At 44.4% G+C, this 282,339-nt stretch overlaps 10 protein-coding genes, 3 long non-coding RNA genes and 2 pseudogenes across 45 annotated transcripts in view; 8 read left to right on the top strand and 7 right to left on the bottom strand.

Moving 5' to 3' along the window:
- Positions 1-13,851, bottom strand: part of LOC141501281 (uncharacterized) — a 19,648-nt gene extending 5,797 nt beyond the window's left edge. For 4 of the 6 annotated variants that reach the window (XR_012472195.1, XR_012472197.1, XR_012472196.1 and 1 more), the window contains exons 1-6: positions 13,481-13,851; positions 10,439-10,931; positions 9,415-9,503; positions 8,151-8,277; positions 7,630-7,719; positions 1-5,318 (exon numbers count right to left, since the gene is read on the bottom strand). The exon at positions 1-5,318 is cut by the window's left edge. Coding sequence is in view for 1 of the 6 variants with exons in the window: in XM_074205130.1 (XP_074061231.1) it covers positions 3,766-5,318; positions 7,630-7,719; positions 8,151-8,277; positions 9,415-9,503; positions 10,439-10,880 (2,301 nt within the window). In the remaining 5 variants the exon portion in view is untranslated. The remainder of the gene's footprint in view (positions 5,319-7,629; positions 7,720-8,150; positions 8,278-9,414; positions 9,504-10,438; positions 10,932-13,480) is intronic. The other 2 variants (XR_012472198.1, XR_012472199.1) reach the window with 1 other exon arrangement.
- A 38,516-nt stretch (positions 13,852-52,367) lies between these two features.
- On the top strand, positions 52,368-53,017 carry LOC141501280 (nucleoside diphosphate kinase B pseudogene; annotated as a pseudogene).
- Positions 53,018-59,829: 6,812 nt separating this feature from the next.
- Positions 59,830-69,369, bottom strand: LOC141501279 (uncharacterized). Its single transcript, XR_012472194.1, has 3 exons — positions 68,996-69,369; positions 63,833-64,053; positions 59,830-63,371 (listed from the first exon to the last, which is right to left on the bottom strand). It is a non-coding gene; the product is annotated as an uncharacterized LOC141501279 (long non-coding RNA).
- Positions 69,370-70,500: 1,131 nt separating this feature from the next.
- On the bottom strand, positions 70,501-91,199 carry PEX11G (peroxisomal biogenesis factor 11 gamma). Of its 2 annotated transcripts, XM_074205129.1 has the most exons (6): positions 91,111-91,199; positions 88,383-88,571; positions 81,282-81,460; positions 79,907-79,969; positions 76,261-76,408; positions 70,501-70,628 (listed from the first exon to the last, which is right to left on the bottom strand). In XM_074205129.1, the coding sequence occupies exons 1-6, from the start codon at positions 91,168-91,170 to the stop codon at positions 70,599-70,601; spliced, it is 669 nt and encodes a 222-aa protein (XP_074061230.1). In that variant the 5' UTR covers positions 91,171-91,199; the 3' UTR covers positions 70,501-70,598. The 2 variants fall into 2 exon arrangements, with proteins under 2 accessions (XP_074061230.1, XP_074061229.1); XM_074205128.1 differs by lacking the exon at positions 70,501-70,628 and having other exon boundaries at positions 74,924-76,408.
- Positions 91,087-112,669, top strand: SAXO5 (stabilizer of axonemal microtubules 5). 9 transcript variants are annotated; one of them, XM_074205121.1, is made up of 11 exons: positions 91,087-91,171; positions 95,033-95,167; positions 97,342-97,485; positions 102,200-102,820; positions 103,919-104,022; positions 104,122-104,222; positions 108,284-108,399; positions 108,595-108,710; positions 111,340-111,538; positions 111,822-111,904; positions 112,274-112,667. In XM_074205121.1, the coding sequence occupies exons 4-11, from the start codon at positions 102,241-102,243 to the stop codon at positions 112,457-112,459; spliced, it is 1,485 nt and encodes a 494-aa protein (XP_074061222.1). In that variant the 5' UTR covers positions 91,087-91,171; positions 95,033-95,167; positions 97,342-97,485; positions 102,200-102,240; the 3' UTR covers positions 112,460-112,667. The 9 variants fall into 9 exon arrangements, with proteins under 9 accessions (XP_074061222.1, XP_074061226.1, XP_074061227.1 ...); XM_074205120.1 differs by lacking the exon at positions 91,087-91,171 and adding an exon at positions 91,367-91,866; XM_074205125.1 differs by lacking the exon at positions 95,033-95,167 and having other exon boundaries at positions 91,091-91,171; positions 111,343-111,538; positions 112,274-112,669.
- Positions 109,591-123,970, bottom strand: LOC141501278 (uncharacterized). The gene is made up of 5 exons (XR_012472193.1): positions 123,638-123,970; positions 116,037-120,417; positions 111,711-111,884; positions 111,268-111,346; positions 109,591-110,061 (listed from the first exon to the last, which is right to left on the bottom strand). It is a non-coding gene; the product is annotated as an uncharacterized LOC141501278 (long non-coding RNA).
- Positions 122,015-139,495, top strand: MCOLN1 (mucolipin TRP cation channel 1). 3 transcript variants are annotated; one of them, XM_074205116.1, is made up of 16 exons: positions 122,015-122,169; positions 123,060-123,173; positions 123,400-124,218; positions 133,454-133,653; positions 134,023-134,190; positions 134,314-134,479; positions 135,107-135,218; positions 135,556-135,652; positions 137,028-137,127; positions 137,211-137,317; positions 137,470-137,619; positions 138,332-138,433; positions 138,557-138,679; positions 138,795-139,001; positions 139,136-139,272; positions 139,373-139,495. In XM_074205116.1, exons 2-16 carry the CDS (start codon positions 123,080-123,082, stop codon positions 139,407-139,409), a joined length of 2,619 nt encoding a protein of 872 aa, XP_074061217.1. In that variant the 5' UTR covers positions 122,015-122,169; positions 123,060-123,079; the 3' UTR covers positions 139,410-139,495. The 3 variants fall into 3 exon arrangements, with proteins under 3 accessions (XP_074061217.1, XP_074061219.1, XP_074061218.1); XM_074205118.1 differs by lacking the exon at positions 122,015-122,169 and adding an exon at positions 122,534-122,752; XM_074205117.1 differs by lacking the exon at positions 122,015-122,169 and adding an exon at positions 122,643-122,752 and having other exon boundaries at positions 139,139-139,272.
- Positions 139,496-139,694: 199 nt separating this feature from the next.
- PNPLA6 (patatin like domain 6, lysophospholipase) lies at positions 139,695-180,550 on the top strand. Of its 13 annotated transcripts, none has more exons than XM_074205112.1 (38): positions 139,695-139,786; positions 140,664-140,953; positions 144,871-144,935; positions 146,723-146,819; positions 146,906-146,977; positions 147,681-147,768; positions 147,950-148,032; positions 148,216-148,313; positions 148,412-148,552; positions 148,634-148,793; positions 148,973-149,053; positions 149,135-149,263; positions 149,373-149,453; positions 149,558-149,720; positions 150,038-150,124; positions 150,206-150,315; positions 150,490-150,645; positions 150,738-150,815; positions 157,169-157,374; positions 157,485-157,616; positions 157,911-158,034; positions 158,284-158,397; positions 158,616-158,691; positions 169,488-169,628; positions 169,730-169,793; positions 169,867-170,035; positions 170,144-170,326; positions 170,441-170,559; positions 170,655-170,811; positions 171,134-171,250; positions 173,904-173,973; positions 174,879-174,995; positions 175,862-176,010; positions 176,092-176,244; positions 176,347-176,466; positions 176,720-176,816; positions 176,914-177,023; positions 177,189-180,550. In XM_074205112.1, the coding sequence occupies exons 4-38, from the start codon at positions 146,778-146,780 to the stop codon at positions 177,258-177,260; spliced, it is 4,059 nt and encodes a 1,352-aa protein (XP_074061213.1). In that variant the 5' UTR covers positions 139,695-139,786; positions 140,664-140,953; positions 144,871-144,935; positions 146,723-146,777; the 3' UTR covers positions 177,261-180,550. The 13 variants fall into 13 exon arrangements, with proteins under 13 accessions (XP_074061213.1, XP_074061211.1, XP_074061212.1 ...); XM_074205110.1 differs by having other exon boundaries at positions 150,478-150,645; XM_074205111.1 differs by lacking the exon at positions 174,879-174,995 and adding an exon at positions 175,088-175,204 and having other exon boundaries at positions 177,189-180,549.
- Positions 180,551-192,044: 11,494 nt separating this feature from the next.
- CAMSAP3 (calmodulin regulated spectrin associated protein family member 3) lies at positions 192,045-211,620 on the top strand. Of its 4 annotated transcripts, XR_012472192.1 has the most exons (19): positions 192,045-192,242; positions 199,760-200,013; positions 200,749-200,871; positions 201,218-201,304; positions 201,507-201,539; positions 202,519-202,657; positions 203,312-203,451; positions 204,019-204,112; positions 204,470-204,524; positions 204,711-204,784; positions 204,900-204,969; positions 205,494-207,060; positions 207,143-207,282; positions 208,318-208,574; positions 208,664-208,763; positions 209,949-210,061; positions 210,385-210,503; positions 210,691-211,107; positions 211,474-211,620. XR_012472192.1 is itself a non-coding variant. In XM_074205095.1 (18 exons), exons 1-18 carry the CDS (start codon positions 192,095-192,097, stop codon positions 210,991-210,993), a joined length of 3,807 nt encoding a protein of 1,268 aa, XP_074061196.1. In that variant the 5' UTR covers positions 192,045-192,094; the 3' UTR covers positions 210,994-211,620. The 4 variants fall into 4 exon arrangements, 3 of the variants coding, with proteins under 3 accessions (XP_074061196.1, XP_074061195.1, XP_074061197.1); XM_074205095.1 differs by having other exon boundaries at positions 208,318-208,565; positions 210,691-211,620; XM_074205094.1 differs by having other exon boundaries at positions 210,691-211,620.
- Positions 211,621-213,099: 1,479 nt separating this feature from the next.
- Positions 213,100-223,320, bottom strand: XAB2 (XPA binding protein 2). The gene is made up of 19 exons (XM_074205098.1): positions 223,175-223,320; positions 220,835-220,983; positions 220,595-220,718; positions 220,276-220,473; positions 219,947-220,081; positions 219,271-219,435; positions 217,804-217,948; positions 217,495-217,646; positions 217,108-217,227; positions 216,900-217,031; positions 216,666-216,797; positions 215,847-215,960; positions 215,064-215,226; positions 214,747-214,937; positions 214,032-214,154; positions 213,773-213,944; positions 213,518-213,647; positions 213,279-213,394; positions 213,100-213,195 (listed from the first exon to the last, which is right to left on the bottom strand). Exons 1-19 carry the CDS (start codon positions 223,247-223,249, stop codon positions 213,134-213,136), a joined length of 2,598 nt encoding a protein of 865 aa, XP_074061199.1. The 5' UTR covers positions 223,250-223,320; the 3' UTR covers positions 213,100-213,133.
- Positions 223,321-223,517: 197 nt separating this feature from the next.
- PET100 (PET100 cytochrome c oxidase chaperone) lies at positions 223,518-231,510 on the top strand. Its single transcript, XM_074205102.1, is given in 5 exon segments — positions 223,518-223,550; positions 223,552-223,590; positions 229,989-230,075; positions 230,552-230,584; positions 231,022-231,510. Coding segments are annotated over 5 exon segments (270 nt in total). The 3' UTR covers positions 231,100-231,510.
- Positions 231,508-238,388, bottom strand: PCP2 (Purkinje cell protein 2). Of its 2 annotated transcripts, none has more exons than XM_074205100.1 (5): positions 238,087-238,388; positions 234,820-234,981; positions 232,958-233,072; positions 232,487-232,647; positions 231,508-231,698 (listed from the first exon to the last, which is right to left on the bottom strand). In XM_074205100.1, exons 1-5 carry the CDS (start codon positions 238,105-238,107, stop codon positions 231,582-231,584), a joined length of 576 nt encoding a protein of 191 aa, XP_074061201.1. In that variant the 5' UTR covers positions 238,108-238,388; the 3' UTR covers positions 231,508-231,581. The 2 variants fall into 2 exon arrangements, with proteins under 2 accessions (XP_074061201.1, XP_074061202.1); XM_074205101.1 differs by lacking the exon at positions 238,087-238,388 and adding an exon at positions 235,134-235,256.
- A 2-nt stretch (positions 238,389-238,390) lies between these two features.
- STXBP2 (syntaxin binding protein 2) lies at positions 238,391-244,852 on the top strand. Its single transcript, XM_074205099.1, has 19 exons — positions 238,391-238,486; positions 238,672-238,721; positions 238,885-238,966; positions 239,185-239,261; positions 239,352-239,430; positions 239,538-239,641; positions 239,798-239,946; positions 240,767-240,851; positions 240,953-241,083; positions 241,195-241,302; positions 241,608-241,665; positions 242,064-242,129; positions 242,749-242,829; positions 242,956-243,094; positions 243,235-243,344; positions 243,710-243,808; positions 244,125-244,210; positions 244,336-244,496; positions 244,694-244,852. The coding sequence occupies exons 1-19, from the start codon at positions 238,450-238,452 to the stop codon at positions 244,777-244,779; spliced, it is 1,788 nt and encodes a 595-aa protein (XP_074061200.1). The 5' UTR covers positions 238,391-238,449; the 3' UTR covers positions 244,780-244,852.
- A 12,509-nt stretch (positions 244,853-257,361) lies between these two features.
- LOC141497675 (uncharacterized) lies at positions 257,362-258,115 on the top strand. Its single transcript, XR_012471407.1, has 3 exons — positions 257,362-257,431; positions 257,810-257,887; positions 258,047-258,115. It is a non-coding gene; the product is annotated as an uncharacterized LOC141497675 (long non-coding RNA).
- A 3,179-nt stretch (positions 258,116-261,294) lies between these two features.
- On the bottom strand, positions 261,295-261,389 carry LOC141503732 (U6 spliceosomal RNA; annotated as a pseudogene).
- Between the last annotated feature and the right edge of the window lie 20,950 nt (positions 261,390-282,339).

The raw sequence follows: 282,339 nt of genomic DNA, 5'->3' as shown, positions 1-282,339 counted from the left end.
ATTGGTCAGGGAAACAAGAGAATGGGGCCAAAAGGCATCTATGCATCCTAGCTGGCACTGGCTGAACAAAGGTCGGTCCAGGGCTGGCCCTAGCAATCTCATCTTGGCCAATGTGAAAGTTTTAAAGGGACAAGTCCACCAAGGTTGCTTGGGCTCTCCAGTTTTTAGTGAACATGCCTCTTAAGGTGATTTACATCCTCCAGAAGAGACATCCAGAAGTGAAATGTGGAAGCAGGAGGAGCAAAGAAAACAAGAAATGAGATCTCTCAGCAAAGGATGAATTGAAGGATGACAGAGAGAAAATTGAGGTATCTTAAGAGGAAATTACAGTTTAAAACCCTCACTTTATAAGTGAGAAACTGAGGGGTTAAATGACTTACCTAAGGTCACATGGATAGTGACCAAGCCCGGACTTAAGCCCTTGGTCCTCACACTCTATACAGCGCTCTTTCCACTGCTCCACCTTATTTGCCAAGGATTTCTGCTTCAGAAAGGAGTTCCTGCTTTGGGTAAAAGTAGAGCTAGGCAAAACCTAAGGTCTCCTTAGGATTCTAGGAGAGCACACCCCCTGAAGCTCACTTAAGATTCCAGAATAAATGCCATCAAAGAGATCCTGGAACCTCTTACTGGTTCTGTTGATTCAGTCCTGATATGTTTCCTTGGATTGGGCAAAAGATTAAAAAAAAATCCTTTCCAGTCCATTCTGGAGATGTTCTTCTGTTCTCTGACACCCGAACTCAAGTCCCCTCAGATTGGGGCCAAAAGGCCAGGATTACAGTTACTCTAACCAATTAATGCTGTCTTCTTCTTCTTTTTTTTTTTTTTTTAGGTTTTTGCAAGGCAAACGGGGTTAAGTGGCTTGCCCAAGGCCACACAGCTAGGTAATTATTAAGTGTCTGAGACCGGATTTGAACCCAGGTGCTCCTGACTCCAGGGCCGGTGCTTTATCCACTATGCCACCTAGCCGCCCCTAATGCTGTCTTCTTAAAGATTTAAAGAAAAAATCTGAGTTGGGTAGTTGCATTTCTACTGATTACATTCCTAGAGACTCCTTACAAAACTATTTTGAAGGAATTTAAAAGACTAGAATCTTTTGATTATAATCAATGAATCAAGAGAAGCCAAAACAGATGGCCCTAGACTTAGGGCTATGAGCAAAATAAGGCACCAAAAGTCTGACCTCCGTCAGCTTACCTTCTCTGAGGCAGGGTCTTCTCTACCTCTATTTGGTAGAGAAAAATCTCCTTTGGTCATTACTGGAAGTTTTCCAGACTGGAATCTCAAAGTTATTTTTCTTCTACATCTGGCTTTTTTTTGCTTACACAATTTTTACAAAACCACCTTTAAGAAGGCTGAGAGAGAATCCCAAATAAGAGAATCACAGTGTTGGGACTTCTACCTACTGCTCCTAATTCTGCTCTCTAGGACCAAGCCAACAAGCTGAATCACCTTTTCTGACTCAACTCGACAACAGCTATCATGTCCCCTTATCTAAGCTAGATCCAGTTCATTTCCTTCAATACTGGCACAACTTGCTTTCCTTAATATCCCTATCACCTTGCTCTACAATAAGTTCCAATTTGTCAAAGTTATTCCTAAAACTGACATTCACAAATTGAGCATAGAACTTTAGATGGGTTCTGCCCATAGCAGTAGTTAGTAAGACTATAACCTCATTCATTTTGGACACTGTACCTCTCAACATAGTGTAAGGACATGGATTAATTTAAGAAATGAGGGAAAGAACATAAGAAGCAAAAAAGTGTAAGAAGTAAGGGTGAATTTGGAATCAGCTCTGAATTATTCTATCAGCTAATTCAGTAATATCAAAGATGACAAAAAGGGAAACCAGGACAGCTTAAAACCTAGAGGAAAAAACAAAAGACTCCCTTGGATTCTGAAATCAGCCTGACCTAGGGAATTGAGTTTCAAAGAAACCAAGGAGAGGTTTTTGGTTTTTTTTTTACAGAGTAAGACAATTTGTTGTTACCAAAGCCATCCCCAGGGTATGATAAATACGTGGGAATAAAACCAAGGGAAATAATTGTTAACTATAATCCCACTGATTGTTTCCAGTTCTAAGTGAGGAAATCACCATTTAACTACTTATCAACTCACATTTGAGTTATAAGCCAATAATTGAGCAGGGTTGAGTTTGACAGGGATAAAGAACTGGCCCCTAAAGTAGGGAGGTCTACATAGGTGGTCTTTGGAAAAAGTGCTTTGTTAACTGTAAAGTACTGATATTATGATGGTGCCAGGATGGGGGAATAGGCCCTAATTACAAACTTGAAAACTGGCTAAAACATAAGAACTAAAGCAAAGGAAACAATGTTGAAAAGAAACCATGACTAAGGGAGAAAAACAAGGACTGTATCCCTCCTGGCCTCGTGGCACTTTTTCAACAAGCCTGGTGATGCTGTGAATTCCTTACTCAGAAGAGACAGGATATGGGGAAAAGAACATTGGATCTTAAGTCACAGGGCCTTATTTGAATTCCAACTGCTACTTATCACCTACATGACTCCAAAAGGGTTCTTTTCCTCTTCTAGACTGTTTTGTCACCACTAGCATGAGCTACTTGGACTAGATGTTCTCTAGATCTATAATTCTTTGATGCTGCCAAAAATGCTCCTTTAGTTACTAATACTTGATTCAAGATTTAAGTAAAAGAGGCCCCTGAGGAGAGAAGACAAGAGTGGACAGGAACAGGAAAAGGAAGGGAGGGCCTCTTCACCTATTTCCCCATGTAGCCCAAAGTCCACATTGCTTTCAGTTCACCTCCTCTGATCCTGTGCCAATTCCAAAGAAGTAAAAGCCTTTGCTTTGGAGTCCAAGAGGGCTAAAATCTGTGGGCCCCTTGGTCCACAGCCTGGAGGTAATTTCACCCACTACGTCACAGCTCATCCTCCCAAGAAAAACAGACTGCAAAGTAAATCTTGGGAATGGAGTGTAATTTGACTTTCCATACTAAAATGCCCTGAGGAAAGGGAATTCTGGATGAGAGGAGGAAGGAAAGCTGTAATTCTGGAATGTAATACATTGTGGATGAGTGGAGGTTACAGTGAAGGTCTCTGAGTAGACAGAAGGCAGCACAGAGCACAAGAACCCCTGGAATACAGAAAACAGAATGCCAAGAAACCAAAGAAGGCATCTCTCACTACTCCTACCACTGTATGGAGAGAAAAAGGAAACAAGTTTCTTTAGATCCACAACAACTTTCTATCTTCCTTATTCCTAAACTAGGGGTCCTGCCTCAACCCCTCCATCTCCTGGATCCAGTGCCAGACCCTAATTGAAAAAAAATCTAACTCATTCTCCACTGGCCCACCTACCCCTAGGAACTGGTTTCAAGGTGAAATATACAGGAATCTGAAGTGATTTCACAGGGATATGCCCACCACTAGTTTGGGAACACCAAAAGTAACAAGGTACTTTTAAAATATGCATTTATCTTAGCAGGCCTATCTTTTATCCCTTTACTTAGTTATTGCCCCAGTTGTTCTAATACTAGAGTTGGAAACTTAATAAAGTTTCCTTCTTTTGTTAGTTGGAACTTCTACTTCTACAGATCTCCTAACAACGCTCCTTCCTGCTTCAATTTATGCAAATCTGGAGCTTGAAAGCAGGTGGTATACTACAGAGAAGAGAGAAATCTACTTTCTCTCAAACTCCCAAGCGGCAGATTATTATTATTTGACCCTGGGGTATTTAATAAGCGACAAGAGTGACTAAAGTTTTCCCCGTGTAAGATCCTACTCCCAGTTATTCATGAATTCTCTGATGCCTGAGAACAGCTGAACTACTCCTGAAGGCTTTCTTACACAGATCACATTTGTGGGGTTTCTCTCCAGTATGTATTCTCTGATGTTCAATAAGGCGTGTATGCTGATTGAAGGATATCCCACATTCATTACACTTATAAGGTTTCTTTCCAGTATGGATTTTCTGATGGTCAGTAAGGGATGAGTTCCGACCAAAGGCTTTCCCACATTCATCACACTTGAAAGGTTTCTCCCCACTATGAGTTTTCTGATGCCTTGTAAGGGACGAGTTACGGCTGAAGGCCTTTCCACAGTCCTTACATTTAAAAGGTGTCTCCCCACTATGAAACCTCAGGTGTATGATGAGGGAGGAGTTCTGACTGAAAGCCTTGTCACACTGATTACATTTATATGGTTTTTCTCCAGTATGAATTCGCAAATGTTGAGTAAGGGATGAGCTGTTGCCGAAAGCTTTCTCACAATGACTACATTTATAGGGTCTCTCTCCAGTATGAACTCTCTGATGTTCGTTGAGATGTGTTCTTTGAGTGAAGGCTTTCTCACATTTATTACATTTATAGGGTTTCTCTCCAGTATGAATTCTTTTATGTTCAGTTAGGCGAGTGCTCTGGTTGAAGGTCTTTTCACATATATCACATTTGAAGGTTCTTTCTCCTGTATGAATTCTCTGATGTTGAATAAGGGATGATTTGTGGCTGAAGTTTTTCTTACACACATCACATTTAAAGGGTTTCTCTCCAGTATGAGTCCTTTGATGTTCAGTAAGTAGTCCCCTCAGGGTAAAGGCTTTCTTACATTCACTACACTTGAAGGGTTTTCTTCCAGTATGAATTATTTGATGCTTAAAAAGGGATGAGTCCCGGATGAAAGCTTTATTACACTGATTACACTTAAAAGGTTTCTCACCAGTATGAACTCTCTTATGTAGATTGAAAAACGAGCGCCGCCTAAAGCTCTTCTTACATTCATAACATTTGTAGGGCTTCTCCCCAGTGTGGATTCTCAGATGTCGAGTAAGGGACGAATTGTAGATGAAAGTTTTCCCACATGCTTTACACTTGTAGCCCTTTTTCCCAGGAGGTATCCTACGAGACTTAAAAAGGTTTGAGTAGTAACTGCGAGTCTTCGGCCTAACCTTGAAATTAGGTTTCTTCTCTGGGGTCATCAATTTACTTCTAACTAGGTCTAAATACTGTTTGAGGCTCATTTTATGCTTACTATGTTTGTGGAGATTTGTTCCTGTAGCAACTTTCTTTTTTGTAACAAAGCCTGACCCTGGCCTGAAGTATTTCCTAAATATATTACATCTTGGTCTTGTCACCTTAGAAGTTTTTGCCTGTTCTATTGTTACTTGACTAGATTGTCTCTCTTGGTTGTCTTGCTGCTTTTCCAACCTGCCCTCTTCACATTTCCAGGATCCTCCTAATGTAGAGGCTAAGGGATCACCTCTTGGGATGCTTTCCTGAGATGAGTCTTTGAAATAAAGGCTCTGTTTTAGAGCTGATTCTTTTGTGACAAATTTGGTCTCAGAACCTAAAATAAATAAAAGATGTAAATGTCCCTCATGCATACAAAGAATTCATACATACAGTAATTCTTCATCATTTAGTACTGTTTTTTTCTGAGGGTCATGAGAACAAGAAAACAACGAATAAAGGCTAACTAATTTTATGTCTTTCTTCTCTAGGTACTCTGACTCTTCTCAGGCTCCAGGTTATTCTTCATAATGCTTTTATGAGAGTTACAGTGTATTTTTCCTAGCATGTCCTAATGTCCTAGGACAAAGATATAGACTCTGGCTAAGAAGAAGGAGCAGCACTCTCTTGCTATTTTGGTAGGAAAGGTTGAAGGACAAAGCAGTACTCCTGCGCAGATCTCTTTCCTTTGGTCTTTCTCTCCTTCCCCAGCTCCTCCAGTGATTCTGTCTGCCCTCAAGTTCAGAGTCATTCTTTGTCAGCCTCTAGAACAAGGGTGTCCAACCTTTTAGCTGTACTGGGCCACAACACTCAACAAAATTTTGTCAAGAACTGCTTATAGAATTTACTATTTATTTATGACTATAATATACCTCATCTTACCAGTGGGTATAACAATAAAATGGAATAATATAAAAGTAATAAATAGAATAAAGTATAAAAATAAAATATAATTAGTATAATAATAAAACATTTAATTTCTAAACAAAAAATAAGAACATGCCATTTTTTTAATGTGAACATTGAGTTCGTTTTTTCAATCTTAGTGCATCTATATCAGGTTTGATAGAGGTGAAGCAATATAAAGAATATTTCAAGTTGTTCATCTGAAACTTTTGTTCTATTTTGACTTTTTGTATGCCTCATATGGAAAAAAATTGCTTATATATCTATCACAAACAGGGCATGTTCATGAAATGCTGGATATTTTTCTTTAGTAGGAATAACTTATGAAAGTTCAATAAAGACACTTGAATAAACTTTTAAGTTGCCTACCTGATTGCAAAACTATACATAATATTTGCAAGTTGGCAAGCAATGTTGATGTCAACTGAGAAGGGAGTAGCAAATATACTGAAATGCAGTTGGTGTTTTCTAAAATCTTGAAATCTATTCTCAAAGACCTGTGACAAAATAGCAATTAACGCTGCATATAATAAAGTTGTCTGTTGTAATTATATTAAGTCATATAATATCTTAAAATAAACAGCCTAATTCTTATTTGCATATCCATGTTAGTTAATGGTTAAGCTGGTCTGTGATGTTGCAATGATGGTGCATGTGCTCATAAGTTCCTTCATTTTTTAGTTTACGCTATTGGAATGCACCAGTAGGAGTGTTGGACACACCTACTCTAGAAGGTCCCAATATGGAAATTTGTTTTGCTTGACTATTATTTGTCAAAGGACTTTTTCTTTTTTTTTTCAGTGAAGGGAGGCAAAGTAGGAGGAAGAAAGGCCAGATTTGGGTTCAATGAAAAAAATTAATTTCAAGTTATTAAAAACTAAAAATACAAACAAAAATGAATATAGGGGTAAATCAAAGTTTTAGAACACAGGGTGTCCCAAAAGTCTTAGGATAATTCTAAGTTTTAAAATTTCAGAAGTATAAATATGCTATGAACTTAAAATTTTTTTTGAAATTGCTAATTGCTTACATTTTAAAATATTGGTTCTTATAAAAATCCCATATAACCACTGTCAATGTGAAATACACTTGAGCTAATTGACAAATTTTGTAAAAACTTCTCCGTTACTGCTGATCAGGCCGAAAGGAATATATTTGTAATCCTAGTCTTAAAATAACCCCTCAAAATGACATTTTAGTTCATACATACAGGATAGCTTTGATGTGACCCCACAAGAAAAAGTCTAATGTAGTCAGATAAGGTGACTGAAGCGGTCAAGCAAGTAGGCTCTCTGTACTGAAAGTGTCACAGATGCAGTGGATAATGACAGTGTGCCCCATCTTGTTAAAGTTAAAATTCAAAATTCACAAAACTAAGTATAAAAGAAACTTAATTAAATCGCAAATTTTTTGTGAGTCTGTTGCAGGCTAGGAGCAGGATTTTCCATGGGGATAGTATCTTTAAGGAAGCAGAACCCAGAGTTCCCATGGAAGGGTTAGCTTCAAAGAGGTGAAGTAAAAGTACTACCTCTGAACCTAGAGTGACTTATGAGAAATGGTAGAAAAATAATGGGTTGAGGTAAAAATAAGGGCACAGGCAGGAACTAATGTTTGACGGCCCAAGGCCTCCTTACTGTCTAAGGGGCTTCAAGGAAAGGTGAATGACCAACATTTCTCAGCTGAGAATGAGCCAGATCTTCTTTGCAATGATTCATTGGAGAACATTCATTGAGAATACTCACCTGCACCTCTAGAGACAGTCCTGCTCCGCATCCATGGTGCTTCCCCTCTCTCCAACTGGGCTATCAGTTCTGGCTTAGAAGTAAGAAGCCCTGCTCATGAAGAAAGAAATGGAAGGGCACAGAAATCCATCACAGATTGCAATCTTTGCCCCTTCCTCATCAAATATGCAAGGGATAGGAAAGGCAGAGAAGAATATAAGGGAGTCCTAGATGTACAAAGGGGAGCAGAGGCAGGAAACAGATCAGTGTTCATTTGAAAGCAAATGAGCTTGCTGGTCCTTCCTGTAAACCACAGCCTGGGAGAACAAAAGACAGGAGGAAAGGCAGGGCCTCTGAGGCAGTACAATGAATCTGCCAGGCTGTAGTACTTATGAGAACTTCAAGTTCCTTCACCCAGGAATGGGAGTAGAAGGAGATCCCTCACATCAGGTCACAGTGTCAGCTAAAGGTTTCAGAGGCCCTACAGTCTTTAATAAGGTAGGAGGCTGGGGCAGAGTCACAGCAAGGAAGGCTGTCCTTACCCACAGAGAGCATGTTCTCATAATTCTCCAGCATCACGTCTCTGTACAGCTCCATCTGGGCTGGCTGCAAATGCCACCATTCCTTTCGACTGAACATTATAGCCACATCCTTAAATGTCACGGAGTCCTAAAACACCCAAAACAAGCCTACTTACTAAGATCTAGCCTCTTCATAAGGACCTGGGACCCTCCACAAAGTAATGCCATTAATGATTGGCCCTGGCAACATAAGGAAAGAGTTCTAAGCATTTCAAGTCAGATAAGATCAACCCTCTGCTGTATCTCCTATTTTATAGAAGGCATGGCTCCAAGGGAACATCCAGGATTCTATAGGACTGAGATGGGGTGATCCTGCAGGGCTGAAGTCATGAGGTCAGCCTTACTCTGGAGATAGGGGAGAAAGACTGGGGAGACCCTAGTTTTGACTGCTACATTCTTTCCACCCAAAAAGAACCATTTGCCCCTGTCAGGATAGATATGAGAATTCCCACCCCAGTCTCTGCTCATGATTTTCTCCCCACCTAGAATCTCCTTCACCTTCATTTCTAGCTAACCTGGCTCCTACTATCCTTCAAATCAAGCTCCATTTGATTCTCTGACAACCAGAGAGTACTCTGGGTTGTACTAACTCATTTCTGCATATAAAAAAAAAAATACAAATAAGTCCTTAACTGTGAAAAACATATTCATCTGGTCTCTTCAATGAGAATGCAAGCTCCTCGATGGAATAACTATTTTTCTATTTTATTTTCTGTATCCCTCACAGGACCTAGAAGAGTTCTAGGTTCAAAAGAAGCCTGAACTATTTGTTGAATTCAATTTAACAAACTTATTAAATATCTAATATAATGTACTCAACAAAGTCAAAAGTAAAACAGTCTCCACCCTCCTGGAGTTTACATTCTACTAAATGAAGGGGGGAGAACACTAAACAAAGAGAAGAATACTTAGGGAAGACAAAAAACAAGTGAGGATCATGCTACATAATAAAATGCATTTACTACAATGGTGACAAACAAATGGTCCCTGGTACTCCTGAATGTACCCAAACCAGACATAACTGTAAGTTATTTAACAAAATAAATAAGTTATTTAACTTTATTATTTAAAAGTTATTTAACAAAATAAATAAAAATACAATATATACTAATCTACTAATATGGCCAACGTCTTAATTCTAGGACAAGGAAATGAAATAAATTTTCACCTGAAGAATGCAGGTTTTGCATGGCATTTCAAGAAAGAGCAAAGTTTCCTCACTCACCTGGGATTCATCTGGCAGGGACCTGGAAGCAGTTCCATCTTCTGCAGAGTGCTGATCCTGGGAAACAGCAGAGTCCTGAGAAGGTAAAACTGGAAAGAATGTGAACAAATGAGGAAACCAATCTGGCCTTACAGATCCAAAACTCTTAAGGTTAGAAGTTCCCCTAAACATATCTACAGAATAAGGACCAATGTCATTTAGCAACAGTCCCCACTCACCCCTAGAGGAAAGGAGTGAAGGGAAGAAGAAGAAAGATTGTGGAGTCATAAGGTCCAAGGGACACAGTTCTGCTCTAGGAAACAGGGTGCCCACATTAAACTCACAGTTCTGTCTCTAAATTTCTAAGTAATATGAAAGTCATAACTCAGTCTCTCTATAACAAAATTATCTTTTTTTGCAGAGAAAATATTTTTCAAATATTTCCTATCTTACCTAACATGTTGACTCGATGCACTGACCCAGCTATGGAAAAGAACTTCACAAATAGTAAAATAAACATTTTCCATCAGAAAAGCAGGATGGTTCACAGAAAGAGTAAATGGTGGGAAGAATGGGGCTCTTGACTTTGGCTTACCCAATTTGAAGAAATCATGACCATTTAAATGTTCTTTGACCCCTTCACTGGAGAATGACAGTTAAGATACATGATTTATCCATGAAGTACCTAAATAGGCAGTATTATGGAGACAAGTTCTAAGAATTTATGGACATAATTGCATAAATCTTCCGGGTAATCCCAAGCATTGTGCTGTCTCTCTATCTCTAAACAGAAAGGATGAACAAGAGAGAACCTTTCTACCTCCATGGTTTCCTTTCCTTCATGGGCTGCTATGGAAAGTCCAGAATCAACTTGGGGAAGATTGGGCTCAACCAAGTGATATGTGAGTCCTCTATCTTCTCATTCACTGACTTCAAGAGTAACCCCCTCCCCAAATGATCCTTTGCCCTATTCTGGCTTCAAATATAATTTCCTCTTAGGTCCTGGAAAGAATTTCTTCTCCTTCCATCCAACTGACAGTCTTACCATTGTCCTCAAACATCTGGCTCAAATCTTCCAAGAGGATCTCTACCTCCTCGCTGTTCTCCGAAGGCTGTGACTTCACCCAAGTCATGATCTCTCTGGGCAGGACAATCACATATTGGTCCAGCACCAGCATATCCAGATCATCCTCTTTGGCACAAGTCTCAGGATCCATCCACTGCAAACAGAGCTCTCGGATTTGGCTCAGCTCCTCCTCTTGGGGTGAAGCTACTCCAGGGCGCTGAAACCATCTCAAGTTCTGCTGAGAGACCACAGGGTCAACTGTGTCTCTTCCTCGGCTGGTTTCCTGCTCCCTAGGGTCCTCTGCTCTAGGGATTTTTTCTTGTTCACTCAGAGTTGTGATCTGAGGACTTGGGGAAGTGGTCATGGCCTCTTTCAAGGGGGCTGTCTCTCCAGCTTCTTTCCCCTCCATTGTAGTATTCATATCTCTATCTCCTTCAGACACAAGCTGAGCAGAACATTCTACTAAGGTGTCCTGTGGGGAGAAACAGAATCAACAGCAATCTGTCAATAATCATTTACTAAGTGTCTACTAGATGCCACACACTGGGCTAAGTGCTGGGACTACACCTTAGGCTGGGAAAAGCTCACAGTCTAAGGGGAAGAGGAGATGCAAACAACAAACAAGCTACATATAGGATCAATTGAAAATAATCAACAGAAGGGAGGCACTAGCATTAAGGGATCAGAAAAAGGCTTCCTGTAGAAGATAGAATTTTAGCAAGAATTTGAAGGAAGTCAGAGATGGGGGTCGACAGAGTTCCAGGAATGGGGAGCCAGCCAGGGGAAAAGCATGGAGTTGGAAGATGGAACATCAAGGACACCAGTGTCCTTGGATCACAGCTAAAGGGACATAGTTAAACAAATTATAATGTATGGCCATGAAAGATACCACATCAAGAGAACAGAGTAGAATGGAAAGAGGACTAGATCTTAAGTTATTAGACTCAAGTACACATCCTAGCTATGCTCCCTCTCCCTGGCTATGTGACCAGAATACCCGTAAGTCCTACAAGTTTTAAAAAATCCCAACGTTGGAAAGGTTTATCATCTTGGACATATTTACATAATATCTCTGGGCCTGCTTCCTCAGTAATAAATAAAAAAGTTAGATTAGATGAGGTCAGCAATCTCTCCCATATCTAAATCCCATGATCCCATGATCTTTTCAAATTGTGGAGGTGACTCTAGGTCCTGGATTTGTTGCCAACAAAATTCAAGGAACACAAATTCCTGAAGTTTGAGCATTGCTAAGTACATGAAGGATTAGGAGCTGTGATTTCCATCAGTGGTGAGAGTATCCACATTAGTGAAATAATATACAAAAGCACTTTGCAATCCTTAAAGCACCATGGAAATGTGGGCTATGATGAACAGACAAGTCCCTTTCTACAACAATATCTGAAGATTTTTCACCTTGGTAGCAGTCTTCAGAGCTTACAGTTAGTTACAACTTAGCATAACCTCAGAGATACCAGAGTCCTCTCCCACCACAATGAGGGACCAGAGGGGAACTTCAGTTGAGGTAATTTATGATTTTTAAAAAAATTTCAGGTTTTATTCCAGGTCTCTTAAGTCCTATAGGGAAAACTGTCCCCATACCACAGCATCTTGCCACAGTGGCAAATAAATCAATAAGGAAGAGAGATCAGTCAGCCAGTGGAGCTGCACAGGCAGCTATTAGGTGTACTGTAAAGAGCACAGGACTTGAAGTGAGAAGGTGCCACTTATTTGTGGGGACTTGAACCTTAGTGTTCTCATCAGTAAAATGAGGAAGTTGGATTAAAAAAATTTCTGTCCCTTTCTAGCTTAAATATATGATCCATAAAATAAAGCAGTTCTCTATGGCTCTGACCCAATAGCTGTTCACTCTCAATTCCTCCCTTTTGCTAAGGAGACTTTTTCTCTTCAAAGATTCATTGTTTTAGGGTCCAATAGGACCTTAAGATGTCATCTTGTCCAGCTCAAGCAGAGCTTTTCATGGTTCCAGAATCCTGTTCCTACAGTGCTCCCCCCCCCTTCACAAAGGACCCCCCCCCCCCCCCCCCCCCCCCCCCCCGCTCCAGGGTCCTCCCAGCCGGAGAAGTGAAGCCTTGAGATCCTCCCTTCCTCCCTCCAAGCACCGCAGTGCTGTTGCCCTCCAGTGACCGGGTCCTGAGGATCCTCCTTCCCAAGGCCCCAGCTCTAGATGCTTCCTCAGAGGTCTTGGGGTGTCAGAGTCACCTTGACCAAACACATCACCTCTGCTGCCCCCCACCCACGTGACTCCCTCTCTGGTCCCCCTACAGCCTTTGGCCAGACCCCTCAAGCTTCTTCCTTCTCCTTCCCCCAAAGGTTCCCCAGAGCCCCATCCCCCCATGCCTGTCCCTCCACAGGCCCCGCCCATCGACCACTCCCCCACAGGCCCCGCCCTCAGCCACTCCCCACATGCCCCGCCCCTCAGCCACTCCCCCACAGGCCCCGCCCCCAGCCATTCCCCCACACAGGCCCCGCCCCTCAGCCACTCCCACAGGCCCCGCCCTCAGCCATTCCCCCACAGGGCCCGCCCCAGCCACTCCCCCACAGGCCCCGCCCTCAGCCACTCCCCCACAGGCCCCGCCCCCAGTCCATTCCCCCACACAGGCCCCGCCCCTCAGCCACTCCCACAGGCCCCGCCCTCCAGTCACTCCCCCACAGGCCCCGCCCCTCAGCCATTCCCCCACAGGCCCCGCCCCAGCCATTCCCCCACAGGCCCCGCCCCCTCAGGCTCCTCAACCCTTCTCCCCAGCGGCCCCGCCCCCTCGGGGCTCTCCCCCAGCGGCCCCGCCCCCTCGGGGCTCCCCCCCAGGCGGCCCCCCACCCTCGGGTTCCTCAACCCTTCCCTCCCACGGCCCCGGCCCCCCAGGCCATTCCCCGGGGGTTCCGCCCCTCACGCCCCAGCGGCCCCGCCCCTCGACGCTTCCCCGGTCTCCGGCTCCCGCGGCCGCACTAACCCAGAAGCCCCGGGGCCGTCAGCCCCGCTCCCTCCTCTAGACCCCCAAGTACCTGGTGAAAGGCCCCTGCCAAGCTTGGTCACGCGCGGAACTCTCTCTCCGGACCCGGGAGCGGATCCCTAAATCTGTGCTATTCTAATGGCGGCTAAAATACGCGCGCATCCTTGGCCTGGAGACTGCGCCTGCGCCTGCGCGGAGTGGCCTGCTTTTCACAAGGAAACTACGACTCCCAGAATCCCTCGAGCTTCCCCGAGGAGCTGGAGGACCTGATTGGCTGCCAGGAGCCACACCCCAGATTTAAGCGCGAGGCCCGCGGTGGCCTAGGCGACGAAATGGGCCAAACTAGATTCCGTCACATTCCACCCTGCCCATCCAAGCTTTCCAGCTTTCCTTGGTGTCTGAATCTGGAAATCGCGATTTCATAGTCTTATACGACTTCAGGGTTTCCGGTACAAGAAGGTCCGGTTGGCCCCGCCCAGTCCAAGAAAAAGGAGGAGGAGGAGATCAATCAAAACCGCAGAGATGGGGGAGAGGTAATCGAGAACCAATCAGTACCTTGGGAGTCAGGGATTGATAGGGGAGGAGAAGCCGCGGGGCCAATCAGAGACTCCCAGGAAAGGGTGGGAAGAGAGAAGGAGCGGGAGGAGGAACCAATCAGCATCTCCTTAGTAGGACGTAAGCGATAAGTCTGCGCCGAAAACCGGGCTTCTCATTAATGATCCTCATCCTCTCCCCCGCCCCCCCAAATTTCTCCCTTCCGGCGCCCCTGGGCGTCCACCCCAAGTCCCTGCAGCCGGCGGCGCGGTCATCCTCGACTCCTCCCTCTCACCCGCTGCCCCGCCCCGCTCATCACGTGCCACATCCGGCCCCTTCTGTTCTCAGCATCTTTCCCATAAGCCTCCTCTTCCGGGGGCTCACCCTGGGACCACCCCGGCTGGGCCTCCCGCGCTTTTCCTTCTGAGTGTTGAACAGCCTCTGCCCCCCAGACTGCTGCCAGAGTGAGGAGGGTGCAAAGGGAGGGATGAAGGCTGACTTTTAAAAAGCTAATGAACAAGGGGCGCAGAGGAAGCATCTAACTCACTGAGAGGAAAAGAGTGGGTAATCAGTAACCAATCCCCAATGAAGAAAACTCCCATTTTATTTTTCTTGAGGTTTCTTTATCAATAATTAATAATCAGTGAAGAAAATTGATTTTATTTTTCTTGGGGTTTCTTTATCAATAATCAATAATCAGTGAAGAAAATTGATTTTATTTTTCTTGGGGTTTCTTTATCAATAATCAATGAAGAAAACTTCATTTTATTTTTCTTGATGTTTCTTTTGGGGGAGTCTTTTCTTTCACAACATGACTATTATGGAATTGTTTTGCATGATTACCTATATAAATATATATTTATATTTATATTTTTATAAAATTGCTTTCAGTGGGAGGGAGGAGAGGAGAGAATTTAAAACTCAAAAGTTTTAAAAACTAACTTTAAAAGTTGTTTTTATGAAATATTAAATAGTCTTTAAAATATTTTTTAAAACTATATAATCAAAAACAGGAGAGAGAAATTAATAAAATCTTCAAAGTTTTTTAAAAAAGGTACCAAAGGAGAAAAGGGGATCAGGGGTAAGAGGAAGAGAGCCAGTGGGAACAAGGCTATCTTTGAAAAAAAAAAAGATCAAAGTAACTATGTAACTAAAGGAATTATGTTAGCAGCAGAAGAGGGGTATAATCATTTAAAAAAATAATTTTAGAGATTGATGGATAAAAATATAAATAATTCATTACTTTAAATGTGAATGGATTTTTTAAACTCTAACAAAATGAAGAAGAGTGATGACTTGGGTAAGAAAGCAAAATCCTACAATCTATTGCCTGAAAAGCTTCGGCACAGACAACACTCATATATCTAGGATAAGAAGGAAACAGTCTCTGTTAAATTTCTCTTCATTTTTGTTTTGGATTTTTCCATCTGTCCTGGAGATGAACCCTTCTATATATGTTGTTTACTCATACTAGAAGGTGAGCTCCTAGAGACCCGGAACTATCTTGATTTATCTCTAGTACTTGTCACAGTAGGCAATTTATATGCTTTTTTTTCCACTCATTAGCTTGTGATTTTTAATATGATTACATTATTTTCCTAACATTGAATCAATTAATCCAAAATAGAAATAGAAAATTATTTTTGTAAGTATAAATCTATGGTCTTTTTAGAGTCTGGTATAGGAAGGTTCCAGGTAAGGCAGCTTCCTCCATCAGTGCAACTTTAGAGGCTTAGAGTTGCCTAGAGGTTAAATGACTTGCCCACAGTTACACAGTTACAATATGTCATCCTTGGGAATTGAATTCTAGTCTCCAGGGCTTTGAAGTCAGCTATCTACTGTCAAAGCATAATAATGTCTCAAAACTATAATCTTGGTTTTAGAGAGTACTCAGCCTTCATATTAGTCACCTTGCCAAACTAGTAAGAAATTAAGACTCTGTGGTATTTTAACCTATTGTTAATTATAAATTTGGGAAGATAATGTGCAAGATGCTGGGAGTCTGTCCTGCCAAGAAGAGACAAGAACAAACTTGATCATATTGTATAAGGATGATAATATTTGAAGAACAATTTTAGGCAGAAATATTTTGCAACTTTGGTTAGGTCACAAAGTAGGTTTTCTCTGTTTTGCTTAAAAGATCAACTCTTTTCAGTTCAGGGTGGTCTTTTCTTTTTTTGAAGTAGCCTTCATTTTAAGGTTTAGAAACTTCATGTCTAATTTATGCTTTCTGTCAATGTTTTTTTTTCAGGTTTTTGCAAGGCAAATGGGGTTACGTGGCTTGCCCAAGGCCACACAGCTAGGTGTCTGAGGCCAGATTTGAACTCAAGTACTCCTGACTCCAGGACCAGTGCTCTATCCACTGTGCCACCACCTAGCCATCCCCTTGTCTAAAATGTTGTTTTAACTTTATTGTTAAGGGTTTTTTTTACAGTTTTAGCATTCACTTTACCCACTCACTACATTATAGGTAGGTGAATAGAATGTTCATGAAGGACTAGCATCTTTGGTGTGAGGGCTTGTGAAACCCTTTTCAGGGCTGCTCATCCATCTTTGTTGTCCACCTAGAAATCAGGTTGTCTACCCCAAGCATAGGAAGACTTTCTTCTTTCCCCATCATGAAGGTAGCTGAAGCCCTTAGAACTTGACCAGACAACAAAGATGCCAAGGTCATCCACTGCATTCTGGTCATTCCGAGCCATTGCCAATTGTTTGAATTCATTGTCTTGAATTTTGTCTTCCCTTTCACTTAGTACAACTCTGCCTTTCTTAAATCTAATTCAGAAATGAGTCAAGACATCATTATGTGATGTCACTGGTCCTCTAAAAAAAAAGGACAAAAAACAACACTATGGGTGTCAAAATTAATAGGTGACCCACAACCAGATTAAATTAGCCAGAACCAGATTAAAATGTAATGGAGGAGGTGGGGAAGGTAATTGGGAAATGTTTAACAAAACAAATAAGGAGATATAACATAGATTTGTGGTTTTTCTAAGTCAACATGCAGCCTTCAGGGATTCATTTCTGTTTGAGTTTTACACCCTTGCACTATACCATGTTGATGGCTAAAATTTTATTTAAATTTTTTTCCATAAAAATACATTAACGTAATGGATAGAGCTCAGACCCTAGAGTCAGGAGGACCTGAGTTCAAATCTGATCCTCACCCTTAATGATTACCTAGTTGTGTGACCTTGGGCAAGTCACTTAACCCCATTACCTTGCCAAAAAAAAGCCAACAAAAAACAAAAAATCTCATTAACAGTATTTATCAATAGATTTCCCCCCTCTTTTCTACTTTCCTGGTTTAAGTACCCCCCATATTTGCCTCATAAAGGAGTTTGATTTATCTATAGTCATATGAAAAAATACTCTAAATCACAATTAGAGAAATGCAAATTAAAACAATTCAGGTAACACCTCACACCTATCTATTGGCTAATATGACAGAAAAGAAAAATGATAAATGTTGGAAGTGTGGGAAAATTAGGACACTAATGCATTGTGATGGAGTTGTGAACTGATCCAATCATTTTGGAGAGCTATTTGGAGCTATGCTGAAAGGACTATAAAATTATGCATACCCTTTGATTTAGCAATAGGTCTATATCCCAAAGACATCTAAAAAAAGGGACAAGGACCTACCTATTCAAAAATATTTATTGCAGCTCTTGTGCTGGCAGAGAATTAGAAATTGAGGGGATGCTCATCAATTGGAATGGTTAAATAAGTTGTGCTATTTGAATGTAATGAATACATTGTGCTATAAGAAATTATGAATAAGGTGATTTCAGAAAGACATGAACTGATGCCAAGTAAAGTGAGCAAAACCAAGAGAATATTGTATACAGTACTAGCCACAATAACAATTAACTATGATTGACCTTGCTCTTCTCAGCAATGCAATAATTCAAGTTGATTCCAAAAGATTCATAATAGACAATAATATCCACATCCAGAGAAAGAAGCCATGGAGTCTGAATGTGGATCAAAGCATACTATTTTTACTTTCCTTATTTTTTATAGTTTTTTCATTTTGTTCTTTCTTCTTCCACAAGATGATTAATATAGAATATGTTTTACATGATTGCACATATATAACCTATATAAAATTGTTTACGGTCTTAGGAGAAAGAGGAGCAGGGGAAGGAGAAAAATTTGGAAATCAAAATCTTATGTAAAAAATTTACAAATTGTCTTTACATGAAATTGGAAAAAACAAAATACCATTTACAATGTTAAAAAAAGGAGTTTGTTTGTTTTAGATTTTTTTGCAAGGCAATGGGGTTAAGTGGCTTGCCCAAGGTCACACAGTTAGGTAATTATTGTCTGAGGCCATATTTGAACTCAGGTACTCCTGACTCCAGGGCCAGTGCTCTATCCACTGCGCCACCTAGCTGCCCCAAAAAGGAGTTTGGTAAAGTGTTTTCTTTCTCATTTTTTGTGAGAATAATTTGTATAGCATGGATATTAATTATTCCTTAAGTCTTTGATAGTACCCATCTGGATCAGATTTATTTTCACTTGTTAGTTCCTTTGGACCTAGTTCAATTTAATTTTCTGGATTGTTCAGTATCTACTTTTATTTTCTGTTTTATCTGTTTCCTCTCTAATTTTGTTATTATTTTGTTGTTAATTTCTTATTTTTATGGTGTTTTCTAAATGAATACTGGGTTCATTAAGTCTCTTTTTCTATTTTTTTATTTCAGAAATAAATTTTTTCCCAGAGTATTGTTATATCCCAGAAATTTTGTACTGTTTCATTTTTATCTTTCTTCTCTTTCACAGTTGTTGTTTCTTTAACCCCTTCATTATTCAGACTATTCTTATTACACCTCCACTTAGACTTAAGCACTTGTTTATTGTATTCTTTACATTACTATTTTTATTGTGTAATCGTGTATAAAGAATGTTTAGTAAGAAGTTTTTAAGATTATTTTATCTTATTTTTTCCAATTACATGCTAAGATAGATTCAGCATTCATTTTTTGGTAATCTTTGAAGTTCCACATTTTTCTGCCACTCTCCCTTCCCTCTCCCCATGGCAATGGATGATCTGATAGAGGTGTCCATGTACATTCATGTTTAACTTATTTCCATATTGGTCATAGTGTAAAAAACAAACTTGAACTCAAGGGGAAAACATAAGAAAGAAAGGAAAAACATAAAAGAAGTTTTAAAAGGTGAACATAGTATGCTTTGCTTTGCATTCAGACTCCATAGTTTTTTCCCTTTGGAAGTGGATGGCACTTTCCATCACAGACTTTTAGTGTTATTTGATCATTGAACTGTTGGGAGGATCTGAGTCCATCATAGTTGATAATCTCACAATGTTGTGGTGAGATGATGTTCTCCTGGTTCTGCTCACTTCATTCAGCATTAGTTCTATGCAAGTCTTTCCAGGCTTTAGTAAGTTTTAATTGAGATTTTTAATCATATCTAATTCCTCCTGAGATCCCATTTGAGGTTTTCTTGGCAAAGAGACTGGAAAAGTTTGGCATTTCCTTCTCCAGCTCATTTACAGATAAGGAACTGAGACAATGACTTGCCAAGGGTCATGTCAGGAGTAAGTGTCAGAGGCTGTATTCAAATCCAGGTTCAGTAGTATATCCACTGCACTATACTACCTGCAGATTGTTTAATAGCTTAGAGAATAAGTCTAAGTACAATGAATAAAATAGATGTAACAGGTAATTGCAACTGGTGGAGCATATTGGGAATAGGCCTCTAGGGGGACCTGTATATAGGGACCATGCACTGAAGTGCTACTGGAAACTCCAGAAGATTCCATGCTGAAGAGCATTAAATAATGAAATGTTGAAACAAATCCCTCAATGGTCACTGAGCAATAGATCCACTACTCATGTATCTTTAAAAGGGAAAGACCAGGGGCATCTGGGTGGCCTAATGGATAGAGCACCAGCCCTGGAGTCAGGAGGACTTGAGTTCAAATTTGACCGAAGACACTTAATAAATACCTAGCTGTGCTGACCTTTGGCAAGTCACTTAACCCCATTGCCTTAAATAAAAAAATAAATAAAATAAAAAATTAAAGGGAATAACCTACTCTTGTCTTCTCTTCACCCCAGCTGGATGGCAGCTGTGAGCACATGGCAGCTAAACCACCTGTACTGGGCAGGATAAACCTACACCTGGATCTCAAAGTTCTAGCTGCCTTTTCTTTTTTTGTTTCTTTGCCTGAGCAATGATTTTGAAGGGGGCCATTTTTGCCTAGAAATTTCAGAAGTCTGGATATCTTGGGTCCTCAGTAGGCAAAATAAGTCCCTTTCTACATCTATTTCAAAATTTCTTAGAAAGATAGACCATTACTACTAGGAGGGGAGCTCAAGGCCTGGCTTGGTGTGCCAGAAGGCACGGACCTGAAGGGAATTAAGTGGCCAATGAAAAACCAAGGTAGAATATTCAGTAGCCCTGCAAATTGCACCATGTGCTGATTTATTTTTTAATTTTTTTTGCAAGGCAATGGGGTTAAGTGGCTTGCCCAAGACCAAACAGCTAGGTAATTATTAAGTGTCTGAGGCCGGATTTGAACACGGGTACTCCTGACTCCAGGGCCAGTGCCCTATCCATTGTACCACCTAGCCACCCCCATGTGCTGATTTTAAATAAGAATCAACCTTCCAATTGCTCTAAATCATTACTTATTAGAGAAATGCAAATTAAAGCTTCTCTGAGGTACCACCTCACACCTCTCAGACTGGTCAATATGACCAGAAAGGATAATGATCCTTGTTGGAAGGGTTGTGGGAAATCTGGGACACTATTACACTGTTGGTGGAGCTGTGAACTCATCCAACCTTTCTGGAGAGAAATTTGGAACTATGCCCAAAGGGCAACAAAAATGAGCATACCCTTTGACCCAGCAATACCACCACTGGGTCTATACCCTGAAGAGATGATGAAACAGGGTACAAGTAATGTACCAAAATATTCATAGCAGCCCTGTTTGTGGTGGCAAAGAATTGGAAATCAAGTAAATGTCCTTCAGTTTGGGAATGGCTTAGCAAACTGTGGTATATGTATGTCATGGAACGCTATTGTTCTATTAGAAACCAGGAGGGACAGGAATTCAGGGAAGCCTAGAGGAATTTGCATGAACTGGTACTGAGTGAGATGAGCAAAACCAGAAAAACACTGTACACCCTAACAGCAACATGGGGGTGATGATCAACCTTAATGGACTTGCTCATTCCATCAGTGCAACAATCAGGGACAATTTTGGGCTGTCTGCAATGGAGGGTATCATCTGTATCCAGATAAAGAACCATGGAATTTGAAGAAAGTTCAAGGACTATTCCCTTTAATCTAAGGGGAAAAAACTGATCTTATTATCTGATCTTGTTATCTCTTATACTTTGTTTCTTCCTTAAGGATATGATTTCTCTCTCATCACACTCAATTTGGATCAATGTACAACATGGAAACAATGTAAAGACTGGCAGATTGCCTTCTGTGGAGGTGGGGGGAGGGAAGCAAGACTGGGGGGAAAATTGTAAAACTCAAAATAAATAAAATCTTTAATTAGAAAAAAAAAGAATCAACCTTCCTAGAGAGTATAATGATACTTATAAATTGTGGGTATTGTGTGGTGAGCATTTGAGAATAAATAGCTAACATACCTGGACTATTATACACCGAATACCTTTCTACTCTCCCTTTTTTGGGGAAAAAAAAAAAGCTAAACATAAGCTGAAACCTAAGCTTTAAGGCATTATCCTAGAATCTCCAGGATTGGAGTATAAAAAGCCAAAGAATTTTAAAGAACTTGCCCCACTGATCTCAGGATACACATACTTGAGGTTAGAGCTGAGAAGGGTCCCCTTAGGCAAAGAAAGAAAAGATGAACCACTCCATACTTCTTCACCAAGCAGCAATTTCATATTGTTAAACATAAAATTCCAGAACTGATTCAATAGAAAACTGACAACTTGAATTGACCAATATAGGAGAAACAGATAAAACAATTTAAAATGTTTTTCTTCCTACCACCAGCAAAACATTCCCAAGTCATATGGGCTCTCAGGAGAATTTCTTCAAAAGTTGAAATAAATCATTCCTCTATTACACAAATTCTATAACCAGAGAAAAAAGATGTATTGCTTAATTCCTTTAGTAAGACATATTTTCTTATTTTTAAAGCAAAAACAAACCTGAAAAATATCCCCTTTATAATACATTCAAATATAGTCTTTATGATATATTATTATTCATAAAATTTCTGTTATTATTATTATCATCATCATTACAATTGATCTTCCAATCTAAACATATTCATAGGATCGCAGATTTCAAGTTGGGATCAACCTTCAAAGTCATTGAGTTCAAAGCCCTTATTTTACCGATAAAGAATTGAGTACCAGAAAAGTTAACTGTTTTACCCAGTCACACAGCTAGTAAGTGTCTCAAGTGGGATTCATATTCAAATGGAACAATAGATAAAAATGCTAAACCTAAAGTCAGAAAGACCTGAATTCAAATCCACCATGAGATTCCACAAGGGTAACCCAGGGAGAGTCACCTTCTATTGGTCTCAATTTCAATATGTAATAATGATGATATTTGTCCTTTGTTCTCAAAGAAGAACTTGACATCAGGGAGGTGATACCATGACAAGCATATGTACTGGATTTGAGTGAGGGGGGACTGTGCTATGTCACCAGCCTCACTTTCTCCTCCAGAGCCATTTGGGTCCAGTGGCCAGATATGAATTAGGACCACTGAAGATAGTCCTGGATGCAGGGCAATCAGGGTTAAATGACTTGCCCAAGGTCACACAGTAAGTATCAAGTACCTAGGCAGGATTCAAATTCCCATCCTTCTGACTCCAAGGCCAGTGCTCTATCTCCTGCACCAGTGAGCTGTTAATATGGGGTTAATAATAGCATCTCCTTCCCAGAGTAGTTGTGAGAATGAGATTTATTTGTAAAGCAATATGCAAACCTGTGCCGAATGAGTTCCATTATTAGAATTCAATAGTAATAAAAATGAGTATATTGTTAAAAGAGAATTATTATTTTCATATTGATCAATACTATATGCGCAATGCATTTCATAATAATTTAATTTCTAGAGATCTTTTACAAAGGCAGATTTTGGTCTGGGAATCAGAAAAAATAAAGCAGCCTGGAGCAATTTCTTAATTCTGACAAGTCTGCTTTCTTTTCCTGACCTATACTTACCTATGATAAGTGAAGTGAATCAGTATAACTTGATTCAAAATAATAAATATATCTCCAAGATTAAATAATCATCTTGGTCATTCCCACGGGACTCCAGGAAACCTGTGTTGTCCTACTTAGATGGTCGTAGGTGCTATAAATGTAGTATTGTCTTGTATTGGTGGGTTTGTCTTGGGAAGATCACTCAAGCCCCCAAACTGATTGTTCTAGGATCCACCTTTTCCTTCCTTCTCTTCTCCCTTATGAGCATATATATAAGGACAGCTAGGTGGCGCAGTGGATAGAGGACTGGCCTTGGAGTCAGGAGGATGGGAATTCGAATCTATCTCCAGACACTTGATTCTTGTTAACTGTGTGACCTTGAGCAAGTCACTTAACCCTGATTGCCCTGCACCCAGGACCATCTTCAGTTCAGATGGCTCTGGAGGAGAAAGTGAGGCTAATGACTTAGCATAGCACCCCATCACTCAAATCCAGTTCATGTGCTTGTCATGGCATCACCTCATTGATATCATGATGTTCTTCAAGAACAAAAGAAAAACATCATCATCTTATATATAATCTCTGTTTCCATTGCAGAATGGTGGAGAAATTCCAATTTGCAAATCTAGTTCTTGCAATGAAAATAACTAAAGTGCTATTTGATTACTGGTACTTTGTCTCTGTCCTGCTCTAATATGCACAGGATAGAAACTGGCACCGTAAAATTCTGTCAACAATATGCGTGTATGTGTATATGTATATGTTTTGTTTTGTTTTGTAAGGCAATGGAGTTAAGTGACTTGCCCAAGGTCACACAGCTAGGTAATTATTAAGTGACTAAAACTGGATTTGAAATGAGGTTCTCCTGACTCCAGGGCCAGTGCTCTATCCACTGTGCCACCTAGCTGCCCCTATACATGCATATATATATATGTGTGTGTGTGTGTGTGTGTGTGTGTGTGTGTGTGTGTGTGTGTGTATAACTGAGAAATCAAGTCTTTATAAAGAACAAATTTTAGTGAACTAAATAGAGGAATGCTATAATACCTGGAGGAATATATTCACTGGCTAACAAGATTGACCTCAAATAAGATGATAATATTCTATAGTTCACACATAGGATCTACACATTACCAATGAAATATTTTCTATATATGGATAAAAATAATGATGAAGCATATGTGTGTGTGTGGGAAATGGGCAAGAATCCCAAAGTATCTATTTTTAAAAGCTGACAAAGGGGGATTTGCTCTTGCAGGCATCTTTAAAACACATTATAAAATGACAGTTATTGAAGCTTTCTGCTACTAGGCAACAGAAAGAGAAAAACAAACTAGGGGAAGAGAACAAAGACCACTAAAATAGATAAAAATACGTACAAAAATAATTATCTCATGAAATCTGTTGATATTAAATAACAAGGGAAAGAATTCAAGAAATACCATTAGGAAAAATGTAATATAGTCTAGAGAAAAATAGATTTAGAAAGAATTTAGACAATAAATTCAGAAAGACATGCTATTAATGAGTTAAATATTTTTCTAAATAATGTTAGAGGAAAATGGAATAATTTGTGTATTTACCCCCAAACATAGAAAAGAAGATAAATTCTTAACTAATGGAAGCAATGAAAGTATTTTTTGATAGAAAAACTAGCTGGATTTAATTATCTTGAAATTTTAAAAAGTCAGAAAAAAAAAGCAACAAACCAGGAAGATTTAATTGACATACCCAAATATTTGTAGCAATATAGAAAGGAGGGTGGTACCTATATATGTAGGAAAGGGCCTACATATGGTGAGGACATTGTCTTTGTGTGATGCAAAGAGAAAGGCAGACTAGACTGTTGAGTGGGAGTCAGGAGTAGGGCCTGTGCAGTTGATAAGGCTTCACTTGTGGCATGAAGGACGTTGTCTTTGTGCTCACAAGGGCAGGGATAAGGAGAGGGGCTATCAAAGGATGTGGCTTAAAGGAAGGCAGAATAAATGCTCTTAGTCTCTTCTTCCCCACCTACCCCTTTTCCCAAGAAGACTTTCATTCCTACCAGGAAAGGAAATAGGAAGTTGGGCCAGAGGCCTCCCTGTCCTCCCCAGAGAGAGAGGGGCTACCAGACTAGAATGTTATCTATCAGTTCCCTTAAATATTGCTAATCTAGAGTATATGATCAAGTTTGAACTAACTTTAGGTTATTTTATCATTTGGTAAAAAGGAGGACCCCACATTCTCTAGTTCCAAGGTTTGACCCTTTTCCTTATGTAATACCAGTTGCACAATGAAAACATATATAGCATAAAAACTCTTTTTTTCCCCAAATCAGTTACAGAAATGAAAGGTTTACATAGAAAAATATATATCAAACAATACAGAGTAAAGGAGCTCTCCCATTAGGAGGAAGTACCTCAGCTAAACCAAGAGACAGACAGCGTCCTGGATATTACCCAAGGGGAAACTCCACAAAGTCTCTAGAGAAGCAAGCTTGGGATAGGAATATGATGATGAAGACTTCTAGCTCCTTCCCTATCTTTCTGGAGTCTTTTCTTTCAGCAACCCATAAAGGACTTGGCTTGAAATTGAAAGCCTAGAGAGCCTGAATAATGAGTCCCCAAAGGGGTGAAAGCTGGAGCTCTCTTGCCTTTCCCTAACTCAGTCTTCTTTAAATTGTGTCAATCGTGAAGTTGCTTCAGGCTCTTCTAAAGTCTTCCATCTCTGAGAGAAAAGATGGATAAGGCCAACCCCACTTCAGGTTGCTAGAGGAAAAGACTGTGAGAAGACACGAGAGGAGCTGACAGTCTTCATCATATCCCCATCTCCTGATTGCTACACCAGGGACTTTGAGGTACTTCCCTTTGTGGGAAGATAAGGGACACTTTCTTTCTTGGTTAAGCTGAATTACTTAGTACCCAATGGGAAAGCTCCTTCACTCTGTATTGTTCACCACATATTCCACTATAAATTTTCTCTGATTTCTGCTTCGCTATTGATTTGGATAAATAGGTTTTCTTTGATAATTGCTATGTATGTTCATTGTAGAATTGATATTAATTGGGAAAAGGATCAAGTCTTAGGTTTAGAGCTTGAAGTCTTGCTTCTCCCAATAAGCAAATGATGGTCAAAAGTTAGCTTGGGGGCAGCTAGGTGGCACAGTGGGTAAAGCACCGGCCCTGGAGTCAGTAGTACCTGAGTTCAAATCCAGCCTCAGACACTTAATAATTACCTAGCTGTGTGGCCTTGGGCAAGCCACTTAACCCCATTTGCCTTGCAAAAACTAAAAAAAAAAAGTTAGCTTGAACCTGAGCACATCCCCTAGATCAATAACATTTAAGGAAATCGATGGCTTTATTGCTAACCTAGTATTTCATTTCTCTGAAGAGACTAGAGAGGCACTCTCTGGCCCCAACTTTCTACTTCCTCTCCTGGAAGAAATTAAAGTCTTTCTTGGAGAAGGGTGAGGGGAGAAGAGACTAGAGATGTCTATTCAGCCTCCCTTCAAACCACACATAGCAACCCCCACCCCCATGTTACATGCAGGGAACAGTTTGTCCTACATGCATGAGGTCTTCCTACACAGAAATTTAGTCATTCCCTCTTTGAAATGATAATCCTACTACTGGGACTATATCCTAAGAAAGAAACGAGAAAGAAAAGAATGATTTTCAAAAGATTCAGAATCACAGAATTTGAGAATTGGCCACCTACTCCAACCTATACATGAGGGAATTTCTACTATAACATATTAGATAAGAGAAGGCCTGGAAATCTCTGCTTTATGGAGATAGATGGGAAGTGTTTTCTAGATTATCCAGCCTAAACTAGCCTCTTTAAAAATTCCACCACTGTTTCTGATCCTGTCTTCTGAGGTCTAACAGAACAAATCTAGTCGCTCTTCCATATGACTACCCTCCAAATACTAAAAGACAGCTATTATTGTCCCTCCTTGAGTCTCTGATCCTCAGTTGACATGGACTCAAAATCCCTCATTATCTGGATTGTTGTCCTCTGGTCATTTTCAAGTTTATTCATATCCTTCAAAAATTGTGACATCCAGAACTAGGCATCATACTCCAGATGAAGTCTGACAAGGGCAAATACAGCTGGAGCATCCCAGAAGTCACAACTGTCTTTATGCAGCCTAAGAGAGCATTGCCTTTTTTTTTTTTTAACTGCCCCATCTCCCTGATGGCCTTGCAATCCACTAAAACCACAAAATCATTTTCAGGACAATTACTGTCTAACCATTCATGTCTAATGCATTTGTGAAGTGCATTTTTAATATCCTGACTTAAAACCTTACATTTATCCTTCCAAATTTCTTCTTAGTAAATATTACTCATGTAAGATCCTTTTAGATCCTAATTCCCAATGTTTTAATCCTACCCCCAGCACAGTGTAATCAGCAGATTTGAAGAGCATACAATCTATGCTTTTATTCAAATCACTAGTAACAGTATTAGCAAACACAAATCCCTGAGGCCCTATGATAGAGACCTCTTGTCACACTGAATCATTAAAGACCCTTTGGAGTCCAACGATCCAAACAGTCCTAAGACCATTTAATTGAGTTATTTTATAATAATTGTCCTTTCCATAAGAGTAGTATGGTGCTTTCTCAATAGCTTTATTAAAATCTAGATTTTCATAACTGCATTCTTTGAATAAAAATACCAGAAAGTCCCGTGATTCTCTTATAGCAGGGGAACTCAAAGGATTTGAACCCTTCCACTAAACCATATGCCTTAGTATATAAATCCTAGGGAATTCTAGGTTCCCTAAATTATTTTTCTGGGGGCAGCTAGGTGGTGTAGTGGATAAAGCACCAGCCCTGGAGTCAGGAGTACCTGAGTTCAAATCCAGTCTCAGACACTTAATAATTACCTACCTGTGTGGCCTTGGGCAAGCCACTTAACTCCTTTTGCCTTGTAAACCCCCCCCCCCCAATTTTTTTTCTGAGGGTCATTTATGACCCTAGTGTGAAATGTGAAAATTTGATGTCAGCTTCTTGACTATAAATCTATCACTATCCTTTATATTACATTGCAAACTACTGCTATTATTTTAATTTATTTTATTTTTTATTTTACATTTTACACTTTTTCTCCCATTCTTACTTCCCTTCCCCCACCCCCCACAGAAGGCAGTCTGTTAGTCTTTATGCTGTTTCCATGGTCTACATTGATTTAAGCTGAATGTAATGAGAAAGAAATCATATCCTTAAGAAAAAAAAATAAAGTATAAGACATAGCAGAATTACATTATAAGACAATGGTTTTTTTAAAAATCAAATGTAATAGTCTTTGGTCTTTGTTCAAAATCCACAATTCTTTCTCTGGATACAGATGGTATTCTCCATCACAGATACCCCCAAATTGTGCCTGACTGTTGCACTGATGGAATGAGCGAGTCCATCAACATTGATCATCACCCCATGTTGCTGTTCGGGTGTAGGATGTTCTTCTGGTTCTGCTCATCTCGCTCAACATCAAAAACTACTGCTATTGTTACTCAGTTTTCAGTTGGGTCTGAAATGACCCCAATTGGGTTTTTTTTTTTTACAAGGATACTGGAATAGTTTGTTATTTCCTTTTCAAATTCATTTTACAGATAAAGAACCTGAGCCCAAGTAGGATTAAGTGACTTGGCCAGGGTCATACAGCTAGTAAGTGTCTGAGGCCATATTTCAATTTAAGAAGAGGAATCTTCAAAAAAAAAAGAAGAGTAACCTTCCTGACCCTAGGCCCAGCACTCTATCCACACAGGTGTCACCTAACTGCCTTATACAAATCACACACACACACACACACACACACACACACACACACACACATGCACACACACAGACACTCCCACATACATTATGTAGATATGTATGTATACACAACACATATATTTTTGTCTTTTTAATTTTAATTTTTTATTCATTTTTAAATTTAAATATAAACATAAAAAAATGTCCATGTACACAGCAACATAAAAAAGATTCAATATAAATCTATAAATTTCCATTTCAGACTAATGACCTTTTTTTAAAAAACTATGTAATAAATATTATACATTGTTTTCTTTCTTTCATTCTTAATTATGGTAATAGAGTTAAGTGACTTGCCTAAGGTCACACAGCTAGGCAATTATTAAGTGTCTGAGGTCACATTTGAACTCAGGTCGTCCTGACTCCAGGGCTACTACCCCATCTAGTTGCCCCATTCGTTATTTTCAAAGCCATTCAGTTTTTCTGTGCTTTCTCCTAAGTTTTCTTTTGTACTTTTGCTGTGCTATTTATATTTATAATAATGTTTGTCCTACATTCTCAAAGAAGATTATGACATCAGGGAGGTGATGCTATGACTAGCGGGGATTTGAGTGATGGGGTGCTGTGCTTAGTCACCAGCCTCACTTTCTCCTCCAGAGCCATCTAGATCCAGTGGCCAGAAATGAATCAGGACCACTGGAGATGGTCTTGGATGTGATTAAGTAATGACTAGCTCAAGGTCACACAAAGTGTCAGGCTGGATTTGAACTCCTGTCCTCCTGACTCCAACGTCAGTGCTCTATCGCCACCTAGCTGTCCTAGCTATTTATAGTTACAGAACTTGGAAACAACCTAAGGCCCCCCAAACTGGGAAATGGTTGAATGACTTATGATAGATCAATTTTGTATCATATTTTTGCCATAAAAAGGGGTCAAGAATGGAGACTATGTAGAAATATGGACAGCACTACATTGAAATAATACCATGTGATGATTAGATTAGATAGCTCTCTCTCAAGGGGAAGAGGAGGGAAGGGAGGGAGAGAGAAAATAGTGGAATTCAAAACCTTTCCAAAAAAATTTTTTGAAAGTTATCTTTACATGTAATTGGGAAAATAAATAAATAAATTTATTAAAATAAAAAATATTTCCATGTGAACACAGAATAGTAGTGGCAAGAGTATTGGTTTTTAGACTAGGCAAGTGTGGCCTCAGATCTTGACTCTGATCTCAGAAGCTCCTCACTTCATTTGATAGCAGCAGTTCCTCATCTCTAAAATGACTTGATGGTTTTTTAAGAACCCTCAAGTAAAGACTAATGAATGTTATAGAAAATAATATTGCTGATATTTTATATAGCACCTTAAATTTACAGAGCACTGTGTGGTGACCTCACTTTGCCCTCACATCTCTGAGAAGTAAGTGTTGTTATCCCCATTTTGCAACTGAGGAAAGTGAGATAGAGGTTTCAGTAACTTGCTCAGGGTCACACAGTATCTGCAGTTGTCTTTGAACTGAAGTCTATCCTGACTCAAGGTCTGAGGCTCTATCCATTTTATCTTTATAATAATGTTTATACTTCATTCTCAAAGAAGACCATGACATCAGGGAGGTGATGCCTTTTTTTGATGCCTGTTTAATAAAATTGGCCAGTTCTGAATCTAAGAATGGTGAGGAGGAGAAGGGAAGGGTGGGGAGGAAATGCAGGGAGGCAACATACACATTGGTTCAAGCCATGGGAAATACACATCACTTATATTTATAAATGGGCACACCTATATCTCTTTTATAAATATTTAAAAATAAATCATTTCTTTATTATATAAACTATAAATCTAAAGAATGAGAAGGTGTTCTAGGAAACTAAATTATATTGAATCTTATGTCTCTGTGTATGGTAATTATAAAATTAGTTGGGTAGAAAATAAGAGAAAAATATAATAAAAATAGGCAATGGCAATAATGTAGTTTCATTATTTAATAGGTTATTTTAAAAAGCGTGTCGGCCATTATCTTAGCTGGAACAACACCTACTTTAACTTCGGTAAGTCAGCAACCATCAGGTGGCAGTAAACCAGTACTTTAGACATATGGTAACAAAAGAGAGAAAGGCTTTTTGGTAACAGTGCTGTAGCTGATGTTAAATATGAGACAACCTTGACTCTCTAGTCTTCAGCAAAGGATAGGCCAGAGTGAGGCTTTTTTTAACATGGCTACACTCTCCCATATATTTTTCCAGCAGGAAGTCACTTAGGTCTTATAAGATACATCCATAGTTCTACCCCCAGAAGTTATTCATTGATATTATTAAAATAAATTCTCCTGCTTCAGGAGAATTATCATTATAAATGATAATTATAGTGAGCATTTATATAGCTCTTTAGTGTTTGCAAAGCAGCTTACAAATAGCCTTGTTTTATACTCATAACCACCTTGGGAGGTAGGTGCTATTTATTATCTCCATTTTAGAGAAGAGGAACCTGAGTAAGATTTATGTAACTTGACCAGGGTCATAGGGCTAAGAAGTGTCTGAGGCTGGAGTCTTTCTGACTCTGGGTCCAGTGATCCACCTACTGAACCTGTTTGATTTCTCTGAACATCAATACTTTTATAGTTCTTTTGTGCCATGTGTTCTCTGATAAAAATGGTACATGCTTTATCTCAAAACTTCTCCACTTTCTCTTCATTCATAGATTTGGTTCTCATGAAGAATGAGATATCAAATCTACCTGCAGATTATTCCATAGTCTTATCATTTGTGTCATCTGTCCAGTATCAGCTATTTGATGATCAGCAAGGAATGAAATTCAGGTTGAAACTGCCAGATTTCTTACTTTCATGCTTTTCTCTCTAGTATGTAGTATTAGTGAGATATAATCTTGCATCCAGGACCATCTCCAGTCATCCTGATTCATATCTGGCCACTGGACCCAGATGGCTCCAGAGATGAAAGTAAAACTGGTGACTCGGCACAGCAGCCCCTCACTCAAATCCAATTCACATACATGTTATAGCATAACCTCCTGGATGTCATGACCTTATTAGAGAATGAAAGACAAACATTATCATCATCATTTATGGGGGTTTTCTTTTGTATAAATGCTCCAATGATAAATAAGTGATGAATGACTAAAGGCTTTATTCATTCATTCTATTTGCAGGGTGATTCCTCTTTAGGTTTTCCATGATATTGAGTAAGGCCCATCTGTAAGTGAAAGGTTCTCCCACATTCAGATTTTTTTCTCTGAAAATATTATATTATTTTTATTTGGGTCTGATTATGATCTGAAGTTTTTTACATTTGAATCATATTTATGAAAACAGCCCTTTGAGAGTTCTCTTTAAATAAAACAAGGACCAATGGAAGCTTCTGAAAAGTGTATTCTTGTGTGTATATGGCCAGAATCTCTTTTGTCCTGGTTACTTTGCTGTTCCTTTAATTTGACATCACACCTCCAGCTTTTCATCAGTCAGACAGCAAGGAAGCACTTATTAAACACCTACTTTGTATACCAGAAACTGTGGTAAGCCTATCAGATACAAAGAAAGATAAAAAATAATTACTGCCCTCAAGGAACTTTCAATCTAATGGTAGAGATGAACCAAACAACCATGTACAAATAAGATAGATACTAGATAAACTGGAGATAATCAACAAAGGAAGGCATTAGCATTGAGGGAAAGCTTTAATAGCTTCCTGTAGATGATGAAATTTTAGGTGAGACTTGAAGTTTTCTCATAATTTAGAATTCTGGGTACCATCTTTTGTGAGTTTTTATTTTTTTAAGATTTTAAAGATTTTATTTGAGTTTTGAGTTTTACAATTTTTCTCCCAATCTTACTTCCCTCCCCCCACCCTGTGGAAAGCAATCTGTCAGTCTTTATTTTGTTTCCATGTTGTATATTGATCCAAATTGAGTGTGATGAGAGAGAAATCACATGGAATGATTATTTTCAAAATGGAAAAGTAATCAACTCTAAGAGGTTCTGAAGTTCACGGGAGGTGGGAAGATCATAAGATGGTATCCTGTCACTTCATTTGTATGATTTCAAAGCCCCAAGTTCAAATATTGTATTCCAAAGAATTTGTAACTTGTAGAAATGATTGTAGGAGACATAATAGTTAAAAATCGAGAACAGATAGTTCCTGTAAGATCTGAACTGAACAAATGTATTGATTTCTAAGAAGACAAAATATGAAAGAGGGTAAGACATAGTAGACAGAATGCTGGATTTGGAAACACAAGTCCCACATTCAAATTCCAGTTCAGTTATTTACTATTAGTGTGCCCTTGACATCCCTTCTATGGGCCTCAGTTTCCTCATCTAGAAAATGAGATTGACTTCCCTCTTCCAATCCCAGAATTTGTTCAGCTCTCTGGGACCTTGTTGCTCTCCCTGTTCCCCTGGAGATTCAAAAGACAAGGGCCTGGCACCCTGCTGCTCTCTTTTCAGTCTTCTGGAAGACAAAGGATAATAATTAATAATAATAATAATAATAATATATTTGGAAATTGCTTAGTGCATAGTAGGCACTATATAAATTTTTGCAAATGGAGTTAAGTGGCTTGCCCAAGACCACACAGCTAGGTAATTATTAAGTGTCTGAGGTCGGATTTGAACTCAAGTACTCCTGACTCCAGAGCTGGTGCTTTATCTACTGTACCACCTAGCCGCCCCAGCACTATATAAATTTTTAACAAACAAAGCATTTAAATAACACCTTAAGCACTTAAATAACACCTGGTCAAGTTACATAAATAATACTTTATCTATATTATCTCAATTGATTCTTACAGCAACCTTTGGAGATAGGTGCTACTATTATCTCCATTTTGCATTTATATTTTACATTTATTTTATGCATTTACAGATGAATAAACTAAAGAAGAGACTGAGTGATTTGCCAAGGGTTACACTTATAAGTAGATATGGTAAGATTTGAACTTAGATTTTCTGATTATTCACTTGGTGCTCAACTCTCACATGTGGCTACAAGAAATCTTTTCAATGGTCATATCCTGGTAAAACTATCTCAGCAAATGGGATAATCCAGATTGAGGATAACCAACAGACCTTAAACCTATCAGTGAATTAGTGGGGGTATCTACCCCAAGCATGTGAAGACTTCCTCCTGTGGAAAGGCTGGATTGAGAGCAATTTGTTCCAAAGGGGCCATGCAGGTGGCTGAAGCAGGAGCTGAGGAGCACTTAGAGTTTGGTCAGACTTTCAGGACATCAAAGTCATCCACTGCATTACAGGCCATGGATAATCATCCTTACTTTTGTCTTGCCCCTGGATTTTGATGAATCTGTCAGAGAATGTGAAGCTGCTATTTTGTGCAACTTTGCCTCACTGACATCCAATTCATGCAATAAGTCACGATATCACCCATGATGTCATCAATCCTCTTCAGAAATGAAGGGTGCACAACAGTTTTGGAGAACTACTAGCACCATTTACTATTCCATCCAACCCAGAAAGTCAATATTGTTCATCTTATATTCTCATCATTTAGAAATCATTATTGCACATATAGATCCTTTTCTTTTCTCTTTGATCTCTTTGTGATACAGCCCTGGTGGTGCTATTAATGGGTCAAAGAGTATGCAGTTTTCTAGCCAATTAGGCTTAGTCCCAAATTGTTTTCCACAATGGTTGGATCCGTTCATTACACTATCAGCAATGCATTAGCGTACCTATTTTTCTCTTCACCTTCAGCATTTGTCATTTTTTTCTGTCATGCTAGCCAATCTGATGGATGCAAAGTGATATTATTTTAATTTACACTTCTCTAATCAAGTGATTTATTGTATTTTTATATGACTATTGATAGGTTTGATTTCTTCTTCTGAACTGTTTTTATACTTTAACCGTTCATCATTTGAAGAATGACTCTTAATTTTACATATTTGACTCAGTTCCCCATTTGAGAAATGAGGCCTTTGTCAGAGAAATCTGCTGCAAATTTCCATGTGCCATCTCCCCTCCCCTCCCCTCCCAGCTTCCTGCTTCCCTTCAAATCTTGACTGCATTGGCTTTGTTCAACAAGCATTTCTTAAGTGCCTTCCGTATGCTAGGCACTTAAGCATTGTGAAAACAACAAGAACCAGTCCTGTACACAAGATGCTTACAGTTTACAAACAAGATGTATAAAAGAAAAATTGGAGATAATTCTAGAGGGAAGGCAATAAGATTAACAAGGATGGGGAAAAGAAATCAGATGGGAAAGTTTTCCTTGATTGTCTATGGACTTGAGTTTGAATTCTTTGTATCTTTAGTTGTGTAGGATAAACTTCAATTTTTCACCCTTTTACAGCTTTTCCTTGAAAAAAGTTTTATTGATGTGCTTTATTTTTAAATTTTATTTATTTTTCCAATTACAAGCAAAAGTAGTTTTCATCATTCATCCTTTTGCAAACTTTTGAGTTCCACATTTTTCTACTACTCTCCCTTCCCTCGCAAATCCTCATGACAACAAGTAACCTGAGACATTATACATGTACAACATATTTTCCTATTAGTCATATTATGAAAGAAGAACCAGAATTAATGGGGAAAAAAACCTTCATAAGAAAGAAAAAAATTTTAAAAAGTTTTAAAGAATGAACATAGTATGCTTTGGTCAGTATTCAGATGCCATAGTTTTTTCCTCTGGAATTAGATGACATTTTCCATCACAAGTCTTAGAACTGTCCTTGATCACTGAACTGCTTAGAGGAGCTGAGTCCATCATATTTCATCACCACACAATATTGCTATTAATGTGTACAATATTCTCCTGGTTCTGATCATTTCACCCAGCATCAGTTCATGCAAGTCTTTCCAGGCTTTTCTGAAGTCCAGTTGCTAATAATTTCTTACAAAATAATAGTATTCTATTACATTCATATACCATAACTTGTTTAGCCATTTCCTAATTGATGGGCATCCCCTCAATTTACAATTCTTTTTAATTTTATTTTAATATTTCTTATCCAAGGAGTCATTGATTTCTATTTGGTCTCTTCTAATTTCCTCTAATCACCTTTTGAAATAGATCCAGTAGTGGCATTGCTGGATCAAAGGGCATAGGTAATTTACCATATCTCTCTCTCTCTCTTTTGTTTTTAGGATTTTTTTGCAAGGCAATGGGGTTAAGTGGCTTACCCAAGGCCACACAGCTAGGTAATTAAGTGTCTGAGGGCAGATTTGAACTCAGGTCCTCCTGACTCCAGGGCCAGTGCTCTGTCCACTGCACCACCTAGCTGCCCCCTACCATCTCTCTTTTAAAAGATGTATAGTATCCTTCATCATTGGTCCCCTGGAATCATGGATGGGCAGTTCTTTACATTGACCATAGTTCTTAGAGTTTTCAGAGTTATTTGGCTTTACAGTGTAGTTCTTTTATAAATTGCTTTCCTGATTTTATATGTTTTATTCTTTGTTACAAAAAAAGAGGGAATACTACTAAATTTCTTCTATGATATTGATATGGTCTTAAAATTTTTTTTCAATCATCAAAAATTTGCCTTCCAGAAAGAAAAATTCCTGTTACAAACATAAGGTGATATATTTATCATTTTGCAGTGAGTCCTTCACCTCTCTATCTAGTGGTGAATGGCCTATGTCACCAGGAAACCTCTGGAGCTATGATTGGTCATTACAATAACTAGTTTCCTAAGTCTTTCAAAGTTGTTTGTATATGTAATATTATTGTCATTGTAAATTTTCTGGTTTTGCTTATTTTATTATGCATGAGTTCATAAAAATCTTCCTAGATTTCTCTGGAGTCATCCCTTTCATCATTTCAAATAACATAATAGGATTTCATCACTTTTATACACAATAACTTGTTCAATCATTCTTTATTTCATGGGCATCCCTTCAGTTTCCAAATTTTTTCCACCACAAAGAGAGCCACAAATATTTTTGTATATCCATTGTTTAAATTTGTTTTGCCTAGGAATAACCTCTCCATAATTTTTTCCTTCTAATTCTCTCCATCCTTTTTCTCTCCCATTTCCTACTGAATGAAATGTATTTCTTTGTGTGTGTGTGATGGTGGTGGGATTATATTTTCCCCATCTTTGATCAGTTCAAGAGAGTAAGATCACGTGTCAGTTGCTATCCTTACCAGTCCTTGTTTGTATAGACTAATTTTCCCTAAACTTCCTCTACATTCCCACCCTTCAGGGTATTCCTCTTCCCTTCCTATTCCATTTTTCATAATCATTAAGACATAACACAACCACTCCTTCCAGTCTAATTAGATTCCCTCTTTGACCCCTGATGATGATATGGTTCATAGGGGACTCACAAATCATTTCCTCATATTAGAATGTAAACGGTTCATCCTTGTTTAGTCCCTTATAATTCTTCATTCCTGCTTTTTTAATCTTTCTTGAATCCTGTGTTTGAACTTCAAAGCTTCTATGAAGCTCTGATGTCTGAGGAATTCTACGGATCCAGATTTTTATCAGGAAATCCTCTATTTCATTAAAGGTTAAAAAATTTAGCAATTAGGATTATACTCAGTTTTTTTTTTTAGGTTTTTGCAAGGCAAATGGGGTTAAGTGGCTTGCCCAAGACCACACAGCTAGGTAATTATTAAGTGTCTGAGACCGGATTTGAACCCAGGTACTCCTGACTCCAAGGCTGGTGCTTTATCCACTATGCCACCTAGCCACCCCTTACTCAGTTTTACTGAATACATTAATCTTGCTTGTAAGCTTACATCCTTTGCCTTCTGAAATATCATAGTTCAAACTGCCTCTTTATAATGGTGCTACTAATTTGTTTAACATTTGTTTAACTAATTCACTTTGGGAGTTTCTTTCAAAAGATGATCAGTAGATTATTTTTATTTCTGCATTGTCCTCTGGTTCTAACAGATGTAGACAGTTTTATTTTATGATTTCTTGAAAATCTTATATCTGTGTTCTTTTTTGAGTGCCATGATATTTCTAGTAATCCACTGAAAATTACCTCTGCTTGATGTATTTTTTTAGGTTAGTTGTTTTTTTATTTTATTTAAGGCAATGGGATTAAGTGACTTGCCCAAGGTCCCACAATTAGGCAATTAAGTGTCTGAGTTCACATTCAAACTCAGGACCTCCTGACTCCAGGGCCAGTGCTCTAACTAGTGTGCCACCTAGCTGCCCCCAGGTTAGTTGTTTTGCTATGGATATTTCTTATATTTTCTTCTTTTTTTTTTTAGTCTTTTTATTTTATTTCAATATTTCTTATCCCAAGGAATCATTAGCTTCTATTTGGTCTCTTCTAATTTTCTCTGAGTTAGCTGCCTGGGCAAATGTTTTTTAATTATCTTTCTAATTCCTTTTTCCATAACTGTCTTTTCTTTTCCACTTTTTCCTCTAGTACTCTCAATTAATTTGTAAAAAAATTAAGCTTTTATAAAAGCCCTCTTGTTTCATCTCTTCCAGAAATTCTGATTGAGTTTGTACTCAAGCTATGTCTTTCTTTAAGGCTTTTAGCTTTTGAGGCTTTGAGGCTTTTTTTTCCCTCAAATGTCTTGAATATCATTGTAGTAGCCTTTTTTTGTTTACTCCTTCTTTCAACCTCTTTCTAACTTTGGACTTTATATTAAGGCCAGGTTCTGCACACTTCTGGAAGAAATATCTGGGCTGATCCTTTTGCTACTTTCTAGGAGGAATTTAATTTAATGTGCTACTCCAAGATCTCAGAGATAGTTCAGGTTGGAAACCTGCAAACCTTCCATGCTTCCAAAATAGTCTTATCCAGGACAAGATCTGACAACTGTTTCCCTGGTCTTAGTGTTTTAAGTTCCTGACCTGGGTTTGGGTCTAAGTAACATGTCTGTGGCTTTGCTCTTTGAAGTTTCAGTAGACTAATGCTCAATGTGACTATTAACCATTGCCATCTAGAAAGTTCTGATGGTTTAGAGTGATAGAACTTTAGCCTTCCTTTTGGCCTCAGATTCCTGCTCTTATTAGTCCTCTGCAGAATTCAGACTAGGATGACAGCTGGAAATGAAAGACCCTACTCTGCTTCTGGGGTCAGAACTATTCAGCAGTTACTTACTTCTGAAATTACTCCTTGCTTGGGAAACAGTCTGGACATAGCCTGAAACACAGGTCTCTTCCTCAGTTTACCCTGTTTCTTTGATCTGGAATTGGAAACCAATTTTCCTACATCCTTCACACAAGTTTAGGTCCCTTTGTGTGAATTTTGAACTTCTTCTTGCCTTGGTGTACAATCTTTTCCTGCATTGTAGTGCTTCTTGTGGAATGTACTCCTGGCCAGACATTATCCCTCATATTTGCAAATTTCTCTATCTTTTTATTATGATCTCATATGGTGAAAAAAAGTGACAAATCAGCAAGTGATTTTGTGGATTTCCTGGCCAAGATTCAGTTTGTCTATCTCTGTACACTGACCTGGTCTGGAAAAAAAAAATCACAGCAAGTGATTTCCTGCATTTCCTGACCAGGATTTCACTTAGATCTTTTTGGAGGAGTGGTCTCATGCTATGTTATCTTGATACTTGCAAAGAAATGAAATTTCCATAAGGAAGAACAAGAAATGAGCTAAATTCGGGACCACAAAATATTAAGAACTCCTGATTTAAAAGCAGGGGAGAGCTCACGTTAAAAGAGATGAATACTAAGGATCTATTCATGTCTAAAAGACAAAGTAAGAAGATGTTCAAAGAAAATTCTGGGTCAATAAACAATTAAGACTTACAATGGGAGGAAATGGAATACAAAGAGTATATGGTTTTGAGATCTCTGGCATGTAGTTTTACAATCTGAAGTACATGTGGGAGGGGGAAAAAAAGGAAAAAGAGAAAGTGAGAAAAGGTCCTCTAGAGAACAGTGAAGAAGGGGTCACCAGGGCCATAGTCTAAGCTGAGGTAATGGGGATAAGAGGAACTATCAGAGTTAAGCAGAGATTAGTGGAACTGGCTAGGATCAGAATTCAGGCTCTCATTAACTCATGGCTGGTTATTGCAAAAGGTTCGTAATTGTTTTCCCTTCCTGTAGGCTTCCCACAACCCTTTCCAATTTATCTTGCACAAGGCTACCCGATTAATCTTCCAGGAACCACAATTTCATCATGTCCCTGTTCTCCTCAGAAATCTCCAGTTCCCAGCTCCCATCTTGCCCATAAATCCAACACTTACACTTCATATATCAAAAAACCCTATTTTTTTAATAAGTAAATTAGACTATGGTAACTCAAATCCTAAATAAGTGTTTTTCTGACATTGCCTCCCTAAAGCCTTTCCTGATGACACCAATCCCGCAGCAGTGAAGGAATAGCCAAAGCCCTCTGAAAGGATTGGTGTTTTTGAGTGAGTATGGAAAGAAAAGGGCAGAGAGAGATGAATGCCCTGAGGAACAATTGATGCATTGGTCACAGTTGAATGGACAGGAGAGAAAAGAAGAGATAGGAAAAGAAAGAGAAGAATCAAAGGAGTAAAAATAAAAAGAATCTGTGCCACAGATTCCAGAGGGAATGGTCAATGCCATCATATATAAGACAGAATTGTAGGGAAAAATAAGAATGAGAAAAATCCTTTGAATGAAGCTAAAAACCATTCAGTGGGAAATTTTTAAGAGCAATTTTTCTTGTTTTTGTTTTGTCTTGTTTTGTTTTGTTTTTTTAGGGGTTTTTTGCAAGGCAAATGGGGTTAAGTGGCTTGCCCAAGGCCATACAGCTAAGAAGCAATTTTTCTTAAGATAATATGTGTAACTATACCTAGATTAATGTACTTATTCAGTGCCATACTACAAAAATTACTTTATTAAACTAGAAAACTAGTAGCTAGATTCATATGGAAGAATAAAAGGTCAAGAATATTAAGGAAACTTATGAAAAAATGCAAAGGAAGGTGACCTAATCATACCAGATCTAAAATTATATTATAAAACATCAGTCATCAAAACTCTTTGGTACTGTTATGGAACACTATTGTTCTATTAGAAACCAGGAGGGATAGGAATTCAGGGAAGCCTGGGAGGATTTGCATGAACTGATACTGATTGAGATGAGTAGAACCAGAAAAAATTGTATACCCTAACAGTAACATGGGGGTGGTGATCAACCTTGATGGACTTGCTCATTCCATCAGTGTAACAACCAGGGACAATTTTGGGCTGTCTGCAATGGAGAACACCATCTGTACCCAGAGAAAGAATTTTGAAGTTTGAATAAAGACCAAAGACTATTATCTTTAATTTTTTAAAAACTGTTATCTTATTGTCTGATCTTGTTATCTCTTATACTTTATTTTTTTTCTTTAATGGATATGATTCCTCTCTCATCACATTCAACCTAGATCAATGTATACCATGTAAACAATGTAAAGACTAACAGATTGCCTTCTGTGGGAGGTTGGGGGAAGGAAGAGAGATTAGGGGGAAAATTGCAAAATTCAAAATAAATAAATAAAACTCTTTGGTACTAAGAAAAGTGGTAGATCAATGGAATACATGAGGTGCAAAAGAAACAATAATAAATGATTATGGTAATCTGCTGTTTGACAAACCCAAAGACAATACTTCTGGGATAAGAGTGAGCTCAACGGCAACTGGAAAATAGTATGACAAAAACTAAGCATAGACCCACATCTCATCTTCTATACCAAAAAAAGATCAAAATGGTTACAGGATTTAATACCATAGTCCAATTAAGAGATCAAGAAATGGTCTGTCAGATCAATGGAAAGTGGAGAAATTTATGACCAAACAAGAAATAGAGAACATTATAAATTGCAAAATGGGACAATTTTGATTATAATTAAATTAAAAATATTTTGCACTAATGAAACCAATGCAGCCAAGATTAGAAGGAAAACAGAAATCTGGGAAATAATTTTCACAGCTAGGGGTTCTGATAAAGATCTCAATACTAAAATATATAAAGAACTGAATCAAATTTATAAGAATAAAATTCATTCCCCATATGATAAATAGTCAAGGGATGTGAACAGCCAGTTTTCAGATGAAGAAATTAAAGTCTCATATATATATATATACATATATATATATATATATATATCTAGCCATATGAAAAAAAATGTTCCAAATCATTATTAATCAGAGAAATGCAAATTAAAAACAACCATAAGGTATTACCTTACACCTATCAGATTAACTAAAATGACTAAAAAGGAAAATGATCAGTGTTGGAGAGGATGTGGGAAAATTGGGTTATTAATGCACTGTTGGTGGAGTTGTAAACTGGAGAGCAATCTGGAATTATGCTCAAAGAGCAATAAAACTGATCTACCCTTTGATCCAGCAATACCAATATTAGCCTATATCTAAAAAAAATACAAAAAAATAAGAAAAATTCTACATGTTCAAAAATATTTATATCAGCTCTTTTTATAGTGGCAAAGAATTGGAAATTGAGGGGATGCTCATCAATTGGCTGAACAAGTTATGGCATATGTATGTTATGCTATAAGAATCATGACTGGTCTGACTTTAGAGAAGTATGAAAAGAATTACAAGAACTGATGATGAGGAACAAGAGCAGAACCAAGAGAACATTATACAAATTAACAATAACATTGTGAATTGACCAACTAAGATGGATGTAGTTCCTCTCAGCAGTTCAGAGATCAAGGACAACTCTGGGAGACCTGTTATGGACAATCCACACTCAGAGGGGGAAAAAAAAGCCAAACAAACAAAAACAAAACCATAGAATCTGAATGTAAACTATATTTACTTTTTTAAAACTTCTCTTATGTTTTTCCTTCCTATCTCATGATTTTCTTTCTTTTCTCTTAGTCTTAATTCCTCTTTCACAAAATGACTAATATGTAAATATGTAAAAGAGAAATATACATTTACAACATTTACCAGACTGTTTGCTTCCAGTGGGAGAGGGGAGGGAAGGGAGGGTGATAGGAAAATTTGCGACATAAATTTGCAAATGGAAGATTGTTGAAAAAACTACCAGAGTATGTAAATGGGAAACTAAAATAAAATATCAATTTAGAAAATACCTCAAAACCTTGTAAAAAGTGATTTTTGAAAATTATTGTTGCATGTAACTGAAAAAATAAATTAAATATTTAAATTAAAAAATAAACTGAATTATAGAAAATAAAGTAAAAAAAAAAATCATGAGGTAAGGTACTTTAGTATAGCCTAAATGGAAAGGTTGGACATTTATTCTCTCAGATCTTACCTCTAACCTTTGGGTGGAGACCATCTCTAAGTTGAGCACAAGGAACTGGGAAAGAAATTAGACTTTTAATACAGAATCAGAGAATAGAGAAAATCATTAACCAGTCTTAGTGGCCTAATCATAGAAGTTACAGAACTCTGTCTGAAACTGCTTTTCAAAAGTTAACATAAACTCCCATTATCTCTTCCTGGGAGGAAGGTCTCCTAGCATCCAGTCTATTGTCTTCCTAAGATTGTGTAGATACCTCCGAGTTTTAATTTTTAACTAGGGAGCAATGACCCATATGAAGTCACATATTCTCTAAAGAAAATTAATTTTTTAATACAAAATAGTTTTGAGAAATTATTCTTTCACAATCCCCCTTGACATTTTTATGTCAGCTATAGATCAAGAGGTGTAAAGAAAAAAAAAGAGGATTATATTGAAGGAAGAGATAGCATTTCTTGGCTAGAGTTGCTAGAAGAATGGACAGATAATAAACATGAGCTCTTTTCTATAAGAGGAGGTATGAAGATGGATGACACATTTACAAAATCAAGGAGAAAAATTACAGAGATAAAAAGAAAACAAGGTGGCCTTGGGCAAACAAGCCACTTAACTCCATTGCCTTGCAAAAAAAAAAAGAAAGAAAGAAAACGGGGGGGGGGGGGGGGGGGGCAAAACGTTTTGCTTAAATAATGTTTATCCTTCATTTTTGAAGAAGTCCACAATATCAGGGAGGTGATGCCATGATAAGCACAGGAATTGGATTTGAGTGAGGAGTACTAAGCTAAGTCACCAGCCTCACTTTTTTCCTCCAGAGCCAGTGGCTAGATATGAATCAGGACGATAGGAGATGGCCCTGTATGTGAGGCAATCAAGGTTAAGTGACTTGCCCAAGGTCATATGGTTAGTAAGAGTCAAGTGTCTGAAGCTGGATTCAAACTTCTATCCTGATTCCAAGGCCAGTGCTCTATCCTCTGTGCCACCTTGCTATCCTTAGGTTTGATTAAATAACCCATACAAATAAATGCAAAAGGGAGAAAATAAACAATAACAAACTTCTCCTCTCTTCTGGAGATATCTGATGTCCTTTTTGTATCTCCGGAATCTGTCAAAGACCAGACAAAATTTTCCAAGTACATTCAGCTTATTTGTAGATAACTTTATGGGGCACAGGATGTGTTCAAGGAAGACTAGTACCTTTGGTGTGAGGGCTGCTGAGTCCTTTTCATTGCTGCTTTCCACCTTTAATGTCCACCTGAGCAACAGACACAGCAGTCACATCCCAATAAACCATTTTGGCAGGCCAGCTAAACCAGATTGAAGGTAACCAAGGGAGTCTCACACTCATTGGTGAGTTGTGTGGGGTGTCTATCCCAAGCATGTGAAACCTTCCACTGGGGGAATGGGCTGATGAGAATACCTCATACCAAAGGTCATGAAGCCTTTGAAGCAGGTGCTATGGAGCACTTAGAGCTTGGTCAGACATTGAAAAAGTCATGGACATCTACCGCATCTGGAGCCAACTGTCTTGTTATGCTGGATCAGGGTGACTTTGGAGGAGACAGTGAATTACATGACTTTGTGCAGCTTTACCTCACTTAAATCCAATTTTACACATATATTAAAAAAGTAAGAAAAAGACTTGTAAATATCTTCCTTTCTAGTAAAAAAAGTCTCAATATAATTTTTTTCTTTTATTGATATTTTCTTTTATTTTTCCTATTACATGTTATGAAATTTTTTTCAAGTTATCCATTTATATTTATGAATATTTACATTACAGAGTTTTCAACTGTCTCTTCCCACCCACTCCCCTCAGCAGCAGTCAAATGAACATTATACATGTAAATTTGTTTAACATGTTTACATATTAGTCATTTTCTATCTGAGGAATTAGTACTAAGGTAAAAGAAAACCATGGGATAGGAAGGAAAAACATAAGAGAAATTTCTAAAAAGTGAACATGGTGTTCATTCAGATTGAGTACTTTTATTTTGTTTTGTTTTATTTTGTTTCTTTGTCTAGATATGGATAGTATAACAGATCTCTTAGGGTTGTCCTAACAATCTGAACTGCTGGAGGAACCGCATCCATCAAAGGTGGTCAACTCACAATATTGTTGTTAATATATACAATATTCTCTTGGTTCTGCTCCCTTTGCTCAGCATCAGTTCCTGTAATTCTTCCCATGCTTCCCTAGAGTCCAACCATTCAAGCTTTCTTATAGAAAAATAGTACTCCATATCTTGTTCAACCCAATTGGTGGATATCTCCTCAACCTCCAGTTCTTTGCCATTACAAAAAAAGAGCTGCTCTGAATATTTTGGAACATGTGGAACTTTTCCCATTTTTATGATTTCTTCTACATATAGACCTAGTATTGGTATTTCTGGATCAAAGATTATGATAAATTTTTTTGCTCTTTGGGCATTGTTCCATATTGGCTCTCCAGAATGTCAACCCAAATTTTAAACACACATTTTAAAACTTTTTTGATTTGCCAATTGTCACACATAGACTTACTTAGAAATAAAAATCAGTCTGGTTTTGTTTTTGACATTATCTTATACCTTTTAATCATTTATTCCTCCCATTTGGAGGATTCTATTCCACTTAACAAAATAAATCCATAAAAATGGGAATTCCACTGCAAAAAGGAATTCTTTAAAGATCTACTGAATTAATTTTGAGCTTGTAACATATCCATTTGATGATCACTTTAGAACAGAGGGAATTCAAGTGATTTTATAAATAAAAACAGTTTTAATCTCTTGCTAATATTTAAAATGAATCAAAAATCCTTAACTGAATAATGTATTTTCTCTTTAAAATATTTTAAAAATAGATCACAGCAACATGTGGCTGGCACCAAATGTTAAAACCACACACTAGCCTAGCTAGATATTAGAACATGGCATACATTTTTATACTTAATTTTAATATTAATCACCTGACATGATTGTAGAAATTTATCATAAGAATAGGTACATAAGAAAAGGAAATTCCTTTATTTATTTGGATGTTCAATTCCAGGCAGAGGTCATGTGGAAAGCCAAATGCTCTGAGTCGATTTTTTTCAATTAAATTTAATTTTTTTAAGATTTTATTTATTTTGAGTTTTACAATTTTCCCCCTATATCTTACTCGCTCCCCCCACCCCCCCCACAGAAGGCAATCTGCCAGTTTTTACATTCTTTCCATGGTATACATTCGTCCAAATTGAATGTAATGAGAGAGAAATCATATCCTTAAGAAATATAAAGTACAAGAGATAGGAAGATCAGAAATAAAATATAAGAGATAGCAAGATCAGATAATAAGATATCAGTTTTTTTTTCTAAATTAAAGGGAATAGTCCTTGGTCTTTGTTCAAACTCCACAGTTCTTTCTCTGGATACAGATGGTATTCTACATTGCAGAGAGCCCCAAATTGTCCCTGATTGTTGCACTGATGGAATGAGCATTGAGGAATGGAATGGAATAGAATGGAATGATCATTGCTCCCATGTTGCTGTTAGGATGTACAGTGTCTTTCTGGTTCTGCTCATCTCACTCAGAATCAGTTCATGCAAATCCCTCCAGGCTTCCCTGAATTCCTGTCCCTCCTGGTTTCTAATAGAACAATAGTGTTCTATAACATACACATACCACAGTTTGTTAAGCCATTCCCCAATTGAAGGACATTTACTTGATTTCCAATTCTTCGCCACCACAAACAGTGCTACTATGAATATTTTTGTACAAGTGATGTTTTTACCCTTTTTCATCATCTCTCCATGGTATAGACCCAGTAGTGGTATTGCTGGATCAAAAGGTATGCACATTTTTGTTGCCCTTTGGGCATAATCCCAAATTTCTCTCCAGAAAGGTTGGATGAATTCACAGCTCCACCAACAATGTTCCAGATTTCCCACAAACTTTCCAACAATGATCATTAGCCTTTCTGGTCATATTGGCCAGTCTGAGAGGTGTGAGGTGGTATCTCAGAGAAGCTTTAATTTGCATTTCTCTAATAAGTAATGATTTAGAGCAATTTTTCATATGACTATGGATTGCTTTGATCTCCTCTTCTGTAAATTGCCTTTGCATATCCTTTGACCATTTGTCAGTTGGGGAATGTAAGCCAGATTTTAAATCTGCCAGGTGAGATATTTTCCAGATGTCACATTTCAGAAACTGAGTCAAAAAAGAGTCCAACCTCAGATCATGGTGAACAGCTGCTCTTTTAATCTTGTCCCAATGAAGCTATCACCTGAAGTGTCCAACCCACATGAGTACCAGCAATAATAGATTATTGGCCCACCAGCATTTCTTTTGCTGATCATATCTGGAGTCAGATACAGAATAATATCAATTAAACTGTCCCATAAGATCTTAAATAACAAATTCCAGCAATCAGACTTTGGGTGAGCTCAGCTCACAAAGATCAAATATTAATTAAAGTCTCACACTGGCATAACAAGAGAATATCAAATTATTTTATCCACACTCAAATAAACATAAGCAATAAACCATTGCTTCCAAAATCCTTTTAAAAACAATAAGAACATCTTTAGGTGACTTTAAAATAATGGCATAAAATTCTACAAGTGTTCTAAATTCCAGATGCAACAAACAATATAAAATATATTAGATTCCAAATAAGAAGTCTAATAGGGGCGGCTAGGTGGCATAGTGGATAAAGCACCGGCCTTGGAGTCAGGAGTACCTGGGTTCAAATCCGGTCTCAGACACTTAATAATTACCTAGCTGTGTGGCCTTGGGCAAGCCACTTAACCCCATTTGCCTTGCAAAAAAAAAAAACTAAAAAAAAAAGTCTAATGAATTGTTACCCTTCATAATGTTTCCATACTGAAATTTTATTTTCTTAACTTAATGGATTTTATATTTTGTTTCATAAATTTATTCACTTCTACCCAAATATACTCATTATCAATTTTAAAAAGAAAATGAAATTCTTCATAAATTTAATCTTATACATATGCCAATTTAGAAACATATATAACATTGACTTATGCCATGGAATGGCAACAAATTTAGATCAAAACTGCAAAAATTTTTCTACTGCAATTATTACAGTAACTTCAAATGCTTTTTAATATTAACCTAATTGCTTATTGTTTCACAAATAGTAATCTTGAAAATAGGAAACTTCTCTATGACAGCTATAAGCAATGTCATCACATTATTGCAATAAATTAGTAGACCTTATACAAATTATGTAAAAAACTTCTAAGGGGCGGCTAGGTGGTGCAGTGGATAAAGCACCGGCCCTGGAGTCAGGAGTACCTGGGTTCAAATCCCGTCCCAGACACTTAATAATTACCTAGCTGTGTGGTCTTGGGCAAGCCACTTAACCCCATTTACCTTGCAAAAATCTAAAAAAAAAAAAACCTTCTAAAAGCAATGTAGCATTAAATATACCTGATGTTAAAAGGACATTAACTGTAAACTTGTAATTTATCAAACCTAAGTTGGTATAAAATTTATCTTTAAGTTTCATTAACAAATACCAAAAAGTTTTTCTAAGTACCACTTTTCTTGAAACAAAGGTCTGGGGGTGGCTAGGTGGTACAGTGGACAGAGCACTGGCCCTGGAGTCAGGAGTACCTGAGTTCAAATCTAGTCTCAGACACTTAATAATGACTTAGCTTTGCAGCCTTGGGCAAATCACTTAACCCCATTGCCTTGCAAAAACCTAAAAAAAAAAAAATTAAAAAAATAGAAACAAAGGTCTGTTTGCTTAAGATAGACACTCAGTGACAAAGTTTATTCAATACATTACTCAATATATTCCTCTGTCTTAACTTTCCCCATATTAAATATTTAAATCAAACATATATACAATAAGCAATAATAATACATAGGAGATTAAATTTTTCCCAATTCATTCATTCTGTTTGTTTTTAACTGCACAATTTCAAACTACCAAATGTTCAGTTCATAAACTTTTATTCTTATTAGTAAATAAACATAGCTGATAAAATACTATGATCACAATTATGTTTAAAACTTAAAAACCTCTCAAACTAGCATACTACATTTTTAGTAATGCATAGAAAATCAGTCCTTTTATAGTTAACTAATTAAAAAGTGATTGTATAATTTTAATACATTTCTTAATTTATGCTCTCTTATTCTTTTTCCCTTCAGAATTAAATTTTGGATTAAATCAAATCAAATCTGAACTTATAATGGGACAGCTAGGTAGTGCAATGGATAGAGCAATGGCCCTGGAGTAAAGAGGACCTGTCAAATACAGCCTCAGATACTTGATAATTACCTAACTGTGTGACCTTGGAGAAGTCACTTAACCCCATTGCTTTGCAAAAAAAAAGAGTTACAATAAAATCTTAACTTCTTAGCTCCTTAACTCCTGATACATATATTCTTCTCTTTTTTTCTCTACAAAACAAAACAATTTTTTTTTCTTTCTGTACTTTCTAACTGAAAAACAGTTAATATCAGAATAGGATTTTCAGTTTCCATTCTTTATTTCATGAGAACTCACCAAAACAGTATTGTTTCACGATACTAGGTTTCAATCTATCTCAAACATGAACACATCCTAAATTATTTCAAATCTGGGTTCCACACTTCTAGAAAGATTCAATAACTTATCTTTTGATTTATAGGATCTAATACACGATTCTGCCCTTCATTCTTGAAGAAGACCATATCAGAGAGGTGATGCCATGACAAGCACATGAATTGGATTTGATTGAGGGTAGTCTGTGCTAAGTCAACAAACTCACTTTCTCCTCCAGAGCCATCTGGCTCCAGTGGTCAGATATGAATCAGGGCAACTGGAGATAGCCCTGGATGTGAGGCAATCAGGGTTAAGTGACTTGCCCAAGGTCATACAGGTAGTAAGTGGCAAGTGGCAGAATTCAAACTCCTGTCCTCCTGACTCCAAGGACAGTACTCTTATCCACTGCACTACCTAGTTGCCCCTAACACATACACTCACATACATACTTTTTTTAAGATTTTTTCAGGGCAATAGGGTTAAAGTGACCCACCCAATGTCAGAGGCAGAATTTTAATTCAGGTCCTCCTGACTCCAGTGCTGGTGTTTTATTCACTGTGCCATCTAGCTGCCCCACATATCATTTTTAAAACTTAACTCATACCTTCTTCACATGCTTAATCCTTTTTCTTTCTCTTCAAGTTTTTCAAGATCCCTTTTACAAGTTTCCTTTTTATTGTTTTTAACATACTGTCTATGTAACCTTATTTCAGTCTATCTTTCTAATGAATATTCATTTTTAGCAATATGGTTATTAACAATTCTTACTCTTACAGCCAACAGTATTTAAATATTTAAGCTTATCATGCTAAATTTTTGTTATAACAGACATCCCTTAACAGATAACACCAATCAAATTATTTTAAATGTTTTAACCCTTTAAAATATTCACAATCAAACAACAAAACATTTTCAAGTTAATTCATGAATTTATGGAAAGGAATAAGAATTTCCTTTAAAATTTAAAATGTAGATTTTTAAAAATGTATCTGTCTCATATATAATTTGCATCCACAATATACCTTTTGCATAACTGAACATTATACATAAAATAAGCCTTAATTTTTAAACTTTAAAATATCCAATTAAACCAAAATATCTCTCTATTTTTTTAAAAAATAAATTTTCAGTTCAGAATAGCAGCTAGTCCATGCTGTCTTTTTTTTTTTAAATTTAGAAAGAGGCAGAAATGAGAGATACAGGAGAAAAAACCTCCAGTGTGAATGAGATAAGAGAGAGATATAAGAGATCAAACTAGAGAGGGAGATCTGCACAACCAGGTTATCAGAATAGAAAAACAAGACTCTCGTTCTTCTAAGAGAGAACTCTAAATTTTCCCCTACTTTATAGCTAGAGGAAAAAACATCCAAGAAACAAGGAAAAAACAAACAAGTAGACATACACACTCCACTCTCACTTCAGAGAGAGAGACAGGAGGCTAGAGGCAGCCAATCCAAACAATAGACATGATACCAACCACTCAGCTGGGTAACTAACTTCTCCCAGCTAGAAAGGGGAAAGGGACTTCAGACACACATACAGGAAAGGCCACAATTGGCCAATTCAACCAACAGTGGCTCACCAGAGACTTGATAATGGGATAAGGGGGAGATAGAGAAAGAGAGACAAAAACCCTGTCAGTCAATCAGACCAGAACTTTAAAAAAGGAAGGGAAAAAAATAGAATTCTTTTCTCCTTCAAAAACAACATGATTTTCAGGAAAATCTGTCCCGAAAAAATCAAATTATGAATTTTTGGAAAAGAAAAAGATCTAATTCCCCCTATGTCCCTGCTGTGAAAAATAGAGAAGGAATCCAGTGAGATGTTTGTCTCATCAAGGGAGGGGAAGATTGGTCAATTAGGACACAGAGACATGTCAGCAAGCTGACCAGGCAGAGACAGCTGAGAGTTTGAGTCTGTCTGTGTCACATAGAAAACACATAAACTGAGTCAGAGAACCTTGAACCAGAGAAGCCCCAGAACTCCAGGGAAAACCCACATTACTCTTCCCACTAGAGGCTCCCCAAAACACAAGACCGACAAAGATACTGGAGTGCTGAGATCTTTGCATTTATCAGAAATGCCACAACAAATTTAACCCCTGGGACTGTTCAAAAAAGAAATGCCACACTTAGATTTGGGACAAGTCCTGATGAGTCCTCAGCATCCATTCCATACCAAAGGTGATAATCCCTAAAACCAGAGGTAAAATCCAGAGAATATTTAATTTCCAAATAAAACAACTGAGTTGAAAAGGCAGCTATTTCACTTATTCCAAGGTTAGATTTGTCAAGGCTCAAAAACTGTCCTAGTTTTTTTTTTTAGGGATCTCATATCCAGCATTGTTAAAAGGGAGTTAGTATATCCCATTTCTAAGTCAAAAATGTCTAAACCCGTATCTATCACTTAAAACACTAGTTCAGAATAGAGCTGGGATTTGTAAAGTTACAAATCTATTTCCTCCCAAGGAGCATATCTGAATACAGAATGAAGACCTATTTTATGGACTTCTTTCCTTCCAAGATGCACATCTAAATCCAGATAGAGAACCTATTTCTCCTCACAATTCCTGTTCATCTGAGTCTCATGGTATCAAAACTGTGAACCCTACATCTGTAAGAACCTTATTAGAGATGAACTTTTATTTTCTGGGATTTACCACCAAAAACCTATAGGTGGAGACTATTCAAGATGATCCCAAGGAACTAGAAAAGAAATTAGACTTTTAGTCCCCTGCTCAGCTGCGAGGAGCAGACTCCGGACTCGGCCGCCGCCTTCTCTCCTGCTCTAGGCCCAGCTTCCCTGGGCCATGGCCAACGCGGAGCTCACCTTCATGGACATCAAGCCGGACGGTGTCCAGCGCGGCCTGGTTGGGGACATCCTCAAACGTTTTGAGCAGAAGGGTTTCCGCCTCGTGGGCATGAAGCTGCTGAGGGCTTCAGAGGAACATCTGAAACAGCACTATGTTGACCTGAAAGACAGACCATTTTTCCCTGGGCTTGTGAAATACATGAACTCAGGGCCTGTTGTAGCCATGGTCTGGGAGGGCTTGAATGTGGTGAAGAGAGGCAGAGTGATGCTGGGGGAGACCAACCCAGATGATTCCAAGCCAGGTACTATTCATGGGGACTTCTGCATTCAAGTTGGCAGGAACATCATTCATGGCAGTGATTCTGTAAAAAGTGCTGAGAAGGAGATCAGCTTGTGGTTTAAGCCTGAGGAGCTGGTTGATTATAAGTCTTGTGCTCATGACTGGATCTATGAATAAGGATTTTAAAAGTAGATGTAGACTGGACCTACTCCTTTTAGTAGATGTGGTATGCATGTGAATATTGTTGTCACTTGAGTGTGAGTGTGTATATGTATGTCTCCATCCCTGAATACAACATTTCATGCCAGGGAATTGAAAGGAATTGGAACCGTCATTTTCTACCTGTAACCTTGTTCAATAAAGCCTTGGAAATAAGGGGCAAAAAAAAAAAAAAAAAAATTAGACTTTTAATACAGAACCAAAGAATAGAGAAAATTATTAACCATCTTTAGTGGCCTAACCATAGAAGTTGCACAATACATCTCTGCCTGAAGCTACAGTTCAAAGATTAACATAAAACTCTGGTTATCTCTTCCTGGGGGGGAAGGTCTAGGATCCTGTCTATTGTCCTCCTAAGTCTGTAAATTAATGAAAGGGTAGATACCTTGGAGTCTTAATTTTTAACTTGGGAGCATGGTGACTCATAAGAAATTGAATTTTTTTGGTTTTTTGCAAGGCAATGGAGTTAAGTGACTTGTCCAAGGTCACACAGCTAGGTAATTATTAAGTGTCTGAGGCCCAGGTGCTCTTGACTCCAGGGTGCTCTATTCACTGTGCCCCCTAGCTGCCCCAAAAACTAGTATTTTCTAAAGAAAATTAATCTAAAAAAATGAATCCTTTCCACAATATGGTTTTTTAGAAATTATCCTTTCACAACACTAACAGCAACACTGGGTAATGATCAACTATGATGGAATTGTTCATTTCAGCAGTACAATAATCAAGGACAGTTCTGAAGGACTTGTGATGTTTCCGTATCCAGAGAAGGAACTATGGAGTTTAAATGCAGACCAAAGTTTACTTTCTTCAATTTTTAAAAGTTGTCTTCTTATTATTTTTCTCTCCCTAATGTTTTTGTTCCCCATTTCAATTTGGTTTTTCTTTTAAAACATGAATAATATAGATTTATGTTAATCATGATCATTAGATTGTTTTCTATCAGGGGGAGGATGAAGGGAAGGGAGGAAAGTAAAAAAAAATGGGAAATTCAAATTCCTGCAAAAAACGATTATTGAAAGCTACCCTTGTACATAATTGGAAAAATAATGAGTGCTGGATGGTTCTTGTCCTTTGTTATTGAGGAAGACCAAAATGACATCACTATGCTAGAGATAAATTACAGTGTGTCCAGCTGTGTCTCATCAGACCAACACAACCTCAGAATGTCTAACACAGTTAAGACACAAATAGTCCTCATGAACAACTAGGTGTTTACTCTAAACATTTTCTTTGAACTACTTCAATTAGGCTTTGCTCATAGAGCACAACACCCTCTCTGATGAGGTCACTCCATAATGGATAGTCCTGTGCCAGTGTCTCCTATGCTGCAAAATCAATTCTAAAGTTCTTCAGAGAGACCTTCAGAGGGTTGCAGTATCCCTTCTTTTGACCCCCATTGTGAACACTTGCTCTGTATGAGTTCTCCATAAAAACTGATTTTTTTTGGCAAGCAAACTTCTGACATTCTACTTTTTTTTTTGCAGGGCAATGGGGTTAAGTGACTTGCCCAAGGGCACACAGCTAGGTCTCTAAGGTCACATTTGAACTCAGGTCCTCTTGCCTCCAGGGCCAGTGCTCTATTCTCTGCGCCACCTAGCTGCCCCTACTTCTGGCATTCTAACAACATGTCCAGCCCATCATAGTTGCATTCTTTGTAGTAACATTTGAATGCTAGGCAGTTTAGCTTGAGAAAGGACCTTATCTGTTACCTTCTCCTGCAAGGTAATCTTCAGAACCTTGAAGATTGAAAGACAATTGAAATGGAAATAATTCAGTTTGGTTTCTATGGTTCTTCAGTTTGGTAGTCAGTTTAATACCTCTTCTCTCCCAAACTTTTTTCCATAGTCTCCCAAATACTGAGCTAACTCTGGCAATGCAATGTGTCAATCTCATTAACAATGTGTATCTCCATGGAAAGCATACTGCCAAGGGTGGCTAGGTGGCGCAGTGGATGGAGCACTGGCCCTGGAGTCAGGAGTACCTGAGTTCAAATCCAGCCTCAGACGTTTAATAATTACCTAGCTGTGTAGCCTTGGGCAAGCCACTTAACCCCATTGTCTTGCCAAAAAAAAAAAAAAAGAAAGTATACTGCCAAGGTAAATGAATTTGTCCACAGTCCTCAAAACTTCTCCATTTGCTGTAATTGATAGGTTCCACATATGGATGGTGTGGTGCTGGCTGATGGAGCACCTGGATTTTTTTTTGGTGTTAATTATTAGACCAAAATTAGCACAAACAGCAAAGAATAGATACATACTTTATTGCATCTCAGCTTCAGAGGTTGCATTGAAGGTACAGTCATCTGCAAACAGAAGATCATGTACCAATACTTGCTCCACTTTGGTCTTGACTTGTTGCCTTTTCAAGTTCAAGAATTTATCCTTGGTGCAGTAGTTGACCTTGAGGCCATGTTCATCCTGAGTGAATGCTTTTGATAACATGACTGAGAACATCATGCTAAAAAGCAGGGAACAGGGGCAGCTTGGTGGCACAGTGGATGGAGCACCGGCCCTGGAGGCAGGAGGGCTTGAGTTCAAATCTGGCCTCATACACTGATAATTAACTAGTGTGTGATTCTGGGGCAAGTCACTTAACACTATTGCTTGCCAAAAAAAAAAAATTACCATGGAAGTGTTCAGTCTATCTTTCTAGGATCATGTCCCTAACAATGTGGATCCATCAGCACTGAGTAACTGAGATGTACCATTATGTCTCTGGCCCATAAAGAGCCTTTAGGTCATCATAAAAGCATTTTGGTTTGTTCCTGTCTGCATAAAACTAAATTTCATCTGCCTTCTTATTGATCCAAGAATCTTGCATCTCTCTAAGCTTCACTTGTACTTTACTTTTGATGAAATTAAATGGTGCCTTCTCAGCTAGTTATGGCAGAAGTTAGCATGGCAGAAATTTGGATTAGACCAACATCTCACACCCTATACCAAGATAAGATCAAAATAGGTACAGGATTTAGAAATAAAAGACAATATTATAAGCAAACTAGAAGATCAAGGAGTAGTTTAAGTGTCAGAACAATGGAAAAGGAAGCAGTTTATGACCAAGGAAGAGATAAAGAACATCATTAAAAACAAACTAGATAATTTTGTTTACATTAAATTAAAAAGCTTTTGCACAGACAAAACTACTGTAACCAAGATCAAAATAAATGTAGTAAAATGGAAAACAATTTTTACAGCTAGTATTTCTGACAAAGGACTCATTTCTAAAACATATAGAGAGCTGAGTCAAATTTTAAAAAAAAAGCAAGCCATTCCCCAATTGACAAATAGTCAAAGGATATGCAGTGGCAATTTACAAATGAGGAAATCAAAGCGATCTATAGTCATATGAAAAATTGCTCTAAATCATTACTTATTAGAGAAATGCAAATTAAAGAATCTCTGAGGTATCACCTCATACCTTTCAGACTGGCCAATATGACCAGAAAGGACAATGACCAGTGTTGGAAGAGGTGTGGGAAATGTGGGACACTAATACATTGTTGGTGGAGCTGTGAACTCATCCAGCCTTTCTGGAGAGCAATTTGGGATTATGCCCAAAGGGCAACAAAAATGTGCATACCCTTTGATCCAGCAATACCACTACTGGGTCTATATCCTGAAGAGATCATGAAGAAAGGTAAAAACATCACTTGTACAAAAATATTAATAGTGGCTCTGTTTGTGGTAGCAAAGAAGTGGAAATTGAATACCCATCAATTGGGGAATGGCTGAAGAAATTGTGGTATATGTAAGTTATGGAACACTATTGTTCTATTAGAAACCAGAAGGGATGGGAATTCAGAGAAGCCTGGAGAGATTTACATGAACTGATGCTGAGCAAGATGAGCAGAACCAGAAGAACATTGTACACCATGACAGCAACATGGGGGGTGATGATCAACCTTGATGGACTTGTTCATTTCATAAGTGCAACAATCAGGGACAATTGTAGGGTATTTGTGATGGAGAATATCATCTATATCTAAAGAAAAAACGTGTGGAGTTTAAACAAAGACCAAAGACTGTTACCTTAAATTTTTTTTAATAAACTTATATAATTTTGCTATCTCTTATATTTTATTTTTTCCTTTAGGATATGATTTTTTCTCTCAACACATTCAATTTTGATCAATGTATAGCATGTAAACAATGTAAAGACTACCAGACTGCCTTCAGTGGGGGGAGGAGGGAAATGAGATTAGGGGGAAAATTGTCAAATTCAATAAAAATTAAAATTAAAAAAAAAGAAATGAATGAACTATCTGGCTGATAAACCTGTGGAATTCTCATTTTTCTTTTATCAGCTTCTATATTTTCCCCACCAATTTCAACAAATCAGTTTTAATGTTTTCCAAGTGTTCTGACACAGATGAAATGCAGTGCTGTACACCAAGTCTCTGAAAGCTGCCAATTCTTTTGCTCCTCCACTGTTGCCAGCGGTATGTTGGCTCAATTTCCTTCCAAGTTAGCAACAAATTGTTCCCTCTCAGAGAGGTATTCTAATATCTTGACATTAATTCTTCTGCTAGTCATTTTGCCTGGAGCGGGGTGGGGGGGGGGGGGTGTACCACTTTGTTTGAGTTTGGAAAGGATGAGTCTGTGATCAGTCCAGCACTCTGTACCACATATTGCCTTCATTACTCTCACAACCTGTCTCTTCTCCTTACAATCATATCAACTATTAGATGCCAATGTTTATTGTGAGGGTGCTTCCAGGAAGTTTTGTTGCATTTAGGTAAACAGAAGTTAGTGTTTGTAATGAAAAGGTCATGAAATGCACAAGTTTTCAGTAATAAGTGACCTTTGCACTTGCTGTTTCCAGTTCTATTCCTTCCAAGGGCTTCCTGCATGTCTGGTAGTCTGAGCCTATTCTAGAATTAAAGTCACCCAGAATTATAATTTTGCCCTCTTTTGGTACATTTAGTCTCTAAGTCTTCAAAAATTTTTCTTTGACTTCATCAGGGTTCATCATGGTAGAAGCATAGGCACTGATGATGGTGGCTTAGCATTTTCCTGGAAGTGGCAAACTCATTGTCATGAATCTGTCATTCACTCCTTTTCATAGGCATACAAGCTTGTTGACTAGATTAGTTTTGATCGCAAAATCTAACCCAGCTTTAGAATGCTCTCCTTCATTGTGGCCACTTCAGAAAAATGTGTATCCAGCTCCAGCTGCAGTAAGCTGGCCTTCATTTGCTAGCCTGGTTTCATTCAGGGCTGCTATTTGGATATGATACCTGTTGAATTCTCTTGAATGCAGAATTGTTCGTCTTTCAGATCTAGACAACTGTGTTGTCTATGAGTGTTATCTATGAGTGTGTGCACATTTCAAGCACCAATGGGTAGAATATTCTTTGAAGACGGTTTTACACATTTTTTTGTGTTTTGACTGAAGGTTGGGATTCTCACCTGTCAAGGTTATCAGGCCAGGACTGGGTAAGCAGCCAAATTTTAGGGAATGTTTTCTAGTCCCTTCTTCATACCAGGTGGTGAGCAGTGTGATCCATAAAAGGTTGATCAGACACCTGGGGGGCTGCTGAATCCCACTGCTACTTCCAGTGAGGAGATAACACTATGACCTGGGTTGTCTGTGCGCAGTGTTGTGTTTCTGCACCTGCTGTTTCATCACTTGCCTGTCACAGGGCTTTGAGATAAAAATGGTAAAGTGGTATGAATGATATCTTTTGATTCATGCATGTATTGATATAATTGAGGCAGAGTTGCACAAAGTCATCAGCCTCTCTTACAAAGTCATCATGGTTCAGTGGCAAGACAGAGTCAGGACAACTGGGGATGGTTCTAGACGCACCAAGTTTGATGTTGGTGTCTTCAATGTCTAACCAAGCTTTAAGGGTTCCACAGTACTTGCTTCAGCTGCCTTCACAATCATTGGAATGAAGTGTTCTCATCTGCTCATTCCACCAGTGGAATATTTGGGATAGGCACCACCACCCCCAACTCACCAATGACTTTGAGACTCCCCTGGTTACAGTCAACCTAGTGTGGCTGCTGTGCCACAGCTTCTTGGAGCCACAGGAAAGAGTTAGATGGCTCAGGTGGACATCAAAAGTTGAAAGCAGCACTGAAAAGGACTTGGCAGCCCTCACACCAAATGTTCTAGTCTTCCCCATAATGATTTAACATGTAAAATATGTATCAGATTGTTTGCTGTCAGGGGAAGGGGGAGTTGAAAGAAAGGGTAGTAGAAAAATGTGGAACTCAAAATCATGCAAAAGGATAAATATTGACAACTATTTTTTCATATAACTGGGAAAAAATAGAGATAATATTTTTTAATTTAAAAATGAAAAAGTAAAACATTAAGAAAAAGATATTATGTATAAAAGCAGGATTAGAGAAACTGCTGAGGCCTGGGCATATTTGAAGACAGAACAGAAAGTAGCTATGACAAGATAGGAATGGAACATATTCCAGAATATTTTCTGATTTTCAAGGAATTGTTGAATTTTGCAGCTTTCACATTGATAGCAGCAAGATACCCTGAAAAAAAAATTATAGGACCTAGGTTTCAATCCCAGTTCTGCTACTGACTTCTGGGAAACCTTGACAAGTCACCTCCTTCTCTAAATTTCAATTTCTCTTGTAAAATAACAAAGTTGGATTGGATGACCTCCATGGTTCTTTTCAGTACATATAAATATATGATCACAAACTCCTAAGAACTTTATTAATTAGAAAAATTCAATAATGGGTTATTAAATGGGTGGTCTGTGAATATGGAAGCAATAATAATGTGAACATGGAAGAACATTGAAAACAAATCATGTCAGACTAAGCCCACATCCTTTTTTGACAGGGTCTTACTAATATTTCTGGAAAATACTGGAGACATATATCCAAATTCTAGCAAAGCATTTAACACTGTTTGTCCTTCCTGATAGACAACATAGAAACATGTGAACTAAATGAAAGTACAATAAGGTGGGTTTGCCACTGGTTGAATGAATTGACTCAAAGAATTAATGATGGATGCCCAGCTGGAGGAAGGTCTTTAATAGCATGACACAGAAGTCTGTCTTTGGACCCCTTTCATTCAACATTTTTATCATAGGGTTAAATAAAGGTAGAGATCCCAAGCTTATTAGTCATGCAGATGAAATAAAATTGAAGAGAAAGCTGCTCTGTTGTTTAGAAATCCTAAAAGATCTTACCAATATTTAAAAAGTCTTTTCTGTGAGACAGAACAATGGTCCTCATCTAATATAATGAAATGTAATAGTATAAAATCCTACACTTTGGTTAAAAGAGCTACAACTACAGAATTCAGGCCCTATGGCTAAAAAGTATTCTATACAAAAGAAAAACTGTAAGCTCAATGAGTTAACAGATAACATGGCAGCCAAAAAATAAAAAATAGTAAGTTAGGTCTTAGTATGAATGACTAGTATCCAAAACAAAGGAGATTGTGGTTCCATTATCCTTTGATCTAAAAATCTAGTTCTGAACACATTTTAGGAAGCCGACTAACAAGGTAGAATGTCACCAGCCCTGGAGTCAGGAGGGCCTGAGTTCAAATGTGGCCTCAGACACTTAATAATTACCTAGCTATATGACCTTGGGCAAGTCATTTAACCCGAATGCCTTGCAAAAAACAAAACAAAACAAAACAACAATGAGAATGTGTCTAGGAAGGCAATAGGATGGTGAGGGTACTTTATACAGGATTGAAGAAACTAAGGAAGCTTATCCAAAAGAAGATTTTGTTGGGGAGGAAAGAGAAAAGATAGTCACCATCATCAAAGATCTAAGAGATCGTTTTAAGAACAAGTACACATATCATGCCTGGACACAGACCACTGGGTTGAAGTTACAGGGAAGAGTTCAGTTCAATATAAGGAAAAACTTCCTTACTTGTAGAATTGTCCAAAATGGAAAAATGGAAAACTTTGAGAGATTCTCCAACAGTGATCCAATGACAATTTCTCAGGTCAAGTTGTAAAGAAGATGGATCCTTCAGGTAAAGGTTGAGAAAGATGACCATCTCAAATCCTTCCCAACTCTTGAGATTCTGTGATGATGCATGGTAATGTCTTTGAGGTAACAGAAAGGGATGGATTCTATAATATAGCTTTCAGGATTACCCTTAGAGGGGAGAATGGAAATTCCTCATCTAAATTCACTAGAATCCCTTGTTTTCTTCAAAGCTCTGCTCAAGTGACACCTTCTTCATAATATTTTTCTTGATCCTCTTAGCTGTTCTTGTCCTCCCCCCAAAAAATGACCTTGTGCTTAATGTGTACATAGATGTTATCAACTTAGTTTTGTACACATTGTCCACCTCATCTGAATGTAAGCTCCATAAGAGAAGGAACTGTTTAGATTTCATTTTTGTCTTTTTTATCTCCAGTGCCTGCCACAGTGTCTGACCTTAAATTTTTGTGGTTTGATTGATAGTAAGTATAAGAGGCTGTTGTTAGTCCTGTTTTTTAAAGAGATCCAGTGACATCATTGGGGTGATGTCTTGACTTGAAGTGAGGCACAGTAGTACAAAGTAAACAGCCTAACTCTCTCTTCCATAGTCATTAAAGTTCAAAGGCAAGATAAAAGTCAAGATAAAACAATGCAGTGGATGACCTTGGCATCTTAGGTGCTTGATCAAGATCTAAGCACTCCATAGAACCTGCTTTAGCTGAATTCATGGCTTTGGAAAACATTTTTCTCTTGGATCTTTTTAATAGGGGGATGTCATCACATACTTGGAGTAGATATCCCCTTTACTATTGGGTTTGCAGCCTGATAGTTACCCTCAACCTGGTATAGCCTGTCCGCCGAGATGGTTTTATTAGGGTGTGGCCTCTGAGCATGCTACAGCTCCTTGGAGGAACAAACAATAAGAGACTAGATATTGAGAGAGTGATATAGCAAAGTGAAGATAAAGGTAAGTGAAGCATTTATTCTGAACAACTTGATCATTTCTTTACCGAATGAGAGATTTTCTTGACCAAGATTTTCTCTAATCAATAAGCATTTATTTATTAGGCAATCCTAATTCTTGAGGAGCTTCTTGTTTTTGTTTGATCATTTCAGTTGTTTTCAGACTCTGTGGCCCCATTTTGGCTTTGGATTTTTTTTTGGCGGAGATACTGGAGTAGCTTACCATTTCCTTCTCCAGCTCATTTTATAGATAAGGAAACTAAGGCAAAGAGTGTGAAGTGACTTGTCCAAGATCTCACAACTAGTAAGTGATTGAGGCCAGATTGAAACTCCAGGAAGATTGGTCTTCCTAAATCCAGGACTGACTGCTCTATCCACTAAGTCACCCATCTGATCTAGGAGCTTACATAATGAGAACTAATCAGCTGATCTTTTGTTTCCAATAAGTGCTTAAAAAGAAAAAAAAGGGACTGAAACTTGGTGGCATGGAGAGGCAATAAACTCCAAAATTTCAAAAGGCATACATCCAAAATGCATAAAATGTCCCTTTTACTTTTTCCCTTCTCAGCTTCCTCCAGGGAGAGATTCATACTCCTAGCTGAACCCTTTTCTCCTTTATTCCTTAATCAATCAATGAACATTTAGTGAGCATCTACTATGTTCCAGGTCTGTGCTAACCACTGAGGATAAAAAAAAAGAGACAAAAGACAGTGCCTGCCCTCAAGGAGCTAACAATCTGATGGAGAAGATAGCAATAAAGAACTAAGCTATATACCAAATTAATTGAAAATAATAGAGGGAAGGTACTAGCATTAGAAAGGGTCAGGGAAAGTTTCTAGTCAAAGAGGAAAGTCAGTAGTTGGAATAGAGAAGGGAGAGCATTACAGGCATAAGTGATATCTCCTTCATCCTCCCCCTCCCCGCCCTTGGGTGTCATTTGCATTTTGAACAGTTATTCCATTTCTTCTCATCAATTTTCATGTAGTTTTTAAAAATAAATTTTATTGAAATTCTTAACATCTCCAGAATTTTCCCCACCTTCCCTCTTCTTATTCCCTCCCAGAGAGTCATCCCATACAAATAACATTTTTAATGCTACTCAATGCAGTGGATAGTGTGCTGGACCTGGAGAGAAGACCTGAATTCAAATCTTCCCTCATACAATTCTAGTTGTGTGTTTCCAAGCAAACCACTTAACTTCTGTCTCTCTCAGTTTCCTCATCTATAAAATGGAGATAATAACTCCCAGAATTGTTGAGAGAATAAAATGAGATAATACATGTAAAGTGCATTGCAAATCTTAAAATGCTATATAAATCATGCTATTATTAATAGTAAAAGGAAAAAGAAAAAAGTGGCAAAACTGAGCAAAATATCAAAAAACCCTGAAAATATCTACGAATTCCATTCACCTTTGCAGAGGAATGAGATAGAGGGGTCATCTTAGGGGGGACCAGGATTTGGCAACATTCCCTTGATTTTTCAGAGTGGCTATGGTTGTTCTTCCCCTTTCTGTTGTTATAGTCACTGTGTAGATTGTATTCTTGGCTCTGCTTACTCCACTCTGCATCAGATCATGTGTCTTCCCATGAGTCTGAAAAAAGTGGAATTTCATTACATATTGACTAGATGGTAATCACATATTGAAAAGTTTTCTTAGAAAATAAGAAACAAAAACTTAAAACAGAAAACCAAATCACCATACTGAACTGGATATTAAATATAATTTAAATAACATATAAATTAATACAATTTGATAGTTAATGGATACCTTTTTACCTAGCAAACATGCTGATTTATTCAAGATTTCATATGACAATTATTCAACAAATCAATGAACATTTATTCATTCATTCATTCATTCATTCATTTATTTTTTAGATTTTTCAAGACAATGGGGTTAAGTGGCTTGCCCAAGGCCACACAGCTGGGTAATTATCAAGTGTCTGAGGTCGTATTTGAACCCAGGTACTCCTGAGTCCAAGGCCAGTGCTCTATCCACTGCGCCACCTAGCCGCGCCTTCAATGAACATTTATTAAGCACTTACTGCATACCTGACAATCTCTCTGTTCAAGGAGTTCACATCATGGGGGATACAGCATGCAAACAAATAGGTGAAGCATTGTAAGATTTAAACAGGTTAATTTCAGAGTCAAGGAACTGGTAGGAGATGGCTGGATCAGACCAGGAAAGACTTTTTTGTACAAGGTGAGAATCTTGCTGAGCTTTGAAGGAAAGCCAAGAGTTGAAGGTGAGGAGGGAGAATCTCTATTCTCTAGGGAGAAAAGATTAATAATATTAGGTAAGCTAGTACTAAATATGCCCCTTTGCAGTGTTTGATAAGTAACCGCAGAGGATGACCCTAAAGGGAATATGTATAACAAACAAACAAAAATGGACCCTACCTAGAATTCCCAAGTTCCTGGAGCTCTCCAGCAGATGTGCCTATTCAGATTTCTCTGATCTGTGCCCAGCTGTGCCCACTCTGTCTGTACATTATCCAAAGACCATAGCCTTGAATGTCACTGATGGTTGAAACCCCAACTACACTGTGACTTAAGCTCAGTGATCCTAAGAGGAGGAGGAGTAGGGATAGGCAGTCATTTAGACAAATTTATGAGTGGTCCAAGTTAAGTCTGGTTGAGCATGGTCTCCCAATTTCCAGTCTTTGTGGAAAAATCTTTTCAAAAACAAAAACACAGAAGCAACATGGGAAACAGTCCTAGCCCTCAAGGACTAATCTGGGGATGGGAGAGAATGTTGGACCCCAGTAGAGGGAAATCTACCTCTTCTAATCAGGCAGGGAGAGCATCCTAGGTATGGGGGACAGTCAGTGAAAAAAAGGCCCTGGGCCTTTCCCAGGGTCTATGGTTCTGTTTGCCTGACCCAGTTGTTGTGATAAGAGGTATGCCCTTGACTACAATCCCTTCCTAAGACACCAATATGACCATTAAATCTGATACTCAAAAACCTTCAGTAGTTATATTGCTTTTTAAACTTTTTTTTATTTATTTAAGGCAATGGAGTTAAGGGACTTGCCCAGGGTCATACAGCTAGGTCACATTTGAACTCAGGTCCTACTGACTTCAGAGTCAGTGCTCTATCCACTGTGCTACCTAGCTGCCCCACTATCTTGCTTTAAAGGAAAAAGATAAACATGATACTGATGGCCCTCCATAACCTAGCTATATGGTGAGGAGTATTTCACATTATCCATACTCTGTCAACCCGAAGGGGAACTTTTTTTTTTAAGGTTTTTGCAAGGCAAATGGAGTTAAGTGGCTTGCCCAAGGCCACACAGCTAAGTAATTATTAAGTGTCTGAGACCGGATTTGAACCCAGGTACTCCTGACTCCAGGGCCGGTGCTTTATCCACTATGCCACCTAGCTGCCCCAATGAAGGGGAACTTCTTAAGGGCAGACACAGCTTTATTTTTCTTATTGTATCCCCAGAGACAGCTGAGTTCAAGTCTAACTTGGCTGTGTGACCCTGGGCAAGTTATTGAACCCCTCACTACCTAAGAAGACAAATTGCAAAGTGGTTAAGAGATCTGCCTTGACAGAGATTTACTCACTAAAGGAGCTCCCAGGACATCTCAGGTCTCATCCTCAGCACAGTATTAGATATACCAGAGGTATTTAATATTTACATTGTGGAGATCATGAATTCATGTAGGAACTCTACATTCAATCCAATTGTACTAGTTATTCCCCCAAATCATCAGTCTCCTCCCTCTGTGCATTCAGACAAGCCACACTTCAGACTTCCCCCTCAACTCTGCCTCTGTCTTCCTATGAGGATGAACTCGAGTTATCTCCTTCATGAAGCCTCTTTGATCCCCCACATCTTTACTGCCTCCTATGACCTTGTGTTACCTTGCTTGTGGTCCCTTGCTAAGTTCCAATCTTCTTGAACTTTATTCCTTTCCAAGCCCTCTGTAGTCCAGCTACACTGGCCTTACACCAACACTCTACAAGTTCACTCCTGAGCTTTCTCACCTCTGTGTCTCAGAATCCCTGACTTCCTCCAAATTTCAGTTTAAGGGCCACCTTCTCACAGGGGATTTAGTTCTCCCAAGGGACTTGATTTTGCCTTTCTCTGTACTCCCCCAGAATTTAGCAAGGTGCATAATAAAGGCTTCTTGTATAGAATAACTTTGTTGACTGATGGATACTGTATATCTCCAATGAGATGCTGGGGATGCTCAAGGACAGGCACACATTTTTTTGTGGACTCAAAACAATAGTGTCTTTTTGAGCTTAGGTAGTCATTAGTAACTGTGTCCTGTTGACTGAAATGAAATTATATCCTGTCAGACCAGACTAGAAATGTCACCTGAGCATGCCCCTCTCCCTCCAAAGCTCTCTCTGAAGATGGTCAAAGGAAGCCAATGAGCACATCCCCACCCTCCCAATAGTACCACTGTCTCAAGTTTTGACTCTTCCTTTGTCTCAATTGTGGGGCTCCAAGGGACAGTGTTCAGATATAAGAACTGAATTCAAAATTCAACTTGTCTGGTTTTCGGTCTCTTTAGAATTATTCAGTTCTTTCAGTCCTTTAGGTCACCCCCCTATTCTTCACAGTCAGCAGTTCCCTCTTCTTCCTCAAATCCTCTAGGATCTCTACCCATGTGTTGTGTTCCTTACCAAGATCAAAACCTCCTATGTTCAGGAATTTACTAGTACCAGCTATCCCATGAGGAACTGACCTAACTAGGCAGTAGATAGAATGCTGAGTCTAGATGCTGAGAACATAGACAAGATTTGAGGATTGGATACAAGGGGTGGAGTGAAAGTGAGGAAGACACAGAGGTGGTGAGCCTGAGTGCCTTCAAAGATGGTAGTGCCCTGGTCATTTTGAAGGAGAGGGGAAGTGGCTACATAGGAGGGATAGTGAATTCTGGTTTGGACATGTTGAATTTCAGATGTCTACTGGTTATCCAGTTCAAAATCTCCAAAAGGTAAGTACTGGGCTATATCTATATAACTATATATCTCTCTATATAAACATATTATACCTATATCTATATATGTATGCACATATACATATATATCAAGAGAGAGAGGAGAGAGATCTGTGAAGAGGGCCCAGGACAGACTTTGAGGGACACCCACAGTTGAGATGCATGACCTGGATGAAGACACATGGTGGGAGACTGAAAAGGAAAGACAGGTAGAATAACCAGACTGCAGTGTTAGGAAAACCTAGAAAGAAAAGAGGCAGAGGAAGCAGAGAAGTCAAGAAGAATGAGGACTGAGGAAAGACCATTCACTGTGCCCAACAATTAAGAAATCCCTGATGACTCTGGGGAGGGCGATTTCAGTGGGATGGGAAAGTGAGAGCAGATTATGGGTTTGTAGTAAATCAAAGGGAAGGAGGCTGCAGATAGGGAGAGATTCCAGACCAGACAGAAATTAAAAGGGGACAATCTGGTGGGAGGTGAGATGACCCCGACAATCACAGGCTGAGAACAAGGGAAAAGACCAGAGAGGGGGAAGGAATGGATTTGCCCCTCCTGTCTCCAGAATCTTGGCGCTGGTGGATTCCCCCCTTCCCAATTCCCCCGGGGAGCTGCCCCCTCCCAGCCACAACCCTTCTCTGGAGCTCCCCATGCTAACAGCCCGGGGGGGCCCGCCCCCCCATTTAGAGTGTGCCATTCTGTTATGGTCTTCCTTCAGAATATAAGCTGAGGACGGGGGTCCCCGAGAGCGAACACTGAGGTTTCACATGACTCCTTGACTGGCTTTCTGGTGCTCGACCCTCATTCTCCAAGAGGACCACAACATGGGGGGGGGGGGGTGCCATGGCGAGCACGTGACAATTCATGGCCTGCGTGCCGGGGCCTGGGCTAGGGCCCCAGCTTCACTTTCTCCTCCAGTCACCTGGCTCCACTGGTCGGATAGGAATCAGGGGGCCTGGAGGCCCGGAGGCCCGGAGGCCCGGGAGGCCCGGGGGGCCCAGGATGCGGGCAATGGGGGTAGGGGACTTGTTCAAGGTCACACAGCTGGGACGAGTGAGGTATCCGAGGGCGGACTTGAACTCGGGGCCTCCACTCTACCCAGCCCGCGGTGGCCCGGCCCTCGGACGGCCAGCGTCCCTCCCCAAGGCCCAAAGCCGGGCCCCGCACAGGGTGGCAGGGTCTGGAAAGGTCGCTGCCACCAAGGCGAGGGGGAGGGGCCCGGAGTGCGCCTGCGCAGAAAGGGCGCGGGGGTCTCCCGCTCCCAGGGGCCTCCCGCTCCCAGGATCCTCCGCGCTGTCCTGCCCACTCTTTTACATCCGGGCCCAGTTTATGGGATGTCGCCATGGCAACCTTCCTCCACCCCCACCCCCATCAGGCCGAGGCCTCTCAGGGAAGGCGCGGGAAGCTCTGGCGGTGGATACAATAACACCCTCGGGCAAGATGCCGGACACTAGGGCTAGCGCCTACCAGTTCCTCCAGCTCCTGGGGCGGGGGGCGGCCGGCCTCTGGGCCTAAGATACCCGCCCCCAGCCCTAGGAGCCCCGGCACTTAGACCTGCGGATCAGCTCGTCCAACCCCGCCTTATTTTACAGATAAGGACACTAGCTGGGGGGCGGGGCGGAGGCGGCCCGGGCCAGGGTCCCCCGTGGTTAACAGCGTCCCCCTCCCCTCGGGAAGAAGCTGGAAAATGGAGTCCGCCGGCCGCGGAGAGCCGCAGTGCGCTCTGGGAAATGTAGTTCCGGCCCGAGGCCCCAGCGCGGGCCGAGACGTGGCGTGCCGAGGCTTCTGGGGCGGAACACGCGCCCCTCCCCCACCCCTTCCGGTGAGAGCCGGTTCTGGCGGTTTTGGCGTGTTTTCTCGAGAAGAGGCCTCAGCGCACGTCTCCGCTGGAATTTAGATCCTTGGCAGGTTCTCCTGCCCTTGGGGCCAAACAAAATAAAGGAATCCGCCTCCCAGTGCCGGGCCCCCGACCCCCGGGGCTTCTGCCTCCCGGGCCAGGCCCCTCCTCCACCTTCCTTGCTAAAACTGGGTGCCCCCGGGGTGGGCCTCTGCACCAGCTCCCACGAATATAAAAAAAAGTCACGTAAAAGGAAAAAAAAACCCTCATTTTCTGCCGTCTGACCTGTGACCTGACCCCACCCCCACCCTCTGCTGCCCCCTCCATGACCCTGCCCCATCCATCATCCAGTCCACTGCAAAACAGCCCTTTATTAAGCGTACCCCCCTGCCAAGCCTTGCCCCGAGGTAGGATACAACCTGAGATAAGCCAGAACATCCATTCTGTGGAGCCGCCCGTCTGCCGAGGGGACGAGCCAAATGCCACCCTGCTACTGCTCAGGGCAACAAAGACAAGGGGGAGGAAATGCCCTGCCCAGGAGGGCCACGGTGACCATCCCCAAAAGAGGAATTGAGCAGGCCCAGACGGGGGGAGGGCATGCCAGGCCTAGGAAATAGCCAGAAGAAGGGGAGTGTGGGGGCTTGGCAGATATTTTGGCTAAAGCATGGAATGAATGGAAAGGATTAACATAAACATGGAAAGATAGAATGGTGTCAGATTGTGGGGAGTCTTAAAAACCAGGCAGAGGAGTTTGAATTTTACTTGGGAGGCAAGAGTGTTTGTGGGAGAAAAATTCACTTAAAAAAACAGTTTATTTTGGCTTTTCTCCAGAAAAGGGCACACTCCAAGGCTCACAAAGGTAGTAAGGATCAAGGTGCTGCCCCTGACAGTCAAGCAAGCTCATATAGCTTGTCCCTCTCTGTCGATTGATTGGTTAGTCTTCAGAATTCCTCTACTTGTGAAAATCTACCCCAGCAACAAAGAATGAAAGGTTTTCATAAAATATTACCTCACCATCCAGATGGTGAGAATGACTTTCAGGATTATAACTGTCTTATTCAAGTAATGTAACTTGTCTTGGAATGCAAGGTCTAGGAACAGTCTACTTATCATCAAACAAGAGGAATCTTATGAGCTTTGTTGCTATGCAAGGTTTTTCCTCAAGGGAACAGTCTACTGTTCTCCCAGTTAAGATAGTTTTATCATCAAATTGGTGACTAACTAAAAAAATGCAAGGTCTCTCAGGAAATAGTCCACTGTTTCCCGCCCCCCCCCCCACAGAATCAGGAGGGTGCCAGGCTTGAAATGCAAGGTCTCTCTCTCTCTTCTAAAAATAGTCTAAGAGTAATAGTCTGTCTTTGTTTTAATGATTTTCAACCCTGAGAGGACTTCACTAGGAATATTAACTCTTGAGAGGGAATATTCCACTCAAGTGGCTAGATTGATGCATAAGAAACATTATTTTGCAGCAATGTGAAGGATGGGTTCAAGGGGTTCAGTGAATGATGGTGGGAAGGCTTGTTGGGATGCTATTGCAAGAGCAAGTGGGCATTAATGAGAATCTGTACTAGAATGATGACGGTATAAAGGCAGGGGAAACAAGGAGTTGGTAAAGTGACTGGATATGGCCTATGAGGGAAAGGAAACATTCAAAAGTAACCTCTAAGAGCACCACAGCCAAAGATAGTGTGGTCATAAGGAAGAGATGGGTTTAGGAAGGAAGATTGTGAGGCTGGTTTTTAACATGCTGAGTTTGGAGATAGGAGTTTGGAGGAGGAGATACTGGTGGAGACATTTTATAAGGATATGAGAAAAGCATACACACACATACTGAAGAGAGATCAGGATTGAAGAACTATCATTGTATTTAATATCCATAAGAGTGAATATTATTATTATTATTATTATTAACATCACAATTTTCTGGATTTCTTGTCAAGTGATTGGGGTTAAATCCCAGCTCTTTCACTTACCATGTCACCTTGGGCAAGTCACATCAAACATCTTTTGGACTTGGTCTCCTCATCTACAGAACAAGACGAGTGGACCATCCTGCACAGGAAATGACAGCTCATGTTTCCATGGCACTTCGCAATTTTTTAAAACCTTTTCCTCAAAATAATCCCTCTCTTTTATTATAGTCTTAGGGATGTCATTAGCTCCCATGGGTTCAGCTATCATCTTTGATGAAGCTTATGTCCACAGCTACACATCCAGCCTTTCTCTTTCTTGAGCTACAGTTCTATATCACCCAGATGTCCATCTGCATCTTAAACAAAACATGTCCAAAACAGAATCTGCCTCTCTGACTAACTTTCCTATCTCTCTGTCCAAAGCACCATTAACTTTCTGGTTACCCAGGTTCACAAACTTGGAGGTATCTTTGGGTCTTCCCTCTACCTCAATCCCCATATCCAAGCAGTTAAGTCTTACTGATTCTGACCCCCTCCAAATATCTCACATGTCTATTCCCTTCACTCCCTGAGCACAGCACACTGCCTGGCTGTAGTGGGTGAAAAAGATGCCCTTTAATTCAAACTTTTGGAATTATTGCAGTAATCTTTTTTTTAAAAAAGAGTCTCTTAAATAGTTTTACTCTCTAAGAGATCCTCCAGCTACTAAATAACTTCCTAAGGTGGCTTCTTGCCTCTAGAATAAAAGATAAATTCTTCTGATTGACATCTAAAGCCCTTTACAATCTGAATCCAATCTATCTTTCTAGACTAGTTTCATGGTATCCCCCAATCATCCACACACATTCTACCTTCAGCCAAACTGGTTTCCTTGTTTTTCCCCATGGGACATACTATCTCCAAACTTCTCCCTTCTCCCCTCTCACCTCACCCTTTTTGAATCCCTGGGTCCTTTTAAGGCCAAGCTCAAGTGCCATCTCCGACATAAGACCTTTTTTTGTCATCCAGCCATAGATAATTCTTCTATCCAATATTACTTTATACAGACACCCATGTCTGTGTGCACACTTATATACATATATAGTATTAACTATATGAAGAAAATCACAAAACCATGCTGACTAGGCTGCTCAGAAATTTCTCTATCTGCTGCCCCCACCCCCAAACAGGATAATCCGCAAGCCAACTACCAGCAGCTGGTCCAAATCTCGGCTTCCACATTTCCCCCCTAAAACTTTCTCTACTGAGGACTTCACCTCACATTTCACAATAAAAAATTGAGATCATCACTCAGATTGAGACCGTTTACTATCCCTCGTCATCTCACTTTACACTTTCCTCCCCTACTTTTCCCCCTTCATTCCCGTTTCAGATTAAAGAAATGGTTCTTCTTGCCAAGGCAAACCCTTCTATATATACACACCCACATTCCCATCCCCTTCTGACTTCTCCAGAAAGTTGCCCCCCTCCCCATTGTCCCCAACCTCTCACACTTATCTTTAATCTCTCCCTATCTACTGGCTCCTTCCTCATGTGATCCTGCCATGCAAGCCAGCTCTCTCCCTAAGTAGTTAAAGTCTTTGAGAAAGCTGTTTACAATTGTGCCTCCACTTCCTCTCCTCCTTCCTCTCCTCGGTCTTCTAATCTCTGCAATCTGGCTTCTGACTTCATTCAACTGAAACTGCCCTCTCCAAAGTTAACAATGGTCTCTTAATTCTTTCCCCAGTCCTCATACTCCTTCACTTCTCTGTAATATTTGACATTACTGATCACATCCTTCTGCATATTCTCTTATGAGACTACTGGTCCTTCTCTCTGTTCCTTCATAATCTCCTTTGCAGGACTTTTATCCACTAACCATGAATATGGCTAGATATATAGAGTCCAAGGTTCTGTACTGCCTCCCCCTTTCTTTTCACTCTATATTATCTCGTTTGGTGAGCTCATCAATTCTTATGAGTTCAATTATCATCTCTATGCATATGATTCTATGATATATATGTATGTGTATGTATATGTATATTACCCGCCCTAGTCTCTCTATTCAGTCATGATATCTCAAAAAAGGTATAATATAGGTATTTAAAAGGCACGTCCAAATTCCAGCTTCCACAGAACTCATTTTTATCCCCAACCTTTATCTTTCCAAAATCCACCATTAAGGGTACCACAATCCTACCAGTCACCCAGGCCTGCAACCTTGGTATCACCCTTGGCTACTCCTACTCACCACATCTATCCAGACTTTTGCCAAATCTGAAGGTGCTCCACCTTCACAATATCTTTTGTTTCTGTCCTTTCTCTGCATTTAAACAGGAGCACAGCCCTGAGTCAGATCCTCATTACCTCTCACCTGAACAACCATAATTCTCTGCCTTTAAGTTTCTCTCACCTTAACCCATTCTCTGCTCAACTATTGCTTTAAAATGAAGGTCTGATCATGACACCCTTTGCTCAATGAGCTCCAGTAGTTTCCTATTTTCTTCAGGTTCAAATATGTATGGGATAAAAATCCACTTAAAAAAAATAGGGGGTGGCTAGGTGGTGCAATAGATATAGCGCACTGACCCTGGAGTGAGGATGACCTGAGTTCAAATTTGACCTCAGACACTTAATAATTACCTAGCTGTGTGGCCTTGGGCAAGTCACTTAACCCTACTGCCTTGCAAAAAGCTAAAAAAAAAATATGGACACTCCTCTGAGAAAAAAAAAAAGTTTATTTTGGCTTTTCTCCAGAAAAGGGCACAATCCAAGTCTCACAAAGGTAGTGAAGATCAAGGAGCTGCCCTGAACTGACAGTCAAGCAAGATTCTATGGCATAATTCAATCCCCCCCTCCTCTCCAGCTCCCTTTCTTCCAACCTGATTGGTTAAGGTTTTCAGAGTTACAATCTTTATGTGAAGAAATCTATCTGGTAATAAAGAGGATATATTTTCATAGAATATTACTTCACCATTCAGATGGTGAGGATATCAGAAGATTTCGAATGACCCTTTGTTGTCTAAATGAAGTCTGTGTGTGCAAGGTCTTCTAAGAAAATCTACTATCTTCTTATTTTAGCACTTAATAAGCAAGAGGAGTTTGGGGAACTCATTTGGAATGCAAAGTTTCCCCCTGAGAACAGTCTACTGTTCTCCCAGTAAAGATAGTTTTATCATCAAATAGGTGACTAACTAAAAAAATGCAAGGTCTCTCTAGAAATAGTCCACTGTTTCCCACCTAAAGGGAGGGTGCCTGACTTGGAATGCAAGGTCTCTCTCCTTCATTCTTCTACAAATAGTTTAAGAGTAATTGTCTTTGTTTTAATGACTCTTAACCCTGAGAGGACTTCACTAGAATATTAATCCTGAAATGGTTTTATTGCAAATATTCCACTCAAATACAAATTCCTCTGTTTGGTACATAAAACTCTTTGTAGATCTTTTTTTTTTTTTCTGAGAGGCAGGGGCAAGGAGGCAATCAGAGTTAAGTGCCTTGCCCAGGGTCACACAGTGTTTGGGGCTTGAACTCAGGTCCTCCTGACTCCAGTGCCAGTGTTCTATCCATTGCACCACCCATCTGCCCTTTATAACTTTTCAGTCTTTCTTCTTACCTCTGACTCTCATTCACATCCTCTACAATTCAATGACCTGGGCTATTCTGTTGCACATGACCCTCCATCTCCCTGACCAGTATACAGGCAGAGTATCTTCTCTGTCCATTACTGGTTGCAGATCATCTCCTCTAACAGACCGCTGCCTTTCTTTGTATCCCGAATCTGGCATATGGTTGCTGTCTGTTTGCATTTGGGCTGGCTCTGCCCAAGTTGGGAATATTCTGACCTCTCCCCTCCTTGGTTTCCCTGCATTGCTTCCAGGAAACCTTCTGCCTTTCCCTACTAGATGACCTTCTAGTTATCCTCCATGTGCAGTTACATTCACACAGTCTCCTCTATTAGTTTAGGAACTCTCTGGGGGCAGGAGCTGTTTTTGCCCTTCTTTGTATCTTCAGTCCTTGGCACAAGGCCTCCACTATCAAGTACTTTAAGGCTAATTCAATGGAGCTGAACAAGGAAAAATGTAACATAAGTAGGATATTTCCACTCAGCAGAGAGGATGGATGTTTAGTGAGTAACTTACCCAGGCATCTTCTACTCCCAAACACAATACCTGTCACCAATCACACTCTGCTCTTTCGCCACCTTGTCCTTCCTTCAAGGTCTATCACAAACACAACCTTCTTGCTGATGCTTGTTTTAACCCTCACCTGACCTCAAATGGTACTCTTCTTGTGCATGTATCATACCCAAGCAGAATTAGATTTATTGTTTTATCTCCCTGCAAGATTGTAAATGCCTTATGAAATTTCTACTTTGTCTTATCTTAAGACCTTTACTCCAACTGGAGTCATGAGCTTTGCATAGAAGAGATGATGTTTTCTTTTTTGCCTTTGAATCCCCAGACACCTAAAAGGCTTAAGAAATAATTACTGAATTGAACCAAATTAATGAGTACTTGTTGATTAGACAGTGGCAACATCTTTGTGTGTGTAACAGCAGACCATAGTGAGAGGCGAGGCAAACTTTGTTCTTCTGTTTCCATTTTATTATGAGATACATATTAAATGATTCTTGTATATCAGAGCAAACTTTCATTTGTCATTAGCACATAATATTTTAAAATTTTATTTTCAAAAACAAAATCTAATTGATTTGCTTTTAGACTCCAAGGATAATATTGCCTCACAATTATATGTATGGTGTTTTAGACATCTCATTTGATCTTTGTTATATTTGTGGAAGAGGGCAGAGCAAATATTATTATAGGCTAGAAAACAGACCCAGTCTCCCAATTCCCAGGCCCAGGGTTCTGTCTGCTACATCTCAGTTTTTCAAATGTCAGCAAAAGAGACATTTCCTGTTATCTAACAAAAATGTGAGAAGAAACTGAGTTTCAGTCAGCCACGCTAACTTGCTATTCCTAAAATGCTACTATTTAAAAACAAATCTAAAGTAAGGCAAAAACAGCCCAACAGATAATAATGTCAGCTGGTCCCCAAAAAGCCTGTAGCCTGTAGAATAGCACAACCACTTACAAAAGCTAAATCTCCATTAGGGCTTGCCAGGGTTTACAACTTAAGCTACCCTGGAGAAGATGGTGTTTGGTCCTCTCTCTGCAGAGCAAGTCCTGGACAGTGAGGAAGTCCTAGCCTTTACTTACAAATAATAGCAATTCCACAATCCTCCACCAACAAAAAAACCATTGTTCTGTGGTTTGGGGGAAAGGGGCAACCAGAGAGCTGAGGGTGCCAGAACCTGTTTAGTCAGGTGCCCAACTTTCCCTCTCCATGGACTATGAACAACAGTTTTCCATGGGTAGCAATGCCTGAACTATCCCTCTGAATCTACTAGGACACCAATGAAGTTTTCCAAAACAAAAGGTCAAAGGATGGTTCACTTCTGTCCTATTTGAAGAAGCCCTCAGCCTCACATACTTCCATTAGCTTATTTCTTTAAATTAAACCTTTAAATTAACCCTTGCCCTATTTTACCCTGCAGTAGGCAGCAGCAATTTTTGGATCTCTTTCTTAAGTTTCCCAGTCATCTTATTATTTTGAGCAATTAAAAGTCCAGCTTTTATCCCAATAACCTCAGCTTTGATCAAGCATTTTCAGTCACATTCAGGAGTTCCTCAAATGATTCATCAATGTCAAGAGTCATCAGACTTTTCTGATTGAGACCCAGATGCTTGGTACACACTAATGAGAGAGGATACAGTGCCCAAGAGACCCACCAGCCATGGAGGAAATCGTCCTGCCCAGAGAAATCCTGGAGGCAACCAGTGGATAGCATTGGCGAGATCTGCCAAGTTGCTGAGAAGAATTAATATTTCTGACTTCACCTGAGTTTCAATAAGCTTCTTTTCTCTTCTAAAAGATTTACTGTAGGAGACAGAAAAAGAAAAGGCACTAAATGCTTGTTTTTTTACCCCAGAAGAGTCATGTCTAAGATTGCACACTATGTCATTGTTGACTAAGGGGACAGAGTCCCAGAAACACAGAATTTCTGAGCTGAAGAAGCCTCCTCAGCAGCCTTCTAATCCAACCCAGACCAAAAATGGCACAGGAATTAATTAGTCCCTCTATTTTTGGACCACTCTTTTAAATTTTTTTTTATTTACTTAAGGCAATAGGGGCTAAGTGACTTGCCCAAGGTCACACAGCTAAGCAATTATTAAGTGTCTGAGGCCTCATTTGAACTCAGGTCCTCCTGACTCTGGGGCCAGTGTTCTATCCACTGTGCCACCTACCTGCCCTTGGACCACTCTTAATGGGTAGTAAGCTCTTCCTGACACCTAGCTTCAACTGACCAATTTGTAGCTTCTTCCCATCACAAGGCTCTTCCTGATCCTGACTGTCCTCCTTTGGACACTGTAGCTTATTAAAATCCTTTCTAAAATGTGGCTCCCAGAACTGACCACAGTGCTCTACATATAGTACACAATTGTACTCATCTGACCCATCACCCAGGTCCAGGGTAGCTCTGCAGACCACTTGTGTTAAGGGCTGGAGAAAGATAGTCTTGAGGCAGCCAAAACAGAAAATGCTTCTGTCCTGAAGGCAGCCCTAGGGAGGCAGAATGGTGAAGTAGCCAGAGCACTAGCCCAGGAGCCAGGAGACCAAAGGTCATACCTCAGGCAGAGTGGGGGGGGGGGGGTAGAGGAACTTTGTTGGCATAGCTAGATACTTATTGTGGGGTTCCACATAACTCTACCTCTTAGAAGCTCAGTCTATACTTCATCTCATGGAGCTATTGTGAAGGAAGCATTTGCAGACCTCAGAGTCCTAAAGATGTGCCTGTCTTTTCAGACATGATCATATGTTATATTTATATAAGGCTTTTAACTCTTCACAATCCTTTCCCAAGAATTATCTTCTTTGGGTGCCATAATGCTATTGTTAAGAGCTTGAGGCAGATATTACTTTCTTTGTTTTATACATAAGAAAACTGAGGCACAGAGAAGTTAACAGATTTCCCCAAAATCACATAGCAAGTTAGTGAGAGAGTCAGAATTAGAACCCGAGTCTTCTGTTATTCAACTCTTTCACCTTCTAAGGTGATTCTGTACATTTTCTTAAAAAGAAAATACAATCTACCTGGAGAGATGGCATGATAATTGTGAAAAGAGCCTGAGACTTGGAGTCAGGAGAATTTGCCAAGGTCTGACACTAGCATATCAGTGACAGCAAGAATAATATTTATCCTACCAACCTCTGAGGGTTATTATGAGGCAATTACATTGTAAATCCTTAAAACACTATACAAATAGATTTCAAATATAATTGTAGCATAATCAGTGCTTGGAGTTAGCAAGTTAGGTTCAGATCCACACTGGACACAAGACAAGCTGGGTGACCATGGGGAAGCCACATGACTTCTCAGGGCTTAAGGCAATTCTCTGAGGCTTAGTCAACATGCACCAAGCATTTACTCAGCACTTCCTATGTACTAGCATTGTCCTAGCCCTGACCTCAAGAAGCAAACGAACTTCCACTCCAAGGGGCAGAGAACAAAGAAGAGCATGTTTATAGACAGAGATACAAAGTCATTTCAGGAGGGGTCAGGAGAGGATTTCTGAAGGGGACAAGGCTTGAGCTGAGCAGGGGTGAAAAGGGTGAGCATTCCAGGGAGGGAGGATTGCCTAGGCAAAGATGTGGAGATGGAAGATGGAATCTCATGTGCAAGAAAGACAAAAAGGCCAATGTAGCCAGGACCTAAGCATGTAAATGAGAAGACTGGTAAAAAAATGTGTCAAAGTAGACGAGTCAGATGATGACAGGTCTCAAAAGATAAAGCATGGTTTGTCATTTATTCTAGAGGCCACAGAGAGCCACTGGGGAGGGACCTGGTCAGAGGTGGACATCTGTGTGGAGGCTTCTGCAATAGTAAGAGGTAATGAGGACCCGGGCAGTGGGCTCAAGAGCACAAAGGAGGGGCTGTCTACCAGGTTTACTGGGGGGATTGCAATCTGCTTCAATGGAGGCACAGATGAAATCACAGATCACAAAGACATGAGTTCACATTATTTCCTCATTTAGTCATGGTCTCTTCTGCTATTCAATTTAAGAAATATTTATAGCACTGACATCTCTGTGGTACCGAAGGCTTACATAGCCCTTTCCTTACAACAGCCCTGCAAGTACCTCAATAACATTTCAGAGATGAAGAAATTGAGGCTTAGAAGAGTCAGGTGCCCTGCTTTTTAACCCCCCTATAGACAGGAAAAATTTGAGGCTCCAAGTTCAGAGCTCTGTACAAGACAACCCCCCCTCACTGGGCTGCTATGTGCCAGGCCCTGCCAGAGAGGCACCTGGAGGCATAAGTGTGGCCAATCTGTTTTTTCACTTGGAGTGTTGACACAGTGACATGGCCTTCCACAGGGCTCTTCATTAGGTATCCTGGGTTCTGTGACTTTAGAGGGGAACAAAAAAGAGAGAAACAGAGCAGCTCAGTAACCTGGAGGACGACCCTTCCCCTTTCTGGGCCTCAATTTTCCCCTTTGAGAACCTCAATTTTCTCTTCAATCTGGTGTTCTTAGCCTGGGGTCCATGAATTTTTTTAAAGGAATATTTTGATAACTCTATTTCAGTGTAATTGATTTCCTTTGTAATTCTTAAAATTATTTTGTGCATTTAAAAACCTGATACTGAGAAGGGCACCATGTGCTTTATCAGACTGACTGCCTGAGGGGTCCAGAATACAAGAAAAGTTAAGAGCTCCAGGTCTAGATGGTTTGTAAAACCTCTTACAGATGTGACATTCTATGCTCTCTAGAATGAAAATAATCATACTTTTTTTTTGTTAGGTTTTTGCAAGGCAAACAGGGTTAAGTGGCTTGCCCAAGGCCACACAGCTAGGTAATTATTAAGTGTCTGAGACGGGATTTGAACCCAGGTACTCCTGATTCCAGGGCCGGTGCTTTATCCACTACGCCACCTAGCCACCCCAATAATCATACTTCTGAGGGTCATATCCTTAGGAAATATCAGGCAGGGGTATGCTTGAGCCAGTTTAAAAAACCAGCACTTCAGCTGATTGTTAAATGTTCAGAGTAAAAAAATGATACCACGGAAACTGGCAAATAAAGTGATGGAGAAAGTATTGAACTTAAATGTATGTCAGGTGTACTCCCCCTTCCCCGCCAAAAAATCTGGTTTAACATAATATGACTGAATTCAGGACTTACTATTCTTTCTTATTATGAAGTAATCACAATAGGAAAAGTAATTTTATCAACTTCTCCTTCAGATAACTAGATTGATCTGCTAACTATGGTGTTGTTCTTGTGTTGCCTCCTCCTTAAAATGAAAATTAGTTGATGTAATTAAAGAGTACCTTTTCCTACAAGAGAAAGAATATGAAAGAGGATAAAATCATACCAAACAGATTTTCCTTCAGGAATTTTCATTTTCTTTCTCAGATTCATGATAATCTTCAGTGACCTGAAAAGATCAGAAAAAAATCTTAGGAAAAACATACATGGTGTGTAGGTGGCTGTCATTTCTATCCCTCAAAGAAGCAGGGAAGACCAGAGGATTTAGATATAAGGATTCTGAAGGCAAGGTCATCTAATCCAACTCCTCATTTTAGAGGGATGCAGAAAACAGAAATGACTTGAATAAGGTCCTATTGATTTTAAAGAGTGGTGCTGGGATTTAAACCAAGATCCTCTGCCTTCAAGATTGAAGATAAATCTCTAAAGATTACAGGAGGGGGAGGCTAGGTGGCACAGTGGATAAGGCACCGGCCCTGGAGTCAGGAGTACCTGGGTTCAAATCCCGTCTCAGACACTTAATAATTACCTAGCTGTGTGGCCTTGGGCAAGCCACTTAACCCCATTTGCCTGGCAAAAAAAGTAAAATAAAATAAAGATTACAGGCAGATCCTGAAACTAAAAGCATCCATATGCACATCTTACAAAGCAGACTTGTTATTTCATATTTACTTTACTGCTGAAGAGCTATTCTTGAGACACTCTTTTGATATTCTTTATGAAATATTTTTTTTGTCTTTTTATTGTAATACCCTTTGAGGAGGACCAGGGAGACTACAAGTTAATTCATAAAAATTACTCCAGGATTAAAACAAAGACTTTTATTTTTAATTAATGCTTCAGAGAGTCTTTTCTAAATGGTTAATATACCAGAAGTCTGGAAAGGAGAAATGTCTTTTCTCCCACTAATTTTCTGCAGCAAGCAATTTTAAAATGCATTCAGCATCTCTGCTAGCATAAAGAGATTTACAAGGAAAATGCTGCTTTGAAGGCTTTTGGATGAATTCAATTCACAAGTAAACACCTGATAGTCTTATTTAGGCATTTTTGTAGGACATAAGAGATTTTTCTGCAGGAGCTTATCTCCCTTAGAAACAACCAGAGCAGCCAGCTTCTCTGGAATTATTTCTCCTTCCTGAGGTCAGAGAGGGAAAGGTCTGATTTCGTCATGAATAGAGAAAAGAAGGCCAAGGACGCACCAACTCCCTAAGGAGCAGGCTGAGAAGAGAGGCTGCAGCTAAAGCCCTGCTCAAATGACGGTGCCTGGCTCCAGGCACCTGGACATCCTTGACCAATAGGAAGAGGGCTTCTTAATTCACATGGCTCATATGTCACCAGCACCCTCATCCACTTGGGCTGTCAGCTCAAGTGTTTCTTTGTTTGGAGGAGCCATTAGAGCAATCTCTGAACTAAAGTCACATGTTTCCTCCTGAAGATTAACTCAAATTGGAGCAGGCAAATAATCCAATCCTTTCACTCACCGTCCAATTCCTAGGAGAAGTGAAAGGCCCCAGAGGGCTGTACTTATTATCCACCACCTGGTAGAGTTGATGTGAATAATCTTGGCATCAGCAGCCCAGGCAACGTGCTCACAAGGGTAATAGAGCTGATCAGCAAGGTTACTGATGACAGACAGCCAGCGGATGATAGCATCTTCCTCCTGCAGAGAGATGCAGATGGAAGGAGTGGGAAGAGGGGGGTGGGAAGAGGAAGAGAGGAGAGGAGGAGGGGAAGAAGGGAAGAAAGGAGAGGGAGAGAGGAGGGGGAGAAAGGAGAGGGAAAGAGGAGGGGGAGAAAGGAAAAGGAAAGAAGTCAAGGAGAGAAGGGGGAAAAAAGATGAGAGGGGAGGGGAGAAGGGGAGAAAGGAGGAGAGGGAAAAGGAGAAAAGAGGAAGGAGGGGGAGGGGAGGTCAGAGGTCAAGATTGTGTTTTCTAACCTCCCTGGCACACTCCAGAGTTAACTCAGTGACTTCACTAGGCAATGCTCTTTCCCTTCACTGCCAACTCTCCAGGTCAAACAGCTCAGGCAAAAGAGCAAAAGCGTCCAGTCTCTCTGACAATAGAAACAATGGGTGGCGTGATGAAGACAACAGCTGGCTTTTGCTATGTCCTGCAGCTGCAGCTAATTCTCTCTCCGGAATTGTTTCTGCACAACTCCGTGTTTCAGAGCAACACTGCTGCTGCTGAGTGGATCCACTTGGCCTTCCTGCTTCTATGTCTCATTGTTGAAAAAGCCCGGCTAAGCACGGTCCTCAGACTGAACCAGAAGCCATGTCCACACAAACTGGGCAGCCTGGCCTCCCAAGCCCCACCCTGGGTTGTGGCCTCTCTCCCCATCCCCCTTTATGAGCCCCCTACTCCAGCCAGGCTACTTACATTCCTGGTCTTAACAGACCATCTTAGAAGGGCCCAAATGAGGGTGGCAGCCTTGGAAAAAAAAAGGAGGGGATGGACACAAGAAATTTTATGGAAGTAAAATGGACAGGGCTCAGCAACTTGGTTGCATGTGAGGAAAGATAGGAAGCATTTTGCTGCACCCAATGCTGCCTCTTTGCCCTTCTAAACCCTGGAGTATGTGCTGAAGCCCGCTTGAGCCCCACCTTCCAGAGCCTTTCCACCACCAATGCCACAAGCAAAGGGATCATTTCCTCATCTGAAATCCAAGATCATGGGTGGGCTTTCCCACTCCCTTGGAATTCAGCCTATACTGTCTTCTATGGTCAGAAAATATGGATAGATAGGGAAAGGTGGAGAAACATCCTTTTAAAGAGGTTTTATTATACCAGTGGTCCCCACTCCCAACCCACTGTGCTAAGAAATAATGTAGAGTTGGGATGTTGATGAGACTGTAAAGTGTAACTAGGTTGTGGTCTCCTTTATGTACTGTAATATGGGGCAATATTTTTGGGGGGATTAACAAATTAAAATTTATTTAGATCAGTCTCCAAAAACTAAGAAAACCGGGTATCTCTTTAGATCTAAGGAAAGAATGCTGGAGGAAACGTCCCTTAGCAGGGGTGGGGGGGTGGGGGTGAGATCTGCATGCAGTCTAGAAAAGGGAGGCCAAACAGGAAGAGGGCATGTCCCTGCCTCTCTGATGCTATCCTGAGAAGAATTCATTCAGAATCTAGGTGGCCAGGATCAGTTATTTAGGGAGAAATTCTCCTAGAAAAATAGAAGACTCAAAGAAGTTTCTCTGAGAATATGCAGGGCCCTCTGCTCTGATTCCACATACATCAAGCACCCTCTGATTTTATAACTGGATTTCCAAATGGCCTTCCCTATTAACAGTAGAATAGGTACACAACAAGGAGTTGTGAGGTATGGCTCTTATGAATTCACTCCTATTGCCCAAAGGATCAAAGACTTGGAGTTAGAAGGGACCATAGGCATCGTCTAGTTTATAAAGACTGGGAAATTCTCAACATGCCTTAATGAAAACATTTTTCAAGAGATAAGAGTATAGGATGGGTACAACTGCAATGTGGGCCTGCTTCTAACCAACACAGAAGACCTGACCATATCACTTCTGTGCTGAAAAATTCTCTGTTATTTCCTTCTTTTTCCTAACTATAGTTCAATCCTTTGACTGCCATTCAAGATTCTCCTTACTCTGGCATCAACTACATTTCCTGACCTCTCCTACTGTTACCCTCCAAACAAAACTGCACTATTCTTTGGCCCTTCCTTGTGGCCCATACATTTCAGCCCATATTTGCTTTGCCTAAAGTAAGGGGTCTTAACTGTTTTTGCTTTACAGGCTCTTCTGACAGCCTAGTCAAGTCTGTGGATCCCCTTTTCTTTTCTTTTCTTTTTTCTTTTTCTTTTTTTTTTAGATTTTTTCAAGGCAATGAATGGGGTTAAGTGGCTTGCCCAAGGCCACACAGCTAGGTAATTATTAAGTGTCTGAGGTCAGATTTGAACCCAGGTACTCCTGACTCCAGGGCTAGTGCTCTATTCACTACACCACCTAGCCGCCCCTGGATCCCCTTTTCAAAATAATGTTTTTTAAATGCATTAAAAATACACAGAATCACAAAAGAAACCAAATATATTGAAGAAATATAATTAACAACTTTTTTAAAAAACAAGTTCATATACCAAAAGGTTAAAAACCCTTGTTCTAAAGGGAGTTCTCTCTCCATTTTTACCTGTTGGACTCCTATCCATCAAATCAACTCAAAAGTCACCTACTCCAAGAACCTTAGCACTTCACTTGTATTTTTCTAATACAAATATCATGTTATTTAAAAGTTATCCTTTTATTTGCATTCTTATTTCTTCACTAGACTAAAATCAAAGTAGCTAACATAGTGCCCTGTAAATAAATAGTTGTTGTTAAATAAGTGCTTGTTGAATTGAATAGCTTTAATAAATCTTTGGTGATTGATTAGTCTCTTTCTAGTTTCATCAATGTGACTCAGTTCCTCAGAGAGAAATAAGAGCAGATATCCCCATCCTTAAAACAACAATGTTCCTTTCACCTTTTCCCCCACCCCCACAAATTATCTTTCTCTCCCTTCCCTTTCATGGCTAAGAAAAAGGAATCAACACCCTTGCCGCCTCCACTTCCTCATCATTCATTAATAGCTAAACCACTTCCAACCTGCCTTGATGAAACTGCTCTCTCCAAAGTCACCATCATCTTTCGTCCTTTTTTAAAACCTTTTTCTTACTGATTTCTTTTGTTTTTACATCCAATTCAATGATGCCTTCTGCCTAGTGAGCCAAAGTTGCCCCACCAGCCTTGCTAGACCATGGGAGCAATATCTAACACCTGCAGCCTATTTTTTCAACTCTTCTCCAGGAACAAGCTTTGTCATTGTAATTACAGGTCTCCTTCCCTTTAGATTACTATGGTCATTGTGCAACATGTTTCTTAGTTATCACTTTCCTCAGTATCACTACCCATGTTTTCCCCGCTCTTTTTTTGACTTCTCCATATGTATCATTTCTTATGACCCAGTAATAGTCCATTACATGATCAAGGTAAACAATTCTACTGAAATTCAGTTATCAAAATATCAGCAAATTCAGGGACTACAGATTAAGAACTGATCTCAGGAAACTGCCTGGAAGTTAAGATGATTTTTTCACAGTCATAAAATCTGTATGTGCTAGAGATGAACCAGGAAACCAAGGCTTAATGACTTTTGAGGCCACCTACAGCCTAATGGTTACATCCACTACACCATACTCTCAGCTTGCCACTTCTCAGCTACCTCAAAAGTGTTACTGTGAATATTTTGGTTTATATGAGATCTTCTTGTCTGTTTTTGACACCCTTGAAATAACTGATGTCTAGAAATCTGCAGGTCAGATGAAATGGACATTTTAGTCCCCTTTTTTGCCTAATTCTCCATGTTTTCCATGCACCTGTGACCTTCCCAGTAGGTTTCAGAGCCTTTTTTTTCTTTTATTTGTTTGCAAGGCAATAGGGTTAAGTGACTTGCCCAAGGTCACACAGCTAGGTAATTATTAAGTATCTGAAGCTGGATTTGAGCTCAGATTCTTCTGACCTAGCTGCCCCCACAGAGAACTTTTTTCAATTCCTCCTCTGCCAAGATGGAGCACCACACACTCTCATATCCCATCAGACTGAATTCACTATTCTATTTAGTCACTTCAAAGGATCATAGGTATAGAGAAGGCAGCTCTGAGCTATCTAGTCCAACATCTCAGTTTCCTGATGAAGGAGCTGAGGCCTGTTTTTGATCACAGACAATAAGTGACGGGCTAGCACTGATCTCAGGCCACTTTCCCCTGGTTCTCTTCATCCTATCTGCATACCCCTTCATAGGTCATCCTTTTTCTTCCAACAGTGCTTTATCTAGGGTTCTCTTTTCTTCTTTCTCCTTCCTCACCTATATTTATTTGGTATCTACTCTGGTCAGACACTGGTCCCTTTTCTCCATCTATATTCTATACTGTACTTCTATCATCCTGGCCCAGACCCCAGCACAAGTAAAGTGCTAAGGTTCATGGAGTAGATGACTTTTGAGTTGATTTGATGGATAGGAGTCCAACAGGTAAAAATGGAGAGAGAACCCCTTCATTTCTTGCTTATTTTACCAGTTTGTAACTGACTTACCAATTCATTTGTTTTTCTTTTTAGGTTTTTTTTTTTGCAAGGCAAATGGGGTTAAGTGGCTTGCCCAAGGCCACACAGCTAGGTAATTATTAAGTGTCTGAGACTGGATTTGAACTCCTGACTCCAGGGCCGGTGCTTTATCCACTGCGCCACCTAGCCACCCCCTTTCCAATTCATTTTTCACAGGTCAAAATAACCCTCCTAAAGTTCTGACCCTCTCACTCCTCTGCCAGAAAAATTCAGGTGGCTCCTTGTTGCAAGTGACTAAAATAAAGCCCCACTAGCCCTAGTATTTCTTATGCCTCCTGCCTCTTTCACTATCTTCTATACTTAACCACACACACACACACACACACACACACACCCCTGACAGACTAGCCCAAGCTGATCTACCAGCTCTTCCTGAACTTGACATGCTGGTGGAGTCATGCAAGTCATCCCCAGGGCCTGTGCTGGCCTCATTTTTCACCACTTCCTTTTAGTATCTGTCTTTTCTTCAAGGCTTAGCAAAGTTGCCAACTCCTTAGTGAAGTCCCCTGTTGAACATTTTCTCCTGCTCTCCCCAGTTTTTCTATCTTCTCTTGTCCTCTGCAGACACTCCCTGCATTCACTCATACATAACCATGTACATACAGCACCTGCCCTGCTCCTCAGATGCAAAGACTGTGTCACCTGCTATCTTTGTGTTTTTTGACAACTTGCATATAGGATTAGGACTCAGGGATGGACCTTTGATGTGATCACAGGGAACTCTCTAATGAAAAAAAAAAATCTCTCTACCAACACAGTTTACAGCCTTAGAAAATTATCTAGAGCACTGAGAAGTCAAGTGACTTGCCCAAAGTCACACAGCCAATAAGAGTCAGTGGGAGGATCTAAACAAAGGTCTTTCTAACTTGGAGGTCAATTCTACATCCACTTGGCCACTCTGCTTTACAAAAGTTTAAATGTTTGCTAAACTGAATTTTTGAGCCTGAAGAGGGTATTAAATATCATTTGACTCTACTGGGCTCTGAGAAAGGCCCAAGCTCACCTATCAAGTACTGCTATTGGCCATCTTCTATAGTTAAAATCTTATCTTTTTTTTAAAAAAAATAAGGCAAATTATTGTCTCCTAAGATCCCTGATGATGTAATATGTAGCCTAGTAACTAGAATCAATTCTTTATGGAGTACTCTAAAGAGCCTTTCTGCTGCTAGAGCTAACTTAACTATGGAAGACAAGAAGAACCTGGAACTGAGGAAAGAAGTCATATTTTAGGAAGTGCAGTGCAGAAGAATGCCAAACACAGAATAATTGTAATGACAAATCTTGGTTCTAGAGAAAGGTAGAAGTGAACATGGGTGTGGAATGTGTGGTCACTTGGTTGGTTAGTTCTGGCCAACTATTTTTTTTATTGTTAACATGAGAGGGCTAAAAGGGATAGGTAGAGGGAATATCCAAAAGCACCTATAAGATAAAAACAAATATGCCAATAAACTTTTTTCAAAATAAGTTTCATTTATGAAAGAATTTTAGATGAGACACTTCCAGTTAGAACAATCAGCTCCTTCATCAGGAAAATGAGATGTTGGACTAGATAGCTCAGAGCTGCCTTCTCTATACCTATGATCCTTTGAAGTGACTGAATAAAATAGTGTATTCAGTCTGATGGAATATGAGAGTGTGTGGTGCTCCATCTTGGCAGAGGAGGAATTGAAAAAAGTTCTCTGTGGGGGCAAGAAGGTCAGAAGGTCTGAAGAATCTGAGATCAGATCCCCCCATGGGGGGACAAACAAAATGGTAAGGAAGAATGGCCAAAATGGCTATGGAAGAATTTGAGAAAGTTTAAGATTACAGAACTCAAGTTGGCATCTTCTTGGTTATATTTTTCTGTGTCTAACTGGTGTGAGATATCTAATGGAATGTGAGTTTGTATGTCTAACTGTAATAGCCAATGAAACGTGAGTTCTTTGAGGGAAGGAACCCTATCTTAAAACTTTTCTGTATCTCCTGCAGCAAACAACACAGGGCTCACCATTACTACCAGGTGATGAATGATTTAGAATTGGAAGGACCCTCATAGATCATCTAATCTAACCTCTTCATTTTACATATGAGAAAACTGAGGCTCAGTGAGCTGTAGTCACTTGCCCAAGGTCACGCAGTAAGTGTCAGAGTCAGGTTTCCATGCTGGATCCTTCTAACTCATCCAGTCTTCATTTTTCTCCACCACCACCACCATGACATAGGTTCGTAGGATTTAAAGCTGGAAGTGACCTCAAACACCAGAGTCCTTCATAGTAAATAATTTATCTCTAATAAGGTACCTCTAATAAGGGAATTTCTTTGTCATAGTCCATCCATTCTGTGGTCTTATGTTTACCCTTCTCCCAAAGAAGCATGCAACATTACAAGCTCTTGTAAGCACCAAGATTGGTTTTATGTAGCCTCTCTTGATACTTAGGTCAAATCTAAAACATGTTTCTACAGAATAGTTCTGATGTGGTTACCTTAGCACCCAGGCCATACTGCTTGCTGTATGCAAGCATGGCCAGGTCATCAAACAACCGCAGGACAGTCCGGCAGTGGCTGAGCTGGGTAGATATCACCAGAAGCCTCTTCCCTACTTCAGACTTCACAGAAGATTGCTCAGCCAAGAGCCCGCCAATCAACTGACAGCCATAGCCCAAAGTCCTAATCTGTAGCAAAGCAGAGGCAGGAAGCATGAGAAAGCAGGGCATTGATTTATGTCTGCATCAATTTGTCGTAGTCAACCATCACTTTTAGTAACTATCTTAATTTTCAGCTACATAATATATGTTGGTCTTCTGTCCTCAACCAGACGACAAAGACCATTTTTATACAGTATTTAATTTCTGTCCACCAGAGTGGCTAACATAGTGCTGGGCACATCATATTTGCTAAATTATATAATATATATTGAATAATTGTTATAATGTTGATTATAATTATAATGAAATTGAAAATTCACTTTTCAGATATGATCATTCATGCCTATCATGAGATTAAAAACCTCTAGCTGCCACTGGTAATGGGTGACAATCCTGAACTAATAATGGACTTAAAGTTTAAAAAGTAGAAATTCAAAATGATGGAATTGTATCTGAGGTTAAAGCAACATACATCAGTTCATATGTTGCTGGAAACTGAAAAGTGTGACTCAGGTGGCTCAGAAAACATTGGAGATATGAATTTGAAACCAACTCCCAAGAGAAAGAACTACTTCAGTGTTACTTGATAAGTATCAACCAGAAGATATCTGTACACTCACTTATCTAGAAGATGGGGAGGATACAAAGGAAGTAGAGAAACAAAAAAAAGCACCTTGTAGTAATTTGTATAACATATCACCCTTATAAATGGTCAAGAAATAGATGGTAAACATTTTGGATTTTCTCAGGCTACATACAGTAATAGTCTAGCATTTTTTTTCTAGCATTCTTTTGACAAATAAATATAACTGTCACTCAAGTGCATCACAGTTCTCCAAAATGATTACAGCAAGATGGAGTCTTGTTACCTTTGCCTATAGTATCTCCTTCACTGCTACAAAATTATAGAAAATCAAAAAAAACCCAACTAGGCCTTTGCTAAAGCTTTAAGTTAGCAAATATTGGGAGCACTTTATGTAGGACTGAGCCCTGACCAGGAACCCAGGAGACATGAATTCTAATCAAGCTTCAAGCTTCTGAAGAGAAGGCTACTGATTTTTAAATCAAAAACCACTATTTTATAACATTAAATTTAAGACAAGGATCATTGATGTTTTAGCAAAAAAATAAATTTAGTTTAGATCATAGCCTGGTCACCTACTGAGATGGCACAGTCCATGAAAGTAGCAGCCTGTGCTTTATCTTGTGTCTTACATACTGCCTTGGAGTATGGGCTCTGCATATAGGATCAGGGACAGATTGGACTTGTGATTTCATGGAAACTCTCATGTGAGTACCCTCTACCAATGCAGGTCTCTTACCTCCACAGCTTAAAAAAACAGAGAATTGTCTAAGGAACTGAAAAATTAAGTGGTTTGTCTAGTCATATAGAATGACAAGAGCTTCAGAACCCTGAAGGCTTGGATTCAAGTCTGGCAATCAGTAGATACATATCATGGCCCTCATCAGCCTTCTTTTGAATAGAGATTTGTAGAGCCACAAGAAAACTTAGGATTGTCTAATCATAGGATCATAGATTTAGAATTCAGAAGGATGTTGGAAATAATTTCTTCTTATCCGTTCATTTTACAGATGAGGAAATTGAGGCCCAGAGAAGTGATTAAGTCAAGGTCACTGAAATACTGAGTTTCAGAGTCTAGAGCTGAATGACAATGATGGAAAGCAGGTTGGAACTGGATCCAGAAGTCCTAGACACAAACCCTTAATTCCCCACTTAAAATATAGTTGCAAGTTTGAGGTCACTTTCTTCTCTGAGTCTCCTCTGCCTCATCTAATAAAATGAGTTAGTTGGACCAAATAGCCTCCAAGATTCCTTGCAATTCTAAGCTTGTGATCATTGAACCCTGGAAGCGGAAGAGACCAGAGACCATCTAGTGTAGGAGCTCTTAGCTTTTTCTGTGTCAGGATCCCTCTTGACTTGTTTTTATTTATTATTATTATTATTATTATTATTATTATTATTGTTATTTTTGCAAGGCATTGGGGTCTAGGTCATTATTAAGTGTCTGAGGCCTCATTTGAACCCAGGTCCTCCTGACTCCAGGGCTGGGGCTCTATCCACTGCACCACCTAGTTGCCCCAAAAGGTTTTTAAATAAAATTTTAAAACCATACTATTATTAAAAAAAAAAAAAACTAGGTGGAAGTAGTTATCCTCAAAGTAATTAAAATCCATTAGTTAAATTAGTTTAAAAAACCCATTAGTGAGTCCAACACCATTTGACAGGTGAGGAAACTGAGGCTGGAGAGGCGGCAATGCTCGGCCGCCCCGGGTCCAGTCTGGGGGCCCGGGCAGGTGCTGTCTGGCTCTTCTCCCCAGGGCTGGGGGGAGGGCAGGGGGACCCCACTCTTTTCTGCTCCCAGAGGCCTCGGGGGCAGGACCGCGGGGACGCCAGCCTTCACTGGCGGCTCGGACCCGGCTCGCGGACCCGGGGCTCCGGGGCCCACGGTCCGGCCGGGCTGGCCCTCAGGCCCGAGGAGGAGGAGGGCGCGGCGAGCGGCCCGCGGCCCAGGCCCTCTCCCCCGCCTCCGAGCCCGGGCCTCACCAAGCGGTCGCGGCCTCTATAGGACTCCAGCGAAGACACCAGGCCGCTCAGCGCCGCCATGGTAACACTTCCGGGCTGGGCAGGGGTGACGTCAGCGCGCCGCGCGCTCGCGCTCGCGGCGGGGGGCGGGGCTCATCCGGGTCTTTCCCCAAAGCCCCGCCCCGTGTCCTTTTCGGGCCGCAGTTCCGGGGCCGCGCCGCTTTAGCCTCCTACGTTAGGGTTAAAGGTCGCGGTGGGCGGGGCGGGGCCGGCGCGGGCCGGGGAGGGAGGGCTGTGGCTCGGGCCAGGCCGGCCTCCAGATGGGGAGAAGGAGGCCCACGAAATGCCCTGCTCCGTAACGATACCCACTTCCCACGACTATAAACAAGATACCAACCCCCCGCCCGTGGTGGCAGTCGTCGTCATCGCCCCGTGTGATTCAGTCAAGGCAAAGCAGGCGTTACTAATATTTACTTTTGCCAGACTTGCGTGGCAGAGGGCCGGGACAGCTTCTGCCCCGGCTACGGGAACCCCCAGACGAAGCCAACACAACTGAAGGTGCAGACGGGGCCGGCACCGACGGGCACCGACGACCGAGAACTTGAGGAAATGGCTTGGGGAGGAGGTGTCAGGGCCAGGAGAGACGCTTAGGGACGTTAATTAAGAGGCAGAGAGACGAGGAGGGAAAACATCGCGGACTTGGGTGCAAGTGTCGGCCCTGGCTAGGATGCGCAGACGGGGAACAGATGGCAGCCTTGTGTGGCCGAAACTGAGAGGGTAATTAGAGAAGTAAGGTGAAATGAGGCTGCAAACCCGGGGAGGGGCCTGCGGCTCCTTAGCCCTCGGGCCTCCTAAAGAGTTTCCTCTCTGCCAAGGGAGGAATGGCAGGCCTAGTCGGGGCAGGCCAAGCCTCATTAAGAGAGATGAAATCATTTACAGAGTGCTTCACATACATCATTATCTCACTATGGATTCCCAGCCCCGTTCCCAAGCCCGCCCGAAAAACAGTCATTATCAGCATTTCATAGATCAAAGGATCAGAGAGTGGAAAACTGGAAGAGACTTCAGAAGACATAGCTTGTCTTTGGTTTGACAGCCTCTGAGGCAACTGAGGCTCAAAAAAAGGGGGAGCGGTTTGGTCCCCATCACCCAGGTTGGGGTAGCTAGGTGGCCCGGTGTATAGAGTGCCAGTCCTGAAGTCAGGAGGACCTGGGTTCAAATGCGAGCTCGTCCTGTGTGGCCTTGGGCAAGCCACTTAACCCCATTGCCTTGCAAAAACCTAAAAAAAATAAATAAATAAACCAAACCATCATTTGTGTTATCCAGCTGGGTGGTGCTGTGGGTAGAAAACTGAGCCTGAAATCAGGAAATCCTGGGTTCAAATCTAGTCTTCAGATACTGTGTGATCCTGGGCAAATCACAGTCTTATTTGTCCCCCTTCCCTCATTGGCATAATGAGAAAAATAAAGATGACAATTGAACCTAGGGAAGCTAATGAGATCAAGGGAGAAGAATTTCCAGAACAGAATCTTGGGGATACACCTTGAGTTAAAGAGTCTGAACATGGCAATGGTCCAGCAAAGATGACTGGGCAGCAATGGGCAATCTGGAGGAGGAGAACCAGAAGGGTTGCAAAAACTCATAGTAGAATATCCAGGAAGCTAATGAATTCAACAGACCCAAATGTAGCAGAGAGGTCAAGAAGACTGAAGATTGGAAAAAGGTCCTTAGGATGGGCTGCTTTGGAAGGGACTGATTCAGCTGAAAGATGGTAGAGAGGGAGAGGTAGAAAACATGTCCTAAGTGTGGCTAAGGTATCAGGGTGTTTGTCTGGGAAAGGGAGGAGAGATGTAATACCATAACTAGAAATGATAATAGAATCTAGTGAAATGATTGGGATTTTTTTTTTTTAAGGATAGGAGAGATTGGGGCATGTTTGTGAGTTGCAGAGAAAGAACCAGGAGAAAGAGAAATTAAACATTAGAAGTGGGTAGTAACAGTGGGGTGTGTAGGATAAAAATCCACTTAAAAAATATAGATACTCCTCTGAACAAAAAAAAAGTTTATTTTGGCTTTTCTCCAGAAAAGGGCACACTCCAAGTCTCACAAAGGCAGTGAAGACCAAGGAGCTGCCTTCAATTAACAGTCAAGCAAGATTATATGGCCTAACTCGATCCCTTCCTCCTTCCTATCATCCCTCTCTGTCAACTCATTGGTTAGTCTTCAGAATTACATTCTACTTGTGAAAATCTACCCCAGCAACAAAGAAAAGAATGAAAGGTTTTCATAAAATATTACCTCACTATCCAGATGGTGAGAATAACCTTCAGGATTATAACTATCTTGTTGAAGTGATAATGTAACTTGTCTTGGAATGCAAGGTTTAGGAACAGTCTATTTATCATCAAACAAGAGGATTCTCATGGGCTTTGTTGGAATGCAAGGTCTCTTTCTTCTAAGAATAGTCTAAGAGTAATAGTCTGTCTTTGTTTTAATGATTTTCACCCTGAGAGGACTTCACTAGGAATATTAACTCTTAAGAGTTAATTGCCCATTCAGGGGCAATCTGCTAGAGAAGGTGAGAAGGAAAGTGAAATCAAGGTCCAGCCTTATTGAGAAGAGTCCTCTTTTCATCAAAGTCTGAGTAAAGAAAGAAATTGTTCTGAAATGAGGAAGAAGGAAAAAAAAGTATTGCAGAGCTTATTGAAGGCCTCCACAGAGAGGAGGTATGCTGCAAATATCTCTTACTGACCCAGAAGAGATGGTTAAATTTTCAGTGTGAGAGCTACACATCAGGATTTGAATTTATTTTGTGGCGACTAGACTTAAGAAAGTAGTGGATTAGATGTTAATAATGAAAATTCAAATTAAAAGTGCAGTATTTTTTCCCCCCTCAAGAACCAGCTGTTGACTAGCATGTCCCAGAAGCATGGAACATTGGAGGAAAGGAAAGTTTTATAAAGGGATTTTAGTGAGTGGGATAGAGGACCAATCCTGGAAAGTGTAAAAGGATTGCCTTGCTGCAGTGAGGACCTAGTTGAGAAGAGAAAACCATCAGTTTATAATTGACATTGATATGACTTGATCCATTTCAATTCAGTGGCACTGGGTGAGCAGAAGTGGGGGAGAACTTTGGGAAAGTTAGAGGGGGTTTTTTTTTGCCTTTTTTTGGCAAGACAATGAGGTTAAGTGACTTGCCCAAGGTCACACAGCTAAGTAATTATTAAGTGTCTGAGGCTGGATTTGAACTCAGGTCCTCCTGGCTTTAGGACTTGTGCTCTATTCACTTAGCTGCCCTGAAGGTGAGAGATTTGAGACAATCTAGTCCACTTTAGCCTAGCTCAGAGTGCTCTGGAGCTTTTCCTGACACTGATTCTAATTTTGTCTCTTTGCAGCATCAATTTGCTCCTGTTTCCTTTGGGACTAAGTAGAACAAATCTAATCACCCTTCCCTATGATGGACCTTCAGACATTTCAAGAGCGTTAGTTATTGTGTCTCCCTGGAGTCTTTCCCTTTTCCAGGTTGAACCGGGCTCAGCTCTTTCAGTGTATTCATAGGCTCAGACAAGGCCCTTTGACATTTTGGCTACTCTTCTCTCTGACATTCTCCAGCTTATCAGTACTCCAGTGTTTCCCAGAATTGAATTCAGATGTGGTCTAAGCAGGACAGAATTCAGAATGCAGATGGGCAGTCAGTCAAAAACCTTTTATTAAGCACCTACTATTGGTCATTGGGCACTAGGGATACAAAGAAAGGCAAAAAGATAGTCCTTACTCTTAAGAAGCTCATGGTCTAATGAGGAAGGGGGGGGAAATGAACAAAGAAATATATATATACAAACAAGATATAGGCTGGATCCATTGAAAATAATTAACAGAGAGAGAAGGCACTAAGATTCAGAGTAATAGGAAAAAGCTCCTGTAAATGTTGGGTTTTATCTAGAACTTAAAAGAAAACCAGGAAGTGGAGATGAGGTGGGAGAACATTTAGACCTGAGCAATAGCCAATCCTGGGATTGAGAGATGAAACATCTTGTATGAAGAAGCACTGGGAGGCCAAAGCCAGTGGGGTAGAAGGGTAAGTGAGGGAGGAGTATAAGTCGTAAAAGCTTGGAAAGGTGGGGGAGGAGGATCCAGATGATGAAAGGCTTATCATCTCCTTATTTCTTGAAGCTTTGCCCAGCTTAATGTATCCCAAGATGGAATAAGCTTTTCTGGTTGACTGATTGACCACTGACTCATCTAAAGTTTGCAGTCTATTCAAAAGCCTTTTCCAGACAAACTGCTCCAGCCTATGCTTGCCTCAATTTTCAAAATAAAAAGGGAAGAGAACAGAGTTTACAAATAGACAAGGGAGATTGACTTGAATTCCTGGCAAAATACCAGAACAGATTATCACAGAGATAGCTGGTTTGTAAATTCTGCTCTCTTTTCCCTCATTTTTTTTTAAAAAGATATTTGCTCTGCTCCAGTCTTGGATCATAGACTTAAATCTGGAAAGGATATTAGCCATCATCTAATCTGAGCTGAATATTTTTCAGATAGAGAAAGCAAAACACCCCAAAAGGTTTAGTGGTTTGTCCAAGTTCTTACAGGTAAGGCTGAGACAGAGACAGGATTCCACCCTGGTATTCTGACCCCTGATCTTCCAGGAATTCTTTCCACTGTGCCTTAGGGCTCCTTTCCTGTTCTCCCTCTCTCTATCACACTCTGGAATGATGCTGATACTGCTTTTGCTGCTTTCACTAGAAAGGTACCTGCTGCCTTCTGGTTTCCCCTTTCCAGGGGGCCCCAGGTTTCTCTGATGGCTCCCTTCCCAGCAGGGGCTGCTTGGATACTCTGGCTCTCTGGCAGACCCAACTGCGGTTCAATCAGTCATATTCAGTGGGGGTGTTAAAGAGTCAGTGGGTCTCCAGTACCAGGCAAGGTGTGAAACCTTAGAGGGAAAACGATCTCTTCTACGCCAACTAAGCTTGCTAATGTAAATCCTTCCTGGGATCCTATCTGGACTTACCACTCCCCACATTAGGAAAAAATCTCCAGAATCAAGCTTAGGTATCCTGGTTTCTAAGTTCTAGATTTTCTGTTAAGGGGAAATCTTTAAAGTAAAGCTTAGATATAATTCTAGGTTTCCCCTAATATAGGTAGTAAAGCCCCCAACTCCCTCCTGGGCACCACAGTATATGGTATGGGGATCATGGGATCTGGACAGCCTTCAGTTCACCCTTTTTTATTGTTCAATTGTGTCCGACTCTCCATGACCCCATTTGGGCTTTTCTTGGCAGAGATACTGGAGTGGTTTGCCATTTCCTTCTCCAGCTCATTTTACAGATGAGTTAGTTCACCCTTCAGGAAATGAATAAGACCCCAAGGAGGCACAGGAGTCCATGAACAAACATAGAAACTTTATAAAGCACTCAAAGAGTCCATTATGTACCCCACCCCGTCAGAGGAAAACACCCTTGGGGTGCTGTTAACAACCACTCTCTTTCACCTTGGATTCACTTGTCCTGGCTAAATAATTCATTGGAGCATATACATAGACTTCTAGTGGGAAGAGACTTTCATTTTCAGCTGGTCCAAACCCTTCCTTTTACAAACAAGGAAACTGAAACCCAGGTTACACAGTGGAAAAGGTAGGATTTGAATCCAGGGCCTCTGACTACAAACCCAGCATTTTTTCAGATGCTATATAAGACCTATGTGGATTATCCTCTTCTTTTTCTCCAAGCAGCAAGCTCATTGCATCCAGACATCCTTCTCTTTCTTTAGTGGGGCAATACCTGAACATTTGCACTTGGGGAAGAAACCCTTTGACCTTGAGATTAGGAACTCAATTTGATCCTTGAGAGTTTATCTATAAGGTTTCCCCTTATCCTGGAGGAGTCTACACTTGGGATCTCTTGTCTCAGGCTCTATACAAACTTATATTTGTGATTCTCATATGTTTCAGCAGGAATTCTATCAATGTCCCAGCTACTATATCTTGAACAGCATCCATTTTCAATAGTTCTAGTCTCTTCCTCAGGGCAGCTGACAGAGCGCCTAGCCTGGAGTTCAAATACAGCCTCAGATGCTAGCTGTATAATCTTGGGCAAGTCACTTAACCTTGTTTGTCTCAGTTTTATGAGCTGAAATGAGCTGGAAAAGAAAAATGGCAAACCACTCCAGTATCCTTGCCAAGAAAAATCCTAAGTGGTGTCAGAAAGAGTTGGACACAACTGAACAAAAAGTCTCTTCTTTATTACACAGAAAAGGAAACTGAAAGGCAGAAGGTGACCAGAAACTCAAGGTCCTTGTGGCAGTTCTTCTTCAGGTTTTGTGGGCAATCTCAAGACAGCCTGCTAGGTGGTCCTCCTGTCCACTGCCATTAACTGTTCCTCTACCTTGTACCAGGCAGGTTTGGAAACACAAGGGAAAGAGAATATGGGGTGGGGGGAGAACCAAACCAAAAACTCACAGTGATGTCTCAGCTTATTTTAATAAACTATGTGGGAGGGGAAGCTTTTAAGTCAAGCCCTTCCCCTCCCTGACTCTCAGTTGCCAATCATCTCAGAGGCAGTCCTTAATTACTGGAAACCAATCAGTGGAATTCCTTGTGTCTTCTCAGGAAAGTGCCAGAGCACCATGTCCTAATCAACCTGAATGAACCTAATCTAACTGATTGGAGAACTTATCTAATTGATCAAAAGCTTAAATAATCAATCATAAACCTTTTATTATAACACGAAGATAATCTTGTCAAGGGGGCATCTGGGTAGCCTAGAGTCAGGAAGAGTCCTCTTCCTTATTAGTTGTGTGACTCTGGACAAGTCACTTCACCCTGGCTACCTCATTTCCTCATCTGAAAAATGAGCTGGAGAAGGAAATGGCAAACTTCCAGTATCTTTGCCAAGAAAACCCTAAATGGGGTCATGGAGAGTCAGACGTGAATGAACAACAATAATCTTATCAGGGAGATCTCATAGCAGGGCTATGATCTCATCATAGTTACCTCTTTCAAGTTCTCATTTGATTCCCACATCATCTCTGGGTTGTAGGTACTGTTATTATCCTTATTTTACAGAGGAGGAAACTAAGGTAAACAGAGGCTAAGCAATTTACCCAGGATCATACAGTAAGTGCCTAAGGCCATATTTGAATTTAGGTCTCTCTGACTCTCCAACCAGAGTCCTATCCAACTTATACATAGTAGGTACCCAATAAATATTTATTGAATTGAATTGAAAGGGATTTTACAGACTATATAAAGCAGCTTCCTCAATGTTCAAATGAAGTATCTGTCACCACAGGGGACAGAGTCCTGCGTCAGGAGTCAGGAAGATGTGAATTTAGATCTAACCTCAGATGCTTACTAACTAGCTGTGTGATCCTAGGCAAGTCACTTAACCTCAGTAAGTAGGTCAAGTTAGATGGATTATAGAGTTTTGGAGAGAAGCAAATTAAAAGACTAAAAGGGTAGAAGGAGACTTGTGAAGATTTATTTATATGTTCACTCATTTATTTTTTTTTATTATGCAAAGAGATTTAAATAGCAAAGAACTTTATATTTGATCCTAGAGGAAATAGTGAACCACCAGGGTTTATTGAATTAGAAAGGTGACATCATGGGCAGACCCATAGGAAAAATCATTCTGGCAGCTCCATAGAGGTTGGACCGGAATGGGGAAGAGATGAGCAGGAAGACAAATTTTACAGTTAGAATCCAAGAGAGTGTCAGAATTAGAGCAGTAGCTGTAGAAGCCAGGGAATGTTATAGTTGTGACTCAAGTAAAAAAAAAAAATTGACCTGGTGAGGCATTGCTTTTGACCCTCAGTCCAGGGCTCTCTCCAGCCTGCGCACTCGGGAATAATATTAAGAGTTCTGATTCCAAAGGTACTTAACAGTTTTGCAAGTCACATTTCACAGAATCAGAGATGAGGTTGGGGTAGGGGGCAGAAGGAGGAAGATAAAAACCCAGAACTGAAAAGGGGACGTTTTGAGCTTGAAGACTTGAATTCCTTACTGGTCCTGAGCTCTTTCATGCTACAGCTAAAGGTTGCCAAGGATCCATTGTGATATGGTGGAGGCATAGAAAAGGGAGGTGATAGGTGTGGATAACAGGTGAGGGGGGTTCTTGGATCAATATGTTTGTGGGATTCCAGAGCCTCTATCCTCCATGCTCTGAAACCAACCGTGTTGGAAGGAGAAGTGAGTGCTTGATCTTGAAAAGGGAGGAGGTTTTCAGGGACGGGGTTCAGGACAGGGTCTCAGGTCCAGCATGACAAGACCTATAATCCTGACCTTTATCATCCTCTAGGATTTTTCTCTATAAAATGGAACTAGAATAATCTATGACAGGATTACTAAATAAGCTATAAGAACCCCAAATGGTTAAAAAAAATTGGGAAATCTTTAAACAATAAGGACAACAAAAGTCAATAAAAATAGAATACAATATAGATAATGTTAACTTGTGGTTTTCCAAGTATGTGATTTAGAGGAATCCGCATCTATTTGAGTTTGATGTGATTGATTGGTGGTATCAAAACCTAAGTCAGGAATGCAACTTTAGCTGCCCAAAATTCTAAGTCACAATATTCCTGACCCTAACAAGGTCAAAGAATCTCAGAAATAGATGGTAAACTAGTCCTTCCTACACCCAAATAAAAATTTCCTCAGCCAGGTGCCAAATAAGAGCGAAGACTTCAGGGAAAAAGAATCCACAACCTACTGTGGCAGCCTAAAAGATAGTTCCAATTGTTTGGACTTTTTTCTTTAGCTCAGGCCAAAATTTCATTTAGTTCTCTTCCAGTTCATTCTTCAGAAGTCCAACAGAATTATTCTAATTTCTCTTCCTTGAAATATTTGGAAACAACTCTTCTCTAACTTAAATATTCCTAGTTCCTTCAGTCCTATATAGTGTGGACTCAGGGCCCTCTACCATTCACATTCACCCCAAGTGGTCATTGTGTATTTTCTAATATGTGATTTCCAGACCTAAATGTATCATCTCCTAACTCTTAGTTCTTTCCTTTTCTTAATGCAGCCTTAGTAAGACTGCATTGAAGAAAGCCAGAGGCCACACTGTTTAAGATACAGAATGCTACTTGTGTACTTGCCTTCCCTTTGAAGGAGAGAGAACTTTAAATGGACTACTAGGCCACAGGTGAAACAGAGCCATTATAGAGTCAAATGCCTCAAAGAAAGGGGAACCAGTAAAGCTGTAATTAGAATATGTGGTACAATTCTTGAAATTGTAATTCATGATATAAAAAATAATACAGATGGGGATTCTACCTGTGATTTCATTCCTACTGGGAACTTCCAAAGAAGGAATTTCCTTCTACTAATGTAGATCAGCAGGTCTCTTTTCTGAAATTTCTAGTCTCAGAGAAACTTCTTAGGGCCTTGAGAGGTCCAATGACTAGTGCTGGGTCTGGTATGTGGGCAGAGACAGGATTTGAATCCATGTCTTCCTTTTTCCATGCCTCTAATAAAAAGTACCCAAAAAGGTTAAGACCAATTCATTGATTAGATGGGGAAAGGGAGTTACTATATAGTGACACACACAGGAGTGTGTCAAGACAAGTTTAGATCTCATACATGGACTGAATTTCCTTCCATAGCCATTCTATAAAATGAAATGGATTTCCTCTGGAGGAAGTTAAAAGTCCCATCATAGGAAGTCTTCAATCAATCAACAAGCATTTATTGAGATTCTATGCTGGGAACGGTCCAGGGACAAGCTGTAAGGGAGGGTAGTACAAAGAATGAAACAATTCCTTTCTTACAACATATATCAACACATGCAACATAAACAGAAAGCCAACAAATGAAAATATATATATATATATATACATATATATGTGTATATATATATATATACAAAGTCATGTCAGAAGAATACCAGCAGTAGGGGAAGGGGAAAGGAGAATTTGGGAGAGGCTTCCTGCCAAAAATTGGTTCCTGAGTCTTGTCTTTAAAGAAAGACATAAGAGACTGGATGCCCAATTGTCAGGGATATGGTAGAGGGGATTTCTGATCAGGATGGCACTAGTTGACCTTTGAGGTTCTATCCAGACTGATTCTGTTACTGTGAATTTGAAGTCAAAGTCTCAGGGTATGATTAACTTCCTCACCAATTGGCTGATAACTGACCCCTGGGTTGTTGTTTTGGGGTTTTCTTGGCAAAAGTACCAGAGTGACTTGCCATTTCCTTTTCCATCTCTCTTTACAGATGAGGAAATTGAAGCAAAAAGGGTTAAATGACTTGTCACACAGATAATAAATGCTTGCAGTAAGATTTGGACCCAGGAAGATGAATTTTCTTGATTAGGCTCAGTGTTCTATCCACTGCCACCTAGCTGCCCCACTGACCCCTGGAAAGGGGGCTGCATTTTACCTCAGTTCAACTAAATCCAACAAACAATTATTCAAACAAAATAAAGTCCTTTAACCTCAAAACTCCAAAGAAGGATTTCCCCTGTTTCTCTAGAGTCCTAAGTCCCTTCAGACTGCTCCCACTAGCCAAGACCTGTTTGTTAATCTGCTTGAATCAAGCCTTTTTTTTTCCCCCCCAGAAGATAGGACAGCAGGGAAACTGGGCTGGGTTGCCCTGGTGTACAGGTCATTCAGGACCTTCCCTCTCAGCCCTTAGATAGGATTTTATGCTTCTGTATTACATGTATGTAATATTGTATATTATAGTTACCAGTTACTACACTGTAAGAGTTTTGAGGGCAGGGACCAGGGCCTTAACTAGATTTTATCTCCCCCCAGAATTCTTTGCACTAGTAGACTTCAAACATTTATTAGTGGTATGCCAGATACTGGCCTAAGAGCTGAGTTAACAAATTAGAGTAGAAAGACAGTCTCTGACCTGAAAGAACTTATCTTCTAATGAAAAAAACAGCACACCAAAGAAAGCTAAAAAGGGTAAAATAATCTTTGGAAAGAGATTCAACCCAGCAATAAAAATGTTGCACCTCTTCTTCTTCTTCCTCCTCCTCCTCCTCTATCCTCCTCAAGAAGTAACCCTTTAATAAATGTGTGTTAAATGAGTGAGTGATTAAATGAATTAGTGAAATCCAACATTGCTAATCTTTTGCTCCCTCCTTCCATTGGCAGGACAGTGGCATATAGCTCTTGAAATTTGACTTGGGCCCAAAATGTCAGCTGGCTTATTCTGTGAGACTAGGATGGCTGAAAGGCCTTCAAATCTTCTCCCTTCTCCCCTCCCCAGACTTGAATTCCTCAAGTCTTCCCACTTCAAAATTGGGCCTGACCCCCGCCTCCTGAAAGGGTCTATGAAGACTACTTTTGGTATTGGGTTTCCTGCCCACTCGAATACCTCCACTGCTAGCCCCTTCATGCCAGGCCCCAGCAAGGGGCTCTTCCATGAGGACCTGGAGAAGATCCGAGAGATCAACAGCGAGACACATGCAGCGTTTCCTGTCCATAACGTGCACAGCTCCCCATCAAGCATCAATTTGATGATGCAGATCAGCAATCTGAAGATGCATGGAGATTCCCGAATCAATGTCTTCCAGACCACTAGCCAAGAGATGCACCCCTACCCAGGACGGGAAGCTCTCAATCCTTTCACCAAGGAGGCCCAGAGGAAGTTTGATAAAGACAGCTTCCCCAGCGGAGATAAGGACAAGTTGGGGATCCCTCTGTCTCACAATCGTGAGGTTTTTGTGCCCCACCAACAGTTCTCCCTGCACCGGGCTCCTTCCCTGCACCTGGGTAAGGAGGAACCACCCTAATTCTGCTCCAGCTCTAAGCCCTATCCATAATCTGTCCTTATGTGAGCTCTGGTTTCCACTTGGCTCTGGCCTTAGCTATCAAGGACCAATAGTCTCAGCTTCTTTCCCTTCCTGCTTCCCCGCCCCATTGTGTCTTCCATCCCAACTCCCCAGGAAATCAGAAGAGGGTGAAGAGTGGTAAAGCTAAAGTACTTCCTTTTCCCTAGAAATCCAACCATTGCCCTCCCTAAAACCATTGACTTAACTAAAACCCTTTTCTCAGGTTTCAGTCAGGAGGGGAGAAAGTTCAGGACTGGGGAAAAGGATCTGGGGCAGACCACCACAATCTAAGCTGGTCTTTCATCATAGGGAAGATTCCCCTTTGTTCTACCCCCACCTACCTTGACCTCACACCCTACCTGCAATGGAAAGACCAGGTCTGGGAGACCTGGATTCTTGACCCAGTCTTGCTTAGTGAATTTGAGTGAATTCTCATTCTTCTCACTGCTCACTTCTCTCTTCACACTTCATTTTCTGTAAAAATGAAACTAATGATTCCCATTCTCCTTTACTCTGTTTTTGCTGTAATTCATGGAAGAAGATAGATGATGTCTCTTGAGTATCTTTCTCACTATCCCACCTCTTTTCCCTTTGGCCTGGTCTCTCCTGTTTCTATTTCTAGCTCTCAATCTCTCTTTTTCTCTCTCTCTTCTCTTCTTTGTGCTCCTCTTTCTTTGCCTCTTGTTTTTCTCTAACCACCTTTCTCCCATCTGTGTCTGTGTCTTTTATCTTCTTCCTTCAGTCTCTGTCTCCCTTTCTGTCCATTTATTTCCATCTCTTATGCTCTGTGTCTGTTTCTGTCTTTATGTCTCCCTCAATTGCTGGTCTCTTTTTTTTTTTCTGTTCTGTTTTTCTGGACCACTCTCCAACTATTCTTGTTCTGATTTCTCTCTCTGATTCTCTCTCCATGTCTTACTCTGGTCCCCACTTTTCTCCTGTTTCTCTGACCCTTCCTCTGTCTTTGGGTTTCTCCCCTCAAAACCTCTTTCTGTTCTGATGTCTGTTCTTGCCCATCCCCTTTCACCCATCCTGTTGCTAGGAGGACCCTCTCCCTTGAAGTGGGGAATGGAGCCTTTTCCAGATACCTCCTATCAAGAGAAATTCCAAGGAAAATCTACTTTCCCTTCCCAGATCTGTGAAAAGGTAAGCCTTGGCTTTACTTGAGTGCAGTGTTGAGGGGGTAGACAGGAGGCCTTCTTCGGCTTCATCACTGCCACTGACTATGTGCATGTCTATCTGCAGGTGGTTTCCTACCTGCAGCTAGGAGACTCCAAAACTGGCTTAGAAGGACTCCGTTCAGAGCAGAAAACCTTCTATACCCCTCAGGACCTGCCACAGCAAAGGTACAGTTAAGATCCTGTTAGAAGGTGACCCCAGATTGATGAACAAAATCTTCCTGGGTTTTGGCAATCTTGTCCCAGGCTTTTGTCATTGTCATTGGCCCCAGGTACCAGGCCTAGTACGATGATGGCTGGGAATCTGGGACTGTGCTGGTTCTGGGAAAGGCCAGCTCCTGGCTCAGGCTGGGAAGGGGCCTCTGGCATCCCTTGCTGATACTGCTAGCATGCCCCATCTGGAGCTCTCCCTCACTTCTCTGGAAGCCTTGCTGGTCCTTTTCACCCAAACCAGTGCTTGAAATTCCACCATTATAAACTGATGCTGTTAGAACTAGCAGAGACTCTAGAACTGCAGAGAGATGATTCTCTCTTCCTCAAACATTCAAATATTGGGCAGGAGCCTAAAATTTGCTCTTATTTACTAGTCTTTTTTTCTCCCAGGCATCATTTTCCTTTCTCTTTTTTTCCTCTCTGAATCTTTCTTCTTTTTTCTTCCTTTTCCTTTCCTCCTCTTTTCCCTCTTCCCCACTACTTTCTTGTCTCTCCCTCTTCTCTTCCTTTTCCCTTCCTTCTCTCCCTCCCCTTTCCCTTTTTTCTCTTTTCTTCTTTCCCCTCTTCCTCCTCCCTTCTCCTCTTCCCTCCCCTGCTCTTAGCTCATTTATTCTTTATTTTCCTCTCCTTTTTTTTTAGGTTTTTGCAAGGCAAATGGGGTTAAGTGGCTTGCCCAAGGCCACACAGCTAGGTAATTATAAAGTGTCTGAGAAGGGATTTGAACCCAGGTACTCCTGACTCCAGGGCCAGTGCTTTATCCACTACACCACCTAGCCGCCCCTCCTCTCCTTTTCTTTCCTCCATCCATGTATCTCCTTTTCTTCTCCCATTTCCTTTTCTCCTCCTTCCCCTTCCTTTTTCCCCTTATTTTTCTTTTCCTATCTCTTCTCTCCTTTTTCCTTTAGTTTCATTTTTCTCTTATTTATTTTCTCCCCTTGCTCTTAATTCCTCACACCACACAGAGTTATTCTTCCCAGGCCCTTTGGGAAAATGTTTACCACTCAGTTAAACAACAAATGTATAATGTGCCCATTATGTGGCAGGCATTATAGTAGGAGCTGGGATGTAAACATAATAAATGAAATACTTAGGAGCTTACATTTTAATGGGGGGGAGGACAAGAAGTAGATATACATAGGGAAAAAAAAGAGAGTCACAGTTTGGGAAGGAGACACTAGCAATTGGAATCAGGAAAGATTTCATGCAGAAGACGATGCCTCAGTCACATCTTAAAAGGAACATAGGAATCCTGTGAGCCAAAGGTGAGGAGGGGGCACATTCCAGATAGGAAGGATAACCATGAAAGGCTGAGATTTCATGATTTGTGTGAAGAACATGATGAGAGAGGGAGTTATGTTCAATGAAGCTGGGAAGATAGATTGGGATGGAGTTGTGAGAGACTTTAAAAGTCAAATAGAGTTTATTTGAACAGAGGGTGCAAAAGGAAGTCACCACAATTGATCGAGTAGGGGAGAGACATGGTCAGATCTCTCTTTAGGGAAAATAATTTGGCTTTAATGAATAGATGCACCAGCAAAGTGAAAGACCTAAGGTAAGAGGCCAGGAAGTAGAATCTTGCAAGAAATCTACTGTGAGAGATAAGGAGCAAGGTATTAGCTGTGTGAGGAGGAACAAAGGGTCAGAGTGGAGACATCAGAAGTGGTGTGGGTAAAAATAGCAAGGTTTGGCAATTGCTTGAATATGTTGGGTGAGGAAGAGGAAGAAATATAAGATAATGTCAAAATTACTAACTTAAGAGACTGGAAGGATGGTGGTGACTTCAGCAAAAGTAGAGAAGCCTAGGAAAGGGGAGTGTTTATAAGGAAAGATAATGAGTCCAGTTCTTCTGGATGTATTAAGTTTGAGTTGTCTAACTGGTAATTTCATATATTTTATATATATATATATATATATATATATATATATATATATATATATATGGAGACATTTGCATAAGTGGTTAAACATATGGAAGTTGATAAGGTTACCTAGAGAAAAAGTGTAGAAAAAGCAGAGAAGGGGACTTAAGAAAGAACCATGGGGGGGCATCCAGACATGATATGGATGATGAGTTAGGGAAGGAGAGAAGTTACCTAGAGGAAAACCAGGAAAGATGAACACTACAAGAATTAATAGAGGAGAGGAAAGAGTCTTTAAGGGAGAGACTGGTCAAACAGGACCAAAGGCAATAGAGAAATAGAAAAGCATGAGTTATGAGAAAAGACCATCAGAGTTAACAATTAAGAGATCATTGGTAATTGTGGAAAGAGCAAAATTGCAAAGGGAAAGGATTGGGAAAGAACAAGGTAGCATTTACCTACTGCTAGAGAGATGATGATTTAAAATGCAGAATTATATCTATCTATAATATATATATATATATATATATATATATATATATATATATATATATACACATATATATTTGAACATGACCAGTGTGGGAATTTGTTTTGTTGGACTATGCATCCTTAGTTTTTTTGTTTTTTGTTTTAGTTTTTGCAAGGTGTTGGGGGTAAGTGGCTTGCCCAAGGCCACACAACTAGGTAATTATTAAGTGTCTGAGGTCAGATTTAAATTCAGGTGCTCCTGACTCCAGGACCAGTTTTCTATCCACTGTACCACCTAGCTGCCCCTCATCCTTGTTATATAGATTTTCTCTTTGTTGTTCAATGGGTGTGGGGTGTAGTAGGAGGAAGAGGTAATAATTGCTTGCAAAACATCTAAATATATTTTATTTATTTATCTATTCATCTATTTATTTATTCATTCATTCATTTGTTTGTTTATTTATTTATCTATTTATTTATTTGTTTGTTTGTTTGTTTTGCAAGGCAATGGGGTTAAGTGGCTTGCCCAAGGCCACACAGCTAGGTCATTATTAAGTGTCTGAGGTCAGATTTGAACTCAGGGACTCCTGACTACAGGGCCAATACTCTATCCACTGTACCACCTAGCTGCCCCCTTAAATATATTTTAAAAGGAAAAATTAAAAATTAAAATTATATTGATAAAAAGATTAATTTGTAAAAGGAGTAAGAGGAAAGGAAGTGGAATCTGTGTGTAGACAACTTTTTCAAGGAATATGACTAAGAAATATAAGACAGATATAGGATAATAGCATGAGGGGAAAGTAGGGTCTCTTTAGGACCCTACTTAGGAATGTAGGGTCTAATGAGGGTCTTTTTAATTGGAAAAATCTGAGAAGAGAGAGAAGAGAGGGAAGGATGAAGGGGAAAGGATATGACAAGTTACAATTTGCTGGAGAAGACAGAAGGGGGTAGAGCAAATTAAATGAAAAAAGGTTGATCTTGGCAAAGAAAAGGATCACTTCTTTGTTAGAGGTTGGAGAGGGACAGAGAGTGAGAGATAATGTCAAGGAGTTCTGAGGTGGAGAGAAGAGGGAGCTCATGATAAATGTTCACAGCAAGGTCCTCAACTAAAAGATGGTGAAAGGAATAGGGTGGAGGGTTTGAGGAGTGAAGAGGTTTGCAATAGCTTCTGTGGGGAGTGAGACAGGGAATAAGTTGGGAGAAATAAGACTTTTGCTTCAGCAAGGACCAGTTGAGGTTGGAAAACATGAATTGTTCATATGTCATCCAGTCACCATGACTTCCTGCAGCTCCATTCAATCGCAATGGAGGGGTTGGATGGAGGAGGTGATTAGTGAGAGTAATCCAGGCTAGGATTGCAAAGAGATGAACAGTAACAGGACAATTCAGGGAACTGGAGATGATGCACAGGAACATTGGTATAGATAAGAACTTGCTTGGAATTACATAACTAGTAAATTTCTGAAATGTGATTTGAACTCCTGGTCTTCCTGATTTCAGTTCTATCCACCACAGCCTAGGATGACTGGAGAAAGAAGGTGTGGATCTAACTTGGGGAGTGAATTGGGTCAGTAGGTACCTACCTGGTGGGACCTGGAACTCCAGAGGACCCTCAGGTTCTTCTCCTGCCTAGTCCAGGGGACTTTGCCCTTCTCTCTCTCTCTCTCCCTCTCTCTGTGGCAGGTATAACAAGAAAGAGGCTGTAGCCAACATTTTCCAGGTGAACATCAAGCCTGGGGATGACCATTTCCATGCTTATCTCCCGGGTTACAAGGATGAGGCTCCTATGGATACACCTGGTAGGCAAGGGCATGGTCTGGGATAGGACTAGGGCAAGACAGGGCAGAGAGGAGTAGGGACAAGGACAGAGATAGCATCTAAGGTAGAAGTGACCGGCAAGGATGGGGAAGAATGAAAAATACAGTCAGGAGGCTGGAGGGGAGATGACACACCGGAAGCTGAGGGATGGACCTGCATATGTTTCCTCTAAACAGAGGTGGTCTTCAAGCAGCAAGCTATAACAGATTCATTACTGCTGAAGGGAGACCAAGATCCTGAAAGATGCAGGGAAAGAAGCAACTTCACCACAAACCATCACTATTTTAACTGGGTCAGTCCTGCTTCCCCACTGGGGATCCCATTCTCTTGGTGGTGGAAGCTTTTGAGGGCGACAGTCTTTGTCTTTCTATTTTTAAACATTATTTTTTACATTTGTTTTCCATTTGCAAATTTATGAGTTATACATTTTTCTACCACCTCTCTTCCCTCTCCCCTCCCCAAGGCAGCAAAAAGTCTGGTAAAAACTGTACATATACATTTGTGTTTAATATATGTACATATTAGTCATTTTGTGTATGAGGTATTAGAACTAAATCTTTACCTTTTAAAGCATCACCCTAACCATCTTCTCAGTGTATCTCTGGTTACATGGGAATGGGAGGAGAGAGATGCAGGGCAGGCCTCCTCTTAACAGAGGATTTTAAGAAATTAAAAAATAACAAGAGAAAATAAATTCAGTATATCTGACATTATATGCAATCTTCTAAAGATAGGACTAGACCTCCCCTCCTCCCCTCTCTCATCTCTGCAAAGAAATGGGTGGATGTGTGTCTTTTCATTTCCCATCTGGCTCTGCTTCTTTGGACTTTTCCATCATTCCCATGGGCTAAGTACCTTCTTTCCCCCACTGATTCTCCTTAGGGTTTCCTTTTGTATGCTGTCTACACCCATTAGATTTTAACCTACTTAAGAGGAGAAATTGTCTTTTTTTTTAATTTCCCCCCACATAGTACAAAGCCTGTCACATAGTAGGTTCTTAATGTAAAAATTGACTGAAAACTTGTAACAAGCCTTTCCCTCTTTTATTTTCAGTTCGAGGACTTTTTTTTGCTTAAATTAACAAAATTCTAGGCAAACATTTTTAAAAATTGAATATTTTATTGTTTTTCCAAGTACATGGAAAATGTTACCAACTACATGAAATGGTAGTTTTTAGCGATCCTTTTTTTTGCAAGGTTTTGAGTTTTACATTTTTCTCCCTCCCTTTCTTCCCTCCCCCCTCCCCCGACAGAAAGCAATCTGATAAGGCTCAACATGTATAACCATGCTAAACATAAAGCCATATTAAGCATATTGTGAAAGAAAAATCAAATCCAAGAAAAAAATAGAGAGGGAAAAAATTCATAATACATAAGACAATTTTTAAAAATTGAAAATAGTAAGCTTTGGTCTTCATTTAAACTCCACAGTTCCTTTTTTGGATATGGTTGGTATTTTCTATCACAAGTCTTTTAGAATTGTCTTTGATTATTGTACTGCAGAAATGAACAAGTCCATCATGGTTGATCATCACCCAATGTTGTTGTTAGTGTGTATAATATTCTTCTGGTTCTGCTCATTTCACTCTGCATCAGTTCATGTAAGTCTTTCCAATTTTTCTGAAGTCCCATCCCTCATGATTTCTAAAAGAACAATAGTATTCCATCACATTCATATTCTATGATTTATTCAGCCATTCCACAGTTAATGGGCTTCCCCTCAATTTCCAATTCTTTGCCACTATGAAAAATTGTCACTATTCACTACTATGAATATTTTTGTACATGTGGGATTTTCACCTTTTTTTGTGGTCTCTTTGTGATACATACTTAGTGGTGGTATTGTTAGATCAAAGGGTATGCACAGTTTTATTGTCCTTTGAGCATAATTTCAATTTGCTTTCCAGAAAGGTTGGATTTGTTCACAACTCCACAGGCAAATATTTTTAATAGGTCTTTATGGGTCCATTTCATCCCTGATCTGTAACAGTTCCATCGTTCTTTTATTTTAAATTGTGGTTATAGAAATAAAAACCTAAAACTGAAAGGGAACCTCAGAGACCATATAATCTAACTTCTTTATTTTACGGAAGAAGGAACTGAAAGTCCAAGGCAGGGTGTGCTGGAGCCAGCTCTAACCTAACCAATTGTTTCATTTTCTAAGTGAGCATTTATACTTAACAAATTAGGGCTTGATTCGTTATTTTGTTCACTTTTCAGACAGGACTCAAAATTCAATAATTTGCTTCACTTTTTAGGGATGAATTAATTAAATGTTTGACCAAAAATGGCTGATGAGTGATATATAAATATTCAAATGGTCCTTGGCAGGAAAAAAAAAGCTTCCTCATCCTTGGTCTAGACTTAAGTGGAGAGAAACATAATAATGCTGATTAAATTTACAAGTGTATTGGAAGTCCTTATCCCACCTGCCATGGAACTCGTTATTTAATATTCAGCAGCATACCTTTGGTCATAGGTTACCCAATTTATAAGCCAGCAAAGAAGAGATTTGAAGCCAGGTCCTCTGATTCTAAAAGCTGCACCCTTTCTACCACAATGCTTAAAAAAAAAAATCTAGATCTTTTTAAATAAAATTTTCTTCCTTTCTTTTGAGACAATTGGGGTTAAATGACTTGCCCAGGGTCACACAGTAAATGTTTGAGACTGAATTTGAATTCAGGTTCTACTGACTCCAAGGCTGGTGCCATACCTACTGAGCTACCGAGGTGCCCCTCAGATACTATTTTCTTAGCTATTTACTTCCTAAAATGATTAACTTGGCATTCAAGTTTTTTCTTCAACTGACTTGACCCTTTTTTTCTTGCAGCTACCCCTAATGTTTCCTACCTTCCAAATAGGCCAGTCTCCTTATAATCTCCTCCACACCTGAGGCTCATTTTCTATTCTTCTCCCTCTTAGAAGAAGCCTGAAAAAGACTTTGTGAAACCTGAGTTTGCAATGAAAAGTCATGTGATTTTGGGGGAGAAAAATCCGAAGACCAGTAACATGGTCACCACGCACCAGCAGAATTTCTCCTACCCCACACCCACACCAGCTTCAACAGGGATAGTCAAGAGTCGTTACTTCTTGCAAAGTAATTTCAAGTTGGGTACCAATGGTGAGGCTTTAGAACTTATGGGAGCTTGTTTGGAGTCATTGAGCACCCTTCCTTGCCCTAACCCTCCAGCCTGACCCTCCTTTGACAAAGGACCCAGTCTGACCAAGGGGTTCAATGTTTCTGCTTTTGGATTCCTGGGAGGCTGGGGTTTAATAGGAAAAAAATATCTAACCTTGAGGCTTGATGGACCTAGTTTCAGCCCCTTTGGGCCTCAGGGTCTTCTTGCTCTGGCCCCATCTCCAGGATCTCAAGCCCCCTTTTTGCCCTTCCTTCTTGCCCCCAGAGATGGATTTCCTGACAAGCTCAAGGCAGTTGGGACCTCATTCAGTGAAGAAGAATCCAGTGCCTGAAGAGATAAAGCAGAGGGTAACAGGGCCTTGGGGAGAGGGCAGGAAAGACAGAGGGTCCCTCTCCCCATTGTCTCCAAATACTTCTGTTCCTTAGTCCCTACCATAGGGAGATCTCTTTTAGCAATGTACTCAAATCTATTACCAAGTCTGATGGGTGGGCTGGGTGAGGGTCCTCAGTTACCTCCTCATGCTCTTTTCCTCTTCTACACTCACAAGTTTGTTCCCTAGGACCTCTTCAGCCCCAGCACTGCCCTGTACAGAGTTCACAGTGGCTAGAGATGAGGCTTGGGGACTGCCTAAATGGTGTCTGCTTATGGAGTCTTAGTGAAGGGGTACTGGGGAATCCCTGACATCCTGGGGGGGGGGTCTTTCTGTGTCTCCTTAGGTTAAATATACCCACATTCTGCCTCCTCATGATGACATGGAATTTTCCACTGAATACAAGGACCAGTACCCATACAAGTATGTTGGCCCGGTGGTCCTGAAGGAGGACAATTTTCAAGAGAGCAGTGTACCCTTGAACTTGCCTGAGAAGCAGTGGTCTGGCAAAAAGGTGGTGATCCCCTGTTGAGGAGGGCCAGCTTTGCTGCTGTGGGCATCCTATTTCCTCACTCATCATAACATCTACCCACCTTTAGCCCATTACAGATATCTGCCCCTTTCCTGTCACAAATCCTGCCCTGCCCAGTCACAGACTGTGGCCTCCATCTTAGAGCAAAAGTAAAACAATGTTTTCTCTGATTTTAAGAGGTGTGACTTGAGTATATAGTGCCAGAGGAAGGGGCAACCTTGGGATTTCCCTCATGCAGATTGGCAGGTTCCCTTCCTGGGAATGCTGTTTGAAATGAGACCATCTGCTCCTTTCTGCCTTCTCCTTACACCAGTAATTGATAAAACAATGCCTGAAATCTCTCAATGAGCAGGAGGCCCTGGGGTCAGGTGTTGGGGAGGGGGGATGGCCACCTTTGGGGAAAGACACTGATAAACAGGAGTGTGCCTAGGAAAGGGGGGGAAGATGAGGGGGCATGTTATGTTGAAAGAAATTGGGATGAGAAGACTTGGGGAGGGCATGAGAACTGCCTGCCTTCTCCAGAGATTTGAAATAGGAATACTAGGGGAAGACCCAGAGAAGCACGTTTTGGCACCAAATAAGGAATTACCAATAGCTGTCTGTCACTGGAGGTGCCCAAGAAATGGCTGAGCCAGCTCTTGTCAGGGAGTCTGTGGAAGAGGGCCTCCCTGACCTGGAAGAAGATTGAACTGGAGACTTCAGCTCACTGACAGAGCGATTCTAATTTCAGTCTGAGTGAGGATGACTGTAAGAGGAGCTGAGTCTACAGGTGGCCTTGTGAGGACACCTCCCCACCCCCCACCCCCGGCCCCCAGTGTCCTAGGTTGTGATAACAGGAGAGATAAAGAGGGGAGGTAGCATATTACTGAGGGACTCATGGACTGATGGAGGAGACCACAAGACACAGCAAGACAGCATTAGGAACATGAAAAGTCAAAGCCAGGAGGGTCCTTAGAATATCAAATTGGGAGAGCCCTTAAAATACAGGCTGTCAAAATTGAGAGGGCCCTTAGGACAAAGGATATCAGAACTGGGAAGGCTCCTAGCATGTGGAATGTCAGAGCTGGGAGAACCCTTAGGACATAGGATGTCACAGTTGGGAGGGCCCTTAGAATATGTAATATCAGAGCTGGGAGGGCCCTTAGGACACAGTACGTCAGGACTGAAAGGGCCCTTAGAACACAGGATATCAGGACTGGGAGGGCCCCTAGAATGTGGAATGTCAGGGCTAGGAGGGCCAATAGAACACATTTCAATAAATGTGCAATCTCACATTCTCTCTACTGGTGCAGTTTGCAATCTATATAGGCAATCTCATCTTTTGGCAATGTGCTATAAATCCTTCATAGAACACTACCCAATGTGCTGGAGGCCTTCCTCTGTATCTCTTAGAATTCTGTAGACACTGATGCAATAGTAGAGAATGTTAGTCTTACTATCATACCTTGACCTCATTCATTCCAAGACTATCTGCCTCTTTAGGGTTGCCTTTTATACACCTCTCTCCTCTATCTTCTGGTGCAACCAGCTCACAGGCACCATTGAGATGGGGTTACTGGAGGCAGTATGATGGAGTGTAAATAACAATGACTCTTGAAGTCAAAAGACCTGTGTTCAGATTCTGCCTTGCATATTTCCTATCTGGATGAACTTCAAGTCACTTAACTCACAGGTGCTTCATTTTCTTCCTGTGTAAGGTGGATTTGGATGAGAGGGGCTCTGATGTCCCTTTTATGACAATTTTAGCTGTTTTTGAGCTGAAAGTATCCCACAATTTGGACTCATATGAGATCAGGGAGAGTATATTAATGTTAATAATTGTTAGTGATGAGCGGGATCCTTAAAATAACTGAGTTCCATTTTCCCAACTTGATCTGACAGGTGACTTTGGACAAATTATTCACCATCTCTGGGCTTCGGTTCCTCATCTTTAAAATAAAGGTGTTTTACCCCATGGCCTTTAAGGTTTCTTTCTGGTTCTAGCTTTGTGATTCTAGGATGTTCTTCTTATTCATTCCTGGGTCTACCTAATTATTTGTTTTGCTCATCCAGGATGAACAGACCATTTAACTCAATGGAATAATCTGGATGATATGCTTGTCCTTTGTAGATTGCTTGGTTAATCTCTTTAGAGTGACCAAGGATTCCATTGAGATGCTGTTGGTGGTATTCATATTGAAACAGCTAGAGAATCTCCCTATTTCCAGAGTAGAAGTGTCCAATGTAGCCTTCAAAATCCATTCATGTGGCATTATTACATTTTATTATTATACTTCTTGGTAATATGGGTTACATTGTAGTCATAAAAGAATATTAAATTCTATATGTAACCCTTGGCAAGCTTTTGTGGGTGAGCCAGCCAAGAAGAGCTAAAAGATTGTCTGTCCATGCTCTAGAGGATCCTTCTATTTGGAATTGGTGAAAAATATTATAAAAGTGGCAAACATCCTGAGTGGGCCTGTTTCCCTATAATTGTGCCTTACTTAATAATGGTAGCTAGCTAGTGTAATGGGTAGAGTATCAGACTTTGAGTCAGGAAGTCTTGAGTTCAAATTCTACCTCAGACAAGTTGTAGGACTTGGGCAAGTCCCTTTAATCACTTTTCCCATTTCCTTATCTGTAAAATAGGGTTAATAAAAGCAACAATTGGGGCGGCTAGGTGGCACAGTGGAGAGAGCACTGGCCCTGGAGTCAGGAGGACCTGAGTTCAAATCCAACCTCAGACGCTTAATAATTACCTAGCTGTGTGGCCTTGGGCAAGCCATTTAACCCCATTGCCTTGCAAAAAAAAAAAAAAAACAACTAAAAAAAGCAACAATGTTCCAGGATGATGGTGAGGATCAAATGAGAATAATAAAGTGCTTAGCCACCGTATCTGGCATCTTGCAGTTATCCCTTTCATATTGTAAGAGTCAGGGATGTGGCACCCTTTTCATCTGGAAAATCCCTGTAAGAGTTTTGGCCCTCCCTTTATACCATAGAAGAAATCTGAATTACTAGAGCATTGAAAGATAAAATGTGTTGATATGCAGCATTATAAATTTAGAGTTTCTAAACCTTTTCTATGTCATCTGCTGGCTTTTGTGTGTATTCTGTGACTTCTGCAAAACTCTCCCCCCAAATTATTCCCATTTAATTTTTTATGCTGGCCTGTGATGTATCAAAACCATGAGGGGGGAAAGCCTAATATATTTTTGCAAGGCAATGGTGTTAAGAGGCTTGCCCAAGGCCACACAGCTAGGTGATTTATTAAGTGTCTGAGGCTGGATTTGAACTCAGGTCCTCCTGACTCCAGGGCCAGTGCTCTATCCATTGCACCACCTAGCCTAATATGGAAAGTCCTAATATGGAGGAGATGACTATTTTATCAATCAGAGGACCATAGAACAAAGTTCTCTTGTGGTTATACCTTGGTGAAGGCCTTAGGACACTCATTTTCCTCAGCCCAGTCAGATGGTCTTTTGGCTTCAACAAACAATCACAATGAGAGCCTGTATTTTTTTTTAAAACACTTTCTAATTAAGGGTTTGACTATAAAGATGTGATCTGCTGAAGAAAATTATCTGTAAGAACCCACCTATTTCCTTTTCATCTTTTTATCAAGGAGACTGTTGATATGTGTTGAAGAGCAGTCTTATTAAGATTCCATAGAGATGAGAAAGTGGATCCATGGATTAGTAAATCCTGATGGCTTTTTTGTATTTTAATGCCATCTGGATTTTTTTTTCCATTCCTTTGGAGTCTTTTGCTCTTTGGGATATCTTGAAAATTGATCCCTTTTCTATGAAGAAATCAAAACTCTAAATTAGAGATATGAAAATGAAAACAACTTTGAAATATCTTCCACCTATCAGATTGATTAAAATGATAGAAAGGGAAAGTGACATGTTGGAGAGGATGTGAGAAAATTGGTACACTAATTCACTGTTGGTGGGACTGTGAACTGATCCAACCATTGTGGAGACAATCCTTAATTATGTCCAAAGAGTTAGAAAACTGTATATACCAGTCATATCAGCAATATTAGGTCTGTTTCCCAAGGTGATTAAGGAAAAAGGAAAAGAACCTCTATGTTTAAAAATATTTATAGCTACTTTCTTTGTGGTGGCAAAGAATTGGAAACAGGGGATATCTATGAATTGGGAAATGGCTAAAGTTGTAGCATATGATTGTGATCCAATACTATTGTATTCAAAATGAACTGATTTTAGGAAAAAAAGTAAAACAATGTGAAATAGAAATGAATGGGTTGAAATTAATGTTGAGCTGTGTATATGGAAATGTTCTTTTTATCTATGTATTTAAGTTTAAAGTGAATTAAAAAAATTTAAAAAGAAAAAATTGATCCCTTGAGTACTTTAAAAATGATATTCTCTATATGTATTTAGACAAAATCAATTAAATTTTCCAGCACAGTGTCTGGTTCATAGTAAGGCACTTAATACTTGATTCCACTTCCTGACTTAATTTTCCTTAGTGCCATTTCCATTTCCTCCTAGAGCACTTTAGAGAATCAGATATAAGTTTTTTTTTTATTGTTACTGTTTTTCTAGACCTTTAATGCCACTGTTTTGGGGACAATCTCCATACAGTTTACTAATTGAATTGTCAAGGACATTGAGGGCTTAAAACAGTTAAAGACTTACTCAGAGTCAGTTGGCTAGTATGTGTTCAAGGCAGGACTCAAATCAGTTCTCTCTATTATGAAGGCCAGTTCTCTATTTACCACTCTAAATTATCTCTTTTTTTAAAAAAAAAAAATTATTTTTATTTTAGGTTTTTGCAGGCAAATGGGGTTAAGTGGCTTGCCCAAGGTCACACAGCTAGGTAATTATTTAAGTGTCTGAGACCAGATTTAAACTCAGGTCTTCCTGACTGCAAGGTCAGTGCTCTATCCATGGCACCACCTAGCTTCTCTAAGTTTTTAGATTTTGTTAAAATGTGGTGGTTCCATTGTCACCAGTGACTAGACTGTCATGAAATTCCTAGAAGATTTATTCAATTTCCCATCTGCTATCTTTCTAGGTTAATCTAGAAATCTATCTGTCTGAGGAAACAAAACTGTCACTCTTTGCATATGATAAGATATTATATTTAGAAAATTCTAGAGAATCAACTAAAAAACTATTTGAAATTAGTAACAACTTTACTAAAGTTGCAGGATCCAAAATAAACCCACATATATCATCAGCATTTCTATATATTACCAACAAAGTATAGCAGCGAGAGATAAAAAAGAGAAATTCTATTTAAAATAAGAATATAAGTCATTCCTCAATTGATAAATAGTCGAAGTACATAAACAGGCAGTTTTCAGACAAAGAAATCAAAGCTTTAAATAGCTATAAACAGTCATGTGAAAAAATGCTCTAAATCACTACTGATTAGGGAATTGCAAATTAAAGCAACTCTGAGGTCCCATCTCACACCTATCAGACTGACTAATATGACAAAAAAAGGAAAATGACAAAATGTTGGAGGGGATGAGGGAAAATTAATACACAAATGCACTGCTGATGGTGCTATGAAGTGATCTAACAATTCTGACAAGCATTTAGAACTATGCTCAAAGACCTATAAAACTGTGCAATATACCCTTCGATCCAGGAATATCATTGTGAAGTTTATATCGCCCCAAAATCAAAGAAAAGGTAAAGGAAGCTACATGTACAAAAATATTTATAATAACAACTTTTTGTAGTAGCTAAGAATTGAATATTAAAGAGATGCCCCTCAATTGGGGAATGGCTAAATAAGCTGTGATATATGATTGCAATAGCGTATTATTGTGCTATAAGAAATGACAAGCAGGATGACTTCAGAAAAATCTGGACTTAATGAACTGATACAAAGTGAAGTGAAGAGAGCCAGGAGAAAGTTATACACAATAACAAAAATATCATTCCATGCATTGTGAATGACAACTATTCTCATCAATACAATGATCCAAGACAATCCCAAAGGACTAATAATAAAGCATTCTCTGCCTGAAGCTTGCTATTTTTCACTTTAATTTTTTTTTAATTCTAGTCTTGTACAAAATGGCTAAGATGGAAATGTTTTACATAATTGTACATGTATAACTGTGTGGGGAAAAATCCACTTAAAAAATATAGAGACTCCTCTTAGCAAGAAAAGAAAGTTTATTTTGGCTTTTCTCTAGAAAAGGGCATACTCCAAGTCTCAGAAAGGCAGTGAAGATCAAGGAGCTGCCCTGAATTGACAGTCAAGTAAGATTATATGGCCTAACTCGATCCCTTCCTCCTTCCTATCATCTCTCTCTCTGTCGACTCATTGGTTAGTCTTCAGAGTTACATTCTACTTGTGAAAATCTACCCCAGCTACAAAGAATGAAAGGTTTTCATAAAATATTACCTCACCATCCAGATGGTGAGAATAACCTTCAGGATTATAACTATTTTATTGAAGTAATAATGTAACTTGTCTTGGAATGCAAGGTCTAGGAAGTCTACTTATCATCAAACAAGAGGAGTCTTAGGAGCTTTGTTGGAATGCAAGGTTTTTCTCAAGGGAACAGTCTACTGTTCTCCCAGTTAAGATAGTTTTATCATCAAATTGGTGACTAACTAAAAATGCAAGGTCTCTCAGGAAGTAATCCACTGCTCCCCCACCCCCCCAACAGAGTTGGGAGGGTGCCTGGCTTGGAATGCAAGGTCTCTCTCCCTCTTTCTTCTAAGAATAGTCTGAGTAATTGTCTTTGTTTTAATGATTTTTAACTCTGAGAGGACTTCACTAGGAATAAGAGGTAATATTCCACTCATAACCTATATCTGACTGCTTACTATCTCAGGGAGAGGGAAGAGGATAGAATTTGGAATTTTAAAACTTTAAATAAAAATGTTAATAAGAAAATATACTTGTCTTTCTATACTAACTTATAAAAAAATTGCCAAACTTTCACTTGTTTTCCCTGCTTCTTTTCCCTGTTTTCTGAGACAACAGTACTCATAATCTCCAGTCTGTCAACCTCTGTTCCTGCCCCCCACTCAATATTTTCCTAATGAATTTGTAACCTGGTTTCTGGGTTCTTTGGCTTCCTTGTTGTGGTGATTGATTTACATTGGTTAAACTTTAAAAAGAAATGTTCATAATGAAAATCAATATCTTTGATTTCATCCATTTTCCATTTTTTAGTTGAGAGCTTATTTTTATAGTTTTAAGTTGTCATAATGTACATGGTATCTTTTCAACTTTATCCTTTCTTCTAATTTTGACCTTTACTCTATCTCACTATAGATCTTTATCTGGAAGAGGTCATCTAGTTCAACTCTCTCACTTTACAGGTGAGGAAATGGAGGCCTAAGTAGGTTAAAGGACTTAATCATTCAGGTAAACAGTGTCAGTGGATACACTATTTGATTTGGAAATAACTCCCTCAGTGTTAGGTTCTGTCTTCTGTTAGATTCTTTTCTTCCCTATTTCCTTCCTTTCCTTTCCTTCTCTTCCCTTCCTTCTTTCCTTCCTTGTTCTGTACAGTATTCTCTATAACTATGCTCTTTCTTGGTGAGGTGGAGTCAGGAAGACTCCTCTTACTGGTTCAAATCTGGACTCAGACATTCACTAGCTAAGTAACCCTGGACACTTTTTGTTAGCTTCAGTTTCCTCATCTGTCAAATGAGCTGGAGAAGGAAATGGCAAACTATTCCAGTATGTCTGCCAAGATAATCCCAAATGGGATCACAAAGAGTAGGACACAACTGAACAATAGAATACTCCTTTCTCCTCTTCTGGATGATGTACTAGGTTTTCTTCTCTTTCATTTCTTAGTCCTCAATCATAATATCCAATATCCTTCCCCTAGGTCCATCTTCATGCTGGTTTGGTTTTGAAAGATCTCAAGTTCTCCACAGAATTCCTCTCCTCCTTTGTCCTCTATGGCAAAGATTAGTTCGCAAGCTCCAACTATTCCTGGTGGTCCTTTTGCCATTCAGATGGTTCTAGAGGAGAAAGTGAAGTGGGTGACTTGGCATAGCACCCCCTCCACTCAAATCCCAATTCACACGCTTGTTATGGTGTCAACTCCCTGATGGCACATTTGCTTTCGAGGAATGAAAGAAAGCTACAGCTACAACTCAATAGGAACCTCCCCCTCCCTCCAAGGCAGATGATTCAATTTCCCATGAAATTGTGTTTATTATTATCCTCCAGTGGATTGAAGGCTGGCCTTGGAGTCAGGAAGGCCCAAATACAAATCCAGCCTCTGATACTAGCTTCGGGACCCTGACAGGTTCCTCATGTCAGCCTCTGTTTCCTCAGTTGTAAAATGGGGATGATAACATCGTACAAAATTGTGAGGATCAAATGAAGTTAATATTTGTAAAAAAATTCTAGCATTTAGAAATGCATGTTTCCTATGCTGTTGAGTCTCTGATTACATCAAATGAGCTAATCTAGATGAAATACTTTTGAAATCTTAAAACCCTTTAAATTCTATGTAGGTGTGTGTGCGTTTCTGGTTAGTTTGCTCAGTGGTAGCCTATCAGTTTCCTGATCCTTGCTCATGTACAGAACATCAATCCTCAAAGTCATGTTCATGGGATGTGTAGAGAGCTGTTGGGTCTGGAGCACGGTGAATACAAGTTTGGGATGGGGTCGAGTCCTGAGTTTGAGTCTGGTCTCAGACAGTAAGTCTGTGAGCCTGAGCAAGTAGTTTCACCTCCTGCCTCAGTTTCCTCATTTGTAAAACGAGCTGGGGAAGGAGATGCCAAAGACCAGCGCATCTCTGCCAGGTGGCCCGGCATGTGGCAGCGGGGCCGCACCGGCGGACGCCTCTGAAGGTAGGACAGCCGCCCTGACTCAGCGCCCCGGTCCCGGATTTTGCTCCAGTCTCTGGGGGAGCAGCAGGGGACACAGGATTGGGGGCCCCCTTCTGTTTTAAGGTCTGAAGAATGAGGAGCCCCTCAGGCACGTACTCTGTGTGCCTCACCGTGCGGCTGGGGACCAGGCCCGGAGGAGCTCTGGGGGGTCGTCAGGGACAGAGGGCAGGCAGGGCCTGGGGCCTCGGGTCGGCCGGGGGTGGGCTGGGGCCCCTCTCGCGGGTCTTCTAATGGAGTTCCGGGCAGTAAGTAAGGGTCACAAAGTGTAAAGCGCAGAATCTGAACCCAGGGCCTCTCGATTGGGGTTCATGCCCCCCCCCCGGCTGTGGCCCCCAGCTGGCACGGGGGGCACGAGGCGCTGGGCGCCGGGGCCGGGGCGCTGCGGGGCCTGGGGGCGCCGGGAGGAGGAGGAGGAGGAGGAGCGGGCCCGCGGGGCCTGGGCCCAGGACTCGTGGCCCGCCCCGAGGTGGCCTCCAGGGCCCCGGCTGGCCCGGGGCGGGGGGGGGGGGGGGGGGGCGGGGGCGGCGGGGGCGGGGCGGGGGGGGGCCGCGCGGGCCGGGCGGGGGCGGGGCGGGGGGGCCGCGCGGGCGGGGGCAGGGCCTCGGGGGCGGGGCGGGGGCCGCGCGGGCGGGGCGGGGGCAGGGCCTCGGGGGCGGGGGCCGCGCGGGCGGGGGCAGGGCCGCGGGGGCGGGGCGGGGGCCGCGCGGGCGGGGCGGGGGCCGCGCGGGCGGGGGCAGGGCCGGAGGCAGCGGGGCCGGGGGGCGGCTCCCGGCGCGGCGAGGTCGGCCAGGACAAAGGAGTCGCCGCGCTCCAGGAAGCGGCTCCTCTCCCCCGGCCCGGCGCCGGCCCCTCCCCCCGGGGGCCCCTGCACCGGTGGGCGGCGTCGGCGGCGGGAGGGGGGGGCGGGGGCCGGAGCTCGGGGCCCGGAGGGCGCCGGCGGGGGGGGGGCAGCACGTGGGGAGGGGCCGGCGCCGGCGGGGGGGCAGCAGCACGTGGGGGGGGCCGGCGCCGGCGGGGGGGGCAGCACGTGGGGGGGGGCCGGCGCCGGCGGGGGGGGCAGCACGTGGGGGGGCCGGCGCCGGGGCCAGCGCGGGGGGCGGGGCGGGGCCTGCGCGGGGCGGGGCGGGGGCCAGGGGCCGGCGGCGGGGGAGGGGCAGGGGCCGCGGAGTCTGGAGCGCCGGCGCCGCCCGCGCTGCTCGGACGGGCTGCGGGTCGCGCTGACCCTGTCGGAGCCGGCCCCGCCCCCACCGCGGACGGAGGCCAGCGCGGCGGCCCGCGGCCGGACTACAAGTCCCAGCGGCTCCCGCCCGGCCCGGCCCGGCCCGACTCGGCTCGGCTCGGCTCGGCTCGGCTCGGCCCGGCCCGGCCCGGCCCGGCCCGGCTCGGCTCGGCTCGGCTCGGCTCGGGCGGCGGCGGCGGCCGAGGCCGGAGCCCCGGAGCCCCGGAGCGGGTCGCGGTGAGTGTGGGCTCCGGGCGGGGTGGGGGAGGGGCGGGCCGCGCCTGCCGTTTCCCCCGCGCCCCCCGCGCCCCCCGGCTCCGCCCGGCCCGGGGCTTCCCGCGCAGGCTGGGGGGGGGGAGGCCCCGCGGGCGGGCCCGGCTCGGCCTCCGGGCCCCGAAGGCGGGGGGGGGGGGGCGGGCGCCCCAGGCTCGGGCCTGCCGCCCCCCGCGGGGCCCCGCTCGGGGAGGGGGGCTGCCGCCCGCACCGGGGCCCCGCGCCTCCCTTTCCCCGCCCCCCCTGAGCCCGACTCTCCTTTCTTGGCCAGAGCCTCGTCCTCCAGGCCCGATGGAGAGAGGGGCGGTGAAGCCGCGGGGCCGGGCCCCCAGGGAGACCCCGGACAGCGACAAAGAAGACACTTGCGTCTCCAACCCCTTTGCAGGTGAGGGGTGGGAGGGCCTCGGGGCGGGAGGGGGCGGCCGCCCCCCGTGGGGCCGGGGAGCCCGTCCTGATAGAGTGACCTTGGGCAAGTCCCTCTCCTCCCCGGGCCCCGGGAGGGCTTTGGCCCGGATCGCCACCCTGCGAGCCCGCAGTTCAGGCCACCCGGGGAGGGAGGGAGAGCCCCGTCCTGGTCGGGCTCCTGACGATCCTTTCTCTTCTTCCCACAGATGTGGTGGACAGCCCAGTCCCAGATAGAGCCCCGAGTCCAGAGGGCTCTCTGGATAATACTCCCAGTCCCGAAGGTCCCTTCCCTGGCCCAGACAGGACCCCCACCCCCGAGGGCCGCTTCCCCACACCGGAGGGTGCCCCTTCCCCGGCCAGCCCCAGTACCAGTCCTGGTCCCGAGGGCCACAAGGGCTTTACCTATTCTCCCAAAGGTCTCCCTGACCCAGATGGTGCCCCTACCTCTACTCAGTCTGGTCTCCCAGGCCAGGACAGCAACTTCAGCACCGGGGCCCTCCTCCCTGGGCTCGAAGGCCTCGTCCCTGGGCAGGATGGTACCCCGGGTCTGGCAAACCTAGCTCCAGGGGCAGCGGGCTCAGGCAGCGCCCCTCGGCCACCCAGCCCGCCTCGGCCCTTCCACTGCCCGGACTGTGGGCGTTCCTTCCGTCGAAGCTCGGGGCTGAGCCAGCACCGTCGTACGCACAGTGGGGAGAAGCCATATCGATGCCCTGACTGCGGCAAGTCTTTCAGCCACGGGGCCACGCTGGCCCAGCACCGCGGCACGCACACCGGTGCTCGCCCCTACCAATGTAGCGCCTGCGGCAAGGCCTTTGGCTGGCGCTCCACGCTGTTGAAGCACCGCAGCAGCCACAGTGGCGAGAAGCCACACTTGTGCCCACGATGCGGCAAGGCTTTCAGCCACGGTTCGCTGCTAGCCCAGCACCTGCGCACCCACGGCGGTGCCCGCCCGCACAAGTGTCCGGTCTGCGGCAAGGGTTTCGGGCAGGGCTCTGGCCTGCTTAAACACCTACGTACGCACACAGGTGAGAGGCCCTATTCCTGTCCCCAGTGTGGCAAGGCTTTTGGGCAGAGCTCGGCTCTCTTACAGCACCAACGCACACATACAGCTGAGCGCCCCTATCGCTGCCCACACTGCTCCAAGGCCTTTGGCCAGAGCTCCAACTTGCAGCACCATCTGCGTACACACACTGGCGAGCGGCCTTATGCCTGCCCGCACTGCTCCAAGGCTTTTGGCCAGAGTTCCGCCCTCCTGCAGCACCTCCACGTGCATTCTGGCGAACGCCCCTATCGTTGCCGGATCTGTGGCAAGGGCTTCGGCCAGGCTTCCAGTCTCACCAAGCATCGACGGGTGCACGAGGGCGCCCAGAGTGGCATCTATGATGGCGTCCCGGCAGGGCTCTTTGAGGGGATGCAGAATCATGTCTTTGAGGGCAGACAGGCATCTGTCTTTGAAACTCTTCAGGAGAATATCTACAAGGACATCCAGGAGAGTACTCAGGGAAACATCTATCAGAATGTCCAAAATGAAGTCTATGAGGTGGTCCATGATGATACTTACGAGGAAATGCAGGAAGGTGTGCACGAAAATGCCCAGGATAACGTTTTCCAAGGGATCCGTGAAGATGTCTACAAGGGTGCCCGGAACGATGCTTACGATGGCGTACCAGAAGATATGAATAAAGATGTCCAGGACGGTGTCTATGGGGGTGATGGAGACGAAGTCTACGAGCGAGTCCAGGATGATATCTACAAGGGCATCCAAGAGGTTGACAAAGAGGGAATCCGGGAGACCTCTGCAGGGGTGCCCTCCACCCTGCCTCCTACTGGTGATGAGGATAATGAAGATGACTTTGGTGGTGGTGGCTATAGTGAAGAATTTGATGATGATGCCACCTTTAGAGGTGGTGACTATGGTGATGAGGACAATGAAGATGACTATGGTGGTGGTAACTATGGTGAATTCAATGATGGTGCCACCTTTAGAGGTGCTGACTATGGTGATGAATTTGATGAGGATGCCACCTTTAGAGGAGGTGACTATGGTGATGAAATTGATGATGATGCCACCTTTGGAGGTGGCGAAATGGATGATGATGCCACCTTTGGAGGCGGTGACATGGATGATGATGCCACTTTTCGAGGTGGTAACTGTAGCGATGAATATGATGATGATGCCACCTATGAAGGTGGTGCTGGTGATGTCGATGGTGTCGACAACAGTGATAGTAATGATGGAGATTATTGAAGTTCTCTGGTGTAGGGCCCAACTGGGGAACAAGGGGAAGAGGCAGTTCTAGGGCCTGAGGGATGAGGGCAGGATTAGGGGGGAGGGTGGGTGGGGTTGGGTGGGTGGGTCAGGGAGCCTGATGGCTGTAGTTTTGGGAAGTGGGCCTGGGGTGGGAGGGGAAATCTGGCAATGGGGTCGAGGCATGTACTGTCTGAGGCTCATGGTGTTAGTAAAATCCTCCCACTAATGTCTTGTGGGTCCTTGTTGTGGCTGTGTCCAGATGCGCTGTCTCTGCTTTTGTCTTTCTCTGCCTGTTTTTTAGCCTCTTTTATTTTTTTCTGCCTTTTTTTCTTACTCATGTTTTTCCTGGGTCCGTCTCTGTCTCTCCCCTCCCTTAGTATCTTGTGTTCTTACAGTCTGGGGGTGGGAAAGTCCTTCCCATTGAAGATTTGGGGTCTCAGCCCTTGAGGCTCTCAGCCACTTTAGCTTGGCTCAGAACTAGTCACAGCAGAGATCCCTGAGATGCACTAACAATGAAGACCCCCACCCCCCCTTTGCTTTAGTAGGTTATTTTCTGGCTCGATTGGAGCCGGTTGACCCGACCCGTGGTACTTGTGTGCATGGGCACACAGGGCTGGGTGTTGCCGCTAAGATCTCAGGGCATCCGCTCCAGAGGGGTCCCGGGAAGGAACCCCCCAAGCTTTACCTCCCGCCCCTCCTGATCTCTCCCCAAGCCCCAAGCTCCCCGGGCCGCTGGCAGATTCCAGGGGTTCCAAGGTTGGGCCGGAAGTCAAAGACCGCCCGGGGCCCGAGGATCAGGGTCGGGGGTGGGGGCGGACGGAGGGCGCGGCGGCACACGCCTCCCGCTGGGACACTGGTGGGCCTGAACAAAAGCGTGCGCGCCGCTGCTACACGTGTGTGCGCCCCTGCACGCATGACGCGGAGGCCCGCGCGAAACGGACCGGGGCCCGACACACGTGGGCCCGGGGCTGGCAGCGCACGCGTGGCCGTGCAGACACGTGGAGGGCCCCGGATCGAGACGTGCACGTAGGACGCGCACACGCGCTCGGGCGGAGAAAGCAACGACCTCCATCTCGCCAGCCTCGGCGACAAGGGCGCGGGGTGGCCCCGCCCACCCCGGTCACGGGAGGCGGCGCGCGCGTCACGTGCGGGGCCTCCATGACACTTCCGCTGCGCAGGCGGAAGGGGCGGGGCGGGCGGTGGGCCTGGACTTCCGCGTCACGTGCGGGGGCGGGGTCTGAGTCAGCTGACGCGGCGGGTTTGAAGGGGCGCCGGAGGCAGCCTCCGGACCCGGGAGTCGTCTTCCCCGGCCCGGCCCGGGCCCGGGCCCGGCATGGCGGACCCCGCGGGCCGGAGCGGCTCAGGTAAGGGGCGCGGGGGGAGCAGGAGCCCCGAAGGGGTGGTCGGGGAGGGTCCCCCGCGAGCCGGCGGTTACCCTGCGCCTGCAGCATGCTGAGCCCCGGAGCGGGGCCCATGTGAACCAGAGGGCCTGGGGGCTGCGGGGGGCGGGCCCGAGACACCTGCGCAGCCCCGCCCCCGGGGGCTCGACCTCTGACCTCTGGCCGCCGCACGTGCACTTCCCGCGCCGCGCACCCCCACCAAGGCCCAAGCTGCCTGTGCCTGGCCCCCCCGGAGCCCACCCCAGCCAGCCCCCGTAGGGATGGACTGTGCCCAGTGGGGCAGAGTTGAGACTTGACAGGCTCCCTCTCCGCAGAAGCTCCCCTGTACTTGCCCTCCCCTAAAGGGACTAGCAGAGTGTGTAGACAGTGCAGTAGCCAAAATGATGAGGTTAAAGAAGGGATCCCCGCAAAGTACCCCAGGAACATCTGAAGAGGACAAAACACGTCCAGTGGCATCACGAAAAGCTCTAAACTAGTTTACGCCTGAGCTGATGATCAAAAGAAGACAAAGATCTTGAAAAACTGAGATGGGGATTGCCTTCTGGGTGAGGGTAGAACCTTCACATACACCTGTGGATGAAGCAAGGTGTGTTGTCTGGTTTGGATGGGGTGTGGAGTCTTTCAGGAGAAAAAAATAGGACATCAGGCTTTACTGGGTGGTTGGAACTAGATCACAGAGGAACTTAAATCCCAGAACAGAGATCTCTAGATCTATTATCATCTGCAGACTGATGGAATACTTTCCAGAAGATTTAAAAATTTTAAAAAGTTTTTGAAGGAGCTAAACTTCAGTTTGAAATGAGTAAAAGTAAAGTTGTGATTTAAAGTCTGGTCACATTGGCAGATTTCCCAAAATTTATTTACATTTTGGGATCTGTGGACCTCACTTTTAAACAATTCTGTCCTAGAGAGAGCTGCTTAAGATTCCTTCTGAGTCGAAGAATGACACTGTCCAGTTTGTGTTTTAGGAAGATTATTCTGACAACCGAGAATAAAAGCAGAAAGTCTTGAAGGAGGGAGATGAATTGATGCTGGGTGAATGGAGAAAAGGGGATTGTGAGAGGAGTATTAGAGGAACGATTTAAGGATTTTTTTTTTCTAATTGAGGGAGGAGGAAAGGAAAACTTTTCCTTTCAACCACAACTTTTAAGGTTCTGAAGCTGGAGCACTCAAAGGACAGCGTGTCATCCACACAAATAGGGAAACTGGGAATAGTGAAGAGGTTAGGGGGAAATAGGACTTCAATTTTAGATGTACTGAATTTGAATTGCCAACAGGATCTCCAGGCTGAGATGTTCAGCAAGCAGTTGAAAATGCAGCACTGGATCTCCAGATTTGAGAATCTTTGGTGGAAAGGGGATAATTGAATTCAAGAGAGCAGATGAGATCACCAAAGCAGACAGTGGAGAGGAAGTAAGAAGGCTCTGGACAGAACACTTTTGGGTGACACCGGTACTTAGAGTATGGGAGAAGGATAGTGGACCAACCCAGAGACTGAGCACCACTCAGACAGGAAGAGGAGATGTAAGGGAAGCAGCAGTACAAGGAAGGAGAAGATGATCAACAGTCATGGCTTAAGTCATGTATGAAGGAGATGATTCAAAGGTGTACCACCTTGTAAATGCTTATAAACAAAGGATTTTAAGGGGTTTTAGGTAGAATTGGAATGTATTCTAGTCAGATGTCACAGTCTGCAAAAACCAGAGGCTAATGACATTGCTGGTTTAACCAGAATGTCATTGGGGAAAGGAAGGAATATGAAATTAACCTGGAAAATCCCAACTCAAGCCCTCTCTACTACTCCCTCCCTTCCTCTCAGCAGAGAGGACCTTGGCTTGCACTTCACTGACTGGCTGTCCATTTGGAGGTCCCACCATCTTTTAAGAGACTCTGAGGAAGAAGTGTTTCTTCTTACTAAGTCAAACCTTCTCCAGTACTTGTTTTTATCTTTTATCCCAACACCTGCTGGGCTTTTCAGTCTCTTCACTTGTGTCTCACTATCTGCTGACTTCCCTGCTGTCTACAGATATCCCGGGTCTTCCCACCTCTCAGTTCACCCCACAGTCCTCTCTTAAACTGTTTCCTATAGCTCTTCCCTTTCTCAGCCAGAATCTTTAAAAAAAAAAAAACAACCACTTTTCTCTTTGCCTTTATCTCCCTTACTCACTGCTCAACCCTCTCCAGTCTGGAATCCCCTCTCTGACTTTGGGACCAGACTTGACTGCTGAATCTGAGGTTCGTTTCTTGGTCCTTGCTCTTCTTGACCTCTGGCAGCATGGCTGTTTCATGCTGGTGGTCACTCCCTCTGGAGTATTCTATTCTCCCTTGGCTTTGGAGAGCCTCCTCTTTGTTCAGTTACTCCTTTTACTCATATTGATGCCTCTCATTTTTAACATTACCTGGACTCTGAATATTCCCTTCTCTGAAGTCCACTGAGGCATCCCTAGAAAGACAAAAGGCAGCAGAACGAACAGAACAGCACCTTTGCCATGTTTCACATGTGCAATATATGGCATACTTGTAGCCACTCCAACCTGGAAAGAAAGGGGGGGTGGGGGTGGGGCAGGGAAGAGCCTGTTTTCATAAATCTTCTCAACTCTGAGACTAAACTAGCTCTAGATTTGTGTCCTTTGAGTTTCTAGCTTGGTTGTCTTTTCCATCTTGACATTTTTTCTTTTGGCAATCTTGGATTCATATATTATCTGTATATAATTGGCTTCCAGATCTATCATCTAGGCCTAACCTCTCTCCTGTAATTGCCCTATTGGACGTTTTTAATTGGATAGCTTATAAGCATCTCAAACCCCAGCATGTCCACAATAGAAATCATTAACCTTTCCCCAAATCTACCTTTCCTCCATTTTTCTTTATTTCTATTGGGGACACTACTGTTCTTTTAGTCACTTAAGGTCTGAAACCTTGGAATCATCCTCCACTTTTTCCTCTTTCTCCAATATCTGATCAATTTTGAAGTCTTAATTTCTTTTTCAGTTATCAAACATTATTCCCCTTTTTTTCCTGTCTCCCCATCTGCCATTGAGTTGGGTGGAAACTTCAAAACAAAACTGCAACTCTTATAACAAATATGCAGTCAATCAAGGAAACTTCCTATATTAGGCAAGTCCAGAAACGTGTGACTCATTTTGCTTCTCTGTAAAAAATAGGTAGCATTCTCCATCAGTCTTTTGGAATCATAGATTGTTATTTCATTCAACAGAGTTCTCAAGTTGCAAAATTATTAAATTACGGTATTGGTCATATAAATTATTCTAATTTTGATCATTTTAATCTACCTCAGTTTATACAAGTCTTCCAGGTTTCTTTGAAATGGCTCCTTTAATCATTTCTTACATTATACCATAACTTGTTCAACTACTCCCTCAATTGAAGGATACTGCCTTGATTTCCAGTTCTTTGCCACTACCAAAAGAGCTGCTCTAAATATTTTTGGAGATAGAGGATACTTTCCTCCTTTGATCTCTTTGGGGGTGGGTGTTATTGTAAGCAGTTGTGGTGTGCCTATTGTGATAGCTCTTTGGACAGAGTTTGAAATTGCTCTACTAAGGATTTTACTGCTTCTTTTTCTGAAGCCTCTCCAACATTTGTCTTTTTTCCTTTTCATCAATGTGACCAATCTAATGGGCATGAACTGAAAATTCAGAGTTGCTTTAACTTGCATTTCTCTAATTGTTAGTGATTTGGAGCATTTTTTTTTTGTCATGACCATAGATAGCTTGGATTTCTTCCTTCAAGAATTGCTTAATCATATCCTTTGACTGATATAGGTAGCATTTATAATATAACAACAGGTAGCATTTATGTATCACTTTAAGGACTGCAAAGTTCTTTACATATATTATCTTATCCAACAATCCTGTGAGGGGATGTTGTTATTATCCCTGTTTTACAGAGGAGAAAACTGAGGCAAAAAGAGGTGACATGACTTGTACAGGTTACACATCTAGAAAATATTTAAGGTGGGATTTGAACTCAGCTTCCTGGTTCCAGGTTCAATTCTCTGTCCACTCTGCCATCTTGCTGTACTTTATACCATTTGATGAAAAATCCTTCCTATTATTACACATTTGAAAATTTCCTTATATATCTTGAAAATGAAATCTTTGGTGGAGACACAGATTTTACCCCCAATTATCAGGTATCATCTTGTTGATTCTAAGATTATATTGCATCCTCTCCTCTCCTCTTCTCTCACAAGGTGACCTCTAGATTTTCCACTCATCACCTCTCCTAGCCTATCACCTTCACTTATTGAGCTGCTGCCTTGGAGTTTGCCACATTCGCATCTGTCTCTCACTTCTGGGCCTTTGCAGAGGTACTGGAATGAAACAAAATACTTCCTTCTCTGTTGAGCATTTAAAATTCCCTTTCCAGTCATACTTCACATTCCTTCCCTTCCTGGGCCCTATGATCCAGCCAGACTGGGCTGCTTCCTGTCTGTCTGTCTATCTCTAGGTTCCTTGCCTTTGAACATACCCTCTGCAAAGTCCAGAGTGCCCTCTGCCCCTTAGACTCCTCGGTTCCCCTCTGAACTCCACTCCAATGCTGCCTCCTGGATTCCTCCAGTCTGTCTCAGTTGTTGACTCTTCGTGTTGCCCCCAATAAAAAGGTAGGATGGGCCCATATTGTAAAAACCTTTTAGTGCTAAGTGAAGGGATTAGCTGCATTAGGGAGCCCCTCAAATTGCATTCAGGGTTATGTATGAAGAATATGATTTGGCAGCTGTGTCAAGAGCATTGGGATAGGGGAGAGCCTGGAAGCTGAGAAACCAGAAAAGACCCTCATGTAGCTGTCTTGAAGGGAAGGGCATGGGGAAATGGAGACCAAGGAAAAAGTGCCAGAGCTGCCAGAGCAAGGACTGGCTTCTGCCTCTCTTTAGCAATTGGTCTGCTACATAGTAGGTGTTTGATTAAATGTGGGTTGTTTGGGTGGTGAGGGAATAAGACAATGAGTGGAAATGGCCCTTTTTAGGAATTTAGTATTGAGAAGGCCTGATATTTTGGGACACAGATTCCCAGCAATGACACCCCCGCCCCTTCCCTGGGAGTTCCTCCCAACTAAGGCCTTGTCTGCTTGTGTAGTAGCCAGGTTGGCTCACCAAGCCCCCATGACTTCAAATGGAGATGCTTGTTGTGTTTTCTTTATATTTCCTACTTAGTTCTGAGGGAAAATGATTTCTAAATCTTAAAGCATTTTGGACATGAGAGTTGTTACTATTGCTGTTACTTAGCAGGAGGGTGACTTCAGTAAGGCCAGTTTTCAGTAACTGAGATGTAACATTGGCTCTCAGGGCTGCTGGGAAGGACCAAGAGATTATCTACTCCGAAAAAGCCAGCCTGGAGGGTTAAATGTGATGAGAAGCATTTAAGTATTTCCTGGATTTGGGAAGGAGAAGGTTCTTTCTCTTACAGTCCTGAAAAGGATCCTGGGGAATTTAGTTAAGTTGGGCTGAGCTGGACAAGATGGCAAATCTGAGCGTCCTTTTATGTTTAGATGCTCATCAAAGATACCTTTAAAAACAGGGCTGATTCTTTCATTTTATTGTAAAAAAACCCCAATTTATTTCAATCAATGAAAATTCAATTTCTCTCCCTTTTCCCTCTCTCCTTTTCCAACCCTGTAGAGAAATAAATATTAATTATTTACACATATGTACAGTGAAACAAAATAAACTCCCTCAGTGGCCATGCCCTCAAATATACACCTCAGTCATCACTGTAATCTCTTACAGGAAGTGGACAGTGTGTCGTTTTATCATGAGACCTCTGGAGTTGTGCTTGGTCAATGCATTGATCAAAGTTCTTTCAAAGTTGTTTATCTTTTGGTAATGTTGTTACTGTAAAAACTGATTTGGTTGTTCTGCTCACTTCCTTTGTATCAGTTCATGCAGTTTGTACTTAGTTTCTCTGATAGGTCCCCATCATCATTTTTTATAGCATCATAGTATTCCATCACATTCATATATCATAACCTGGTTAACCTTTGCTCAATTCAAAGGTACTCCCTCAGTTTCCATTTTATTGGTGCCACATATAAAAATATTTTTGTGCTCAGTTCATTTTCTTCTTTGTTTACTCTTTTTGGGGCTTAGATCTGATACTGGTTTTATTGGTTTGTAGAATTTTCTTATAATTAATATCTTTTCAAACTACTTTCTAGACTGACTAGACTAATACATTATTTTCCTACAGTCCCTTTGGCATTTGTTATTTTTCTTTTTTGTTAACTTTGCCAGGCTGAGGGGGACAGCTAGGTGGCACAGTAGATAGAGCTCCAGCCCTGGAGTCAAGAGGACCTGAGTTCAAATCCAGCCTCAGATACTTAATTACCTAGCTGTGTGGCCTTGGGCAAGTCACTTAACCCCATTGCCTTATATAAATAAAAATTTTTTAAAAAACTGCCAGGCTGAATGGGTATGAGGTGGATCTTGGAAGTTTATAAAATTTGCATTTTTCTCATTATTAATGATTTAGTACATTTTTTCATGTAGCTTTTGATAGCTTGGATTTCTTACTTTAGAAAGTACTTTGTGACTATCAGTGGGGGAATGTAGAGTCACAGTCTCTAAGGGCCTTTTCCCTCCAACCCTAGAGCAAGCACCATTGCTTCGTTCCAGCTCTGGGTCTGGCTATGGGTCCCAAGGAGATTCCCTGCCTGTCACCGAGGAAGAAGACCTGCGCCGGCGTCTCAAGTACTTCTTTATGAGTCCCTGTGACAAGTTCCGGGCCAAGGGTCGGAAGCCATTCAAGCTGATGCTGCAGGTTGCCAAGATCCTCATCGTCACCATCCAGGTGTCCTGATGGCTTCCTAAGGGTAATGGGAGTAGAGTTGGCTCTCAAGGCAGGGGAAGAGAGAAAGAGAAGGCTGCTCCAAGTTCTTCCCCTCACTCTTAGCCCTGGTGAAGGCCTAATTTTCAGAACTTGGTCACCCCCTCTCACCTTTTTCCTAGGGCCCTTCTTCTCTTGTGAGTGAAGGGACTTGTTTCTCTTCTGCCTTTGCCCTGCTCCCTCTTCATCTAGGACTAAAAGGAAATGTAGTTGTCTTTGGGACAGAAGTTGTACTTTGAGACTTAAGAGATGTGAAGTCAGAGTCACAGCATTTGGGGGAGCTCCATCTTAGTGGCAACCCTGGCATCCTCTTCTTTGCCCCTCTCCTTGCAGCTCATCCTGTTTGGACTCAGTAACCAGATTGTGGTGATGTTTCGAGAGGAGAATACAGTGGCTTTCAAACATCTCTTCCTCAAGGATTATACAGATGGGGCTGATGATAGCTATGCTGTCTACACTCAGGCTGACCTCAATGAGTCCATCGTCTTTGCTGTGGACCAGGTAGGGGTATATGGAATGTTGAAAGAAATCAGTCTCTGGGATTGGGACAGGGACAGAGCTCAGGGTGGAGGGGTAATGATTCCTTTCCCTCCTATTCCTGCCCACTTGTTTGCCACCTACCAGTACTTGCGGATCCCTGAGCAGTCCCTGGGCAGATATGCCTATGTGCCTGGTGGGGGCGGCCCTGGGGCAAACGGCTCGGCCCTAGCATTGTGCCAACAGTATTATCGCCATGGGCACATCGACCCTGCCAACGACACCTTCAACATCGATCCTATGGTGATCACTGGTTAGTATGGGGATGTGGATGTGATGGGTAGAGGGAAGGAGAAAGGCTGAGACTGAAATGGGCCCTTTCAGGAATACCTTTGGGGCCTCCCCAGGAACATTCTGGACCTGCCCACACTCTTCTTCTTTCACCTGAATTTTACTCTCTTGGATTTCCCCCTCCTTTCCTTTTTTCCATTCTTTGGAACTCAGCTTGATCTCTTCAGTGTTTAGAGATTTTTCCTCTGCTGATAATCCTGAGAGCTCTCATTTCTCATTTATTGTGAGGCTTACAAAGCACTTTGCTCAGACAATCCTATGAGGGACAAGCTATAGGGATGAGTCTTCCCCATTTTACAGAGAGGGAAAATGAGGCACAGTGAGATTGGATGAGCTATTTCCCAGGGTTACTCAGTTATTAAATGGCAAAGTTAGAACTTGAACCCGTGGCCTATGTCCTCAAATTCAACTTTCTTTTCATTCTAGCCATCTTCTTTTGGTCTATTTGAATCTCAGAACCAATGCCCCTGGGGGCCTCAGCACACAGAGCTTGAGTTGCTGGCTAGCCAGTGCTAGACTCTGGAAGCCTGGAGGCTATTCTCTGACTGGGACACAGAGGGGCCTCACTGTTCGCACACTTTCTCCTCAGATTGCATCAGGGTGGACCCTGCAGAGCGGTACCCTCTGCCCCCAGACGAGGAGATACTTTTCTCCTCATCACGAGGCAGTAGCTACAAGAACTTCACACTCAAGTTTCACAAGTACTGGACTCCCTGATCTCTATTCCTCTCTCTGTGCTCCTTCTCTCCCCCAACTGCACTTTCTGCACCTCCTTTCTGTGGGTCTGTGGAATGAGCTTCCTAATTGTATTCATCTGCTACCCCCTCCTCTTCCAACAAGGGACACTAGGGGAAGGGAGACAACTGTGGCTGACTCCAGCCACAGATAGACTTCCTCAAAATTAGGTCAGGAAGCAACACTTGCCAAGTCAGCATTGACCCCTTCCTCCCCTCCCCAAGTCCAGTAGAGAAGTGGGGCCCCCAGGCTTTCCCAGGCAGCCAGGAGGACATCCTCCCTCACCTCCTCCCTCCCCTCCAGGCTGATCAACGTGACAATCCGTTTCCAGCTCAAGACCATCAACCTGCAGACCATTATCAACAATGAAATCCCAGACTGTTACACCTTCACCATCCTGGTGAGCACTGGGGCTCAAAGGCATGCCAAGAGGGAGGCAGCCCCTTCACTCTGGGTGGGAGGCTGCAGAGACTTGCTGACTTGGAGCTTGAAAGGGGCTGGCCAGAGTAGGCTTTGAGGACATTAGGGGAAGGGTAGCCCTTGGTTGGACAGAATTACAGGTAGGGGAGACAGCTGGAGCCTTGTGTGCGTCAAGGAAAGGGAAGAGATTGGCCTGGTTTAATGTTAGTGTTGGAACTTGGAGGCAGCAGAATAGAGTTTCCTGGAGGGCCAAGGTTCAGTGCAGTCCCTGCTCTTGCCTAGTTGTGTGGCCTTGGGCACATCCCTTACTTTCTCTAAGCCTCCCTCATGGTTCTCTCCAGAATGAGAAGTTTGGCATGGATGATCTGGGTAGGCCCTTCCAGGTCTGCTTTAGGATTCTGTGTCTGCCTCCCAGAACCACAGTCAGGAGGGAAGAGATCCTTGGAAGGAGGTGGGAAGCTGACTATGGAGGGTCTCAGAGGTCAACATGAGGTGTCTGAAACTCTGGCCTGTGGGAGAAATTCCTTAAAAGTTAATATAGGGGCGGCTAGGTGGCGCAGTGGATAAAGTACCAGTCCTGGAGTCAGGAGTACCTGGGTTCAAATCCGGTCTCAGACACTTAATAATTACCTAGCTATGTGGCCTTGGGCAAGCCACTTAACCCCATTTGCCTTGCAAAAAAAACAAAACTAAAAATTAATATAGAACCCCTTTGAAGGGGGGGCAGTGACCCCCTCCCCCTGAACTTGACCCTGACAAGCTTGTCTGATCCTTTTGGGCCCGCCTCTTCCTTTTAACATTGACACTGGCGATGCTTTCACTTCCTGCCTCACAAGTTTGTGTTGAGGGAGCACTTGACTGAGACCATCTATTGGGGTGTTGAGGCAGGTGGACCTGGGTCATCCTCATTCAGCCAGAGAGAAAGAAGCTCTGAGAAGTCCTCCAGAGCTAGACCCTACAATGGGGGTGGGGGGGGGGTGAAGCCCTCTCCCTACCCCTTTGCTGAAGCTGGGGTGGGCCATGTCCTTGTTTCCTGGGGCCAGGATGGGTGGGTTTTATTGTTCTTTTCATGTCTCTGTTTGCCATCAGAGTGGGCTCTGATCCTCACTAGCCATATGACCCTGGGGCAAGTCACTTAACAAACTTTTGTTAGTCTTGGTTTCTTCGGTTGTAGAATGGAACTAATAACAAAACTTGTCTCCCAGGGATGTTGTGAGGACCAAGTGTGATAATAATTGTCATGGGCCTAGCCCAGGGTCTGTCATGACTATTCTAGACTCGCTTTTTGCATTCTGAATTAGCTGGCACAGTCTTAACATTTCTGGGCAAATGATAATATTTTGTTTTACCCTTAGATTACGTTTGACAACAAAGCCCACAGTGGGCGAGTTCCTATCAGCTTAGTGACCAGTGCCCACATCCAAGAATGTAAACATCCCAGCGTCTTTGGGCACGGTAAGCCTGGAGACCCCTTCCTTCTCCCTCTATCTCCCTAAGTCATCGCTTTGACTTCCCATGCTCCACCATCTTTTCTCCAGGAGACAATCGGTTTCGCCTGTTCTTCGACGTGGTGGTGATTCTGACCTGTGCCCTGTCCTTCCTGCTCTGTGCTCGGTCCCTGTTGCGGGGTTTCCTGTTGCAAACTGTGAGATTTAGGATTATATCCCTTTTTTCCTTCTCCCTAAGTGATGCTGCCTTCTGGTGCCCAAGGTCTTGGGCCCACAGCAAAGAAAACTGGGAGGGAGTGAGTCCAGAGGTCTTGGGTGGCATTTTGAAGGGTTTCTCCCCATCCCCCAGGAGTTTGCCCGATTCCTCCATCACCGCCAAGGTCATGCCTTGAGCCTGTGGGAGCGACTGGAGTTTGTAAATGGCTGGTACATCCTTCTTGTAGCCAGTGACGTCCTCACTATATCTGGCACGATCATGAAGATCGGCATTGAGGCCAAGGTGGGCTGGAGGACACAGCCTCCCAGTCTCTAGAGATTGAGGGTGGGGGGAGAAGTGTCCCTAGGATATGGGAGGTCATATGGGGAGGAGGGGAGGTTTGGGTCTGTCCTCTGCCTCAGGAAGTGAGCTGAGGGCTGGGGGGGGGGGTTGAAACCTTGGGCTCCATGACTGCTCCCAGGGGGGCCCCAGTGGTCCACACTGTCCTCAAAGTAGGCCTTGACAAATCTACAAGGAGGCCATGGTCTAGGGTGAAAGACCTCTTTTCCCCTTTGTGGGGCCCAGCTTCTCTCTGGAGCCGTTTCAAGGTAGGACTGCTACTGACCCCGTGGTCAGTCTCTCCTTTTCCAAGCCTTAGCTGGCATCCCCAAGAAATGTTTTTTTGTTCTTTTTCTGTAAAAACCCCACCTGTCTTTCTCATCCTTTTGCTTTGATTTCCATGCTTGGGAGGTCATACCCCTCTGGTGTCACTGTGTGGCCCTCCCTCCCTGGCCCTGCATCTTTTCTCTGTCTCTGTGCATGTCCTCTGGGATTCTGAGGTAGCAACACCCCTCTTGTGGTGCCCTCCCACCTCTGGGCACTGCCCCGTCCCCTCTGACTCTGCTCTTTATCCTCAAGTCCACAAGTAAAAGCACACCCGCAAGCACCCACTCACACAGCGCAGGATGGGGGCCAAGTGAGGACACACCTGCTGATGGGCTCCCTGTGCCCCCAGAACCTGGCCAGCTATGACGTCTGCAGCATCCTGCTGGGCACCTCCACTCTGCTGGTCTGGGTCGGAGTGATCCGCTACCTTACTTTCTTCCATAAATACAATGTAAGCCCGGACCCTGCCGCCTGCCCTGCCCTCTCCCCGTGGCAGCCTTGGCCTCCCTGTCTCGAAGGGGGGGCCGGGGCTGGCAGGGGCTTGGGGTGGCCTTGACGTGCGGCCCCCTCTCAGATCCTCATCGCCACCCTCCGAGTGGCCCTGCCCAGCGTCATGCGCTTCTGCTGCTGTGTGGCCGTCATCTACCTGGGCTACTGCTTCTGCGGCTGGATCGTGCTGGGGCCCTACCACGTGAAGGTGCGGGGCGGCGGGCACGGGCGGCGGGCGGGCACGGGCGGCGGGCACGGGGCAGCCCGCGGGGGGGGCCGGGGCGCGAGGCCTCGCCGGCCCCAGCCCCGTCCGCCGCCCGCAGTTCCGCTCGCTGTCCATGGTGTCCGAGTGCCTCTTCTCGCTCATCAACGGGGACGACATGTTCGTGACGTTCGCGGCCATGCAGGCGCACGGCGGCCTGGTGTGGCTCTTCTCGCAGCTCTACCTCTACTCCTTCATCAGCCTCTTCATCTACATGGTGCTCAGCCTCTTCATCGCGCTCATCACCGGCTCCTACGAGACCATCAAGGTGGGCGGCGGGCCGGGGCCGGGCGGCGGGCAGGGGCCGGGGCCGGGGCCGGGCGGCGGGCAGGGGCCGGGGCCGGGGCCGGGCCGGGCCGCCCCGCGCCGCCGCCCCTGACCCTTGGCCGCCTGTCCCCGCAGCAGCAGCGGGCCGAGGCGGAGGCGCAGGGCAGCCGGCTGCAGGCCTACATCGCGCAGTGCCAGGACAGCCCCGCCTCGGGCAAGTTCCGCCGCGGCAGCGGCTCCGCCTGCGGCCTGCTGTGCTGCTGCTGCGCCAGGTACGGGCCGGGCGGGGGGCGCGGGGCGCGGGGCCCGGGGCCCGGGGTCCGGGGCCCGGGGTTAGGGCCCCGCCCCGACCGCGCCTCTGCTTCTCCCCAGGGACCCCCCGCAGGAGCGCGCTCTGCTGGTGAACTGACCGCCGGGAGGCGCCGGGGTGTTAGCCCCTCGTGGGGGCGCGCCGGGCCGGACGCGCCCGGAGCCTTATTTATGGTTTTAAGATGGGCTTTTAGCAGTGACTCGGGGGCGGGCGGGGGCGGGCTGTCCCGGGGGGCCCTTGGGGAGCGGGACCGGGAGGCGTGGGGGGCAATAAAGGATGAACTCGCGGTCTGCTGTCTGCGTCTGCGTCGCGGGGGCGGGGCCCTGAGCGAGCCGCGACTACGGTGGCCGGGGGGGGGTGAGGTCATCACGGCGCGCCGCGAGCCGCAATTTAAAGGGGCCGCTGTGCTGCCGCGGCGGAGGTGGTGGAGGGAGCGCGGCCGAGGCGCCGCCGAGCCGAGCCGGCTGCGGGCCCTGGTGAGTCCGGGCCCGGGGCGTGGGCCCGGGGCGTGATCCCGGGGTGGTGGCCGGGAACGCGGGAGGACCGGGGTCGTCCCCGGGGCTCATCGTCCCTGGGCCTCCCGAGCCGTCCTGTCCGGCCCCGGGCCGCGGGGCGGGGGCGCGAGGGGCCTGTCGGCGCCCGTTCAGCGCCCCCGGGGAGCCGGCGGCCGGGCAGCGCCAGCCTCCCCTCCCCTCCCCCCGCAGGGGCCGCCGCCGGCCCGGCCCGTGTCCGTTGGGCTGGGCTTGCGGGCTCCCTGAGGCCTCGGCCGGCCGGCCGCGGCCTTAGAGCGCAGGGCTCGGCGTTAGACGGGCCCGAGTTCAAATCCAGCCCCAGGTGGCAGCCGCTGACTCGCGGGTGACCTTGGGCGAGTCACTGGGCCCTGGCCGCCGCGGGCCCGGGGCCAGCTCCAGGCCTCCTGGGCCACATCTGGCCACTGGAGCCAGAGGGCCCCCCCCCCACTCAAACCCGCTTCAGATGGGCATGGCGTCCCCTCCCTGGTGTCATGGGCCGTTCTGAGAACACCTAGCACACCGGATAGAGCTCAGCCCGGAGTCGGGAGTTCCCGAGTTCAAATCCAGACACATAACCATTACCCAGCTGTGTGGCCTTGGGCGAGTCACTTAACTCCATTGCCTTGCAATTCCCCCCTCCCCCCAAAGAACCCCAGAGAGAATGAAGGACAGAAAATGCCATCATCATAGGCAGAGTTGAATTCTTTGAGCTTCAGAATAAGATGTAACATTTGTTCCAACTAAGTTTCATGTATTTGCTTTGACACACTAGTTTATCAAGTCTTTTTTGAATCCTGGTTATCATCTCTGATGTCAGCTCTCCCTCACTTATCCCTTCCAGGGTTGGACTATTGTCAAATTTTGCCGTCATGCCAACTTTGTTTTTACACAAGTCACTGATGAAGCTGAAAATGAAGACTTTGGCACAGCACCAGAAATAGGATCATTGATCCACTCTGCTTGGAGCCAGCCTGCCAAGATGTCATTGAACCATTAATGACTACTCTTCTCTTAAGGCTTTTCAGCCTGTTCTGGATCTACTTAATTGCATTGTCATTTAGCCCACACCTCTCTCTTTTTCCCCCAGAGAGGAGAGTGAGAATCTTTCTGAAGTGTTCTGCAGACATTTAGGTAATCTATATTTGTAGCTTTCCTCTGATCTACCAGTCTAGTAACCCTGTCAAAAATGGAAATAAGGTCTATCTGACTTTAACTGCTCTTGAAGCCATACTAGCTCTTTGTGATCACCACTCTTTTTTTTTTTTGCAAGGGGTTAAGTGGCTTGCCCAAGGCCACACAGCTAGGTAATTATTAAGTGTCTGAGGTTGGATTTGAACTCAGTTCCTCCTGACTCCTGGGCCAATGCTCTATCCACTGTACCACCTAGCCACCTCCCACCAATCACTGTCAAGTTCACAGGCTTACATTTTAGGAAACCCTATTCTCTTTTTTTCTTGAGACATTCACCTTTTGTGAGTTCTGTGGCATCTCATCTTCCACATTATTTTTTCCTCCAAATTGAACCTATTATTCAGTTGGAATAGGGAACTTCAATGAGGAAATTCCTTCTACCCATATGGGTTGACCTGCTTTGTAATCTGTAGCCCTAGAGAATTACATGTGACACTTAGGTGACAGCCGGTTTGTATCAGAGGGAGTATTTAAACCCATAACTTGCTTAATTCCTTAACATTAACCTTTCCCTCCACTGTCTTGGAGGTTCTGACTATGATCCAAAACTACACGTGCCTATTCATTCAGTACCCAGGGACAGATCTGGGCTGAGTTTCTTGAATTTTTCAAGGATAGCTTTTACTTTTCCATAGTTATCTTGGGTATCAGCTCTAATAGTCATTTTTGTTCTCCCATTCCACATCCCCTAAACCCACAAAGGAGGATTTGGTGACTGTGGGCAGAAAAGAAGGTATGAATTTGAGAAAGGTTATGGAAGTAGAATCAACAAAGTGGCAATTGATAGGCCTGAGATAATTCCTATTGAGAATTTGGGTGACTTGAGAGTAATGATTTTTAGGGAAGTTTGGAAGTTGGGATGGAGAGATAACAAGTTCTGTTTTGGACACAGTGAATTTGAGATTTCTACAGAACATCCATTTGCAGATGTCCAGCAGGTAAATAATCATGTAGGACTGGGACTCAGACAAATAATCAGGACAAGATGCATAGATTTGGAATTTGTCTGGTTAGAGATGATTAAATTGAATCCATGGGAAGTGAATGAGATCCCTACCAGGTTAGATAAAGTGTAAAGGGGTAGTACTTTGTGAGGCAACCTCATTTAGGAGGTTTGAGACAGATTGATGATCCAGACAAAAGATGGTCAGAGAGATCAGAGAATGTTATAGAAGAGATCTTTGGAAACAGGCTGGATTAGATGACCTTTTGTCTGACCTCCAGCTGTAGGTCACTAACTACTCTGAGATGCTGTGATTTTATGAAAAGAACCAGGAGAAGGGTCATGGAAGAAACAAAGGAGGAAGAAAGGTGTCTTTGACTAGTGCCTCTGATCCTCTTAGCATGACAGCTTTCAAAGTCCCTTCTGCCTCTTTACTTCTCTCAGCCTTCTGAATTCTCCTGCTTCTCAGATCCTTAGAGCCCTTAGTTTTCTTCATCCTTCTAGCTCCTCATTCTTTTTCATCTCCATGGCCCCTGGTCTTTTAAGCACCTTCAATCCCTCCTAGTCCCACAAAGTCCTGTATCTTTCCCAGCCCCTTTTAGAGACTCCTAGAACATCAAAATTGGATATTGACCTCCTAGAGTCGTCTGGCCCAACTGGTATCCAAACAAGAAAGCCCTCAGTTAAACCCTTGACAAATGGTCATAGACCCTCTGTTTAGCATGACTTCAAGTGACAGGAAATCCATTCTTTCCCAGAGCAGACTCTCTGTTTTGATCACTCTGATGGTTAGTTAGTTAAACATTTATTAAAAGTCTACATACTGTGGGCGGCTAGGTGGTGTAGTTGATAAAAGCACCAGCCTTGGAGTCAGGAGTACCTGCGTTCAAATCCGGTCTCAGATACTTAATAATTACCTAGCTATGTGGCCTTGGGCAAGCCACTTAACCCCGTTTGCCTTGCAAAAAACCTAAAAAAAAAACAAAACAAAAGTCTACATACTACTCTAAGCTCTGAGGAGTTAGGAGGGCAGAAGCAGCTCCTGTTCACAAGGAGCTCCCAGTCTGATGGAAGAGGCAATGGGTAAACAGTTATGTTCAAACAGGTTCCAGACAGGACAACTGGACATGGTAGAGTGAGGGCAGTCCAGAAAGTCTTCTAGTCTGCTTAGAAAGGGCACTTGAAGGAAGCCAGGAGGTGAAGATGAGGAGGGAGGCATGCTTTCTTCATTCTTTTTAGGCTTAATTTGAAGTCCCAAACCTTCTTGTCCACTTCTTTCCACCCCCCCGCATTCCTTTCAGTAGCCTATTAACTAGTGAAGACAGCCATTGGTCCCCCCAAGATTTCTCCTGGGAAGAACATCCACTGTCACTTAAGCCAGTTCTCTTATGCATGCTTTTCGTTGCTCTCCTCAACCCCAGACTAGCTTAGACCAATAATCCTTCCCAAAAGGTGGTGTGCCTCATTTGAACAAAATATTCACAGCTTATGATAAGTGCAAAGTAGAACGGGATCATCACTTTGCTCCTGAGGGACACAGGCCCTCTCACTGCTCTCTAAGATTAATTAGTTTTTTGCTGCCAAATCTCTATAGTAGCATTTGGAACTTGTAGGCCAATAGTTTGGGATTTTTTCCAACCCTAAATTTAAAAATTTTATTTATCTTGATTAAACTCATTACTAGCTTCTGTCTATCGTTCTAGCCCAGTGAGATCTTTTCTGATGCTTTCTCTGTTATTTAGGATATTGTTGATAATCAAAGAAGACTGCATGATGCCAGGACCTGCACATTACGTTTATCATAGGGAGGGGGATATTGTGCAGAGATATCTTTCTCACTGCATTTTCTAGAACTGTTTTACTCTGTGGCCTGATTTGATGGGAAACAGGACTTCTGGTGAAGGTGGATCTTGTTCCTTCTCTTAACAGCCAGGCACCATGGCACTGCAGCAATCTCCGCTCTTAGCTTTGTGTAATCTACAGATTTTCTAAGCATGTCTTCTAGGTTTTTATCTAAGTCATTGAATATTGCAGATCTCAGCACATATCTGTGGGAGCTCCCCCTTCTTACTCCAAATCCATATCAACAAAGTGATAATTATTCTCCTGCTAGTTCCAACTGCATCTCACTTTCCTCCACTGTGCATCATTCCTTCTTGTTTGAAATAATAGCACAGTAGCCTTTATTATATCCCAGTTTATTAACCATGTCAGAATAGGAAAGAAGGTTCATCAGGCTTCACTTGTTCTCAATAAAACAATGCTAGCTCATGGTGATTGTGAGCTTTCCCCCCCCATCAAGTGCTCACACATCACCCCTCTGATAATACATTATAGAATTTCCATAAGATTTGAAACCAAACTTGATGGCCCATTGTTTATAGACTTAACTCTACTTTCTTCCCTTTATTGAAAATTAGTCTGTTTGCCTGGTATCTCTCCTGTTCACCATGAATTTTGAGATGTCTCTTTAACTGGGTTCAGGGTTTGCACTGGCCACTTCTTGGGCATTTCATTCATGCTATGTTTGTGGCTTGAATGCATCAAGGGTGGATATTATTAACTCTTGATGTCTCTATACTAACATTAACTTTCAACTCAATGCTTCTAGTCCAGAGAGAATTTCCTCCACTATTTGTAACGATCACTATTTTTCTTGTCTTTAGCACTCATCAACAGCTTTAGCTTTCTTGGAACTCAAGCTTTCTTGATGCTGTTCTTCCAGAATCAGGCTTCTCTTCTCAACCTCTTCTACCTTCTTGTGATTCCATCCTCTTTCTTAAAAGAAAAATGAAAAACCTCAGTGGGCCGATGAGTTAGTTCCATGTCCATTTGCCTCAGTTTCCCTTAGATGGGAATCATTTGTGTTTACATCCTGGACATGTCCTTCTTATTTGCTTCCCATTTCTTTCAGGCCAACTCCCCTTGCAGCATGTGAGGCTCGAGGAACCTCTTGGAAAGCCACTCTCCATACCTAAGGTGGATGATCTACTTTGTCCCTTTTTTTCCTTCTCAGTCATAAACTCTAAGGTGGAATGGGTCTTTCACTTTAGCAATTGGTTCATCTTATTAGGTCAGACACAGCCATTATAGTGGTACCTACTATTGTTTACTTTTCTGAAGAATGAAATTACATTAGGGTAAGTGAAGAATTTGTTAGCTGCTTAACTTTTGGGTGGAAGGTGAAATTCACCTCCCCCCACTATCATTGCATCATTTCTGGGGCATGTCTTGGATGTTTTCCTGTGCTCCAGGGCATTGGGATCTTAGGAAAATATTGTTTTCTTGCCTTTCCTTTGATCTTCCCCCAACTATTCTTTACCATGTTTCCCCATTCTGTCTCCTGAATTTCCTCATTCTGAGTTTTTCTTAAAATAGATTGCTATTTCAACATTCCTTTTAATATTTTTTTTTCATTTTTCATTTGAATAAGTGATCAGCCCGGTAGCCCAGTAGAGAGAATGTGGACTTGGATTCAGGAAGACCCAAATTTGAGTCCTGCCTCAGACATTCCCTAACTTTGTGATCCTGGACAAGTCACTTACATCTTTTCACTTTAGTTTTCTCAAGTAAAAAGGGAATAATGACAGCACCTATTTCTTTTTTTCTTTTTGCAAGGCAATGTGATTAAGTGACTTGCCCAAGGTCACACAGCTAGGTAATTGTCTGAGGCTCGATTTGAACTCAGGTCCTCTTGACTCCAGGGCCGGTTCTCTATCCATTGTGCCCCCTAGCTTCCCAATAGCACCTATTTCACAGAGATATGAAGATCAGTCAAATAAGTTAGCACATGGAAAGTCCTTTACAAACTTTAAGCTGTTGACTATTAAATTCTGCCCTTCATTGACCACTTTCCAGTATTCTTCAGAAACAGCAATCCTTATAATGCCCCAGTATTTCCCTCTAATAGTGTAATGTCTCCCAGTGACCCATATTTGCATCCTAGTGTCTGTCAGTAATATTCCAGTGTTCCCCCCCGCCCCGTAATTTGCTTGGGTTGTCTTCCTGACAAGGGAGAAGGAAAAGGAGGGAGCCCCACTGGGGTTGGGAATTGGGTCCAAACTAGGGCCGAGGATAGATTGTCCTTCACCTAAGTCCTCCTCTTCCCTGGTTTTTCTTCTGACTGGTTAGGATTGGGATGCCTCAGTTTCCAATGGCATCTCCTCTGGTGGGTTAGCCTGCTTTTTGGGTAGAGCAGTAGAGGCTCAGTGGGGTTTTGGCACTATGGAATTTTCCCCCACATTTCTGTTAAGCCCTGGGCTTTGGGGATTTTCCACGGTTGTCCTGGGGTGGGTCAGAAGGCATGTGGGGCTGGGAGGAAGTGACTTCTTACCTCAGCCCTGTAGCAATCTCAATCCTTTTTCCTCTTAGGTCTTGAGAGCAGCAGAAGTCTGGAAGGAGCAGGGGTGGGAGGGTGGGTTCCAAGGTACCCTTTCCCTCCTCCATTGTCCTGTGTTCTAGGAGAGGGAAATGTTTCAGGATGATTAGGGATCTTCGAGCAGGGCCTTAGCTGCTAGGACCAGTGCTGTGGAGGAACCGAGACAGATGTGTATCTGTGCATGTGCATGTGTTGGCAGGTGGCCTCAGTTTTCCAGTTCATGTTGGGCAGCCCCACCCTCTCCTTACCTTGTTTGGCCTTTGTCCTCACCTTTCCCATCCACACATCCTGGGGCCACTCCTTTAGCTATGTGTCAGGGATTAGGGCAGCCATGGAGGACCGGCCTCAGCTTCCACCGTCTCACCTGTCCTGTTTCCTGGACTCCCAGGGCCCCAGAGGGCCACAGCTGGGCCTCAGAGGCAGCCCTAGAGCCAGCCACAGACATGGGCCAGAGTGAGTCGGAGCTGTCCCAGTCCCCATCCCAGGTAGGTGGCCTTGTGAACTTGGGGGATTTAGGGGAATGAGGGCCAGGTGTTTACCATTTTCATCCTCTCCTTACTTTGCCTGCCAGGATGCTGCCCTGACGGTCATGCTACCCAATATCAAGCAGCTGCTGGTGGAGGACCCGCTACAGACCAGCCTGGTGAGTCTGTTGACTCTGAGGGCATCAGTGGTCCTGATGTCAAAGGTGAAATGCTCTTAGCTGGCATGAGTAAGAATTACAATTTCCAGCATGCCTAGCTTTTGTTTAGTCTGGCTTTGCTGGTGAGAATTTGAAATCTTGGCTGCTTGAAGCCTGGTGTAGCTACCTGTAATCAAAGGAACAGAAAGACAGAGCTAGAAGGGTCCTTAAAGACATTCTCCATCCCCTTCTTCCACTGATTCTATATTGATCAGCCAGTCAGGTTGCTCAGAGCCTCCCTTGGAGGCTCTCTAGCCCACTCTGCCATGAGTGAGACCTGGGTATATTATATGCAGTTATTTATGGGGGGATCCAGAGAGAGCAGGGAGAGCCCAGCCCTCAGCAAGCTCAGAATCTAGTAGAAGGAACAAGCCTCATGAGAATGAGGTGGAGCCACACTTAAGGACATGTAGGGAAGGTAGGTGCTGAATCCTTCAGCGTTGAAGATCCTTGTGCCTGGGCTGAGCAGGGAAGGGCCTTGAAGTCCAGGGACAGGGGAGAGAATTCTCAAGGTGAAGGGGACTATGGATGAAAGCATGGAGATGGGATTGAGTAGGAGGAGGTGCTCTTTGGGCAAAGATCTCTGTTTCACACTTGTTTCACATCCCCCTGCTCCCCTTCCCTGTCATCTGTGGGATTGGACAGTTGGCATTTCTTGTTGCAGGTAATCGGAATGATGATTGGTGTGGGGGCGGCCGTGCTGCTCATGGCCGCTCTCATCCTTGTGCTGGTCCGGAGGCTGCGTACAAAGAGTGAGGCTACCTACCAGGGTTCTTATTTCTGGCGGGAAGTGGGAAAGAATTGATGGACTGGTCATCTATGTGGGATGTGGGCTGTGGATCAGAGAGGGCTTGGGCTCAGCCTTTTGGATGGACCAGGGATCTCATGGAGGGAGTAGGGGCTTCACTGTAGGCCTGTGCTTGTCTTTCCCAGAGGTTCAGGCCCAAGAGACTCCCAAGTATCGATTCCGTAAGAGGGACAAGGTCCTGTTCTATGGACGCAAGATCATGCGCAAGGTTTGATCTCTTCACTCATCATTCTGCCTCTCCATTGGTCCTTCAGCTTCCTGAAGTTCATTCACTTCCCCCGTCTCTTCCCCTACTCACCTTCTTTGTTTTCTCTCCTTTACTGTTGACTTGGCCTGGTGGGAGGGTACATGTCTGCTTGGGACCTGCTGATGAACCCCATCCCTGCCTCAGGTCTCCCAGTCTACCTCTTCCCTGGTAGACACCACGATCTCCACAGCCTCCCGGCCTCGAATGAAGAAGAAACTTAAGATGTTGAACATTGCCAAGAAGTAAGGATTCCTCCTCCCCTATAAACCCAGACCTCCCAAGGAAGGGGACAGCTCTCTTGGTCTATCATCCCTCAACATGTGTTGCCCCTACCCCCCAGGATCCTTCGAATCCAGAAAGAGACGCCAACTCTGCAGCGAAAAGAACCTCCCCCTGCTGTGCTGGAAGCCGACCTCACTGAGTTTGATGTGGCCAATTCACACCTCCCCTCTGAGGTCCTCTACATGCTGAAGAATGTCCGGTAAGTGGGGTGTAGGGGGTGGGGGGAGAGGGTCTGGGCTCCAACATGGGGTCTGTTCTGATGCCCCCCTCCCCTCCACAGGGTGCTGGGACACTTTGAAAAGCCATTGTTTCTGGAGCTGTGTCGTCACATGGTATTCCAGCGGCTGAACCAGGGCGACTATGTGTTCCGGCCAGGCCAACCAGATGCCAGTATCTATGTGGTCCAGGATGGGCAGCTGGAGCTCTGTCTCCCTGGCCCGGTGAGCAGGGCTGGTCAGAAGGCTGGCCAGAGGCTGAGTGTGGGAGATGGCCAGGAGACAAGGACATGCACTGAGAGTCATTGGTTATGGGAGGTGGGGATCAATGGTTAGAGGTGGCCAGAAGTCAGGGTCGGTGGTCAGGCTTTGGCCTTTGGAAGCTAAGAGCTTCCATTTTCTAGGATGGGAAGGAATGTGTGGTGAAGGAAGTCTTCCCTGGGGACAGTGTCAACAGCCTCCTCAGCATCCTCGATGTTATCACGGTGAGTTCTAGGGACTTATGGGCTGAGGAAATTAGACTGAAAGGTGTGCCTGGCTCCCTGACTCCATTACCTTCTCTCCAGGGTCACCAACGTCCATACAGAACAGTCTCTGCCCGGGCTGCCCGGGACTCCACAGTGTTAAGACTGCCCGTTGAAGCATTCTCTGCTGTCTTTGCCAAGTACCCGGAGAGCCTTGTGCGGGTTGTGCAGGTTGGTTCCTCAACTCCCCAAGGGTCCTTCCCCATTCCTGGAATCCTTATTGCCCCTCTCTCAACTCCTCTCTGAGGGTTGTGACCATGGTTCTCTTGCTTATCTGCAGATCATCATGGTTCGTCTGCAGAGAGTAACTTTCTTGGCCCTTCACAACTACCTGGGCCTGACCAATGAGCTCTTTAGTCATGTGAGTGCTGAGGGGGATGACAGGGATGTGGTAGATGGGTTAAGCTTGGGCAGGGGTTGTTTCTGAAAGGAGCAATTCCCCAAATTCTCACCTGCTCTGTCCAGGAGATGCAGCCTCTGCGTCTGTTCCCGAGCCCTGGCCTCCCGACCCGAACCAGCCCTGTTAGGGGTCCCAAACGTGTCATCGGTGCCTCTACTGCTGAAGAACCACGGGATCCTCTTGCCCGTCCCCTGGACCCTACTGGAGCCCCCCTTCCTGGTCCCCCAGGTTCCTTTCCAGACACTCCTAGCCTGAAATCCTGAGCTCTCTTATACACACCATAACTTCCTGTTCCCCACCATGGTCTTTCTGATTGGATTTCCACTTCCCCCTCACTCTCTTGCTTTCCCCCAATAATGGCTGGGGGTCCTTGAGTTCCAAGCTGGAAGGGATTTGTTACGATATCCCTCACCACACCTGGTCTTTCTAGAACCCTCTATCTGTCCTGTCTTCCATTCCCTTGACTCCCCAGACTTTATAGGATAGCTATGGTGGAATTGGAGAGGAAGGACTGTCAGGTTGACTATGCCTCCTTCCCTCTCCAGGGGATCCTGTGAAGCCCCCGTCATCTCTGGAGCCCCCTCCTGCTCCCCTGCTGAGTCGGTGCATCTCCATGCCTGTAGACATCTCTGGTAAGAGTCAAGAAGGTGGGGAAACTCTGGATAGGGAGGGGAAACTGACTCCAAGGCCTCCCTTCTTCCATCCCTTTCCAGGGCTACAGCGGGGTCTACGTTCTGACTTTGACATGGCCTATGAGCGGGGCCGAATTTCTGTGTCCCTCCAGGAGGAGAGCTCAGGGAGCCCACTCCCCAACATGCCCCGGGTGAGACCCTACCCCCCCCCTGGCTCTATCCCCTAAGCCCACCTGGGCTTTTGGCTAGGCAGTGAGGTCAAATATGACCATGTTTGTGAGGCTGCATATGTGGAATGTTATTGGGGAGGGCAGTCTGAGCTGGGGGCTCCCTGACTTCCTGGTTCTACCCAGTCGATGTCTCAGGAACCTCGGGAACAGCCGGCAGGGGCCTGTGAGTACAGCTTTTGTGAGGATGAGTCTGCTGGAGGTGACTGCCCCTTCGGGCCCTACCAGGGCCGTCAGACCAGTAGCATCATTGAGGCGGCCAAGCGGGAACTGGTGAAGCTGATGAAGATTGAGGTGGGTAGGGAGAGGGGGGAGGAGACAAGGAGATTAGAAGGAAGGCCGTGGGGACCCATCCTAAGAATTCTCTGGTCCTTCACCTTTCCCAGGACCCCTCACTGCTGAATAGCCGAGTACTGCTGCATCATGCAAAGGCTGGCACGGTCATCGCCCGCCAGGGTGACCAGGTGAGTCCCAACTTGTCCTGTCCTGTAACACTCTTCAGCTCCTCAAACCTGGATACCTGGGTTTGTATCCCTTTGAACTTCCTCTCGTTCCTCCTCAGGGAGACAGAAAGGCCTCTGTTTTTTCTAGGAGATGTTCGAAAGATAATAGCCAAGATAGCGCAATCCAACTTCAGCCATGAGCCCATGTTCACAATGGTTCCCACTCATCATCTCCCAGGTCCCCCATTCCCTTCCCCTTGGTTCAGATTGGCTTTGCTCCTGATGCTGGCTCTGGCCAGCCACTGCCTGGACACTGTCTGCCACTTGGGATCCAGCAGTTCTCCTTTCTGAGTCTTAAGGAGAACTACCCTTAGGAGCTGATGATTGCTTACTAATTCTTATCAGGAAACTAGAGAAAAGCAAAAGAGAACCCAGAAAGGGAGAGTGGTGTTGGCTAAGAGTCCAGGATTTGGCTTCTTGAATCAGGAGGAGGAAAGGTCTGAGTTCTTCCTGCTTTGCCACCTTTGATGGCACAGGTCAAGGAGCTTGTCTAGTGGAGGATGGCTCCCATCTGGGGGCACCTTTTGTCTTTGGCAGCTCTTGTTGGTGCTCTCTCAGCCATCCGCGGCGAGCTGGGAGGGTAGGGCGGCGGCTTCTCAGTCTTTTTTATGTACTAGCAGTCTCAGAAAGGCTGTCCTTGAGCACATCAAATAAGACAGGTAAAATTACAGGGGAAACCAAATGTGTTGAAGAGTTATCAGATTATTTAAAAACTTAGAGTTCAGAGACTCGAATCTCCCATGGATCCCAGGGAACCAGAGGGATGCTGAATGATCCATCTCTTAAGTTGTGGCTAGCTTGCCTCCTCCTCAGCCAGACATCTTTCTCATATCCCCTTCTGCGTGTTCTTTGTTATATTCTGCACCCTGTTTCTGCTCAGCAGACCCCTTCAGTTTCTCTGTTTCCTGAGTGACCCACTGCTTCATTCTCCAGAGGTTGGTATTCATTTCATGATTCAGCTGTCAAGCATCATTGGAAGAATACTGATGTAAAAAGATGGGGCTTTATTTCAGACAGCTTGAAGCCTTTTAAAACATTAACCGCTTTCCCTCCAGTTCTCTTCTGGGCTCAGTTCCAGGTCCGAGACCTGGCCCCCGTGGGCCTGTTGTCTGGGCCGTCCACATCCCACAGCCTCTGCAGTGGCACTCTCTCTCCAACCGTCTGGGTTTTCTTGTGTGGAGAATTAGGCAGAGCTCTTTCTTCTGGGTGATAATAGATCTGAAGAAAACTCAGTGGTTCTAGGGCTTGAGGTACTCTGCATGAGGACTGGCAAACAGCTTGCAGTAGCAACTTCATGGACGAATGATTGACATGGGTAGTAACTGTGTGGATACCAAACAGTCCCTTTCTCCTAAAAGCACAACCGTGGATCCATCCTTGAACTATCCTGCTGCCATCTAAAGAGGAATCAGTGATGGGAGGAATTGTCCTCGATTCCATCTTTAGCCATAGTGGGGAGAGTCGATGAAGTGACAGCAACCTTAGAGAGCAGTGATCCCACTGTTTTAGAGTTCTTATTAGATGGGGGTGTGGGACATGGTCTCTCACGTGTCCTCTGAAATCTAGACAAATGGATTTCAAAAAGGTCAGAGTAAAGAAAGAAAGACCTCCTCCTCTGGTCATCTACCCACAAGGGATGGGAGACTCAAGAATGAAATCCTGTCCACCTAATGATGAATTATCCTGATGGGAAAGAAAAGGGAGAGGTGAGCATCTCAAGGGAGCAGTGGATTTTTTCTGAGAACTCTCCTGAGGTTGATTTTAAAATGAAGCGAGTGAAGCACATAACCAAGGCCAAATAGGCCTTGGAAGGCGGATCCTATAAGAAGAGTTCAGGCTGAATGAACTCAAGCTTTCAGTAAATGAAGGGCTTGTTTAGATGCTTCAAGGGCAGGAAAAGACAAGGAAGAGAGAAGCTTTTTGCTGAGGCTCCCTGGTGCAGCAGGAATGACTGAAGAATGAATAGAATTTCTCATTAGCTGTTTTACTTCAGTCTTCTCTATTAAGGAAAATGATCTAATTAGGAAGAGAAGAAAAAAAACATGGTTAAGGGGAAACTAAAACCCAAGAGATTACTGATCCACCAGCATTATGTCAATCCTTGGGAGTAGTAGCACAAAGAGCTGCAAATCTTGCCAGGCAAATAAGAACCTCATGAGCCTTCTCTGGGACCACTGCCCCAGCAATTGGGTTTCTTTTTTTTTTTTTTGGTAGTCAAAAACCCACCTTCTCTCCTTCCCCATTGAAAAAGAAAGAAAAAAAAAACCCTTTAACCACTGAGCACAAATTTCACTTTGGCTGTGTCCAAAAATGTCTATCTTGATCTGCACCTTGAATCTCTCTGCTCTATCAGGAAGCGAGTAACATTTCATCGTGAGTTGTCTGGCCATTGCATCTACTAGAGGTCTTAAATCTGTCAGAGTTGTTTGACTTCACAGCATTGTTATTGTAAAAATTGTTCTGCAACTTTCACTCTTGATCTGTTCACACAGGTCTTCCCACATCCATCCAAAACCATCTCCTTCATCATTCTCATAGCATGATAGTATTCTGTCATATTCATAATGGTGTCATAATTTGTTTAACCGTTTTTCTATTGCTGGGCACAACCTCAGTTTCCAAAAATGCTGCTATAAGGATCTTGGCATACTTGGGTTCTTTTCCTGTTTCTTTTATTTCTTTGGTTACTTCTGGACTAAAGGGTATGTAGTTAGACCCAAGCAGTTTTGCCAGTGCCATCTCAGTGGTCAAGACTGAGATATATTATTCCTGATGCCATTGCTCGACTTGAAAAGAGACACACATACCACTCATGCACTCAACACCAGAACTGGCAGAGGGATCCCAGATGCTGAAGGCAGGAAATTTCTCAGTTGGTGAAGTTCTCTCAGAGGAATCCAATTGTGAAATTGTTGAGCCGCTTTTCTTCTGTCACTTTGCTCAGGCTGAGAAATGGGGCAGGGCATGATCACCCAGGCTAGAGAAATCTCTCTTGTACTTGTAGCATCACCCTCATTGCACTGTGTTTAAACCCTTCTGCTCACTTGGTTTGTACTAGATTGAAAGTCCTTTCTGTGGAGGATGATTGCAGAGTGGTGGTGGAAGTGGATCCACTTTATCAGGAGGAGTTGAAGTGGGCATTCTCCTGTTTGGGGGTGTCCTAGAGGGAAAAGGATGGCTTCCACTGAGCTTTGATCTCCAGGCATGATGCTAAGACAGTTACTTAAATTGGTGGATTGTGATCACTTAGAAAGGGAATAATGATCTCTGAGAGTCACCGTGGGGTCATCTGGAGCCAGTCATGCCACACTAACCTCATTTCCCTTTTTGGGCAGGGTTACTAAACTGGTAGAACAGGAGATTGTTGGTGTCCTTTATGTATTTGTGTTACAGCAGGTGGTTTTATAACATTTCCCATGATATGTTTGTGCATTAAATAGGTTGCTATGACTAGAGATAATGTTCAAAGGTTGTTGAATTACCAGATCAAAGAATGTTAATAGATCAGTGCCATTTAGGAGGGGAGTCCCTTGTGGGGACCAGAGGACTCTCTCCTCAGTCCTTGGTGACTCAGATGAAGGCTCAACCCACATGCTGATTTGTGAGGGACTGAAAATTGACTGGACCATAGGTCTAGTGACTAGAATGTTAGCCTTGGAGCTGGGAAGACCTGAGTTCAGGTCCTTCTGATACTTACTCTGGGTGACTCTAGGGGAATTTCAACCTTCTCAGCCTCTTGTCTATAGAATGAGGATGATGTTACCCAGAATGCCTCTGTCATGGGTTGTTTGGAGCTTTATGAGATAAAAGGTATGTAAAGTGCCTTAGAAATGGGAAAGTTCTACTTAAACATAGCTTATTACTATATTAGATGATGGGGCTGAGAGCTTTGTGAGTGAAATGATATAGAGCAGATTACAAGTCAGAATCTAATCAAGTGAAATTGAATTTGTTGTTTAGTCCTGTCCGACTTTCTGTGACCCCATGGATCACAGCTTGCCAGGCTCTTCTCTACTCTCTCTCAAGGTTTATCCACACTCCTGTTTGTTGTTTCCATGACCTCACCTCTCTATCTCACCCTCTGCTATCCCCTTCTCCTCTTGAAGAGGGATTAATATAAAGTCTGTTGATCAAAAAGAGATCCATTTTGCCTAATTGCATTGTTTAAAGGACAGGAGAGCCTCGATCATTCTATTCATGTGAAAAATATTTAGGGTTTTTATTTAGTTTTATTCTTGACCTAAGACTTTTACTAGGCCATCAGTCAATTGTTACATGGCAGCTAAAAAGCTCATATGACTTTTAGGCTGCATTTAGGGAGGACTCCAGGGTCTAAACAAAGGAGTCTCTTCGAGCTCTGTCCTGCTCTGATCATCAGTGAAAAATTGAATGACATCCTGGTAATTGCATTTTAGGAAGACATTGTCAAGCTGGGCAGCGAGATGCAGGCAGGAAGGAGATTCAAAGCCTTGGCCTAGGGAGAGAAGACTGTATTGGATATGAAGAGTGTCTAAAGGGTTTCTGTGTAGGAGAAGAAATAAATTTGTTCTGTATTGCTTGGGGCCAATGAATAGAAATTACAGGGAGACAGATATCTACTAAATTAGAAGCATATATAATAGCTGTTATTTTTTAAATAGTGCTTTCTGCTTATCTTATTTAATCCTCCCAATTCTGTGAGGTAAGTACTACAGATATTATTATACCCATTTTACAGATGAGGAAATAGGGTTAGAGGGGGTAATGGGGTGCCTGTGTCACACACAGTGCTAGTGTTAGAGGTGGGATTCAAACCCAGGTCTTTCCTGATTTGATGTTTCAAATTCTTTACAAGACATCATTCTGTTTCCCAACAATTAGAGCTGTTCTACAGTGAGTGCCTTGGGTTCTAGTGAGCTTCTTGTCTGGCACTCTCCATGGGTGTCTACTCTCTGTCTCTGTCCCGGAAGGAGAGGAGATGTCATCCAGTGTCCAAGCATGGGGTTCTGCTTTTTCCATTAGCATACTTGGGATCTGGTCTCTGGCAGCTTGGACATGTCCTGCTCACATCCCCATCCTGACCTCCCCTTCACCTCTTGTCAGTGTTTTGGGCTCTAATCCTGGTCAGGGCCAGTTCCTTAGTGAGAAGTCACAGGCTTTGTGGCCCACACCTGCCCTCAGCTCTAAGCTGGGTTGGCATTCACCTCACATGGACTTGAGAGGTTGATCCCTTTCATTTTACAGTTGAATTGAGATCTGGAGAGATTAAAGGACTTACCATGGGTAGTAAGTGGTCAGACTGGGATTTGAACCCAGGTCCCTTGGCTTCATATACATTTTCCACTCTTCCCCCTTGAGGGATGCTAGTGTTCTCTAGCCCCAGTGGTTTTAGCCTGCCTTCACTGACTTTGAAGGAGATTCATCATCTTTTCCCTTGAAGTCAGGAAAATCTGAATTCGAATCCTGCCTCAGACACTTACTAGTTATGTGACCCTTGGCAAGCCATCTAACCCCTCAACTTTAGTTTCCCCATATTTAAAAGGAACATAATAATACCCATTTTTATAATGTGGTTTTGAGGTTCAGGAAAAGAAATATAAGTAAAGTAAATGTAAGTGCTTTAGTTATTATTAATTAATATTATTATTGATCTTATCCTCAGCAAGACCTATGCTATGTACTACTTGTTCTTTCTGGTGCAAACTTCTTTTCTGTGTCCTGGTTCTTCTTTCTGGGTCTTAAAAAATTTATTCTCATTCATTTTCTAGTTCTTAGAACTAGTTCCATTCTTCCATCTCTCTTGCTTTGTCAGCAAAAGGTGACTTGGACCCAGCCTCAAGTAGCCCACTAAGAGGGTTGCCATCCTGTCTCTCACCAGAAGATCTGGTTTATCTCTAACTTTTTACCTGGTGTTGTCCCCACTCCCAAAAGATGGACCTTCTTTCCGTTCTTGCCCTAATATCTTCCTCATCCCCATCTTTTCCTTCAGTTGATATTTTGTTCTGAGGGAGATTTGATTGGACTCAACTAGGTCTTAAGAGCAAAGTTTTAGATTTGGCAGAAATTGAATATGTCATCCAGTCTAATCCTCTCATTTTACAAATGATGAAGCTGAGACACAGAGAAGGTGAAGAAATTTGTTCTAGTAGAGCTTGGATTGGGCCTGGACCCCGACTAGGCCCTCAGTCTGCTGCCTCTGGTCTCGGCCATGCAGTTACGTCCTCTCTCCTTCCCTCAAGTGCTTAGATCAGTGACAACTTTGGTGTCACTAGAAGGTCTTTCAGAGGCATCTTTCCAACCTTGCCCTCCTTCTCCCTTCCTGCCCCTGCCCCTAGGATGCAAGCCTGCACTTTGTGCTCTGGGGCTGTTTGCACGTGTACCAGCGCATGATTGACAAGGCAGAGGACGTGTGTCTGTTTGTAGCCCAGCCTGGAGAGCTGGTGGGTCAGCTGGCCGTGCTGACGGGGGAGCCACTCATCTTCACCCTGCGGGCGCAGCGGGACTGCACTTTCCTGCGTATTTCCAAGTCTGGCTTCTATGAGTGCGTATGGACACCTAGACTGACTAAGCAGGGCTGAGGGAGCCTTCAGGGGGAGGTGAGGAGGGCCCAGCAAGGTCTCCATGCGTCTCTGTTTCTTTTTTCCATCCCAGGATCATGCGGGAGCAGCCTAGTGTGGTCTTGAGTGCTGCCCACACTGTGGCTGCCCGCATGTCACCCTTTGTACGCCAGATGGACTTTGCAATTGACTGGACATCTGTGGAGGCTGGACGCGCCCTCTATAGGTAAGGGAACCCAAATTCTAGAACCTTAAACTTAAATTTCCTCCTCTGTGACCCACTTTCTCATCCATATGCCTTCTAATTGACTCCAATCCTAGAATCCTTCCAGTTGGATCTCAGATTCCAGGGTCCCTGTGATGGATGGTTCTTTGTGTCTTCCTCTCCCCCTCCCTTCACCCCTTCCCAAATCCCTGGGATCTGTATTTTCCCAGTCCTACTCTGTCATATTATTGAAGTTCTCTGGGGAGAACCAGCTACTTTCTAACCTTCCCCACTCGCTGTGTCCCTCTTCTCTAGGCAGGGTGACCGCTCAGACTGTACCTACATTGTACTCAATGGGCGCCTGCGCTCTGTCATCCAGAGGGGCAGTGGCAAGAAGGAATTGGTCGGGGAATATGGCCGTGGGGATCTTATCGGGGTGGTGAGCTATCTGTCTAGGCCCCAGCCCTGCCCAATCCTAGCTCTGGATATGTCCCCTGTTATCCATCCAGAATCCCCTATCCTGACCTTGAGCTTCCTCCAACTTTAACTTCCCAGCTTAGCTTCCCTCTTCCAGTTCCCTAACCCTCTTGCTGGGGCCTGCCCGTGGTGATCTCCCCATGGGCCTTCATCCCTGGGTCTGTTGGGGAGCAGGCTGCTTACTCCCCTACCCTGTCCTGGTTGGACTTAGGTGGAGGCATTGACCCGGCAGCCCCGGGCCACCACAGTGCATGCAGTGCGAGACACGGAGCTTGCCAAGTTGCCTGAGGGCACCCTGAGCCACATTAAGAGGAGGTACCCTCAGGTATGGGATCTCTAGGGAGGGTTCCCAGGGGTGGGGACTGGAGATTCCAGGGATCCTTCGAGGTGGAGGATGGGACCTTTGGGATTTAGTTATGAGGTGGAAGATTGTTGTTGTCAGTGATCCAGGCTCCAGGCTCCTCTAGTGAGATGCTCGGTGTCAGAGTGGACATGAGTGTGGAGATTCTTTTGCTTGATGTGACTGTTTTGCAATACTCACAGGTTGTTACCCGGCTGATCCACCTGCTGAGCCAGAAGATCCTTGGGAATCTACAGCAGCTGCAGGGACCTTTCCCAGGTCAGGGGTGAAGCTGGGTACTCTGGGGTAGGTGGGGGGGATGAGACCTAGGGATCTTCCTTGGCCTCTGCTTGGCCCCTGCTTCTCTCCTCCAGTCTTAGGTCAGACAGCCCCTCATTTCTCAGAGTCATGAGCCCTTGCCCACTTCTCTCTTCTTCCTTGGGGCCAGGTCCAGCCCTCTCACTTCCTTTCCTCTGCGGACACCTGTTGCTGTGGAGGCATCGCCTCCCTGCTCCTCCTTCTCACTTCTCTTTGTTCCTTCACTGGAGCAAGTGCTGGGTGCGGTTGTTTGGGATGGGAAAGGGGCAGGAGGGACTAGGCCAAAAAGACCAGTTACAGTGACACAAAATTCCTTCCCCAAGACCACTTTGATATCTTTTAAGTTGTCAGGTACAGCTCCGGCAGTGTTCTCTTTCCCAGGCTCAGGGAGGATGTCTGCCTGCCTGCCACTCTTCTACGTCTCCCAGCTTTGTTCTGTCCACTCTTCCAATCCTCCTTTTGCTCTGGCCGCCGGGGAGAGTGAGGATCTCCCCAGCTGCTAAATGGCCTGAAAATCACAGAATGACAGAATCTTGGATGTTGACCATACCAATTCATCCCTAACCATAGACCTCTCCAACATCACTTGCTGTAAATGGTCATCTTGCCTTGCCTCAAAGTCTTCCATTGAAGGGGAGACTTCTGATGCCTGAGGCAGCCAGTTAGAGTTTGGGGTACTTCTAATGATTAGACAGGAAGTAGTCAGGCAGCTGGAATTAGGGAGACTCTGCTTCATGAGTTCAAATCTGTCCTCAGGGGCAGCTAGGTAGTGCAGTGGATAGAGCACCAGCCCTGGAATCAGGAGTACCTGAGTTCAAATCCAGTCTCAGACACTTAATGCTTATCTAGCTGTGTGGCCTTGGGCAAGCCACTTAACCCCATTTGTCTTGCAAAATCCTAAAAAAAAAAAAAATCTGTCCTCAGACTTTTACTAGCTGGGTGAACCTAGGCAAGTCACTTAGTGCTGTTTGTCTCAGTTTCCTCATCTGTAAAATGAGCTGGAGAAGAAAATGCCAAGGGACAGCTAGGTGGCACAGTGGATAGAGCACTGGCCATGGAGTCAGGAGGACTTGAGTTCAAATCCAGTCTTAGACATTTAATACTTCCTTAGTTGTGTGACCTTGGGCAAGTCACTTAACCCCATTGCCTTCCCCTCAAAAAATGGAAGAAAAGAAAATGCCAAAACACTCCTGTATGTTTGCCAAGAAAATTCCAAATTGGGTCATGGAGAGTTAGATGTACTGAAAAAACTGAACACCAAATAATAGTATCTCCCAGAAAAGCCCAGGATCAGGGTCAAGAAGGCCCAAACTTTCTCCACCTCCCCAATTACATGTTAAAGCATTCTATTCCCTTCCTTCCTCCCTTCTCTAGCCTCTCCCTGATATAATAAGCAATCAGATATAGGTTATAAGTGAACATTCATGTGAAACATTTCCATCTTAATCATTTTGTACAAGAAGTCTCAAAAAAATGCAAGAAAGTGAAAAATTGGCAGGTTTCAGTTTGTATTCAGATGGCATCAGTTCTTTCCCTGGAAGCAGATAGTTTGCTTCATTTTTAGTTCTTTAGGGTTGTCTTGGATCATTGTATTGCTGAGAATGGTTAAGTCATTCACAGTTCTTCATCATAAATATTGCTTTTACAGGATAGCACATTCTCCTGGTTCTACTCACTTCACTTTGCCTCAGTTCATGCTTTTAAGTCTTTCCAGGTTTTTCTGCTTTTCATTTCTTATAGCACAATAATAATTCCTTCACAATCATATATCATAGCTTGTTTAGCATCCTTTGATGTTTCATTCTTAGCCACTACAAAAAGAGCTGCTATAAATATTTTTATACATGTGAGTTCTTTTCCCTTTTCTTTGATCTCTTTGGGATATAAACCTAGCAATAATCTTACTGGATAAAAGGATGTAAGCACAGTTTTGTAGTTCTTAATGGTTCTCCTGAATAGTTAGATCAGTTTACAACTTTACAGTACATTAGTTTTTTAATTTTCCCATGTCCCCTCCTCATTTTCCTTTTTTGTCATTCTCAGTCTGATAGATGTGAGATGGGACCTGAAAATTGTTTTTGTGACTATAAATTGCTTTGATTTCTTTATTTGAAAATTGCCTGTAAATATTCTTTGAAGATTCAAGAATTACTTGGATTTTTATAAATTTGATTCAGTGCTCCATATATTTTAGTAATGAGCCCTTTCCAAAAGAGATATTTGCTGCAAAAAAAATTTCCCTCAGTTTTCTTGTTTTCCTTATAATTTTGGTTTCATTCATTTTGTTTTTGCAAAAACTTCCAAATTTTGTTTAATCAAAATTATCTATTTTTGCATTTTGTAATGTTCTCTATATTTTCTTTGATTTTAAATTCTTCCTTTACCCACGGATTTGATGAATAAACTATTCTTTGCTTTTCTAATTTACTTATGATACCATCTTTTATGTGTAAATCATGTATCCATTTTTACCTTATTTTGATATATGGTGTGAGAAGTTGTTCTATACCTAGTTTCTGCCATAGTATTTTCTAAATTTACCAGCTGTTTTTGTCAAATACTGAGTTTTTGTTCCAGGAACTTAGATCTTTGGATTTTTCATATACTAAATTACGGTTATTTACCATAAAGTAATGTATTCCACTGACTCATCACTCTGTTTCTTAGTACCAGATTGTTGTGAAAATTACTGCTTTATAGTACAATTTTAGATCTGGAATGGCTAGATCCCCTTCCTTCACATTTTTTTATTGAACCTCTTGATATCCCTGACCTTTTGTTCTTCCAGATGAATTTCATTATTATTTTTTCTAACTTTATAAGATTTTTTTTTGGCAAGGCAATGAGGTTAAGTGACTTGCCCAAGGCCACACAGCTAGGTAATTATTAAGTGTCTGAGGCCAGATTTGAACTCAGGTACTCCTGACTCCAGGGCTGGTGCTCTATCCACTGTGCCACCTAGCCACCCCCAAGATAATTTTTTGGTACTTTGATTGACTTGGCACTGAAAAAGTTGATTAGGTAGAATTGACATGTTTATTATATTGGCTTGGTCTTCTTATGAGCAATTAATATTTTTTCAGTTGTTTAGATCTGACTTTATTTGTGTGAAAAGTCTTTTGTAATTGTGTTCATATAATTCCTGGGTTTGTCTTGGCAGGTAAGACTCCCAAGTATTTTGTATTGCCTATAGTTATTTTTTAAATATAAATTTATCTATTTATTTTTCCAAATACATACAGAGATAGTTTTTTTAACATTTTATTTATTTAAGGCAATGGGATTAAATGACTTGCTCAAGGTCACACAGCTAGGCAATTATTAAGTGTTTGAGTTTGGATTTGAACTCAGGTCCTCCTCACTCCAGAGCCAGTGCTCTGGAGTCACTTAGCTGCCCCCAAAGATAGTTTTTTGATAAAATTTTAAATTCCACAGTTTTATCCCTCCCCTTGACATTGAGTAATCTGGTATGGGTTATATATAACTATGTTAAACATATTTCCATATTAGGCATGTTGTAAAAGAATCAGTTAAAAAAAATAAAATTCAATTAACCAGTAGTTTATTTTATTTTTCAGAAAATCAGCTTCTAGTTTTATTAGTTCAGTTTTTTTAACTTTAATTTTTATTAATCTCTCCTTTGATTTTCATGATTTCCAATTTGTCATTTCATTGGATTTTTTTTTTAAGGCTTTTGCAAGGCAAATGGGGTTAAATGGCTTGCCCAAGGCCACACAGCTAGGTAATTATTAAATGTCTGAGGCCAGATTTAAACTCAAGTACTCCTGACTCCAGGGCTGGTGCTCTATCCACTGCGCCACCTAACTGCCCCTCATTGGGATTTTTAATTTGTTTTTTTTTTTTTAGTATTTTTAGTTGCATACCCACTTCATTGATCTGCTCTTTCTCTATTTTATTGACGTGAGCAACTAGAGATATAAACTTCTCCCTAAGTACCACTTTGATTGCATCCCATAAATTTTGATATATTGTCTCATTATTGTCTTCTTTAATGAAATTATTGATTGTTTCTATGATTTGGTTTTTGATTTGATTTATGGTTTTTTTTTTTTTGCAAGGCAATGGGACTAAGTGACATGACCAAGGTCACACAGCTAGGTAATTATTAAGTGTCTGAGGCTGGATTTGAACTCAGTTTCTCTGGACTCCAGGGCCAGTGCTCTATTGCACCACCTATGCCCCTCTAGTTTATTTTTTTATTTTTTAGGGTTTTTTTTTTTGTTTTTTTGTTTTTTGGCAAGGCAAATGGGGTTAAGTGGCTTGCCCAAGGCCACACAGCTAGGGAATTATTAAGTGTTTTGAGGCCAGATTTTAACCCAGGTACTCCTGACTCCAGGACCGGTGCTTTATCCACTGCACCACCTAGCTGCCCCTCTAGTTTATTTTTTAATTAAATTTATCTAGTTCTGAGAGGACAAAATTCAGGTCCCCCACTAGTATAGTTTTATTGTCTCTTTCCTCCTGTAACTCATTTAACTTTTTTAAATTAGATGCTATGCCATTTGGTACATATCCTTCTGGGTTGGGTTTTTTTGTTTTTTTTTACATTTTCTCTACTTGTGTGAGAGTTTGAACAAGGTAGTATAAGGTAGTATAAGCCAGGTAGTATAGTGAGTAGAGCCCTAGACTCAGGAAAATCTGGTTCTGAATATTGCTTTAGAGCCTTCCTTGTTGTTTGACCCTGGACCTCGCTTCTCTGGATCTCTGTCCTCCTCTGTAAAATGGAGGGGACTACAGGAGGATCTCCCCAAATCTCTGGTCCTATGACATAGAAAGTATCATCTTGGGCTGTGGTGAGCACCACCAACTCTTCCCTCTCCTCACTTCCTGAAATCTGAGCTGGCTGTGGTAGGTAAACAGTATAGGGTTCACCACCCCCCCCAGTGGGCTGTGTCCAGGCCTTTTGTGGGTGGGCCCTTGCCAGCTTCTCTTCTTCTCAGACTGTCAGTCTTTTCCTGGAACCCAGCCTGGGCATGATCAGGGCTAGGCTCTGCAGGAGATGTCTACACGATTTCCAGGGCAATCGAGAGCATTTCCTAATCCACTGGATCTGAGTTGGCCAAACAGCTGTAGACACCCAAAGACATGGTTCTTTTATTTTTGTTATTCAGATGCAGCATAGGTGAGGAAAACACTAGTGTTAGAGCCAGGGGATCTGGGTTTAAATCCAGGTTCTCTTACTACTTGGGTGAGTCTCAGCTTTTTTACCTGTAAGATGAGGAGAAGGGGTTGGACTCATTTGTCTCTCAGGTTCCTTCCAGTTCTGGATCTTGAATCTTAGAGCTCTATAAGAGTGAGGCAAAAGTGCTGATGCGTATTTAAGCCTGTAGTATGACCAGAACCCCCAGAAAGGCCCAGGACTACTCTTGCAAGGCACACTGTGCCAAAGGAGCCTGGGTTCAAGTCCTGCTTCTTCTTGACTCCAAAGGGCTGATAATCAAGTAAAGGAGATAAGATATGCACAGGGGATTAAAATTGTTGGTGAAATGAGGTCAATACTGTATGATTTGTTTAAAAAGGAATAGGTGTTCTGAGGATAGATTGAGGTGATTGGTCAAAGAAGTTTTGGGGAGAGGAGAGAGCTTTTGGTGAGTGGAGATCTGGGGTGGGGTGGGGGAAGCAAAAGGGAAGGGAGCCACACTGAAAGGACAGCCAGGAGGAGCCCAAGAGGAGTAACATCATGGAGAACATTGGGTAGGCAACTCATGGAACCAGAACTGATTGTTGTCATTGGCAATGGACTACAAATCCAGCACCCCACCCATTCCATCAGATCTCCACCATGACCCAGGAAGGCAGACCCTCAATCAGTGAACATTTATTAAGTCTCTACAAAGCCCGTCCCTGGACCAAGTTTTGGGGATACAAAGAAAGTCAAAATATGGTCCTTCCTCTGAAAGAGTCCACAATCTAATGGGGAAGATATCATTCATGTAAACAATTATGTATGGAAAAATTGGACATAATCAGTGGAGGAAGGATACAAGAATTAGAGGGATTAGAAAAGTTTCCTTATAGAAGCCTGGAGAAGCCAGGAAGTAGAAGTAAGAATGGAGAGGGTTCCAGCCATGAAGCACAACTGGTAAAAAATGTCTGTTGTTGAGAAATGAAGAATCTTGTTCAAGGGCTAGCCAGGCAGCCCACTTCACTGAATTGCTGACAGGGGCCGGGGAAAGGGAAATGAGTGGGAATAAGATATAAGAGAACCAGAAAGGTAGAAAGGGATCAGGCTATGAAGGGCTTCAAATATCAACAGAGGATTTTATATTTGATTTTGGAGGTAAAGGGAATCAATGGAATTTGTTGAGGTCTGACTTTAGAAAGATCTGTATGACAACTTTGTGGAGGATGACCTTGAAAATGTCTCTTCTGGGGTGGCTGGGTGGTGTAGTGGATAAAGCACCGGCTCTGGAGTCGGGAGTACCTGGGTTCAAATCCGGTCTCAGACACTTAATCATTACCTAGCTGTGTGGCCTTGGGCAAGCCACTTAACCCCATTGCCTTGCAAAAACCTAAAAAAAAGTCTCTTCTTCACCTTGAGCTCATCCCTCCCCCGTTCCTTCCACATCTTAATCGGGAGGCAGAGGTAACATGCTTCGTCACCCATCCTCTGAGGCCATTTTGGTCATTGCATTGATCAGAGTCTTTCAATGTTTTTTTCTTTATGATTATGATGTGGCTGTTATTGCACATCACTTGGTTCTTCTCACTTCACTCTACATCAGTTCATACAAGTAAATGATGACAACTTTATTTTTTAATTTTTTTAAAATTTATTTAAGGCGATAGGGTTAAGTGACTTGCCCAAGGTCACACAGCTAGGTAATTATTAAATGTCTGAGGTCAGATTTGAACTCTAATAGGTCCTTCTGACTTAAGGGCTGGTGCTCTATCCACTGTGCCACCTAGATGCTCATGATGACAGCTCTAAATGGCAGCAAGACTTACATCAAAAGCATTGGCAAACACTAGCATTAATTGATTAAGCTTTTATATCTTTAATAAATAAAAAACTGACAGTGTGTCTACATGTGCAATCAGTTTAGATCTTAGATTTTACTTAACCATTTTGGTGACTAATCCACTTGGGAATTTGCTGGGGGGGGGTGTTGCAAAATGTATTGAAAACAATGGAAAAATCTTTGGGGGGGGAAAGATGATAGTGGAAGGGCATAATGGCTTTGTCTACACTTTTGAAGAGTGATCATATGCAAGAAAGACTAGATTCAGGGGCAGCTAGGTGGTGCACTGGCCCTGGAGTTAAGAGGACCTGAGTTCAAATTTGACTTCAGACCTAGCTGTGTGACCTTAAGCAAGTCACTTAACCCCATTGCCTTGCTAATCCCCTTCCCCCCAAAAAAAAGGACTGGATTCATTTTGTTTGGCCCCAGGCTGTAGAACCAGGAGCAACTGATTGCAAAATTGCAAAGAGCGAAATTTAGACTTGATTATCAGTAAAACTTCCCAACTTTCTAGAGCTATAGAAAAGTTGAATGGGTTATCTCTGGAAGTGGTAGGCTTTCTCCTTTGGAAGGCTTTATGCAGAAGCTGGATGATTTGTTTTTTCAACCTTTTTTTTAGGTTTTTGCAAGGCAATGGGGTTAAGTGGCTTGCCCAAGGCCACACAGCTAGGTCATTATTAAGTCTCTGAGACCAGATTTGAACCCAGATACTCCTGATTCCAGGGCCAGTGCTCTATCCACTGCGCCACCTAGCCACCTCTCAACCTTTTTTTTTCACCATCTTTCCCCTCTTTTAGCTCTAGATCCATGCTTCCATTTCCATATTGATTTAATTTGGAGGTCTCTCCCCCTTCCCATTGAAAAAATGGATGATATTGGGAATTCTATTTATATTACAATAATTTTCTTATGTACTTTCTCCTTCCCATGGAACTCTCCCTTGGAGCAAAGAAAATCAGTTAAGCAATGCTTGCTGACCAGACAACCACATTTGACAGCAATTTCTACACCCATGGTTTTTTCCTTTTCCCTCCTAAACCCTCTCTTCCTCTGGAGGACAGAGAGGTGTTTCATCAATTTAGGACTTCCTTGAGGTAGAGGGAGCTACTCTACCTGGGTCTGCTCTTATCTTAATGGTGGGCCTTTTGGCTTATGCTCCTTCCAAGAACTGCAAAGTGGGATCACAACATGGCCCATAAAAGGATGCTTCTGTCTTCTTCCTTTTGAGCCTGGGATGAATTTCTACAATTCCTTTATTGATTTCTTTTTTTTTTTTAGGTTTTTTTTTTTTGCAAGTCAAATGGTTAAGTGGCTTGGCCAAGGCCACATAGCTAGGTAATTAGTAAGTGTCTGAGGCCAGATTTGAACTCAGGTCCTCCTGACTCCAGGGCCAGTGCTCTATCCACTGCACCACCTAGCCACCCCTATTGATCTTCTCTCTTAAAAGAACTCATGAACCTTCCTGGTGTTAAATTGCACTTTCCTCCTATCTTCTGGTTTTGGTTTATGCTATAAAGTCAATATGGATATCATTCAGTTCCTTCAGTAGCATGTTGACTCACTGGGCAAACATATTATGTTTGAGGCATGAACAATTATGTTAATGCCGATCGGTGTTCTAAAAACTGGTTCTCCCCACTTTGTGCCCCTCCACTACTATCCCTATAGAACTGATGGAGCCAACACAGACCTGACACCATTTGGTGGATTTTTCCTGTTTTCTTGAGTTGCGTGGATCAAAGGGATTCCTTGTCTGGTGGACAGCTCCCTGGTGCTGATCATTTCCATTCTGAGAGTAAGACATATAGCTTCTGCCAGGACCCTAACTGAAGCTGTTAACAGCATAGTAAAGTCTTCATTTGTTCTTATGTTGATTATACAGGTGACTGAACCAGACCCCAAAAGATCCCTTCTTTACTCTTGGTTTCTCCTGATAATGTGGTTCCAATAGGACCATTCAGGGGTAGCTTCTAGTCCAGGTCAGCATGGTTGTAAATTTCCTGTCTTATCGTTTATTTAACTAATTTGGATGGGAAGCACTTTGTAAATCTTGTACTACAGAAATTATTTCAATGGATCCTTCTTACTACTGTGAGGATGCTCATTTTGTTGATGAGTGTCCCTTTCACATAGCTAGTCTCAGTAAAGATTTGAACCCAGGCCTTCCTTACTCCAAGTCTAACATTATACCACATTTTCTTTCATTTGTTTCTGGATGGGCCTTCCCAGGACTTGACAAAAGCATCCTGAGCACTTTTGCATGAGCTTTGGTCCAAGGGCTTAACAGTGAAGGAGGCAGCAGCATTTCTGCTTCTTCTCATGAGGCCTGACTTGTTAGCTCCAAGACCACACTAAGTTTTTGTCTTTGTTTCCTATTTTGGGGAAGTCTCAGGTTCCCATGAATCTAAGTTTCACTGTCTTTTTGATCACATATTCTAGCAGGTTCTGCTGGTGAATTCCCATATTCCCTTTTTACTGTCCTGTAGAGAGGTGTAGTCACTGGACGAGAGGATCTTTAGTGTTAACCTAGTCCTTACCCCTCATTTTACAAATAAGAAAACACAGGACCAAAGAAGAGAAGGAAAAGAGAGTTGATCACTTTTTCCTGATCTCTCTAGCATTCTCCAGGCATCTGCTATAGCTGGCTCTCTGATGCTCTATCCTCTCTGCCTTCATTCAGACTTGGTCCATTCATGATTCTTCCGGTTTAAGAGTTCTTGTCCTGATTGGGCCTGGGGGTGGAGGCTGCTGCAGCTCTTGCCTGTCCTCTTCAGGACTCCCCAGGCCCTTTGCTGCTGCATCCTCCTTTCTCTATTACTTCCCCTAGCTTGGGGGGGGGGGGGGCGGGTTAGGCATCTTCAGGGATTTGGGCTGGACAACTCTGCCTTAGCAGTTTGTCTACATTCCCTGCAGCAAGATGAGCAAGCTTCCAGGTCACAGGTTCCACTCCCTAAGAAGGGACTTCAGAGAGGGATCCCCCTTTTTCTAGGACATCCCTGGACAAATGCAGTGTTGGAGAAAAACTCTAAATCTGGAATTTCAGGACATGTCTCAGCTCCACCACTTTATTGACTGTGTGATTACCGGCAAGGCACTTTCTCTGGGTCTATTTCTTCCTTTGTAAAATGATGGCCACCAAGGTCCCTACTAGCCCTAAATCTTTGATTTTTCTCCTCAGGGATTCTTCCTGGCACTCTTCTGGAGTTGCTGCCAACTCCGCCCCCCCCCCCCCCACCATTGTCGTTTTTTTTCAGTCTGTCAGGCTCTGGCTGTAGAAATAGGGGATATAATCTATACACAGTCTGCTCTGCTACTCTCTAGATTTCCATCCAGAGCCCTTTTCTATCTGCCTTTTTTCCATCTTGGTGCTTGCACCTTGAATTTCATCGTTAGATTTTTTTTTTTTTTTTTTTTGGCTCTCTGGGTTTTGAGTTACTTTCATTCTCAATGCCAGACCTGTAGGAACCTGAGAGCTGTGTAACACCTTGGGCTTGTGCATGTGCCTCCTTGTTCCCCAACAGCACCAAGATGTACCAAGTCCTGTGAGAATTTTGGGTGCTGATTGTGTTCCTATTTTAGCCCCTTTCTTTTTCCCTTGGACCTCAAGAACCTGGCCCTTTGCTTTTCACCTTGCATCCACCACTTATGAGTTTGGAGTTGGGGCAGAGGATTGGGAGGATGGGGAGTTGGGGGTGCTCTGGTGATAGGGCAGAGGGCTGTGGGCTTGAGTGGTTGAGGGCATGAACAGTCAAGGGTATCCTGGTCTCTCCCCAGGTTCAGGGCTTGGTGTGCCGCCTCCTTCAGAACTTACCAATCCTGCCAGTAACCTCGCTACAGTGGCTGTCCTGCCTGTCTGTGCTGAGGTTCCCATGGTAGCCTTCACCCTGGAGTTACAACATGCTCTGAGAGCTATTGGTCAGTGTGGAAGAAGTAGGGGCCTTGGTCAGCTATGGTGAGGGACCCCTTGGACAGGTAGGGCGGATGTTCCCGAAGACACCTTCCCTTGTCTCTTCCAGGTCCAACTCTGCTCCTCAACAGTGACATCATCCGGGCCCGGCTTGGGGCATCAGCCCTGGACAGGTGAGAGGCTCGGGAGGGTCTAGGGGCTGGAAATTTTGTTGGCCTGGTATTCATTCTGTCAAACCTATTGCAGCATCCAGGAATTCCGGCTGTCTGGTTGGCTGGCCCAGCAGGAGGACACACATCGCATTGTGCTCTACCAGACAGATGGTTCTCTTACCCCCTGGACTGTGCGCTGCCTGCGCCAGGCTGACTGCATCCTCATTGTGGGCCTGGGGGACCAGGAGCCCACCCTTGGCCAGGTCCTGACCCCTGATCTCTTAGGTCCAAACATCTCTACCCTTCAACCCCTCTTGTCCTAGAGTATTGATCCTGTTCTGACCTGGGTCTCCTTCCTGCTTCCTGCACAGCTGGAGCAGAGGCTGGAGAGCACGGCTGTGCGGGCCCTGAAGCAATTGGTCCTCCTGCACCGAGAAGATGGCCCAGGTCCCACCCGCACAGTTGAGTGGCTCAACATGCGCAGCTGGTGCTCAGGCCACTTGCATCTGCGCTGCCCTCGCCGACTCTTTTCCCGCCGCAGTCCTGCCAAGCTGGTATGACTGGAAGTAGGGGTGAATGAGGGAAGGTTTGGGGAGAGTGGGGGAGGAAATGGAATGGGGCGATTGTAGCACTGACACTAAGCCCACCTTCTCATCTTGCCTCCCCAGCGAGAGCTCTACGAGAAGGTCTTCTCTCGCCGTGCTGACCGCCACAGTGACTTCTCTCGCTTGGCCCGGGTCCTGACAGGGAACACCATTGCTCTCGTCCTGGGAGGGGGTGGGGCCAGGTGAAGGATGTCTCCAGACTTGTGCAATGGTGGGGAAGGGGCTAGAGAAAGATCAGCTTTTGAGTAGGGGCTGATCATTGATCCTTTCCCCCCAGGGGCTGCTCCCATATCGGGGTACTAAAGGCTCTGGAGGAGGCTGGTGTGCCTGTGGATATGGTGGGTGGCACATCCATCGGCTCCTTCATTGGGGCCCTTTACGCAGAAGAACGCAGTGCAAGTCGTACTAAGCAGCGTGCTCGTGAATGGGCCAAGGTACTCCCAGGACCTTCTTCTTACCCTCTTACTGTACCCTGAGATCCCTCTTTGAACCCATCAGGTTGGTTAAAAGTTTCAGTGACCTCTGTGAATCCCTCAGGTTCCCCTGTGAGTGCCTCAGTCCTAGGTTCCCCCCCAATAAGCCCTATTGGCCCCCTGGAAACACTTCATGTCCCTTTGTGAGTGCCTCAGGTCTTGGGTCCTTCCCCCCCTCCCCCGGTAAATCTCAATGTCCCCCTGTGGATCCCTTAGGCCCCCTTGGTGTCTCCCTGTGCCCCTGACATCCAGCTGCCTGACCTTTTCTCCATGTCTTCCACAGAGCATGACATCAGTATTTGAGCCGGTGCTGGACCTCACCTACCCTGTCACCTCCATGTTCTCTGGTTCCGCCTTCAATCGAAGTATCCACCGGGTTTTCCAGGACAAGCAGATTGAGGTGCCACCCCTCTCCTTAAAGGAGCCCTGCACCTCCAACCTCCTCCTCCTCCTGGTCCTCAGACATTTTCTCTCCGCCTTGCTTGCTCCATCTTCCTTTGGCCTGCCTTCCCTCTTTACCACTGCCACAAGGACCTTCCAGGGGGTGCCCCCTGTCTGGAACAGGATTTGGTAAATGGCCTCTCCTCAGGTGAACCAGGCAGCAGCTCCCAGTCTTCATCTTATGGGAGGAGCCTCTTTCTATGGTGGCTGCTCCACCCCCAGGAACTGGCTCCTTCTGTCTGGTCTGGTCTGGCATTCATGGGACCACCTCTCTTCTGACCTTGTGGATTGTGGCCATATCAGGATGTATCAACCTTGCTTCCTTCGTCCCTGCCCAAACCTTGTGCCCTGGGGCCTTGGGCATGGGCTTCAGGTGATGTCATACCTAGCCTGCAGTGACTACTCAGATTTCTTGAGCCTCCCACCTGTTTCCCAGGGGATCAGACACATCCCCTCCAGATGAGTCTGGGTTAGCTGGAGGGCACTGAGGACATGAACCTTCATGAGAATGTAAGATGTTTTCTCTCTGGACTCCAGAGAGCCTCTTGTCTCCACTCTGACATTGCTGCGCCTGCCCTTTCTTTGGCACAGTCTCTGATTCTCACTTTTCTCCATTCTCTTTTCCTTCTTTGGTAGAGCTTCATCTTTACATTCTAACTAGATGCTATAATCTTGCTCATGGCAAGAGTCATTTGATTTTCCCCTTTAAGTGTCATATAATTAGTTGCCCTCTGTCTCAGACCACCTGTGGCTCATCTACCAGTTTAGCCCCTTTCCCTAGGGTTTCCCCTTGAACATTCTCACCAGAGCTTGCTCCTATCCAGAGAATAGGCATCCTTTCTGTTCTGAAATTGGAGGCTTCTCCCTAGCTCCCCTCCTTTTCCCTCTGTTCGCTAAGTTCCTTTTTAGGATCTCTGCTTTTTCTTGTCTTGAGGCTCTCAGATCTCTTATATGTTGCCTACTCCCTGTTTAACATTTCCCAGAGGTGACAGTTCTTCCCCTAGGTCATGTCCATTCAACTTAGACCAGGGAGCTGCTTTTTTTCCCTTAAATATATATATTTAATTAAATATTTCCCAACTGCCTATAAAATTTTTTTAACATTCATTTTTTAAAAATTTGAGTTCCAAATTCTCTTCCTTCCTCCTTCTCCTTCCTGATCCATTGAGAAGACAAGCAATTTATCTATTATTTATGTGAAGTCTTGTAAAACATTTCCATTATTAACCAAGTTGCCAAAGAACACACACACACACACACACACACACACACACACACACACACACACAAACATTTTTCAAGAAAAGTAGATAAGTCAGAAAACCAGTATGCTTTAGTCTACCCTCAAGAGTTCATCAGTTCTCTCTCTGGAGGTGGATAGCATTTTTTCATCCTGGGTTCTTTAGATTTGACTTGGATCATTGTCTTGACCACAATATAAAAAGTCTTTCACAGATAATCATTGTTACATTATTGTGGTCTCTGTATATAGTGTTCTCCAGGTTCTGCTCACTTCACAGCATCAATTCATCTAAGTCTTCCCAGGTTTTTCTAAAACCATCCTGCTTGTCATTTCTTATAGGACACTAGTATTCCATCACATCCATATACCATAACTTGTATTTCCCCATTAATGAGCATCCCTTCAATTTCCAGTTCTTTTCCACCATAAAAAGATCTGCTGTAAATATTTTTGTCCAACTAGGTTCCTTTCCCTTTTCTTGATCTCTTTGGGATACAGACCTAGTAGTGGTATTTCCAGGTCAAAGGGCATGCAGTTTTATAGCCCTTTGGGCAGAGTTCCAAATTGGTTCAGAATGGTTGAATCAGTTCACAATTCCACCAACAATGCATTGGTTAGACCAGAAGTTCTTAACTTGGGTTTTGTGAACATTTTTTAAAAAATATTTTCATAACTATATTTTAATATAATTGATTTCCATTATAATCCTGCCTATTTTGTTTTATGCATTTGAAAACATGATTTTGAGAAGAGGTCCCCAAGCTTTCTCAAACTGATGGCCCAAGGGATTCAGGACCCAAAAGAAGTTAAGGACCCCTGGGAGACTGACACCTCTCCCACATCCATCCATCCACAATAAGCATTTAAGCACCTGCCTCTAGGGCTACAAAATACAAGGAACAAACTGATCCCTACCCTGAGGGAGCTTATTTTGTAAAGTAGAAGAGCAACAAACCTAGGAAGATTTTCATTCTTTTTTTTTTTAATTTAATTTAATTTTTTTTGTTAAGATGTTCATTCTTATATGTGTTTATCCAAGAGTAAATGTAATTCCTGAGGCTAGAGCCAGGACCCTCTCCACAGGCGTTATATTCTTGGGGGCCCAGAGGTGCCTTCTAAAGATAGGTTTGTCATGATCATCAAATAGAAGCTATCACATGTAGTGTTTTTAAATCTTAATGTTCTAAATCTTTAGCTGCTATGATTATATCTAAAACGCTTCTTAAAATCTTGAGAGGTAATTCCTACCAGGAGACAGGTGTGGTTTTAATGACATTCCTGACATTCCTGTCTGACAGTCCACTGTCCTCCCATCCTCAGTGTATGCCGTCTCTGTCTCCTGATGTCTCTCTCTCTCTCTCTCCCCCAGGATCTGTGGCTGCCTTACTTCAATGTGACCACAGATATCACAGCCTCAGCCATGCGTGTTCACAAGGATGGTAGGCCCCTCCCAGACCCTTTATCCTAGGACCCATGTCTTCACTTCCCTTCAAGGGACCTGGCCTGGAAGTGGGGCGTGGGGAGGGTGTCACCTGCTCACATGGGACACTCACTTACTAACCCATTGATGGTAACCTTGGCACTGTTTCCCCTCATTGGGGTAACTTGAGGGCTCTTGTGTAGGAGGGCTGGATGGTGCTTCTTGGAGTGGATTTACAGGGAGGGGGTTGGGATGAGGGCTGGGGGAAAGGTAATTTTCAGCTTTAAAGGACTGTAGTTACTAGGGGCCTGAGTGCAAGGGAAGCTGGAGGCTGATTCTGGGACATTGTTAACAGCTGAGCTGCCTGTCTGCCTGGGGGGCTGACCAGGGCTCCCCAGCCCCATTGACCTCTAATCTCTAACCTGATAACCTGCTAACCCACCAGGGACCCTCTGGACGATTTGGACACACAGGCCCTGACCTGGGAGCAGATATGGGGGTCCCATTCCCCCACCTTGCATCCTATTCTTTCTCATTTTCCCCATCACTCCATAGTATACTGCTCTTCTTGCTTTCATTCTCTCACCTTCGTGTTCTTTTTCTGTCTCCATTCAGGTCTTTCTCCCCCCCCCCCCCCCCCCCCCCACTGCCCATTTATTTCCCTTGATCCCTGTTCACTCTGGTCCCTTCATGCTCCTATTCCTCCCTGTCCCTGGTGCTTCCCACAGCCCATGTTCTTTTGCTCTGGCCCTCCTGGTCTGTCTCTTTTCTGAAGACAGCGTGTGGTGCCTTCTATACCTGGCTTTCCTTTGACCTTTTCCAGTCCTCCTTTCTCCCTCACACCCTCTGCCCACTCTGTTGCTTCCCCTTCCCCTGCACTGTCCCCCATCCTCTCATACTCCCCTCCCACTCTGTCCCCCGCAGGCAGCGTGTGGCGGTATGTTCGGGCCAGCTCTTCCTACAGCCCGTACCTGCCCCCCCTGTGTGACCCCTCGGATGGGCACCACCTGGTGGATGGGTGCTATGTTAACAATGTCCCAGGTTAGCACCGGGGAGCTGCTCTTGGCCTCCCCTCAGGTGAGGGGGGGCCCTTGGGTGGGGGGCCTGACGTGGTATCCCCCCTCCCTGGGCAGGGTCTCTGTGGCGGTACGTCCGGGCGAGCATGACGCTCTCGGGCTACCTGCCCCCACTCTGTGACCCGAAGGATGGCCACCTGCTCATGGACGGCGGCTACATCAACAATCTGCCAGGCAAGTGGAGGAGCCAGGGGTGGATACAGGGCAATGTGTACAGGCACTGTGTGCGCGGTCACCAGTGTACACACAAGCTCGGGAGCCTGTCAACCCAGAGAACATTCAGACAGACAAGTGCTGGCTTCAGTTGGCTGGCTCCAGCGACCTGACGCCAGCCCTCCAAGCCTCCTTCTCTCTCTGGGGGCCCCTGGGGGTTGGATACTCTGATGGCCCCACTGGTCTCATGGCTTCCCTGGTCTCCCTCAAGCAAGCTCATCCTTTTAAGTCCCAAGGACCTGGGTACACGAGGTCCATGCAGGCTCCATATGCCTCACACAGACCCATGATGCAAAGAGATGAAAAGCATCCTGGAAACCTGTGAATGGTGTGGCGCTCCACAGTCTTCTCTCCCTTCTCTGGTTCCTTCCCATCCCTGCCTCTGCCCTCCTTAGCCCTCCTTCCCTGCCTCTGCTGTGGCCCCAGCCTCGGGCACCCCACCCTGGAGAAAGCCCTGACCAAGAGAACAGGAGCATCCACATCCGTGGCCTGGACATAATTCTTTTCTTTCTGGCCCCTCAAAAGGAAATGCCGAATGTTCCCATGGCCCACCCACGCCCTGGAACAGCCCTTCTGTTCTCCCTTCCACTAGCTGACCCCACCATCTCTTCCCTATAGCTGACATTGCTCGGAACATGGGGGCCAAGACGGTGATAGCCATTGATGTCGGCAGTCAGGATGAGACTGACCTGAGCAACTATGGGGACAGTCTGTCAGGCTGGTGGCTCCTCTGGAAGCGGCTCAACCCTTGGGCTGAGAAGGTTAAGGTGAGGGGGACCCTCCCTGCTCAGTGCCTGGGCCGAGGATCCTTGGGTGGTCGGGCCAGATGATGTCCTGTCTCCTTGTAGGTGCCAGACATGGCCGAGATCCAGTCCCGCCTGGCCTACGTATCCTGTGTGAGGCAGCTCGAGATCGTGAAGTCGAGTTCCTACTGTGAGTATCTGCGCCCACCCATAGACTGCTTCAAGACCATGGACTTCGGCAAGTTTGACCAGATCTATGTGAGTTATGGGCCTGGGAGGCGGACACAGTGGTCAAGATTGGAGGCTGGATCAAGGGGAGGAAGGAACAGGGAGGATCTCAACCTTCCCTTGGCCTTGCAGGATGTGGGTTATCAGCATGGGAAGGTGGTGTTTGGGGGCTGGAGCCGTGGGGACATCATTGACAAGATGTTGAGGGACAGACGTTCTGCTGACCTTAATGAGAGTCGGCGCACCACTGATGTGAGTTGCAGACCCTCCCCAAAACCACACCCCAGTGGTGAACTCCCAAGCAACATGGACATCCCTTGGAGGATTCCCCTCATCCCCTGCCCCCACATAAATTTTGCCCCCCATGGGGCAATTCCATTCCCCATCCCATACCCCCACCTATACTCTACCTTCCATGGTGGGTTACCTCCCATCCCCACTGCCTCCCTCCCCCCAACCATCCCATGCCCCCACATATGCACTACCTTTCATGGTGATTCCTCAGGTGCTGACGTGTCCCAGTGCTGGTTTTACTGACCTGGCAGAGATTGTGTCCCGGATCGAACCAACTAAAAGCTATGTGTCTGACAGCTATGCTGATGGTGAGGGGGGCAGGGCAGCTAAAACTTGGGACCCATAGAGGGCTGGGAAGCTGGAGGAGGCCCAGTCAGCCTATGACCCTATCACTCTAAATCCTAGGAGAGGAATCAGATTGTCTGACTGAGTATGAAGAAGATGGTGGTCCCGATGGAGCCCGAGATGAAGGGGGCTCCCCTGGAGGTGGGACCCCCAACAGTACCTTTGAAACTGTGAGTAGAAATAGTCTGGGAGCTCTCCTGACTCTGTTCACACTTCTGAGATGCTTGCCCCCAAGCATCCCCCAACTGCCCCCCCCCGGCCAGTCCCAGCTGCTGTTCTGGGCTGACTGTGACCAGACCATGACCAGGACCCACAGAAGGTTGTTGCTTTTTCAGGATGAGGAGAAGAGTCTGAGGCATCGCAGAGGCCGCCCCCAGGACCCTCCAGGTTCAACTGCGGAGGCCTGAACCTCTCTGGAGTGGCCCCTATCCGACTCTCTCAGGAGTAATTCCAGGACCAATGGGACCCCAGCTGGGGGAAAGGCGGAGCCCAGGCTGGGGAGGCACTCCTCCGCCCTGCACTGGACCAGGCATTGGACTGAGCTGTCCTGGGGTGGGTGGGGGGGGCTGCACTGAATTAACCCCTATCCTCCCCCCACCCCTAATAAATGCTCACAGCTTCCAATGTGCTTACTTGCTGCCTCCCAGCCCCCAGCACTGGAGTCCCCAAACGCCCTTCAGTCAGGCACTGGATGGTTATACACCTGAGCAGCCACGAGGGGGCCACGCTTTTCCACCATTGAGCCAGTCCATGTCCATGGTCCTGTTGGTGTCGCTCCAAGGAGGGAGTTTGGGAGCAGAGAGAGTTGGGGGTTCATGGCCAGGCCCAGGAGCCTGTCCACAGGCTGTGGAGATGGGAGCACATGGAGACCCCAACTCAACCCAGCCTTCCCTTTCTTCCCCTGAATGCCGCATCAGCCAGATCACAAGACTACTTTTTCTGGGGTTTACTCTTAGATAATAAATTAGACCAATTCAAAAGTTTACATCAGTGAGAAAGTGATAGTCCATGGGAAGAAGCCCTGCTGGCCCAGGGTGTCAGGAAGGGGGATTTGAGGAATGTGTCAAGAGGCATTGGGAGGTGGTCTGACAAAAGGCTTATTTAGGAAGTGAGGTGGCTGTCCAGGGCTTCCCATAGTCAAAGAGTGTGACCTGTGGGAGAGAAGGGGGATGAGCCAGACTCCTGGGGAAAGGAGCAGGGAGACTTGAAAAGGGCTCAGCCCTGAGTCTTGGGCCTCCCTGAGCCACAGGCACCAGGGGACCTTGTCATCTGAGCCTAGGGCTTTCTCCTTTCACTGCTTGATTAATATTTGCCTCTCCCTGAGCCTCTCTCCTGACCTTCCTGGTCCCAAGTGGATTTGCTTCCTTGGGTTCAGAGATCTCTGCCCCTTTCCCTTTCCTTTGCTGCTACTCCAGGAACAGGGTTCCCTGGTCTGGCCTCCCTCCCTTGTCTCTTACTACCTATCCCAATCTCTATACACTGCACACTCTGAGTACTTGGTTTTTTTGAAAAAAAATTTATAAGGAAAATTACAGAATATACAATTTCAGAAATAACCCACTGGGCTAAGGTGATTAGATCTGTGCATAAAGGAGAAATGACCTGGTTCTAGCCTGGGCGGTGCTGAAACTTCCCTATCTGTTCTATCTAGCTCAAGTTGCCCAAGTCTATCTAGTATGGCCTGCGTTTTCTCTCAGGCTGAATTCTCTAGTAGCCCTCAAGACAGCAGCTCGCCACCCCCAAATGCTCCAGTTGGGGATTCAGCCACCTGCACTGCACCATCCATTGGCCTCTGGTCCTGCAGCCCTGGAGCCACCCTCAGCCAATCAGGGAGCCTCCTAATGGAAGCAGCTGGCTTGGGGGCTTTCTGCCCACATTCCTATCTAATCACCATCTATCTCCCTCCTCCCCCTCAACAAGACAAGAAGAGGCAAATAGTCAATAAGACTGTTCCCATCACATACAAAAAAAAATCAGAATCATGGAACCCAGTACATAGGATGAAAGGCAATTGGGTCCAGTGACAGGGGACCGGAGCAGGTCACTAGTCCACAGAGACCCGGACAGCTGTCTCAAGACTTGAGTTGTAGCAAGTCAAATGGACCTTCCTTATCCATTCTTTGCATTCTCACCTTTAGCATGGTGCCGGCCTCAAAGGAATGGTTCATAAATGCTTCCCCATTGGTAGAGTTCCTCACTGGCAACACTCATTCACCCAAGTCTGTTTAAATAATGCCTGGGTCATCAGCAAGGCTCCCAAATGACAGTTGGTCGAGGGGCTGTGTAATATTGGAAGAGGCTGAACTCGGAAACCAGAGACCTGACTGAGTGAGTGTATGACCTTGAGCAAGTCACTTGGGCACCTTGTGCCTCTGTTTCCTCCCTTGTAAACTAAGGGAAAGGAATGATTCATTATCAACCTCACTGTGTAGCTGTGTACAAAGTACCGTGGAAATGGGAGCTCAACTGTTATTACAGGAGGGACATGATTAGGCCTGTGCTGGGTCTGAGCAGGGAGAGACTGGAGTCAGGGAGAGCAGTTAAAAGCCTATTGTCATAGTCCAGGGGAGAGGTAAGGAGGGCCAGAATTTGGGTGGGGGCCGTGGGAATGGAAGGGAAGGATGAAAAAGCTACTGTAGAGATAGAATCAGTGGAACTTGGCAGATGCTTGCCTGTGGGAGGCAAGAGAGGAGGGGTCAACCCTGAAGTTTCAGGCCTAGGGAGCTCAGAGGATGGTGCAATGGGCAAGGAGGGAAGCTACCATGTTTATCAGGAAAGATAAATTTGGTTTTGAATCTGTTGAGTTTGTGTTACTAGGGACATTCATTGTCTCTTAGAGCTTGGAGAGAGAGCTGGTGGTGCAGATTTGGCATCTGGGTAGAAGTGATAGTTGAAGCCAAAAGAGTAGGGAGAGAAATAAAGACACCGGAGAGCAGCACCCAGGGAAAAAATATTTAGGAATTGAGAGAATGAGGAAAGACTGGAGAGACCATGCTAAAAAGGGGAGCCAGCTAGAGGTCATAGGAAACCCAAGGGTAGCGGGGGGGGGGGAGGAGTGAGGCAAGCTAGCAGCTACCAGGCTTCAACTAGTTGGTCTCCCCGCTCCCGATTCCACCTGCCAGGACCTAGGCCTCCTCCCTCCCTTGTCCCTCAGTGCCCAGGTGACCAAAGTTCCCACTCAGAATCACAGTAGAGTGAGAAGGGACCATAGAAAACAAACCATTCCTGGAAGAGAATTCTCATTACACCATTCCCACAAATGGTCATCCTACTTTGATGGCATCTAAGGAGCAGTGACTACCTTTAAGGTAACCTTAGGGAGCTTTCCCTTCCCCCAACAGGCTTCTACCCAGTCCTCTAGTGCTTTAGACCCACTCTTATCTCCCTTCACATGACAGCCCTTCAAACACTTGATAAATGGGCTTCTCCCCCGAGTCTCCTCCAGGCGAATTTTCTCCTCTGAACCCCTCCTCCCTCCTTTCCCTACCCCAGAGGGCTCTTAGTTCTTTGGAATGTGTCTTTAGGGACTTTAGTCTTAGGCAAGAATCAAAGCATTTTAAGGAACACTTGAAGAATTTCTCTTCTATCAGGTGAAAGTTGGGACTTCGGAAAGAAAGGCAGGAAATAAAGAGTTGGAAATCTCTCTCTTCCATCTTCCCTCCATCCATCCATCTTCTATCTATCTATTTATCTATCATCTATCTGTATCTATTTGTCTATTATCTATATATAGTGCAAATGATATATGTGTATATACATACATTTTATATATATATGTATATATATATATATATATATATATATATATATATATATATATATATGTATGATGGCAAATGAGATTAGTTTTTCTGGACCATGGCTTAAGATACCAGAAAGATGTTTTTTTTTTTGACTGGAGACTTGCCAATACTTGGGTAAAAATGTAAACTTGGCTCCTATGAAAGACTCCAGATAGGGCACAGGAAGAAAACTGGAAGTGAATAAGGTGCCTCATGAGGAAATAATGCAGGAGAGTTGAGAACAAAGCCTCAAATATCTGTACCTTATGGACCCCATTATGAAGTTTCCTAATATCAAAAGATTGATGATTAAATCAGAGCAAACACTCTACACTCTTATCAACCTTTCACAACCCAATTTTCCTTGGAAAACCAATTCATGAATAGCCATGATCAAAAGAGACCATTATTTATCTGTCTAAATAGAAATGTAAACATTAAAAAAAGGAAAAAAAGATAGCTTTAGATATGGATATATGATCTGATATATTTGTATATCTGTCTATGCATATTTATACATGTATAGTCATACAAACATTTCAAATTCATCATGTTGCAAAAGAGAGCCCAGGCCCAAAAAAGAAAGGAAAATAAAGTTTTAAAAGTCTGCTTCAATCTACATTTAGACTTCATCAGTTTTTTCTCTAGAAGTGACTAGAGCTTTTCATCATAAATCTTTCAGAATTGTCTTAGATCATTATCTTGTTGAGAATAGTTAAGTCCTTTTTTAATATTTTATTTTATTTTTCCAATTACATACTATGTAGTTTTTCAACATTCATCCATTTACAATATTATGTTACATATTTTTCTACCACTCTCCCTTCCCTCTCCCCTCTCCCCTTGGCAGTGAACAGACTGGTAAAAGTTGTGCATGTACATTTGTATTTAACATGTTTAATATTTAACATATTTTACATAGTTAACATATTTTAGCATATACATTTTGTGTAAGAGGAATTAGGACTGAAGAAAAGAAAAAAACCATAAGATAGAAAGGAAAAACATAAGTTTTAAAAAAAAAAAGAACCTAGTATACAGAGTCTGTGGTTTGTTTGTTTTTTCCTCTGGATATGGATGGCATTGTCCATAACAGTTCTCTCAAGGTTGTCCTTGATTTCTAAAGTGCTTAGAAGAGCTGCATCCATCATATTTGATCAACTCACAGTGTTGCTTGTTGTTGATGTGTACAATGTTTTCTTGGTTCTGCTCCCTTCATTTAGCATTAGTTCATGTAATTCTTTCCTTGCTTCTCTAAAGTCCGACTGCTCGTGGGAAAAACAATATTTAAAGAAAAATCCCACAAATTTGTAACTATAATTATAAAATTTGTACATTTAGTGATGATGAGAAACTAAGTAAAATTTCCCTGAAAGTTCTTGTGTTGCCTAAAATTGGGTTTTTAGTTTTCTAACCCACATTCAGGAAAAAATAAGTGATTCAAGATTGTGATTCTGTAGAACTTTGACCCCATTTTATTTCAGCTCAGCTTTCTTCCATCCCAAATAATATTACAATATAGCTATTAAAGTCCATTTTTTTCTGGGCAATTAGTCATTTTGTTCATTTTTGCTAGTGAATATTTATTTATTTATTTCCCCATGACTATAATAATCTAGTTGTAAAAGTAAACATAATCCTCCCTCTCCCTCACAAATATAAAGAAACTACAAGAAAAAAAAAATTGTACTTCAGTCTGTGTTCAGATACCACCATCAGCTCTGTCTCTGGGATGGATCACATACTTTATCATAAGTCCATCAAAAAAGTTGCTTCAATATGTTTATCCCACAGTTGGTATTACTAGTTGTATTTCTCTCCATTCTATGAAAATAACTAAGTCTTAAACCATTTTTATGCTGGTAGGACCTACGAGAGCTTGTGATCTATGGCTACTTCAAGAATCTGTATTCCCATTCCTTGACCAGGAACTGGAGGGAGATGCTTAATGGAGGAAGAAAAAAAGGTTTACTACAAAGATAGAAATCTGATCTCATTAGTTTCACCAGATATTGGGTCTGGATTTATGATTCTGAAGCAGGCTAAGGGTTTTTCTTGAAGAAGACTATGATATCAGGGAGATGATGCCACATGAATTGGATTTGAATGATGGGGTGCTGTGCTAAGTCACCAGACTCAATTCTTTCTCCAGAGTCCAGTGTCCAACTAGGAATCAGGATGACTGGAAATAATCCAGGAGGTGAGACAATCTGAGTTAAGTGACTTTCCTAGGGTCATCCAGCTAGTAAATGTCTGAGGCTGAATTTGAACTCAGGTCTTCCTGTCTCCAGAGCCAGAGCTCTAGCCACTACTTCCTTAGTCAAAAAACACATCTAACTGAGGGTGCCCTGGAGTGGCACTGTATGTCAGGACTGACACTCATGTGGAAATCCACCAACCTACCAGGAGAAATGTAATGGAGAGAATGCAGGTGAGGTTCAAGAAAACAGGTGATGTCACTTTTGGAATATACACAGAAGAGGAGGGATGGGATATTCTCCAAGAATGAAATTCTGTTGACACAGAATTGTGTCAACAATACCATGAAGAAGAAAAGAGAATGATCCAAAGACACCAGTGGGGCTCCTCAGGGAGCGCTTGTTAATTTGAAACAAGTATGTACAAGGAGGGCATAGGATACCTTCATGAAGGCTAAAGCCTAAGCTGAGTGGAGGTTTATAGCTGAATACACAAAGAATTGCAGTGGAAGCAATAAGGAAAGAGAGGCCACTTTTAGGAGTGGGTGGTGTAATGTTAACAAAGGACAGACTTGGACTAACCAACTATTCAGTTCAATCCAACTAAAGGAATAAGAGGGAAGCTGTAATTTCTTTAGTATGGGAAACCTCCATCTTACCAATATCTATGCCTCAGTAGATGAAGGAAGGAAATAAGCTTTTATAAATCACCTACTGTGAACCAGTGGCACTGTGCTAAATTCTTCATAGATATCTCATTTGATCCCTGGGAGTTAGGAGTATTATTATCTAGCTCCTCCCTCCTTTTTTGTTTTTGTTTTTGCAAGGCAATGGGGTTAAGTGACTTGCCCAAAGTCACACAGCTAGTTAATGATTAAGTATTGAGACTGGATTTGAACTTCCGTCCTCCTGACTCCAGGGCCAGTGTTCTGCCCAACCTAGCTGCCCCTATTATCCCCCTTTTACAGCTGAGGAAACTGAGTCAAACTTTTAAGTGACTTACCCAGGTTGACAAAGCTAGTAAGTTTATGAGGTTAATTTTGAACTCAAGACTTTTCCATATCTAGGCTCTATCCATTTTGCCACTAGCTGCCTCAAAGGAGCCTTAGGGAATGCCTGCTAAATAACTCTGAAATGAATTGTCAAAGGTCACATAGATAGTAATTGTCTGAGGAAGAGTTTAAACCAGGTCTTCTCTTCCTAATTCTGTCTATCCCCTCTGCCATAAGAATTTACAGACTTACTATATGCATTATTTTCTGTGTGACTGAGTAGGTTACTTCACTTTTGTACCTCAATTTACTCATTTGTAAAATGCAGAGGTTGGTCTAGATAGTCTCTAAGGTCCCTTCTAGCTCTAAATCTATGACACTGTGATAAAAAACAATGAAAAACCATCCCTGCTCTCCAGCAGCTTATATTCTCCTGAGCTTTATAACCTGCAAATAGATAAATAAATGGGATAATTTGGATAGGGAAAGACACTATTGATTAAAAACAGAGAAGACTTGATAAGAGGTGACATTTGAACCAAGCCTAGAAGGAAGTTAAGGATTCTATTTTCCTCTTCTGTCTTTTCTATCCCAGAGAGTGATCTCAGACTTGGAAGGGTAAGACAAATGCTATTAACAATAAATTAAAGTCCAAGATAAGGGGGGTGATTGCAAGAGAGCTCTTAGCTGCTTTAAAATCCAAAAATCTGTTGATGTGATTGCTAAGCTGTTGCCAGTGAAATTGGACTTGTGAATGGGAGAATCACCAGAAGATTAGAGTTGGGCCTCCATTTTCTATCTGGGATTTCAGAAGGAGGAAAGAGGATGGGTTCTGTCAATTGATGGCACTGCCATAAAACTATAGAATGGGGGTTCAATAATCTTGGGAAGGCAGGAGCCCAGCACAAATTCATCGGGATCATGTCATGTAACTGTCCTAGTTTCCTTTTTTTGATAGGTACTAGGGTGGTAAAACTTAGAGAATGAAGCACAGTGGATAAAGCACTCCTGGAGTCAGGAGGATCTGAATTCAAATTCTGCCTCACTTTAATAATTACCTAGCTGTGTGATCTTGGACAAGTCACTTAACCCCCATTGCCTTGCAAAAAAATAAAAACAAACCCCCCCCCCCAAATGAAGTAGACATTGTTTCATAGTATTCTTATGGCAATTAGTATATAGGTTGAATGAAAACAGTGAGAGTACCAATATTACTAATAAAAATTAATAATAATTAGTGAATAAGTATTAACCCACAGAGAAGGAGGTCTCTGATGGTGTGTTACATGGCTACTTCCTTGTGGCCCTGTCTTGTTCAATGTTGGAGCATAGATTTAAAATTAGAAGGCACCATCTAATCTACTCCTTTCACTTTACAGGTAAGAAAACTGAGTCCCTGAGAACTTAAACATCTTTTTAGGGTCCTACAAATAGTATTTAACAGAGGAAAGATTCAAACTCAGGTGCCCTGATTTCAAATCCAACACTTTCCACTATATCTTTATGGGTATGCTAAGGACAGTCAGGCAAAATACCTATAAAGAAGCTTCTCTGGTAATTCAGTGGTCAAGATTTAGCGCTTTCCCTGATCAGGACAAGCTCTGTAGAATGCTTTCTCCAGGGATATTCCCTCCAAACCAAGTTCAGGATCAGTGAATTAAGAAAAGGCAGCCAGTCAAAAGAAAGAGGTACCTGGACCAGCCACTCCTGACATACAATCCTATATTCAAATAGAAAATCTTATATGGTTACCTGGATTCTAAGGAAGAGTCAAATAGAAATGAACAAAATTGAATATCCCTAAACACTACTCAGATCCTCTGAGTTTCTCATCGCTTTAAGTACTGTAACAGACTGAGGGTCCCTATGGATCCAGGATCTAGCTTTAGAGATTAGAAGGAAAGGCTGGTAGTTGGCTTGTGTGAAGGTGTAGATGGTCCCTAAGGTCCCTCCCATCATTTGATCAGATTTTTGAGCCGGAAAGAACCTTATGATGAGTACCTGAAGTTGAGAAAAATTGTGACTGGCCCAAAGTCACATACCTGCTATAGTAAATGACAAAGCCTGGGATGAATTTCATGAATTGTGATCTCTGAATCCAAAACTCTGTCCAGGATGTCTTCAGATTTTCAGTTGATACAGCTATTAGTTTAGACAGATTTAGGATCCAGGGATATCTTAACCTTTCTAACCCAGTCTCTTATCTTTAAAAGAGGAACTACAAGATTGAGAGGGAGTTGATAGTCTCTTGAGATGTGAAGAGAATTTAAGGAAGGCCTCTCGTATTTTGGCAGATGCCATGTGTCAGACTTATGGGAGGGCATGTATAAAATTCCCATCAGATTAGAGGGAATAGATGGATTTCTTTCTGTATCAAGCAAGAGAATATTCACATTGATGAGATCACAGATCCACGAGGAAAGTCCTCTGCAGAGGGCTATTATCTATATTGAAAGGAATAATGAGACAACTATAACAGGATGTATTACACAAGTTGGGAAGGTGGGGGGGGGTGGAATGGGGGATGGGGAGAAAGGAGCTGTAGAGAGCAAACAGTCCAAGTCAAAAGGATATTTGACTATCACTGGGCTGCAAGCACAGTATGTGCTGATGACATGATATCCAGAAAAGCAAATTCAATTGAGGTTGTTGAGTCCAGAACAGAGGAAACATCAGTTTTCTATGTAATTATGGGACATAAGGAGTACTTTGTCTAGTTTTGTCACTACATTTCAGGAAGGATGTGATAGATTGGAGCGAAACCAGAAGAGGGAAGTGAGGGGGGCTCAAAATCTTATGATGTGAGGATGAAAGGGGCAGCTGGGTGTTACAGAAGATAGAGCATTGGGTGTGGAGGCAGGAGGACTGGAGTTCAAATCCAACCAAATACACCATTTGTGTGATCCTGGGCAAGTCACTAATCCCAGCCCCCCTATTGTCTCTCCAAAGAAGCAAACAAAAAAGCAATGTGGGTGGGCAAGAAAAGACTCTAAGGGTCTTTGATCAATAACTTCAAATATTCAAAAGTCTCAGTTTTGATATATGGGTGCAGAGACCAGCATCAAGGCTAATGGACATAAATTCTATGAATAATTCTATTTATTTTGAGTTTTACAATTTTCCCCCTAATCTTACTTCCCTCCCCCCACCCCCCACAGAAGGCAATTTGCCAATCTTTACATTGTTTCCATGGTATACATTGATCCAAATTGAATGCGATGAGAGAGAAATCGTATCCTTAAGGAAGAAACATAAAGTATAAGAGGGAGCAAGATGGGACAATTAGATATCAGGTTTTTTTCCCCCTAAATTAAAGGTAATAGTCCTCGGTCTTTGTTCAAACTCCACGGTTCTTTCTCTGGATACAGATGGTATTTTCCATTGCAGACAGCCCCAAATTGTCCCTGATGGTTGCACTGGATGGAATGAGTGAGTCCATGTTGCTGTTAGGGTGTACAATGTTTTTCTGGTTCTGCTCATCTCACTCAGCATCAGGTCATGCAAATGGACATAAATTCTATATGAGACAGACACCAATATAAAAAACTTGAAAATAGTTGACTAACAATGGACTAGTCTGTCCTTACAGGTAATAAGCTCCTATTGTACTGCAGCTAGTCAAACAAAGGAAGTCATGGAGGGGATTCCTAAATTAGACAAAAAGTTGACCTAGATGACTGTTAGAATCCGATTTCTAAGAGTAAGATTTTAGGAATAGACTAATTGTAGGGATTCCCACAGTGAGTGGGGAAACAACTAGAACAATTTTTTTTTCATCTGGGAAATGGGGATAATACACACTTTTACAGCTAACCCCAGAGGAATGCAGTCAGAATCCAATGAAGTAATGTCTGTGAAAATGCCTTGCAATAATAAGGGGTGGGGGAGGGAGGAATAAGGGAATGGTTGCTAGAGGTCAAGGAAGATGAGGACAGAGAAAAGATTTGGATTTGGAAAATTTGGGGGGAACAGAATCCAGATTTCTGAGGATTTCAGAAGCACATGCTTCTGTACTTTTCAACAATTTGGAAATTCAAAACAATTTGGCAGACATTAAATGACAACTATGTCCTAAACACTGAAGATACTTGGTCCTTTGCCCTCAAGGAGATTACATTCTTCTTGTAATCAGATGGGTAGATACTTGGTAATGGTTCCCCCAGAGATCATGAAAGAGATCCAATGGGATATGAAGTGAGTCCGCATGGGCTAATTCAGCTGCAATGTAGCAAGATTTAAAGGAAGATTTTTTTTTTTTTAGGCTAGGGGAGACTGGGTAAGTGGTAGACTGAGGAGTCAGAGGGGAGGGTAAATCTAAAATTAAAGATGCAGGAGAGAAAGGTCCCTGAGGAAGTTGGGGATAGGTTCTGTCCATAAGAAGGGATGGATACCTTTTCCATGAGGACAGGAAGAAAGGAAGAAGGGATGGTGAAAACAATGGAAGACTTCCATATGTGGGAAAGGGAACTCTGGACATATGACCTTTGTAGTGTTCGGTTCCCTGATGGGGTAAAGAGGACTGGAGATTTGAGGAAAGTAGTTTAGAACAACCATTGTGAAAATACCTTATCCAGTTTATTAATTAGAGTAAAAGATTTGCTGAGCCAGCCCATCTCTCCTCTCCTTTCCTGGATCATTGCCTGTTGCATGCCTGTAAGGGAGTCTTTTCTGGATGGGTCAGGGAAAGCCATAGCCTCAGTGGGAGGGACAGACCCCATTTGGGACCAGGGGAATTCTGGGAACACAGATCAGAGCTGTAATTTCTAAGGCCAGACTGGAATTCTGAGGACAAATTAATCCGCTTAACTGGGCTATGGTCCAGAATGGTAGGAATGGCTTTGGGGGAAGGTAGAAGGGCCCTTTCCAAATCCCCCCTGGGAATGATGTTGGGAGGAGGAAATGGAGACACTCTCCTCCGAATCCCCAAAGGTAGAGCCCTCTCTTTAAAATCCTTCTTGAATGGTGCTGGTTGGGAGATAGCGTCCTTCCTCTTAACTTTTCCCTTCAAAATGGGGTTGAGGAAGAGAAGCCCATGCCCCCCCTCCAAATCCCCCCTCCCCCCATTGTCTGAGAGTCTGCATTGTTAAAAAAATTGGATGACACTTTATTATTACAAAGTATTTTCACAGACATTACTTCACTTGATCCCCACAGCATTCCTCTGGGGTGGGCGGTAGAAATGTTTATTGTCCCCAGTTCATAGATAAAGAAACTGAGGCTTAGAGCAGACTTGCCCATAATTGGATGGTGGATGATTGCTGGCAGAAGCAGAATCAAACTCAGAGTTTCTGCCTGCAAGTCCAATGAGCTTTCCATTGCTCCCCATGACCCCAAAGGGATTCTGATATTTCTACTCCCCTGAGACCCCAGGGGCCCTCTCAGATGTTGGTAGCTGGGTCTCAGTCTTTAATGACTGGGACTGGTTAACCAACGCCCTTTTAATTAGATCTGGAAATTCTCCATCGTCAACCCCAGGCTCTAAGGTGCCATGACCTGGGTTTTAATTAGGGGAGAATGAGGTAGAAGAAGGGGAAGGGGCTGAAGGCACTGTGGGGAGGGAGAGAAGTTTGGGAAGCCTGGAGATTTGGGGGTCTGAGTCCTGAGGAAGAGAAGCGAGGTCTACAAGGTCAATTCGGGCTTAGATATGTGGGTCTCTCCTCCCCACACCCCAGAGGAGCTGGGGGAGCCTGGCTGTCTAGGGGAGCTGCCCAGGCCTGTGGGGCCTGCCCTGTCCCAGGGAACAAGCCCCCGGGGGAGGGCTGGGGCTTCAATTAACTGGGCATCATGGGTGGAACCCCAGCAGGAGGCACCCAGCTGCCCTGCCATGCAGCTAGCTCTGGGCTGGGTGTACCAGTCAGGTTAGTGTGGGGGTTGGAGGACTGAGTGCTTGGGTCTTGGGAAGGGAACAGTTTCAGGGTGAGGGGTAAATACGCTGGGCCTTTTCTCTTTCACAGAAGGATACGCCCCTCTGGCTGCACTCAATCCTGTTCCCCCAGCTTTGTTCACAAGATCCGAGGGCTAGACTGCAGCCAGTTAGTCTCAGCTTGGTGAAGGAAGAAAGTCCTGCAAAGGATGCTGGGGGTTTAGGGGGGACGAGACTTCACCTGAGGGAGAACATCCCTAGGTCACAAAGGATCGAATCCAGTACCTGTCTGGGCTGTCCCTACCCTTAATCCCAGAGTGTTCTGAATCTACGTGTCCATGAAAATATTCATGAGTGTTGCATACCTGTGGATGTAGGTTTGCAGTTTGGTGAGGTGTTATGCTCATCAATGCACTGGTGCCTCCACACACACTTTGTCTGGAACCTAGATCTAGATCCTGAAGTATATCCAACCTCTTCATTTTGTGTATAAGCTTAGAGCAGGCTGAGGGAGGTGAAGTGACTTGTCCACAGTCACTAAGTTAACCAATGAGCTGGAATCTGAATCCAGGTTTTCTGGTCTGCAAGCCCATTATCCACTATATCATACTGCCTCTAGGGATTTGAACCCAGGTCTTCTGGGTCCACCAGCACTTTATCCACCATAATAGACTGCCTCTCTGGAAAACTCCTTAAGAGTCAACTCCATTTGTGTCAGCACTCCTAGGTGGTTTTCAGCAGTCACTTGGGGCTGGGAGCAGGATCCCTGGACTCCCCAATTTCTAAAACCCTTAAGTCTGGCTTTTTCACTTCTCCCCCAAGGGCTCTTTCCCCTGGGCTCCCACTTAGTTTGAATTCTTCCTAGGTCATAAAGGACTGAACCCAGTAGCTACCCCCGCCCTTGATTCCAGAGTGTTCTGAATCTATGTGTCCATGAAGATATTCACTCGCGTCACACACACATATGGATAGAGATTTGCAGTTCTGTGAGGAGCTATGTTCATACATGCACTGGTGCTTCCACACCAGTTTGTCCTTTGTTGCCGAAAAGGTCATGGGAATCGCTGTTGGTCATCACGTGAAATATGAGCACGCAGGTGGGAGTGCTGGCAGCCAGAAGCTCCAGTGTATTCACAGACAGGGATTGGCCTGGCGGGCTTAACTCTTTTTACCTTTTCTACAGTTGACTTCCACATGAATGTGCTGGACACCCAGAATCAGAACCTTGGAAAGAGACCAAGGAGCCTAAACCCCTTACTTTACAGGGGAACAGTCTGGGGGGGCAGGCAGGGGCGCTGGACTTGTCCAAGGTCACTAAGCAGAGACCGATTAGAAGCCAGGCCTCCAGTACATAGACAAGGAGAGGCCGGGCAGGCTTGACCCTTTTTAGATTCTCGCGGTTGACTTCAACTTGAATTTGCCAGACCACCCCATAATCACAATCCTGGAGCCCAAACCCCTTCATGTACCTAGGTCAGAGAGGACTGAATCTGGTGCCTGGCGAGGCCGGCCTTACCCTTGACCCCGGAGTGTTCTGAATCTCTGTGACCCTGAATCTGCGTGTCCGTGAAGACATTCACGAGTGCAGGTCTAGGTGTGAGCCTAAACCTTACGGGGGAGGATCTTGGGCAGGGCAGGGACGACGGACTTGTGCAAGGTCACTAGGCAGAGCCAGAGCAGGAGCCAGGCCCCGATCCCTGGGATCTGCCACACACACACACACCCACCCCGGCTGCCACCTCCACTCCAGGCCGGGCCCCCTCCCCGAGGCGCGGACACGCCCCTCCCATGCGCTCCCTCCCCAGCCCTGCGGGGCCGGGCACCCACCCTGCCCCCGTGCACACATCCGAGCCCACGCCCGCCTCCCCGCACACGTTGGCACAGCGCAAGCCCCGACACCACCCACCTGCCTGCTTGCCGCGCGCCCACCCCCGAGCAGGGGCCGGGCGCGGCCCGGCGGCCAGACAGGCCTCCTTTGTGCTCCGGGTTCAGGTGCGCCCAGGAGCCTCACAATGGAGGCCTGTCTGTCAGTCTGTCCCGGTGGGTGGAGGAGGCGGGGGGCGGGAGCCAGAAAGCCCCGCCCCTGCTCCGCACCCCCGAGGAGCCCCCCCGGCCGGCGCGCCCCCCGGGCCCGGCCTCCGCGGCTCTGTCCCTCGGGCATCGCGGGGTCGGGGGGCGGGAGCGGGGGGCCGGGGTCCGCGCGCGGGCGGGGCGGGGCGTCCCTGAGGCTCGGCCCCGGGGCGGGGCGCGGGGCGGGGCGCGGGGGGGCGCGGGGACGCCGCCGCCGCCGCCGCCGCCGCCGCTGCCGCCGCACCTGGAGCCGGAGCCCGGCCCGGCAGCTGCGGCGCGCCCCGGCCCGGACCCAGGCCCGCCCCGGGCAGCCGGCCCGCGCGCCCCGGCGCCGTCATGGTGGAGGCGGCGCCCGCCGGCCCCGGGCCGCTGCGCAAGACCTTCCTGGTGCCCGAGATCAAGCCCCTGGACCAGTACGACTTCCCGCGGGCCAAGACGGCCGCCAGCCTGGCCTGGGTGCTGCGGGCCGCCTTCGGGGGCGCAGGTAGGGCGCGGGCCGGGCGCGGCAGGTGCGGGGGGCGGGGTCGGCCTGGGGCCCGGGGGAACAAAGGCCGGCGCGGGGAGGGGGCGCGGGCGCCCCTCCCCCCGCTCGGACTTTGCCCCCCCTCCCGCTGCGGCGGGGCCGGGGCCGGGGCCGGGGCCGGGGAGGGGCCGCGCTCCCGCGGCCAGGTGTCCGGCCCTGCCCCCCGGCCCGGCCGGAGCCGAAGCTCCCTGGCCATCGCCCCCACTGGGCAATTCGGCCGCGACTCCCTTTCCTTCAACCCGAATGCGGCCCCCGGTCCGAAGCCGGCCCCGCCCGGGTGGCCCGGCCAGGACCCGCACCCCCGGGCTCCCTCCGCCGCCGGGGGCCCGGCCGGCCCGGCTGCCCAGAAGGCAGGCCTGCTGGCCTCAGCTGAAGCCTCAGCTTCTCCGCAGCTGCCCCCGAGCACCCTCCCCTCCGAGGGTGGAGCCCACCCTCCGCACGGCTGCCCGGCCCGGGGTGAGTGAGACCTAGGCCTTGCGGAGCCTCCGGACGGCAGAGGGGCGGCCGCGGATGGAGGCAGGCGGGCAGCATCCTTCCCATCCAGCTCCGGCAGTCCCGACCAACCTGTTCTGGGGGCCAGCAGGGGCCGGATGGAACCCCGGCCCGTGTCCTCTCCGTTCTTTCTCCCTCCACAGCTTCTGTTTACCCATAACTCCCTTTGCCCCTTCCTCGCCCAGGCCCTTTGGGAGAGGGGGCACCTTACACAGGGACCCCGGAGTCTTGACTCCTACATGGGGCTTTTTCCTGGTCATCTGACCTCTAGCACCTTCGGCCACTCTGCTATAAGGACTGGGAACTCCCTAATCTGAGGAGAAGATAAGGTAGAAGGAAATAACCCTGAAATGGAAGTCAGCGAACCTGGGATTACTAATTCACTGGGTGACCTTGGACTGGTCCTGACCCACTCTGTTACCTCAGTCTCTCTGTTTGGGAAATGACAGTCCATGGTTCAGTGGCAGTTCTGAGACATGGTTACTCAGGGGAAACTCTTTGGCGGGGAAGTAGCTACAGTAGGGTGGGGAGCCAAGAGACCTGCATTCAAGTTCACGTTGTTCTCTGGGTCAGATGAAAGAAAAAGCACCAGATGCATTTTGAGTTTATAAGTTTGCGCCATCTCGAGAGACTGTGTGGACAGGAGCCAGAGATGGGCAGGCCAGGAATCCTGGGATCTGTTGATCTTTGGAAACAGAGATGGCAATGAATGGAGTCCATGCTGGCCGAGCCCTGGAGGCTGCTGAGCCAGGAGAAACGTGACTTTCAATCCTGCGTCTGACACTGTGTGACCATGGGCAAGTCACTTGCCTTCTCTGGACCTCAGTTTCTTCCTCTGTGAAAGGGGAGTCCTTATCTTACAGAATGGTTGTGAAGACTGGGTGAGATAATGGATGGCTTTACCAACCTTTAAAGTCCCAGGTGTCCTCCCATCATAGTGTACACTAGCTCAGTCTGATACACCCTCTTCCCTACCCATCACTAGATGCCATCATCAGTGCATTCCCAGAAGCTTTTCTTCAACCAGTCTCTTTCATTTCACCTCTTCCCAAGATATAAAAGCACTGCTTATCACACTGACCTGGCCTTAGCTTCACTGACCCCTTCTCTATAAGTGACTCCCAAATCTCCACGTCCATCTGGGCCCCTGCTTCTGAGATTCCAAAGAGTAGCCTCCATTTGCTTCCAGGCCATTTCTACAATCTAAAAGATTGTTGAGAGATCTCAATCTCAACATGCCCCAAAGTGAGTTCTGTCTTTTCTCTTAAACCTGCTTGGCCTTTTCATTTAACTATTTCTGGAGATGGTAATGACATTTCCCCAGTCACCCATGTTCCAAATTTTAGGATTATTTTTGACTTTTCTCTTTTTCCTCCCCCCCCTCCAGGTAGTTAGCAAAACATGGCTCATGGGTGGGTCCTCTTACTATTAATAATGATAGAGGGGATCTGGTCAAAGCTTGATTGTTCTTTCTGCCCCTACTTCTCCCTTGCTCCACACAGCTGCTTAAGTAATCTTTCTATGAGGACAAAGCTTTTCTGCTCCCAAATCTTCAGAATAAACCTCCAGAATAGAACATATGCTCCCTTGCCAGTTATTTCAGGCTCTCCACAATCTAGCTCAAATCTACCTTTCTTGTATTTCCTACTATTCCCCTTCCTATATTCTGGGTCTCTGCCAAATTGGATTGCTGCTAGCAATTCCTCAATCTCATCTCATCTCTCTCTCTCTCTCTCTCTCTCTCTCTCTCTGTTTGGAATTCACTCCATCTTTATCTCTGCCCCTTGAGTCCTACAAAAGTAGCTGAGGTGGCACCTCTTCCTCATACTTTCCTAGCCAAAAAGTTTCTTTCCCATTTTTAATTTTTCTAGAGCCCTCTCTTGAATCTCCCTTCTTTTACCCCTGTTGTTGTTCAATCATTTCAGTTATCTCTGACTTTTGAGACCCTATTTGGGGTTTTCTTGACTGAAATACTGGAGTGGTTTGCTATTTCCTTTTGCAGCTCATTTGACAGATCAGAAAACTGAGGTAAACAGAATTTTGTGACTTGGCTAGTATCACACAGCTAGTAAGGAAGGGTCTGAGGCCAGATTTGATTTTTATTTGGCAGAGATGTTGGAGTGGTTTGCCATTTTCTTCTCCAACTTATTTGAAAGTTGAGGAAACTGAGGCAAACAGGACAAAGTGACTTGCCCAGGGTCACACAGCTAGTATGTATCTGATGTCAGATTTGAACTCAGGAAGATGAATTTTCGTAACTCCAGGTTCAGCTGCCCTATCTATATCTTAAGTGTACCTTAAGGTTTCTAAAACCTTTTGCACATGCTCACATTTGTGTCTGCTTGGAAGGCAGAAGTAATGGGCAGTTGTTGTTTTTTTTGAGGAAACTGAGCCTCAGAGAGGCTGTTGTGAGAGGTAAGATTCAGACCCTGAGGTATAAGATCCAATGTTGTTTATAGGACTCCTCTCTCCTTCAGCAGTTCATTGTAGACGCCATGAGACCGCACCTCTAGTTCCATCACAGGGCCTGTCACTCTTAAAAAGTTTGAATTGAATTTGGATAGCTCTTTGGTGTATATGAAAATGCTTTGTTAACTTGGTTCCATCACCAAATGCTGATTAAGCACCTACTATGTGACCAGCAACTGGATGGTGCAGTGGGTAGAGCACCAGCCCTGAAGTTGGGAAGACCTGAGTTCAAATCCAACCTTAGACACTTCCTAGCTATGTGACTTTGGGCAAGTCATTTAATCCTGATGGCCCTGCATCCAGGGTCATCTCCAGTCCTTATGATTCATATCTGACCATTGGACTTAGATGGCTCTAGAGGAGAAAGTGAGGCCATGATTTAACACAGCACCCCCTCACTCAAATCCAGTTCACGTGATGTCATGGTCTTATTTGAAAACAAAGGACAAATATTATGATTATTATTATATAGTCAGTTATTGGTGACATGCCAGTGAAACCCAAGTCCTGCTCTCACAGAATTTAAATCCAGTCTCAGACATTCAGTAACTGTATGAACCTGGGCAGATCATTTACCTTGCAACTCAGTTTCCTCATCTGTAAAATGGGAATGATAATAACAGCTACTTCCCAGAGTTATTGTTGAGATAATATTTGTAAAGTATTTTGTAAACCTTAAATCGCTATATAAAAGCTAGCCATTATTACAGGGGTTGAGAGATGCATGCAAATGTCTAATTCATGGCTGGATGTGATCAAGTCAAAACAATACATAATAATACAGGTCAAGTTAAGAAGCAATTTAAAAGCACCTACTGTGTGGTAGGCACTGTAAAAGAGCTGAGGATATAAAGAAAGGAAAAATAGTGCCTTTCCTCAAGGAGCAATTTGGGGAGATATTGTGCAAATAACCATGGATAGACAAGATATCTACCAAGTAGATGGAAAGGATTATAGAAGGAAAAACTCTGGGGGGGGGGGGGGGAGGTCAAGGAGCTAGGACGACGAAAGTTATCTTGCGGATGATGGGATTTAATCTGTTTTAAAGGAAGCTGGAAAGGAAGATGGGACAGTGAGGGGTCAAGGTGGCTGGATCTGGGGTCTGTGGAGGGGAGTAAAATGTAAGAAGACTGGAAAGTTAGGAAGGGACCAGGTTTTGAAGGATGTTTAATGACAGAGGGTTTTGTATTTCATTCTAAAGGTAATAGGGAACTGTAGGACCTTATTGGGTGGGAGGGTGGGGGTGATATAATCTACTTCCATTTTAAAGGAGACCAATTTGAGTGGAGGATGGATTGAAATGAAGAGAGATGAGGCAGGGGACAATTTCCTCAGTCAGCCAGGTTGGAAGTGATCAAGACTGTTGCCAGGGTGGGGAGAGTCAGAGGAGAGGGGCGAGCAAAAAGGAGATGTTATCAAGGTGAAGTCGACCAACTGACCACGGACAGTGAGGAAGAATGAGGAGTCATGTATGACACCAAGGTTATGAGCCTGAGGAGTATGGTGATGCTCTTGACATGGGGGAAGGAATTAGGGAGAAAGAGAATACATTCAACAGGAAAGTAGAATCAAGAATGAGTGAGTGTATGTGTGCGTGTGCGTGTGCATGCATGTGTGTGTGTGTGTGTGTGTGTGTGTGTGTGTGTGTGTCCCTTTGTCAGGGGACAGGCAGGGCTTGTTTTTTCATATGATTTTTCTATCCTCAGTATCCATAGTAGATAATAAATGAGGACCACAAATGAGAGGACAGAGGCCCCTTGATAGGACATAAGTTCCTGTCAAGGAAGAAGCAGGGCGTGTTTTTCTCATTTGATCTTTCTATTCTCATTACCCATAATAGATAATAAATGATGGCAATAAATGACTTGGGGCAGAGGAACCCCGGTCAGCTGCATGAAGAAGGTAGCATTATAGTTGGGACTTGAAAGACCAGTAAGAGTTCAGTAGGTGGAAATAAACAGGGCAGGATGGGCAGTGTCCTTGGCAAAGGAGAAGTTTGTACAGACTTAGAAGCATTGAGATATGATACAGGGTTGGACCTAGAGCCAGAAAGATCTGAGTTCAAATCATGCTTCAGATACTTACTAGCTTTCTGACCCCGTACAAGTCATTTAACCTCTCTTTGTCTCAATTTCCTCATCTGTAAATTGGAATAATAGTGAGAAACCATATGGAAAGTGGTTTATGAATCTTAAAATACTATTATTTATACTTGCTAGTATTTGGCAGGAAGGCACTGGAGAATGTTCGGGGGAGGGGTCATTTAGTCATTTAGTCTTTTCTGGAGAATAGAGTAAGTCAAGAATGCAGACATTTATTAAGCACCTACTGGGTACAGGACCCTGTGCTTAGGACACAAAGAAAGGCAGAAGATAGTTCTTGATTTCAGGGTGCTCCCTGTCTGATGAGGGTGACAACATGCCAACAGCTATGTACAGACAAGCTGCAGAATTGGTGATAATTTCAGAGGGAATGTGCTAGGCTTAAGGGGCTGGGGTTGAGAAAGACTTCTTGCCTTAGGTGGGATTTTAGGGACTATGAAGGAAGCTGGGGTAGTCAGGAGGTGGGAATGTAGAGGGAAGGAATCCAAAGCATGGGGGGCCAGCAAGAGAAAATGCCCAGATTTGGGAGATGAACATCTTGTAAGAGGTGGAGCAAGGAAGTCCGTGTGACTGATCAAAGAGTACGTGGCAGGGGGTGGGGGAGGAGGCCTATGGTAGGAGGCATGAGAAGACTGGAAAGACAAGAGCCAGTCAGGTTATTCAGGGCTTTAAAAACCAATCAGTGGGTTTTTATTTGATTCTGGAGGTCATTTGGGGGGTCACTGGAGTTTATTGAGAGTATGAGGTAACAGTTGAACTGGGTCTTAAATTTATTATGGCCAAAACAGCACTGATCATCTTTTTCCCAAATCTCACCCCCCCCTTCTAAATATCCCTATTACTGTCAAAGGCAACCATCATCATCATCCATTTCATAGTCTGTCCAACCCTCCACATTCACTTTGTTGCCAAATTGTGTCTCTTTGACTTTTGGTCTTATATCTCCTCTGATACGGTTACCCAACTTGTATGGACCCCTCCTCACCTCATGCCTGCAAATGGGTTTCCCTGCCCTCAATTCTTTCCCCTCTCTAGTTTTTGGAGTTACATGAGAACTGGAACCATTTAGTATTCAAACTCTATGTTTTCCTCAGTTCTGAGAGTCAATATATTTGTTGTATGAATAATGATTTACACTTTTATAGGACTTTGCAACACTTAGAAAACGTATCCTTCACAACAACTTTTTGAGGCTGGAAAAATATTTTCTTCATTTCATAGATGAGGAAATTGAGGTAGACAGAAGCATGCAAAGTAAGGACAAGGGGACTTGCTTGATGAGCAAGGTTGTTATTTCCACCTCTGTTTTTACAGAAGAGGAAACATAACCTGGACTTCATGTAGCTAGTAAGTGTAAGAGTCTGGATTTGAACTCATGTCTTCCAGATTCCAAATCAAGCACTCTTCCCACTATTCATGTATGAATGAACAAATGTTGAAGCTAGAATTCCTTTCCCTAACGACAGACTGTAGGAATAAATGAAGCAGTAAGCCTGGAAGGATAAGTTGATTCCAGGCTGTATAAATAAAGGCTTTGAAGGGTTTGGGTTTTATCTTTTGCCAGGAATAGTAATAATATTAATAGTAACAACACTGGGCAGGTATATATTTACATTTGATTCTCACAACAACCCTGGAGGTAGTGCCATTGTTAATTATACCGATGAGGAAACAGAGGCAGACAGCAGTTATGAGACTTGCTCACGGTGGTCTAGTTAGTGAGTGTTTGAGGTAAGATTCTGTCTTAGGGAGGAAGAGTGAAAATTTTACAAAAATGAATTGAAAACTATCTCTTCAAGTCTACTACCTTTCCAATGGGATAAGACTTGGGTTCAAATCCAGATGACACTTACTATGGAAATAGTAGGTAGTAAGGAAACAGGATCTCATTTGATTCTCATGGCAGCTCTTCCAGGGAGGGAAACTGAGATCCAGGAGGGCAAGTGGTTTCCCTAAGCTTATATAATGGAATAGAGTCTAGTTAGTTCAAGGCTCTCTCTTGAGTCCAGATCTCATCCACCTCTGCCAGGGTTATTACTTATGGCAACAGTCTCTTAACCAAACCCTTCTACCTTTCATTCTTCCTGGCCCCTTCTCTGGTTTGATGAAGGGCTACTTCCCCTTTCCCTGCTTAGAGCAACTTCAATGCCCTGGCTTGGGTTTGGCCCAGATACCAATGGAATGAGACCTCAAGGCGGGGGAAACCAGTGCTTGCTCCCTGCCACGTCCTCTCCTCCCACATCAAGGTTCAACTGGCAACTCTGGTCCTCTCCTTGGGAACTCTCATCCTCCTCCAGAAAATCTGCCAGGACTCACTGTCCCACCCAACCGGCCTCTAAGGAGGCCCTTGTGCATGGAGCAGGAGAGGAGGTTCTGGGTCAAGGCCATGGTCACAGATTGTGTCTCTTCCTGCAGAGCATGTACCTTCAGAGCTGTGGGAGCCTTTCTACACAGACCAGTATGCCCAGGAGCACGTGAAGCCTCCGGTGACTCGGCTGCTTCTCTCGGCTGAGCTATATTGCCGGGCCTGGCGTCTTGCGCTGCCCCAACTAGAGGCCCCACCGGGCCCTGCTGCCCTCTTAACAATGTTGGCCCGACGGGGTCTGACCCCGACATTGCCTGATCGGCCTGTGCGGGAGACTGACCTGCGACACCAGCCCATTCTGATGGTGAGACCCTGAATGCTTCCTCTTTTCATTAGATTTGTCCCATCATATCTCTCTCTCTCTCTAGTTTATTTAAATTCCCCCCCCCCATTTCATATAGAAATGGTTTTCAACATCCATTTTTGTAAAATTTTCTCTCTTCCTCCCTCCCCTCCCTGGATCAGCCATCTGATATAGATTATACTTGTATGTTAAACATATTTCCATATTAGTCATGTTGTGAAAGAAGAATCAGAACAAAAGGGAAAATCATGAAAAAGGGGGAAAAAATCAAAAAAGTAAAAATGAAATGCATTGATTTGCATTCAGACCTCATAGTTCTTTCTCTGGATTTGGATCGTATTTTCTGTCTTTTAAAATGATCTTTTATCACTGGATTACTGAGAAGGGCTAAGTGTATCATAGTTGGTCATTGCACAGTGTGGCTTGTTACTATACAGTGTTCTCTAGGTTCTGCTTACTTCATTCCACGTCAGTTTATATGAGTGTTTCCAGGCTTTTCTGATCTGGCTGCTCATGATTTCCTATAGAACAATAACATTCCATTATATTCTTCTACCACAACTAGTTTAGCCCAATTGATGATCATTGCCTCAATTTCCAATTCTTTGCCACTATATAAAAAGAACCGCTAGAAGGATTTTTGTATATGTGTGTCCTGTCATCTCTTATGAGCTGTTGGAAGGGGGGCCCACAGCGGCTTCTTCCTGATGTGCCATTGGTCTCTTTTTTCTGCAGGGTGCCCACTTGGCTGTGATTGATGCTCTCATGACGGCCTTTGCCTCAGAGTGGACTGCGACCCTGCCGGTCCCTGCAGCCCCAGGCAGCTGGGAGCACAAGCTCCTCCTCTGGGTGGACTCGGTAGGCAGAGGGAGCTGTGGGAACTGGGACAGGGGGATTACTGGAATGACTTGGAGAGCCAGAACTGAGGGCTGAGAATACTTCATTGATCTTCCCAGAACCAAGGTCTAGATTTTCTCCTCTTAAAAGATCCTCCTTAAAACCAAGCCCTAGAAGGGGCGGCTAGCACTGGCCCTGGAGTCAGGAGTACCTGGGTTCAAATCCCACCTCAGACACTTAGTAATCACCTAGCTGTGTGGCCTTGGGCAAGCCACTGAACCCCATTTCCTTGCAAAAACCTAAAAAAAACTAAAACAAAAAACCAAGCCCTAGAGCCCCTCTCATCGACTTTTCTTGCTCCTCCCAGACCATGCGGCGACTTCAGGAGATGACAGAGTGGGAGGCAGCTCAGAGAACCCCCGTACCTCCAGCAGATAGTGCTGCCCAGCCCTCGGTGAGGCCTGGCAGGTGGGGTGGGAGAAGGTGGGTGGGCTTGGGGAACCTGGACCCCGATGTGCTGGGGCCAGGCTGTCCCTCTGTCTCCCTCTAGGGCTGGGGCTGGGGCGAGGCAGGGCCGGGTGTGACTTTCTCTGTCTCTCTGTCTCTGTCCCTGCACTGCTGCATTCTCCTCTTCTCTGCCCCTCTCTGCGCCTCAGTGTCCCACCCGCTGGTACTGGAAGCTCGTTCCCGTAAGTGGGTGCGCCTGGCCCCCAGCTCCATTCTGTCCCGGCACCCTGACTTGTGAACAGAGGATCTGCGGCCCTGGGGAAGGTGGAAGCAGGGGGCAGCCTCTGCCGGGGGGGGGTCAGGGTAGGGAGAACTGGGAAGAGACCCCAAGAAAGAAGTCAGGATGCCGCGGATCCTCTGCTCACATTGGCCTTCGCAGCCCTGAGGGCCCCCGGGGGAGGTATCCCGCTGCATGTCCCTGCTGCCCTGCCTGCTTCTCCTGGGCTCCCTCCGCTCCACCCCAAAGTGCTAGAGTTGGGGGGGGTCGACAGGTCTCGCTGAGGCCCAGACCTTGCACGAGACCCAGGGCTGACCGAAGGACAAGTCTCTTCATTGTCGCTAAGGTCTGAGCCAGGGGCTGAGGGAACCCCGGAGAAGAGGGGGAGAGGCCGGAAACCCCAGAGGCAGATTAAGTGTAGGGTTCCCCTCCTAGGGATGACCGTGGTGATCTGACAGGGATGTCCCAGGGGGTGGGACTGGTTTGGGGGGTGGGGGAGTCCTCAGCAGACAGGATGAGGTCAGGGACCCCCCGGCCTGGAGCCTGTGTCCCGCTGCGGCCCCCCGCGCTGACGCCCCCTCCTCTCCGCCCCCTCAGCACGCCGTTGCCTTCTGTTTGAAGGAGTCAGGGAGCAAACCCCCTGTGGTAACGTATCTCCAACCTCTGTCCCTCCTGCTTCTTGCTCCCCACGTCATCGCTCTTGTTCCCCACCAGGCCAGGCTGGGCCGGCTCCCACCAGCTTTCCAGAGCTTGAGGGCCCCTCCTGCTCTGCACCGGCTCCTCCGCTCTAGGGGCCCCTCAGTCCCCCTCTCTGCTGCATGTTTCTCCATCTCCCCTGTAGCCTCAAGGACTCACGCGCCTGGCCTCCCTGCACCGGCTGCATGCTCTCTGACCGCGGTGGACCCGTGACCACTGACCTCTGACCTCTCCCTTCCACCCCACAGATCCGGTACCGGAAGGACCGGGCCGTGGCCCGCAGGGCCCCCTGTTTCCCCGTAGTGTCCAATCTCCAGGACCTGGCCAGTGGAGCTGCCCTAGCTGCCATTATCCATTGCTACTGCCCCCAGCTGCTGAGGCTTGAGGGTAAGTGGGCAGGGCTCTCCTGGTCAATCCCAGGGCCCAATCAATCACTAAAGATTTATTAAGCATCTCCTTGGGGCAGCAAAGTGGAGCAGTGGACATAGTGCCGGACCAGGAGTTGGGAAGACTCTTCTTACTCAGACACTTGCTAGCTTGGGACCCTGGGCAAATCACTTAGCCCTCTTTGCCTCAGTTTCCTCATCTGTAAAGTGAGCTGGAGAAGGAAATGGCAAACCACTCCAATATCTTTGCCAAGAAAATCCCCAAATGGGGTCATGAAGAGTCAGACACAACTAAAATGACTGAACAGACAAGTCCCTCCTGTGTATCAATCATAATGTTGGGGATACAAAGTAAAAAATGAATACTCCCTGACCTCAAAAACTTATATTTCTATTGGGGAGACTCTGTGTGTGTGAATCCATACACATATATCTGTAAGTATATATGTGTCTATATATTCAATACACACACACATATATATTTGATATTTATATATGTAGACACACACACACACACACACACAGAATAAACAGATAGAAGCTAAATTGAAGGCACTTTAGTGGAGCCGTGGATGGGGACCAGAAGGCAAACTCTCCATCTAGGGCCGTATCCTAGGTACCCTGGCCATCAGGGCTCCTTCCTATCTCTCTACAGATGTATGCTTGAAGGACACCATGTCTGTGGCAGACAGTCTATACAACCTGCAGCTCGTCCAGGACTTCTGTGCTGCCCGCTTGCCAGGGGGCTGCCCCCTGGCTCTGGAGGACTTGCTTTATGTGCCACCCCTCCTCAAGGTGATCCCACTGGAGCCCTGAAAGCTGAACTGAGACCAGGGAAAGAGGGAGAAAGATTCCTGGCTCCCCGGGAATCCACAAAGGGACAGCAGTATCACCCCCGCCCTTCAGCCTATCTTTCCCTGCCTGGCCCCATCCCAAGAATACTCAGAGGAAGGCAACTTGGATGGATGTAAAGGGCCTTGGGAACCTGTCCTGTGCAGCTGATGGAAGCTGAGGAAGAGATGGGTGGGGGTAGGGAGTGGGGGAGGGTAGACAGGAGAGCTGCTTTAGTATTGAAGGGCCAGAAATGGGCTTGGTCTTACTATACCAGGCCCCGGAAGGTAGAACTGGAAAGGTAGGGCGGACTTTGGAGAGGGGCCCATTGAAATTCAAAAGGAAAAGTTTTATGAGGCAGTGAACTCCCCTGCCTGAGAGTCTCACATTAAGGCTGATTGCCTGCTTGGGGGGGGAGGGGAAGAGTGGATTTTTGGTGCAGGTCTAGGTTGGTCCAGGTGGTGGGCTGTTAAGGCCCCTTTCATTTCTTGACTTTTTCATTTCTTGACTTTCATGCCTCTTGGTCCCCAGACTAACGTAGCTGTGCTACTGGCCGAACTGTTCCTGTGCTTTGAAGTGTTGAAGCCAGATTTTGTGAGGCCTAAGGAGCTGCCAGACGGGCGAGGTGAGACTGGGACGGGAAGCAGAGCAGAGCGGTGAGGGTATGCTTCAAGAGCTGCTGGAAGACCTGAGAGCAAATTGTGTCCCAGATACCTCCTTACTATGTGACCCTTGGGCAAGCTCCTTGATCTCTGCCTCAGTTTCCCCATAAGTAAAATGGGGTTGTTGGAAGGATAAAGTGAAATCCTTTGCAAACCTTTGAGTCCTACTTAAATGCTAGCTGTTGTTGAGTGAGGTGAGACCAGGGAACTGAGGCATCTAAGTAGGGAGGGTACACTGAATAGAATGAGGTGAGAGTCTAGGCCGGGGCTGGTTGTCTTCTCTGGGCTGTGGCCCCATATTGCCTTCACCTCTGCCGCAGGTTCCTCTCCTGGGGTCAGTGAAGCCTCTACCCCACCGAGTGGCAACGGAGCCAGGTATGACCTGGTCCCCACACCAGATCCCCTGGTGGCTCCTCAGATCCATGGGGTCCCCTCCCTCTCAGCCACTGGATTCCCCTCTGAGGCTCGAGTCAGAGCCCCAAGTCTGTTGCTGTGGGTTTGGGGGATGGCAGGGGCAGGGAGGCAGCGCAAGCACTGATTATGTTTCCTTCCCGCCTGCAGCTCCCCTGTTTTCAATTTCCGGCACCCGCTTCTGTCTCCAGGGGGGCCCCAGTCCCCCCTCCGTAGCTCATCAGGTGAGAAGGCGCTACGTGTGGCTGGGAGGAGAGGGTCAACCTGCCTTCCGTTCCGTCCCTCTCGCGTTGTCTCAGTCTTAATGAGTCACTGGAGCTGACCTCTGACTCCCTGCAGGTTCCTTACAGTCGTCACCCTCCATGACCCACATAGAGGCTTTTGGGAAGGCGTGGAACCGGCAGCTCAGGTGAGGAGTTGGCACAGCCTCCCTCGGGTGGGGTTGGGGCTGAGACTGGAATGGGACCAGAGGGGACTGTGCCCTTCTCCATCTATCGGTGGTCATTGACTGAGCCATAAGGTCCCTCAGGCCCTCAGGTCTCTCCATAGTGACTGGTTTTCCACCAGTCTGTACTCTTATCTGGACTTAATGATGGGAGGACAGGGGAGGACAGGGGTCCCTCCTGAGGCCCCTCCAGAGGGCCTTTTGAGGTTGTGGCCCATGTTTGTGGGCTCCTTAGGGGTTCCTGCCCTTAGCTGTGCTGACTTTACTGAGGGTTCAGTAGGGTTTCATCGCCATCCCTAGGTCAGTTATTGTAGCTCTGGTCCCACACCCTCAAAGGTGTGAGTCCTGAGAACTGCCAAGAGCAGGGTTGGGAGGGGGGTCCCCCAGCTAAGGGCTGGAGCTAGACATTGGAGAGGGAGTGACTGGGGGGCTGTGGGGTGGGTCAGGGGTTCAAGACTGGAGTCTTAGCCCCCATTTGGCCCCCCCAGCCGCCCCCTGTCCCAGGCTGTATCCTTCAGCACTCCCTTTGGCCTGGACAGCGACGTGGACGTGGTCATGGGTGACCCAGTGCTGTTACGCTCTGCCAGTTCTGATAGCCTGGGTCCCCCAAGAGTTTCAGCGTCGCAGCCTCCCCCAGAGCCAGCCCCGGAGCCTGGGGATCTCCCTACCATAGAAGAAGCCCTTCAGATCATCCATAGTGCTGAGCCCCGCCTGCTCCCTGATGGTGCCGCTGATGGCGGCTTCTATCTCCATTCTCCCGAGGGGCCCTCAAAACCTACCCTGTCATCATCCTACCCACCTGAGACCTCAAAACTGCCTGCTTACTACCCCCATCCAGAGGGGGCCCCCAAAGCCTCAAAGCCACTCTTGGTTTCACCCTACCCACCTGGAGAAGCCTCTAAACTGGTCCCACCTGAGGGGCTCCCGGCAACACCTACCCAGTCTGAAGTGCGGATGACAAGCTTTGCAGAAAGGAAGAAGCAGCTGGTGAAGCCAGAAGGTCGGGTTGGGGAGGAGGCTGGGACAGGGGTCCCTCCTGAGGCCCCTGCAGAGGCCATGAGCTCAGAGATGAGTGAGCTGGGGGCAAGGCTAGAGGAAAAGCGCCGCGCTATCGAGGCTCAGAAGCGGCGCATCGAGGCCATCTTTGCCAAGCATAGGCAGCGACTGGGCAAGAGTGCCTTCCTGCAGGTGCAGAGGCGAGAGGCTGGCGGTGAGAACGATGCAGATGGCATCGATGGGGACAATGGGTCTGGTGTGCCAGTGGCCGAAGGTGCCCCCGCCTCAGGGCCTGGGGAGAGGCCAGCCGGGGAGGGCCGCGGAGAGCCTTCTGAAAGGCCCAAGATGGTGACCTTTTCCCCAGAGGTGGGGTCCGGCCGGCTTTCCGAAGAGGGCCTGGGTGACTATAACCGGGCGGTCAGTAAGCTGAGTGCGGCCCTGAGCTCTTTGCAGCGGGATATGCAGCGGCTCACGGACCAGCAGCAGCGGCTCCTGCGGGAGCCTGAGCATCCTGGGCCTGGCCCACCTCCCGCTGCCTGGATCATACCTGGTCCAGCTGGGTCCCGGGTACCCTCCCCAGCCCCTGCTCGCCGTGCCCAACCCCCTCGATCACCCCAGCCCCCCCCTCGCCGAGCTTCCGCCCCCGCTTCCACCCCAGCTCCCCGCAGCCCCAAACATGCCAGGCCTGCGGAGCTACGGCTGGCACCCTTGACTCGGGTACTGACTCCACCGCATGATGTGGACACTCTTCCCCACCTGCGCAAGTTTTCACCATCTCAGGTACCTGTTCAGACCCGTTCATCTATCCTCTTTGACGAGGATCGGCCCGGCCCTGGCCCTGGTCCTTCAAAGTCAGAGCCTGAGTCTGGACCCAAGGCAGGAGAGGTACCTGCGGAACCCCTCGGAGGGGCTGCCACGCCATCTGGCCGGCCAGGGCTTATCGAGATCCCACTGGGGAGCCTGGACAGTGATGGTGATGGGAGCCCCCCTGGAGGGGAAGACTCTCTAGAGGAGTCCGTGAACGGAGAACCTCGGGCCGGCCTGGGCTTCTTCTACAAGGTGAGCTGGAGGGGTCCTCGGCAGTGGGGGTACCTGGCCTAGGGAAAAAGCCATTAGAAAGAGGGATGAATGTTTTCTGCAGGATGAGGAGAAGCCGGAAGATGAAATGGCACAGAAGCGAGCTAGCTTGTTAGAGCGGCAGCAGCGGCGGGCAGATGAGGCTCGGAGGCGGAAACAGTGGCTTGAGGTGGAGAAGGAGCAGAAGAAGGAGGAAGCCGCCCGGTGAGCTTGACCACGGTCACTGCCATATAGATATATATATATATATATACACATATATATCCCAGTTTCAGATGGAGTGAGTTTAAACTTTCTAAACTATTCTCTGTAGCTGGGTTCCAATTCCTGGTTTGGCTTATCCTAAAATTCTCCCTCAGCTAGAGCTCAGCTACCCCTTGGGGGTAGGGGATCCACCTGGAACCCTTGCCTCTCAATGAGGTGTTAAGATAAGATGTAGAGTCTCAGTACTGGATTCAAATCCTGGCCCTGACACTTAGTTGACTGGAAACTTGGGTGAATCACTTAACATTCTGAACCTCAGTTTCCTTATATGCAAAATGGCTTAATTAGACTAGAGGATAAGGTCAAACTTCCTAACTGGTGGTGTTATTCAGAAGTGAACTAGATTCCTCTTATTTGCTTTGAGTGACTCTGGGCAAGTCACTTAACCTTTGCCGGCCTCAGTTTCCTCCCCTCTAAAATGGGAATGTTAATAGCACCTACCTCCCAGGGTTGTTGTGAGGATCAAATGAGATGATTTGTGAAGTGCTTAGTCCGGTGTCTGGCACGTGTAAGAACTATATAAATGGAAGAGCTCGTTATTATTGTTGCTATTAGCCATTATAAGCTAGCTCAGTGGGCCTGAGGGCCTTTCCTGCTATATGACTGACCTGTAAGATTCTCCTCAGCTTTAACCTTAGGGTTCTTTAAACATCCCCAGATCCTGACGTATCAGTTGGGGATGGAGTGGCCTTCCTGGGGTGCACTGGTCCATTCCCCACACTCATTGCTCATGTTTAGCCAATCTAGAAGCCTCTTCCTGGCCTGGTGGGTTTGGGAGTGCTTTGTCCAGTCCTAATTTTAGTCCCACTGCTCCTCAAAGGGGACAGAGATGATACACGTTCCCTGAGCTGCCCTTCCCAAATTAGATTGAGTTTGATAGGCACATTAGTCACTTCTGAAGCTCCCCAAAGACAGGCCATTTTTTAATGCTCATCTCTTATTTCCTGCACTGAGACTCTTTATGGTTTCCTTCAGCTTGGCCCAGGAGGAGAGGGCCCGAGTTGGGGCTGGGGCCAGCTTGGAAGAGGAGGGCCCAGCCCGAAGAGGAGACTTCACACGACAAGAGTATGAGAGGCGGGCACAGCTGAAGTTGATGGACGACTTGGACAAAGTACTTCGACCTCGAGGGGCAGGAGGCGGACCTGGAAGAGGGGGTGCCCGAAGGCCCCCTCGCCCTCGATCTGGCTGCTGTGATGACTCGGCCCTGGGCCGCAGTCCCCGAGGTCTCTTGGGTAAGGGGGAGTATGGTGCAGTCAGTGACAGGGGTCACAGAGGGAAGAAAATAGAACTGAGGATTTTATATCTTATTTCTTCCTACCAGGGTCCCGACTTAGCAAAGTTTACTCCCAGTCCACCCTATCCCTTTCCACTGTGGCCAATGATTCTTCCAACAACCTTGGGGTAAAAAGGCCCACATCCAGGTAAATTTACACCTTTCTCCCCAACCCCCCCAACATGCCCAGTCTGAGCCTGTGCCTCATTGTCAGTGCATATGCTTCAATTGTGACTGTGAATCTCAGGGAGCAGGTGGTCTGTCTGCTCACCGGTTGGGTCAACTTAGAGCTTCCTCAAGGATATAGACCAAAGAGTTCAACCTTGGATAAGCTAAACTCAACAGTGTTTTTTTTTTTTTTTTGAACTAGTTATTCTCTGTATCAGTCCTGTTGTACTTCCACATTTTGGGCAAACTTGCAAAATTCTAGAATGGGTTGTTAAAGGGTTGGTTTGGGAGTATTTAGAAACAGAAGCTGTGATCACTAGGAATCAGCATGGACTTGTCAAGAACAAGTCATGCTAGATGACCCCTCCCACCATTTTCTTTTACCAGACTGATCAGGAAAATGTGATCACCACAATGTTCTTGGATTTCAGCAAGATATTTCATGCCATTCTTGAGGACAAAATGGAAACACTAGGCTGGATAATAGTTCAGTTAACATTATTCACAACTTGAGTTTCCAGGTGCAAAGGGTAGTGATTAATGTGTTGGAGGGCATACAACAAGGCAGATACTCTTGGCATTACTATTCTCTGGCACAGAGTAGACAATTAATGAATGTTTGTTCACTTGAATTGGCAACTATCTTTTTCAAGGATCATTTGAAGAAGCTAGAGGTGTTCAGCCCAGAAAAAAGAAAACTGAGTGGGTAAAGGATTATCATGGTACCCCTTGGCATTAGAGGGTAGAACTACAAGTAAAGGGTGGAAATTGCTGAGAGGCAGATTTAGACTTAATTAATAAGAACCTCCCAACTATTCACAGAGGTTCCATTACAAGAGATCTTTAAGCAGAACACTGATCAAGCATGTGATGGGGGGCAGCTAGGTGGCACAGTGGATAGAGCAGCAGCCCTGGAGTCAGGAGGACCTGAGTTCAAATGTGACCTCGGACACTTAATAATTACCTAGCTGTGTGGCTTTGGGCAAGTCACTTAACCCCCAAAAAAGAATGTGATAGGGTTTATCCATCAAGCGGGAAGTTGGACCATCTAAAACAGATTCTGGGAATCGAGACTAGAGAAGGAACCATGTGCCAGGCTTCCCAGAATAAAGATGTATCTGGAAGACTTCCTTCCCCACTGACAATGACATTCCTTTCTCTCCAGGGCCCCTTCTCCTTCTGGCCTGATGTCCCCTAGTCGCTTGTTGGGTAACCGAGATCGGGACTGGGAAAACGGGAGCACTGCCTCATCGCCGGCCTCTGTCCCAGAATATACAGGTAAGGCTTTGGCTGGGCACCGGTTGGAACAGGCAATGTATGGAGATGGGTGGTGGCAAGAGTGGGGTGGGGGCTGAGGGGACAGGTAAGAACCTTTGGCTCTATGCCCAGCACTGGAACCCCCCAGAATCAGGAGACCTGGGTTTGAATCCTGAGTCAGGCATTTCTCTGACCTTAACATATTCAGGTGTAGAAGGAGGGGAAGGGTCCTTTCAGGTAGTTCCTTATTTCACAGGGCTGTTTTGTTGGCATTTTACAAAGGTGAAATTGAGCTGCTCATGCTTTTTCCTGACGAAAACTTCCTTCTCCCCCTTCTGCCCCAGGCCCCAAGCTGTACAAGGAGCCCAGCGCCAAGTCCAACAAGTATATCATCCACAATGCGTTGGCTCATTGTTGCCTGGCTGGCAAGGTCAACGAATCTCACAAGAACCGCATCCTGGAGGTGAGGCCAGGGCTGGCCCGTGGCATCCCTAGAGAAGTCCCCATCCATTCTGCTCTAAGCCCACCTCCCCTCTTTTCCCCAACCCATTCCTCTTCCCCAGGTTCCATTCTCCATTACCAGGCTCCCATAACCCCGATTCTGGAACCCCCACCATCAGCCTTGTCCTAACAACTCATTCTGATCCCAGGAAATTGAGAAGAGCAAAGCCAACCACTTCCTGATCCTCTTCCGGGACTCAAGCTGCCAGTTTCGGGCACTGTACACATTCTCTGGGGAGACGGAAGAGATGTCGCGCTTAGCTGGCTATGGCCCCCGCACCATCACCAAGTCCATGGTCGAAGGGATCTATAAATACAACTCAGACCGGAAACGCTTCACGCAGATTCCTGCCAAGACCATGTCCATGAGTGTGGACGCCATCACCATCCAGGGCCACTTCTGGCAGACCAAGAAGCCCACTACCCCAAAGAAGCCCAGCACCCCTAAATAGCGCTGACATTTCCTGCCTGGCACTCTCAGGCCTGGACTCTGCCCCAGAGCCAGCCAGGGGCCTTCTGTCTCCAAGGGCAGTGCCCTCAAAGGATAGTGGAGGCCCTCTGCGGGGGTGAGAGGGGGTGCTTTGTACCACCCTATCCCAATGTGGGCTCTTCCCTCCCTGGTTAGGAGACTGAGCTGGAAGGGGATCTCAACTCTTGCCCAGGCCCCTTCCTCAGCTTCCCCACCCCCATCTGCATGTTTCTTCTACCCCGGTGCCTCTTGAAGGCAATGTCTTTGTTCCCTTTTCCTACCCCCATGACCCCAGCCACCTCTTGCCTGGACAGATTTTGCCCCCAATATTGGGGGGCTCCCAATCTCCAAGCCTTTGGAAAGCCAATTTAGAAATTCCCAAGGGGCCTGGACCTGCATTCTGCTTTCTGTTTTTTTTGGAGGGGGGTGTTGGGGATTGATTTCCTTATTCCCCGTCCTCCAGGGAAGAAGACTGGAGAAGTCCCTTCATCTTTGTGTCGTGTCCTGCTGTGGGGAGGGGGAAGCTGGGAGCTTCAGGGACTCAGGGCTCAGCTCAACACCCTCTGCCCCTGTCTGTCCTCCCCACCTTGAATAAAATAATTTAAAGAGATGTCCTTGACCTTTCCTCCTCTGGGAGGTGGTGACTGGAAACTCAGGGAGGACAGGTTGGGGCTCCCAAGCTCTCTAGAGCATCCAGGCCAGTCCCTTGACAGGAATCCCTCCAGCCTCCACACAAAGCCCCACCCCGTTTCCATCCAAGGCAGTTTATTCCTAAATCTTACTTCTACTCAGCCAGAATTTCCTCCTTGCTCCTCTTGGCTCATTCTTCTGAGGCAATTGATACAGGCAAGTCTGTTGAGGCTGCAGCCCCCTGCCCCAGTCTGGCTTTCCTAGTTCCTCAATGTCAGTGTCTGGACTCTGGGCCACCACTCCCTTCTCAATCTCCTGCACGTCTTCAGTGCCCATCCTAAAACGGGGTACCCGGGGGTGCTCATGGCTCTGTTCCAGAGGGCAGCAGTCCTAGTGTCATTCTACTTCGGGCTACCACCCTCTTTCAAGCCTCTCCACTGGCTCTTTTTGTCTCTGGTCCCAACTCATATTAACCTTGCAGTCCCCTAATCTCCACACCAACTCTTGGCAAGTCACACCTCCTCTGGCCTTTTTTTTTTTTTGACCTGGAGGACTTTATTTTTCCCTGATATTTTTCTCTAATTAGATTCAGTCCATTGTTCTAGTTTGGTACTTTTGGGTCCTTCCAGTCGGTTATCGGTCTCTATGTCTTTGAGTTGGTCTAAGCTGGGACACTTGCCACTCACCTACCCATCCCTTCTCTCACTAGCTTAATATCTGCAGAATAAGACAGCAACTACCTATTGATAAATGATAGACTGTGAAGCCTCTAGGGAGCTCTGGCTAGCTAAGGAACGCTTTCTGGAGAAGTTGCTGCAGAGTTGGGAAATGTCCTAAGCCCAAGGATGGAACAAACTAGCATGAGAAATGAGGCCAAAGAATGAGACTGGAGGGAGGCCTTGACTGCCAGCTGGGGTTAGACCCTGGAAAAACTAGAAGAGAGGATCAGATCAGGGGGGAGGGGAGAGGAGGAGGAGGCTATTACACAGGAAGGCCTGGCAAGGGGCAAGTCCAGAGGAGAGAATGAAACCTGGCTGGGAGAGGACCAGCTGAAGCTGTGATTATGGGCAGGTGAAGCTCCTGGCCCTGTTTTCCTGTGGGGCAGATGGTTCAGGCTTATCCTAAGCAGAGAGCTCAAGTACACAGTGTGCTCAGGCCCTGGCCCAGGGAGTGTTGGGGGGAAGGGGGCTGCTCTGCTTCCTGCTCCCCAGGGCTGAGGGCCAGGAACCGGCTCTACAAGGTAGGGGGTTGGGCGCGTACTTTGGCCGATCTGCTACGTAGGCCAATCCCAGCTGGGAGACGGGCCTGGGCTCTGGGCCAGGTGGCACTGCCATTCAGGCTGGTAACTCCCAGTATGCACCAGCTAGGCAGGTGGCTGTCACAGGGACCCCTCCCCAGAAAGCAAGACTCCCCAGGATGTGCTCACATATGTTTGCATGTAACAGGGCAGCCGACAAAGTACAAACATAAAGGATTTATTATGAGGGGTGGGATCAGTCGTCTTTCAGGCTCCCGAAGACAGTGGATGGCACGCTCTGTTGCTCCAGTGGGACCTCTGGGGAAAGGAAGGGGGGAAGGTGAGAGTCAGCCATCCCAGCCCGGGCCCCGGTCCCCAGGCAGCTGCCTGCCACCACTCACCATTGGGTTGCAGCTCCTCCTCGTCCTCCTCTCCCTCTTCCTCCTCCCCTATCTCAATCTCCTCAGGGTTGGCCTGCTGGGCCAGTTCAGCCAGCTCAGAGCGGGAGGCGTCACTCCTGGGGAAAGAGGAAGGCACCCATCAGTTCCTCACCGCACCCTAAGGCCAACATTCCTGAGGGCCATAAAGAGTGCCCCAGCCTGATCTACTGTCACCCCCACCCGGGACTCCAGGTGCTCACCTGACAAAGAGGATCTTGCCCTGTGAGCGCGAGGGCTGGTCCCGTTCTGCTTCTGCTGCCAGCTGTTCTGCCCGATGCTCCAGTAGCTTCATGTCATCCATTCCGCTCTGTCCAGGGGCAAGGTCAGACACTAGGGCCGGGGGAGAGAGGGGAGTCAGACCCCAGAAAGAGGACCAGCATGGCCCCCTGGTGGTGAACAGTGGCCATGCACTCTGGCTGGGCCAGGAGCAGCCACGAGGCCCTGTCCAGACTCACCGGTGCCTGTGGCATTGCTGTACACCTTCAGCATCTGCGAGGCCATGAAGTTGACTTGTGTGTTGTATGTGGCCTGAACACTTCGCCGGATCCGAAGCATCTCACGGATGGTATCTTCATTTCCATGCCGGATCTCGAAGTCCTTCCATGTCTGCCAGAATGTTCCGGTCGTCTGGGGGTTAGCAAAGGGGAGATGTCAGGGAGACAAGCCCAGGACGCCTGTGCCATCCCCACCCTCACCTGAGCCTTAGGTCCATACCCGAGGATCACAGATCTGGGAGCAGAAGCTGTAGATGGCCCGGGCTCGGTCAATCTCTCCCAGTTTACATTCCATATCGGCAAAACGAAGACACATTTCTCGTGCGTGCTCATCCGGCAGCACCTGAAATCCAGAGGAGATGGAGTCTGATGGGGGGGGGGGGTCCTGCTCCAACCCCTCCATGCCCCCCAGCTTCCTTTGTTGGAAAGATTACTAAGTATTGGTCCGTCTCGTGTCCCCTTCCCCCAATGGCAGACAGAAAGTGCTGTTTCATCCTGCCAGGGATGCCAGCTAGGCCTGGTACAGCCTATGCTCAGTTCCCTGGCCCAGGGAGCATGCCATTGACTGGTACAAGTATCTTAATGGCCTCATCATCCACCTCCACCTCCTGGAGGTGGTGCATGCCTCTAAAACCTGAGACTAGCCCAGGTTGGGTCTGAGCAATAGGAAGTGGGTGTCTGGCAAGGGGCTGGATGGAGAGGAGAGTGGGCTTGGGGGATGTCAAGTCCACTCACAAGAGCGATCAACCACAATATGAGATGGGCTCTTAGAGGGCTGGGGTTTGAGCCGGTTAGAGTAGGGGTGGATGGGACCTGATGGAGAGTCCCAGGGAAGGAAACCAAAGATGGCAGACAAGGTGAGGCCTGGTTTCTTTCAGTGGTTCCCTCACTTGGCCCTCTGCCCCAGATTGACCCTAGTCTCCCCGTCCAGGCACCTCAATGGCTTTCTGATAGATGCTGCGCGTGTGAGTGACCCCATAGATCTCGGCAGCACGTTTGATGTAGATGTTGAACATTTCATGTTGCTGGGAGGGCTCCACAGCAAGGGTGGCACGCTCGTACACAGCCATGGCGTGACGGGCCAGTCCCCACTCTTCCTCCAGTCGGGCATATAACAGGTAGAGAGCTAGGGGTTGGGGAGAAGATGGTCAGAGCCCAGGGATATTCAGAAAACACTCATACTCATCTCCCCCCCTCAACTCTTCCCACACACAGACAGTGCCCATTTCTCCATCCTAGAACCCCCCCTCACTTTTGGCATATTTTGGGGGACAGCCATCCAGCGCCTGCTCAAACAGGTCCCGGGCCCGCTCCAGCTTGCGGCCTCCATAACGAGTGATGAACTTGGTAAGGTACGTGCTCCAGATGTCTGACACGTTGGGCCACTTGAACAATGAGATGCCCCGCTCATAGGCCTACAAGGGAAGGGGACACATGAAGCTTGCCCCAGAATGTGCCAGTACACATGTACCGGGGCAGAAGCTGCTGCCAGTTTCACTCGTTCTTTGTGGCTCTACCCTACTGGGCTCTTTGGATTCCTCAACTTCTCTTCTGTAACATGGGCTTCCTCCTCTTCCTTTCTGTTCCCTATGATCTCAGTGTCCATGGGGTCCTATTGGTCCTATCTGGCCCAGCTCTGACTGCTCAGAATTCATCCTGCTGTCAGGCCTCTATGTAGCTGCCCCGCACCACTCCTTGTTCTGCCTCTGGGACCAGAAAGTGTGCAGCTCATCTGTTTTCCACATGACAGCCTTCACGTGCAGATCGCTATCATGTGCCTGAGGGATTCTCAGGCCTGGTGACACATCCCCAGATCTTCCCTCCACCCTCTTCTTCAGTGTCTCCAGAACCTGCCAAGGCTCCTGTTCCTTGGGAGGCACTGAACACATTGCTTCTTGGACTGGAATGACTGTGGCATGACCAGGAGGTCCCTCCACCCCCTGCCATCTTTCCTGTGAAGGTCTTTGTTTTAACCAGTCTAGAAATGGGAGTTTTCCACCCCTCCCCAGCAACATCCTGAGAGACCCAGACCCACCTTGAAACTCTCCTCAAAGTAGCTGTGCTCTTCCAGGAACATGGCATAGTTGATGACAATCTGGGGGGTAGCGATGCGCAAGTCCAAGATCCGCTCATACACAGCCTTGGTGGACTGCAGGCAGGGACAGGGACAGGGATGCAATCATGATTAAGACTCTTGGGGATGCCTGGGATGGCAGCAGAGTGGTGCCATCTCTTCCAACTCAGACCCAACCCACTGTCTGGATCCCTCCTCTGCGTATTCCTGGGGGCTTTACTGTACCTCCCCTGGTGACCAGCACACAGTAAATGTACCATCAGTGATCTAATGGTCACGAAGAGTCCCCCAAGCAAGACACAGGCTATGAGACGTCACTCCTCAACTTGGTGGATGGGGTAGGATAATGAAGGTGACCAGAGCCCAGGACAGACAGCCTCCCAAATGCTGAGGCTGGAGGAGCTCCTTGGTAGGGTTCCTGTCCAAGCTCTCAGTTCAGGACCCTCACCTCCCCAATACCCGCTCCTTCAAGTTCCACCAAAGAAAGGGAATTGTCCCTAAAGTCACCATTCTGTTTGCGATCTCAACCCTATAGCTCTGCACTTTTCTCTCATTATTCTTGGTTCTGCTTTTTAGGGAATAAATGCAACCCAGAGGGATAAACCAAGCATAAGGTGATGTCTAAAAGTGATCACAAATCGGGGCTCAGGGAAGGCTTTGGGAACCAGGCCTTGGGGGGAGGGAAAGGTGCCCCTTTCAGGGATAGCTGAAGAGAGAAGCAGTGAATTGGGAGCCTGTGGTCTGGCTGGGGGCACATCCAGGGGTCAGGGGAGCACTCACCTGGAAGGTGCCCAGACTTTCCTCAAGGTCAGCCAGCATAGACCAGACCTTCAGGGACTTGTAGACCCGATTCTGCACAGGTTCAGAACTGTCAAAGTACTCAGCTCGGCGGGCAGGCAGGGCAGTGGCCTTCTGCAGGGGACAAGGGGCCACATAGGGCATCACTCTCAGCCCCTCTGCTGTGAGGGATCCTCCTCCCCCAGCCCCAGGGCCTTTCCATAGGTACCCACACACCCGCAGCAGCCGCAGGGCCTGGTCGTAGTTGTCGTGTCTCAGCTCCATCTCTCCATACTCACACCACACACTGGCCAAATCCTCGACTTGCTTGAAGTTCACTTTGGTTGCCTTCTCCAGGATGGTGCGGGCCTAGGCAGGCAAGAAGAGTCATACAGAGGGCCCCCTGGACCCAGGCCTCCCCCCACAGCCTCCTCCCACAGCTCACATCTTCCAGCTGCTCGTTCTCCTCATAGAACTTGGCAAAGGCGACCCACAGTGTGTGGGGTTTGCCTGTGGCCTTGAAGGGATCCACAGTCTGCACAGCTTCTGTGTATGTGTTGATGACCTGGAGGCGGCAGAAGGGAGGCCTTAGCTGCACGCTTGGCAAGGCAGGGTTGTATGGAATGAGGAGGTCGGAGGTGCTGGGAGGGATGGAGGGAGGAGAGGAAGAGGAGACACTCTGGGTTTGGAAGGATACTCAGTGGGGAGGGAAAAAGAAGAAGGACTGTGCATGTGTATGGGTGGGGGGCATGGAGGGGGAGCTGGGACAGGCAGGAGGAGAGGAAAGACTCTGGGTTTGGCAGGCTTGGAGTGGGTAGGGTTTCCTCCACACCTCTCTGGGTCGGCCCTGATGCAGGGCTACTCGCTTGTGCCACTCGTGCACATGGTGTGGGTTCTGACGTAGTAGGACACTGTTAAGGAGAAGGGGTCGGCGGCTGATGAGCTGTTCAAAGCGTGCCAAACGTAGTTCCAGGTCCACGTCATCTGAGGCAGAAACAACAGCAGCAGTGATGGATCAGTGGGAAAACACAAAAATCCCTCCTAGGTGCTCACCCCGACTGCACGACCTGACCCCTCTGTGGTACCCACCCTCTGCAGGGCCTGGCCTCTCCAGCCCCAGCCTCCTGCCTCCTCCCCTCACCTTCTTCCTCCCGCCCCAACTCTGAAGTTGTCTCCATCTTGGCTGCAATCATGCTCTCCTCAAACTGGGCATAACTGTCGAACACCTGTGTGAAGTCTCGTACAGTCATCACCGTCTGGATCGCCTCTTCATATACGTCACGGGCCTGAGATGCAGAGAGCCATCAGGAGCAGAATACTCAGACCTGGCTCCTCCCTGGAAGTCCTCTGCCCATCTTGGGCAGTGTCAATGTCAAAGGACAAAGAGTGGTCAGTAAAGAGCTCTGGTTCTAATACTGACACATTTTGGGACTTCCTACATTTGTGCAATGGGGGTAACATTTGCCCCAGATACCTCCCAGGGCTTTTGTGAAAGAAATAGTGTGAGACTTGAAATCTATCCACTACCACCTAGGCGCCCTGAGACTTGAAATCTAACTAAACATTTGATGATTCGAACGACTAATTTAAAAAAAACGCTACCTAACCCAACAGTATTTATAAAGTGTCTACTATGTACATGGCACAAAACACTTCGAGTGAAAAATGGAAACCAGCTCTTGCCCTCAAGAGAGCTTTTGTTTTATCGGAGATACAACCTAAAAATAGACAGGAGCCTATGTGAGCACTGGAGGTGCAGGAAGAAGTGCACACCAGTTAATGGGATCAGGAAAGCCTTCCCTTGAAGGTGGTCTATGAGCCCTCCAGAGAGGGAGAAGCCTGAGGGACGTCCCAGGAACAGGGCCCAGAGAGCTCTAGATGAGGCATGAAGCCAAGGGTGGGCGAGGGCACATGGGCCTGTCTGGCTGAACAGTCAGGCTGGAGAAGACTAAGAAGGCTTGAAGAGCCCCAGCTAGAGCTAAGAGTTCATTTGGAGACAACAGGAGGTTCTGGAGTGCCCAGAGAGCTGGGTCTGGAGTCAGAAAGAGTCAATGCTTCCTAGCTTAGTAAGCTTGCGCAGGTCATTGAACTTGTTTACCTCAGTTTCCTAATCCCAGAGTCGATGCGATCAATGTGATATGTTGATATGAAGTGCTTCAAGGGAAAACTTTCCTGATCCCATTAACTGGTGTGTACTTCTTCCTGCACCTCCAGTGCTCACATAGGTTCCTGTCTGTTTTTAGGTTGTATCTCTTTCCAGTAAAACATCAGTTCTCTGAGGGCAAGAGCTGGTTTTTATTTTGCCTCGAAGTCTTTTGTGCCATGTACATAGTAGACACTTAATATTGTTGGGTTAGGTAGCGTTTTTTTTTTTTAAATTAGTCTTTCGAATCTTCAAATGTTTAGTTAGATTTCACGTCTCACACAGTAGGAGATTCACTAATGTCAGCTCTGACGATTAATGAGGGATCCTAAGAGGAAGAGTGGCCTGGGCAGACAGCTACATCAGGAAGATGCTTCTGGCCAAGCCCACGAGCTCCAGGTCTAGGAGGGAACAAGCCTGGCCCCTGTGTGTGACTCCTCAAGGGTCCCAGCTCAGCCCCCCTACCTTCTCAAAATGTCCACTTCGGATATAGTAGTCGGCCAGTGAGCACCAGAGCTTGCCAAGCTGGTCAGTGAAGCGGGTGAGGCCCCCTCGGATGATGGCACCCACATTTAAGGACTGCACTTTGTCCGGATTCTGGGAGATCAGGTCACACAGTTCATGCCATAGCTGGAGAAGGGGGAGAAGGGGAGGGGCTCAGTCCCACAGTTCCTGCAGCTCCCTCGGCCCTTGCTTGGAACGTGGGAGATGTGTGTGTGTATGTGTGTGTGTGTGTGTGTGTGCACGTGTGTGCATGATTCTGTGTTGATGACTATGAGGCAATGTCAGCAAAGGGGAGTGTGCAGAACCAAGGCAGCAGGGGGGTATAACGGAATGAAAAGCTCCCCAGACTTGGAGTCCCAGGAGACCCCAGATTCCAAGCCTGGTCCTGCTATTTATTACCTAGGTGATCGCCAACAGCCTCTTCTCTTCTCTGGGCCTCAGAGTCCTTATCTGCAAAGTGAGGGGTTGAAGCCAATGACCTGCAAGGTCCCTGTCAGCTCTGGATCTTGGCAATCCCATGATCATGTATGACTGTGTGATCATGTAAGTATTTGTGTGGGAAGGGTGAGGTTTGTGTCACTGGGCCTCCTGGGAGCTCTAAAGGGGCTAGGGGGGCCAGGGAGAGTTGCAGTCTGACCTGATAGTTGGACTTTCCTTCCTTGGAGACAAATCTTTCATCATTGACCACAGTTGCCAGGCGCTGAGCTGCCTCATCCAGCCGGTCGATGGAGCGTAGATACTCGATATATTCTTCTGCACTCTCAGGGCTCAGCTAGGGAAACCCCAACAAAGAAACTGGTCAGTGTTTCCCTGGCTCCTCCCCCCAGCTTAAAGATGCCCTTGTCCTCTCCAGTGCCCATTTCATCCCATGGAGCTTGGTTTTGAGGTGGGGGGGGAAAGGGGTAATGGGACAAGAATTCATAACAGCATGATCTGCCCTTTCCCTTGGACCCCTGCCAGGCTCACCTTGAGGAAGCGGCGGTATACACGCACTGCAGTCTCAGGCAGAGGGTGGGAACGTACAAAGCGGAGATAGAGGGGCCAGATACGTGAGTGCTGAGTGATGGGCAGAGCCCTCAGGGCACGGTCGAAGGTGCGCCGGGTCCGAGTAATACGGCCTTGCTCCATCAAGAACTGGCAATAATCTAACCACAGACGCGGCATCTGGGACAGGGAAGGCAGAAGTTCCCTTGTACTCCCATTCCCCCTCTCCAGCTGCCTCAGATTCCTTCTGCCATGCCTATCCCCCCCCCCCCCACTGCTGCCTTGGTCACCAAGTGCCCACCTTGTGCATAAAGACCAAGGCCCGCTCGTGGCAGTTGTTGACATCCTCATAGGCGGGATCAGTCACGCAACGACGCTTCACCTGGGCCCGGCGGGCTTTCAGGTAGTGGTACCATAGTTTGTAACTGGGTGACAGGAGAGAAAACATACTTGTATACACTGCCACAAACCTTTCCTGTACTAAGGTGTCCCATGGGGGAAGGAGAGGAAGGGGAGGCTGGAAGGCAGGAAGGCTTCTCACCTTCCAGGTAGCTCCTTGAGGGCCCGTTCATAGAGCAGATTGAGCACAGCCTGTGATGCACTCTGCTTGAATTCGATGTATCGGAACCAACACTTAACAGAGAAAGGGTTGCGAAGGATTTCCTCTTCATACTGTAAATCCTCCTCTTCCTAAGAAGACAAGGGGCCAGCGTCTCAATCAAGCCAGGCCTCCTCCTTCCCAATCCCATCACTCCCCTCATTCCCAGGAGGCTGGCCTCCCTCTGTGCCATTGCATTTGGAGTCAGGAGACTGAGCTAAAATCCTACAAATCACTTCAATTTTCTAGGGCTCAGATACATGTCTGAATTGTGAGAATTAGATGTGTGTGTCTTTGGGAAGCTTAAAACCTTTCAAAATATGTTTGTTGAAGGTTATCTTTGCTTCTAAATGAAAAAAAAAAAGATGTGTCTCTTCTGTTTCAAAGTTCCACTTCAAGTACCCTATTGGTTTTCTAATAACTCAATACCTGTTTCCTCTCTAAGCAGGTCACTGGCAAAAGTAGTCTATTTAGGCTCAATGTCAGGAAAAAAATTTTTCTAATAAATGAAACTATTTCAAAGCAGGAGAGCTACCGCTGAAGGTGATGGATTCCCCCTTTCTTAGAAGCCTTCAAGTGATGGCTAAGTGATCATCTATTAAGCTTGATGTAGAAGGAATTCTTGTCTGGGTACAAGTTGAATTAGAATGTCATTGAAGTCCCTTCCAACTCAGCTCTTGTAGGTCCCTGCCTGGTCCTGTCTGATAAAGTGATTTTCCAACTCTAAATCCTGCAATACCTCATTTCCCTATGTTACCTATCTGCTTCATCTGACTCAGTGTTTCCCTTAGAAACACCCCCAACATCCTCTCTTTTTCTCTCCAACTTCACTCATCATAGCAACAGCAACAACCTTCTCTTTGCCTCCCATCTCTCCACCTCCCACTGTTCTGCCAGACTGTCAAAGGCTTGGATTCCAGAGCCAGTTCTGAATCAATCCAATTCATCCCACGTTGATTAAAAACTCACTACAGCGAAGTCCTTCATAGGGCACTGATACAAAGTTTAAGTAATCACATCCAGGCCACATACTTAAAATCATAGCTAACATTTATGGAGCCTTTATCATTTATCAGGTACTATACTATGTGTTAAAATTATAATGATAATAGGTAAGAGTCACACAGGCCAGGCACTGTCCTAACATCCTTGCAATTATCTCTTCTGAGCCTCACAACACTGGAGAAGGTGCTATGATCACCTCCATTTATTTACCTTAAGATGAAGAAACTGAGGCAAATAGAGTTTAAGTCATTTGCCCAGGGTCACACAGCTAGGAAGTATCTGAGGCTGGACTTCAACTCTGGTCTTCCTAACTCAAGAGCTCCAACCCTAAAGTGATCCTGTTGCCTTAGCTTCAAGATGCCTAGTGACAAGGGCAGCTCAAACTCTTAAGTGTTTTTCCTCACATCAAACCGAGATCCACTTCTCTTAAATTTCCATCCACTGCTCCTCACGCTACCAAGCAGGGGAAGGGGAAAAAACAAATCGAATTTCTCTCTCTCTCTCTCTCTTAAAGACTTTTGCAAGGCAATAGGGTTAAGTGGCTTGCCCAAGGCCACACAGCTAGGTCAATATTAAGTGTCTGAGGCCGGATTTGAACTCAGGTCCTGGCTCTATCCACTGCGCCACCTAGCCACCCCCTGAATTTCTCTTTCTTTACGAGTCTTTCTGCATTCGATATGACTGTGTCCCAGTCCTTGCGGACCTCAGAGTTTAAGAGAACGGTAGCTACAATAGAGAGGACGGCTGTGAAGTCTGAAACACTGTTCCAGGTCCAGGGAGAGGCCTTTAAAGGGAAGCCAGAAATGGGGCACGGGGGCCCCCAGGGCCGCGAAGGTGGGCCGCGGCGCCCAGGTACCAAGAAGGCGGGCGGTCCTGCGGCTCAGGAGAGGAAATGCCGGCCTGGAGAGGGCTCCATTGTAGCAAGTCGGGAACGCCGCGCAAGGCGAAGCCACAAGGCGCAAGATTTCCGAGCAGGGCGGAGCTGGGGCTCTTTGAAGTCCTGGAGCTTTGCTCCGCTCAAGGGCCTGCCGTGGCCCCCGAGTCTGAACCCCCTCTTGGGGTCTCGGGCCTACACAAGAGAGGGGCATCCCGGCTGGTCCCCCCGGGAGGGAGCGCGCAGCCCCCCCTCCCTCGGAAGCGGGGGCTCTACTGCGCCTGCGCGTCCGCCCAGGCTCCCGAAGTCAGGCCTGCGCCCTCCTCCCCATCCCAGATTTCAGAGCCCTCCCACCCGCCCCGCGGAGCCCACCGCGTCTGTGCGCTCCGCCCGCTCGAACTCACGAAGAAGAGGTCGGGCCTCTCAGGTCGAGTCTTCAGCTTTGCCTCCGTTGGGGCTTCCTCCCCGACTTCGGGCATCCCCGCGGCTCACCGAGCTGCACTCCCCTGCGCTTACCCCGCGATCCCGCCTCCATCCGGCCTGGCGCCGTTCCTCATTGGCTGGATTCAACCCACTTCCGTTCTGTCTCTCAGAACCACTTCCGTCTTTTCGGGACTAGGGGAAGAGGCGGGGCGTCCACTGCTTCCTCGTTTCCGCTTTGGGCTGCTCCGGCCAATGGGCTGTAGCTTCTTGGCTCGGGCTTTAGCCTATAAACGTCCGTCTTGCTGCGGGATCTGAGTTGGGCGGATGTGGCTTCAGGAACTGGCGGAAGCAGCTGTTTGGGCCCGAGAGGATGGGGGTGAAGCTGGAAGTGTTTCGGGTCAGTGCTGGGGGCCGGGGGCGTGCGGGACTGTGCTTTCCGGGAGCTGTGTCGGGGACCTGGGGTGTCCGGGGATGGAACTAGAGGCAGAACGAGAGAATCCCCTTCGCCATCTAGCCGCAGCCCTTTAGTCTAAGGGAGCCTCTTGATGACGCCCCTCCCCCTCCCCATCTCGTGGGTGGTTAGCGTTACCCGATGGATGGGGGTCTAAAATGTCTCTGCCGAGGCTCCTTATTCTGCCCCTGGGGCCGTCCTCCTGCTCTGGAACCAGGGGCGCCCTCCCCCAGTCCCCCCGCCCCCTTTGCCCTCCCCCAGCTCCTACAATCAACCTCCAAGTTGGAGGAACTCAAGAATCTTGGGGTCCCCCCTCCTCTGCTCACTCCGTGATCTTAAATGGGGATACCTAGAACCGAACAAATGACTGCAAATGAGATCTAACCGGGTGGGGTGATGATGATGATGGTGGTGGTAGTGGTGGTGGTGATTGTACGTTAAAATGTCTCATTTTGGTCTTGGGAAGAAGGGAACAAGAACCTCATATTTAGTAGATAGAGCATCGACCCTGGAGTCAGGAAGACCTGAGTTCAAATGCGGCCTCAGGCGCTTAACAATTGCCTAGCTGGCAGGTCACTTAATCCCATTGCCTTAAAAAGGCCCTCATATTTAGAGCCAAGTGCTTTAATAAAAATAACTCATTTAAATTCTCAGAACAATCCTGGAATGTAAAGTGCTGTTATTACCTTTTTTTATTAAAAAAAAAACAGATGAAGCTGAGACATAGGGAGATGAACAGACTTGGCCACTGTCTGATATAGGGTTGGTGTCCTAAAGATTGCACCAGGAGACAGTGGTACTCTCAACTTATTTTTGGAAGTATAGGCTAGAGATTGTACCAGATCTTTGATTTCATAGATATGGGGAGTCCCCAGGAGGGACTCCACCCAGTGCTGGTCAGCACCTTCTCTTTGATCTGTATTCATAGAGAGTGGCCCAAAATATGTTTTTTTTAAAGTTTTTGCAAGGCAATGAGGTTAGATGACTTGCCCAAGGCCACACAGCTAGGTAATTATTAAGTGTCTGAGGCTGGATTTGAACTCAGGTCCTCCTGACTCCAGGGCCGGTGCTCTATCCACTGCACCCAGATTAAGTGATTTGTCCAGGTTCATTTGGTCATTGTGTTAAAAGCTGAACTTGAATCTTGTTCTTCCCTGTTCCAAATCTAACTTTCTGTCATCTCATCACTTTTTTTTTTTTTTTAAATTTTTGCAAGGCAAATGGATTTAAGTGGCTTGCCGAAGGCCACACAGCTAGGTCATCATTAAGAATCTGAGATCGGATTTGAATTCAAATCCTCCTGACTCCAGGGCCAGTGCTCTATCCACTGTGCCACCTAGCCACTCCCATCTCATCACTTTTAACATCTTCCCAGGATGGCATTAGCTTTTAGTTTGTTTTGGGGTTTGATGGCCACATCTCACAGCTGTCTTATCCGTGTAAATTCAGTGAAATCATCCAGACTTTTTTTCAAGTTCCTTTTGAGTCGACTCCCTCATCCTATACTTAGGAAGCTGCATTTTTTTAATCCAAGTCTAAGACTTTACATTTGTCCATATTGAATTTCATTTTATTACTCAGTGCATGTCAAGATCTTTTTGGATCCTGACTGTCATGTAATATGTTAACTATTCTTATCTAAGTTCCTAATTCTGTATCTTCTACAACCTTGTTGAGCATGCTATTCCTTTTTCTAAATATTATATGGGTAAAAATGCTAAATAACCCAGAGGGAAATATAGATGCTTGAGCCACTCAGAACACCTCACTGGAGACCTGCTTATTGACAATGAACCCCTAATGACTACACTTTGAGTCTGGTTTTTCAAATAGTTTTAAATCTGTTTAATTGCATCAAAAGGCAGGTAGGTGGCACTCTATGAATAGAGTCCTGGGCTTAGAGTCAGGAAGACCCTCTTTTTCTGCATTGAAATCTGACTTCAGACATAAGTGCTAGCAGTGTGACCCTGGGCAAGTCACTTAACATTGTTTGCCTCAGTTTCCTCATCTGTAAAATGAACTAGAGAAAGAAATGATTAATCACTCTAGGATCTCTGTCAAGAAAACTCCAACTGAAAACTGAAACAAATTGTATTATAGTCTAGTCTGTGTCTTCCCATGTTTTCCACAAGAATAGAATCAGTTAGATTTGGCACAAACTAATAATATTTATCAAATATTTTGTTAACATCCATATAAACTATATCTGCAATTTAAGCTATTAATAACCCTTTTAGAAAAGGAATAAGGTTATTTTGGCATGACCTGACCTTGAAACTAATCATTGTTTTCTTTTCTGAATGCTTCCTAACCTTCCCTTCATTGTTGCATTTTAGAATTTTACCCAAAATTGGAGTAAATCTTAGCTCATATAGTTCTATTCTTTTTCCATGATGAAAAGTATCATTTTTGAACTTGGTGAGAGGTGTTATAGAGGGGATTCCTGTTATGGTATGAGCTGAGTTGGATTTGTTCAGGGCTCCCTATCAGCTCCAAAATTCTTTTTTTTTTTAGGTTTCTGCAAGGCAAACAGGGTTAAGTGGCTTGCCCAAGGCCACACAGCTAGGTAATTATTAAGTGTCTGAGACCGGATTTGAACCCAGGTACTCCTAGCCCCTAGCTCCAAAATTCTTGATTTTGAATAGTTCACTTTGTCTGGAAGGGAGAAAATGAGAAAAGATTGGAAAGGCAAGAGCAAACCAAGATTGGAGAGGGACTTGCTTGTCAAGCAAAGTAATTTGAACTTTACTTGGTAACCTGTAAGGAGTCACTGAAGATCTTTGAGTCAAATGACATGAGCTGATTTATAATAATCATGAAGAATGTGAAAATAATTTAGATAAGGGAAGGAAGGGGATCAGAAATTCAGTTCAATTCTATAAACACTACAAACTAAGTACCTATAGCATACATGCCAGCCACTGTACCAGGTGCTGAGGGACAAAGAAAAGTCCAGTGTCTGTGTTGGAGAAGCTTAATCCCCTGGAGGATAGGAGTGGGGAGAGAAAAGGATATACCAAATACATTCCAAGTAATGATGGGCAGCAGGAAAGTTTTGAAGGCAGTGGAGCTGAACCAAGTGCTGAAGAAAGATGGGGAGCCAAGGTACAGAGGAGATAAGGTGGAGTGTGCCAAGCCTGAGAGTTGTAGATGGGGAATGTCAATGAGACCAGTAGGAATAGTGTAAAATATTATAACGTAGACTTTTGTTGTTGTTGTTGTTTAGGTTTTTGCAAGGCAAATGGGGTTAGGTGCTTGCCCAAGGCCACACAGCTAGGTAATTATTAAGTGTCTGAGACCAGATTTGAACCCAGGTACTCGTGACTCCAGGGCTTGTGCTTTATCCACTGCGCCACTTAGCTGCCCCTAACATAGACTTTTGAAGGGAGAGATTAGAGCCTGATTGGAGAGGGTTTAAATGCCAAACAGAAGGATTAGTGTTTTGTCCCAGAGGCAATAGGGAATCACTGACACTTCTGTTTGGGGAGTTCAGTGGCTCTCTGTTGATTCTGAAACAATGTGGTTTTAGTGAATAGAGAGCTGGAATAGAGATAGGCAGTTACTAATAGTGTGACCTTGACTAGTCACTTAGCTTCTCTGGATCAGTGTCCTGTGCTTTAGGAATATGAATCTGGTAACTCTGGAGATTGCTTGTAATGGAGGAGAGTGGAGTCAAGGAAGCCAGTTAGGAGGCTGTGGCAGTAGTTCAGTTCGAAGGTGATGAAAGACTTGCTCTCAGGGTGGAAGCATGAGAGAGTGAAATACACACACACACACATATATACTATAATAGCTAATAGTAACAGGGGGCCTACTGTGGGTGAGGCACTATGCCATACACTATTCAATTATCTCATTATATCCTCACTACATTTCTCAAAGGTTGGTGCTGTTTTTTGACAGTTGAGACTGAGGCAGAAAGAGGCAATGTGACTTGTCCAGGGTCACACAGCTAGGAAGTGTCTGAGAATAGATTTGATTTCTGAGTGCTGATCAGGCACTTCTTCCCTGTATCAGCAGGAGCTGGTAACTGAATGTGAGAGGTGAGAGAATGAAGAAGAGTTCAGTGTAAGCCCAAAGAAATTTGTATTAGATTAAGGTTACTCTATATGAGTCATATATATTTCCTTATGTTTTCCCCTCAAATGACATTAAAATGTCAGCTTCTTGGGGACAAGGGCTGTTTGTGCTGTTTTTTTAATTTAAGGCAGTGGGGTTAAGTGACTTGCCCAAGGTCACACAGCAAAGCGATCATTAAGTGTCTGAGGCCAGTTTTGAACTCAGGTCCTCCTGACTCCAGGGCCGGTACTTTATCTACCATACCACCTAGCTGCCCCTATTTTTGCTTTTTAAAAAAATTTTTATTTCTAGTACTTAGCACAGTGCTAGTGCATAGTTGGTGTTTAAGAAAGGTTTGTTGATTAAATGTAGTATGGTAGAAAAGGCATTCAACTCAGTGAAAAAATAACCCAGCTCAGATCCTAGCTCTATAATTTGCCAGCTTTCTGACTTTGGGCAATAATTACAATAACTGACAAATTTCACTTTAGTATTTGTAAGTGCTGGTGGGTAGGGTGATGATTATCATTGTACCTATTTTACAGGGGAGGAAACTGGTGCTGATAGACTTTGTGATTTGCCTATGATGACCCAGCTGGTGGAAAGTCACAGAACCTCAGTTTCTTCCTCTGTGAAATTAAGTTAATATGCACTGCCTATCTCATAGGGTAATTGTGAATTGGAAGACTTTAATTTGTTGTTCAGTCATTTCAGTCATGACTGATTCTTTGTGACCTAGTCAGGGTTTTCTTTGCAACCCTATTTAGGGTTTTCTTTGCAAAGATAATATAGTGGTTTGCCATTTCCTTCTTCAGCTCATTTTACAGATAAGAAAAATGATGCAAACGGGGTTAAGTGACTTGTCCAGGGTCACACACCTAGGAAATATCTGAGGCTGGATTTGAATTTATATCTTCCTGACTTTAGACCTGGTGCTCCATCTATTATACTACCTTACTGCTTGTGTAGACTTTAAAACTGTATAAATAAGAGCTATTGTCATTATTAAGAAAGATTGTTCTGGTAGTGGTGGAAAGGTCTTTTGGGGAGAATGAGAGTGATAAGAGCTATTTGATTATTATGATAATCCAGTGAGCCTGTGCTGGGATGGTATCAGTGAGACCAGAAAAAGGAGGAAAAAGATTTCCAAATTTATAGCAGAGATGGAATCAATAGGACTTGGGATCTGATCACACATTAGAGGTTATTGAAAGGAAGGGTCAAAGAGGCCCACCAGGTTATGGACTCAATAAACTCAGAGAATAGTTACTAGTGGATAGTTCCCCAGAAAACTAGTGAAGTCCAAAAAAATGTTGGGAAGGAAGATGGTAAGCTAAATTTTAGACATGTTAAGTTTAGGGTGCCCACTGGACATCTGGAGGAAATGTCCTTAAGAAAGCTGAGGAGAATCTGGAGCTTGGAGGGGAGGTCAGAGTTAGACCTGCAGATTCAGGGTCATCTGTATAAAAAGTAGTTGAAGTCTTGGAGGTGGTTGAGATTGCAAAGAAAAAAGCCTAGGACAGAACTGTGGGAGTAGCCAATAAGAGGTTGTGAAAATTAAAGAGAAAGTATAACTTATTGAGAGCCGGGATGTTTTTGTCTGCTCAGAGCCTCACACAAACATTAGAGAGGGAGAGAGCCTTGGCAGATTCAGGAAAGGCTGCATGCAGGGGGAGATGGTAAGGACTTGGAGGACCTCAGCATAAGTAGTATATTCTGGAGTATGCCTTTTATATCTTAAAATATCTTTGTAGTAAAAGACATCTTTTTCAAAATTAGGAATAACAAGAAATTTCACAGGCATAGTCCAACATGGCCTTAAAAGACTGATAATAATTTCAATTTTACCTGGAAAACAATGTGGCAACATTTCTAAAATGAAAAATGGTAACTTAAAATTTATTTTTTGAAAATGGGAAACTCCATGTTTCAATCTGAATTGAAATATATATATAGATAGATGTGTCTATATGTATCTCTATATATCTATAAAATGACAATTGTTTTATATATATTAGTTCATTATATATATATGTATATAAAATTAGTTCATAATATATCAATATTAGTTCATTAATCTTGAGAAATGAAGTCTAAACTGGCTGTGTGCAGCCTGCTAGTTGGTGTTATGGAGACAAAGTCCAGAGCTAGCCAATCTCCCCTCTATTATTATTTTAAAATTTCGTTCTTGTTTGAATAAAAGATTTCTGAGGGTGACATTTTTTCAACAAGTTTAACTTCTAAGCATTGAAGAGATATACCCTCCATTCTCTGTCCCTTTATAGATGATGCTGTACCTCACCTTTCCTGTGGCCATGTTCTGGGTCTCCAACCAGGCTGAATATTTTGAGGAATATGTCATCCAGCGCAAGGTATACCAGGGGCTCAGGATTAAGGGACTGATGTGATCTTTGCAATAGAGTGGGGCAATATGCCTCGTTCCCCTCATTCCATGGCCTCAGAAGTCAGGTGTACCTAGTACCCTTGAACTGGGAGACCAGATACTTCTCTTGCTAATTATTGACCTATCTTGTGGCCTTCCAACTCTTACCATTTTCAACAGTGAGAGGGCTGGACTCTATGGACTCTGAGGTCCCTTCTAACTATGATATTTAATGCTAATTACACCTCCACCATATTCATTTAAGTTGTAGTAAGGACTGGAAGCAAGATATCCTGCATGGTCCAGAGCACTCTGAGAGGGCCAGGAATCCTGAGAGGATTCCTTTGCCTAGAAGGAGACACTGTTCTGCCTTTCTTTCCTGGCCCTGCTGGGGTAGGGGTCGGGGTATGCTGCGTCCGTTCTGGTTCTCTCCCTCTTCTCCAGCAACTTCTTCTCTTTCTGCAGCGAGAGATATTCCCTCCGGAGCGAGAAGACCAGGTGAATTCTTGAATCTCCCCATCATTTGGGGGGGGGGATGAATGAGTTGGGATGGCAGTGTGAAATATCTCTAGAGTTTTTTCAGCCCTCATTCAGGGTAGATGAAAGCCTAGTTTCAAGTAAGGACTCCTGGACTCAAAACTCCTTTGGGCTCAGGAAAATCTGGAGTACCCTCAGGAAGGAACAGGTGAAAGACAGGTTCTGGGTGTAGAAGGCCTTAGTGTAATAAGGACCACCTAGCCCAGGGGTGAAACCCACTGAGTTTGGAGGGGATTGGCTGGGAATTCTAGTCTTCTCTTACATCTGTTTCCCCATTCCCTCCTCTCCCAACATACTCCCCTTTGGAGTGGGGATGGGTTCTTGGAATTGTGTGCCAGGCCCTAGTCCCGGGCTATAATTGCATTCTTATCTAACATTCTCTCCTCAACCCATGTTAGCGTCGGGAGCTAGAAGAGTTCAAGGAGCGAATGCGGAAGCAGCGTGAGGAGAGGTTACTCCGAACTACCCAGCAATAACTTGGGATTATCTGGAAATTGGGATGCCTTTCTCTTTCCCAAGACCTGGCTGCTACACTGCAAAAATAGAAGTTTGGGAGGTGGGACCCCTCACAAGGAGCTCATTCTGCCTCTGTCTTCTGATGAAGAACTCTGGAGACTACACATTCTGTGCTCTGTCCCTGGTTCCCTCAAGCACCTGAAAAAGTTTGACTTCGAGATGTCCCCTGCCCTGGACTAACTTGTCAGATGCACCATCCAAACACATATTAACCCTGTGCTCTTACCCATTTTGGTCCCTTACATTTCAGGGCTCTAGCCAGTAACCATTCAGGGATCAGGATCTGAGATCAAAGAGAGTTGAGAGAACCCTATATTCTTCCATCCCAATTCTTTAATCCAATTATAATAACAAATCTGACATCTCTCTCAGTTTATGTGAAAGCCTTTTATTTGATGATGAGAGACTAATAGAGTGTAGAAGCCAAGTGAGGCCCTCATCCTCAGGGACCAGTGGTTTGGGGATGGGGGCTGCTGTTCCTTCGGAAGTTGAGGGCCGAGGGGTCTTGAGGAACCAAAAGGGGATGGCTTCGATTCCCAGTTCCTTGCTCCACACCATCCTGTAGGGACAGGGAGAAGGACCAGTTTAAGAGGTACTCTTATGGGAAGCAGAGACATGGCTGACTTGTCAGGGGTCATAGAGAGGCTAGACTCCTCATATACACATTGGGAAATTGAGTTGCCCAGGATTACGTATTCAGATTGTGATTGAGCTGGTCTAGAAAAGAAATATCCAGAGCTCTTTCTGCTCTGCTGACCCAGGCCTACTGCCCTCCTGGTTTAGCCTCAGGAAAGGCAGAAACAGGTGGGAACCTCCTCCCCTAGAAACAGGACTTTCCTATTCTGTCTGCATAACTGAGACAGTGAAGCCTCTTAGCCCTCAGGATCTTCTGAACCCAAGAGAAGCCCCCAACAGATCCAGGTATTTTGGCATGAGGGGGATGGCTGATGGCTTCATGGGAGGGTGGGATAAAGAGTGTGGGCACTGAAGCAGAAGCTAATGAATGCGGTTGGGGAAATGTCTTGGTTCCTGGAGTCCCTGAGATACAAAATCCAGGATGTCTGGTTTCTGTTCTCAGAGAATCTCCCCTCCCCTTTTATGGGACAGGATGTTCAAGGTTAAGATCAGGGAGATCAGTGGTTAACAAGAGGTGGATGAGAGGAAGTGGAACAACCCTCCCCTCCACCAAAAAACCCCACCAAACCCAAACACCTTTCCTGTTTTTGCTTTCCAGAAGTTCAGGGGCTGAACAGCTAGTGTTTAGAACCTGGTCAACCTACTTCTTAGCTCTGATGGTTCAAGGACCTGCTTTCCTCTCTCAGGCTCACTCATGGGTTAGCCCTGTACCTTAGGGTTCCCAGACTGGAAGCCAGGCAGGTAATTGATGCTGACACGTTGGTCATCCATCCGACGTCCCTGAGTATGGGCCAGCATGTCCATCAGGTTGTCCATCTCTGGAGGAGCAACGGGGCTAGGACTAGGGCTTCGGCTGCGACTGCGACTGCTTTCTGGGGGAAGAGGATGAAAGGGGACAGATTAGTGACTTCAGGATCAGGCGGGAGTACTCAGCAACAACCTCAGCCGGGGAGAGTCTAGGAAGGTGGGTGCCTGGGCATGGGTTGGGAGAAGACCAAAAGCCTGTTGAGGTGCCCACAGCCCCCTCGAGCCTTGGGGAGATACCCGTGAACTGTATTCTAATTCTAAGTGGGCTACCTGAGCACAGTGACACAAATGCACACTCATTCATGGGAATAAACACAGATTCATTTGCATTCATCCTAGTTTACCTGAGCCATTCCCCCCTCTGGGTTCACTCACTGTTGGGAGGCCCCTGGCCTGCTTCGGTCTGCAGGGGGCAGCGCTGCTCCTCCATCCGACCACCCTGGACGTGGCTAAGCAGGTTGAAGAATCCGTCCTCCTCTGGGGTCCCTGCCTGTGGTAGTGAGGACTTGCGTTAGCCCTGGCACAGGCATCCTCCAATCTGAGGGCCTTCTCTCCAATTGGATCTGAGGCCGTTGGGTTCAACTCCTTCATTTTCCAGATGAGGCAACTCTCAGGCACAGGGAGGTTAAGTGACATCCAAGGTCAGAATCTGACTCTAGGATTTTCTGATTTTAAATGGACCTAGTTCATCCAGACTGCTTCTATTCCTTACTCTCTCACTTCCTCTGTCCCGCTTTTAACATTACCTGGGATCAAATGGAGCAGAAAGCTCTTGTTGTGCCTCCCTCCCACCCCCACACACCAGGAGAACTGGAGTCTCTGGTGCTTCTTCCCCTCCTCTTTTTTTACTTCTCCTGTGGACCACCTCCAGCATATCCACCATGCTTTCCAAGTCTGGGCCCACCCCCAACCCCCTTCTCTGAGTTCTAGGTTCTAGGCTCTTGTTCTTTATTCCTTCCCCAGTTCTGTGAGGGAGGACAGGGATACCTTTTTGCCCCCATCTCCACAAAGGAGAAAGAAATACCTTTTTTCCTCCCTTACCCTAGTGATGATGATTAGGTGACTCCCTGCCCATCTTACCATGGTCTGAAGCTGCACTGCCTGCTCTCTGGCATGAGAATCCGGTGTGAATGATATAAATGGCTTGCCTTCCTGCACTGTTCCCACTCCTACCTCTACCCCTAGGGACCCCCAACTCAGAATAGTTCTGGCTACAGCCATGTGGCTGCAGCTGGCTCTGGGGAGAGACATCTGTTAGTACCAACTTCAAATGGCCTAGATCAGAGACTGAAGGTTTTTGGAAACAAGTTATTCCCTTGGGAGAATCACATTCGACCCCCCCCCCTGCCGCTCCTGGATTGCCTCTGCATCTTACCACCCTCACCCCTCATGACTTTGGGGGCTTTCACTTTAACTAGGGCCTTGCACTCAGATATTCCTTTCCATCCTCCTCCCTCCCCCTCAAACTGGAAATTGGGTCATTGGCCTCCTTTTTGGCTCTAAGCCTTAGGAGACACAGACCTTGCTAATGAGATACCTGCTAATTAGAATCATTTTGGTACAATCGGGAGATTTGAGACCTGGCAACACTTAAGAGATCACAAGGCAGCAACAAGGTGGGAAAATGGGGGGGGGGGGCGCTGCTCAGGTGTTTTTGCCTTCTAGGCTATTAATCCCCAGATTTTTCTGACCAGAAAGGGTCCCCTGTTTACCTCATTGGGAGGTCTTGAATCTTCTTCTTTCTCCTCTTTCCCCTCCAACTCAGCCATCAGACTAGATTCCTAGGTAATACCTTACTAGACCCCCTTGCTCCCTATATTGTGCCCCCTTGCTGAGTTTCTGTGCCCTCAGAACCACTGTAGATGCCTAACTCCAGCTCCCACTGTGGCTCTTGGCATCTGGAGTAGGACTTTTAAAGGGTCAGGGAAACACCCACGATCCTCCAGCAAGCCCCAAATCCTAGACTCCCATCTGGGAGTCCCCCCTTCTCCATCTGCTCCCACCCAGACTAAGCCCCATAAAGATCATCCAGATAATTGTTTTTATGGAGCTATGCTGGGTGCTAGGTGGGGGTGGGGTGCTCAAACCTGCCCCCTCTTCCCCAACTTCACCTCACTCCCAGGATCCTGGCCCTCCCTCCCTAGCGCATGATTGACCTGTAGCCCTTCTCCCAAATACACCCCCCCCCATTCCAGTCATAGAATCCATACCCTTCCCTCTGCCCCAACAGTTCTCACCTGGGCCAGCATGGTCTGTGAGCAAGCATACTGAAGATTCAAGGTAGGATCTCCCAGAAAACTGGGGGGTAGAGCTCCATAAGGGGAGGCCAAGCGGGAGAGGGCACGTAGAAGGCGGAACCCACGGAGTCCATGGCCTTGTGGCCGGCATTCAGAGCCTCTCTGTAGGGGAGAAGGACCAGAGGACTCTCGAGCCCCAGCCCTCCCAACTGGTATTTGGGAATGCATCCTTTCTGGATGGCTAATGATCAGACCTTCCCACCAAGAGCCTTTCTTGTGTGAAGACCTTTGGGAGTCAGAACATTCTCCCTTACTTCATGATTGTCTGCACTCTCATCACCCCAATGTTTTCTGTCTTCTGTCCATCTGTCCAAAATGTGGAGGATCTGCCTGGTCAAACTGGTATTGGTTGGCTCAGTCTCCTTGGTTATGCTTCCTCAGGGAATGGGATTATTCTCCTCCCTGGAGGGGTCCTTACCTCTGGATATACCCACAAGGGCCTTATTACCAGCTCTGAATAACCCTCAGGTCCAGGCTTTGGGGTGGTTACCACAACAACACTCCATCCGGGGCCAGACATAGCAAGAGGAGGAGCAGGAGTTGGAAGTCCTTTTCTCCTGAAGATCCCTACCCATTATATCCCCAAGCTGTCAGTCCTCCATGCTTCTCCACTTCCTCAAACTGCAGTCTTCAAAACCTCATTTCCTGAATTCCCTCACTTAGAACTGGGTGGATGGGGAGGGAGGTTCTGGAGCAGATCTCTTTATAGCAGAAGGGATTCATGACTCAGAGTGTTGGAAGTGATGCTAGGGGGAGAGCAGTATGTCATGCCCCTTTCCCTCTATCATTTTGGACATTTCTGGGGGATGGAGAAACATGATATCTAACCACAGGACCCCTCCCCCACTGCACATACTCCTCCCTGGTGACAGCTCCCTCTATCTCCCCCCATTCTGGTGATGACAAGTTGGGAGTTCTGACCACACTGATACACTCTTCAGGATAGAGGAGGTTCTGGGGCTCCACTGTTAAGGGGGTTAGGATATGTTTCTATATGTGTGCATTAAGTTAGGAGAAAGCTAGGAAGGTCAAAGCTAGGAGGGAGCTGGGTATCTAGTTCAATCCCCTCATTTTTCAGAGGAGAAAGCAGCCCAGAGAGTGGCAAGGGGCTTCTTCCTGTGTCTGATACGTGCATCCCTGTGTCCTTTGCTACGTCCTAAGCATACATGAGTGAATGTAGAACTGTGTCACTGTGTCTGTCCTTGAATCAGTCTGGGCTCAAGGGTCAGGAGAGCTGATGAAGCTCCTAACAGTGATGACAGACTTGGTGCTGAAGGAGACACATTTTTTGGTCTTGGCAAATGAAGGGATTTGTTTTGCTTGACTGCATATTTGTTACAAGGGTTTTATTTTGTTTTGTTTTTTCCCAATAGGAAAAGGGGTGGTGGTGGAGGGAGAAGAAATGAGTTTGTTAATTGAAAAACATTTTTTAAAGGAAGCAGTGCAGTGTAATGGTTATAGTACTGGAGTGAGAGGGTGTGTGACCCTGGGCAAGTCTCTTGATGCCTTTAAACCATTAGGAAGATTGGGGGGTGTTTGAGTACCAGCAACATGGGGTTCATATATGTGTTTGTGTGGGGGCCGCTGAGCCAGTAATTGTACTTGTAGAGTGAGAGAGCTGATGATAGGAAAATAAGGATTTTGATCCCATTTTAGCTGATCCTGACCATAACCTTGCATCCTTGAGGGGCCTGGTTACAAGTCTGGTCACTTGAGTCCTTGGGGGAGGGGCCTTCAGAGAACCTCCTAGGTCCGTGAGAGAGGGGGTGGGGTGGGTCCCCTGAGAGGGGGATGGGAGACTTGTATATAATAGGCACTTAATGAATGCTTATTGAATGAATAAGAGATGTGAGGGACTATATCAGGGTCTCTGCCCAGGGTGGGGTTAAGAATTAGAGACTGGATTCTTTGAGTAAGGGTGAGGAATCTTAAGCTCGGGTGGGTGTGAGGAACACTGGGTGGTCTAGACCTCTGGGTTCCTGGGTCCTTGGGGTGGGGTGGGGGGAATTTAGGGGACTAGAAGTCAGTACAACTGGATTCTGGGCCTCTTATTTCACTATTTTTTTATTATAATAATAATGAATTTTTTTTTTTTTGTTTAGTTTTTGCTGGTGATGGGGTGAAGTGATTGGCCCAAGGCCACATGGCTAGGTAATTAAAAAAAGAATTTTAAATAGTACTCCTAAGGTTTCCTAGTGGTGGATCTCCCTACACCAGTGGAAAAAGTGAGGGGGGGGAGGAAGAGGAGGAAGAGAGGGAGGAAAGAAAGGGGGGAAGGAAGGGAGAGGAGGAAGAGAGGGAGGAAAGAGAGGGGGAAGGGAGAGGAGGAAGAGAGGGAGGAAAGAGAGGGGGAAGGAAGGGAGAGGAGGAAGAGAGAGGAGGAAGAGAGGGAGGAAAGGAAAGAAAGGGGGAAGGAAGGGAGAGGAGGAAGAGAGGGAGGAAAGAGGGGGAAGGAAGGGAGGAAAGAAAGGGGGAAGGAAGGGAGAGGAGGAAGAGAGGGAGGAAAGAGAGGGGGAAGGAAGGGAGAGGAGGAAGAGAGGGAGGAAAAAGAGGGGGAAGGAAGGGAGAGGAGGAAGGGAGGGAGGAAAGAGAGGGGGAAGGAAGGGAGGAGGAAGAGAGGGAGGAAAGAGAGGGGGAAGGAAGGGAGAGGAGGAAGAGAGGGAGGAAAGAGAGGGGGAAGGAAGGGAGAGGAGGAAGAGAGGGAGGAAAGAGGGGGAAGGAAGGGAGAGGAGGAAGAGAGGGAGGAAAGAGAGGGGGAAGGAAGGGAGAGGAGGAAGAGAGGGAGGAAAGAGAGGGGGAAGGAAGGGAGAGGAGGAAGGGAGGGAGGAAAGAGAGGGGGAAGGAAGGGAGGAGGAAGAGAGGGAGGAAAGAGAGGGGGAAGGAAGGGAGAGGAGGAAGAGAGGGAGGAAAGAGAGGGGGAAGGAAGGGAGAGGAGGAAGAGAGGGAGGAAAGAGAGGGGGAAGGAAGGGAGAGGAGGAAGGGAGGGAGGAAAGAGAGGGGGAAGGAAGGGAGGAGGAAGAGAGGGAGGAAAGAGAGGGGGAAGGAAGGGAGAGGAGGAAGAGAGGGAGGAAAGAGAGGGGGAAGGAAGGGAGAGGAGGAAGAGAGGGAGGAAAGAGAGGGGGAAGGAAGGGGGAAGGAAGGGAGAGGGCGGCAAGGAGCAGGGCAGGGAGGAAGGGCGGAGAGGCGGCGCTGGGGGCCGCTACTCACCAGCTGCGGCGCGGGGCCCATGGGGCGGGTCACTGCGCTCTCCGAGCCCGGGCAGGCGACGGCGATGCCAACCTTCAGTCTGTAAGTAGACGCGGTCAGGCGGCCCTGTGCCCGCCCGGGCCCCTGGCGCTCCCCTGGCCCGGGCTGCCCAGCCTCGGCGCTTCCAGGTTTGCAGGGCTTCCCGGGGGTCCGCACAGCGAGCCGGGCCCCCCGGGCCCCCCCCCGGGCCCCCCCTGGAAACGGGCGTGGAGAGGGGCGGGGCGGCGGCCAGGTGAGGGCGTGGCGCCCGGGGGCGGGGCCGACCGGCGCGAGCCGAGGCCCCGCCCCCCGGCCCAGACCCGGAAGCGGCGGCCCCCGGGGAAGATGGCGCCCTCGGGGCTGAAGGCGGTGGTGGGGGACAGTGAGTGCGGCCCGGGGGGGCCGGGGGGGGCCGGGGCGGCCCGGGGGGGGTCCGGGGGGGGCGGGGGCCCCACCTGTCCCAGCCCCGCCGCCCCGGCCCAGCCGGCTCCGGGCCGCAGAGGCGGACACTGGGGCCGGGCCCCGCGCCCCGCGCCCCGGCCGCCCTCAGCGCCCGTCCCCTTGCAGAGATCCTGAGTGGGGTCATCCGGAGCGTCAAGAAGAATGGAGAGTGGAAGGTAGGCGCCCCGGGGGGCAGCGGCCCCCGCCCGGGCCGAGTGCCGCGGAGGGGAGCCTGAGGGGCCCCTGCCCCCGTGCCCCCCCCGGGCCACCTCCCCTGCCACCCTCCCGGGCGCGGCGGTGCGGGCAGGGCAGGGCAGACAGCAGAGCCCTGCGTCCTAGGTTCTTGTCATGGACCGCCCCAGCATGCGCATCCTGTCTTCCTGCTGCAAGATGTCGGACATCCTAGCAGAGGGCATCACCAGTGAGTACCGGGCCCCTCGCCCCGGGCCCCCAGGGCCTGGCGCACAAAGAAGCGGGAACCCCCGGGCCCCCCAGGGATTTGACTCTCCCCGGCCTTGACCCTGGCCTCCCCCTTGTGTCCGCCCGGGCTGGGGGGCCGGTGGGGAGCTGGCCTCCCGTCCTGGGCCCTGCTCACGACCCGCACCTTGTGTTGCCTGCCTCGTCGGGACGGATCCCCAGTTGTGGAGGACATCAACAAGCGCAGGGAACCCATCCCCAGCCTGGAAGCCATTTACTTGCTGAGTCCCTGTGAAAAGGTACAGGCCGCAGAGGAAAGGCCTCGGGCTCAGTGATTGCTCTTCCCTCTCCGGGTTGGGACCAGGCGGACTGACTCTCCTTTCTTCCAGTCTGTCCAGGCTCTCATCAATGACTTTCGGGGAGCCCCTACCTTTACCTACAAAGCTGCCCACATCTTCTTCACAGACAGTGAGTGACCGAGCGATGGCAGTAGGGGGGATGCAGGGGAGACAGTTCTAGATCTGGACCAGGCTCCCTCCTCTGACTGTCCTCGCCTGGTTTTCATCCCCAACCAGCCTGTCCCGAGCCTCTCTTCCTCGAACTGGGCCGATCGAGGCTGGCCAAGGCCGTGAAGACGTTGAAGGAGATTCATTTGGCTTTCCTTCCCTACGAATCCCAGGTGGGCTTCCGCTCTGTGAAGGTGGAAACCTACCCAATAAAGGCAGGAGTGGGATGGGAACTGGAAGGGTACCTTGGGCAGTGAGGGTCAGGACCACGGTGAACTTGCAGTCAGGGTGTCTTCCAGGCTCTGCACCTTTACTCCTTGCTCTTTTAGGTGTTTTCCTTGGATGCGGCCCATAGCACTTACAATTTGTATTGCCCCTTCCGGGCCAGTTCAAGGGTTCGGCAAATGGAGATCTTGGCCCAACAGATCGCAACGCTCTGTGCCACCCTGCATGAATACCCTGCTATCCGCTACCGGAGGTGTGACTTCTTCCTTTCCTGTATTTAAACCCTTACCATTCTTCCTCCTACCCCTGTGGCCTGTAAGACCTCTCCCCATCCTTCTTGTCCCACAGGCTTCCCCTTCCCTCTGGAACCCCTCAGGCTTTTCCCTTTGCTTATCTCCCAGCTCCTCCTCTCAACCTTTTCCTTCATTTCCTTCCTCACCCCAACTCTCATCTCATTTTCTTACCCATACCGCCATGATACACTAAAGTCCTCCCCTTCTGCCCCAATCCTTGGTCCTGGCTCTCATACTTTGCCCCCATCTTCCCCAACCAGAACAAACTAACCTCAGGCACAAGGACGGGTTTTTCCTTCCTTAGTCCAACTTTGTAGTGATAAAGCACTTGGGGCCTCCAGTTCCTCAGTCTGAATCCCTTTCCCTCTCCTCCCTCTCCCCTTCTGGTGTCTCCTGCATTTTCTTCACATATTTATTTCGTCAAGGATTTCTTATCTTCCACCTCAGTGAACAATTTTTAAAAGAAAAACCTCAAACAAGCAGAGTCCAGAAAAACCAACTGCCACCCTTAGCCATGTCCAAAAAGGTGTTTCTTCTTCTGCTTCCTCTCTGACAGGAAGTAGGTAGCTTCAGTCCTCAGGACTCAAGGTTGGTCGTTGCATCGACTGGACTTCTCCAGTCTTTCAGAGTTGCCCTTCTTTTTAATGTTGCTATCGTTGTATTAGTTATTTTCCAAGTTCTGCATCTTTCACTCTGTTCATAGATTTCTTCCCAGTTTTATCAGAAATTGTCCATTTTTCTGGCACAACATTATTCCAGTTTTTTTTGGCCTTCTCACAGGGGATCTGAGGACACATCACAGCTTGCCCATGCTGTACTTGCCAAGCTCAATGCCTTCAAAGCAGATAATCCCAGCCTTGGGGAGGTGAGAACCAACCCAAGCAGGGGCACTGGGGTGGGGTGATGGTGGTGGTGGGGGGCCTTTTCTTGGACTCATCCCTTTCCTTTCATCATCTCTGTCCCCAGGGCCCTGAGAAGATGCGGTCCCAGCTACTGATTGTGGACCGGGGCTTGGACCCTGTGTCCCCTTTGCTACATGAGCTCACTTTACAGGCCATGGCCTATGATCTTCTGGACATCCAGCAGGATACCTACAGGTGTGAATATGGGGATGGTAATGATGGCTTGGTGGGGGGCATGTAGGGGGAGGACCAGGCTTGTCTCCCGTAACATTCCATGTTGAGGAGCATGGTGTCCTATCTTTCCAGATATGAGACAACAGGTCTGAGTGAGACCCGGGAGAAGTCTGTGCTGCTGGATGAAGATGATGAGTTGTGGGTTGAACTGAGGCACATGCACATTGCCGATGTGTCCAGGTGGGTCCCCTCGTGGGGAGTTGAGAGGACCTGGGGTCAAATGCCAGGCTGCCCTGCCATCTCTTTGGAAGGGAGCACAAGATGGTGACAAGACCATTGGGTTTGAAGTTGAGTACCCATATTCACTCTCTGACCTTGAACAAACTATAGACCTCAGTTTCTCCATTTTTAAAGTGAAGGAGATAAGGTCTCTTCCAGTTTTCAATCTATGAACCTATTGCCTTTGCCCCCACATTCCAAATTTTCATCTGCCAAGCTTGCTTATTCCTATGCCATATCCTCCCTATCCTTCTTGACACCCTTAGGAGAGTCACAGAACTACTGAAGACTTTCTGTGAGAGCAAGAGGCTGACTACAGATAAGGTGAGCAGGCGCCTGCCTGTCTGTGGGGAAGGAGATCCGAGTTTGGGACAGTGTTAGGGGAGGATCTGACTTGGTGAGGGGGTGCTGGGAGGTGGAGCAGATCTGAGGGTAGAGAAGGGACTTGGAGTAACGGTGGTTGGGATGAGTTTGAATGGACTGGGCCTTGAGGGCTTTTGGGGTTCTAGATCTGGTTGGAGGGATTACAGACCTAGGGAGGCTTTGAGTGTTGGGGCTGGGACCAGTTTGGGGGGGACTGGGCCTCAGGAGTTAGGGTGGGGATGGAACTGGCTTGTGTAACTAGACCTAGCTTGTTGGGCTGATATTCAACATATTCGTGGGGAAGGAACAGATTGGAGGACCTGAGCCCCACTGTTGTCTTTCCCTTCCTTCTTTTCAAGGCCAACATCAAAGACCTCTCCCACATCCTGAAAAAGATGCCCCAGTATCAGAAAGAACTGAACAAGGTAGGTGAGGGGGTCCAGGGTCCACTGGGCAGGTGTGCTTCAGGGTCTCTTCTTAGCCAGCAGAGGCATTGATTGTGTAAAGGGGCCAGGCCCCCACCTTCTCAGTTTGTCCCCTGGGGCCTGGGCCAGTCTCCTGCTGGCTCTTCTTCTGCCACCTAGTCATCCAAGAGGCATTTATTAAGCTCTTACTGTATGTTAAGTGCTAGGGTTCTGATGAAAATACAGTTCTTGCTCTTGAGGAGCTCCCAGTCTCTAAGGGGAGATAGCCTGTAAGCCACTCCCTACAGACATGATCTGTTTAGAGGAGATGGAAGGTAATCTGAGAGGGGAAACTTGGTACAATTTCCTCCCAAAGGTGGGGTTTGAACGGAGTCATGAAGGAAGCTGGGGGGGAAGTAGACCAGGCGAGGAGGGAGAGCAGCCAAGCAGGGGAGGCAACTGTGCAAAGGGCCCAGTGATAGGAGGAGGCGCATTTCATGGGAGGAATGTGCTGCTGCAGGCCAGCAGAGCTGCGTCTTTGGGTTTGTGCAAGAGGATGAAGCCTTGCAGGGGAAGGAGGGGCTGGACCTTGTTGGGGAGTGTTCAAATCCCCCCAGGAGCCCTGATCTTTGATTCCTAGTACTCGACGCACCTGAACTTGGCTGATGACTGTATGAAGCATTTCAAGGGCACGGTGGAGAAGCTCTGCAGCGTCGAGCAGGTGCAGGGCCCTTGTGGCTCCTGGGATGCTGGGCTCAGGGCAGGGGCTCAGGGGAGGCCTGGGGCTCCTGGATGTGAAGGTCCCCTAGTTGGTGGCTGAACCTGTGCTTCCACCCTGGCTCCCCAGGACTTGGCTTTGGGAACAGATGCAGAAGGGGAGAAGATTAAGGATGCCATGAAGCTGATTGTTCCTGTGCTGTTGGACACGGGTGTCCCCGCATATGACAAGATTCGTATCCTCCTCCTCTACATATTGCTTCGGAACGGTATGAACATGGGCGTGGGGGTGACCTCAGCCACTGCCCCCTGATCTCTTCTCGGGGTTCCTGGGGAGGTGTCCTTGTCTAATCACTGTCCCACATACATGTATCATGTGTCTAACACATGGGTGTTGTGCCCATCCCAGGAGTAACTGAGGAGAATCTGGCCAAGCTCATTCAGCATGCCAACGTGCAGGCACATAGTAACCTTATCCGAAACCTGGAACAGATTGGGGCCACTGTCACCATTGCCTCGGTATGGGACTAGAGGGATCGTAGCAGCCATTGTTTGTCCCTAGTGTGAGGGAGAAGAAGGGTGAGGGTGTGTCAGTTCTTCCTCTGGAAGCCAGTCTGGGAGCAGGAGTTATGATGTGGGGAGCTTCTCTCTATCCCCAGGGAGGAAGACAAATTCTTGGCTTACTCTCATCTTCTTGAAGCCTCAGCTTCCTATTTCTCTCCTGTTTCTCTTCTCTGTTTTGTCTCTGGGCTCAGTCTCTGCCTTTCTCTGTCTCTCTGTCTTATTCTTTCTAGCCTGATCTGCTCTGCTGCCTGGGGAGGTGCTCCCCCCATCTCCTCCTCCGGCCTTGTCCATGACCCCCTCCCCTCCATCCCCTGCCCCAGGGCTGCTCCGGGGCCTCTAACCGAGGGGAGCGAAAGGAACGGTTGGAGCCAACCTACCAACTATCCCGCTGGACACCCTTCATCAAGGATGTGATGGAGGTGAGAGGAAGGACACTAATCCCGTGATCATTAGTCACCTCCCAGCCTCCCTCAGCTTCCCTAAGTCCCAACCTCCTGCTTCCCTATTTCCCTGCTCTGACCTTTTCCATTCCCCCCTCCCCCTTCAGTGTCCCTGCCTTGCTCCCATCTACCTCCTCCGGCCCCCTAAGCCACAGCTAGGCTTAATAGCAAATCCCTCATTATGGGCATTATCCTGGCATCTGATCCATGATCCCTGGGAGGGGAGAGCAAGAGGAGCCTCCCTGGAGGAGATGGGGTGATGGACACTCTGAGCCTGTATATACTCCCTCCCCAGGATGCTGTGGAGGACAAACTGGACCGGAAACTCTGGCCCTTTGTATCTGACCCAGCCCCTGCTGCCAGCTCCCAAACTGCTGTCAGGTGAGGTCTGGGTACAAATCTTTCATTTGCCATCAACCAAGACAGAGTCCTTAGGAGCCATCTGAGGGACTGGGTGGGAGAGGGCTTGATCCTTTTCTAATTCATTTCCTTCCTATCCCATTCAGTGCCCGCTTTGGTCACTGGCACAAGAACAAAACTTCAATGGAATCTTCCCGGGCTGGGCCCCGACTCCTAGTTTACATACTGGGTGGCGTGGCTATGTCTGAGATGCGGGCAGCCTACGAGGTGACCCGGGCCACTGAAGGAAAGTGGGAGGTGCTCATTGGTGAGTTGGGGCTTCCTCAAGTGCCTGAGTTTCTAGAAGAGCTAGAGATGGGGGCAGGAAACCTGAATTCCTGAGGAACATGGGAGCTAGAGTCGGGCAACATGACCTTGGGGGATAGACCCTGGATTCCTAAGGGAGATGGGCTGGGACATTCCAGAAGGCATAGAAGCTCCACCTAATCTTTCTATACTTATCAGGCTCTTCCCACATCCTCACTCCCACCCAATTCCTGGATGATCTCAAGAGTCTGGACCAGAAGCTGGAAGACATCCCCTTGCCTTGAGCCTGGAACAGCTTGAGGCATTCCCCTCCCCTGCACCCTACAGGCAATAAAATCCCAACAACCCTGAAGCTCACCTCACCCTCTCTCTGGGTCACCTTCTTCCTGCGTCTAGATTCTCATAGCAGGCCCTGACCTCAGTGAGCCTTCACCACTGGAGCAGAGGAGTGAGGGGACCAGATGTGTGCATCCTTTGATATCTCTGTGACCTCACTGACACAGGCACTCCCTCTAGCATGGATGGATGAGATCTCAGGCCATAGACCCCCTCTTGGCCTGGGTGGCTCTTGTTCCCATCTCCCCTGTGCAAGGCATCATCCCCCTGACTGGCTCATGGCCATCCTTGACTTCTCTTTACATTCTGTGGGTACCAGCCTCGTGCTCAGATTTCCTTCTGTCGTCCCTCAGTTTCACTGCCGAGCCAGGCTACTTCCTTTTCTAATCATGTGCTTTGAAAAGATGCTTCTGGCTGTGGTATGAAAGTTGAATTGGAGGGGAAAGACATGAAAGTTGAAAGACAGTATTCTAGGTGTGTGGTAATGAGCTCCTGGATAAATGGTGGTATTGACCACTGGGATCCCTCTTTTGGGCATTCATAAGCTCATTAGAAAGAAAGGAATTTCCCCCTTGATTAGGTGCTGTTAACCTGGGCCCTGTGGATAGATTTTCAGGGGCTCTGTGAACTTCAATGCGAAAAAAATTATATCTTTATTTCACTATAATTGATTTCTTTTGTAATCTTATGTATTTTGTTTTATGCATTTAGAAACATGGTTCTGAGAAGGGAGGGGTCCATGAGTTTCATGAGACTGCTTGCCAGAGGGGTCTGGGACACAAAAGGTTAACCTTAAGATGTTCTGCCCAAGATGATCACTCCCCAATTCCCATGTGCTACCAAGCTTTCCTTTCTGCCCCAGGTTCACAACAACTTTGGTTCTGTCCTAACATTGGGGGTCATGATTGGGACATACTCAGAGAAATATAATTTAAGAAATGAATATATCACAACTTCCCAAGTATTTATTAAGCTTAATCTTTGCTAATATGCTCTGGCTATAAAGATTAAGAATAAGATGGTTCCTGCCCTCAAGGGAACTGGACCAATTCACTTGAATAAGGTTTCCTCTTCTGTACAATGAAGGGATTGGGTTAGACCTCATCCAGTTCTGGATCTAATGTTCTATGAGTGACAATGTCCTAAGGCATCTTCCTAAGCATTAGAGAAGGGTAGCACTGGTGGCAGGGAGACCCATACAGGTGGAAAGATAACGGGAAGGGCCATGAGAATGAGACAGAGAAAAAGGTTGGATTGAATGTTGGGAGAGTGTGTGTTGTGTGTGTAATCAGAAGATGGTAGATTTTTGATCTGGGCAATAGGATGGTGGCATCATCAATGACAATTGGAAAGTCATGAGAACCAGCTTCTTTTTGTAAGGGGAAAGATATGAGCACCATTTTGGATGGTTAAAATTGAGTTATTAGTGAGACCTATGCATCTGGAGGTGGAAGGAGGGGAAGAACTGGATAGAGTATTTAGAGAGGGGGCCAAGAGCAGGTCGAATAGGGAGCCAGCCCCCTTAAGGGTTAAGGAAGATAAGGATCAGGTGTTGTGGGCTGCAGAGAGCATCAGCCTTGTAAGTGAAAACCTGGCCTCCTGATTCTGACTTTGTGAAACTAGTGGCTTCAACTTTGGCCCCTCAGATTTCCTCATATGTAAAGGAATGAGGTTGGTCCAGTTGATCTCTAAGGTAAATCTATGATTCCATATTTTTATGAAGTAGGCAGAGAAGGAACAGTTAGAGAGGTTGGAGGAAAGCTGAGTAAGACATGCAGTGACTTGGAAGTGTCTGGGTGGAGGGGATTGTCCTCAGTGTCAAAAACTGCAAGAAGGGTCGGGAAAGGACAGAATAGGGGCCTGGATTTGAGTGAAGACTGGACTGTTGGGAGAGTGGTAGGGATGGAAGTAAGCTTTCAGAGAGAAGAGTGGTGTTGAAGGTGATAGACAAGCCAGGTGATTTTGACTGGAGGATAGAGGTGGGATAGAGTGCAATTACAAATAAGGCGGCTTGCCCAGAATGCTGGGACTTGGAAGGTGCTAACTGGACTTGCTCTGCTGCTGCAATCAGGTGAGTTTAATTAGTTTGGAAAGCTTATTGGACAGTAAAGTAGTACAATGGATTGTGTGTTAGACCTGGACTCATCTCCTTGAGTTCAAATGTAACCTCAGACACTTCCTAGCTGTGTGACCCTGGGTAGGTCACAACTCTATTTGCCTCAGTTCCCTCATCAGCCAAATGAACTGGAGAAGAAATTAGCAAATGACTCCAGTGTCTTTGCCAAAAAAACTGAGTTAGACACAACATCAAAACTATTAGTTAAAATTGGAAGCTACCAGATGTTGCATACTTCCTCTTTCCAGCTTTAGCACCACCCTTCCCCTTTGTGGCAGAGGTCCCTCACTGACCCGGGATCATTGTACCCTTCCCCCAATTGAGTTTGTCTTAAAAGGTTAACTTAAGGATGTTATTTAGGAGGAAGGATAAAGTGGCTGACAGGTTTTATAAAGCTCGTCTTAGACTTAAGAACATGATAGTTATGACTTCCATAGAAGGAAGTAGGAGAGGCCAATGGGAAAAAGCCAATGGTGAAAAAGTAATCATGGGACAAGGAGAGGAGGGGCCAACAGCAAGCCAGTTGTAATTGATATTTGGGTAGGTGGGTGAGCAATTCTGGGGCAGTCGATGTTTGGGTAATTGAACTCTGAGTTGTGTTCTCACCATCCTACCTTCTCTGGGTGAGGGATCCTTAGAGAAGCTCATAACAAAGGGACAGAACTCTGCCTCTCCTCATGCTCCTGTTCAGCCTAAAACTTAAAAAAGTGAATGCCTTTTGTTTTTATGCCACCTTCGTTTCCCATAGTATTCCTCCTTCTTGCCCTACCCAGTGAGTTATTGCTTATAATAATAAGTAACATTTATGTAGAACCTTTTGCAAAGTGCCTTACAGTTGTGATCTCATTGGATCCTCACAAACAGGCCTAGGAATTAGGTGCTGTTATTGTTGAGGAACTTAGGCAATCTGGTCAAGTGACTTGTCCAGGGTCCTATAGCTGGTTAAATGTGTGGGACTGAATTTGGACTTAGGTCTTCCCGACTCAGGTCCAGAATGCTATCCATTGTGTCACCTAGCTGATAATTAAGAAAAAAAGAGAAGAAAAATAATTACTTCAGCAAAACTAACCCGAGTCCAACAATTTATGGAGTATTTGATACCCACAGTACCTCACCCCAATTTTTTTTTTAAACCTTTCCCAGTTCCCAATCCTACCCAGCTTGAGGATGACACTGCCATAATTGTGTGAGTTAAAGATTATTTTGTCACCTGGGAGAAAGATCGGTTGGTTCAGGGGAGGGATGGCAGGCAGAAGACCCCTTGAAAGACTAATACAGAGGAGAGGGCCTCAGCTAAGTCTTTGGCTTTGTGAGTGAAGAGATGATGTGAGGAGATGAGAGTCAAGGGGAGGAGGTAGTTTTGAATTGGGGTGAGTAGAGGCAGGGTGGTGGCTTCAGAAGAAACAGGGAAGTTGAAGAGAGGGTCAGTATGAAGGGAAGATGATGACACCAATTTTGCACATGCTGAGTATGAGAAGTCCAGGAGGTGTGGAGGGGTCCAGTAGGCATTTAGGGATGTTGGGTAAACTCGGTGGATTTTAGAGCTGATTCTATGAATCTGGGAGACATCTGCATAGAGATGATTAATTGTACTTGGGGGCTGATAAGATCCTCAAGGGATAATTGCGTAGCCTATTCTCATTAGAAAAGCACATCTTTCCACTGTGAATAGGATACTGTGACTCCTAGGTGGGGCAGTGGATAGAGACTTGATTTTAAAATCCCGACTCAGATACTTAACAACTGTATGACCATGGCCAAGTTTCACTGAAACTCTATGTAAAATGGCAAAAACAATAATCTTCACGGGGTTGTAGTGAGTTTCAAACGGACTGATATACATAAATGCTAGTTGTTCTCGTGTACTGTGAGTTCATCCAAGGGTCTGAGAGCATGTTCCCCAGGGTTATTTTCACTTCTCTCTCTTAGCAGCTGCAATCAGCTGTTTTTGTCCTTTTAATTCACCCTTCTCTACACCTAGCCATTCCCTCCTCTCTAGTCACCCAGCAGCTGCCTTGATTTGGTTTATATCCCTTAGGGAAGCCAGAGCCCCCATGGCCCCAGAAAGAGACCTGCTAGAACCTGACCATAGAAGTGGAGATTGCTTGGTGAGCAGGAATTCTGGAAAAAAGATAAAGATGTCTTCTGACACTGATGTTTCTGAATTGCCTATGAGCCTGGAAGGATTTAGCAAGATAATATATTTCCACCACTTGGTGAATGTAAGCTGAAGAAAGAAGAGAAGAAAATTTTTCATTGTCCACTCCTGCTAAAACCTTCTGGAAGTATGAATTTCCTTGGGAAGATGAAATGTGTGTGTCCACCTCATTCATTAATGAGGTGACCACTATTGCAGGGGACAGAAATTCTTGACCCTTTTCCCTGAGTAGAAAGTAGTCATTTGGGGAGTTTCAATAAAATAACATTTTATTTTCTTTCTATCCCATATGGCAACGAGAGACTAAAATGATGTTTTCTTGAAAGTCATATGGAATGAGGAAGGAGACTCAAACTAGACCTAACCTGTTTTAGGAGATTTTACTAGAGTAGATGGAGAAGATAGTGACTAAAGATGGGATAATTTTATGATACAGGCAAATGAGTTATTGACATTTTGAAAACAAGATTGATTATGGAGGGATCTGGGCTAAAGTGAAGGGAAGTGGGAGGTCTCTGCTGTAGTTTGGTCAACTTCCTAAATTATCTGCAATCATGGCATCAGTCTTTCTTCTAAGCAACCCTCCTCTCAGACAATGGGCCTACATGTTCTCTCCATACATTTGCACATAGAACTCCAAAGCCTTCGTTCACAAGAAAAGAAAGAAGAGTGTGCAGACAACCAGTCTTGAGAGACAACCATCCTTGAGGAGTGGGAGATAGATGATGGATTACCAAAGAAAACTGAGGAGTGGTCAGGTAGGAAGAGGATCAGTCAACAAGCATTTATCAAACCCCCTAAGCAGTGAGAATTCAAAGAAATAAAAATGAAGCCTTATGATAGAGCTAATATGAAAAAAACACTGTACAAACAAGCTAAATGATTTGTTTTTGCATGACAATTGGGATTAAGTGACTTGCTCAAGGTCACACAGCTAGTAAGCATAAAGTGTTTGAGGCTGGATTTGAACTCAGGTCCTTCTGATTCCTGAGTCAGTGCTCTATCCACTGCATCACCTAACTTCTCCTAGTTTGTGGATTACTGGCAGACAGGGAAAGCAGTACCCGGAACCTAGTACAACTTGTTACATGAGGTGGTTTTGTTCCCTTGTCCTCTTTCTCACATCTCTTTCCTATTTTCCTCTAGGGTAATAAGTATGTATGCCAATTCCAAAGAAAGTGAGGCTCATTACTCCTCATCTTCCCCCCCCCATTCCACTGCAAAAGCTTTTTCTAGACTTTTTTATGTGAAATAACTTAACCCATTCTACCTCTCCTTTCCATTTTTCCCAGTACATTCCTTTCTCCTCCATTAACTCCATCTTTTTTAATGTCTTATACATTCCAGTTCAACTCCCTCCTATGCCTTGTCTATATTTGTTCCTTCTAATTGACCTTATAAATGAGGAGGTTCATGTGAATTATTAGTATCATCTTCCCAGACAGGAATATAAGCAATTCAGCATCATTAAGTACCTCATAATTTGCCTTTCCCATCTACTCTCTCTATTCTTCATCTGAGTTCTGTACTTGAAGATCAGACTTTCTGTTCAGCTCTGGTAATTTCATTAGGAATGTCTGAAAGATCCCTATTTCTTTTTCTTTTTTAGTTTTGCAAGGCAATGGGGTTAAGTGACTTGCCCAAGGCCACACAGCTAGGTAATAAGTATCTGAGGCTGGATTTGAACTCAGGTCCTCCTGACTCTAGGACCAGTGCTCTATCCACTGTGCCACCTAGCTGCCCCTGAAAGACCCCTGTTTCATTGAATGTTCAGCTTTTCCCCTGAAAGAATATGTTTAATTCTGCTGGATAGTTAAGTTTTGGTTGTAATCCAAGCTGTTTTGCCTTCTGGAAATATTCTAATCTCTACAAACCCTAATGTAGATGCTGCTAAATCTTGTGTAATCCTGACTGTGACTCCACATTATTTGAACTGTTTCTTTCTGACTGCTTTTTCCTTCTTGACTTGGGAGTTCTGAAATTTGGCGATAATATTCCTGGAAGTTTTCATTTGGTGATCTCTTTTAGGAGTGATTGGTGGATTCTTTCATTTTTCTATTTTACCCTCTGCTTCTAGGATATTGATAATTTTCTTGGATAATTTCTTGAAAAATAACATCTAGGCTCTTTTTTTGGGTTATGATGATAGTTCCAATAACTTTAAAATTATCTCTCTTGGATCTGTTTTCCAGATCAGTTTTTTTTTTTAGGTTTTTGCAAGGCAAATGGGGTTAAGTGGCTTGCCCAAGGCCACACAGCTAGGTAATTATTAAGTATCTGAGACCGGATCTGAACCCAGGTACTCCTGACTCCAAGGTCAGTGCTTTATCCACTACACCACCTAGCCACCCTCAGTTGTTTTTCAATTGAGGTATTTCACATTTTCTTCTAGTTTTTCATTCTTTTGGTTTTATTTTATTGTTTTTTGATTTCTCACAAAGTCATCAGCTTTTCTTAGACTCCATTCTACATTTTAAGAAATTATTTTCTTTAGAGAGCTTTTGTATCTCCTTTTCCATTTGTCCAATTTGCTTTTTAAAGCATTCTCCTATTCCTTGGCCTTTTGGACTGCTTTTTCCATTTGACCCAAACTGGTTTTTAACATGTTATTTTTTTCAGTATTTTTTATATTTTCTTCACCAAGCTGCTGACTTGGTTTTCATGATTTTTCCTGCATCACTCTCACTTCTCTTCCAATTTTTCCTCTGCCTCCTTTTCTTAGTTTTTAAGATCTTTTTTTGAGCTCTTCCTTATCCTGAGACCAGTTTATATTTTCTTGGAGGTTTTGGATGTAGAAACTTTGACTATGTTATCTTCTGAGTGTGTATTTTGATCTTCCATAGAACAAAGTAATTGTCTGTGGTTGGACTTTTTTCTTCTTCTGTTGTTTGCTCATTTCCCCAATCTATGACTTGATTTTAACTCTTTGTTAAGGTGGGGCTCTGCTTCTAGGATGGAGGTCACTCCCAAGCTTTTGAGGGTTTTTATAGCTGTTTTCAGGGCAAGCAAAGAGACCTCTGAAATCTCCCCTGAACCCCTTACTGTCTATGAATTGAGCTCTCTGGAAGCAGCTGCCAGGTGGCTCCCTGCTTGGTGGCTCCTCAGGCCTATTTCTGGTCCCCTGGAGCAAGAGACTGAGGCCTGTGGTGGACTGCACTCTGCACTCACTCTGGTGTGGCAGGGTTTTTCTGCTGACCTTCCAAGTTGTCCTTGGTGATCCCTGGGCTGAGAAGTCCGGAAAACACCACATACCACAGACCCAGGTGCCCTCCCAGGGACCCAGGTGCCCTCCAGTCAGTTCCTGCATGGCTGGAGCTGGTTCACTCTGGCTGAGTTGCAGGCCCTTTCTAACTCTGTTGCAACAGACCCTTCTTGCAGATCTTCCAAGCTGTCTTGGGCTGGAAGATTGTTTCCCTCAGTCTTTTTGTGGGTTCTGCTACTCTAGAATTTGGTTAGAATCATTATTTAAAAGTATTTGTAGTGGTTTGGGGGGGGTGGAGTCACTGCATTTACTCTGCCATCATGGCTCTACTATTCTCATATTTATTTATAATATTTTTAAAATATTGTATTTATCCATATAAATTTGATCTTCACAGTAAACCTGCAAGATAGTGCTGTTATCTCTATTTCACAGTTGAAAAAATTAAAGCAAAGGTTAAATGACTTGCCACAGGGTCACATAGTAAGTTCTGAGTCCAGATTTGAGTTTGGCATTCTATGTATGAAAAGACCAGCTACCTGTATTTCAAGGATCTCAGATTTTATTAAGGTGGGTTATTTGCCAGAAAAGCAGGTCAAAACCCTTCCAGGGTTTGGTACCTGGTATTTCAGAGGCCAGAAACCAAACCAAACCAAAACCAAATTCCCTCCCTGAAGCCAAACTCTGAAGATAGACTGAGTCTCAAACAAAAGACCTATTGTTCATCAGTAGAACTCAAACCCTTTTAAGCTTGGTAGGACTCCAATGAGGCAGCTTTCGGGATCACAAATGGAACATAGTAATGGCAAAAGAAGGAGAGGAAGACTATGGAAGGAAAGGTGGAGGATTGAGGATCTTCAGTGAAGGTCTGTCTCTTCGGGGGAAATGGGGAAGTAAAGCCCAGTGAAGCAGGAGAACCCGAAAGTGGAAGGTTTTTAACCACAGTACAATCCAGGTCCCAGCAGCTATATTGCAAGCCAGCAGGGAGGGATCCAACCCCAAACAAAGTCTGACCCTGGGGCAAAAGACAGGACTGGGTTGGGAACAAATCACTCTATAGATAAAACCTGGACTTAAAGGAGGAAACAGACTCTTGACAGGCAAGGCCTGAACTGCCTAGGCAACATCTTAAGCAACAACAAGCAAGGGATCAGATCCCAGCCCCACCATAAAATGTTTGGGTCTATACTCCCTATACCTCAGGATCAAAGCTCAGACATTTCAAGATGAGCAAAAAAGCTAAAAGAGCGCTCATTATAGAAGGCCACTATTCAGATAAAGATGATAATGCTACTGTGGAAGAAGAAAACAGTGAAAAATTACCCATTCTCAAAAGAGTATGAACTGGACTCAAATCCAAAAGCTCATAGAAGAGCTGAAAAAAGAATTTAAAAACCAAAGGAGAAAGGAAGAAGAAAAATGGGGGGAAAAAGTCCTGCAGGAAAATTATGAAAAATTGACCAAAGAAATCAACTCCTTTAAAAGTAAAAATGACCAACTGGAAAAAGAAACACAAAAGTTAATTGAAGAAAATAAAACCCTAAAAATTAGAATTGAACAAATAGAAATCAATGTATCTATGAGAATTAGAATTAATGAGGGAAAAAAAGATTATGAGAGAGAAACAAACAACATAAAAAAAGAGTCTCAGGCAAGAAAGAGCGAGGAGGGTCAGGCTTAAGGGATTTCAAGAGTGCATCGAAAGGGGTTAGGTGTGAGGAAACCAGAAAGGTAGGAAAGGGCCAGGTTAAAAAGGCTTTAAAAGCCTAAACAGAGTATTTTATATTTGATCCTGAAGGGAATAGGGAGCTAATGGAGTTTATTTGAATGGAGAGTTGAGGCAGGGTGGGGACCTGGGGGGGATGGGAGAGGCAACAGCTGCATACAGGATGAACTAGACTGGGGAGAGATGAGACAAGGAGACTGACCATTACAAAAATGCAAATCCTCATACAACACACTGAGTATTTGAAGTTCAGACTCTTAGAGGTTGTCTAGTTCAATTTCTTCATTTTCCATAGGGAGAAACTGAAGCCCAGAAAAGTGATCTGATTCACCTAGGATGATGCAACTAATACATGTCTGAAGTCTTCTTGAACTGACCTAGATGTCTTGTAATTCTAGTTTGTATGTATCACTTATTTGTATGTCTTTTATTTGAGAGACAGTGTGGTATTGGATAGAGAACAAGTCTTGGAGCCTGGAAGATCTGGGTTCAAGTCTTCTTCTCTAAATTGTTGTGGGATCCTAGTTATGTCATTGATCTCCTAGAGCTTTAGGCATCTCTCTTAAAGGTTAATTCTCCAAGCCTGATCTGAGGACCCCCAAGGGGTTCCCAAGTCCCTTCCAGGGGGTTCATGAGGTCAAAACTATTTTCATAATTTTGAGAAATGACCTATTTCTAGGACTTAGATGATAGAAGTGATCCATTTCTAATTACTGATTGACCTCTGAATATACCCAAAAGTTATTATGTGCCCAACAACTGACTTGATTAGCTACATTTAGAGTTAGGAATGAAAGATCAACAAACTTCATCTATAAGATTAACAAACTTTATCTAACATGGTTATTAGTGGGGAGAGGCAGTCTAGACTACCATCTGATTGTTTACCCCTAAGATTTCCCTAGAGCAGCAGAGTACACAGAATGCCAAACCTGGAGTCAGGAAAACTCATCTCCCTGAGTTCAAATCTGGCCTCAGATACTTACTAGCTCACTAGTATGACCCTGGGCAAGTCACTTACCCCTGTTTGCCTGTTTCCTCATCTGTAAAATGAACCGGAGAGGAAGTGGCAAACCATTCTAGTGTAGAAAATCCTAAAAGGAGTCATGAAGAATCAAACATGACTGAAAATACAGCTGAACAAAGCAAAAAACAAAAGATTTCCCTTCCATCTATTCACTGTGAATCTGCCCAGTATCAACAATCAGACAGAGACTCAGGAGACCTGTGCTCTCAGTAGGGGAACTACCAAACCACTGGGCACTATAGTTTTCTGGTATGGCTGTAGTTCAAGGGAGCCACTTACATTTGTGCCTGAGAGTAAAAAATGACCTGATCGATGATTCTTCTAGCTCTTCTTTTCCTTCTTGCTAGCTTCATAACCACTCCACACTGATAATATTGATTTTTCAATTTTTAAAATTGTAAATATTGCTAGATATAACCCACATGAACAAAAACTCTTGATAGGGATAGGGGAGGGTATTCAATAATTTTTCAGAGTGTAAAAGACTCCTAAGGTCAACAAGTTTGAGAATTGCCCAAGATTATAAATTGCAAAGAAGGTGCTGACCTGCCTTTGTGGAGTGAGTTTCCTCATCTGGGAGGACTCTATGTCCATGAAACCACAAACCCAGTTCCTATCTCTATATCTCTATCTGCCCTTTATTCATTTGGAAATTTGTTCTTGTGAGGCTCCCATCTACCCCCAACATCTCTCCCACCCTGTCCACTGAATATAAGCTTGAAGGCAGTGCAGTTTTGTGGAAAAATGTTGACTCTGGAGTCAAGGGAACCTGAGTTCAAATCTGCCTTGAATAATTATTACCGAGGACACCCAGCCTCATGGTCTCAGTTTCTTCATCTGTAAAATGAAGGGACTGGAGAAGATGGTCTCTGAAGTCCCTTCCAGCTCTAATCTATGATCCAGTGTCCATAGCAGAGAGTCTGGTTCACAGTCATCGCTTACTGCTTGTTTGATTATTGATTATTGTTTAGTTGTGTCTAATTCTTCATGATGTCATGGATTGTGCTGTCACGCCAATATTGCCCACTGGATTTTCTAGGCACAGACACTGGAGTGATTTGCCACTTCCTTCTCCAGTTCATTTTACATAAAAGATGAGGAAACTGAGGCAAACAGGGTGAAGTGACTTGCCCAGGTCACACAGCTACTATTTGTCTGAGGTCATGGTCTTAGTGACTCCAGGCTCATTGCTTTAGCTGGAAAATATTAATAGTAGTAGTAATAATAATAATAATAGCAATTCATTTATATACCCTTTAAAACACATTTTTGTAGCACTTTAAAATTTGGAAAGCTGTCTCTTGATTCTTGATTGGCTGAAATGAAATAGTGTGTAGAGGACAGAAAGGCTGTTATGGGGTGGGTGAGTGGCTGGGCAGGGAGCATTGGTGGAGTCAAGTTCATCTCAAAGGCAGAGCAGGTCAATCTCTCCCTTCCTTGGGCTCTCAGGCCTCTAATTGCTCCCAAACTCCTGTTCTTTCACCTACTTTTGCCCCTTCATCTCTTCTACCCTATCCCTTCCCGGGCCTCATTTCAGCCTCCATTCCTGCAGCAGGTTCTTTCTACCAGACAGGAGCTGAGACTTCCCACATTGACTGAAGGTAAGAAACAATTGACTAATTTTCAGTTCTCCCACAAGGGGAAAAAAAAGGGAAAGTAAGTGTGCTTAAGTAACCGGATTGCAAGTTACCCAGAGGATTCCTTACTGGTAGGATTTCAGGCAGTGTCATTTGAAGGAGAGAAGGTTTTGGACACTGGGTGTCCTTGTGGACTCCAAAAGCACTCCCTGCCCCAGGGAGACACTCCACTCCACACTCTCCATCCAACCTTGGGGTCTGTGGTATTGGGAAACCAAGGTCCCAGAGCCAGAATTGGAAGCCTCACTTGCCCAAGACCGGAAATCACAGTCAGCACTTCTTTTCCTGGGAGATGGGTGGGGGGAGACATGGGGGGGGGATGATATAGTAGGAACCTAGAGGGGCTGTCATCTCAGAGTCCGGCAGATTGTCATCAGCACCTTCTCAACTGCCCAAAGGTGAGAGATGTCTCCCCCAACTTCTCCTCATCTTCACCCCTCACCAAACCTCTAGGGATCCCATCTCTAGAAACTTTTATATTGACTTTCTTAGAAAGAACCTAGATTCTCCCACCTCTCTGTCCCACCTCCAGTGACGGCTTTATACAGCGACCAACTATTCTTGTTTTCACTGGGATAGCTGATTCCAAATTTCCCTTCTCCTCAGGAGCCAGTGAGATGAAGACTGCCTTCACTTGCTTCTTCCTCTTCTCCCTCGTCCTTCCTGGGCACCTCGTCCTGGGGCAGCCTCAATATTCCCTAGATGAGCTCGTAAACAAGAAGATTGAGAAACAAGTTAGCTCCTATGGTACCACAGCCCCTGGATATGGATAGATCCCAACCTTGTCCCTTATTCCAAACCCAAACCTGATCTACCTCTGACACAACCCTAGCTGACCCTTGTGCCTGCCTAATCCAGTCCCAAACTAACCTGAATTGGACCTAGACCCTAATCCTTTGCCTGACCCATCAGATGCTCCCTGCCTAACCTTCCTCTGACTTCTGCTCCCAGAAACTATTGGAGTAGGTTCTAATGGGTAAAGGAGGGGAACCAGCAATAGAGACACGGGAAGGTCTGGGAGCTCCCTGGCTGGTATCAAAAGGGAAGTATCCTGGTAAAGGAGAAGACTGGACATGAATCTTACCACCTTTCTCTTCTTCATAATTGTTCAGTTTTGTCCATTTTAAGCAAGTTTCAACTAATCTGCTCCAGTGTTACCTCTCGGGGTGCTCTAGTCACCTGTCCTTCAGGTAAGTCTAGAACCTAGTGTTCTAACCCTGACTTCCCCTCCCCTAGGCTTTTGGCATCTAGGACCCAGTGTCTCCTATCCATAGGACCCTAGTATCTGGCCCTCAGCTTCAACTTCTCCAGGACCCTGATTCTAAGGCTTAATTTCCCTCCCCACCCAGGATTTCAGTCTAAACCCTTCCTACTCCACCAAGACTGCAGTGTTCAAGCCCCAGGCTTCCTTCTCAGGGTTCACGGTCACAGGTTGTGCATGTGGCTCAGCATGTGGCTCCTGGGATGTTCGTGAGACCACCACTTGTCACTGTCAATGCGCTGGAATGGACTGGACTAGTGCCCGCTGCTGCAAGTTTGGACGCCTTTGATGAACCAAGATAAAGCCTTCCCTTGTCTTCTTCCCTTCAAATCTTTCTTTTAAAAAAATGTGTATTTTTTGTGGGGTAGTGGGGTTAAGTGACTTTCCCAAGGTGACACAATTAGTAAGTATTAAGCTTCTGAGTCAGGATTTAAACTTGGGTCCTCCTGATTCCAGGGCCAGTGCTCTACCAAATCCTCCTTCAGTGGGACTTGCTCCCAGGAGTCAAAGTCAGGGGATTAAATAAATGTGACATGTGGTCATAGTTCTGGAGTGATTTTCTTTGGGGTCTACTCAAATTTCTGCCAGCCCTCACCTGCTATACCTACCAGAATATTTCTCTGTGAACCCCAAACAAGGGTGTCAAGTACTGCTAACGGCAGCAACTGTTATGGAAGGGACTAGGAAATAGAGTCTGGGCCTGGATCCATGGTTATTAGGAAAGAACCTTGACTGGTAGAAGTTTGCCTGGGAGCACTCCAAGAACCCTTATTTCCTCTTCCCTTTAATTCCACAGGTAGGAGTCAGGGTGATGAATCTCAAAGAGGGTGGGTTAGGAAACTATAAACTTATGAAAATGAATATATGGAGGCTGAGTCCAGCTCAGGATTATCTGAAAGACTTCTCCCCTTGGCTCCCACCTACCAAGAAACTTGGCCATCGCCAAATCTATGATTTTGTTACTCTGTTCACTTTACTTCCTATCCAGCTGGGCAGTTCGTGTGTAAATTGGTCAACTTTAAGGTACCAGACTGGGGCTGATTCCTGGGTCCTGTGCATAGGAAATTTGGGGACTGGAATCCAGCTTGCGGGAGGAGCATAGGTTGAAGCAGATGATAAAGGAATTTCACCCTGCCCAACCATCCTGACTCTTTAAATTGATCCCTGGCTCCTCCCTCCCCTCCTAATCCTGAAGCCTCCTAACCTCAGGAAGTTCCCCAAGATCCCAGGGAACCTTCCAGAATTGGTATTTAAGGGTCCAAATGTCAAGGAGTCTCAGTGTCCTAGTTTTGAATAGTCTCAGTGTAATTAGTCTCACCCTAGTCCCTCTCCTCTTCTTGGAAGAGAAGCCCACACCCTTCCCCATTCTATGCTGTCCCTGGTGCTGAAGTTGAGGGGGAGAGAGGATGGGGGGGGAGGATAGACACCTGGGATTGTTTGCAAACCTCTGCCTTTGTGGGTTTGGTTTCACCTCCTTGCACAACTTCTCCCTTCATTACCAGAAAGACTGATGAAGACCCAGGAGTCATCAGTCCCCCAAACTTCCCCTATCCCAACTAAACTGTTGAGCACTTCTGCATGGGAAGATAATCATTGTACATAGAAAGGGCAGGGAAGAGATAAATCAAAGAGCAGCTTGCGGAGATTGGGTGCAAAAAGAGAAGTCCAAGAATATGGACTGAGGGTAGAGGGATCCGGGTCCCTGGACCTAGGATAGGAATGAGCCAGTGGGAAATAGAAGGGCAGGGTCCCAGAAGATAGAAGAGATGAGTCTATTGAGACTAGGGGCAAGGATTCAGGACATGTGGATTAAGGACAAGAATAGGGGGAGGCAAGCAAAAGGATAGGGTCCTGGAAAATAAAGAGAATGAAAACAGAGGAAAGCAGCATGATATAGTGGAAACACTGGGTCTCGAGTCAGAGGCCAGGTTCAAATATCAACTCTCCCACATTCTACTTGTATGACTTTTGGCAAAAGTCACTTCCTAGCTTTGCCCTCAGATTCTTCCTCTAAAATTAAGAAATTGAACTAGATGACCTCTGAAATTCCTTCCAGCTCTATGATCTTAAGACATTGGGGAATGGGGACAGAAAGATAGGGACAGACATGTATTTTGGGGGGAACTGTGGGGTCCTACCCCTACCCCTTTCAATCCTACCATTCTTAGGGAATGCCTTCCATACTGTGGAGTGGACTTTGGTCATAAGCTCCGTATGACTCTATTGTGGTGCCATCACTCCTTCTCAGAGCTGTTTGTGGTACTTAGAAAAAGCTACCCATGCCAGACCATTTGCTTTGATCAATGACATCTATGGAAAAGTAGGCTGTCAATTAACTAATTCATCAACCAGTTAGGGAAGTTAGCATATATTTTGATCTGGGGCAGGGGTTAGGATGTGACCCAGGTGTCAGAGACCAGGTTGAAGGAGAAAAATTCATGTACTTATATGATATCTCTTACCCAAGCATCAAATGAGGTGGAGGAATGAATGCTGAGTCTCTGAGGAGACTGGACATTGAGGTTGTCAGGGTATGAGGGACTGGAGATTGGATGTCTGAGTCCCTGAAGGAGGTGAACCTGGGGGTTAGATTTCTCAATTTCATCTCAGCTCTTACTTGTTAAAGTCCTTTTCAGTGATCTTGATATTCTCCCCACTCCACCTTGGTTGTCATTGCTATTCTGGCTTCCTTCAGAGGAAGGAGAGGAAGGATGGACACCTAGGATTGTATGTGATCTCTTTCACTCAAAGGATTGGTTTCACCTCCTTGGATGACCTCTTCCTTCATAATCAATAAAGACCAATAAAGACATCAATCTCTCAAACTTCTCTTTTACCCTAAACTAAACTGGTGAACAACCCAGGATGCGTCAATGTACATAGATGGAGCAGGAAAGAGAGAAATTAAGGACAGGGCAGCTTGTAGAGGTGGTGAAATCTCACCTTTCGCAAGAAGGTTCTCCCTAATTTTAGTACCTTCCCTCTGAGATTATTTTACATTTATTCTTTTTTTTTTTGTAGAAAAACAATTTATTCCATCATGAGCACTTACAGTTAGTTATGGACAGTAACAGGCTGCTGGTTGGACAAGTTACCCCAAAGGACATCATATAAAATGAGTGGTCAAGGACTAATTCCATTTATGTGGGGTTTGTTGAAAAAATAAAACCAAAAAAACCCACACTTTTTTTAAAAAGAAAAAGGAAGAAGCCACCCAGAATTAATTTTTAAGTACATGTCTGCTACAATTGCTTTGTTTTCAGATTACTGAGTAGTCTACCAGTAGTACATTTATCAGGTGAAAACAACTTCTTTATAACCTGGTGGTCCCAAGTTAAAAATGTGGAACACTTGCCGAATTTACGTGTCATCCTTGTGCAGGGACCATGCTAATCTTCCAATTTTAGTATATGTGGTGCCGAAGTAAGAACATCTTACATTTATTCTCTCTGTATCTTTTTGTGCATTCAGTTTCCTGATTAGACTCCATGAGAGCAGGATCTGTTTACTGTTTATCTTTCTTTGTATCTCGAATGCTTAGCACAGGGCCTGGCCAGTAGTAAGTGCTTAATAAATATATGTGGACTGAATGCACTTTACTTGCTGTCTACCCTTTTACCTACAGGATGGCTCTTTGATCAGTTCTTGGGCAAAATTTTCATCTAACAGGTATGAGGTTGGGGACTGATCACTGATCCTTGAGTCCTGGGTGCAGAAGGGCTGTTGTCAGATGCCTAGGGTTGAAAGATAGGACCCTACTCCTTTGACCCAAATGATAGTCTAATCCTGATACTGATACTTGATACTTAAAATACAAAAACATGGACCTGGAGAACTGGAGTCAAGAGGACTGAGTGTAGTAATAAATGCCAAAGTTCCCCTCAGAACTCTTATACGAAATGACTACAAAAAAATGCCAAACTGAATTCTGAGTGGGAGAGTCATGAGAATGCAGACACTGGGGGGATTGCAGAATCAGGTACCAACAGACAGCTCTGTTACCCATTATCCAGTTCTAGGTCACTGTTCCAGGGTGGCTGAAGTCACAAGGGAGCAGAGGCCCCCTATCTGTGTAAAGAGCAGAGTTCAGATCAGGAGGGCAACAACCAGACCTCTTCTCAGATTATACCACATTGGAAACACCAAAAAATTACAGGCCCCCAGATCAAGCTATGAAAGTTTTATAAAGACACTAAACATAGAAACTCAGGCTATTCAATCCCTCCCCCACCCCCACCCCAAGGTGAGCAGAGCCCAACTTTAGCATAAAGTTCAAAGTCAAGAAATAGGCAGGAAAAATGAACATATAGCAACAATAAAAAGAATGTGACCAGAAACAATTGCTGTGGTGAAAGGGAAGTTCAAGGCACAAACTCAGAAAATGACTTGGAAAAAAATCTATAAGCAAAATCTTAAAATGTGCACAAGTCCAACAAGAATTACTAGAAGAATTAAGATTTTTAAAAATATCCAAAAAAAAGATTTTAAAAATCAAATTGAGTGGCAGATGAAAAAATGAGAAAGATGCAAGAAGATTATTAAAAGAGAATTAATAGTTTAATAATAGAGGCACAAAATACTGAAGAAAAAAGTGGCACAAAAATAATTCTTACAGTGAACAGGGAAGCAGGCAGTATTTCATCTTTTTATCAGAATTGATTCAGAAAGAAAATAACATATACATCTGTTGGATATAGAAATCTATCTTGCACAAGAGGAAAGTGGGGGCAAGGGAACAAGAGAAAGGAGTTCTGATAGAAGGGAGGGTGAATTGGAGGAGGTGGTGGTCAGAAACAAAACACTTGAGAAGGAACAGGATGAGAGAGAGAGAGAGAGAGAGAGAGAGAGAGAGAGAGAGAGAGAGAGAGAGAGAGAGAGAGAGAAGGGGTGGGGGAAAGGATGAAGGGAAATACACAGTGAATGTGAATGGTTTGAACTCACTCATAAAACAGAAGCAGCAGAGTGGATGAAAAGCCAGAATCCTGTAATATGTTGTTTACAAGAAACACATTTGAAGTAGAGAGACACCCAGAGAGTAAAGGAAAAATCTGGAGACACTCACAGAGTAAAGACAAAAAAGCTTTTAGTTGAAGTTAAAAAAAAAAGCGGGGATAACAATCATGACCTCAGACAAGCAAAAATAAAAACTCTAAGAGATAAGCATTTTGCTAAAAGGCCCCATAGACAATGAAGTAATATCAAATATTAAACACTAAAGAGCATAGCATCCAACTTTTTTTATACAAAAAAAGTTGATTTTTTTTAACTTTTTCTTTGCTATGTGGCAAAGGATACTTATAAACAAAAACATATTACATATGGCCTTGTTTTTTCCCATCTTTTCCCCATTCCCATTAACAACTTGTCAACAGTTTAAAATGTACAATCTATACAATTAATACAGGTTATATATGAATTATAATAAATGCAGAACCAGAAGAATACTGACAAGATACTGAACAATAAACTTTACTAGGTAGTGCTGTGAACCAGGGAAGGAATAGAGTGGAGGGAAATACAGCTAGTAATAGCAACTGTGGGAAAAAAAAGGTCAAAAAACAAATCATCTTAACAACCAATAATTTCATTAAAGAGAATGACAATGAGACAGCATACCAAAATTTGTGGGATGAAGTCAAAGAGATATTTAGGAGAAAATTTATTTTGCTAAGTGTTTACATTATTAAAATAGAACAGATTGATGAATTGGATTGAAATTTAAAAAAAAAAACTAGAAAAAGAACAAAGAAGAAGAGAAAATGCACACTTGTATTATCCATACAAACTGATGCTCCTGTGAAGGGAAGGCCCTCATTCCCCACTGCAACCCTTTGGAAACTTTCACTATGGATATCTGTAGGGTCTGAAAACTCAAAGGACATTACAAAGGTGTGATTAACAAAACATTTTTAGGGAGGCTAGGTGGTACTGTGGATAAAGCACTGGCCCGGGAGTTAGGGGTGCCTGAGTTCAAATCCGACCTCAGACACTTATTAGTTACCTAGCTGTGTGGCCTTGGGCAAGCCACTTAACCCCATTTGCCTTGCAAAAAAAATAAAAAGCAAAAACAAAAAACAGATTTTTAGCAAGGTGACAGCATATCACAATTTCAACATGATTCTCTCTCACTCTAAAAATCAGTCATAGTTTCCAGAACCAGAAGTCTTTCACCCACCATGAAAATGTGACAGGCTCAAGAGCTGGGGTAGAGGAGAAGACGATGACTGCCATAAGAAAGACAAGTGATCTAACCAAATTCTGAGTCCCGTGGAATTCTTTATTTCTCCTCATTGGAATTAGCAAGTCACAAAGGTTTTCCTGATGAAACCCAACTAGACCTTCTCAGGACATTGATAACTTGGGATACATGGTCTTGTCCAGATTCCCCACAACTGATTTTTAAAAATTGTTTTTTTATTTATTTAAGGCAATGGAGTTAAGTGGATTGCCTAAGGTCACACAGCTAGGTAACTATTAGGTGTCTGAGGTAGGATTTGAATTCAGATCCTCCTGACTCCAGGGCAGCCCCCCAACTGATTTTCTTTAGTCCTGGAAATTACTGGAACACATTCTGGATAGCAACATATTCCAATCAAGAATATTTTTATAATGCAACTGTTTTTTATTTATTTCTCTTTTTTCCTTCACACTGGCAAAAGTTCCTAGGGAGCCTAAAGTTTTGTAAACATTTTAACTATCCATCTTTCCCCTTATATGAATTTAGAAAGCAAAGGAGAATGGGAGCCCACCTGAACTCTTATATGAATGCATTCAATTCTCAATGTTCTGTTTAGAATTATTTTTTTTGATGAATGGAAAATAAGATTTTTAAAAACCCTAGTATTTTCTCTGATAATGCATATATAGAAAAATGGCATATAAGAAAGGAGATGGGGAAAGGGAAGAAAGAAGTGATGAAAATCCAAGATAGAGAAAATTTATTTTTACTTTTTAAAATTTCTACAATACCTGTGACAAAAAAAATCATGGCATCCAACTTTTTAAAGGAAAGTTAAAATGATTACAGGAGGAAATAAACAGCAAAATTATATTAGTGGGGGACCTTCAACTTTTCCCTCTTAGAATTAGATAAATCTAAGCAAAATCAGAAATGGCTCAGAGAGGAAATAACATACACAATAGGGTATAGAAATCTATCTTACCCTAGAGAAAAATGAGAAGAAAGGGATGGGATAAAGGAAGGGGAGAATAGGTGATAGAAGAGAGGGAAGATTGAGGGAGAGGGTACCCAGATACAACACTTTTAAACAGGGACAGGCTGAAAGAAAAGAGAGAATAGAATAAATAAGAGTGGGAAGGAATAGAGTGGAGGGAAATACAGCTTGTAATAACAACTGTGGGAAAAATATTGAAGCAACTTCTTTGGTAGACTTATGATAAAGAAGACAACTCGCCCCAAAGACAGAGCCATTGGAATCTGAACAGACTGAAGTACTTTTTTTTTCTCTCTCACTATTCTTGAGGTTTTTCATCTTAGGGGGAGGGAGGTTTTATATTTATTATCACAACAAGATTATTGTAATAATATAAAAGAAAATGATAAAAAAGAAAAAGATAAACAAGAAAGAAGTTAAGGAAATAAATAGAATTTTAGAAAAGTTAGATATGATAGCTTCAGGAGAAAATTAAATGTGAATGGAAAGAAATATACTTTTTCTCAGTGGCACATGGTATTTATACAAAAATTAACTATATATATTAGGGCATAAATATCTTATAACCAAATGCAGAAAAGTATAAATATTAAATGCATCCTCTTCAGATCATAATACAATGAAATTAAATTTTTAAAAGGGTCATGGAAATATAGATTAAAAATATTTGGAAACTAATAATGAGAGTGGGAAGGAATAGAGTGGAGGGGAAATACAGCTAGTAATAGTAACTGTGGGAAAAATAGGTCAAATCATCTTAAAAACCAATAATTTCATTAAAGAGAATGACAATGAGACAACATACCAAAATTTATGGAATGAAGTCAAAGAGATGTTTAGGAGAAAATTTATTTCTCTCAGTGTTTACATTATTAAAATAGAACAGATTGATGAATTGGATTGAAATTAAAAAAAAACTAGAAAAAGAATGAATTAAAAAATACTCAATTAAACACCTAATTGGCAACCCTGAAAATCGAGAGATTAATAACATTGAAGTAATGAAAACATTGAACTAATAATTAAAACTAGAGTTGGCTTTATAAAAAAACAATAAACAAGATAAATCATTGGTTAATTTGATTTTATAAAAAGTAAAGAAAAACAAATCACCAGTAACAAAAATGAAAAGGGCGAATTTACCACCAATGAGCATGAATTATAGCAATTATCAGGAGTTATTTTTCTCTATTATATGTCAAAAAATCTAATAATATAAGTTAAATGAATAATTACCAAACTACAAATGGCCCAGAATAACAGAAGAGGAAATAGATTATTTAAATGATCCTATCTTGGGGGGCAGCTGTAGTGGATAAAGCACTGGCCCTGGAGTCAGGAGTACCTGGGTTCAAATCTGGTCTCAGACACTTAATAATTACCTAGCTTTGTGGCCTTGGGCAAACCACTTAACCCTGTTTGCCTTACAAAAACCTAAAAAAAAATAATAATCCTATCTTGGAAAAGGTATTGAACAAGTCATCAATGAGCTCCCAAGGAAAAAAAAATCAAGTGAATGTTATCTTTATTTAAAGAACAATTAATTCTAAAAACCATATAAACTAATTTGGAAAAGTAGGCAAAGAAATTCTAAATTCCTTTTACAACACAAATATGGCACAGATACCTAAACCAGGAAGAATGAGAAACAGAAAAAGAAAACTATAGATCAATTTACTTAATGAATATTGAGGCAAACAATTTAAACAAACTACTAACAAGAAGAAAACAGCAACATATCACAAAAGTCATACACTTTGACCAGATGAAATTTTACCAGGAATGCATGATTAACTGGTTCAAAATAGGGTAAACTATCAGCATAACTGATCATTTCAATAACAACAAAAGTTATATGATTATCTCAAAAGATGCAGGAGAAGCTTTTCACAAAATACAACACTAATTCCTATTAAAGACACTAGAATATCCACCCTCAGAGGAAGAACCGATACGGATTGAAGCATATTATTTTCACTCTTTTGTTTGTGTTATTTTGTTTTTGCTCTATTTCTTCTCTCCCCCCAGGTTTTAAAACTTTTTATTTGCATATTAAAATAATTGTGCATTTCAATAATTAAAATCATTTGAACAACAACAAAACTGTTACTCTGCTTAACTGCATTTTACTTGTCAGGACCTTGATATAACTTTGCATTTTACTGTCAGCTAGATTTACTGTAGGGCCAACCGTCCAGTTCTTTTTTTGCCAGCATGCAAGTTTAAAAAAAAATTTTTTTTAATGTTACCACTCAAGCCCACCAAGAGAGACAAATGGAAAGAGGCTGTCAGCTTGGTCCTCATTCAATTGAGTGAGTAGTTATTTTGATATTGAAAGGGACAGCACATTACTGGACAGATAGGTGGCATAGTGGATAGAGTACTGGCCCTGGAGTCAGGGCCTGTGTTCAAATGTGACTACAGACACTTGATAATTGCCTGTGTGACCTTGGGCAAATCACTCTTCACCCCATTTCCATAAATAAAATAAAAAAAGAAATATGTTTTACATGATTGCATATGTATTATCTTTATCAAATTGTTTGCCCCTTTAGGGGAGGGGAGGAGTGAAGAAAAATTTGGAAATCAAAATTTAAAAAAAATGTTTTTACATTTAATTGGAAAAAGTAAAGTACTATTTAAAATAAAAACACTAGAAGGCATAGGAATGAATGGAACTTTCCTTTGAATGAATGGTAAGTAAAAACTTGGAAAGACTTAAATGAACTGACGCAAAATGAAATGAGCAGAACAGGAGTACATTACGCATAGTAATAAAATTATAGAATGATCTACTGTGAATGACTTAGCTATTCTCAGCAATACAATGATCTAAGAAAATTCTGAAAGACTCAATGATGAAAAATGTTATCGATAGTCTGAATTCAGATCAAAGTGTACACATTTTTTGCTTTATTTTTCTTGATCTATTTTTTGGGGGGGAGAACCTTTTTTTTCACATGATTAATACAGAAATATGTTTTGCATGACTCATATCAAATTGCTTTCCTTCTCAATGAGAGGGGAGGGAAAGAATTTGGAATTCAAAAATTTAAAAATACTAAAATTGTTTTTATTTGTAATTGAAAAAATAAGAATATATATGTATATATAAATTTAAGAATACTGAATAAAATAACTCCCAAGAATCAGAATTGGCCAAATGGTAAAAGAAATAAAAAAAAAATAACTTTCAAGAATTCCAGATGAAAAGGCCAGAGATGAATAGAAAATTTAACATTCAAAACACAAGAATCAACAGAAGTATAAAAAAAGGTAATCATGAATGAGAAATCATGAGACTAAACAACATTAAACTGCGTGGGACAAATGCCACTTAAATACATTTTCAGATATCTCTCAAGGTATGAAGAGAAGGCTTTTTTTGTTTCTCGAGAAACGGGCCACAATCAGAGAGATTGAGGCAAAAGCAAAAGGCCCAAGAATCACACACATCCTAACTCGACTCCCCCTCCCCCCAACTGACCCACCCTTGTTAAGGAGGATGTGGTCTTACAATCTAAACATGAAAACCACCCTAGGGAAAGGGGCATAGAATTCAAGCAAAGCAAACTGATTTAGGGAAAAGAACATAAAATTCAAACTGAAACCAGATTATTTCTTTAGTCCCTGGAATTGAATGATTCTCCAGACATCAACAGATAAGAAGTTTGCTTTGTCAAGGGAGGAGGGGCACATAGCTAACCAGATTCAATCTATAATTTTTTACTGAAGAAATCTCAGAACTTTATCCCACACAATCCCTCCTCTTTTATTTTGATGAGATTTCTTCACATTTCTGAGTTGGCCCTTAAGTCTAAATAACAACTCCCTGATCACCTCCTTACTTCCCAGGGACCCTTTTAGATAAGCCCTATAAATCACCATGATAATAGGTACATTTCCAAGGTTGCTGTACTTTCTTTCCACTTTAAGTTTTATACCAAAGTCTTTAGAAAGGTCTTCCTGGCTTCAAAATTGATCAAACTAAATCCCTGATTTTGTGTCATTGGATTAACCCCAAGAATAGCTAATATACCTAGTGATGTTCCTTAAATTATTTTTATTGCAAATGGACATTTCTGCACTTTACTTGCAAGTCCATACTAACTCACAATCAGTTTCCCTTAATAAATACCCCAGTTTGCATATCTTTACAAAGGATCAGGTACCATCATTAATCTCACGTGAGTCTGAGGCCACCCATCTCTAAATTGTACAATCCAGAATATATGCACCCTGCTTCTGGACATATTCAGACATATTCTACTCCCCAGGTAAATATCCTGGCCAGTCAGTTATAAATAATAGTCACCCTGAACTGACTCAGTCTTATGCCACTGGTGTTTCTCTCCTCTGGATCAGAATCCTGTGCCACAGTGCACCTCTGCTCAGGAACTGAGAATCTAGGTCAGACCCAGGGGTACTGCCACCCACTAATCTCTCTTTCTCTCTCAATGGAGAACATTTTCACCCTGCCTCCCCTCTTCCTTTCCATAAGGAGAAGGGCATAAGTAGGGGGTGTCATTCTTACAGAGTCAAGGAGAAGTTACAGATAAACAATGTACACATAGGTGAGAGATGGTGGAGATGGAACTGGTTCAGTGTCTCTCCTCTCCTCTCCTCTCTTCTCCTCTTCTCTTCTCTCTTGGAGGCATCCAATATCCTTCAGCATCCTCTGAATCTGTTCCAAAAAGTACTCTCCAGTTCTGGTGACTACTTGTCTTCTGGTAAAGAAACTGCTTAACATCTTAATTCAGTTCAAATCACATGTCTTCCATCACAAAACAATGAGATTCTGGAGCTTATTACAATTTACATTTTGCCTTACTGCCATATTGACACACATACTTCACTTTTAACACTTTTGACTTCCATTAGTATTTTACTACATGAGCAAACTCACAAGCTTGTAACATATACATTCAACAGTCATCTTTGTTCCAAGAGTACCCAACATCTGGTTTAAAATAAAACAATTTTAACCTTTGTTCCCATTACAATGACTCTAACATCCTTAACCAAAATGATTTTTTTTCAAAATATTCCCATATTTTCCTTTTCCTGGTATACTTATCTAACTCACATTCCTTTCCTTAAACTAGAATTTGAAACTGTAGTTATCCTAAGAATTTCCCATTCTTCTTTACAGGGGCCCTGGCTCCCAACACTTCTCCTTACCTAAATATCCCCTCTAACACAAAAAAAAAAAACTAAGGAAACTTAATTCCTACCTTAGCATGTAGCTGATAGCAAGTGTCAGAGCCAGACACCTAACCCATCTCTGGCTATTAGATCCAATTCACCTAAAACCTTTTTAGTTTGCTTAGTAACTAACTATAAAGATCCAGGACATTAAAAAAAATTCTTTTACAGATATGAGTATTGAATGTCTGTGTCTAGGCAGGTCACGTGGGTAAGTCAAATGTCTTAGGCCAGATTTATTCTTCCAGGTGAGATATTATCCAAATGTCATTTTGGGGAAATCAAGTCAAAGGGGTCCAACCTCAGCCATACTGAGAAGTTGCCCCTTCGGCTGCTCATCCCTGTCACCTGACATCCTTGACCCATTGGCTTCCTTGGCTCCAAGAACATAACATTTACCCAGTAGCATTTCTTTCTGTTGACCATCCTGGTATCTGACATAAGAGAAAATCAATTAAAAATCCTGTGATCTAAAATAGTTGTTTTACCTAGTTAGAACTTCAATTGAATACAATTCACTAAATTCCAATTACAATCTTAATGTAGTCCCAATTAATGAAGCCCCCTACCTAAAGCTCTGAGTATCCTTCCTGGGTCTTTGCCTAAAACCAGGTATTCTAACTGTGACTGGCCCTGCAGGCCTATCTCCTACCTCTTACTAGAGACATCCCTTTGTCTGAAATCATATCTACTCTATCTATATATAAAGATAGTATATCAGATTCCCCTTGGCTAGAGAAACCTCCTTCTAGTCTGTTATATCTTACAACAAATAAATGCCTCCTTTGTCCAGGAGATTGCATAGAGAAATATCAAATTATCTTGTGTTTATTTTTCCTATATTATATAGTGCTTTTACTTCAAAGCAAACAACCACTGCTTTGGAATATACATATAGATCTAAAATATTCCCAATTCATATATATATATATATATATATATATATATATATATATATATATATATAATATATATATACACACACATACACACACACACATATATATTTTTAGAAACTTTTATACATAAACTTGTTTACCTACTAGTCATCCTCAGCATATTTGTTTTGGCAAGGCAATTGGGGTTAAGTGACTTGCCCAAGGTCACACAGCTAGACAATCACTAAGTATCTGAGGCCTGACCTGAACCCAGGCCTCCTGACTCCAGGGCCAGTGCTCTAACCACTGTGCCACCCAGCTGCCTCCTAACATACAAATTACTTTTCAGAATTTTTTTTTTTTTTTTTTTAGATTTTGCAAGGCAATGGGGGTTAAGTGGCTTGCCCAAGGCCACATGGCTAGATAATTATTAAGTGTCTGAGACTGTATTGGAACTCAGGTATTCCTGACTCCAAGGCCAGTGCTCTATTCACTGCACCACCTAGCCACCCCTCAGAATTCTTTAAAACCATTAAAACATCTTAGGTAGCTTCAAATTTCCAACATGCATTATTAATTTCATTATAACAGAACAGCAATAAGAGTAACAGAGTAACACACAAATTACTAGATTCTTTTTAAAGCAATCCTTCCATTAGTACATTATTCATGAACCCACAGATCTATCCCAGAAAGGGTCATACTTTTTCATATTTTCCTTATTGCCCTTCAAAGCAATCACCTTAATCCCAGGCTTTAAAATTACAGTATTTAAATAACATATTCACAATAGATAGCTAAATATTGCAAATATAATCCTTGCGGTTACAAAAGACTCACATAATTGATTAAAACATCTTATTCATCACTAAGTTACCTTACAATAAGGCCCACCACTGCAATTTGTTGAGAGCCCTAATCAGCTGTCTTCAGTAAGAGAGAAGTCCACATTCTTGACTTCTTTAAAATTAAACATGCATTGTTAATATACATTAAACATTAAGATTCTTATTTAAACATCTCATTTCCCTTAGAACAAGAGCAAAATGAATATCCCATGTTCTTTACACTTGTCTTTTTCAAATTATCAGAATCCAATCTCATACATGACACATTTAAAAACCCCAATGTAATTACAACTTAACTAACTTCCCAACAGTTAAGTTTGATAAAAACTTTAGAGTACCTTATACAGAAAATCCAGCACTGACATTCCAAAAGCTCTATCCAAAATAAAAATACAATTGTTAGCATTATTCAACATTAAAACTAATTAGAGCTTTTTTTTTTCCCCAAAGGAAATCAGTAAACATCCCTTATAACCTAGGTATTTTTCTTCTTAGTTAACCCAGTACTATTTTTCTTAGCCCAAAGGTGTTACAAGAGTTTTAAAATCCCAAATGTTGGGGGCGGGGGGAAGAGGCTTGGCGGTCGCTTAGAGGGGAAACATAATCACCTTATAAGGGAATGTTACAGAACTCGGCCCCTCATTGAGTAAGAGTTCATGGGAGGGAGGACAGAGGGGATAAAAGGGTCTGCTGAGAGGTTGGGGGGAAGGAGCGGGAATGTGATCACAGAAGAATAAAGACTCATGACCCACCTCAGGTGCTCTGTCTGGTTCTTCCCCCATCAAAGAGTGGGGGGCCGGAGGTACCCCGAAGACTCACCACGCGTTGGACTGGTGAGTAAGAGGACGGACTAGCATTAAGAAGCCGGCGTTGTAAATAAAAACCCGGCAAGTGGTGCCGAAACCCGGGACCTGATTTTGCTAGGGAACGTCTGAATCCGCTGGTCGGATTCTCCAGACAGCCTCGGTCGTTTCTGACCGGGAGGAAGGAGAGGGCGTTTACTCTCAGATATTGCCTGAAGGACATACCCCTATTGTGTTGACTATGCTTTCTTTCTCTCCCCTTTCTCATTCTGCTCTAATCACGCTCCTTGCCGTGCTGGCCTGTCTGATTGTGCCCTGCTTCCTCCTTCTCTTTTGCCGAACGGGAACTTTCCAGTTCTGCCACCTGTTAGGATTGCAGCCTCGGCTAGTAGACAGCATGGGGGGCCGGAATAGTATTCCCGCCTTTGAGCCGGAGGAAAAAGAGGCCGTTGCAGGGCAGCTTTATAAACTCTGCGCTAAGCATGGTCGTAAATTACCTATCAAGACGTGCCGTGCTTTTGTTGAGAATATCTGGAACATCTGCCCTTGGGTGCAACATAGTGGGATCCAACCAGATAAATGGAAGGTGGTAGGGCAGCAGATGGCCTCCTATAATGACACCTGCCCGGGAAAACTAACCCCCAAGGATTTTACAGTGTATAAGATAGTGGATGCAGCCCTGCATCCCCAGAAGGTGACTTTAGCACGAACAATCAGCACTCAGGTGGGTAGCTCGTTGGCGGGATCGGATTCAGAGAGCCCAGAGGAAGAGGGAAGGCCACCCCCTCCCCTGTATCCGTGGGAGGAACTTAGAAGAAACAATGGGGGAAAAAGGGGCCCCCAGGGAGAAGATTCAGGGCCGGAAGTTTCCGAGCGCGGGAAGGGAGGGGTGCAAACAGCCCTCAGGGGGTGGCAGGAAGAGGAGCGTGAGTAGGTGGGACCGGGAGGCTGCTGACGAGGAGGGAGAAGTCCGCGCTGATTGGACAGCTGCCGCGCCCCAGGCTTGGCGGCCCAGCCAGGAAACAGAGGCAAAAAATCCCCCGTGTTCCTTGTCTGCCCTTCAGAGATCCCCTCAAGGGCTCCGCCCATCCGGCCTACTTGCCACCAGTGCCTCCATAGCAATAGAGAAAGGGGGAGGAGGTGGACTGGGATGACTGGGGCCTCTACCCGGTATTTACGGACCCCCTTACCGGAGCCCGAGACTACCGCCCTGTCCCTTTTAAGATGCTTGAGGAACTTAAGGAGGCCGTGACTAAATACGGCCCAAACTCCCCTTATGTAAAAAGACTGATGCAAAACCTCTTTGCTACGCACCCTTGGACCCCTGCTGACTTTGACGAAATTGCAGCCGCGTGCCTAGATGCCTCCTTATATTTAGCTTTTAAGGCTCAGGCCCGCAGAGAGGCCTCTAAGCTGGCAAAATCCCGGGGTTATACTCCCCTGGATTTAGCCATTGACCTCCTGTGTGGAACTGGAGCCTATACTGACCCTGCTGTTCAGGCCCAGTATGGCCAGTTTGAGCTAGAGACTGTTAAAGAAACACATGTTGCAGCTTGGGATAAGATTGGAGCCATGAAAGGGGGGAGAGCCACACAGAAGTTGGTTGGGCTGAAGCAGAGAGCAGATCAGACACCCCTCTCATTTGTGAACGAGGTTAAAGAGACAGTGACTCGTATAATGGGAGACACCCCGGGATCTGATCTACTTATGAGACAATTGATTAAAGAGGGTCTTCGCCCCAAAGGGATCGCAGCCATTAGCAGCCTTCCCCCCGACGCTTCATTAGAAGGAATTGTTGACAAATTGCTGGACATGCCCAGCGAGGATTCAATTCAAGCCTTAGTGACTGCCATGGAGAACCGGGAGGATAGCCTCCTGACCGCCCTTCACGGTATGCAGGTGAGACCCACCTGTTTTGGGTGCGGAAAGCCAGGGCACCTCAAAGCACAGTGCAGGCAGCGGCCCCCCCCTCCACTTCAGTTCCGACCTGTTATTCCTGTGGAAAGCCAGGTCACATAGCCAGGTTCTGCCAATCCAAAGGGAAGTCGGGAAAAGGGAAAGGGAGGGGCCCGGCCGCGGGGCCCCCCCCGTGCTCGAAGACAGCGGCCCCATTACTGTGACTATCCCTGTAAGGGTTGACTATAGAGAAGGGACACAGCAGAGAGAGATCGGGCCTTGGGAAACCTCGATGATTCCCATTGAGCTAAATATTTTCCCAGCGCTCATCACAGGGGCTGAGAGATGTGTGGACTTAGTCACCCATACCCAGGTCATTTTTGGTCCCGGAAGTCCCACATCCGTAAGGGTCACAAACCCCCACCCCTTTCCCACCTTGGTAAAACAGGGCCAAGAGGTAGGAAAGGCGCTGCCCTTGCGGACCCCTCCCCGCTCATGTGAACTGGGTCCACCCGGTCAGCTCTGGGCGACCACTGTTAACCGTCACGGTGGAAAATCAGAAGCTCGAAGGGATAATTGACACTGGAGCCGATTGCTCTGTCATAAATAGGGGACAGTGGAGGCGCGAGTGGCCACTCCTACAGAGCCCTCAAGCAGTGACGGGGGGTGGGGGGCAATAGATCTGCCATGAAAGCAGCACACGCCTTACGGTGGTCAGCTTTGGAAGAATCTGGACTCTTCACCCCACTGTGCCTACCCAACCTCCCTTATGCATTATGGGGTAGAGATATCTTGAGCCAGCTTAACCTGACACTTGCCACCCCTGATAGCCTGCGGGGAAATTAATTGGGGCCACTCTAGAGATGAGCTTTTCCCCCAGAATAACATGGATTAATAAGAAACCTATTTGGGTTGAGCAGTGGCCCCTGACAAAAGAAAAGCTCATCGCCCTCACAGACATAGTAATGACCCTCCTGCACGAGAACAAAGTGGAACCATCCCTTAGCCCGTATAACTCCCCCGTCTTTGTCATAAAAAAGAAAGGGGGGAGTTGGAGAATGTTGATTGATCTTCGGGCAGTAAATGCCAACATGGTACCCATGGGGACCCTCCAACCTGGTCTCCCTATGCCCACTGCAGTCCCGCAAGGGTGGACTATTATAGTGATTGATGTTAAAGACTGCTTCTATAGCATTCCCCTCCACCCGGAGGACAAAGAAAAATTTGCCTTTTCCCTCCCCGCGATCAATTTCCAAGCCCCCAGTAAACGTTATCAGTTCACCGTCCTACATGGATACTCTGCTACATCCTATCCTTTTAAACAGAAAGGGGGAGTTGGCAGGTCACTGACCCATTCAGACCTGTCTCAGGTACTATTTACCATGAATTTCCTACAAGTCAGGGATGACGGCACTACAGCCGCCCAGAGATTTTTCTCCCCAAAAGGACATGCTAAGAAAGAACCAACGCTCCTGCCCTCTCCCACCAAGGCCCTACCAGGCTCTAAAGTCATGTGGAGAGATGAAGAGGGAGGTTGGCATGGCCCTGTAACGGTAAAGAACAGAAGACAGGGCCACCTGTCATTTCATCCCGAGGATAAGATAGAAGAGCCAGAAAGATGGCTCCCTGTTTACAAGATAAGAGACCTTGATTAATGCCCAACCCTACGGGGTGAGAGGAATTTCTTTCTTTTTCAGGCCTTCTGATCATCGTAGGGATCCTTGGAGGTGCTCCATCTGAAGGAAATCCGACATGGGGGAATACTCCGAGTTATTCCCTCTCCCCTTCCGGTAGCACGGACCAATACATCGATGGGGCTCCCTTCTGCCTCGGTGGGGCCCCTCATGTGTGGCCACAGGGGAAAACATCGAGGATCCCATACCATGGAGGGATTGCCAGATGGCGGGAGGATACCCCCTTGAGGGTGAACAAGGACGCTGATTCTGGGAATCACCCTACTTGTTGTCTGTTTCTGCCGCCTAGCTAGGCGACAGAGGGGCTATATGCTTCTTACTCAGAAAGCCTTCATGGCCATGGAGACGGGGGGAGGATCCCCAAGTCTGGCTAGCCGCCATGCATGACATGTGACACCTAGGGGTAAGACGAGGTAAACCCCAAGACGGGCAACTTCTCCTGACCCAGCCACCTAAGACAGGCCCTGAGGGTGTCGGGCGCCTAGGACGGGCAAGGTCCTGGGTTGAAGGAGATGACCTAAGACAGGGTTCCTCGCCCCCGGCTATCAGAGGCCAGTAGAAATGACACCGCTTAAGGCTAACCTCAGCACCGCTTAAGGTCACACCAAGTGATAACCTTGTAAAACAGAAAGGGGGAGATGTTGGGGGGCGGGGGGAAGAGGCTTGGCGGTCGCTTAGAGGGGAAACATAATCACCTTATAAGGGAATGTTACAGAACTCGGCCCCTCATTGAGTAAGAGTTCATGGGAGGGAGGACAGAGGGGATAAAAGGGTCTGCTGAGAGGTTGGGGGGAAGGAGCGGGAATGTGATCACAGAAGAATAAAGACTCATGACCCACCTCAGGTGCTCTGTCTGGTTCTTCCCCCATCAAAGAGTGGGGGCCGGAGGTACCCCGAAGACTCACCACGCGTTGGACTGGTGAGTAAGAGGACGGACTAGCATTAAGAAGCCGGCGTTGTAAATAAAAACCCGGCACCCAAACTCCTTGCAAAAGTTACAATAGTGTTAAAACAGTTTAATCCCAAACTAATTTAACAATCTAGGTTATTTAATTCCTCCCATTCTGTACAAACTTTGTCAGAATGTCACAACACTAGTATCCCTCTTTTAAAACCTTCAGCGTGCTTTCCAAAACTCTAGTTCAGAAACCTTAGAAACAATGAGAATCATCTCTCAGGCCACATGGCCAGCAAATATTCATTAAACGTGATTTCCTTTCAATAAAGGAGTCTCTTAACCCCTGGATCTTAGATTTTTTTTTCCAATCACATATCCCACCTGTGGAGGGATCTCTTTCCCTTTAAAGCTTCTCTCCTGTCTATGCTCTCTTCTTCCACGGGTGGGTAGGCTCTCAAGTGGACTCTGTCTAGGGTTCAAGTTTTAACAAGATGGTGGATGGGATTGAGCCCACCATATGTCCAACCCACCACCCCTTCCCCAAACCAGGGAGAAAGCATGGAATCTTTCCCAGACACTGGTAAGGGTAAAAAATCTTTCCTCAATCTTCCCCTTAAAGGTTCTTTCTTCTCTTAAACTCTTCTAAACTCTCCCCAAACCACAGCTTTTCTCTTTAAGAAACCCCCTCCCTTCCCTTAACTCTGCACAGCTACCAGTGAGGGAGGGGCTGATTTCCACGTGGGGGGGGGCACTGCACAACCACTTTCTTCTCCCCTTACGATGATGTGTAAGCCACTTTACAAAGTTCCCAAAATCCATCTTTGGAATACAAAGTCAAACCTTCTATCTACATGCTCTAACCCATTTCCATACTTACTTCCTTTTCATTAGCTCTTCTTCATACTATTTTGAACTAGAATCACATAGCTTATCCAGCTACAGAAACCACGGAGGATTCCATCCCCAGCTTTTAATAGTTAGCATTTCTTGATTATAACTGCTAAAACCCTGGAAAAGGCAGTTATCCAAAAATCCCTTAGGCTAATCAGAATATTCCCTGTCCCTCTCCCCCCTTTCTTCAAATAGAGTAAAGCTGAATAACTTTTATAGAGGGACAATCCTTTCTGGGGGGGGGCATGGTTGATCTTGTATTCTTAAATCCTTACATGTCCCATAATTTTCTGTAATAACCAATATTACCAGAAAAGATTAACTATTTAGTTTTCCCTATACTGGCATATTTTGGTAATCACATTACATACTTTAGGATTATCCTGACTCTCTAACAACCTCTTTTTTTTTCAAATTAAGATAGAATTTCTTTCTATGATAATATTCATTATCTCTTTCCTGTTTCTTTTTATTTCAAAAATAAGGTTCCTTTGAGCATTTATTTTACTAATTCTTCCTGAAGTAATTTTCTGTCTCTCTTAGTCCTTTTTCTAAAAGAGAGTGGGGGGAAAACATTCTATCACCACAGAATCATGGAGAACTGGGAAGAGAAGGGAACATAAACAGGGAAGGGGGTCCTTCTCAACAGGGTGAGTAGTTTGGCCTCCATAATCCATTCCTTTTTAATCAAAATAAAAATCCCTCTTTAAGTGCTCAACAGACAACCTAGGAGTGAGGAGGGAGGTATCATTATCTATTGTAACACAGGCAGAAAGCAGGCTCAAGGGAAGAGCCAGAGAGTTAGATAAATACTACCTAAAAGTCCAAAAGAAAATGAGGCTACTCAAGGAACTCTTTAGGGGAACTTGCCAACTCCTCCTTTCCCTGTTTAACAAATCACACAAGCAAATAGACATTCTAAACACATAAAGACAGACAAGGCACAAACACATATCACACAAAATGCAACAGAATTTTCCAAACTGAATTTCAAAACACAGGCTAATGGCAAATTCCTGACGTCTCAGGAATGCAGAGAGGGCTCTCTCTCCCAAAGGCAGACCAAATTCATTACAATACTTAGTAATTTTCTTCTTACTTTTCCTTATATTTTCCTTATATTTTAGTCTTATTTACCTGATTTCCCGGGGGGAAGGCTTAGGACAGGTCCTTCCCATTTTAAATATTGACAGAGACCTCTCAGGATCAAGTGCCCTTAGATCCAAGTTCCTTAGGCCCAAACCGGAAGGTGTCACCTCCACCCTCAGTCACCCAAGTGGACCCTCCAGGAACTAATGCTCTCAGATTCCAAGGTCTAGGTTTACCGTTTTTTTTGGGTCTCTATGCATAGAGGTTTAAAGACTGTTCTTTGTCTTCACTGACATCAGGTTCCTGCCCCAGATTTGCTGTTCTCTTCCTACCTAGAGTCTCTCTGCTTTGGGTTATTTGCACAGAGGGGAAACCAAGGCTTCCCAGAAAACGACAAACTGCCAGAATTTTGTGGCAGCAGCGCTGTTTCACCAAATTCTGAGAAGCCGAGGTCCCCAATGGGCATGCTATCCCGGCGATGAGCCCCCACACTGTGTGGGACAAATGCCACTTAAATAAATTTCTGAGAGCTCTCAAAGTATGAAGGGAAGGCTTTATTCATTTCTTGGGAAATGGGCCACAGTGAGAGAGATTGAGGCAAAAGTGAAAGGTTCAAGAATCACATTTATCCTAACTGGATCCCCCACCCCAACTGACCCACCCTATTTAATGAGGAATGTGGTTTTACAATTTAACACAAAAACTACCCTAGGGAAAGGGGCATAGAATTCAAAGAAAGCAAACTAATCTAGGGGAAAAGAACATAAAATTCAAACAGAAACAGGATTATCTCTTTAGTCCCAGGAATTGAATGATTCTCCAGACATCTACAGATAAGATGAAGTCAGTTGACTCTTCAACAATATCCCAGAAATTTGCTTTGTCAAGGGAGGAGGGGCACATAGCTAACCAGATTCAATCTATAATTTTTTACTGAAGAAATCTCATAACTTTATCCCACACAAAACCATTTACAAGAAATATGTAATCCCTATCAATTATATCATCATTAGGCAATTAAAAATTTACTTTGACAGATGTTGGGATGATCTCAAAAGAAGAGTGAGAAAATGGAATAAAATGGGAGAAGAGGGAAGGGAAAAGAATGGGTAAAATTTTCTCACATAAAAGAAGTGTGCAAAGAAGAGGTTATACAATGGAAAGGGAAATGTCATTTGGGAATGGGGAATGTTTGAACTTCATTCTCAACTGAACAGCTTCAAGGAGGGAAGAAAACACATACACAGTAGGGTATGGAAATTCATTTTAGCTGACCAGGAAGTATGAGAAAAAGGACCTAAGAGAAAGTGGGGAGTTAAGAGGAGAAATAGGTCAAGGGAGGAAGTGGTTAGGAGCAAAATAGACATTTGAGGAGGTGAGAAGGTAAAAAGAAAAGAATGATTTTAGTGATTATGACTGTGAATGTGATTTCGATGAATTCACTCATAAAATTAAAGAGATAAAAGAAATAGATTAGGAAATAGAATTCAGCTATATTAGAAACATTTGAAATAGAAAGATTCACATAGAGGGCTGGAGCAGAATCTATCTGAACTAAAAAAAGGCAGGGTTAACAATTATGATCTCAGACAAAGGAAAAACAAAAAATAGATTTAGTTAAAAGATATAATCAAGGATATTATATTTTGTCAAGTGTACCATAGATTAAGACCCTATATAAAAACTGAACATATATGTATAGCATTGAAATTCTAGAAGAAAAATTGAAATGAGTTACAGGAGGATTGCAAGACAGTAAAACTATACTAAGGAGTAACCCTCAATTTATTCCTATCAGACTTAGATAAATCTAAAGAAGAAAGGAGTTAAGGAGATGAATAAAATATTAGAAATGTTAGATATGATAGAACTATAGAAAATATTGAATATAAATAGAATGGAATACACCAGTTTTTTCAGCTATGTCTGGCACTTTCACAAAAATTGATTGTGTGCTAGAATGCAAAAAACCTCACAAAGACTGATAAGTAGAAAAATTAAAAGTACCTTTTTGGGGGAACCATAATGCTACTCTGTCCTTCCTGGCACCTATGGTGACTATTTGAATATAGCAATTAGACATTATGAACTTGAATAGAAATCTCAATCTTGTGACAGTCACTTCTGCTTTCTCTTTCTTTCCCTGTGTTTTAGGTGACCAAATACTGATTTTGAGATTTCCCACCTAAAAGGTAATCTCATCAGATCCTGGGTCTCTTAGTTGGAGGTCCTTGCTGGAGGTGCTCCCAGAAGTTCCTACAGTACTTCCCAGAGGAGAAGATGACCACTGACAAAGTGAGCCTAAATCCTGGTTTAATTTGCCAGAAGATATAGACTCTGAGGTTTCTTTAGACAATGCAGAATAGGGTGAAGGCAAAATATCTTTTCAGCAGAGCCACCAAATGTTTCATGGTGTTTAAAAACTTTCTAAAATGTTTATTTTCAGTTCCAAGTTTTCTCTCTCCATCCCATTGAGAAGACAAGAAACACAATAACTATTATACATATGAAGTCATGTAAAACGTGATTCCACATTAGCTATGTTGCAAATAAAAAAACAAAACAAAAAAAGAAAAAATATTGAAAGAGGAAAAGCATACTTTAATATGAACTCAGTTCAGACATCTTTCTGGAAGTGGATAGTATATTTCATCTTAAGTGCTTTAGAATTATCATGGATCATTGTGTTGATCAGAGTTGCTATGTCTTTCCCATTTGTTTATCATTAAACTATTGATGCTGTACGGTGTTCTCATGGTTCTGCCCTTTATGTTGTATCAGATCATGTAAAATTTCCCAGGTTATTTTGAAACCATTACTTGTATATTTTCTTTCAGTATAATAACATCCCATCATAATCATATACCATAAGTTGTTTATCTATTTCCCAATTGATGGACATCCCCTCAGTTTCTTTTTTCTTTTTTCTCTTAGTTTTTTTTTTTTTTTGTAAGGCAAATGGGGTTAAGCGGCTTGCCCAGAGCCATACGGCTCGGTAATTATT

This window comes from Macrotis lagotis, chromosome X (genome assembly GCF_037893015.1).
Source record: "Macrotis lagotis isolate mMagLag1 chromosome X, bilby.v1.9.chrom.fasta, whole genome shotgun sequence".
Taxonomy (NCBI): Eukaryota; Metazoa; Chordata; class Mammalia; order Peramelemorphia; family Peramelidae; genus Macrotis; species Macrotis lagotis.
This window is presented reverse-complemented; position numbering and strand designations above follow the sequence as displayed.

Bases quoted from the DNA above. Each gene is read 5' to 3' on its own strand.
- PCP2 (XM_074205100.1), bottom strand. From the start codon at position 238,107: ATGGGCCCCGCGCCGCAGCTG. The intron at 234,982-238,086 runs GTGAGTAGCGGC...TCTCCCCTACAG, and splicing joins TGGGCCCCGCGCCGCAGCTG to AGAGGCTCTGAATGCCGGCC. The intron at 233,073-234,819 runs GTGAGAACTGTT...TCACTACCACAG, and splicing joins CACAGACCATGCTGGCCCAG to GCAGGGACCCCAGAGGAGGA.
- STXBP2 (XM_074205099.1), top strand. From the start codon at position 238,450: ATGGCGCCCTCGGGGCTGAAGGCGGTGGTGGGGGACA. The intron at 239,947-240,766 runs GTGTGACTTCTT...GCCTTCTCACAG, and splicing joins CCTGCTATCCGCTACCGGAG to GGGATCTGAGGACACATCAC. The intron at 242,130-242,748 runs GTAGGTGAGGGG...TTTGATTCCTAG, and splicing joins ATCAGAAAGAACTGAACAAG to TACTCGACGCACCTGAACTT.
- XAB2 (XM_074205098.1), bottom strand. From the start codon at position 223,249: ATGCCCGAAGTCGGGGAGGAAGCCCCAACGGAGGCAAAGCTGAAGACT. The intron at 220,082-220,275 runs GTGAGCCTGGCA...GGGTTTCCCTAG, and splicing joins TATACCGCCGCTTCCTCAAG to CTGAGCCCTGAGAGTGCAGA. The intron at 215,227-215,846 runs GTGGGTCTGGGT...CTTCCCTTGTAG, and splicing joins ACTTTGAGGAGAGTTTCAAG to GCCTATGAGCGGGGCATCTC.
- MCOLN1 (XM_074205116.1), top strand. From the start codon at position 123,080: ATGGAGAGAGGGGCGGTGAAGCCGCGGGGCCGGGCCCCCAGGGAGACC. The intron at 134,480-135,106 runs GTTAGTATGGGG...CTTTCTCCTCAG, and splicing joins CGATCCTATGGTGATCACTG to ATTGCATCAGGGTGGACCCT. The intron at 135,219-135,555 runs GTACTGGACTCC...CCTCCCCTCCAG, and splicing joins TTCACACTCAAGTTTCACAA to GCTGATCAACGTGACAATCC.
- PNPLA6 (XM_074205103.1), top strand. From the start codon at position 146,502: ATGTGTATCTGTGCATGTGCATGTGTTGGCAGGTGGCCTCAGTTTTCC. The intron at 158,398-158,615 runs GTATGGGATCTC...CAATACTCACAG, and splicing joins TTAAGAGGAGGTACCCTCAG to GTTGTTACCCGGCTGATCCA. The intron at 170,036-170,143 runs GTCCTGACCCCT...CTTCCTGCACAG, and splicing joins AGGAGCCCACCCTTGGCCAG to CTGGAGCAGAGGCTGGAGAG.
- PEX11G (XM_074205128.1), bottom strand. From the start codon at position 91,170: ATGGCGGCGCTGAGCGGCCTGGTGTCTTCGCTGGAGTCCTATAGAGGC. The intron at 81,461-88,382 runs GTAACCACATCA...ATCTCTCTGCAG, and splicing joins AGTATGGCCTGGGTGCTAAG to GAGGAAGATGCTATCATCCG. The intron at 79,970-81,281 runs GTGAGTGAAAGG...TGATCTTTTCAG, and splicing joins CTTCTCCTAGGAATTGGACG to GTCACTGAAGATTATCATGA.
- CAMSAP3 (XM_074205094.1), top strand. From the start codon at position 192,095: ATGGTGGAGGCGGCGCCCGCCGGCCCCGGGCCGCTGCGCAAGACCTTC. The intron at 207,061-207,142 runs GTGAGCTGGAGG...TGTTTTCTGCAG, and splicing joins GCCTGGGCTTCTTCTACAAG to GATGAGGAGAAGCCGGAAGA. The intron at 208,764-209,948 runs GTAAATTTACAC...CTTTCTCTCCAG, and splicing joins GTAAAAAGGCCCACATCCAG to GGCCCCTTCTCCTTCTGGCC.
- SAXO5 (XM_074205121.1), top strand. From the start codon at position 102,241: ATGTCAGCTGGCTTATTCTGTGAGACTAGGATGGCTGAAAGGCCTTCA. The intron at 104,023-104,121 runs GTAAGCCTTGGC...GTCTATCTGCAG, and splicing joins CTTCCCAGATCTGTGAAAAG to GTGGTTTCCTACCTGCAGCT. The intron at 111,905-112,273 runs GTAACAGGGCCT...GTGTCTCCTTAG, and splicing joins CTGAAGAGATAAAGCAGAGG to GTTAAATATACCCACATTCT.